Raw genomic sequence first — 288,358 nt, 5'->3', positions numbered from 1 at the left:
AGTGGGGCAGGCAAAGGTCAGCAAAATAAGATTAGCAGAAAAACCAAACAGCTTGAGCTTACAATGTCCAAGAAACAAGCCAAGATCGGATGCATAATACAAGTCACAGATAGCCGTGGGCCCAGTAGAAGCAAAGTCGATAAACTGTCTATAGATTAGCAATGGAAATCAAACGGAAAAAATCTACAACACTAAATGTCAAGTCCTCAACACTTATATTTAGGCAGTGTCTGCAGGCTTTCTACAGGTTTAAGTAGGCTGCTTGTAAAATGTGACAGCTGTTGATAGATCAGTACTGCAACCTAGATGTTCTGGACTGGAGTCTATGATGGAAAACAGGTGAAAGTATTACAGGTTACGAGAGATGAGGGGTTCATTTAATGAAACTAGGGTCAATCGACCAGATCAGTAATCTTGGGCTGCTGGACTGTAGGCTCATGAATCTCTACTCTTCCAGGATCCCAAATTTACCTTTTAATTAGATGGCTGGTTCAATGTCTTTGGTGCATCATGCTGTAATGATGATGTCACATCAGTCGGCTAATCAAAGGTCAAAGTCTGGAAATTCTGAAAGGTATGAGATGTGAGTTGCTATTATCAAGGCTCCATAGACTACTAGCCATGAATTTGTACCAGAGTTTCACAAATTTATTTGCCCATCTCTGTGGCAACCCAACTCTGATGAGAACATGTCATTGCAAGAGGTGGACATTACATAGAAGCCCGGACTGGTTACCGTCAAAGCCAAAAAACACTTACTGTAATAAATCTGCCCCATTAAGCATTGACTTTGGTTAAAATGTAAAAAAAAAATGTAATAAGATAGATATTTAAAAAAAATAAATAAAGTAGTACACATAAATCTGCAAGACCTAATCACAGTGGTGGTTGCCAAATATTGTGTGCCCTTTGGCTTTTTTTAGCTGAAATTTAACATGAATGTTTAAAAATAAAGTTACGATATATATATATTTATTTTTTTTTTTACTTTTTATTTATTAGCCTTTCTATATAATTAACCTTAAAATAAACCTAGCCAAAGTTCTTACCATGTTTCAAGTTCCAAAGTGTATATAAAAAAAATATATATTTTCCAATAGACACTTTTTAAATGTGGGACAGCTCATTTGATTGGGGTCAGTTTGTTTTCTAATATGGACTGAATCCTTCCTTGTCTACCCTATAAGTCTATGGTTTCTGTGTCGTCTTAAAGTGTGCGGCCTAAAGAAATAATGATAATAATGATAATTTTTAATTCTATAGCGCCAACATATTCTGCAGAGCTTTAGAATTCAGAGGGGACATGTACAGACAATATGAGACAATACAAAATAACAAAATTCAGATACCAAGAGGAGTGAGGGCCCTGCTCGTAAGCTACAGTCTATGAGGAAATAGGGGAGGCACAAAAGGTGAATGGGGGGGAGAAAAGCTTGTCATATATGGTCCAGCCATCGATTTAATAGGGGATTCAAAACCAGCTGCATGGACCAGTCGCCAGAAAGAATTTATACAGGTACAGAGTGTAAAAAAGTACATGGCAAGGAAGGAATCAGAAGGTACAGGGGACAAGAATTAGAAGTAAATTTTATGAAGGGCAGAAAGGGACTAGATTAGATGAGGGCAGTGAGGTGATAGGCTAGTCTAAGGAAATGCATTTTTAGGGCCTGCTTAAAGGTGTGGATGTTGGGAATTAATCAGATTGCTCTTGGTAGTGTGTTCCAGAGCAGAGGCGCAGCTCAGGGGAAATTTTGAAGACGGGAGTGGGAGGATCGAATTGTTGAGGATGTCAGTCTTAGGTCATTATAAGATGTATACAGCTACACACTAAAAAGCAAACAATGTATAAGGGAACTCTGGTACTGCATTACTGCTATGTGAAAAAATGAGATTTTTAGTTTATCTATTGGCCAATGCATGTAAGACCGGAACAAACGACAAGGTAATCTCAATAATACGGGTACCTAACTTAAATGCCACTATCTAGGTTAAAAACCTCCGTGTCTGGGCAGCTAGACTAAAAGATCTAACTTGAAATGCCACTATCTGGACTAACCTCCATGTTTGGGCAGCTAGGACTCCTGGTACAAGGATTTTGAACACAGCCTGGTTTATAGGATGGAGTACTCAGTCAGAAAGAGACGTTTTTAACCCAGATAGTGGCATGTAAATTAGGTGCCCGGATTATCGAGATTACCTTGCCGTTGGTTCCCGGGCTTACATGCATTGGCCAATACATAAACTAAAAATCTCATTTTTTCACATAGCAGTAATGCAGTACCAGAGTTCCCTTATACATTATTGGCTTTTTAGTGTGCAGCTGTATGCATCTTACAGTTACTATGTTTTTTCAGCTAGCACCTATTCACATTTGTTGGATGTGCGGGTTAGTTTTTTTTTTAAAATTGTCTTAGGTCATTAGCAGAGAATAGGTAAGAAAAATCACTTTTTTTTTTCTGATCCCAAAAAATTGATCCAATTATTCCAAACTCACTCATCACACTAATAATATTGAAATGGTTAAGACCACCACCGATCTGATAATCATGACCTAAACTCACAATAACTCATAAAAATCGTAGTTTCACCTTCGACTGCACAGCAATCCTTCAATCCTTCGACTGCGCGACACTTTGACCTTTCCATAGACAAAATGGCTTATAACTTCATGCCAACCCTGACAATTTTGCCATTTTTAAGCTAGAACTTCATTTATAGATGAAAATATATTAAGGTCTGGGGCTAATTTAGCTCATACGTTTGATAATATATAAACATAAACAATTATAATAACTTTTTTGTTGGTCACCCTTATATGAAACAAGAGTAAGAAGATGGACTTGTTTTGGTCACTACTTTCCTTGGGCAGATTGGATTCCTTTTTAGATAAAAATACGCAATATAAATATATGCTTAGAGCACAGAACATTTCCTCTACATGCTCTCTTTACTTTTAGAAACCCACATTTCCTTTTAAGATGTGCAGTGTAACTTGCAGTTGAGATTATTAGATAAGGACATCTGAGAAGTTTCTGACATTTGGAAATCATTCCCACTTACTTGTGAATTACTGTACAAAAAGTATACCCCAACCACAAACCAAATAAATCATAAAATCGTCAACTCAGGTTGTCACAAGGCAAAGAAAGATGTAGTGAATTCATTAATAAATAGAATTTAGAAAACTTGTCATTTAATAGCAATCACCCAACATATACGAATGTAGAATTAATCAAATACTAAGGATGAGGGAATTTGTCAAAATTGGAATTAGTCAATTGTGCTCTAATTAGGCTGGAAAATACAATTCAAATACAGTGGAACCTTGGTTAATGAGAACAATCCGTTCTGGGAGTGGGCTTGTTAACCAAGTTACTTGTTCAGCAAAGCAAGATTTCCCATAGGAAATCATTGCAATGCAGACAATTCATTCCACAACTTGTTAAATGCCCTATTGTGCCATTCCACACACGTACAAACACGTACAAAAACACACAAACAAGCACAAACACGCACAAACACAGACGCTCAAACAGATTTTACTCACCTTTCCTTCCGTTTCCTCGCCGGTCTCCTGGAATTTGCAGTTTGCCCGTACAAGACGTGTATCAGGTAACCAATGGCGGACCTTCCGCACTCAGCTGCCTTTGAGTAGCGCCTGACAGGGGAAGTTCCTCCCTCGTCGCGATGGTTACCGGATACACATCCTGTGGAGGGAGGATCTTCCCCTGTCAGCCGCTACTCAAAGGCAGCGCGCTGGCCAATCAGAGGCAAGCAGCTCCTGCCTTTGACGTCAGCGCACTGGGAGTGGAAGGTCCGGCATCGGTCACCTTGGTTACCCGATACATGCAAGTTCCAGGAAGTCGGCGAGGGAACGGAAGGTAAGGTGAGCATAATATGTGTGTTTGCGTGTGTGTTTGTTTGTGTGTGTTTGTGCATGCTTGTGTGTGTTTGTGTGGACTGCAAGAGTGGGTTAGAGCATGGTGAATGTACAGAACCGAAAGTGTGTGCGGTATTTTGCTCGTACAGCAAGACTTTCTCGTAAACCGAGTTACAAATTTACAGAAAGCTTTGCTCGTTAGGCGAAATACTCGCTAACTGGGTTACTCGTTAAGCAAGGTTCCACTGTATTTCATAAAAACCACAGGGTATAATAAACAGAGCAAGGTTTCCAATTGTCCAAAAATTCCTGGACAGTCCAAAAAAATTGGTCACTTTTTGCCCTTGTGACAGGGTCCTTCTCCTATATCACACAATCAACAGAGTGAGAGATGACTGAAGAATCCAAAGAACATTTATTCCAAGCAAATCAAATGGTCCATAACATAATCCACAAAACAGAGGGTAAAATTAGTCCAGTAACACAAATATAGTCCGGTAAGCGATAAATGTCCAGGTCTCTCTGAGAAGCCATTGTTTCTCCCAGAGGATCAATCCTTCTCTCTTCAAGTTCTCCAAATAGACTGCCTCATACCCCAGGTAAGCAAAGAGGTTAGGTGGACTGTAGGCCCCCTTGCCCACACTTAGGGACAGAAGTGCTTCAAGGAGTTATAACCCTGCAGACAATACAATATACACACAAGCAATACAAGTTATGGACAGTGAACCACGCCTAAACATTAACCCACACAAAATGGTACATAACCCACAATATCCCATCATCACAACCCCTCCTGCCTTCTTAATAAGTGAGTATGCCATGAGGTCTACATAGACCTCTGGCCATCTCACTTAAGTCCATGTTGCTCAACTGTGGATAGTCTATTTTTGTTCTTGCCGGGACAGTCCATCAGCATTCTGGTGTTGGCTTCCACGCTTGTATTGGATGGAGAAGCTGTAGATAGTTCCTTGTACAGCGGTAGCATTGATAGGACAAGCTTCCTTTTGTGTCTTCCTTATCTCAAACTGTGTTTCCTGCACCCACAAATCGGCATTATAAATCTCCCACATCTTTGCCTAGGAGAATATCTGCAGGCGGGTCACTCATCACTCCAACCACACATTGTTTGACCCCAAAGCCAAAGTCCATCTCTACAGTCGCCTTTGGGATATTCCTCCTTTGTCCTCCAGCCAATTCAATAACAATCCCTGGTCCATTATATATCGCCTCTGGCCGAACCACTTGGGGATCAGCTATTGTGAGAAATGCCCCGGAGTCACAAAATCCAATAACTCACAGCTCAGAGAATCAATCTTTGTCCTTCTCTCTTCTCTTGCTCAGCCAGACTGACTCATCCCCCCAGGTAAGCAAAGACGTTAGGTGGATCCCACGCCTCCTCCCCTGCCTTAGGAACAAAAGCCTGGCAGAAGAAGAATTAAGCCTGCAAACAGGACAATGTACACACAAGGAATACAGAATTGACAGTGAACCACGCCTAAACATTAATCCACACAAAATGGTCCATAATCCACAATATTCCACCAGCACAAGCTCTCCCTCCTTCTGAATAAGTGAGTATGCCATGAGGTCTACACAGACCTCTGGCCATATCACTTAGGTCCATGTTGCTCAGCTGTGGATAGTCACTTGTACAGCAGTAGGGTTGGAAAGACAAGATTCCTTTTGTGTCCTGCACTCAAACTGTGTTTTCTGCACCCACAAATCGGCATTGTAGATCTCCCACATCGTTTCCTAGGAGAATATCTGCAGGCAGGCCGCTCATCACCCCAACCACACATTGCTTGACCCCAAAGCCAAAGTCCAGATCTACAGTCGCCTTTGGGATATTTCTCCTTTGTCCTTCAGCCAATTCAATAGCAATCCCTGGTTCACGATGTATTGCTTCTGGCCAAACCACCAGGGGATCAGCTAATATGAAAAATGCCCCGAAGTCACAAAATCCAATCACTCTCTGTCCATCCAGCACGACCTCCTGTAAGTGCTTACTTTGATGGTAAGAGGAACTCGGGGCTGTGGCTCACACCCCAAAAACCCCTATTGGTCGACCACGAGTGTTTGAGTCATTGGGCAAGTCAACTTAAAGGGGTGAGACCTCTTCCCCCATTGTATTTGGCTGTAGAGAATGAAAAGGTTGATTTGGTGCAAAGTCATTTCTCAATCGACCAGCAGGGCAACTTTTTTTTGCAGATGCCAAGGCTGCCCACTTCGATAACATCTGCGCTGTGTCGTACTCCTTCCAATGTGCATTCTGGAGAAGGCAGTAGGAAAACCTGGTGACAAAGGCCGGAGGGCATACACTCCAACAGGGGCATCTATGGTGCAGGGGTCAGCGGTACACTACGGTGGAGGTGGTGGTAACGCTTTCTCAGGCTGGATGGAGTGCACAAAATGTACCGGACGAGATGTAGGTGCATGGGGGTTCCTGTGAGTCCTTGCGGGACAACTGGATTGCAGGTGCCCAGGTTGCCCATAACATCTCCTCTCTGATTCCCTCAGGGCATGGTTGGAACTGTTGGGGCCCAGGATTGTGAGCCGTGGTTGTCATCGGCCTGTGGCTGGTTGGAAGGCCAGATATAACTGGAGAGGGCCGGGGAGCAGCAGCAGGCTGTGTCTTATTGTCCAGAAGCCCTCTTCATTGCGGTTGGATAGTAAGGGCCTCATCAGCCAGGGCTGCAGCTCTATCCAAGGTGCACAGTGTACGCTCTCTGACCCACTCCCGTATTTCGGAGGGACACTTGTAAAGAAATTGTTGTATAGGAAATACCTGCATAACGTCTTCCACAGTGAAGGCATTGTCCGCTTCCAGCCATCTCCGACATGCCTGGGACATCTTATAGGCATACATCCTAAAGATCCCCCCGTGATGCATGGGAGGTCTTGGAACTGTGCCCTATGTGAGTCTGGTGTGATAGCATGATAATCCAGGATAGTCCTCTTTACAATGTTATAATCCCAGTTTTGCTGTGAGTCAATGGTGCGATAAGCCTCTGCCAGGCTTCTGTTTAGGAGTCCCACTAACAAACTCATCCAATGTGGGGAATCCATACAGGCTCCAGGATTGCTGGGTTTATACTCCAACTCACATTACTCCCTCTGTCGGACTCCATTGCTTCTTTTCTCCTCTGTGCTCGGTGAGAAGCCTCCTCCTTATACTGCTGAGATACACTGGGGCCAAGAGCTGCCATCTCTTCCTCAAACCACATCAACCACTGGCTTTTTTGGGCAGGGATCCCCGTCCCCAGTGCTTGTCCGTCAGATATCAGGGAGGAAGTGGACTGACTCGCACCCACCAGTAGATCAATTAGGGCCTCTTTACTCAGTCCATGGTGGTTCAGGCCCAGATCTCTGGCTCTCTCATGTAGACTGGATGTGGTCCAGTCTCTGTACTCACTCTGTGGGTGGATCTCCATTAGGCTGCACACTGTTGATCCCACCGCTGCCACCAGTTGCGGTGGGGTCCATCTCCCATATCACACAATCAACAGAGTGAGAGATGGCTGAAGAATCCAAAAAACATTTATTCCAAGCAAATCAAACGGTCCATAACATAATCCACAAAACAGAGGGTCAAATTAGTCCAGTAACACAAATAAAGTCCAGTAAGCGATAAATGTCCAGGTCTCTCTGAGAAGCCACAGTTACTCCCAGAGGATCAATCCTTCTCTCTTCAAGTTCTCCAATCAGACTGCCTCTTCCCCCAGGTAAGCAAAGAGGTTAGGTAGACTCTAGGCCCACACCCCTCCCCAACACTTAGGGACAGAAGTGCTTCAAGGAGTTATAACCCTGCAGACAATACAATGTACACACAAGCAATACAAATAATGAACAGTGAACAACGCCTTAACATTAACCCACACAAATGGTACATAAACCACAATATTCCACTATTACAGCCCTGTCCTTACATTTTTTAAGGCTTTTGTGAATTTTTTGTAATATTCATCATTTTGAGTTTACAATGTAGGAAAGGAAGGAAAGTAAGGAAAGTATTCAGATTCTTTGTTTCATTGCAGCCATTTCGTAAATTCAAAAAAGTTCATTTTTTTCTCATTAATGTACGCTCTGCACCCCATCTTGACAGAACACCCCCCCCCAGAAATGTAGATTTTTTTTTTAAAATGTTTTAAAGAAGAAAAACTGAAATATCCCATGGTCATATGTATTTACAACCTTTGCTCAGACACTCATATTTAAGTCACATGCTATCCATTTCCTTGTGAACCTCCTTGAGATGGTACTACTCTTTCATTGGAGTCCAGCTGTGTTTAATTAATCTGATAGGACTTGATTTGGAAAGGCACACAGCTGTCTATATAAAACCTCACAGTGCATCTCAGACCAAATGAAAATCATAAGGTCAAAGGAACTGCCCAAGGAGCTCAGAGACAGAATTGTGGCAAGGCACAGATCTGGCCAAGGTTACAAAAAAATTTCTGCAGAACTCAAGGTTCCTAAGAGCACAATGACCTCCATAATCCTTAAATGAAAGATGTTTGGGACCACCAGAACTCTTCCTAGACCTGACCATCCAGCCAAACTGAGCAATCGTGGGGGAAGAGCCTTGGGGAGAGAGGTAAATAAGAACCCCAGGATCACTGTGGCTGAGCTCCAGAGATGCAGTAGGGAGATGGGAGAAAGTTTCACAAAGTCAACTATCACTGCAGCCCTCCACCAGTTGGGCCTTTATGGCAGAGTGGCCTGATGGAAGACTCTCCTCAGTGCAAGCCATATGAAAGCCCGTATAGAGTTTGCAAAAAAACACATGAAGGACTCCCAGACTATGAAAAATAAGATTCTGTGGTCTGATGAGATGAATACAGAACTTTTTGATGATAATTCTAAGCGGTATGTGTGGAGAAAACCAGGCACTGCTCATCACCTGCCCAATACAATCCCAACAGTAAAACATGGTATGGCAGCATCATGCTATGGGGGTATTTTTCACCTGCAGGGACAGGACAACTGGTTGTAATTGAAGGAGAGATGAATACAGCAAAGTACAGAGATATTCTGGAAGAAAACCTGTTCCAGAGTGCTCTTGACCTCAGACGTGGCCAAATGTTCGCCTTCCAACAAGACAATAACCCTAAGAACACAGCTAAAATAACAAAGGAGTGGCTTCAGAATAACTCTGCGACCATTCTTGATCGGCCCAGCCAGAGCCCTGACGTTAACCCGATTGAGCATCTCTGCAGAGACCTGAAAATGGCTGTTCACCAACGTTCACCATCCATCCTTTTGCAACTGGAGAGGATCTGCAAGGAAGAATGGCAGAGAATCTTGAAATACAGGTGTGAACAAATTGTTGCATCATTCCCAGCAAGACTCATAGCTGTACTTGCTCAAAAGGGGGCTTATATCACCTACAATACACTAAACTGCACAGAGACAAGCCTCCGAACTTCTGGGACAAGGTAATTTGAAGTGATGAGACCAAAATCAAACTTTTTGGCCACAACAACGTTATATTTGGAGAGGGTTAACAAGGCCTATGATGAAAGGAGCACCATTTATACTGTAAGGCGTGAAGGTGGATTACTGATGATGTGAGCTACAAAAACACAGGAAACAGTCAAAGTTGAAAAAAAGATGAATGCAACACGTTATCAGCAAATACAGGAGGCAAATTTGCACTCATCAGCCCGGAAGCTGTGCATGGGACATTCCAACATGACAACGATTCAAAACACAAGCCCAAGTCGATCTGTCATTGGCTACACCGGAAAAAAGTGAAGGTTCTGGAGTGGCCATCTCCGTCTTTGAACCACAATACAATACAATTGAGCCATTCTGGGGAGAACTCAAGCACGCAGTTCATAGAAGAAAGCCCAGGAATTTACAGTAACTGGAGGCTTTTTTCCAAGACATATGGGCAGCTTTACAATCTGAGAAAATAAAGAGCCTCATCGATAGAGATGAACGAACCAGTCGCGGTTCGGCTCGAGCTTGGTTCGCAGAACAGAGGTCGCGTTCGAGTTCGGTTCGGCGAACCGGTTCCGCGAACCACTCGAACACCATAGGAAATAATGGGAGGCAATCACAAACACATAAAAACACCTAAAAAACACCCTCAAAGGTGTCCAAAAGGTGACAAACAATTCACAACACAACACAAACACATGGGAAAATGACAAGAACAAATTCTCATGTGAAAACAAAACAGCATTACGAGGAAAAAGAGGACGAGACACAGCTATAGGCATGGCATGCCCTTCTAAAATCATGTAAAACACCGCAAGGTGACTCCAAGCGGAGTCTCCCTTTTTTCCAAAAATTGGGCTACACAGACACCCCTTCAGTGGCAGCACTTGTGCCCCAGTTGTACACTTCACAGGTAGATTTGCATCAAAGCACATTCAAAAATACGCCATCCTTAATCGTCCCCAGGATGGCACCGGGGTAGGTAGCAAAGTCTTTGCTGATCCCCGATCTGTTCATCTTGGATCATTTTTAGAAACACTGCAAGCAGGGGTTACTCCAAGCGGAGTCTCCCTTTTTTTCCAAAAATTGGGCCACAGACACCCCTTCAGTGGCAGCACTTGTGCCCCAGTTGTACACTTCACAGGTAGATTTGCATCAAGCACATTCAAAAATACGCCATCCTTAACCGTCCCCAGGATGACACCGGGGTAGGTAGCAAAGTCTTTGCTGATCCCAGATCTGTTAATCTTGGATCATTTTTAGAAACACTGCAGGCAAGGGTTACTCCAAGCGGAGTATCCCTTTTTTCCAAAAATTGGGCCACACAGACACCCCTTCAGTGGCAGCACTTGTGCCCCAGTTGTACACTTCACAGGTAGATTTGCATCAAGCACATTCAAAATATACAAGCATTTACTCTCCCCAGGATGACACAGGGGTAGTAAAATCCTTGCGGATATATGACTTGTTCATTTTGATGAACGTTAGTCTGTTTACATTGTCACTGGACAGACGCGTGCGCTTATCTGTCAGCACACACCCAGCAGCACTGAAGACACGTTCTGAGACAACGCTGGCAGCTGGACACGACAAGATCTCCAAGGCGTAAGTGGAGAGCTCTGGACATTTTTCAAGATTTGAAGCTCAAAAAGAGCAAGGCTCCAGTTGCAAAGTCATGGCATCGATGTTTATTTGGAGATACTCCTGGGAGATTCACTCCGTGCACCTTGGTTGTTTGGTGGAAAAGCTGAGCTAAGATCGAGTAACAGCTTCTGCTGATACTCCTGCATACGTGCGTCCCTTTCTATGGCTGGAATTATGTTACAAAATTTGGACTTGTACCGGGGATCTAATAGTGTGCCAAGCCAGTAGTCATCATCACTTCTAATTTTGACAATACGAGGGTCATGTTGGAGGTAGTGCAGCAAGAAGGTGCTCATGTGTCTTGGGCAGCCATGTGGACCAAGTCCACGCTGTGTTTGTGGCATAGAGGTGCTAACCATTCTATCTTCCTCTGACATCTCCCCCCAACCTCTTTCAACTGAAATTTGACCAAGGTCTCCCTCATCCGCTAAGTCTTCCATGTCCATGGACAGTTCGTCCTCCATTTCTTCATGTTCTCCTGCACCTTCCTAAACATTTTGCCTGCTACCATGCGCCCTTGTTGATCCCTGTCCCGCATGGTCCCATGCCTGCCGCCTTGGTGATGATGAACATCTGGACCTTGGTGATGTTGTTGTCCCTTGTGCATATGAATCCTCCTGTAGTTCCTCCCCTTCCTGTTGTCCCACCCCCTGACTCCGAATAGTGTTTAGCGTGTGCTCCAGCATGTAAATGACTGGAATTGTCATGCTGATAATGGCATTGTCAGCGCTAAACATATTCGTCGCCATATCGAAACTGTGCAGAAGGGTGCATAGGTCCTTGATCTGAGACCACTCCATCAGGGTGATCTGCCCTACCTCTGCATCTCGTTGGCCCAGACTATACGTCATGAAGTATTGCACCAGTGCTCGGCGGTGCTGCCACAGTCGCTGTAACATATGGAGAGTCGAATTCCAGCGTGTCGGCACATCGCATTTCAGGCGATGAACCGGCAGGCCGAAAGACTTCTGGAGAGATGCAAGTCGCTCAGCTGCGGCGGTTGAACGGAGGAAGTGAGCAGACAGTTTTCGTGCCCTGTTCAGAAGGCCATCTAGACCGGGATAGTGTGTTAAAAATTGCTGGAAAACAAGGTTCAACATGTGAGCCATACAAGGCCTGTGTGTCACTTTGACCAGGCGAAGGGCCGCACCCAGGTTTGCAGCATTGTCGCACACGGCCTTACCAGGCTGCAGGTTGAGTGGAGACAACCAGTTACCAAACTCAGTCTCCAGAGCTGCCCACAACTCAGCCGCTATGTGACTCCTATTTCCGAGACATTTCAAGATAAAGACCGCCTGATGTCGTTGCGCTCTGCTGCCAGCATAGTAATGAGGGGTGCGTGATTCCTTCTGCGCAGTTACAACGCTGGTGGCCTGACCAGGCATGCTTGGGGCAGAGCTGGAGGACCCAGATGAGGTTGAGGAGGCAGAAGCAGTGGAGGAAGTTGGACAGACAGAGGATTGACACACAAGTCGTGGGGACGACAAGACTTGTGCAGCAGACCATTCTCCATCAATCACCATAGTTACCCAGTGCCCAGTCAGCGACATGTAACGTCCCTGTCCATGCTTACTGGTCCAAGTATCGGTGGTAAAATGCACCCATTCACACACAGAGTTTCTCAAGGAAGCAGTGATGTTGTGTGCGACATGCTGGTGTAGCGCAGGCACACCTTTCTTAGAGAAGTAGTGGCGACTGGGCATCTGGTACTGGGGCACAGCGACAGACATAAGGTCTCGAAAATCTTGTGTGTCCACCAGGCGGAAAGGCAGCATTTTGGTAGCCAAGAGCTTACAGAGGGATAAAATCAACCTCTTAGCTTTGTCATGGGTCACAGGAAGTGGCCTTTTATTTGTCCACATCTGAGGGACAGAGATGTGGCTGCTGTGTGTAGACGGTGGTGAGTAGGGTGTCCCTGGAAAAATGCAGGTTTGTGAGGAAAGTGCAGGCATAGACATTATGTTGCCTTCATCCAACGTTGGTGCTATCGATGTCTGAGAGAGCTGTACACATGCACTTGTTTCCCCTTCCAAACCAACTGAAGACCTACCAAGTAAACTGCCTGTTGCGGTTACAGTGGGGGAAGGTGTGCTTGGAAATCAGGTGTGACAGCTGTCCCCACAGTCCTAGAAGATGATGAAGAGCGCACGGATGCACTGGAAGGGGCAGGTGGTGGATGGTCCGCTCCGCTAGGCCGCATTGCAGCACGGTGAGCTTCCCACTGGGATATATGATATTTATTCATGTGAGGATTCATGGAAGAAGTTGTCAAACTGCTGAGGTTTTGCCCTCTACTAACAGATTCCCGACAAATTTTACAGATCACATGATTTGGGCGATCCTTTGCAAGGTCAAAAAAGGACCAGGCTAGGCAAGGCTTAGAGGACATGTGACCTGCTGAGCCACCCCGACTAGTGCTCAGAGGCAGAGTGGTGGCTGAGGATGCAGTTGTAGACCTGCTACCAGTACTCTTCCTCTGTCCAGGAAGGCGCAAGGTCACTTCGTCGTCAGTTGCATCCTCCTCCACCGCCTCTGTTGACCTCCTCGAGTGCCTGACTGTGGGTTGACAGTAGGTGGGATCTAGAACTTCCTCATCAATTGTTGTGTTTGCACTCCCCTCACCCTCAGACCGAGCCTCTTCCTTCCCTGACCGAATATTTAAGTTATCATCCCAATCTGGTATCTGCGTCTCATCGTCATCAGTATGTTCCTCATTGTCTTTTACAACAGGTGTTATAGTTTGTGAATAAAAGTCAACATTATGCTCAGAAACTTGGTCATCACGGCCTAAATCTGAGTCACAAAGTTTCTGGGCATCACTGCAGACCATTTCCTGGTCTGTACTCACTATAGCTTGGGAGCATACCTCTGATTCCAAGTCTATAGTGCGACTGAACACCTCTGCAGACTCAGCCATCTCTGTTCCACCATACTGTGCAGGGCGGATGGAGACTTGAGAGCTTGGAGAAAGCAAGTGTGATTTGGATGACAACTCAGAGGACTGGGTTTTTTTGGATGCGGTAGTTGAGCTGGAGGAGAGGGCACTTGTTGGAGCACTTGAGATCCATTCAAGCATGTGCTTTTTTTGTGCATCATCTACCTTTCCTACAGTTTTTCGGCCCCATAAAAAAGGGAGCACATCGGATTGTCCACGTAAAGTAGTAGACATCTTACTTTTGCTGGTAGATGGCCTATCTTCAGCAGATGTTAATGTAGCTTTGCCACCTTCCCCACTAACAAAACCTTTTTTTCCTTTTTCAACACACCTGTTCCCCTTTCCACCAGCATCTGTCATTTTGCCACTCATTTTGATAGCGACAAGATTGGCCACTTAAAATGTGGTAGTTAAAATTGAGAGGTGCTGTAGATTGCAGAGGTGGTCTAGCTTTATTGACAGCTGAAGAAACAACACTGACTATCCCTGCAACTATGGCCCTTAAACTGGCAGCACTGTTTGCTATAAAAATAGCGTAGCAAAATGTGCATGAGGGTTAAATGCAGAGGTGCTGGAAATTGCTTGGCACCAGTGGGACACTAATGGAGTCCAACAGCTACTTTTTTGGATGCCACTAAGTTTCCTCAGTGTTTGCTATTATAATAGCTTATTATAAATGAGCTTGAGGGTGCAATGCAGAGGTGCTGGAAATTGCGTGGCACCAGTGGGACACTAATGGAGTCCAACAGCCACTTTTTGGATGCCACTAAGTTTCCTCAGTGTTTGCTATTATAATAGCTTAGTATAAATGAGCTTGAGGGTGCAATGCAGAGGTGCTGGAAATTGCTTGGCACCAGTGGGACACTAATGGAGTCCAACAGCCACTTTAAGGATGCCACAAACTGGCAGCACTCTTTTAAATTAAAATGGCTTTGCAAAAATGTGCAGGAGGGGAGAATGCAGAGGTGGTGGGACTGGATTGGCACAAGTGCACAATAATGGAGTACAGCAGCAACTCTTTGGATGGCATCAACTGGCAGCACTCTTTTCATTTAAAATGGCTTTGCAAAAAAGGGCAGGAGGGTACAGTGGCCGGCTTGTGGGTCAGTGTAGAGGAAAGGAAGCCTCACTTTCTATCCCTCCTAATGGTGAAATGCTGCAAGGAATTCCCTGAGCTTAGCTACACAGACTCTGTTATCTGAAGCTGTAAAAAGTGTTTCCTTGGACCTGACTGTCACCTATGGCTCTGAGCCAGCTGTAATTAGCCCTTTAAAGGGCTGAAATAAACTTCTGTCCCTAATGAGTAGAGCGCTGTGTGTATAGCATACACAGCAGGATCGGCGACAGGAGCTGCGTGAGAGGTGACTGACACCCAGACGCAGAAGGCAGATAATGGCATGCTGGGGGAAAATGTCCATTTTTATAATGCAAGGACATGTGACATGGACAGCCTATGACACATGCCCTTGCTTCTCTGGCAAAAAGTACACTTAGCCGTGTGTGTGTCTGGGATTAGCTGACATGCTGGCCTGCCCAACTACACGCACGGCTAGGGAAGGAAGAAAAAAAATGGCGATCGCCGTTATCCCAGCAGCAGTGATCTAAACGCGCAGCCTCCGCACACTATACGCTGAAATTTGATAATGCTGTGTATCACAGAGTGACTTACACTATTACAGTGAAAAGCCAGCTATTAATTAGCTAGACTTTTTGCTGATAGAACCGTTCTTGAACGTAACTCGAGCTAACGAACTTTTAGCAAAAAGCTCGAGTTCTAGTTCTATCTAGAACACCCCCCAAAAATCACTCGAACCGCGAACTGCAGAACCACGAACCGCGCTTAACTCTACTCATCAACAACTACCACAAAAGACTTCAAGCTGTCAATGCTGTTAGAGACTGTTTAGAACTAGGGTGTGTGTACTTTTGATCAGGGTCATTTGGGTGTTTTTGGTTGTCATTATGATTCAAAAAGAAAAAACACAGTAGTTTGACAATAAATGGCTTCACCCAACCACTAACTATGAGTGGAAAAAAGATTTTGTGCTATCATTCATATTGTTTGAAAAAAGGCTGAGAAAGCAAAAAAATCTGCCGGGGTATGTACATTTTTTACCCAAACTGTACATTGGTATAGAACATAACAACAGCTGTAGATTGTTAACATAAATGGTGCAGTATAGTTCCCATCATCTCATAGTACAACTAATAGTTGTCCTGTGGACAGATTCTCCTATCTGAGGTGTAAGTCTCTGTAGCTTCTACAGAGTGACCATGGGCCTCTTGGCTGATTCTCTAATTAGTGCTCTCTTTGTTTGGGATGTAAGTTTAGATGGCCAGCCTACCTACAAGTGCATCTCAATAAATTAGAATATCCTCAAAAAGTTAATTTATTTCAGTAATTCAATCCAAAAGGGAAACACAAATATTATATAGAGTCATTCCAAACAGAGTGATCTAATTTAAATGTTTATTTCTGCTAATGTTGATGATTATGGCGCACAGCCAATGAAAACCCAAAATTCATTATTTCAGAAAATTAGAATAATTACTACAAAACACCAGCAAAGGCTTCCTAAGCATTTAAAATGGTCCCTTAGTGTGGTTCAGTAGGCTACACAATAATGGAGAAGACTGCTGACTTGACAGATGTCGAGAAGGCAATCATTGACACAATCCAAAAGGAGGGTAAATCACAAAAGGTCATTGCTAAAAAAAGCTGGCTGTTTACAGAGGGCTGTATCCAAGACTACGGGATAGATGAACATAAATGAGAGTAATAATTTCCAGATTTATATTTGTATATATGGAGAAAACCAAGTATCATTTTCTTTACACTTCACAAATAATTGACATACTTTTGGAATATCACAGAAAATCCAAATACAATACATTTTAGGTTGTGGTTGTACTGTGGAAATATGTAACTTTATGAAGTGCACTTACTGTATACAGTTGTTCTTTTGTCAAATTGAATTAAAAATGTAATAGCAATATGATAATGACAGAGGATTCCCATACTCTTAACCCATCTAAATAGATAAAAATATATCCTAAAAAATGAAAGTGTCAACTGGATGGAACCAAGTTGGCAGCCCTAGAATAATTCAGCAGACTAACTGTGACCATGTCTACTTATCGGCCTTGATGACGTCATTTAAATATTGCTGCTAGTGAATGATCTTGTCACCGGTGTGTCATGGGTGACAGACAGTCATGTAGTTTCTGACAATAGATGGTCACAGCGTTCACTCATATAGTGACAGTTTACTGCTAATGGTCATAACTATGGACACCTAAGTTACTGTAATGTTCTCCACAAAAAGTAGGCAATATAGCTAATTAGTAGAACTATACTGCTTTTATAACTGTAGGCTTTATCTAATATTATTATTGCACCTACTACATATTCTGATAGGATCTTGTAGATGGGAATGCCAATTTAAAGCTACACCTTGTCTAAAATTTCTAGAATACAGATGTCGCCTTATAATGCTAAGTATCATGAAATATAGGCAAATTGCATAAAACTCTTGAATTTGCTTTAGTATCCAGTATACATTTAAAAAAATGCTAACAGAAAAAAAATAATTTATATATTTTTTTTAAATTTGAGGAATTTCAATTCCCATGATTCAATTCGTTTTTCTCTACTTTGTCAACTCTGAATATTTTTAAGAAATTAGGTATAAAGCACCTGAGCAGATGTCACTCCGTCCTTAACTACAGAATGAAACAACCCTGGTAATTATTCAGATATTTTCAGAAGATTTATAGTGGATTTATACATCTCTTTATTGTGGAGAAGAGCGGATATTATCAGATTTCGAGGTCATATACAACCCGCTCTTCTATTTCTGATATAAAATATTTGTCAGGCCTGTTCTCGGTAAATACATCTTCCATAAATAAATACAAGCTCTGTGGTTGCTTAGAAGATGGTTGCATGTACATTTTTTTATTATTCGTGATAAGTGTAATGTGCTGCTTAGAGTCATGGCAGGTGACGGTGATGATGCTCCTATATCCGCCAATCCCACTGAGCTATGAGCTAAATGTAAGGCAGTAGCAGCAATAAAGGTTCTTCCTTTGTGTCTGGGACATCTCACTAACATCACTAAAAGAATAGACCAGTCAGAAGATTACGTGTCTCATGAAGACATGGACTTATATCGATTTCTAGTATTTTCTGGTTTAGCGCTTTTGCGCTGGAAAGCTGATTCTCAAAATCCAAAAGCAGGTAAAGGCTTTTTGTATTAAATTGATATTTTCTTTATCTTTATTCCTTGGTATTTCTACAGACACATCTTATTTTTTTTTAAGCAGGACAATAATCAAGGAGCAGCATATCCATTGATGTCCTACCAAATTCTGTTCTTTTTTCTAAAAAATAGGATATGGAGTAAATACCCTTGCAAAAATTTTGCACACAAGTAGGCTACGTAACTATTTTTTAGGTATTTTTCTGTTTTTCTTGTATAAAACAAAAGAGCATCTTTTAAAAATGATTTAACTTTAATATAATTTTCCAATCTCTTCTTTTAGTAAAGTTTTAATAATTTCTTGGTACTCCACTAAGCATATCTTAATTTTTTAGATCTATTTATCTCATAATGTTGAAGATGTAATTAAAAGTAAGTTTTGTGGAGGTTAATTTTTTTAGGGTGGTTACCTTTTTTTCTAATTGCAATAATTTCCAGATTTCATCTATCCTTAATATATGGATGGTTGACTATATTTTTTTTGAGTGGCAACACATTTCACATTTCCTCTTTCCATAAGTAATAGATGGTTGAACATATTTCTTAGACCAGTAACATATAGAGTTGAGCGCGGTTCGTGGTTCGTGGTTCTCCAGTTCTAGGCTCGAGTGATTTTGGGGCATGTTCTAGATCGAACTAGAACTCGAGCTTTTTGCAAAAGCTCGATAGTTCTAGAAACGTTCGAGAACGGTTCTAGCAGCCAAAAAACAGCTAAATCATAGCTTGGTTTCTGCTGTAATAGTGTAAGTCACTCTGTGAATCAAACTATTATCACATTTCAGTGTATAGTGTGCGGGAACAGCGCCTTCAGATCACTGCTGTTTCTATAATGGCGATCGCCATTTTTTTTTTTTTTTCTTGTCTTCCTTCCCTAAGCGCGCGCGTCTTGTGGGGCGGGCCAGCATGTCAGCCAATCACAGACACACACACAGCTAAGTGGACTTTGAGCCAGAGAAGCAACGGCATGTGTGATAGGATCTGCATGTCACATGTCCCTGCATTATAAAACCGGACATTTTCTTCACGGACGCCATTATCTGCCTTCTGCGTCTTTGGTGTCAGACATCACTGTCGCAGCTCCGTCATCCTGAGTCCTATAGCCGATACAGCTGTATGCGCTGCATACACAGCGTTAGACAGCATAGGGAGAGCACTTTATAGCAGTCCTTTTAAGGGCTCAAACCGGCAGGGTCAGAGTTAAGGTGACAGGTCCTGAAAACAGCGCCAGCGTCTGTGCAGCCAAGGTCAGGGATTTCCTCCCTGCATTTCACCATTAGGAGGGAATAGAAAGGCAGGCTTCCATTCCTCTACCCAGAGCACCACAATCCTGCCACTGTACCCTCTTGTCCTCTGCACACTCCAACTCATTATAACTAAGCCATTATACTAGCAAACACTCAGTGTACCTAGTGGCATCCTATACGTGGCTATTGGACTTTGCTATAGTCCCACTAGTGCCAAGACATTTTCAGAGCGCATCTGCCTGCATTGCACACTCCAACTAATTATAACGAAGCCATTATACTAGCAAACACTCAGTGTACCTAGTGGCATCCTATACGTGGCTATTGGACTTTGCTATAGTCCCACTAGTGCCAAGACATTTGCAGAGCGCATCTGCCTGCGTTGCACACTCCAACTAATTATAACTAAGCCATTATACTAGCAAACACTCAGTGTACCTAGTGGCATCCTATACGTGGCTATTGGACTTTGCTATAGTCCCACTAGTGCCAAGACATTTGCAGAGCGCATCTGCCTGCGTTGCACACTCCAACTAATTATAACTAAGCCATTATACTAGCAAACACTCAGTGTACCTAGTGGCATCCTATACGTGGCTATTGGACTTTGCTATAGTCCCACTAGTGCCAAGACATTTGCAGAGCGCATCTGCCTGCGTTGCACACTCCAACTAATTATAACTAAGCCATTATACTAGCAAACACTCAGTGTACCTAGTGGCATCCTATACGTGGCTATTGGACTTTGCTATAGTCCCACTAGTGCCAAGACATTTGCAGAGCGCATCTGCCTGCGTTGCACACTCCAACTAATTATAACTAAGCCATTATACTAGCAAACACTCAGTGTACCTAGTGGCATCCTATACGTGGCTATTGGACTTTGCTATAGTCCCACTAGTGCCAAGACATTTGCAGAGCGCATCTGCCTGCGTTGCACACTCCAACTAATTATAACTAAGCCATTATACTAGCAAACACTCAGTGTACCTAGTGGCATCCTATACGTGGCTATTGGACTTTGCTATAGTCCCACTAGTGCCAAGACATTTGCAGAGCGCATCTGCCTGCGTTGCACACTCCAACTAATTATAACTAAGCCATTATACTAGCAAACACTCAGTGTACCTAGTGGCATCCTATACGTGGCTATTGGACTTTGCTATAGTCCCACTAGTGCCAAGACATTTGCAGAGCGCATCTGCCTGCGTTGCACACTCCAACTAATTATAACTAAGCCATTATACTAGCAAACACTCAGTGTACCTAGTGGCATCCTATACGTGGCTATTGGACTTTGCTATAGTCCCACTAGTGCCAAGACATTTGCAGAGCGCATCTGCCTGCGTTGCACACTCCAACTAATTATAACTAAGCCATTATACTAGCAAACACTCAGTGTACCTAGTGGCATCCTATACGTGGCTATTGGACTTTGCTATAGTCCCACTAGTGCCAAGACATTTGCAGAGCGCATCTGCCTGCGTTGCACACTCCAACTAATTATAACTAAGCCATTATACTAGCAAACACTCAGTGTACCTAGTGGCATCCTATACGTGGCTATTGGACTTTGCTATAGTCCCACTAGTGCCAAGACATTTGCAGAGCGCATCTGCCTGCGTTGCACACTCCAACTAATTATAACTAAGCCATTATACTAGCAAACACTCAGTGTACCTAGTGGCATCCTATACGTGGCTATTGGACTTTGCTATAGTCCCACTAGTGCCAAGACATTTGCAGAGCGCATCTGCCTGCGTTGCACACTCCAACTAATTATAACTAAGCCATTATACTAGCAAACACTCAGTGTACCTAGTGGCATCCTATACGTGGCTATTGGACTTTGCTATAGTCCCACTAGTGCCAAGACATTTGCAGAGCGCATCTGCCTGCGTTGCACACTCCAACTAATTATAACTAAGTTGCATTGTCAGGGATATTTATTCTTTATTATTCTGCTGTTAATAAAGCTAGACCACCACTGCAATCTTCACCACCTCTCAATTTTTACTACCACATTTTCAGTCCACAATCTTGTCGCAATCAACATGAGTGGCAAAATGACAGATGCTGGTGGAAAGGGGAAGAGGCGTGGTGGAAAAGGCAAAAAAGGTTTTGTCCGTGGGGAAGGTGGCAAAGCTCCATTATCATCTGCTGAAGATAGACCATCTACCAGCAAAAGTAAGATGTCTACTACTTACCGTGGACAATCCGATGTGCTCCCTTTTTTACGGACACGAACAACAGGAAGAAAGGTAGATGATGGGCAAAAAAGGAAAATGCTTGAATGGATCTCAAGTGGTCCAACAAGTGCCCTCTCAGCCACTTCAAGTACCGCATCCAAAAAACACCAGTCCTCTGAGTTGTCATCCCAATCACACTTGATTTCTCCTAGCTCTGAAGTCTCCATCAGCCCTGCACAGTATGGTGGAACTGAGATGGCTGAGTCTGCAGAGCTGTTCAGTCACACTATAGCCTGGGAATCAGAGGTCTGCTCCCAAGCTACAGTGAGTACAGAACAGGAAATGGTCTGCAGTGATGCCCAGAACCTTTGTGACTCTGATTCAGGCCGTGAGGACCAAGTTTCTGAGCATAATGTTGACCCTTTGTCACAAACTGTAACACCTGTGGTTATAGACAATGAGGAACATACTGATGAAGATGAGACGCAGATACCCGATTGGGATGACAACTTAAATATTCGGTCAGGGCAAGAAGAGGCTCGGTCTGAGGGGGAGGGGAGTGCAAACACAACAATTGATGATGACGTTCTAGATCCCACCTACTGTCAACCCCCAGTCAGGCACTCGAGGAGGTCAACAGAGGCGGTGGAGGAGGATGCAACCGACGACGAAGTTACCTTGCGCCTTCCTGGACAGAGTCGGAGCACTGGTAGCACGTCTACAACTGCATCCTCAGCCACCACTCTGCCTATGAGCATTATTCGGGGTGGATCAACAGGTCGCATGGCCTCTAAGCCTTGCCTAGCTTGGTCCTTTTTTGACATCGAAAAAGATCGCCCAAATCATGTGATATATAACATTTGTCATGATTCTCTTAGTAGAGGTCAAAACCTCAGCAGTTTGACAACTTCTTCCATGAATCGTCACATGAATAAATATCATAAGTCCCGGTGGGAAGCTCACTGTGCTGCAATGCGGCCTAGCGGAGCGAACCATCCACCGCCCGCCCCTTCCAGTGCATCCGCGCGCTCTTCATCTTCTAGGACTGTGGGGACAGCTGTCACACCTGTTTTTCCACGCAAAACTTCCACCACTGTAACCGCAACAGGCAGTTTGCTTGTAAGGTCGTCAGTTGGTTTGGAAGGGGAAACAAGTGAGTGTGTACAGCTCTCTCAGACATCGATAGCACCAACGTTGGATCAAGGCAACATCATGTCTCCGCCTGCACTTTCCTCACAAACCTGTATTTTTCCAGGGTCACCCTACTCAACACCGTCTACACACAGCAGCCAGATCTCTGTCCCTCAGATGTGGTCAAATAAAAGGCCACTTCCTCCGACCCATGATAAAGCTAAGAGGTTGACTCTATCCCTCTGTAAGCTGTTGGCTACTGAAATGCTGCCTTTCCGCCTAGTGGACACACAGGATTTTAGAGACCTTATGTCTGTCGCTGTGCCCCAGTACCAGATGCCTAGTCGCCACTACTTCTCTAAGAAAGGTGTGCCCGCGCTACACCAGCATGTCGCACACAACATCACCGCTTCCTTGAGAAACTCTGTGTGTGAACGGGTGCATTTCACCACCGATACTTGGACCAGTAAGCATGGACAGGGACGTTACATGTCGCTGACTGGGCACTGGGTAACTATGGTGATAGATGGTGAAGGGTCTGCTGCACAAGTCTTGCCGTCCCCACGACTTGTGTGTCAATCCTATGTCTGTCCAAGTTCCGCCACAGCTTCTGCATCCTCCACCTCATCTGTGTCCTCCACCTCCGCCCCAAGCCTGCCTGGTCAGGCCACCAGCGTTGTAACTACGCAGAAGGAATCACGCACCCCTCATTACTATGCTGGCAGCAGAGCGCAACGGCATCAGGCGGTTTTTAGCTTGACATGTCTTGGGAATAAGAGTCACACAGCTGAGGAGTTGTGGTCAGCTCTGCGGTCCGAGTTTAATAAATGGTTGTCTCCACTCAACCTGCAGCCTGGTAAGGCCGTGTGCAACAATGCTGCAAACCTGGGTGCGGCACTTCGCCTGGGCAAGGTGACACACGTACGTTGTATGGCTCACGTGTTGAACCTTGTCGTCCAGCAATTTTTAACACACTATCCCGGCCTAGATGGCCTTCTGAACAGGGCACGAAAACTGTCAGCTCACTTCCGCCGTTCAAGCGCCGCAGAAGAGACTTGCATCGCTCCAGAAGTCTTTCGGCCTGCCGGTTCATCGCCTGAAATGCGATGTGGTGACACGCTGGAATTCAACTCTCCACATGTTACAGCGACTGTGGCAGCACCGCAGAGCCCTGGTGCAATACGTCATGACGTATAGCCTGGGCCAACGAGATGCAGAGGTGGGGCAGATCACCCTGATGGAGTGGTCTTAGATCAAGGACCTATGCACCCTTCTGCACAGTTTCGACATGGCGACGAATATGTTTAGCTCTGACAATGCCATTATCAGCATGACGATTCCAGTCATTTACATGCTGGAGCACACGCTAAACACTATTCGGAGTCAGGGGGTGGGACAACATGAAGGGGAGGAACTACAGGAGGATTCATATGCGCAAGGGACAACAACATCACCAAGGTCCAGACGTTCATCATCACCAACGCAGCAGGCATGGGACCATGGGGGACAGGGATCGACAAGGGCGCATAGTAGCAGGCGAAATGTTGAGCAAGGTGCAGGAGAACATGAAGAAATGGAGGACGAACTGTCCATGGACATGGAAGACTCAGCGGATGAGGGAGACCTTGGTCAAATTTCAGTTGAAAGAGGTTGGGGGGAGATGTCAGAGGAAGAAAGAACGGGTAGCACCTCTATGCCACAAACACAGCGTGGACTTGGTCCGCATGGCTGCGCAAGACACATGAGTGCCTTTTTGTTGCACTACCTCCAACATGACAGTCGTATTGTCAAAATTAGAAGTGATGATGACTACTGGATTGCCACACTATTAGATCCCCGGTACAAGTCCAAATTTTGTGACATAATTCCAGCCATAGAAAGGGACGCACGTATGCAGGAGTATCAGCAGAAGCTGTTACTCGATCTTAGCTCGGCTTTTCCACCAAACAACCATGCAGGTGCAGGGAGGGAATCTCCCAGTTGTAACTTGACAAACATGGGACGGTCTCGTCATCTTCAACAGTCTACCTGTACCAGTAGGACCGTATCTGGTGCCGGTAACAGCAATTTTATGGAATCTTTTCATAATTTTTTTAGACCCTCTTTTGCAAGGCCACCAGAGACAACAAGTCTGACACATAGTCAACGGCTGGAGAGGATGATACAGGAGTATCTCCAAATGAACATCGATGCCATGACTGTGCAACTGGAGCCTTGCTCCTTTTGGGCTTCAAACCTAGAAAAATGGCCAGAGCTCGCAACTTACGCCTTGGAGATTTTGTCGTGTCCAGCTGCCAGCGTTGTCTCTGAACGTGTATTCAGTGCTGCTGGGTGTGTGCTGACAGATAAGCGCACGCGTCTGTCCAGTGACAATGTGGACAGACTGACGTTCATCAAAATGAACAAGTCATGGATCCAGAAGGAATTTACTACCCCTGTGTCATCCTGGGGAGAGTAAATGCTTGTTGATTTGGAATGTGCTTGATGCAAATCAAAACATCCTGTTTGCAACTAGGGCACAAGTGCTGCCACTGATAAGGTGTCTGTGTGGGGCCCAATTTTTGGAAAAAAGGGAGACTCCGCTTGGAGTAACCCTTGCTTACATTGTTTTTAAAAGAAGCCAAGATGAACAGAGCTGGGATCAGGAAAGACTTTGCTACCTACCCCGGTGTCATGCTGGGGACGGTTAATTATGGCGTATTTTTGAATGTGCTTGATGCAAATGTAGCTGTGAAGTGTACAACTAGGGCACAAGTGCTGCCACTGAATGGGTGGGTGTGTGGGGCCCAATTTTTGGAAAAAAAGGGAGACTCCGCTTGGAGTAACCCTTGCTTGCTGTGTTTTTAAAAGAAGCCAAGATGAACAGAGCTGGGATCAGGAAAGACTTTGCTACCTACCCCGGTGTCATGCTGGGGACGGTTAATTATGGCGTATTTTGGAATGTGCTTGATGCAAATCTAGCTGTGAAGTGTACAACAAGGGCACAAGTGCTGCCACTGAATGGGTGGGTGTGTGTGGGGCCCAATTTTTGGAAAAAAAGGGAGACTCCGCTTGGAGTAACCCTTGCTTACATTGTTTTTAAAAGAAGCCAAGATGAACAAGTCATGGGTCAGCAAAGACTTTATCTACCTACCCCGGTGTCATCCTGGGGACGGATAAGAATGGCGTATTTTGGAATGTGCTTGATGCAAATCTAGCTGTGAAGTGTACAACTAGGGCACAAGTGCTGCCACTGAATGGGTGGGTGTGTGTGGGGCCCAATTTTTGGAAAAAAAGGGAGACTCCGCTTGGAGTAACCCTTGCTTGCTGTGTTTTTAAAAGAAGCCAAGATGAACAGAGCTGGGATCAGGAAAGACTTTGCTACCTACCCCGGTGTCATCCTGGGGACGGATAAGAATGGCGTATTTTTGAATGTGCTTGATGCAAATCAAAACATCCTGTTTGCAACTAGGGCCCAAGTGCTGCCACTGATGGGGTGGGTGTCTGTGTGGCCCAATTTTTGGAAAAAAGGGAGACTCCGCTTGGAGTAACCCTTGCTTGCTGTGTTTTTAAAAGAAGCCAAGATGAACAGAGCTGGGATCAGGAAAGACTTTGCTACCTACCCCGGTGTCATGCTGGGGACGGTTAATTATGGCGTATTTTGGAATGTGCTTGATGCAAATCTAGCTGTGAAGTGTACAACTAGGGCACAAGTGCTGCCACTGAATGGGTGGGTGTGTGGGGCCCAATTTTTGGAAAAAAAGGGAGACTCCGCTTGGAGTAACCCTTGCTTGCTGTGTTTTTAAAAGAAGCCAAGATGAACAGAGCTGGGATCAGGAAAGACTTTGCTACCTACCCCGGTGTCATGCTGGGGACGGTTAATTATGGCGTATTTTTGAATGTGCTTGATGCAAATGTAGCTGTGAAGTGTACAACTAGGGCACAAGTGCTGCCACTGAATGGGTGGGTGTGTGGGGCCCAATTTTTGGAAAAAAAGGGAGACTCCGCTTGGAGTAACCCTTGCTTGCTGTGTTTTTAAAAGAAGCCAAGATGAACAGAGCTGGGATCAGGAAAGACTTTGCTACCTACCCCGGTGTCATCCTGGGGACGGATAAGAATGGCGTATTTTTGAATGTGCTTGATGCAAATCAAAACATCCTGTTTGCAACTAGGGCCCAAGTGCTGCCACTGATGGGGTGGGTGTCTGTGTGGCCCAATTTTTGGAAAAAAGGGAGACTCCGCTTGGAGTAACCCTTGCTTGCTGTGTTTTTAAAAGAAGCCAAGATGAACAGAGCTGGGATCAGGAAAGACTTTGCTACCTACCCCGGTGTCATGCTGGGGACGGTTAATTATGGCGTATTTTGGAATGTGCTTGATGCAAATCTAGCTGTGAAGTGTACAACTGGGGCACAAGTGCTGCCACTGAATGGGTGGGTGTGTGTGGGGCCCAATTTTTTGAAAAAAAGGGAGACTCCGCTTGGAGTAACCCTTGCTTACATTGTTTTTAAAAGAAGCCAAGATGAACAAGTCATGGGTCAGCAAAGACTTTATCTACCTACCCCGGTGTCATCCTGGGGACGGATAAGAATGGCGTATTTTTGAATGTGCTTGATGCAAATCTAGCTGTGAAGTGTACAACTAGGGCACAAGTGCTGCCACTGAATGGGTGGGTGTGTGTGGGGCCCAATTTTTGGAAAAAAAGGGAGACTCCGCTTGGAGTAACCCTTGCTTACATTGTTTTTAAAAGAAGCCAAGATGAACAGAGCTGGGATCAGGAAAGACTTTGCTACCTACCCCGGTGTCATCCTGGGGACGGATAAGAATGGCGTATTTTGGAATGTGCTTGATGCAAATCTAGCTGTGAAGTGTACAACTAGGGCACAAGTGCTGCCACTGAATGGGTGGGTGTGTGTGGGGCACAATTTTTGGAAAAAAAGGGAGACTCCGCTTGGAGTAACCCTTGCTTACATTGTTTTTAAAAGAAGCCAAGATGAACAAGTCATGGGTCAGCAAAGACTTTATCTACCTACCCCGGTGTCATCCTGGGGACGGATAAGAATGGCGTATTTTGGAATGTGCTTGATGCAAATCTAGCTGTGAAGTGTACAACTAGGGCACAAGTGCTGCCACTGAATGGGTGGGTGTGTGTGGGGCACAATTTTTGGAAAAAAAGGGAGACTCCGCTTGGAGTAACCCTTGCTTGCTGTGTTTTTAAAAGAAGCCAAGATGAACAGAGCTGGGATCAGGAAAGACTTTGCTACCTACCCCGGTGTCATCCTGGGGGCGGATAAGAATGGCGTATTTTGGAATGTGCTTGATGCAAATGTAGCTGTGAAGTGTACAACTAGGGCACAAGTGCTGCCACTGAATGGGTGGGTGTGTGTGGGGCACAATTTTTGGAAAAAAAGGGAGACTCCGCTTGGAGTAACCCTTGCTTACATTGTTTTTAAAAGAAGCCAAGATGAACAAGTCATGGGTCAGCAAAGACTTTATCTACCTACCCCGGTGTCATCCTGGGGACGGATAAGAATGGCGTATTTTGGAATGTGCTTGATGCAAATCTAGCTGTGAAGTGTACAACTAGGGCACAAGTGCTGCCACTGAATGGGTGGGTGTGTGTGGGGCCCAATTTTTGGAAAAAAAGGGAGACTCCGCTTGGAGTAACCCTTGCTTGCCGTGTTTTTAAAAGAAGCCAAGATGAACAGAGCTGGGATCAGGAAAGACTTTGCTACCTACCCCGGTGTCATCCTGGGGACGGATAAGAATGGCGTATTTTGGAATGTGCTTGATGCAAATGTAGCTGTGAAGTATACAACTAGGGCACAAGTGCTGCCACTGAATGGGTGGGTGTGTGTGGGGCACAATTTTTGGAAAAAAAGGGAGACTCCGCTTGGAGTAACCCTTGCATACATTGTTTTTAAAAGAAGCCAAGATGAACAAGTCATGGGTCAGCAAAGACTTTATCTACCTACCCCGGTGTCATCCTGGGGACGGATAAGAATGGCGTATTTTTGAATGTGCTTGATGCAAATCTAGCTGTGAAGTGTACAACTAGGGCACAAGTGCTGCCACTGAATGGGTAGGTGTGTGTGGGGCACAATTTTTGGAAAAAAAGGGAGACTCCGCTTGGAGTAACCCTTGCTTGCTGTGTTTTTAAAAGAAGCCAAGATGAACAGAGCTGGGATCAGGAAAGACTTTGCTACCTACCCCGGTGTCATCCTGGGGACGGATAAGAATGGCGTATTTTTGAATGTGCTTGCTGCAAATCTAGCTGTGAATTGTACAACTTGGGCCCAACTGCTGCCACTGAATGGGTGGGTGGGTGTGGGGCCCAATTTTTGGAAAAAAAGGGAGACTATGCTTGGAGTCACCTTGCGGTGTTTTACATGATTTTAGAATGGCGTGCCATGCCTATATCTGTGTGTCCTCCTCTTTTTCCTTGTCCAGCTGTTTTATTTTCGCATGAGTATATGTCCTTGTCACTTTCCAATGTGTTTGAGTTGTTTGTCACCTTTTGGACACCTTTGAGGGTGTTTTCTAGGTGTTTTACTGTGTTTGTGATTGCCTGCCATTGTTTCCTATTGGCTCGAGTTCGGTTCGTCGAACGTTCGACGAGCCGAACTCGAACGGGAGGTCCGTTCGGCGAACCGACCTCGAGCCGAACCGGGACCGGTTCGCTCATCTCTAGTAACATATTCTAAATTTCTTTATTGCACATATATTAATGGTTGAATATATTTTTTAGACCAGTAACAAATTCCAAATTTGTTCTATTCTCTATAAATGGGTGGTTGAATATATTTTTTGGACCAGTAACATATTTCAAACTTCTATGCTTCATAAATGGATGATTGAATATATTTGTTAGACTATTAAGATTTTATAAATTTCAACTGTCCTTCATATATGGATGCATGAACATATTTCTTAGACCGGTAACAAATTCCATATTTCTTCTATCCTCCATAAATGGATGGTTGAATATATTTCTTAGACCAATAACACATTCCAAATTTCTTTTATACTTCATAAGTGGATGATTGAACATATATCTTAGACCAGTAACAAATTCTAAATTTATTCTATTCTCCATAAATGGATGGTTGAGTATAAATATACAGTAACAATTTCCATATTTCTTAGCCTAGTAACAAATTCCAAATTTCTTCTAATCTGTATAAATGAATGGTTGATTATATTTCTTAGACCAGTAACAAATTTGAAATTTCTTCTATCCTACATAAAAGGATGGTTGAATATATTTTTTAGACCAGTAATAATAAATTCCAAATTTCTTCTATCCTCCAGAAGTGGATAGTTGATCATATATCTTAGACCAGGAACAAATTCTAAATTTCTTCTATCCTCCATAAATGGATGGTTGAGTATAAATATACAGTAACAATTTCCACATTTCCTTTATTTTTTATAAATGGATGATTAACTATATTTCTTAAAACAATAATATTTTCTATTAATATTTCCAAAATGTAACAATGTTAAGCAGTGACGTGAAGACTACAGCTTTTGCACTTTTGAGCTTTTGACCTCACACTAATTTATTTACTTGCATTCTGTGCATCCATTTTATGCATTCTATGCATCCATATACTTTACAGTTTTGTGTATGATAGCACTTCAAAAAACACAGCATATTCCCTTGGTTATACCAGTAATATTACCATAAGAACAAATATTTTGAACATTTAAAAATAAAAAATCTTTTATAATCATAATGGTCAATCGTATACCTCTAGATAACCATTTTGGGCTGAAATAACACGTGACACTTAATTCTTTCCTTATTACTTTCCTTATTACTTTTACTTTTTTTTTAACTACTTTTGGTTGGATCTCAAAAAACATAAAAAAAGCTATTTTTTATTTTGGAGCTCATCACATCAGTAATTTTTCTGGTATGCAAAAAAAAGTCACCTATTTTCATCTGTGGGCTAGATCAGATTTAATCAGGGCTTCTTTAAAATATAATTTATAATTACACAACTTTTTTCGCACACAAAAAAAGCTTTTCTAAGCTTTACATATAAAAAGCAAGACTTTAGAAAAGCATTTAAATGCAAATATAATGTCATTGTCCAAGATTTTTCAAGAACCCAATGACTTGCTTTGGTTACTTTTGGACTTTTTTTGGGAGGGGACTGGACTATCCAGCCCATAAAAAACTCGGACATATGAACATGTACATAGCCTATAGTGGGTACAAGCTCTATTACTAAAAATTAATTTAAAAAAAAGGACAAATGAGCATCATGGACATCTGAATGATCACATAGATTTAAAAAGTAATTAATTATGGCTGTGGGGTTGGATACAAACCAAAGAATAGAGCAGCATGGTGCGTTATCTAAGATGTGTGCAAACAAGGGAAATTTAAACTGGATTACTGCTATATAGAGGATAATTATAAAACAAAGGTACTTAGGGTACAAATCGTACAAATATGTGCCCACCAGCCACCACAAGGTACCTTTCAGAGACCTTATAATTCTACACATTCTAAGGGCAAGTAAGATCCAACACTTTAATATTGTATACTTTCGGTCAAGGAGAAGCACGATTGATAAATATTCGTTCTAGAGTCGTACTAGAGAAAGGTCACATTGTTGTGGGTACAGGGAGCACAAAACTTGGCCAATTTGCATTCCAAGAACTCTACTATATGTCAGTAATTCAGTTTACATTTCAGAATAACTACTCTCCTGAGATATCTCATAGGATGATCTGGATGGAATGTCTCAAAGGTCAGATAAAAATGAAAAAGATATAGGCAAAATGGTTATAGAAGGTATTCAAGCAAACCTTCTTGGTCTAAATTAATATTTTGTTCTGCAAGTATCCCAAAATTTCATTAGTGTTCCTTCGTATTCTGTTTAATTCTCCTTACTGTATATATTAATTTTAGGGATTAAAAAAAATCAATAATCATTAGGAATGATCGAATACCAAAAGATCCGATCCAACGGGTATACAACGAATAGGTGGCCGCTATCAAAGGATTCTCAAATCTTCAGAGCCCAATGTAAGTCTATGGGAAACCTGGATAATTTCATGTTGGACCTGTCGGTGAGCTGTGGTGACTCGGGAAAAGGCTGAAATGGATGAGAAAAGGCTGAAACAGTATGGGCACAGCCTGTAGAAGGAGCGTGACTGCATGTCTGGTGTCTTGGAATAACATGCTCAGAGCAGCATGCGGCTTTTACATAATCGCCAGAACAGCTCTCAAACCAAAGTAAAAGAGGGGAAATTGATAAGAAACAGTTTCTAGTGCCTAATCACTTTAATAAAACGTAAAATCAAGTTCCGACCTAAAAAAAAAACACTTTAGCATATGTTCACAAATTTCATTTTTTACATTTCTCTCCCTTTTTCGATTAGAAAGGGCTGTAACTTATACATTATATTGGTGTCTGTCTCGCACCTACTTTTTTGGGACATATTTGACAGCACTTTAAAAGGCCAGCTACAGTGTGCCCGTTGGGATGTTGGCCTTGTCCTCCTCCTCCATGAACACCACCGGCTCCAGTGGCCCTCTATTCAAATGAAGAAAGGGCCACTGGCTGTCCTCAAATTTCAGACTTCTTAGGGCCCTCAGTTGGGCCCTGTAACATGCATTGGGGAGGGATGACAATCATTTATAGTTTTCTGCATTCCCTATGTCATTAGTGTGAAAGTTGCAATACGTACTCCATAACACTTTACAGTGCTATTGCCAATGTTGCCATTTGGGTGTTGGCCTTGCCCTCCTCCTTCACTAACCACCGGCTAAAGTGGCCTACTATTCAAATTCTATTCAAATTATTCAGTAATGTATGTTTTATGGACAAATGAACGCCACGCTGGGACATCGAAGCTGATGTCGTTGATGATGATTGCATCTGGCTAAAGCAGTTAGGAGCAGGAGGCATCATCACCTGCTTCCTAGATGATGGAACTCAGGCTTTATTCCACCACCTAACACCGAGGATTTAAAAAAATTCAGTTTCCCCTGGGGGGAATGGTTCAGACACCATGGAGCACAGCATCAGAAGGTACTTCCAACTACTTTATTTTAAAATTGGGAGGATTTACAACAGTGCATAACATGCCAAGGAGTTAAAAAAATTCTGATTCCGCAGGGGGCCATGTGTAACACACCGTGGAGCACAGCATCAATTAAGAACACAAATAGAGACTGCCTGACCTATTGTTATAGACAGTGTAGCCTCGACAGTGCTTGTGACAGTGCATAATGTACAAAGGTTTGAAAAATATTGCCCTGGGTTATTGGGCCGAACAATTAAACAGCAAGAGCATATAACAAGTTAGATTAGTCATGCCGTCTCATTAGGTGATAGAAGACAAAATATTCTAGAATGAGAAACAATGGAACTTATTTGAACTTAAGAAATACAAATTTTGGGGCTACACTTATAATTGGGTCTTGTTAAGTGGCGGCCTGAGATACTCTGGGGAAATCCATCTATAGTTCATTTTGATCATTGTGAAACTGTCTGCACTTTCCGTGGATAGTCAGGTGCGAGTATCTGTTATTATTGACACCGCTGAGCTAAAAACATGCTCAGACAATACACTCGCAGCAGGGCAAGCTAGCACTTCCAAAACGTATAAGGCGAGATCTGGCCAAATGTTGAGCTTGAAAACCTAATAGTTAAAGGGAAGAGTAGACTCTGAAAGCACGCAGATATGGTCACCTACATAGTCCCTCACCATCTTACTTAAGTGTTCCTTGTCATAGTTCCTCCAACCGGTATATGATTCGAAGTTGACGGTTTGTGGAAAATGGACCAGTCTTGGCACATTAGTCCCCCGCCTGTGATGCTCCTACTATGCATAGCCCTCTCTTGTAATCCTGTTGCATGAGATGACACGCTAGTTCTGACACCAGCATTATCTGAGGGTAATCATTTCATCAACTGGTCCACTACAGCCCCCTTGAATGTTTCCGCAGTATAATCCTTATTTGCCTCGACAAGTAGCGTAGCGAATTTGCCTTTGTAGCATGAGTCAAGGAAGAGACAAAACCAGTATTTGCTGTCTGCCAAAATGTGGACTAGCCGACAGTCATGAGAAAGGCAGTATGACATGAACTGTGCCAAGTGTGCCACACTCCGAACTGGAAACCTTTGTGTGTCACTGCTAAGAATACATTCTGTCTCCCTAAATCTCCTCTCCTCCTCAGTCTCTCTCTTTTCCTCAGGCCATCCATGCTTGACAGCCCAGAAGCTTGGGTTGTGGGTTATCAATCCCTTGGTTAACAACTTCAAAGCATTCCTGTTCATCATCCTCCTCATCTTCATGATGCTGACCAAAGGTGGCCTGAACCTGTTGGCCGAGGTTCTGCGGATTACTAGTAACCATTGTGTAGTGTGGATCCACAGACACCTCGGATGCATTAACACTTTGGTCAGTCAGACCATCCATAGAGCGTTTCAAGAAACAAATCCGTGTAATGGTAATGCTTATAAGAGCATTATCACTGCTCACAATGTTGGTACAGTAATCAAAATTCTCTAGGACCTGACAAATGTCTGCAATTCACACCCACTCTGCAGTACTTATGACTGGCAGGTGCGTCTGCGTCACTATTCCCTAATGAAATTCAACAATTACAGTTATCACCACTATGTAATTGTGTTGAAACTATGCACTTATCTTAAATTCAGCACTTTACTTCAATTCAGCACCTCGCTCGCTCAGTACCTCGCTCGCACTGGCTGGTTTATATAGATGTACAGAAGCTGCTAGAAGCTTCTAGAAACAGGTGTGACTAATCCTACTAATTAAATCACAAGACTACCTTTTTTTTTTTTTTTTCCCTTTTCACAGAATCACAGACACACTATTCCCTAATGAAATTCAACAATTACAGTTATCACCACTATGTAATTGTGTTGAAACTATGCACTTATCTTAAATTCAGCACTTTACTTCAATTCAGCACCTCGCTCGCTCAGTACCTCGCTCGCACTGGCTGGTTTATATAGATGTACAGAAGCTGCTAGAAGCTTCTAGAAACAGGTGTGACTAATCCTACTAATTAAATCACAAGACTACCTTTTTTTTTTTTTTTCCCTTTTCACAGAATCACAAACAGACACACTATTCCCTAATGAAATTCAACAATTACAGTTATCACCACTATGTAATTGTGTTGAAACTATGCACTTATCTTAAATTCAGCACTTTACTTCACTTCAGCACCTCGCTCGCTCAGTACCTCGCTCGCACTGGCTGGTTTATATAGATGTACAGAAGCTGCTAGAAGCTTCTAGAAACAGGTGTGACTAATCCTACTAATTAAATCACAAGACTACCTTTTTTTTTTTTTTTTTTTTTCCCCTTTTCACAGAATCACAAACAGACACACTATTCCCTAATGAAATTCAACAATTACAGTTATCACCACTATGTAATTGTGTTGAAACTATGCACTTATCTTAAATTCAGCACTTTACTTCAATTCAGCACCTCGCTCGCTCAGTACCTCGCTCGCACTGGCTGGTTTATATAGATGTACAGAAGCTGCTAGAAGCTTCTAGAAACAGGTGTGACTAATCCTACTAATTAAATCACAAGACTACCTTTTTTTTTCCCTTTTCACAAAATCACAAACAGACACACTATTTCCTAATGAAATTCAACAATTACAGTTATCACCACTATGTAATTGTGTTGAAACTATGCACTTATCTTAAATTCAGCACTTTACTTCAATTCAGCACCTCGCTCGCTCAGTACCTCGCTCGCACTGGCTGGTTTATATAGATGTACAGAAGCTGCTAGAAGCTTCTAGAAACAGGTGTGACTAATCCTACTAATTAAATCACAAGACTACCTTTTTTTTTTTTTTTTTTCCCTTTTCACAGAATCACAAACAGACACACTATTTCCTAATGAAATTCAACAATTACAGTTATCACCACTATGTAATTGTGTTGAAACTATGCACTTATCTTAAATTCAGCACTTTACTTCAATTCAGCACCTCGCTCGCTCAGTACCTCGCTCGCACTGGCTGGTTTATATAGATGTACAGAAGCTGCTAGAAGCTTCTAGAAACAGGTGTGACTAATCCTACTAATTAAATCACAAGACTACCTTTTTTTTTTTTTTCCCTTTTCACAGAATCACAAACAGACACACTATTCCCTAATGAAATTCAACAATTACAGTTATCACCACTATGTAATTGTGTTGAAACTATGCACTTATCTTAAATTCAGCACTTTACTTCAATTCAGCACCTCGCTCGCTCAGTACCTCGCTTACACTGGCTGGTTTATATAGATGTACAGAAGCTGCTAGAAGCTTCTAGAAACAGGTGTGACTAATCCTACTAATTAAATCACAAGACTACCTTTTTTTTTTTTTTTTTTTTTCCCTTTTCACAGAATCACAAACAGACACACTATTCCCTAATGAAATTCAACAATTACAGTTATCACCACTATGTAATTGTGTTGAAACTATGCACTTATCTTAAATTCAGCACTTTACTTCACTTCAGCACCTCGCTCGCTCAGTACCTCGCTCGCACTGGCTGGTTTATATAGATGTACAGAAGCTGCTAGAAGCTTCTAGAAACAGGTGTGACTAATCCTACTAATTAAATCACAAGACTACCTTTTTTTTTTTTTTTTTTTTCCCCTTTTCACAGAATCACAAACAGACACACTATTCCCTAATGAAATTCAACAATTACAGTTATCACCACTATGTAATTGTGTTGAAACTATGCACTTATCTTAAATTCAGCACTTTACTTCAATTCAGCACCTCGCTCGCTCAGTACCTCGCTCGCACTGGCTGGTTTATATAGATGTACAGAAGCTGCTAGAAGCTTCTAGAAACAGGTGTGACTAATCCTACTAATTAAATCACAAGACTACCTTTTTTTTTCCCTTTTCACAAAATCACAAACAGACACACTATTTCCTAATGAAATTCAACAATTACAGTTATCACCACTATGTAATTGTGTTGAAACTATGCACTTATCTTAAATTCAGCACTTTACTTCAATTCAGCACCTCGCTCGCTCAGTACCTCGCTCGCACTGGCTGGTTTATATAGATGTACAGAAGCTGCTAGAAGCTTCTAGAAACAGGTGTGACTAATCCTACTAATTAAATCACAAGACTACCTTTTTTTTTTTTTTTTTTTCCCTTTTCACAGAATCACAAACAGACACACTATTTCCTAATGAAATTCAACAATTACAGTTATCACCACTATGTAATTGTGTTGAAACTATGCACTTATCTTAAATTCAGCACTTTACTTCACTTCAGCACCTCGCTCGCTCAGTACCTCGCTCGCACTGGCTGGTTTATATAGATGTACAGAAGCTGCTAGAAGCTTCTAGAAACAGGTGTGACTAATCCTACTAATTAAATCACAAGACTACCTTTTTTTTTTTTTTCCCTTTTCACAGAATCACAAACAGACACACTATTCCCTAATGAAATTCAACAATTACAGTTATCACCACTATGTAATTGTGTTGAAACTATGCACTTATCTTAAATTCAGCACTTTACTTCAATTCAGCACCTCGCTCGCTCAGTACCTCGCTTACACTGGCTGGTTTATATAGATGTACAGAAGCTGCTAGAAGCTTCTAGAAACAGGCGTGACTAATCCTACTAATTAAATCACAAGACTACTTTTTTTTTTTTTTTTGTCCCTTTTCACAGAATCACAAACAGACACACTATTCCCTAATGAAATTCAACAATTACAGTTATCACCACTATGTAATTGTGTTGAAACTATGCACTTATCTTAAATTCAGCACTTTACTTCAATTCAGCACCTCGTTCGTTTTTCTCTACTTTGTCAACTCTGAATATTTTTAAGAAATTAGGTATAAAGCACCTGAGCAGATGTCACGCTGTCCTTAACTACAGAATGAAACAACCCTGGTAATTATTCAGATATTTTCAGAAGATTTATAGTGGATTTATACATCTCTTTATTGTGGAGAAGAGCGGATATTATCAGATTTCGAGGTCATATACAACCCGCTCTTCTATTTCTGATATAAAATATTTGTCAGGCCTGTTCTCGGTAAATACATCTTCCATAAATAAATACAAGCTCTGTGGTTGCTTAGAAGATGGTTGCATGTACATTTTTTTATTATTCGTGATAAGTGTAATGTGCTGCTTAGAGTCATGGCAGGTGACGGTGATGATGCTCCTATATCCGCCAATCCCACTGAGCTATAAGCTAAATGTAAGGCAGTAGCAGCAATAAAGGTTCTTCCTTTGTGTCTGGGACATCTCACTAACATAATAATAATAATAATAATAATAATAATAATAATAATAATAATCTTTATTTCACTAACATCACTAAAAGAATAGACCAGTCAGAAGATTACATGTCTCATAAAGACATGGACTTATATCGATTTCTAGTATTTTCTGGTTTAGCGCTTTTGCGCTGGAAAGCTGATTCTCAAAATCCAAAAGCAGGTAAAGGCTTTTTGTATTAAATTGATATTTTCTTTATCTTTATTCCTTGGTATTTCTACAGACACATCTTAATTTTTTTTTAAGCAGGACAATAATCAAGGAGCAGCATATCCATTGATGTCCTACCAAATTTTGTTCTTTTTTCTAAAAAATAGGATATGGAGTAAATACCCTTGCAAAAATTTTGCACACAAGTAGGCTACGTAACTATTTTTTAGGTATTTTTCTGTTTTTCTTGTATAAAACAAAAGAGCATTTTCTAAAAATAATTTAACTTTAATATAATTTTCCAATCTATTCTTTTAGTAAAGTTTTAATAATTTCTTGGTACTCCATTAAGCATATCTTAATTTTTTAGATCTATTTATCTCATAGTATTGAAGATGTAATAAAAAGTAAGTTTTATAGAGGTTAATTTTTTAGGGTGGTTACCTTTTTTCTAATTGCAATAATTTCCAGATTTCATCTATCCTTAATATATGGATGGTTGACTATATTTTTTTTGAGTGGCAACACATTTCACATTTCCTCTTTCCATAAGTAATAGATGGTTGAACATATTTCTTAGACCAGCAACATATTCTAAATTTCTTTATTGCATCATATATTAATGGTTGAATATATTTTTTAGACCAGTAACAAATTCCAAATTTGTTCTATTCTCTATAAATGGGTGGTTGAATATATTTTTTGGACCAGTAACATATTTCAAACTTCTATGCTTCATAAATGGATGATTGAATATATTTGTTAGACTATTAAGATTTTATAAATTTCAACTGTCCTTCATATATGGATGCATGAACATATTTCTTAGACCGGTAACAAATTCCATATTTCTTCTATCCTCCATAAATGGATGGTTGAATATATTTCTTAGACCAATAACACATTCCAAATTTCTTTTATCCTTCATAAGTGGATGATTGAACATATATCTTAGACCAGTAACAAATTCTAAATTTATTCTATTCTCCATAAATGGATGGTTGAAAATATTTCTTAGCCTAGTAACAAATTCCAAATTTCTTCTAATCTGTATAAATGAATGGTTGATTATATTTCTTAGACCAGTAACAAATTTGAAATTTCTTCTATCCTACATAAAAGGATGGTTGAATATATTTCTTAGACCAGTAATAATAAATTCCAAATTTCTTCTATCCTCCAGAAGTGGATAGTTGATCATATATCTTAGACCAGGAACAAATTCTAAATTTCTTCTATCCTCCATAAATGGATGGTTGAGTATAAATATACAGTAACAATTTCCACATTTCCTTTATTTTTTATAAATGGATGATTAACTATATTTCTTAAAACAATAACATTTTCTATTAATATTTCCAAAATGTAACAATGTTAAGCAGTGACGTGAAGACTACAGCTTTTGCACTTTTGAGCTTTTGACCTCACACTAATTTATTTACTTGCATTCTGTGCATCCATTTTATGCATTCTATGCATCCATATACTTTACAGTTTTGTGTATGATAGCACTTCAAAAAACACAGCATATTCCCTTGGTTATACCAGTAATATTACCTTAAGAACGAATATTTTGAACATTTAAAAATAAAAAAATCTTTTATAATCATAATGGTCAATCGTATACCTCTAGATAACCATTTTGGGCTGAAATAACACGTGACACTTAATTCTTTCCTTATTCCTTTTACTTTTTTTAACTACTTTTGGTTGGATCTCAAAAAACATAAAAAAAGCTATTTTTTATTTTGGAGCTCATCACATCAGTAATTTTTCTGGTATGCAAAAAAAAGTCACCTATTTTCATCTGTGGGCTGGATCAGATTTAATCAGGGCTTCTTTAATATATAATTTATAATTACACAACTTTTTTCGCACACAAAAAAAGCTTTTCTAAGCTTTTCATATAAAAAGCAAGACCTTAGAAAAGCATTTAAATGCAAATATAATGTGAGCTTCAAATAAGAAGGAATGGCGGCAACTCACTGGTAAACGTTAACGACAATTTTTATTGCACAATCTGCAGCATTGTTACAATGTAACCAGGGAGGGGGGAGTGCAGGGGCGCCGGACGACGGCCGTTTCGCACCGTAACAGGTGCTTCCACAGGTCCGAATTAGCAAAGTCAGATGAACCTCCCTCTTATGGAGGAGTCTGACAGGTGCAACTAAAAAGCTCAATGGCTGATACCAGATAACAACAGCGTAACAGTATAATCCATATTGCAGATAATCAATCAAAGTTGGATAGAGAAAACGAATACAGAGTGTAGAGAAAGTTATCAGCAAGGAATATGACGAACATTTATCATATACACTTGCTCCCTCTTCCAATAGAGATGCATTGCTGCTGAAAACCGAGAAGGTCTTTTTTTTATTTTATATATATATATATATAATGTGTGTAACACAATGTTATACCTTCTACTTGTTTTTTTACTTTTTTATTATTAAATCGTTTTAAAGATTATTTATTACTCTATTTTGAGAGGATAAAATCCTTATGTATGAGAAAATATGCTCTACCGTGCAAGAAAAAAGAAAAAAGAAAGAGAGTCAAAACCGCCTAACCCTTATGGGGTCTCATCCTTCCCTATTCTGTGGATATCACTTTTAAACAAAGAGTAAGACTAATAACTGATTTTTTTTTTTTTTTTTTTTTTTTTAAAAAAGGTTTCAAATAGTATTTATATCAAGACAACGTCAGAGATACTAGTCTTTTTCGGGCTGAAAGGGGGGGAGGAGAATATACGGCTCTAAAAAGCCACATGATGTCCGAAATCGTATGGGCTAGGTGCGCCTTATTCTAGATTGAGGACTGACTCGGAGAAAGGAATTGCGGGTTGGACTATAAAGTCTACGATTATGGATCTGCCAAAACAAGTACTTTTTTCAAAAGGAAAATTTATGACAGTAAATATGTGCATGGATTTGATGTAATATCTATATTTATTCTTTACTTTTTTTACTTTTTTTATGCCCTACTTTTAATTTAAAGATATCTGGCCTCTACTGGGGGGCTTTTTTTTCTATCTTTTAGCAGGAGATTTATACACGCTAAGTGTCCGTTATAGGAAAACGGACATGTCGTTACGGTCATTGAGTCCCAAAGGACCCAATGCCTTAACCTCCATAATGAGGCGCGATTCCCTCTGTAAGAGTTGTTTATGAGTATCGCCACCTCTTCCAGATGGGGTGATCTTGAATACACCCGCAAAAGATAGAACATCTGGATTACCTGCGTGATGTTCTCTAATGTGCCTAATTAACCTGGGGGACCCTTTCCCTGTTAAGATGGAATTATAGTGTTCTCGAAAACGTACGTATAGGCAGCGTATGGTTTTCCCTATATAGAAGAAGGAACAAGGGCAAAAGATTACATATACAACAAATTTGGTCTTGCATGAGATGAAATGTCTAACGGTGAAATTATGTTCACCTATATTCAGGACCTTGGCTGTCAGATGGAAGGAGCAAAAATTACAGTCCCCACACCTATAGTTCCCTAAAGGTTGGGCACGGTCTAACCATGTTTTTTTATGGCTAGTAAGCCTGTTCTGTACAAGTAGGTCTCCCAAGTTTTTGCTCCTTCTATATGTCACCAATGGTCCTTTCTTTGCCCTAGTAGATAAATCAAAATCCTCCTCTATTAAATGCCAGTGTCTTTTTTATACTGGACCGGATAATGCTGTCCATTGGGCCAAACTTGAAGCTAAAAAGGAATCTACCAGAATTTTCTTCCCCAGTTTTTCTTTGTTTTTTATTAGTAAGCTCAGGGGGTCTGGAGTTGGAGCGGAGCCGGGCTTTTTCAATAATATCGAGTGGGTAACCCCTATTCTGCAATCTGGTTGCTAAATCGACACTCTGCTCTTCATATTTTTTCTTATTGTTGTTAATCCTTTTTATACGTAGGAATTGGCTGAATGGGAGGGACTGCTTGGTATGGGATGGGTGGTAGCTTTCATAGTGCAATAGTGAATTCTTGGACGTGGGCTTCCTAAACACTTCCCGTGTTAACTCACCATTTTCTAGTGTAAGCCTCACGTCCAAGAATTCCAGCACAGTACCTCCAAACACACTGGTGAATTTCATGTTATGGGTGTTGGTTTCATTTAAAAACTGGACAAAGTCCTGAAAGTCTGATTCCGACCCATCCCAGACCAGAAAAATATCGTCCACGTATCTGAGATATTTTTTTATGTGCTTCAGAAAGGGATTAGTGGTGCTATAAATCAATGTGTCTTCCATTGAAGCCAAGAAGAGGTTTGCGAATGAACAAGCTACGGGGGTACCCATCGAGGTACCCCCGCATTGATGGAACCATTGTTCTCCGAATTTGAAAGAATTATGCTTCAAAATAAGATTTAATGCTTCCTCTATGAAGCAAGCCATATTATGCTCTACACCTAGATTGACAATTAGTTGTTTAATGATCTGGACCCCTTGATCTTGGGGTATTCTGGTGTATAGGCTTTCTATATCGATAGAAGCCATCGTAAAGCCCTCCTGCCATTCAAAGGAATCTAAGGTGGAAACAAACATGCCAGTATCCCTGATATATGATGGAATTCTAGCCAGCAATGGGTGAAGAAGCCAATCTATATACTCGGATAGGGGCTCAAAAACCGAGCCTATGCCCGAGACTATAGGGCGCCCAGGTGGTTTTTCACTATGTTTGTGGATTTTAGGTAGGCAGTACCAATGTGGCTTCTGTGGATACAAAGGTAATAGCTTTTCTGCCATTTTGCTGGATAGAAAACTATTTACAACTTTTTTGTTCAGGAAAGACCGAAGTTTTTCCTTATATCTATTTGTGGGATCAAACATAATTCTTTCATATGCGGAGGAATCCCCTAGCTGCCTGTCTGCCTCCTCCATGTACAACTTCTTGGGCCAGAGGACTGTACCCCCTCCCTTATCGGGTCTGCGGATAACGATATCGTCCCAAGATTGTATAGTTTTTAATGCCTTATCCTCTGCATAAGTCAGGTTCTTTGGAGCTTCAGGATAGTTCAGTGCCTCTATATCCTTAATAACCAAATTTTGAAACAGATCTATTACATTGCCTGGTGCAGTTGGGGGGATGAAGGTAGATTTTAAGCCTCCTCTACAGGGTGGGTTGCTACATTGAACCCCATTGTTGCTAACAGGAGCGTCGAGATTTTCCTCGCTCAGCTCAGATAGAAACAACGCATCCTCACTAATATCTCCAAACGCACTCTTAGGACCAAAAAAGCCCAAGGGGCCAATTGTTACTGGGCTCTCCCCTTGGATTATTTTTGGCTGGGGTTCACTCTTGTTGTTATAAAATTTAGCTAGGTGTATTTTGCGACAGCTTTTAAAAAGGTCAATCTGAAAATCTGAAAAGTTAAAGGTCTCTGGTATGCAATAATTCAGTCCTTTATTCAGCACAGCTATCATATGAATATCCAGATTATGAGAGGATAAATTCCAGATGGTATTTTCCTTAGAGGTATAGGTATCTAATCTCTCCATGACACCTGCTTCTTTTTGTCCGTAAAGAGATTTTTTCTTGCCCCTTCCTCTCCTTGTCCTTTTTCCAAAGGGGCCGTTGTGAAGGCACTAGTTGTGGGGACCATGCTCGCTTTTCTCTTGGGGGGTGGTAAATCCTCTACCCCGCTTGAATCTGAGTCGGTCGTCCAGGCGTTCCTTTTTTCGTTTTGGTTTTGTTTGTATAATCTTTTGTTAGATTTTTTATTGTAATTAAAAGTGGCAGAAAAGTTCCTAGGTGTCTTTTTCCATGAGAAAATTCTTTTTAACTCGTAGTCAGATTTGTCCCGCAAGAATTTCTCCCGTTTCCTTTCCTTTATTTGATTTTGTAAAGGAATTAATTTTTTATCCAGTTTTTTTAGGAATAGTGACCAGTCCTCTTTAGACAATCTGCCCTCCAATTCTCTACGGAGTCTCAGCAGTTCTTCTGTGATTAAAGCGTGTTCAGATTCATTCTTTTTTAGCACTAGGCTTAAGAATCGCAATGAGCACTCCTGTTGTACTTGTTCCCATTCAGACACAAAAGCTGCATCCTCTTGGTAGAATGAAATATTCTTTAGGACACGTAGTCCTCGAGGTACTCTTTGGCAGTCTATATAGGCTCTCAAAGATTGCACGGTCCAAAATAATCCTATCTCTTTCTCTGCCAGGTTTCCTATCTTCATTTCAAGACTTTTATTTCCTAGGATTTCTGTATCTGCGGCGCTGTTGCAACAAGTAAAAAACGCTACTGCATCCTCCCTCCCTGAAAAAATATTGGTATCTTCAGGATCTGTGATATCAACATCCACGACATCCATTGTGTAAGAGTAAATATACACCTTTTTATTCTATAATGGGTTGCGTGCTCTATAGCCAAGAAACAGTCCACACAAGCAGTAATAAAAAAGAGAAAAGGCTAGGCACTGCAAGCCCAGGTGTGTACTCACGAGGCTGTGGTTTTTCCTTGGATCACAGATCTCCAGCCGGTCCCTGTGGTGCTCAGCCAAGGTATAGAAATCCAATATGAGCTTCAAATAAGAAGGAATGGCGGCAACTCACTGGTAAACGTTAACGGCAATTTTTATTGCACAATCTGCAGCATTGTTACAATGTAACCAGGGAGGGGGGAGTGCAGGGGCGCCGGACGACGGCCGTTTCGCACCGTAACAGGTGCTTCCACAGGTCCGAATTAGCAAAGTCAGATGAACCTCCCTCTTATGGAGGAGTCTGACAGGTGCAACTAAAAAGCTCAATGGCTGATACCAGATAACAACAGCGTAACAGTATAATCCATATTGCAGATAATCAATCAAAGTTGTATTTTCTCATACATAAGGATTTTATCCTCTCAAAATAGAGTAATAAATAATCTTTAAAACGATTTAATAATAAAAAAGTAAAAAAAACAAGTAGAAGGTATAACATTGTGTTACACACATTATATATATATATATAAAAAAAAGACCTTCTCGGTTTTCAGCAGCAATGCATCTCTATTGGAAGAGGGAGCAAGTGTATATGATAAATGTTCGTCATATTCCTTGCTGATAACTTTCTCTACACTCTGTATTCGTTTTCTCTATCCAACTTTGATTGATTATCTGCAATATGGATTATACTGTTACGCTGTTGTTATCTGGTATCAGCCATTGAGCTTTTTAGTTGCACCTGTCAGACTCCTCCATAAGAGGGAGGTTCATCTGACTTTGCTAATTCGGACCTGTGGAAGCACCTGTTACGGTGCGAAACGGCCGTCGTCCGGCGCCCCCGCACTCCCCCCTCCCTGGTTACATTGTAACAATGCTGCAGATTGTGCAATAAAAATTGCCGTTAACGTTTACCAGTGAGTTGCCGCCATTCCTTCTTATTTGAAGCTCATATTGGATTTCTATACCTTGGCTGAGCACCACAGGGACCGGCTGGAGATCTGTGATCCAAGGAAAAACCACAGCCTCGTGAGTACACACCTGGGCTTGCAGTGCCTAGCCTTTTCTCTTTTTTATTACTGCTTGTGTGGACTGTTTCTTGGCTATAGAGCACGCAACCCATTATAGAATAAAAAGGTGTATATTTACTCTTACACAATGGATGTCGTGGATGTTGATATCACAGATCCTGAAGATACCAATATTTTTTCAGGGAGGGAGGATGCAGTAGCGTTTTTTACTTGTTGCAACAGCGCCGCAGATACAGAAATCCTAGGAAATAAAAGTCTTGAAATGAAGATAGGAAACCTGGCAGAGAAAGAGATAGGATTATTTTGGACCGTGCAATCTTTGAGAGCCTATATAGACTGCCAAAGAGTACCTCGAGGACAACGTGTCCTAAAGAATATTTCATTCTACCAAGAGGATGCAGCTTTTGTGTCTGAATGGGAACAAGTACAACAGGAGTGCTCATTGCGATTCTTAAGCCTAGTGCTAAAAAAGAATGAATCTGAACACGCTTTAATCACAGAAGAACTGCTGAGACTCCGTAGAGAATTGGAGGGCAGATTGTCTAAAGAGGACTGGTCACTATTCCTAAAAAAACTGGATAAAAAATTAATTCCTTTACAAAATCAAATAAAGGAAAGGAAACGGGAGAAATTCTTGCGGGACAAATCTGACTACGAGTTAAAAAGAATTTTCTCATGGAAAAAGACACCTAGGAACTTTTCTGCCACTTTTAATTACAATAAAAAATCTAAAAAAAGATTATACAAACAAAACCAAAACGAAAAAAGGAACGCCTGGACGACCGACTCAGATTCAAGCGGGGTAGAGGATTTACCACCCCCCAAGAGAAAAGCGAGCATGGTCCCCACAACTAGTGCCTTCACAACGGCCCCTTTGGAAAAAGGACAAGGAGAGGAAGGGGCAAGAAAAAATCTCTTTACGGACAAAAAGAAGCAGGTGTCATGGAGAGATTAGATACCTATACCTCTAAGGAAAATACCATCTGGAATTTATCCTCTCATAATCTGGATATTCATATGATAGCTGTGCTGAATAAAGGACTGAATTATTGCATACCAGAGACCTTTAACTTTTCAGATTTTCAGATTGACCTTTTTAAAAGCTGTCGCAAAATACACCTAGCTAAATTTTATAACAACAAGAGTGAACCCCAGCCAAAAATAATCCAAGGGGAGAGCCCAGTAACAATTGGCCCCTTGGGCTTTTTTGGTCCTAAGAGTGCGTTTGGAGATATTAGTGAGGATGCGTTGTTTCTATCTGAGCTGAGCGAGGAAAATCTCGACGCTCCTGTTAGCAACAATGGGGTTCAATGTAGCAACCCACCCTTTAGAGGAGGCTTAAAATCTACCTTCATCCCCCCAACTGCACCAGGCAATGTAATAGATCTGTTTCAAAATTTGGTTATTAAGGATATAGAGGCACTGAACTATCCTGAAGCTCCAAAGAACCTGACTTATGCAGAGGATAAGGCATTAAAAACTATACAATCTTGGGACGATATCGTTATCCGCAGACCCGATAAGGGAGGGGGTACAGTCCTCTGGCCCAAGAAGTTGTACATGGAGGAGGAAGACAGGCAGCTAGGGGATTCCTCCGCATATGAAAGAATTATGTTTGATCCCACAAATAGATATAAGGAAAAACTTCGGTCTTTCCTGAACAAAAAAGTTGTAAATGGTTTTCTATCCAGCAAAATGGCAGAAAAGCTATTACCTTTGTATCCACAGAAGCCACATTGGTACTGCCTACCTAAAATCCACAAACATAGTGAAAAACCACCTGGGCGCCCTATAGTCTCGGGCATAGGCTTGGTTTTTGAGCCCCTATCCGAGTATATAGATTGGCTTCTTCACCCATTGCTGGCTAGAATTCCATCATATATCAGGGATACTGGCATGTTTGTTTCCACCTTAGATTCCTTTGAATGGCAGGAGGGCTTTACGATGGCTTCTATCGATATAGAAAGCCTATACACCAGAATACCCCAAGATCAAGGGGTCCAGATCATTAAACAACTAATTGTCAATCTAGGTGTAGAGCATAATATGGCTTGCTTCATAGAGGAAGCATTAAATCTTATTTTGAAGCATAATTCTTTCAAATTCGGAGAACAATGGTTCCATCAATGCGGGGGTACCGCGATGGGTACCCCCGTAGCTTGTTCATTCGCAAACCTCTTCTTGGCTTCAATGGAAGACACATTGATTTATAGCACCACTAATCCCTTTCTGAAGCACATAAAAAAATATCTCAGATACGTGGACGATATTTTTCTGGTCTGGGATGGGTCGGAATCAGACTTTCAGGACTTTGTCCAGTTTTTAAATGAAACCAACACCCATAACATGAAATTCACCAGTGTGTTTGGAGGTACTGTGCTGGAATTCTTGGACGTGAGGCTTACACTAGAAAATGGTGAGTTAACACGGGAAGTGTTTAGGAAGCCCACGTCCAAGAATTCACTATTGCACTATGAAAGCTACCACCCATCCCATACCAAGCAGTCCCTCCCATTCAGCCAATTCCTACGTATAAAAAGGATTAACAACAATAAGAAAAAATATGAAGAGCAGAGTGTCGATTTAGCAACCAGATTGCAGAATAGGGGTTACCCACTCGATATTATTGAAAAAGCCCGGCTCCGCTCCAACTCCAGACCCCCTGAGCTTACTAATAAAAAACAAAGAAAAACTGGGGAAGAAAATTCTGGTAGATTCCTTTTTAGCTTCAAGTTTGGCCCAATGGACAGCATTATCCGGTCCAGTATAAAAAGACACTGGCATTTAATAGAGGAGGATTTTGATTTATCTACTAGGGCAAAGAAAGGACCATTGGTGACATATAGAAGGAGCAAAAACTTGGGAGACCTACTTGTACAGAACAGGCTTACTAGCCATAAAAAAACATGGTTAGACCGTGCCCAACCTTTAGGGAACTATAGGTGTGGGGACTGTAATTTTTGCTCCTTCCATCTGACAGCCAAGGTCCTGAATATAGGTGAACATAATTTCACCGTTAGACATTTCATCTCATGCAAGACCAAATTTGTTGTATATGTAATCTTTTGCCCTTGTTCCTTCTTCTATATAGGGAAAACCATACGCTGCCTATACGTACGTTTTCGAGAACACTATAATTCCATCTTAACAGGGAAAGGGTCCCCCAGGCTAATTAGGCACATTAGAGAACATCACGCAGGTAATCCAGATGTTCTATCTTTTGCGGGTGTATTCAAGATCACCCCATCTGGAAGAGGTGGCGATACTCATAAACAACTCTTACAGAGGGAATCACGCCTCATTATGGAGGTTAAGGCATTGGGTCCTTTGGGACTCAATGACCGTAACGACATGTCCGTTTTCCTATAACGGACACTTAGCGTGTTTAAATCTCCTGCTAAAAGATAGAAAAAAAAGCCCCCCAGTAGAGGCCAGATATCTTTAAATTAAAAGTAGGGCATAAAAAAAGTAAAAAAAGTAAAGAATAAATATAGATATTACATCAAATCCATGCACATATTTACTGTCATAAATTTTCCTTTTGAAAAAAGTACTTGTTTTGGCAGATCCATAATCGTAGACTTTATAGTCCAACCCGCAATTCCTTTCTCCGAGTCAGTCCTCAATCTAGAATAAGGCGCACCTAGCCCATACGATTTCGGACATCATGTGGCTTTTTAGAGCCGTATATTCTCCTCCCCCCCTTTCAGCCCGAAAAAGACTAGTATCTCTGACGTTGTCTTGATATAAATACTATTTGAAACCTTTTTTAAAAAAAAAAAAAAAAAAAAAAAAAATCAGTTATTAGTCTTACTCTTTGTTTAAAAGTGATATCCACAGAATAGGGAAGGATGAGACCCCATAAGGGTTAGGCGGTTTTGACTCTCTTTCTTTTTTCTTTTTTCTTGCACGGTAGAGCATATTTTCTCATACATAAGGATTTTATCCTCTCAAAATAGAGTAATAAATAATCTTTAAAACGATTTAATAATAAAAAAGTAAAAAAACAAGTAGAAGGTATAACATTGTGTTACACACATTATATATATATATATATAAAATAAAAAAAAGACCTTCTCGGTTTTCAGCAGCAATGCATCTCTATTGGAAGAGGGAGCAAGTGTATATGATAAATGTTCATCATATTCCTTGCTGATAACTTTCTCTACACTCTGTATTCGTTTTCTCTATCCAACTTTGATTGATTATCTGCAATATGGATTATACTGTTACGCTGTTGTTATCTGGTATCAGCCATTGAGCTTTTTAGTTGCACCTGTCAGACTCCTCCATAAGAGGGAGGTTCATCTGACTTTGCTAATTCGGACCTGTGGAAGCACCTGTTACGGTGCGAAACGGCCGTCGTCCGGCGCCCCCGCACTCCCCCCTCCCTGGTTACATTGTAACAATGCTGCAGATTGTGCAATAAAAATTGCCGTTAACGTTTACCAGTGAGTTGCCGCCATTCCTTCTTATTTGAAGCTCATATTGGATTTCTATACCTTGGCTGAGCACCACAGGGACCGGCTGGAGATCTGTGATCCAAGGAAAAACCACAGCCTCGTGAGTACACACCTGGGCTTGCAGTGCCTAGCCTTTTCTCTTTTTTATTACTGCTTGTGTGGACTGTTTCTTGGCTATAGAGCACGCAACCCATTATAGAATAAAAAGGTGTATATTTACTCTTACACAATGGATGTCGTGGATGTTGATATCACAGATCCTGAAGATACCAATATTTTTTCAGGGAGGGAGGATGCAGTAGCGTTTTTTACTTGTTGCAACAGCGCCGCAGATACAGAAATCCTAGGAAATAAAAGTCTTGAAATGAAGATAGGAAACCTGGCAGAGAAAGAGATAGGATTATTTTGGACCGTGCAATCTTTGAGAGCCTATATAGACTGCCAAAGAGTACCTCGAGGACAACGTGTCCTAAAGAATATTTCATTCTACCAAGAGGATGCAGCTTTTGTGTCTGAATGGGAACAAGTACAACAGGAGTGCTCATTGCGATTCTTAAGCCTAGTGCTAAAAAAGAATGAATCTGAACACGCTTTAATCACAGAAGAACTGCTGAGACTCCGTAGAGAATTGGAGGGCAGATTGTCTAAAGAGGACTGGTCACTATTCCTAAAAAAACTGGATAAAAAATTAATTCCTTTACAAAATCAAATAAAGGAAAGGAAACGGGAGAAATTCTTGCGGGACAAATCTGACTACGAGTTAAAAAGAATTTTCTCATGGAAAAAGACACCTAGGAACTTTTCTGCCACTTTTAATTACAATAAAAAATCTAAAAAAAGATTATACAAACAAAACCAAAACGAAAAAAGGAACGCCTGGACGACCGACTCAGATTCAAGCGGGGTAGAGGATTTACCACCCCCCAAGAGAAAAGCGAGCATGGTCCCCACAACTAGTGCCTTCACAACGGCCCCTTTGGAAAAAGGACAAGGAGAGGAAGGGGCAAGAAAAAATCTCTTTACGGACAAAAAGAAGCAGGTGTCATGGAGAGATTAGATACCTATACCTCTAAGGAAAATACCATCTGGAATTTATCCTCTCATAATCTGGATATTCATATGATAGCTGTGCTGAATAAAGGACTGAATTATTGCATACCAGAGACCTTTAACTTTTCAGATTTTCAGATTGACCTTTTTAAAAGCTGTCGCAAAATACACCTAGCTAAATTTTATAACAACAAGAGTGAACCCCAGCCAAAAATAATCCAAGGGGAGAGCCCAGTAACAATTGGCCCCTTGGGCTTTTTTGGTCCTAAGAGTGCGTTTGGAGATATTAGTGAGGATGCGTTGTTTCTATCTGAGCTGAGCGAGGAAAATCTCGACGCTCCTGTTAGCAACAATGGGGTTCAATGTAGCAACCCACCCTTTAGAGGAGGCTTAAAATCTACCTTCATCCCCCCAACTGCACCAGGCAATGTAATAGATCTGTTTCAAAATTTGGTTATTAAGGATATAGAGGCACTGAACTATCCTGAAGCTCCAAAGAACCTGACTTATGCAGAGGATAAGGCATTAAAAACTATACAATCTTGGGACGATATCGTTATCCGCAGACCCGATAAGGGAGGGGGTACAGTCCTCTGGCCCAAGAAGTTGTACATGGAGGAGGAAGACAGGCAGCTAGGGGATTCCTCCGCATATGAAAGAATTATGTTTGATCCCACAAATAGATATAAGGAAAAACTTCGGTCTTTCCTGAACAAAAAAGTTGTAAATGGTTTTCTATCCAGCAAAATGGCAGAAAAGCTATTACCTTTGTATCCACAGAAGCCACATTGGTACTGCCTACCTAAAATCCACAAACATAGTGAAAAACCACCTGGGCGCCCTATAGTCTCGGGCATAGGCTTGGTTTTTGAGCCCCTATCCGAGTATATAGATTGGCTTCTTCACCCATTGCTGGCTAGAATTCCATCATATATCAGGGATACTGGCATGTTTGTTTCCACCTTAGATTCCTTTGAATGGCAGGAGGGCTTTACGATGGCTTCTATCGATATAGAAAGCCTATACACCAGAATACCCCAAGATCAAGGGGTCCAGATCATTAAACAACTAATTGTCAATCTAGGTGTAGAGCATAATATGGCTTGCTTCATAGAGGAAGCATTAAATCTTATTTTGAAGCATAATTCTTTCAAATTCGGAGAACAATGGTTCCATCAATGCGGGGGTACCGCGATGGGTACCCCCGTAGCTTGTTCATTCGCAAACCTCTTCTTGGCTTCAATGGAAGACACATTGATTTATAGCACCACTAATCCCTTTCTGAAGCACATAAAAAAATATCTCAGATACGTGGACGATATTTTTCTGGTCTGGGATGGGTCGGAATCAGACTTTCAGGACTTTGTCCAGTTTTTAAATGAAACCAACACCCATAACATGAAATTCACCAGTGTGTTTGGAGGTACTGTGCTGGAATTCTTGGACGTGAGGCTTACACTAGAAAATGGTGAGTTAACACGGGAAGTGTTTAGGAAGCCCACGTCCAAGAATTCACTATTGCACTATGAAAGCTACCACCCATCCCATACCAAGCAGTCCCTCCCATTCAGCCAATTCCTACGTATAAAAAGGATTAACAACAATAAGAAAAAATATGAAGAGCAGAGTGTCGATTTAGCAACCAGATTGCAGAATAGGGGTTACCCACTCGATATTATTGAAAAAGCCCGGCTCCGCTCCAACTCCAGACCCCCTGAGCTTACTAATAAAAAACAAAGAAAAACTGGGGAAGAAAATTCTGGTAGATTCCTTTTTAGCTTCAAGTTTGGCCCAATGGACAGCATTATCCGGTCCAGTATAAAAAGACACTGGCATTTAATAGAGGAGGATTTTGATTTATCTACTAGGGCAAAGAAAGGACCATTGGTGACATATAGAAGGAGCAAAAACTTGGGAGACCTACTTGTACAGAACAGGCTTACTAGCCATAAAAAAACATGGTTAGACCGTGCCCAACCTTTAGGGAACTATAGGTGTGGGGACTGTAATTTTTGCTCCTTCCATCTGACAGCCAAGGTCCTGAATATAGGTGAACATAATTTCACCGTTAGACATTTCATCTCATGCAAGACCAAATTTGTTGTATATGTAATCTTTTGCCCTTGTTCCTTCTTCTATATAGGGAAAACCATACGCTGCCTATACGTACGTTTTCGAGAACACTATAATTCCATCTTAACAGGGAAAGGGTCCCCCAGGCTAATTAGGCACATTAGAGAACATCACGCAGGTAATCCAGATGTTCTATCTTTTGCGGGTGTATTCAAGATCACCCCATCTGGAAGAGGTGGCGATACTCATAAACAACTCTTACAGAGGGAATCACGCCTCATTATGGAGGTTAAGGCATTGGGTCCTTTGGGACTCAATGACCGTAACGACATGTCCGTTTTCCTATAACGGACACTTAGCGTGTTTAAATGTCCTGCTAAAAGATAGAAAAAAAAGCCCCCCAGTAGAGGCCAGATATCTTTAAATTAAAAGTAGGGCATAAAAAAAGTAAAAAAAGTAAAGAATAAATATAGATATTACATCAAATCCATGCACATATTTACTGTCATAAATTTTCCTTTTGAAAAAAGTACTTGTTTTGGCAGATCCATAATCGTAGACTTTATAGTCCAACCCGCAATTCCTTTCTCCGAGTCAGTCCTCAATCTAGAATAAGGCGCACCTAGCCCATACGATTTCGGACATCATGTGGCTTTTTAGAGCCGTATATTCTCCTCCCCCCCTTTCAGCCCGAAAAAGACTAGTATCTCTGACGTTGTCTTGATATAAATACTATTTGAAACCTTTTTTAAAAAAAAAAAAAAAAAAAAAAAAATCAGTTATTAGTCTTACTCTTTGTTTAAAAGTGATATCCACAGAATAGGGAAGGATGAGACCCCATAAGGGTTAGGCGGTTTTGACTCTCTTTCTTTTTTCTTTTTTCTTGCACGGTAGAGCATATTTTCTCATACATAAGGATTTTATCCTCTCAAAATAGAGTAATAAATAATCTTTAAAACGATTTAATAATAAAAAAGTAAAAAAACAAGTAGAAGGTATAACATTGTGTTACACACATTATATATATATATATATAAAATAAAAAAAAGACCTTCTCGGTTTTCAGCAGCAATGCATCTCTATTGGAAGAGGGAGCAAGTGTATATGATAAATGTTCATCATATTCCTTGCTGATAACTTTCTCTACACTCTGTATTCGTTTTCTCTATCCAACTTTGATTGATTATCTGCAATATGGATTATACTGTTACGCTGTTGTTATCTGGTATCAGCCATTGAGCTTTTTAGTTGCACCTGTCAGACTCCTCCATAAGAGGGAGGTTCATCTGACTTTGCTAATTCGGACCTGTGGAAGCACCTGTTACGGTGCGAAACGGCCGTCGTCCGGCGCCCCTGCACTCCCCCCTCCCTGGTTACATTGTAACAATGCTGCAGATTGTGCAATAAAAATTGCCGTTAACGTTTACCAGTGAGTTGCCGCCATTCCTTCTTATTTGAAGCTCATATTGGATTTCTATACCTTGGCTGAGCACCACAGGGACCGGCTGGAGATCTGTGATCCAAGGAAAAACCACAGCCTCGTGAGTACACACCTGGGCTTGCAGTGCCTAGCCTTTTCTCTTTTTTATTACTGCAAATATAATGTCATTGTCCAAGATTTTTTAAGAACCCAATGACTTGCTTTGGTGACTTTTGGACTTTTTTTGGGAGGGGACTGGACTATCCAGCCCATAAAAAACTCGGACATATGAACATGTACATAGCCTATAGTGGGTACAAGCTCTATTACTAAAAATTAATTTTAAAAAAGGACAAATGAGCATCATGGACATCTGAATGATCACATAGATTTAAAAAGTAATTAATTATGGCTGTGGGGTTGGATACAAACCAAAGAATAGAGCAGCATGGTGCGTTATCTAAGATGTGTGCAAACAAGGGAAATTTAAACTGGATTACTGCTATATAGAGGATAATTATAAAACAAAGGTACTTAGGGTACAAATCGTACAAATATGTACCCACCAGCCACCACAAGGTACCTTTCAGAGACCTTATAATTCTACACATTCTAAGGGCAAGTAAGATCCAACACTTTAATATTGTATACGTTCGGTCAAGGAGAAGCACGTTTGATAAATATTCGGTGTAGAGTCCTACTAGAGAAAGGTCCCATTGTCGTGGGTACAGGGAGCACCCAAATTGGCCAATTTGCATTCCAAGAACTCTACTTTATGGCAGTAATTCAGTTTACATTTTAGAACAACTACTCTCCTGAGACATCTCATAGGATCATCTGGATGGAATGTCTCAAAGGTCAGATAAAAATGAAAAAGATATAGGCAAAATGATTATAAAAGGTATTCAAGCAAACCTTCTTGGTCTAAATTAATATTTTGATCTGCAAGTATCCCAAGATTTCATTAGTGTTCCTTCATATTCTGTTTAATTCTCCTTACTGTATATATTAATTTTAGGGATTAAAAAAAAATCAATAATCATTAGGAATGATCGAATACCAAAAGATCCGATCCGACGGGTATACGACGAATAGGTTGCCGCTATTAAAGGATTCTCAAATCTTCGGAGCCAAATGTAAGTCTATGGGAAACCTGGATAATTTCATGTTGGACCTGTCGGTGAGCTGTAGTGACTCGGGAAAAGGCTGAAATGGATGGGAAAAGGCTGAAACAGTATGGGCACAGCCTGTAGAAGGAGCGTATTATACAAGGATAAGGCTGCACATCAAACATAGATAATGGTATAATATAAATTAGCAAGTAGCATTTTTCATTGTATATTCCAATATTTTTCCATATGCTTGAGGCATTATACCATTATCTATGTTTGATGTGCAGCCTTATCCTTGTATAGTATGTATTTTTGGCTTGCACTCATAATATATATATATATATATTAGTGCTCACTTCAGTTATCCTATTCAGTTATATGTATTTTTTTCTGAATGTGAACACAGCTCTGCCCCTTTCGGCCATGTTTTTTCCATCTCCTATATAAGAAAGTCCTTAGTTACCCCTCTCCACCCACAGCAGTTTTTAATTGCAATGAGATGACACACAGTTAGGGTCACAGGGCTAGGGACCCCAATATAGAGATATACCTTGACGAGGTCTTGGGGCTCAGTTACATTGATCAATGCGATTGCTAAATATCTCCTTTTTCCTAATATTCATGGCAGGTATGCAATTCATTATTCACATGTTCAAATTAGCAAGTAGCATTTTTCATTGTATATTCCAATATTTTTCCATATGCTTGAGGCATTATACCATTATCTATGTTTGATGTGCAGCCTTATCCTTGTATAGTATGTATTTTTTGGCTTGCACTCATAATATATATGTAGAAGGAGCGTGACTGCATGTCTGGTGTCTTGGAATAACATGCTCAGAGCAGCACGCGGCTTTTACGTAGTCGCCAGAACAGCTCTCAAACCAAAGTAAAAGAGAAGAAATTGATAAGAAACAGTTTCTAGTGCCTAATCACTTTAATAAAATGTACAATCAAATCCAGACCTAAAAAAAAACACTTTATATATATATGTTCACATATTTCGTATTTTACATTTCTCTCCCTTTTTCGATTAAAAAGGGCTGTAACATACATTATATTGGTGTCTGTCTCGCACCTACTTTTTTGGGACATATTTGACAGCACTTTTAAAGGTCAGCTACAATGTGCCCGTTGGGATGTTGGCCTTGTCCTCCTCCACCAACACCACCGGCTCCAGTGGCCCTCTATTTAAATGAAGAAAGGGCCACTGGCTGTCCTCAAATCTCAGACTTCTTAGGGCCCTCAGGTGGGCCCTGTTACATGCATTGGGGAGGGATGGCATACATTTATAGTTTTCTGCGTTCCCTATGTCATTAGTGTGAAAGTTGGAATACGTACTCCATAACACTTTACTGTGCTATTGCCAATGTGGTGATTTGGGTGTTGGCCTTGCCCTCCTCCTTCACCAACCACCGGCTAAAGTGGCCTTCTATTCAAATTCTATACAAATTATTCAGTAATGTATGTTTTATGGACAAATGAATGCCACGCTGGGACATTGAAGCTGATGTCGTTGATGATGATTGCATCTGGCCAAAGCAGGTTAGGAGCAGGAGGCATCATCACCTGCTTCCTAGACAACAGTTTGTGCAGCATGCAGCACTGTGGAAGTGGCAGTTGTTTCACTCTGGAACTCAGGCTTTATTCCACCACCTAACACTGAGGATTTAAAAAAATTCAGTTTCCCCCTGGGGGGACTGGTTCAGACACCATGGAGCACAGAATCAGAAGGTACTCCCAACTGCTTTTTTTTTAAATTGGGAGGATTTACAACATTGCATAACATGGCAAGGAGTTAAAAAAAAAATCTGATTCCGCAGGGGGCCATGTGTAACACACCGTGGAGCACAGCATCAATGAAGAACACAAATAGAGACTGCCTGACCTATTGTTATACACAGTGTAGCCTCAACAGTGGTTGTGCCAGTGCATAATGTACAAAGGCTTGACAAATATTGACCTGGGTGATTGGGCCGAACAATTAAACAGCAACAGCATAACAAGTTAGATTAGTCATGCCGTCTCATTAGATCATAGAAGCCAAAATATTCTAGAATGAGAAATAATGGAACTTATTTGAACTTAAGAAATACAAATTTTGGGGCTACACTTATTATTGGGTCTTGTTAAGAGGCGGCCTGAGTTACTCTGGGAAAATCCATCTATAGTTCATTTTGATCACTGTGAAACTGTCTGCACTTTCCGTGGATAGTCAGGTGCGAGTATCTGTTATTATTGACACCACTGAGCTGAAAACACGCTCAGACAACACACTCGCAGCAGGGCAAGCTAGCACTTCCAAAACGTATAAGGCGAGGTCTGGACAAGTGTTGAGCTTAAAAACCTAATAGTTAAAGGGAACTGTAGACTCTGAAAGCACGCTGATATGGTCACCTACATAGTCCCTCACCATCTTACTTAAGTGTTCCTTGTCATAGTTCCTCCAACCGGTATATGATTCGAAGTTGACGGTTTGTGGAAAATGGACCAGTCTTGGCACATTAGTCCCCCACCTGTGATGCTCCTACTATGCGTAGCCCTCCCTTGTAATCCTGTCACATGAGATGACACGCTAGTTCTGACGCCAGCTTTATCTGAGGGTAATAATTTCATCAACTGGTCCACTGCAGCCCCCTTGAATGTTTCCGTAGTATAAAACTTATTTGCCTCGACAAGTAGTGAAGTGAATTTGTCTTTGTAGCGTGAATCAAGGAAGGGACAAAACCAGTATTTGCTGTCTGACAAAATGTGAACTAGCTGACAGTCATGAGAAAGGCAGTATGACCTGAACTGTGCCATGTGTGCCACACTCCGAACTGGAAACCTTTGTGTGTCACTGCTAAGAATACATTCTGTCTCCCTAAATCTCCTCTCCTCCTCAGTCTCTCTCTTCTCCTCAGGCCATCCATGCTTGACAGCCCAGAAGCTTGGGTTGTGTGTTGTCAGGCACTTGGTTACCAACTTCAAAGCATTCCTGTTCTTCATCATCCTCCTCATCCTCATGATGCTGACCAAAGGTGGCCTGAGCCGGTTGGCCGAGGTTCAGCAGATTACTAGCAACCATTGTGTAGTCTGGATCCACAGACACCTCGGATCCATTAACACTTTGGTCAGTCAGACCATCCAGAGAGCGTTTCAATAAACAAATCAGTGGAATGGTAATGTTTATAGGAGCATCATCACTGCTCACAATGTTAGTACAGTAATCAAAATTCTCTAGGACCTGACAAATGTCTGCAATTCACACCCACTCTGCAGTACTTATGACTAGTGATGAGCGAGTCACTACTCGGTACTCACACGAGTATCACTGTACTCGGGCTACTCGGCGGGGACCGAGTAATTTCGCGATACTCGTGCTGTACTCGTGGTCTTCATCCCTGCATGTTGGCGCTCTTTTGAGAGCCAGCCCTCATGCAGGGATTGGCTGGGAGACCACTGCAATGCCACAGCCCTGTTAGTTGTGGAATTGCAGTGATTGGCCGGCCCGCACAGCGTGACCGAGCTTTTATACCGGCGGGCGCGCTGTGCTCTGCACACAGCCATCTCGTATTCCCTGCTTTCCCCGCCCACAGGCGCCTATGATTGGTTGCAGTGAGACACGCCCCCACGCTGAGTGACAGGTGTCTCACTGCACCCAATCACAGCAGCCGGTGGGTGTGTGTATACTGTGCAGTGACTTTTTTTGAGCAGCGGAATCCTTAGGATTTCACTGTGCATGCTCTCTCTGGCTCCCTGGACCCGTAACCAAGATAAATATTGGGTAACCAAGGAAAGTACTTTACCCGATATTTACCCTGGCCATGTGTGCAGGGAGCCCGACACTTCCCCGCTTGGCTCCGCCCCCTCCCTCACTCCACTCCGCATGTATATATATATATATATATACACACACACAAACACTCACCTGTCCTCAGCGCCATGGCCCCGCTCGGCTCCACCCACTCCGCACTCCTCCCCCCACACAGATTCTCGGCGGCCGAGCGATCAGCTGATCACCCGGCGCTGGGAGCGATCAGCTGATCACCCGGCGGCCTGCTGCAGGGAGCGATCTGCTGATCACCCGGCGGCTGGCTTCTGGGAGCGATCAGCTGATCGTTCACAATAGTCTGCCGCCGGTAAAACTGTAAAAAAAATAAATAATTAAAAAAAACGATGTGCAGTCCCCCCAATTTTAATACCAGCCAGATAAAGCCAGACGGCTGAAGGCTGGTATTCTCAGGATGGGGAGCTCCACGTTATGGGGAGCCCCCCAGCCTAACAATATCAGTCAGCAGCCGCCCAGAATTGCCGCATACATTAGATGCGACAGTTCTGGGACTGTACCCGTCTCTTCCCGATTTGCCCTGGTGCGTTGGTAAATCGGGGTAATAAGGAGTTAATGGCAGCCCATAGCTGCCAATAAGTCCTAGATTAATCATGTCAGGCGTCTCCCCGAGATACCTTCCATGATTAATCTGTAAATTACAGTAAATAAACACACACACACCTGAAAAAATCATTTATTGGAAAAAAAAAAAAAACACAAACCAATTCCCTCGTAACCAATTTAATAAGCCCCAAAAAGCCCTCCATGTCCGGCGTAATCCACGGACCTCCAGCGTCGCTTCCAGCTCTGCTGCATGGAGGTGACAGGAGATGCAGCAGACACCGCTGCATCTGTCAGCTTCACACAGCAACTGAGGTGAGTAGTGCGATCAGCTGCTGTCAGTCAGGTAACTCACGGCCACCGCTGGATCCAGTGGTGGCCGCGGATAACCTTAGTGACAGCTCAGCTGATCGCGCTACTCACCTCAGTTGCTGCGTGGAGCTGACAGGAGCGGCGGTGTCTGCTGCAGCTCCTGTCACCTGCATGCAGCAGAGCTGGAAGCGACGCTGGAGGTCCGTGGATTACGCCGGACATGGAGGGCTTTTTGGGGCTTATTAAATTGGTTACGAGGGAAATGGTTTGTGTTTTTTATTTCTAATAAAAGATTTTTTCGGGTGTGTGTGTTTATTTACTGTAATTTACAGATTAATCATGTAAGGTATCTCGGGGAGACGCCTGATATGATTAATCTAGGATTTAGTGGCAGCTATGGGCTGCCATTAACTCCTTATTACCCCGATTTGCCAACGCACCAGGGCAAATCGGGAAGAGCCGGGTACAGTCCCAGAACTGTCACATCTAATGTATGCGGCAATTCTGGGCGGCTGCTGACTGATATTGTTAGGCTGGGGGGCTCCCCATAACATGGAGCTCCCCATCCTGAGAATACCAGCCTTTAGCCGTCTGGCTTTATCTGGCTGGTATTAAAATTGGGGGGACCGCACGCCGTTTTTTTTAATTATTTAATTATTTATTTCACTGCACAGTATACACACGCCCATCGGCTGCTGTGATTGGGTGCAGTGAGACACCTGTCACTCAGCGTGGGGGCGTGTCTCACTGCAACCAATCATAGGCGCCGAAAAGCAGGAAAGCAGGGAATATGAGATTGATTAATGAGCGGCCGGCTTTTTCAAAAGAGGAAAAGCCGCCGGAGTTTAGTGAACAGCTGTGCAGCGCCGCGGCAGTGATCGGGGAACGGTAAGTATGAGAGAGGGGGGAGAATGACCGACAGACTGTGAGAGGGGGACAGACAAGACAGAGAGAGACCGACAGACAGACAGAGAGAGACAGACAGAGCGAGACCGACCGACGGACTGAGGGAGATAGAATGGAAAAAAAAAATGACCGACATCGCTAGTAAAAAGCACAAAACATGCGTTTTGGACATCAGAGTGCCACACAATGTTTTTACGTAAAATCTTTCATGTAATAATCTCAAAAAGTAACATACACCAGCTCTATCTCACTATAGGGTATGTGCCCTTAACATTTCCGCCATGAAAATTCATTTTGGTGTCATTTTGGAAGGTTTTCTGGCGAGTCCGTAAAAATGGCGTAAAACTCGGACAAAATTATTCACAGCTGTGGCTTTTGAGTGATAAATGCTTCAAGGGGTCTTCCCTATGCTGTTGCCATGTCATTTGAGCACTCTTCTGAGACTTTTGTGACATTTTTAGGGTTTCTACATGCTGCCGGGGGTCATTTCATAAAAATACTCGGGTCTCCCATAGGATAACATTGGGCTCGGTGCGCGGGCCGAGTACACGAGTATCTTGGGTTGCTCGGCCCGAGCCTTGAGCACCTGAGCTTTTTGGTACTCGCTCATCACTACTTATGACTGGCAGGTGCGTCTGACGGGCATGTTCCAGCTAGAATTGGGATACTGCCCTCTGCTGCTCATGGATCCTGGCCAACATATGATAGGTTGAATTCCATCTCGTAGGGAGGTCACATATTAGTCTTTGACGAGGCAAGTGTAAGCGCTGCTGCAGCACTGCCAGGCCAGGAAAAGAGGGAGATGACTTGCGAAAATGGGCGCTAATATGCCGTACCTTGGTAAGTAGGTCTGGTATCTCAGGGTATTTTTTGAGAAAGTGCTGAACTACTAAATTTACAACGTGGGCCATACAAGGAACATGTACAAACTTTCCAAGCTTTAAAGCCGCCATCAGATTATGACTAGAGGTGAGCCACCTCCCTAGCGTTCGAGTTCGGTTTGGTTCATCGAACAGCGGCTCAGTTCGGCGGACGTTCGACAAACCCATTCGAAACCCATTGAAAACAATGGCAGGCAAACACAAACACATACAAACACATAGAAAACACCTTCTAAGGTGTCCAAAAGGTGACAAACACCTCACAAGACACCACAAACACATTGAAAAGTGACAAGTACATATACTCATGCGAAAACAAAAGAGCTGGATGAGTAAAAAGCGGAGGAGACACAGATATAGGCATGTCATGCCCTTCTAAAATCATGTAAAACACAGCAAGTGGACTCCAAGCAGAGCCTCCCTTTTTTCCAAAAATTGGGTCACACACACCACTTCAGTGCTATCAGTTGTCCCCCAGTTGCAAACTTGACATGTTGATTTGCATCAAGTACATTGAAAAATATGCCAGCCTTTACTGTCCCCATGATGACACAGGGTAGCAAAGTCCTTGCTGAACCATGACTTGTTCATCTTGGAACATTTTAAAAAAAAAAACAGCAAGGGGACTCCAAGCAGAGTCTCCCTTTTTTCCAAAAATTGGGCCACACACACCACTTCAGTGGCATCACTTGTCCCCCAGTTGTAAACTTGACATGTTGATTTGCATCAAGCACATTCAAAAATACGCCAGCCTTTACTCTCCCCAGGATGACACAGGGTTAGAAAAGTCCTTGCGGATCCATGACTTGTGCCACATTGGCACTGGACAGACGCCTGCACTTATCTGTCAGCACACACCCAGCAGCACTGAAGACAAGTTCCGAGAGAACGCTGGCTGCGGGACACATCAAGATCTCCAAGGCGTAAGACGCAAGGTCTGGCCATTTTTCAAGATTGGAAGCCCAAAATGAGCAAGGCTCCAGTTGCACAGTCATGGCATCTATATTCACTTGGAGATACTCCTGTATAATCCACTCCAGCCGTTGACTATGTGTCAGACTTCTTGTCTCTTGTGGCCTTGCAAAGGATGGTCTAAAATAATCATGAAACAATTCCATAAAATTGCTGTTACCACTACATACGGTGTTGCTGGTACGGTTTGACTGATGATGACATGACAGTCCCATGGTTGGCAAGTTACAACTGTGAGATTCACTCTGAGCACCACTGGTGTTTAGTGGAAAGCCGAGCTAAGATTGCATAACAGCTTCTGCTGATACTCCTGCATACGTGCGTCCCTTTCTAGGGCTGGAATTATTTCGGCAAATTTTGACTTGTACCGGGGATCTAAGAGTGTGGCAACCCAGTAGTCAGCATTACTTCTAATTCGGACAATCCGAGGGTCATGATGTAGATAGTGCAGCAAGATGGCGCTCATGTGTCTTGCACATCTATGCAGACCAAGTCCTTGCTGTGTTTGTGTCGGCGAGGTGATAACCGTGCTTCCTTCCTCTGACATCTCCCCCCAACCTCGAACAACCGAAATTTCACCAAGTTCTCCCTCATCTGCTGAGTCTTCCATGCCCATCGCCAGTTCGTCCTCCATTTTTCCTGCTGGGCTCCTGCACCTTCCTCAACAGTTTGGCTGCTACCATGCGCCCTTGTTAATCCCTCTCCTCCACCGTCCCATGCCTGCCGCCTTGGTGATGCTGAACGTCTGGACCTTGTAGATCTTGTTATCCCTTCCGCATATGACTCCTCCTGTACTTCCTCCACTTCCTCTTGTCCCACCACCTGACTCCGAATAGTGTTTAGAGTGTACTCCAGCATGTAAATGACTGGAATTGTCATGCTGATAATGGCATTGTCAGCACTAAACATATTTGTCACCATGTAAAAACTGTGCGGAAGGGTGCATAGGTCTTTGATTTTAGACAAGCAAACTAGAGTATGATAATCAGCACTTCAAAGAAAGTTAAAAATATTTATTGAGGTTCTATTAAAAAAGATCCAGCAATCATGAAAACAGTGAGGGGGGACACATTAAGAGAAATCCGACATGTTTTAGCTAGGAGAGCCTTATTCAAGGATTGCAATCCTTGAATAAGGCTCTACTAGCTGAAACATGTCGGATTTCTCTTAATGTGTCCTCCCTTACTGTTTTCATGATCGCTGGATCATTTTAATAGAACCTCAATAAATATTTTTAACCTTCTTTGAAGTGCTGGAGATCATACTCTAGTTTGCTTGTCTGTGTTTTGCCTGAGACCAGAGCAGCTCTGTGCACCAACACCGATCCTGATCTGGACTTTAGGAAGGGTGAGCTGAACTACTTTTTCTATTTTCTGTACTTGATCTGAGACCACTCCATCAGCGTGACCTGCCCCACCTCTGCATCTCGTTGGCCCAGGCTATACGTCATAACGTATTGCACCAGGGCTCGACGGTGCTGCCACAGTCGCTGCAACATGTGGAGAGTCAAATTCCAGAGTGTCGACACATCGCATTTCAGGCGGTGAACCGGCAGGCCGAAAAGACTTCTGGAGCGATGCAAGTCGCTCAGCTGCGGCGTGTGAACGGCGGAAGGGAGCAGATAGTGACCATGCCCTGTGCAGAAGCCCATCTAGACTGGGATAGTGGGTTAAAAATTGCTGGACAACAAGGTTTAACACATGAATCATACAAGACACGTGTGTCACCTTGCCCCTGCGAAAGGCCGCACCAAGGTTTGCAGCATTGTCGCACACGGCCTTCCCTGGTTGCTGGGTAAGTGGAGACAACCATTGACGAAACTCAGTCTCCAGAGCTGACCACAACTCCTCGGCTGTGTGACTCTTATTTCCGAGACATTTCAACATAAAGACTGCCTGATGCCATTGAGCTCTGCTGCCAGCATAGTAAGGAGGTGTGCAGGATTCCTTGTGCGCAGTTACAATGCGGGTGGGCTGACCAGACAGGCTATGGGTGGGGGTGGAGGACCCAGATGAGGTTGAGGAGGCAGAAGCAGTGGAGGAACTTCTACATACAGAGGATTGACGCACAACTCGTGGGGACGGCAAGACTTGCACAGCAGACCCTTCTCCATCTCTCACCATAGTTACCTAGTGCCCAGTCAGCGACATGTAACGCCCCTGTCCATGCTTACTGGTCCAAGTATCAGTGGTGAAATGCACCCTGTCACAAACAGAGTTTCTCAAGGAAGTGGTGATGTTGTGTGCGACATGCTGGTGTAGCGCAGGCACACCTTTCTTGGAGAAGCAGTGGCGACTGGGCATCTGCTCTTGGGGCACTGCGACGGACATAAGGTCTCGAAAACCCTCTGTGTCCACCAGCCGGAAAGGCAGCATTTCTGTAGCCAATAGCTTGCAGAGGGTGAAAGTCAACCTCTTAGCTTTGTTATGGCTAGGAGGAAATGGCCTTTTACTTGTCCACATCTGTGGGACCGAGGGCTGGCTGCTGTGCTGAGATGGCATTGAGTAGGGTGTCCCAAGAAAACTGCTCGTCTGTGAGGAAAGTGCAGGAGGAGACATAATGTTGCCTTCATCCAAAGGCGGTGCTCTAGATGTCTGAGAGAGCTCAACACCAGCAGCTGTTTCCCCTTCCAAAACAACTGTCAACCTGCCAATCACTCTGCCTGCTGTGATTAAAGAGGTGGAAGGTCTGTGTCGCAAAGCATGTGGGAATGCTGTCCCCCCCATCACAGCGGATGAAGAGCGCGCGGAGGCACTTGAAGGGGCAGACTGTGGTTGGCCCGATTCGCTAGGCTGCACTGTAGTACAGTGAGTTTCCCACTGGGACTTATGCTTGATATTCATGTGACGGTTCATGGATGAAGTAGTCAAACTAGTGAGGTTTTGGCCTCTACTTAGAGATTGACGACAAATCTTACAGATGACATGATTTGGTAGATCCTTTGCGATGTCAAAAAAGGACCAGGCTGGGCAAGGCTTAGAGCCCATGCGACTTGCAGAGCCACCATGACTTGTGCTCAGAGGCAGAGTTGTGGCTGAGGATGCAGTTGTTGACATGCTTCCAGTACTCCGTCTGTGTCCAGGAAGGCGCAAGCTAACCTCGTCGTCAGTCGCATCCTCCTCCACCGACTCTGCTGACCTCCTCGAGTGCCTGACTGTAGGTTGACAGTAAGTGGGATCTACAACCTCATCATCAACCTGTGTGTTTGCACTCCCCTCGCCCTCAGACCTAACCTTTTCCTGCTCTGACTGAATAGTTAAGTTGTCATTCCAATCAGGTATCTGAGTCTCATCGTCATCAGTATGTTCCTCATTGCCTCCACCAAGAGTAATTAGTTACAGTTTGGGAATGAGGGTCTACATTATGCTCAAAAACTTCTTCATCAGGGCCCGAATCTGACTCATAAAGCTTCTGGGCATCACTGCAGATCATTTCCTGGTAGGAACTCACTGTAGCTTTGTAGCAGACCTCAGATTCCTAGGCTATAGTGTGACTAAACAGCTCTGCAGACTCACCCATCTCTATTACCCCATACTCTGCAGGGCGGGTGGAGACTTGAGAGCTGGTGGAAAGCAAGTGTGATTGGGGTGACAACTCAGAGGACTGGAGTTTTTTGAATGTTGAAATTGAGGTGGAGTAGAGGCCACTTGATGGAGCACTTGAGATCCATGCTTGAGATTGTGCTTTTTTTGTTCATCATCTACCTTTGGTAGAGTGGGTCAGTTCCGTAAAAAGGGATCACATCAGATTGTCTACGGAAAGTAGTAGACATCTTACTTTTGCTGGAAGATGGCCTTTCTTCAGCAGATGATACTGTAGCTTTACCACCTACCCCACGGACACAAACCTTTTTTCCCTTTCCAACACGCCTGTTCCCCTTTCCACCAGCATCTGTCCTTTTGGCATTCATTTTGTTTGTAACCAAATTGGACACTTAAAATGTCATAGCAAAAATGGAGAGGTGGTGTAGATTGCAGAGGTGGTCTAGCTTTGTTGACAGCTGAAGAACCAACAATGACTATCCCCGACAATGAAAATATGCCCCTAAAAGTGGCAGCACTTTTTGCAAATAAAATTGCAAATCAAAAATGGACATATGTGTTGAATGCACAAGTGGTGTACCTTGCTTTGCAGTAGAGAAACCCTAATTTAGTATCCCAGACAATTTTAGTATGCCCCTAAAAGTGTCAGCACTGTTTGCAATTAAAATTGCGTAGCAAAAATGGACAGGTGTGTAGAATGCACAGGTGCTGTACCTTGCTTGGCAGTAGAGAAACCCTAATTTAGTATCCCAGACAATTTTAGTATGCCCCTAAAAGTGGCAGCACTGTTTGCAATTAAAATTGCAAAGCAAAAATGGACAGGTGTGTAGAATGCACAGGTGGTATACCTTGCTTGGCAGCAGAAGAACCCTAGGTTAGTATCCTAGACAATTTTATTATACCCCTAACAGCGGCAGCACTGTTTGCAATTAAAATTGCAAAGCAAAAATGGACAGGTGTGTAGAATGCACAGGTGCTGTAGCTAGATCGCCAGCAGAGGAAGCCTCACTTTCTATCCCTGGAAATGAAACAATGCCCCAAGGAATTGTCTGAGCTGATTTAGCCAGACGCTGTTGTATAAACCCTTGCACAGTGCTGGCACACTCTTGTCTAGCAAAAATGGCTATGAACGCCTGTAATGTTGCTCTGAAAAGGGCTGAAATTACAAGTAGTCCCTAATCCCTAAAGCGATGTGTAGATTGAACTGTATGTCTATAGCACACAGCAGCAGCGGGAGCGGTGACTGTCACCCACCCGCAGCAGAGAGATAATAGCGGCAACGGGGAAAATGGCCGGGTTTTATAAGGCAAGGACATGTGACATGCACAGCCTATGACACATGCCCTTGCTTGTTTGGCAAAAATTCACTTTGCTGTGTGTGTATGTGATTGGCTGACAGCCTGGCCTGCCCCACTGTACGCGTGGTTAGGGGAAAAAAAATGGCGATCGCCATTATTTCAGCACTAAGCAGCAGCACTGATCTAAACCCCGTCCCCCCCGCACACTATACGCTGAATTTTGATGAAATCATGGTTCACAGTGACTCACAGTATTACAGTGAAAAGCCAGCTAGTAACTAGCTACGCTTTTTGGTGATCGAATCGTTATCGATCGTAACTCGAACAGCCAAACTTGAAGAAAATCGTTCGAGTTCGTCGAACGATTCGAACGTCGCCAAAAATCACTCGAATTTCAAATTAGCGAACCGTTCGACTCGAACATCGCTCAACTCTAATTACGACCGTTATCGCACACTACCATCCCTAGACAGAGGTCCAACAGCTCAAGCCACTCATCAGTCTGCTCAGTTATTGCTTTCAAAAGCCCAGGTGCTGCGAGCGATTTGTCCCCGATACAGATGAGCTTTAGTAGAGCGTGTTGCCGCTTAGCCGAGGCAGTGCTGCAGAGATCCCAGCTGGGGAATGATATCAACGGTTGGACACCGGCGGATGTTGAGGAGGATGCACAGTAGCCAGATGAGGAGTAGGAGGAGGAGGGAGTTGTTGCTGTGTAGGAGGTTCCTGAAACTGTTATTGAAGTTGTCCCCGCTATTCTGGCTGAGGGAGCTTTATGGGATGTTGCCGGCTCAGACTCTGTACCAGCCACTATCAGGTTCACCCAGTGTGCCTTCAGTGAGATGTAGCGTCCCTGTCCACTTGCGCTTGTCCACGTGTCTGTGGTTAAGTGGACCTTCCCTGTTATGGCATTGGTGAGAGCCCATTTGATTTTTACAGACATGTGATTGTGGAGCGCGGGGATGGCACAAAGAGAACAATAGTGACGGCTAGGCACAGAGTACCGATGTCCTAACACCGCCAAAAGGTCGCGGAAAGCCTCTGTTCCCACAAGCCAATATGGCAACATTTCAAAGGCTATCAATTGTGCAATGTGTGCAGTTATGGTTTCTGCCCTTGGGTGAGTAACGGGGTATTTTCGCGTCTTTTCGAAGGTTTGTGGTAAGGTCAACTGAACGGAACGCTTGGCCATCGAAGCTGATGTCAATGATGATGGAGTTTGGCCACCATCAGGTTGGGAGAAGGAGGCATCAGCGCCACCATCTTGCACACCAGTTTGGGAAGAAGGCAGCCCAGGAGAAGTTGCAGAGTTTTGAGTCTGGAAATCGTGTTTTTTACCTAGAGCTGTCAACCACCTAGTGGTATGCTTGGCTAACATATGTTTTCTAATGCTGGAGGTGCCCAAGCTGGAAATATTTCTGCCTCTGCTTAGCTTGGTCTGACAGATTTGACAAACGGCAACCATTTGGTCAGAAGGACTCTTTGAAAAAAACACCCACACAATCGTAACACGGACCCTTGGGCTCTGAGAAGGCTGAGATGTTGCACGGACTCTTGGACTCTGGGATGGCACAGGTGGTGCATGGACCCTTGGACTATGAGATGCCACAGGTGGTGGTGTTGTGGCGCCCTGGACTAGCCAGGTAGCCACAGACAAAACACACACGCACCCCCACCCTCCAGACAGTTACATTAGTCAGACAAAAACCCTTGTTGCCTGCCTCCAGGGTCTGATGTCCACACCAGGTGGGGCGGAGCCAGGCGGTTGGCCCCACCCACCGAGGAGTTCACAGGCCTGGAAGCAGGAAAAACAGTAGATCAGTTTTGGAGGTGAAAGTGAGAGGAGTAGAACGTCTGCGTGTGCCTGGGTAGGAGCCCAGGCACTGACAGCAAGGTTGGCAGTCGGTGGTGGCCGTCTGCAGGAGTTGGTGGAACTCTGCAGAGCCGTAAGGACCGGGGTTGGGCGGTGGCCCACCGGTACCGAACCGGGGAGCGGAGTGAAGCTAAGCACACAGGCAGGGCCATCGGATCCCGACCAGGCTTGGAGCCGCCGACAATAGTCAAATCCGAGTGTGACAGGAACCCCAGGGGTTTCCCAACAACCAAGTCCCGACAGAAGGCAACCGCTCACACCGTGAGGATATACAGCCACCGCCACAGGCTAGAGATCCAAAGGCCAGCGCCTGCGGGCAAAACGGGCTCCTACGGCACCTATACGCCGGGGAGTGGACTACCGGTGGGCAACCACAGGAGTCAAAACATCTCTAACAGGTGCAGGGAAAGACAGCCACCATCAGCCGTCCGGGGAGAGCACAACAACAACACTGCAGCCGGCTGTGGGACCCGTCCATCCGGCCATTTTGGTTTACCAGAGACTCTGTCAGTGATTGTCTGAGTGAGTACACCAGTGCTGTCCGGCACCGCGCCGCGCAGTCCCTGCACCCCAGCCATCCAGCCTCCCCGTTACACCACCGGGCCCCGGGATCACCAACCCACGGAGGGGACAACATCCTGGCTGCTCCCTACCATCTCTCCCGGGATCCCCGTTATCAGCAGCGGTGGTGCCATCATCACCACGTCCCATGGGTGGCGTCACGAACAATCTCACCAAACTAACCATCCCCTTTTCCCTCATGGGTGAGGAGCGCTGCTCGAGTCCCTGGGTCCGGCCCACCGCTCGAGCCACCGAGCAGCAACAGCAGAGTCCCCGGACCCGAGCGTGGCGAGTGCGTCCCCTCCACCCGCGACAGTTTCATGTGCCCAGTTGATTGACACTGAGTATTAATAAAAATTGTCTAACACTCAGACTGTGAATTGAGATGGTGGCTGACAGGCACTACAATACCCCTGAATCCCTTGTTTTTACAATTTTGGGACCTTTTTTTTGCAAGTTGTAATACCTATTGCTAGTATAACAGACACAAGCAATGTAGCAGTGCTGAGATTGTTGATTATTAGTAGCAGATGTCAGGACAGCATTAAATCTCTCCCTGCCTGTGAGTAGCTGCCCTAGCTGTCCCAATATCACACACTGCAATAACAGACCATATGCAGCACTAAGAAGAGGATTTTTTTTTTCAGGTTTAAAACAGGAACAGCTGTCACCAGACTAAGCAATGCAGTAACACTGTCCCTATACCTTGTTCTATGATTTACACAGCAGCTAGCACAGTCGACACTGTCTTCAGCCCTTATAAGGACTATTTTGGATTCTGCAGCAGGAACACTATCTCATAGAACAAACTGCACTGCCCCTATACCTGTTTCTATGATTTACATAGTTGCTAACAGCTAATGCTAAATATCTTCAGCCCTTAGAAGGACTAGTATTAGTTGGCTGGAAAAATGCTGTACCACACACATTACAGTCTCACTACAGCGGCAGCTCAGGAATGAATGCATGCACACAAAATGGCAGCAGCCTTGTATAGCCCCTATGACGCCTATGTGTTGCCACACCAATCACAGTAACACCACAACAAAGATGGCTTCAGCGTTACTGTGAGGGCAAGCAATGTCAGTTGTGTTCATTGGCTGGAAAAAGGCGCCAGGAAGTTCAGAAATGAAAATGAAAGTACCGGAGCGAATACCATATTAGCCGTCGGATACCGAATACTCCATTATCCGCTGGATACCGAATAGTGGCGAATACATTTGCTCATTTCTAGTAATAAACCAATATGCACAATAAAAAGTATTAATCATTATAAATACATTATAATTTTAATTATATATTTTAATAAATAACTGGAAATTAAAACCAATCATCAATTATATTATTATAAAAATAAAAGAGGCTGTAGAGATGAGAAAATAAATTCAAATGGAATTGCATTCTACTCAAATTGCCCAAAAAAAAATTGGTATTTACCAAAATGTTCAATATGCAGCTCATAACTTCTTGTATGGTTTTACTCACAGAAATTTTAGGGCAGTCACTCATAGCTATAAAAATAATACTTTTACATTGACAATAAACTGTAATTTAATTTTTATGTTCATTCAGAAAATTCTCTAGATTTTAAAATGAAGACGAAGGAAACTACAAATTGCCACATGTATGCATTAATGCATTAATAAGCCAGGTACTTAATGTTTTAAATACTGTCAAAAGTGTGTCACAGCTTGAATTAATCTTGAGGGATCTGGGATCAGAAGGTAGAGCATATTGTGGATTGCAGTCCACGCTCATCATTTACCTAGAGTTTGAGCATACTTAATTCTATGCAGTACTGAATGGGTTCATTTTTGTCCTGCAGCGATCTAACAAGTAGTTGTGACCTCAGCTGCAGCCACTACCTTCTGCTATAAATATCCGCTTCTCACTATGCTGGCTATAGCTCATACCTATGCTGTCCATATTGAAGAAGCTTGTCCCTGTAGCACTGTGGTGTTGATACTGCTGCAGCTGCAAAGTTCCTGCTGAGTAAACCTTGGAGTGCTCTTTGTTGTGTCTGTCATGAGTGTATCTCGCTTGAACCTAGTGTCAGAAGGTGACAGAGCCTCGCTGCTGGAAGGTCCACAGCTGTTATTTAATAACATCTTCCTTGTGGTGCTGTAAGAGTTAAGCACCCTTTCCTGCTTGGCTGCGGATTTTAGCTTTCAATCTCAGGCGTGGTTCTTTGAGATCACTCCCCTTCCCTATTTAAGTCATGTGATCTGATCACATGATGTCTGTGATAGAAAAAGAATCCTCATTTCTATGTGGTTCACTCTGGAAGGAGCGAGCTCTGGAAGAAGTCTGTCGTATTGTGTGCAGCAGTGGTGTTTGCTGCATTGGAGCTGCCTGGAGTGTCTTTTGATTTACATGTATTGTTCTCCTGTTTGTATTCCTTCCATTATGTGTCTGTATTGTAGTGGCGAGTCTAGTGAACTCGTTGGCCTACTCACTAGGCAGGGTGAGTTTAGGTCCAGCTGAGGGAATAAGGTATCCGTTTCACGACAGGTTGAAAGAACTTGTATAGGGACACTAAGGAGCTCAGGAATCAGCTTGAGGTGAGTTAAGGAATCAGGAGGGTGTCCCCTCACCCTTTTCCCTAGCAGCAGGGAATTCCGTGGTATCGTGACCCCTGTGTATTGCAACATCTTCTGGGGGTTTACCAGGTTAACCCCGCTAGTCATGTGCGTGACAGTATCTTTACTCACCTATTTGTCTTACCTACTTTGAGTTATTTTATTTGCAGGGGCGAGACTAGTACTTTGCTGGCTTTCACTAGTTAGGGTGAGTTCAGGGCCACCAAGGGTTGGACACGTGATTGGTGGTGCATGGGAAGTGAAGGAGGACTTGTCTAGGGATGTTAGGGAGTGCGAGTATCAGTATCAGGTAAGTTTTCAGAGGTGCCCCCACTCCCCTTACACTAGCGCCAAGGCCCACCATTGTATCGTTTCTCCGGTGTACTGTGTGTGCTGCTGTGCTAACTGGGAGTCTATTTACACCTGACAGGAGACCTTGGTAGTCACTGTGTGACAAATACAGTTCCCAAATGGTTATGTACCAAAAAGTCTTTAAGATTGAGCCCATGTTTTTAGATTACTTGTGGTAAAATTACTTGTAAATCTAACTCTGATAATAAGATCAGCTTTTTTAAGAATATTTTTAGCTTTTCTGCATAACTACTGTAGATGCCAATGCATTTTTAAGAATTTCCATCAGTCTGGGAAATAATCTAACTCTGGGAAATGATATTATGAAGTTTTTTCGGGGGTACCGCTTTGTTTGAAATCTATCATATGAAGAATTAAATTTCCTTTTATATCTGTATTCTTCAGAACTGTTTTAACTGGTACGTATATATTGGCCAACCGGTTTTGTATGCTCCTGTTGATCAGTTCCGGAAACCCCCAATGTCAATGTAGGAAATTATTAGCTTCAGACATTCCCAACATATTGTGGACAACAACATGTTCTATGTTACACATTTTTCGAATATTTTTCCCTTTAGTTTCTCTAGTGAGTTTTATAAAATCAGGAAAAACATGTGTAAGATGTCGCAAAGTAAGGCTAGATTCGCACGACCAGAATAGGAGAAATAGTCACCACCACAGAAATACACCCACCAGTGCCGGACAAATGCCTTAACAAAATAATTTACAGACAGTCATCTCCAGTGCATCAGTCCTGTTAGGCCATGTGCACACAATGAGTATTTGGTGAGTTTTTTACCTCAGTATTTGTAGTCAAAACCAGGAGTGGGTGATAAATACAGAAGAGGTGCCGGTTTTTCTATTGTTCCTCTTCTAGTTTTGAATAGAAATACTGGAGGTAAAAACTCCCCAATTACTCAACGTGTGCATGTGGCCTTAAGGCAAAATACTGAAACTGATCCTCGGCATTTGCACACAAGTTAATTGAGTTCATTGAATAAAAATATTATTTTTTTACATTTTATAACCACAAAGAAAACCAAAAGTAAAACTGGACATTGTATAAACAAAACTCAAATAGATGTCTGTTCTGTCACATGGTAAGGTAATAATATTGGGGAATGTTAGATACCGTCCTGATTTGGGTACACCTTGTCGCGGTGGGATGGCTTATGTCATCAAAAATAGTGATTACTATGTACTGTATATTTATGTATATGCCATGTGAGGATTGATCTGACACATGTAAGGTTTTATTATGTGTAATATGTAACAGGAACAGATATATTATCTACTGGATCAGTTCTGTTATACAAACTTCTGCAACTGATTCCATGTATTGTAAAAAGAAGTGACGGCTGTTATAAAAAAATTAAATATATTTTGTTCTATTCTGTAACCACAGGGACAGAGCAGACAGTGCGGCTGATGGATGGAAGACATCGCTGTGCGGGAAGACTGGAGATTCTCACAAATAATACATGGAGCAGAGCGTCCAGTGACCAATGGAGCATCAACGAGACGCACGTCGTGTGCAGAGAATTACATTGTGGTCATGCAGATGGTTCATATATCAGAGAACCAACAGCAATCAATAACCTTGTGTATCTCAGCGGAAAATGTCAGGGAAATGAGACCCAACTGTCAGATTGTTCTGTTACTGGATCATCTATTGGAACGTCATTAGACAATGATGTAGAAATCCTCTGCTCAGGTAGAATACTATGTACTGTATACAGTTAGGTCCAGAAATATTTGGACAGTGACACAATTTTCGCGAGTTGGGCTCTGCATGCCACCACATTGGATTTGAAATGAAATCTCTACAACAGAATTCAAGTGCAGATTGTAACGTTTAATTTGAAGGTTTAAACAAAAATATCTGATAGAAATTGTAGGAATTGTACACATTTCTTTACAAACACTCCACATTTTAGGAGGTCAAAAGTAATTGGACAAATAAACAAAACCCAAACAAAATATTTTTATTTTCAATATTTTGTTGCGAATCCTTTGGAGGCAATCACTGCCTTAAGTCTGGAACCCATGGACATCACCAAACGCTGGGTTTCCTCCTTCTTAATGCTTTGCCAGGCCTTTACAGCCGCAGCCTTCAGGTCTTGCTTGTTTGTGGGTCTTTCCGTCTTAAGTCTGGATTTGAGCAAGTGAAATGCATGCTCAATTGGGTTAATATCTGGTGATTGACTTGGACATTGCAGAATGTTCCACTTTTTTGCACTCATGAACTCCTGGGTAGCTTTGGCTGTATGCTTGGGGTCATTGTCCATCTGTACTATGAAGCGCCGTCCGATCAACTTTGCGGCATTTGGCTGAATCTGGGCTGAAAGTATATCCGGTACACTTCAGAATTCATCCGGCTACTCTTGTCTGCTGTTATGTCATCAATAAACACAAGTGACCCAGTGCCATTGAAAGCCATGCATGCCCATGCCATCACGTTGCCTCCACCATGTTTTACAGAGGTGTGCCTTGGATCTTGTGCCGTTTCCTTTCTTCTCCAAACTTTTTTCTTCCCATCATTCTGGTACAGGTTGATCTTTGTCTCATCTGTCCATAGAATACTTTTCCAGAACTGAGCTGGCTTCATGAGGTGTTTTTCAGCAAATTTAACTCTGGCCTGTCTATTTTTGGAATTGATGAATGGTTTGCATCTAGATGTGAACCCTTTGTATTTACTTTCATGGAGTCTTCTCTTTACTGTTGACTTAGAGACAGATACACCTACTTCACTGAGAGTGTTCTGGACTTCAGTTGATATTGTGAACGGGTTCTTCTTCACCAAAGAAAGTATGCGGCGATCATCCACCACTGTTGTCATCCATGGACGCCCAGGCCTTTTTGAGTTCCCAAGCTCACCAGTCAATTCCTTTTTTCTCAGAATGTACCCAACTGTTGATTTTGCTACTCCAAGCATGTCTGCTATCTCTCTGATGGATTTTTTCTTTTTTTTCAGCCTCAGGATGTTTTGCTTCACCTCAATTGAGAGTTCCTTAGACCGCATGTTGTCTGGTCACAGCAACAGCTTCCAAATGCAAAACCACACACCTGTAATCAACCCCAGACCTTTTAACTACTTCATTGATTACAGGTTAACGAGGGAGACGCCTTCAGAGTTAATTGCAGCCCTTAGAGTCCCTTGTCCAATTACTTTTGGTCCCTTGAAAAAGAGGAGGCTATGCATTACAGAGCTATGATTCCTAAACCCTTTCTCCGATTTGGATGTGAAAACTCTCATATTGCAGCTGGGAGTGTGCACTTTCAGTCCATATTATATATATAATTGTATTTCTGAACATGTTTTTGTAAACAGCTAAAATAACAAAACTTGTGTCACTGTCCAAATATTTCTGGACCTAACTGTATAGTATATATCACAGATTATTAGATATAACAATGTATATGTGGGAATTTTCTTCCAGAAAGAAAGATGTTGAGACTGATTTACTTAATTGGTAGTTGGCTCTCAAGCCTTTTCAGCTTGGAGTAGGACAACATGTATAAAAAGTATCATTTGATCAAAATATTATTTTGCCTAATAATTCTGCACACATGTATATTATATACCGTAACCACAAAGAAAACAAAAAGAATGAGCCGGTATACATGGAAATTATAAGCTCATGTTCACACTGGGCATTAAATAAACAAGTCCAAGATTGAGGTGTGTTATGTCACATGGTAAGGTTTTATTATTTGAGAATGTTAGATATCGTCCCAATTTGGGTACACTATATTGCGGTTGCAATGGCTTTACACTGTATAGATAAGAATAGTGATTACTATGAACCCCATATATTTATGTATGTGTAGTGTGAGGTCTGTACTGACACATGTAAGGTTTTATTATGTGTAATATGTAACAAGAACAGATATATTATCTACTGGATCAGTTCTGTTATACAATCTTCTGTAACTGATTCCATGCATTATAAAAAGAAGTGACTTCAGTTAAACAAAAAAAAATAATATTTTTTACATTCTGTAACCACAGGGAAAGAGCTGACAGTGCGGCTGATGGATGGAGTAGATCGCTGTGCGGGAAGACTGGAGATTCTCACAAATAGTACATGGAGCAGAGCGTCCAGTGACCAATGGGGCATCAACGAGACGCACGTCGTGTGCAGAGAATTACATTGTGGTCTTGCAGATGGTTCATATATCAGAGAATCAACAGCAATCAATGGCCATGTGTATCTCAGTGGAAAATGTCAGGGAAATGAGACCCAACTGTCAGATTGTTCTGTTACAGGTTCATCTAATGGAACGTCGTTAGAAAATGATGTAGAAATCCTCTGCTCAGGTAGAATACTGGGGCCTGTACATAGTATATATTACAAAATATTATATATAAAAATATATATGTGGGAATTTTATTACAGAAAGGAAGATGTTGAGACTGCAAAATGGCCCCAGCAGATGTGCTGGAAGAGTGGAGATGTATCACAATGGAAAATGGGGGACGATCTGTGATGACTCCTGGGATGAGACAGATGCAGATGTGGTGTGTAAGCAGCTGGGCTGTGGAGATGCTCTTGAAGTTAAACATCGAGCCTATTATGGGGAAGGAACTGGGCCCATCTGGCTGGATGACATAGAATGTGGAGGAACTGAGACACACATCTGGGACTGTCCAACAAGTCCAATTGGGAAACATGATTGTGATCATAATGAAGATGCCGGCGTATTGTGCTCAGGTAAGAGTTTCTTGTGCGCTTACATTTTGTATTTCACTTATTGTATAATATCCCTACATATCTTATTGATAATTTATTCTGAGATAATAAAAGTTATTCCTTTGTTCAGTAGCTTCATCCAGAGTAGGGAGGCATTTACTATAAAAGTATATATTATGTCACCTCATACATGAGACCTGTGATAACTAATTTGTCTCCAGCAAAGGTGGATCCTCCGAGCACTTGGTGCAGATGGGCACTACAGATGGAGTATTGGGCTGGATGTGCTGGTGTAGGGATGCAATCTACTAGGAGCAATTAGGAACCCGGTTAGCAGAGCTAGGTTTACAATTAATGTTCAATGGAGAAGAGTTGGCTCAGTTATGTTGCAAGAAAATCCAGTTAGCACGGATGAGTTTCCGATGGAGGCACATGTTATGCGACTGCAGTGCGGTGCACCCAAAGATAGACAACAGAGGAGATGGGGAAAGAATGCTCCCTCCCTCTTCTCCATTCCTGTGATGCAATCGCAAAATCGCATGACAGTCGCATGACCCTCAGCTGACACCGCAGCAGAGGCTCATTAGCATATTGCGTCCGATGTTCCAGCATTGGAAGCAGTACACAAGTGGAAAAGCGCCCTTAGAGTTAAAGTAGCACTCCAGTGTTTTGTTTGTTTGTTTTTTTATTTCAGCGCTGGAGTTGTATCAGTAATATTTGCTCCTTATCCCTAGTAAAATAATTACTAGCCGTCGTCTTTTGCTTTTTCCGTCGCTGCTCTGGATCCGCCATAATGTGATTGCAGCTTCTGTCTAAGCTTGCGAGAGCCTCCTTCTGGCTCGTAGACTAAGGGGCACTTTGCATGCTGCAACATCGGTAACAATGTGTTACCGACGCTGCAGCGATAGCCCCCGCCCCCGTTGCAGGTCCAATATCTTGTGATTGCTGGTGTAGCGAACATTATCGCTACGGCAGCTTCACATGCACTCACCTGCCCTGCGATGTCGCTCTGGCCGGCGATCCGCCTCCTTCCTAAAGGGGCGGGTCGTACGGCGTCACAGCGACGTCACACGGCAGGCGGCCAATAGCAGCGCAGGGGCGGAGATGAGCAGGATGTAAACATCCTGCCCACCTCCTTCCGCATAGTCGGCCGGGACGCAGGTAGGAGATGTTCCTCGCTCCTGCGGTTTCACACACAGCGATGTGTGCTGCCGCAGGAACAAGGAACAACATCGTAAAATCGGTCATTCCCAAATTATGGAAATGACCGACGCTACACTGATGATACGATTACGACGCTTTTGCGCCCATTAATCGTATCTAAAATGCTTTACACACTACGATATCGCCTGCAACGCCGGATGTGCGTCACTTTCGATTTGACCCCACCGACATCGCACCTGCGATGTCGTAGTGTGCAAAGCCCGCCTTACACTGAGTAGTGGCTTACAGTCCACACTGCAAACACTGGAGCGATCCAATATTTTGCAGAAGACGACTAGAGCAACACCAATAACAGCAGATAGGTCAGTGAAATACTAAGGACAGGAAACATGCATTAGTGCATTAGTGGTAGTGTAAGATGGTGGTCGAGTACCTACCCCTGAAGACGCTATATGTGTTCTGAATTATATATGTATGTGATAACATGTAAAGTGGTGTTATGTAGGAATGTATAGTGTAAGGTATTGTAGTGTATAAGATGTATAGAGATGAGCGAACCTCAGGCTCGAGGCTCGGGAAAAGATGTGAAAATCAGTAAGGTGAGTATAGCGCTGTTCTCGTGTGTGTGTGTGATTACCTGCATCCTGAGCGCTGTGGAATATGTTTCTTCGGGTCAAATTTGGCTTTTAGTCAGAGTTGGAAGATGTTTTGTTCATGGAGAATAAAAAAAAGAAATAATCACCGCCCACCTTCCTCCGGAAATATTTTGCTATGAGCCAAAAGCAATACATTTCTGGAACTGTATGGTTAGTGTTTGTTTTTTTATAAATTCCAACTCTGAATGTAAGCCAACATGCAACAGCAGATTTAGAGCAGCACTAAAGTGAATTTGTTTTTCTTTTCTTTTTAACGCTGGAGTTGTATTGTAGTGCCCCTGAACCCATCAAGGCACTACTAGGTACTGCATCCTGACAAAGATGCAGGGCCTGCCCCCAGGGACCTGAAAGACCAGTGCCGGTACCACCAAAACACATAACATCCCCAATGGATGGCTGCCCAGAGGTGGAGCCAGTCCAGTCCACGAGACAGCAACCCGGCAGGAGGGGACAGATACACACTCAGACAGTAAAGAGTCCGGTAGTGACAGTTGAAGGGGACGGATGTGTCTCTAGACGGGGTCATGTGATAGTGACCTAGGTGGCAAAGGAGAGTCGTTGCCAGGGAGCGTACAGCCAGGTACCTCTGGAGCCAGAGCACCGACGGGGCACAGGGCCGTAGGTCAGGTGACAGCTTCAGGCAACCTGATAAACACCTGCACAGTGAGGGGACCTTCATGGACCTCACTGACCCAAGAATCCGGGGGCACCAGCAGTAAAGATTGACCCAGGGACCGGAACAGAACATTGACCTTACTGGGCTTGCACTGCCCGCCGTACGGACGAGAGACTGCCAACAGACAGTAAAGGACCCACCAATGCTCCAAGCTACAGGGTCCCACCAACCAGCGAGAGGTGGCAGGGAAAAAGACTACCAGGTTACTACAGCGGCACTAGGACAAAAGTGACCAGGGGTCTGAACCAGCCATCCTTAGTGCTACAGCTCAACGCCACCATGAGTAAAACAGAAATTGTACTGCACCGCTATCGTGTGTTCTCCCTTCATTCTGCACCGGATCCCACCATTCACTCCATGGGGCCCGGCCCTATTTGCGGAGGGCCTACCATCCAGGCTGCCATCACCATCAATCCCAATGGTAACAGACTGTGCAGCGGCGGTTCCATCACCATAACCGCAACTTGCAAGTGGTGTCACGATACAAACTATTTCAATTCTCCTGTATATAATCCCATTTAGAAAGCATCACCAGGGTCATGGAACCAGGAATTGTCCGTTACCCAACCGTGACACAGCATCCCTGTACATATACGGCCCAGGTCCAAGTACCCCATAGCCCTGGGCAACACAGCTTTTTACTGGCGTCATGATCAGGGTATGGACTAGACCCATTACCACGGGTGACGTGCACCTTATAGACTGTGTTTTTGTGCAAACTACTGCCATTTTATTTCTGTGGAAAAAGTAACTACGCCATCACTGTGGTGAAAAGGGTGCACAAGGGGATCCCGCCGACAAGCCCTGTAAGTGGGGGCAGAAGAAGGCAGTGACCTGACCCGGAAGCTCCCGAAGTGCTCCAGTCCCCGTGAGAGTGGTGAGAATAACCAAGGGGATGGGAAAAATGCAAGCACAGGATGACGGGAGTGCAGCGGGGCCTCCACCAGTAGCGCCAAGCGATGGGAATTCAGTGGGACCTTCTCCGGTAGCACAAGCGGCCGCACCCGGAGTCGAAGCGATGGCACCGATCATGCCGATCACCCTGCCGTATTTCCCGGGTGCGGCGTGGCTGCCTCAGTATGATGGCAAACCATATGTCTTACTCGGATTTAAAGAGAAAATCTGTACTGTATTGGACATGTATGTGATGACTGGCAGACAAAGAGCGTCTGTGGTGCTGGGACAGTTAACGGGTGCAGCAGAGTTGGAGGTAGAGACCTGGCCAGATGGTGATCGGGGCTCAGTGAACACCATCTTTGCAAAGCTTAAAGATGCTTTTGAAACCCGTACAGAGGTGGAGCTGAGAATGGGATTTTATAACTGTAGGCAGCGGTCCCAGGAGAGTATCAGAGCCTATGCCCTAAGATTTCAAGCAGCGCTGCGGACCTTGAGGCATGTAGACCCCATCGGTGATCCGGAAGGGAACAAAATGATGGCTGAGCAGTTCCTGCAGGGGTTACAATCAGTGGAGGACCATAAGCAGCTGTACCTGTGGGCTCTGGAACACCCTGATGTGGACTTTATTGTTCTAAAGGACCGAGCCATAAAAGCCCTGCAGCCCCCTGAGATCCCTGACTCCCCTTCTCTGTCCTGGCAAGCCAGCACCTCACCTCTGCGGGTGGAGGCCCCTTTCTTAACTGTGGTAGAGACTAAAACCCAGGCAGTGCCCCCTGGTGCTCCAAATGACTTGTGTTCCCAGGTGCAGCCGTTGAGCAAGGATGTGACTATGATCTTAAAAGTGATGCAGCTCCAGCCAGAGTCCAAGCCGGTGGAGAAAATTGAGCTAGCCGACTGCCTGGGGGATGTCCCGTGGATGCGAGGAGGAAGGATCCCATCATCCAGAGGAAGGAGCAGCGATCGCTACGACTCGTACGAGCAACCCATCTGCCGCTGTTGCTACAAAGCTGGCCACTTTGCAAGAAGGTGTCCTTTAAACTGGCAACCCCTGGGGCAAAGGGCCAATCCCCAGGAATAAGACGACAAGGCCCATCTGATTGGCGTGACCGGTATGTAGGAGGACGACCTATTCTGTCCATCACCCTGGATGTAATCACTACTTCTGCATTGTTGAACATCGGCTCGCAGGTAACAACTATCCCGTATGTACTTTATAAAAGGTTCTGGTCAGATGCTGAACTCACCCGTCCGGATGCCGGCCTCTCTATTAATGCTGTCAACGGGTTACCATGACTCAGATTGGGCATAAAAGTGGGGAGGGTGAAGTTAAAGAACCAAGGACTGATTGAAGTAGAAAATGATGCTAGTGATAAGAATCCAAAGATGATTTTGGGAACAAATGTCATTGAAAATTGTTTGGGGGAAGTGTTGCTCTTACTCCAACAGATTGCTGAAGCTGACAAGGACGAAAAAAAGGAGTAGTTATGTGCAATGAAATTAGTTTTATTAAGTTTGTAAAAAATATAGTCAACAAAAAGTACCTTTTGATAATCAAATAATGGGCCATGAAATAATTAATACCAAACAACAACACAAGAACAAAGTATATGGCCAAATTGTAGACATTTTTATTAATGCATATTAAATAATTATTAAAAGATTAAAGCATAAAATTGTGGCATAACAGGTATAAGGATTGGACAGACCAAAAAAGGCTACAATAAAAATATACAATTCATAATATACCATATTTACCACCATTCAAAATGGATTGAAATGTAATATTTCAACAAAGTGTCCAGTGACAAAAAAGGAAATTATTCAATATCATCAGGATAATAAATTAGTATATTAATAAAGAAACCATGTAAAAGCAGCCAATAATTGTTGAATTAAATTATATTAAGCCAATAAATTAGGTAAAAAAGAAGGGAATTTTGTTACTTACCGTAAATTCCTTTTCTTCTAGCTCTTATTGGGAGACCCAGACGATTGGGGTATAGCTACTGCCCTCCGGAGGCCACACAAAGCACTACACTAAAAAGTGCAAGGCCCCTCCCCTTCTGGCTATACCCCCCCGTGGTATCACGGGTTCTCCAGTTTTAGTGCCAAAGCAAGAAGGAGGAAGCCAATAACTGGTTTAAACAAATTAACTCCGAATAACGTCGGAGAACTGAAAAACCGTTCAACATGAACAACATGTGTACCCGCAAACAACCAAGAAATCCCGAAGGACAACAGGGCGGGTGCTGGGTCTCCCAATAAGAGCTAGAAGAAAAGGAATTTACGGTAAGTAACAAAATTCCCTTCTTCTTCAGCGCTCTATTGGGAGACCCAGACGATTGGGACGTCCAAAAGCTGTCCCTGGGTGGGTAAAGAAATACCTCATGTTAGAGCTGCAAAACAGCCCTCCCCTACGGGGGTGTCACTGCCGCCTGCAGGACTCTTCTACCTAAGCTGGCATCCGCCGAAGCATAGGTATGCACCTGATTGAAAGTGTGCAGACTCGACCAGGTAGCTGCCTGGCACACCTGTTGAGCCGAAGCCTGGTGTCGTAGCGCCCAGGACGCACCCACGGCTCTGGTTGAATGGGCTTTCAGCCCTGAAAGAACCGGAAGCCCTGCAGAACGGTAGGCTTCCAGAATTGGTTCTTTGATCCATCGAGCCAGGGTGGCTTTAGAAGCCTGCAACCTCTTGCGCGTACCAGCGACAAGGGCATCGGAACGGCGTATGGGCGCCGTGCGGGAAATGTAGATTCTGAGTGCTCTCACCAGATCTAGCAAACGTAAACATTCTCATACCGGTGAACCGGATGAGTGCAAAAGGACGGTAAGGAGATATCCTGATTAAGATGAAACGAGGATACGACCTTAGGGAGAAACTCCGGAATGATGCGCAGCACTACCTTGTCCTGGTGAAAACACCAGGAAGGGAGCCTTGGATGACAGAGCTGCCAGCTCAGACACTCGCCGAAGCGATGTGATCGCAACGAGAAACGCCACCTTCTGTGACAGGCGAGAAAAGGAAACTTCCTTCAGAGGCTCGAAAGGCGGCTTCTGGAGAGCAACTAGAACCCTGTTCAGATCCCATGGATCTAACGGCCGCTTGTACGGGGGTACGATATGACAAACCCCCTGCGGGAACGTGCGCACCTTAGAAAGACGTGCTAGACGCTTCTGAAAAAACACGGATAGTGCTGAGACTTGCCCTTTGAGGGAGTCTAGCGACAAGCCCTTTTCTAACTCCTATTGTAGGAAGGAAAGAAAAGTAGGCAATGCAAATGGCCAGGGAGACACTCCCTGAGTAGAGCACCAGATTAAGAAAATCTTCCACGTTCTGTGGTAGATCTTAGCAGACGTGGGCTTCCTAGCCTGTCTCATGGTGGCAACGACCCCTTGGGATAATCCTGAAGACGCTAGGATCCAGGACACAAAGGCCACACAGTCAGGTTCAGGGCCGCAGAATTCCGATGGAGAAAAACGGCCCTTGAGACAGTAAGTCTGGTCGGTCTGGTAGTGACCCCGGTCGGCCGACCGTGAGATGCCACAGATCCGGGTACCACGATCTCCTCGGCCAGTCTGGTGCGACGAGTATGACGCGGCTGCAATCGGATCTGATTTTTGCGCAGTACTCTGGGCAAGAGTGCCAGAGGTGGAAACACATATGTGAGCCGGAACTGCGACCAATCTTGCACTAAGGCGTCTGCCGCCAGAGCTCTGTGATCGCGCGATCGTGCCATAAATGCCGGGACCTTGTTGGTGTGCCGAGACGCCATTAGGTCGACGTCCGGCACCCCCCAGTGGCAACAGATTTCCTGAAACACGTCCGGGTGAAGGGACCATACCCCCGCGTCCATGCCCTGGCGACTGAGGAAGTCTGCTTCCCAGTTTTCTACGCCCGGGATGTGAACTGCGGATATGGTGGATGCTGTGTCCTCCACCCACATGAGGATTCGCCGGACTTCCTGGAAGGCTGCTGACTGCGTGTCCCTCCTTGGTGGTTGATGTATGCCACCGCTGTGGAGATGTCCGACTGGATTCGGATCTGCTCTCTTTCTAGCCACTTCTGGAAAGCTAATAGGGTAAGATACCCTGCCCCGATTTCCAGAACATCGATCTGAAGGGTGGACTCCTGCTGAGTCCACGTCCCCTGAGCCATGTGGCGGAGACAAACTGCTCCCCACCCTGACAGACTCGTATCTGTCGTGACCACTGCCCAGGATGGGGGCTATGACAATGAGGTGGGAAAAAACCACTATTGCAGAGAGTCCTCGGCCGTCAGGGAAAGGGAGACTTCCCGTCCAGGGAGGTTGACTGCCCATCCCATTGGCGGAGAATGTCCCATTGCCGTTGGCGCAGATGAAACTGCGCAAAGAGAACTGCCTCGATGGCTGCCACCATCTTCCTTAGGAAGTGCATGAGGCGCCTTAAGGGGTGCGACTGGCCTTGAAGGAGAGACTGCACCTCTGTCTGCAGTGAACGCTGCTGGTTCAGCGGAAGCTTCACTATGGCTGATAGAGTATGAAACTCCACGCCGAGATACGTTAGTGATTGAGTCGGAGACAGATTTGACCTTGCCAAATTGATGATCCACCCGAAAGTCTGGAGAGTTTCCAGCGTAACATTCAGGCTGCGTTGGCATGCCTCGAGGGAGGGTGCTTTGACGAGTAGATCGTCCAAGTACGGGATCACCGGGTGTCCCTGAGAGTGCAAGACTGCTACCACTGCTGCCATGACCTTGGTGAACCCCCGTGGGGCTGTCGCCAGACTGAATGGCAGAGCTACGAACTGAAGATGTTCGTCTCCTATCACAAAACGTAGAAAACGTTGGTGCTCCGTAGCAATTGGCACGTGGAGATAGGCATCTTTGATGTCTGTTGAGGCAAGGAAGTCTCCTCGAGACATTGAGGCAATGACGGATCGGAGGGATCCCATCCGGAACCGCCTGGCGTTCGCATGCTCGTTGAGCAGTTTCAGGACCAGAACAGGACGGAAGGAACCGTCCATTTTTGGAGCCACAAAGAGATTGGAGTACAAACCCTCGCCCTCGTTCCTGAGGGGGGACAGGGATCACCACTCCTTCTGCTCTTAGAGCGTCCACCGCCTGCAGCAGGGCATCTGCTCGGTGGAGAGGTGGGGCCGTTCTGAAGAATGGAGTCGGAGGACGAGAACAGAACACTGTCCTGTGCACGTGAGCACAATGTCCGTCACCCACCGGTCTGTGACCTGTGGCAGCTAAATGTCGCCAAAGGCGGGGGAGTCTGCCATCAACCGCGGATGCGGAGAGAGAGAGAGAGAGCTGAGAGTCCTGAGGAGACCGCCTTGGTAGCGGTTCCTCCGACTGCCTTCCTTGGGCGAGATTGAGCCCGGCCGGAATCTGAGCCCGTCTGAGGTTTTGTAGCCCTTTTGCACGAGGACAATTGGGACCTGCCGGAGCTTGGGAAGGACCGAAACCTCGACTGTACTTTTAGGACAGTATTAACAGGGTAAGTCGCAGTGCAGACATTGCGGTGTTACGGACGCCTCTGCGGTACAGATGTCCCTGCTCAAGGTCAGCTGCGCAAGAACAGCTGAAAAGGTTAGGTTGCCTATGCAAGCCTGGAGATTGGAGAATCCACCTTTGGACCCTGGGTCCAGCGCTGACCACGTCAGGGGAAAAGGGATAACGTGTATCCTAAAAACGTTTGGAGAAGACGCTTATCTGGTAAGCGTGGTGTTCCTGGACTGCTTCTCTGAAGTCAGCGTGGCCAGAAAAATACTCAATATCTGCGTGAGATACTGAAAAGGAACTTCTCCTGTTTGTCTCCTATCTCCACTGGGGGAGCTGAGGGAGAAAGATCCAACCTTCCATTGATGGACGGTATAGGATCATTCCGTATGGCGTTACCACCCGGTGTATCCGGATTGAGAGCGATGTCAGTAACAAAGCCCTGAAGAGCTGCCTTTTGGTCAAGTAGATTGCCCATGGGTGCAAGTCTCTATATTATGACTACTCCGTCCCTGTCCATGGACAGGGTTGACAGGAGGTTTCTTTGGCCACAACTAGTAGAGCCCCGGCAGACGAAGTGCTAGAGACCCCGGCAGACGACGTGCTACAGGGGAGCATGCACACAATGGGACGGTGTCATGAACAGCATCCCATGTAGTAAAAACAGCACTGAAATCTGTGTTGCTTTTTTGCCGCTGCCGACTAGCTATCTAGAAGTATATAGCCAAGATTGGTGACCGTACATTGCAATGTATAGCATACAGGCATAAAGTACAAAAGACCACTGCAGCACAAGCAATACAAGCAGCATAGAAGCCTGTGCCCTGGCACCCCTGCTCTTCTGCTGCTGTATACTAGTCATCTAGGGGAATATAGCCCAGAGAGTGACCCTACAGTGCAATGTATAGCATACAAGCACAAGTACAAATGAACACTGCAGCACATGCAATACAAGCAGCATAGAAGCCTGTGCCCTGGCACCCCAGCTCTTCTGCTGCTGTAGACTAGTCATCTCGGGGAATATGGCCCAGAAGAGTGACCATACAGTGCTATGTATAGCATACAAGCACAAGTACAAATGCACACTGCAGCCCATGCAATACAAGCAGCATAGAAAAAAAAACCTGTGCCCCAGCACCCTTGTTTTTCTGCTGCTGTAGTCCAGCCATTCCAGGAGAATATAGCTAAGACTAGCGACTGTACAGTGCAGTGTATAGCATACAAGCATAAACACAAATGAACACTTCAGTACGTGCAATACAAGCAGCCTAGAAAGCCTGTGCCTTAGCACACCTGCTTTCCTGCTGCTGATGTGTCGCTCCCCAAGCGGGCATATAGCGACCTATGTAGTAAAAAACAACACATGTACACACTGCAGTTATATCGTGGTCAGCACTATGTGTGCCTCTTACCGCCCGCCTATAAGCAGGTGTATGATCGCCACCGTCCTGCCTTGGTGCCTGCAGTCCGAGCTCGGACTGCAGTAATGGCTGCCGGCTTCTTCCCCAGCTCATGTGAGGAGGGGCGGGCCGTGGGCGTGCCCCCAAGGCAGAGCGGGAATCCGGCGTCCGACAGTGTGCAGTGAGAGGGCTGGAGCATGTAAAAAGGCTCCAGCCCTCGGCGCTGCTGATTGCTCAGCGCCTGTCCCCTTCCCTGAGTGACAGGGAGGGGGCGGGAACGAAGCGGCACTAGGCCGCAGAAGCCGGGGACTGGATTTATAAGCGCCGCCGCCGTAAAAGCGCGGTCGGCGCCCAGTCCCCGGCGAACTACAAGTCCCAGCCGCGCCGCCGCTCCCGGAGCGTCCGGCGCGGTAGTTCCCAAAACACAAAGTCACTCAGCAAAGCTGCAGTGACTGTAACCCTTTACTGTCCCCGGCGCACTAGCACACCCAGCAAGTCTGGAGTGTGCTGTGCCTGTGTGTACGGGGACACAGAGTACCTGTAATGGTGCAGGGCCATGTCCCTGAACGGTACTCCAGCTCCGTATCCAGCAGGTTCAAATGGGTCTGTGGATGGAGCCCGGCGTCAGAGCTTTGAGGCCGGCAGGATCCCACTTCCTCAGAGCCCCTCAGGGGGATGTGGAAGGAAAGCAGCATGTGGGCTCCAGCCTCCGTACCAGCAATAGGTACCTCAACCTTACAACACCATCCACGGGTGAGAAGGGAGCATGCTGGGGGCCCTATATGGGCCCTCTTTTCTTCCATCCGAAATAGTCAGCAGCTACTGCTGACTAAAATCTGTGGAGCTATGCGTGGATGTCTGACCTCCTTCGCACAAAGCTTGAAAACTGGAGAACCCGTGATACCACGGGGGGGTATAGCCAGAAGGGGAGGGGCCTTGCACTTTTTAGTGTAGTGCTTTGTGTGGCCTCCGGAGGGCAGTAGCTATACCCCAATCGTCTGGGTCTCCCAATAGAGCGCTGAAGAAATTAATACTATCCCCTCTGCAATCAATTATATATGCAGAAAAAATGCTGGATATAAAAATTGCACTGACCCAAAAGAGAAAATAATAAAAAGGTGCAAAGTGCTACGATAGTAAACTGACAGGTGTAAGACAAGCCGAAGAGTATATATATAAAAATAGTGCAAAGTGCTGTTTAACTAGGTCTGGGCATGGTTATTGGGTAAATCGATTACAAAAAGAATAAAACTAATGTATTAACCTTTTGTAAGGGAAAAGTGCAAAGTGCTAAGATGATCAACTGCAAATTCTAAGATAGGCATTACTGTTGAACCACCCCCCTAGTGTTCAAGTTCGGTTCGGTTCGGTTTGTCGAATGGCGGGTGTGTTCGGCGAACGTTCGACAAACCCATTCGAACCCCATTGAAAGTATTGGCAGGCAAACACAAACACATACAAACACATAGAAAACACCTTCTAAGGTGTCCAAAAGGTGACAATCAACTCACAAGACACCACAAACACATGGAAAAGTGACAAGTACATATACTCATGCTGAAACAAAAGAGCTGGACAAGGAAAAAGAGGAAGAGACACAGATATAGGCATGTCATGCCCTTCTAAAATCATGTAAAACCCAGCAAGGGGACTCCAAGCAGAGTCTCCCTTTTTCTCCAAAAATTGGGCCACACACACCACTTAAGTGGCATCACTTGTCCCCCAGTTGCAAACTTGACATGTTGATTTGCATCAAGCACATTCAAAAATACACCAGCTTTAACTGTCCCCATGATGACACAGGGGTAGCAAAGTCCTTGCTGAACCATGACTTGTTCATCTTGATGAACGTTAGTCTGTCCACATTGTCACTGGACAGACGCGTGCGCTTATCTGTCAGCACACACCCAGCAGCACTGAAGACACGTTCCGAAAGAACGCTGGCTGCGGGACACGACAAGATCTCCAAGTGGCGAGTGGCGAGGTCAGGCCATTTCTCCAGATTGGAAGCCCAAAATGAGCAAGGCTCCAGTTGCAAAGTCATGGCATCGATGTACATTTGGAGATACTCCTGTATCATCCTCTCCAGCCGTTGACTATGTGTCATACTTCTTGTCTCTTGTGGCCTTGCAAAGGATGGTCTAAAAAATCCTGAAACGATTCCATAAAATTGCTGTTTCCACCAGATACGGTGTTGCTGGTACGGTTTGACTGATGATGACTCGACAGTCCCATGGTTGGCAAGTTACAACTGTGAAATTCACTCTGTGCACCACTGGTGTTTATTGGAAAAGCCAAGCTAAGATTGCATAAAACCTTTTGCTGATACTCCTGCATACGTGCGTGCCTTTCTATGGCTGGAATTATTATTTCGCCAAATTTTGACTTGCACCGGGGATCTAAGAGTGTGGCAACCCAGTAGTCAGCATTACTTCTAATTCGGACAATCCGAGGGTCATGTTGTAGGTGATGTAGCAAAAAGGCGCTCATGTGTCTTGCGCATCCATGCGGACCAAGTCCTTGCTGTGTTTGTGTCGGTGAGGTGATAACCGTGCTTTCTTCCTCTGACATCTCCCCCCAACCTCGAACAACCGTAATTTGATCAAGGTCTCCCTCAGCTGCTGAGTCTACCATGCCCATCGCCAGTTTGTCCTCCATTTCTTCCTGGGCTCCTGCACCTTCCTCAACTGGTGCTACCATGCGCCCTTAATAATCCCTCACCCCCACTATCCCATGCCTGCCGCCTTGGTGATGCTGAACGTCTGGACCTTGTAGATCTTGGTATCCCTTCCGCATATGAATCCTCCTGTACTTCCTCCCCTTCCTCTTGTCCCACCACCTGACTCCGAACAGTGTTTAGAGTGTGCTCCAGCATGTAAACAAAATTTGGACTTGTACCGGGGATCTAATAGTATGGCAAGCAAGTAGTCATCATCACTTCTAATTTTGAAAATACGACGGTCATGTTGGAGGTAGTGCAGCAAGAAGGCGCTCATGTGTCTTGCGCAGCCATGCGGACCAAGTCCACACTGTGTTTGTGGCATAGAGGTGCTAACCGTTCTTTCTTCCTCTGACATCTCCCCCCAACCTCTTTCAACTGATTGTTCTCCTGCACCTTCCTCAACATTTCGCCTGCTACCATGCGCCCTTATTGATCCCTGTCCCCCATGGTACAATGCCTGCCGCCTTGGTGATGATGAACATCTGGACCTTGGTGATGATGTTGTCCCTTGCGCATATGAATCCTCCTGTAGTTCCTCCCCTTCCTGTTGTCCCACCCCCTGACTCCGAATAGTGTTTAGCGTGTGCTCCAGCATGTAAATGACTGGAATTATGATGCTGATAATGGCATTGTGAGCGCTAAACATCTTCGTCGCCATGTCAAAACTGTGCAGAAGGGTGCATAGGTCCTTAATCTGAGACCACTCCATCAGCGTGATCTTCCCCACCTCTGCATCTCGTTGGCCAAGGCTATAATAATGTATTGCCCCAGGGATCTGCGGTGCTGCCACAGTCGCTGTAATATGTGGAGAGTCGAATTCCAGCGTGTCGAAACATCGCATTTTAGGCGGTGAACCGGCAAGCCGAAAGACTTCTGGAGCGATGCAAGTCGGTCAGCTGTGCCGTTTGAACGGCGGAAGTGAGCAGATAGTGACCGTGCCCTGTGCAGAAGCCTATATAGGCCAGGATAGTGGGTTAAAAATTGCTGGAAAACAAGGTTCAACACGTGAGCCATACAAGACACGTGTGTCACCTTGCCCCGGCGAAAGGCCGCACCCAGGTTTGCAGCATTGTCACACACGGCCTTCCCTGGTTGCAGGTTGAGTGGAGACAACCATTTACGAAACTCAGTCTCCAAAGCTGACCACAATTGGTCAGCGGTGTGACTCTTATTTCTCAGACATTTCAACGTAAAAACCAGCTGATGCCGTTGAGCTCTGCTGCCAGAATAGTGAGGAGGTGTGGGGGATTCCTTGTGCACAGTTAAAAATAGGGTTTGGGTGGAGGTGGAGGACCTAGACGAGGTTGAGGAGGCAGAAGCAGTGGAGGAACTTCTACATACAGAGGATTGACGCACAACTCGTGGGGACGGCAAGACTTGTGCAGCAGACCCTTCTCCAGCTTTCACCATAGTTATCCAGTGCCCAGTAAGCGACATGTAACACCCCTGTTCATGCTTACTGGTCCAAGTATCAGTGGTGAAATGCACCCTGTCACACTCAGCGTTGCTCAAGGAAGCGGTGATGTTGTGTGCGACATCTGTGCACACCTATCTTGGAGAAGTAGTGGCATCTGGGCATCTTGTACTGGGGCACTGCGATGGACATAAGGTCTCGAAAATCCTCTGTGTCCACCAGGCGGAAAGGCAGCATTTCTGCAGCCAACAGCTTGCAGATGGTGAAAGTCAACCTCTTAGCTTTGTCATGGCTAGGAGGAAATGGACTTTTACTTGTCCACATCTGAGGGACCGAGGACTGGCTGCTGTTCTGAGATGGCGTTGAGGAGGGTGTCCCATGAAATCTGGTCGTCTGTGAGGAAAGTACAGGCAGAGACATAATGTTGCCTTAATCTAAAAGTGGTGCTATCGATGTCTGATAGAGCTCTACACTAGCAGCTGTTTCCCATTCCAAAACAACTGTTGACCTGCCAATCACACTGCCTGTTGAGGTTAAAGAGGTGGAAGGTCTGCGTCGCAAAGCATGTGGGAATGCTGTCCCCACAGTCATAGAGGATGAAGAGTACGCAGAAGCACTTGAAGAGGCAGATGGTGGTTGGCCCACTCCGCTAGGCCGCATTGTAGCACAGTGAGCTTCCCACTGGGACATATGCTTTATATTCATGTGACGGTTCATGGACGAAGTAATCAAACTAGTGAGGTTTTGACCTCAACTTAGAGATTGGCGACAAATCTTACAGATGACATGATTTGGGAGATCCTTTGCAATATCAAAAAAGGACCAGGATAGGCAAGGCTTAGAGCCCATGCGACCTGCAGAGCCATCTCGACTTGTGCTCAGAGGCAGAGTGGTGGCTGATGATGCAGTTGTTGACGTGTTTCCAGTACTCCGACTCTGTCCAGGAAGGCGCAAGCTAACCTCGTCGTCAGTCGCATCCTCCTCCAATGCCTATGATGACCTCCTCGAGTGCCTGACTGTGGGTTGACAGTAAGTGGGATCTACAACCTCATCATCAACCTGTGTGTTTGCAGTCCACTCGTCCTCAGACCTAACCTCTTCCGGCCAAGACTGAATAGTTAAGTTGTCATTCCAATCAGGTATCTGAGTCTCATCATCATCAGTATGTTCCTCATTGTCTCCACCAAGAGGAGATACAGTTTGGGAATGAGGGTCTACATTATGCTCAGAAACTTCTTCATCAGGGCCTGAATCTGACTCACAAAGCTTCTGGGCATCACTGCAGATAATTTCCTGGTCTGGACTCACTGTAGCTTTGGAGCAGACCTCAGATTCTCTGGCTATAGTGTGACTGAACAGCTTTGCAGACTCACCCATCTCTCTTACCCCATACTCTGCAGGGCGGGTGGAGACTTGAGAGCTGGTGGAAAGCAAGTGCGATTGGGGTGACAACTCAGAGGACTGGAGTTTTTTGGATGTTGAAGTTGAAGTGGAGGAGAGGCCACTTGATGGAGCACTTGAGATCCATTCAAGCATGCACTCATCTACCTTTGTTATAGTTGTTCGGTTCCATAAAAATGGGATCCCATCAGATTGTCTACGGAAAGTAGTAGACATCTTACTTTTGCTGGAAGATGGCCTTTCTTCAGCAGATGTTACTGTAGCTTTACCACCTACCCCATGGACATAAACTTTTTTTCACTTTCCAACACGCCTGTTCCCCTTTCCACCAGCATCTGTCCTTTTGCCACTCATTTTGTTTGTGACCAAATTGGACACTTAAATTGTACACTTACATTTTCTTGGAATGTATATGTGATATTGATTTATGTTATCTTTACTACTATCAGATAAAAGTCCATGCTGACGAAGGCCCCTGGCCGAAACGTCAATTGTTTTTTGGACCAAGCACATGCACGTGATAAATACTGAACAAACCTGATCAATAAAAAGATATTTGCATACTAACTACTGGATTATTGCCTTTTTATGGGAGTGGTAGTGTGTAGGGGTTATCCCTCCTTTTGTATGTTTTTACCTCAGAGCACCTATCTATTCAGTGACGCAGAGCTTCTCCTTCATTGTTCCTAGCCAGAGGTGACTGGGCTCCGACCCAGACACCTGGAGTTAGACTGCGGCAGACCTGGGCACAGGTCTGCCTCTGCACTCGACCTTCACTCCTCTCCTAAATTCCTCCTAAACTCATCTACTCTCCTCCACTCCTCAGACTACTCTAACTGGATTTTCCTGTCTCAGGGCCTGTGAACTCGTCGTGGGCGTGGCCAACCGCCTGGCTCCGCCCCCTGGTGTGGACATCAAACCCTGAGGGAGGTGACTAGGGTTTTAAAGGTTGGCTGGTGACACCATCTTAGGGGACGGATGTTTGTGCAAGGGCCTACCTGTGACTACCTGGCTAGTCCAGGGCGTCACATTAGTATTCCAGACAATTTTACTATGCTACTAATAGTGGCAGCACTGTTTGCAATTCAAATTGCAAAGCAAAAATGGACAGGTGTGTAGAATGCAGAGATGGTGTACCTTGCTTGGCAGCAGAGGAACACTAATTAGTATCCCAGGCAATTTTACTATGCCATTAAAAGTGGCAGCACTGTTTGCAATTAAAATTGCAAAGCAAAAATGGACAGGTGTGTAGAATGCAAAGGTGCTGTAGCAAGCTTGTCAGCAGAGGAAGCCTCACTTTCTATCCCTGCCAATGAAACAATGTCCCAAGGAATTTCCTGAGCTGATTTAGCCAAACGCTGTGATATAAACCTTTGCACAGTGCTGGCACAGACCTTCCTAGCAACAATGGCTATGAACAGCGGTAATGTAGCCCTGAAAAGGGCTGAAATTACAAGTAGTCCCTAATTCCTAAAGCGATGTGTAGATTGAACTGTATGTCTATAGTAGAGATGAGCGAACCGGTCGCGGTTCGGTTCGTCGAACGGAGGTCCCGTTCCAGTTCGGTTCGTCGAATGTTCGACGAACCGAACTCGAACCGCATAGGAAACAATGGCAGGCAAGCACAAACACAGAAAAACACCTAGAAATCACCCTCAAAGGTGTCCAAAAGGTGACAAACAACTCACAACACAACACAAACACATGGGAAGGTGACAAGGACATATACTCATGCGAAAACAAAAGAGCTGGACAAGCAAAAAGAGGAGGAGACACAGATATAGGCATGGCACGCCCTTCTAAAATAATGTAAAACACCGCAAGGTGACTCCAAGCGGAGTTCTCCCTTTTTTCCAAAAATTGGGCCACACCCCTTCAGTGGCAGACCTTGTGCCCCAGTTGTACACTTCACAGCTAGATTTGCATCAAGCACATTCAAAAATACGCCATACTTAACCAACCCCAGGAGGACACCGGGGTAGGTAGCAAAGTCTTTGCTGAACCATGACTTGTTCATCTTGGTTCCTTTTAAAAAACACAGCAAGCAAGGGTTACTCCAAGCGGAGTCTACCTTTTTTCCAAAAATTGGGCCAAACACACACCCACCCATTCAGTGGCATCAGTTGTGCCCCAGTTGTACACTTCACAGCTAGATTTGCATCAAGCACATTCAAAAATATGCCATACTTAACCGTTCCCAGGATGACCCCGAGGTAGGTAGCAAAGTCTTTCCTGATCCCAGATCTGTTCATCTTGGATCATTTTTAAAAACAATGTAAGCAAGGGTTACTCCAAGCGGAGTCTCCCTTTTTTAAAAAAATTGGGCCACACAGACACCCCATCAGTGGCAGCACTTGTGCCCTAGTTGCAAACAGGATGTTTTGATTTGCATCAAGCACATTCCAAATCCACAAGCATTTACTCTCCCCAGGATGACACAGGGGTAGTAAATTCCTTGTGGATCCATGACTTGTTCATTTTGATGAACGTTAGTCTGTCCACATTGTCACTGGACAGACGCGTGCGCTTATCTGTCAGCACACACCCAGCAGCACTGAAGACATGTTCAGAGACAACGCTGGCAGCTGGACACGACAAAATCTCCAAGGCGTAAGTTGAGAGCTATGGCCATTTTTCAAGATTTGAAGCTCAAAATGAGCAAGGCTCCATTTGCAAAGTCATGGCATCAATGTTCATTTGGAGATACTCCTGTATCATCCTCTCCAGCCGTTGACTATGTGTCAGACTTGTTGTCTCTGGTGGCCTTGCAAAGGACGGTCTAAAAAAATTATGAAAAGATTCCATAAAATTGCTGTTACCAGCATTAGATACGGTGTTACTGGTACGGGTAGACTGTTGAAGATGACGAGACCGTCCCATGTTTGTCAAGTTACAACTGGGAGATTCACTCCCTGCACCTGCACGGTTGTTTGGTGGAAAAGCCGAGCTAAGATCGAGTAACAGCTTCTGCTGATACTCCTGCATACGTGCGTTCCTTTCTATGGCTGGAATTATGTCACAAAATTTGGACTTGTACCGGGGATCTAATAGTGTGGCAAGCCAGTACTCATCATCACTTCTAATTTTGACAATACGAGGGTCATGTTGGAGGTAGTGCAGCAAGAAGGTGCTCATGTGTCTTGCGCAGCCATGCGGACCAAGTCCACGCTGTGTTTGTGGCATAGAGGTGCTAACCGTTCTTTCTTCCTCTGACATCTCCCCCCAACCTCTTTCAACTGAAATTTGACCAAGGTCTCCCTCATCCGCTGAGTCTTCCATGTCCATGGACAGTTCGTCCTCCATTTCTTCATGTTCTCCTGCACCCTCCTCAACATTTCGCCTGCTACCATGCGCCCTTGTTGATCCCTGTCCACCATGGTCCCATGCCTGCTGCGTTGGTGATGATGAACGTCTGGACCTTGGTAATGTTGTTGTGTCTTGCGCATATGAATCCTCTTGTAGTTCCTCCCCTTCCTGTTGTCCCACCCCCTGACTCCGAATAGTGTTAAGCGTGTGCTCCAGCATGTAAATGACTGGAATTGTCATGCTGATAATGCCATTGTCAGCGCTAAACATATTCGTCGCCATGTCGAAACTGTGCAGAAGGGTGCATAGGTCCTTGATCTGAGACCACTCCATCAGGGTGATATACCCCACCTCTGCATCTCGTTGGCCCAGGCTATACATCATGACGTATTGCACCAGGGCTCGGCGGTGCTGCTACAGTCGCTGTAACATGTGGTGAGTCGAATTCCAGCGAGTCGGCACATCCCATTTCAGGCGATGAATCGGCAGGCCGAAAGACTTCTGGAGCGATGCAAGTCGCTCAGCTGCGGCGGTTGAACGGCGGAAGTGAGCAGACAGTTTTCGTGCCCTGGTCAGAAGGCCATCTAGGCCGGGATAGTGTGTTAAAATTTGCTGGACAACAAGGTTCAACACATGAGCCATACAAGGCACGTGTGTCACCTTGCCCAGGCGAAGGGCCGCACCCAGGTTTGCAGCATTGTCACACACGGCCTTACCAGGCTGCAGGTTGAGTGGAGACAACCATTTATTAAACTCAGTCTCCAGAGCTGCCCACAACTCAGCCGCTGTGTGACTCCTATTTCCAAGACATGTCAAGCTAAAGACCGCCTGATGCCGTTGCGCTCTGCTGCCAGCATAGTAATGAGGGGTGCGTGATTCCTTCTGTACAGTGCGAACGCTGGTGGCCTGACCAGGCAGGCTTGGGGCGGAGGTGGAGGACCCAGATGAGGTGGAGGAGGCAGAAGCAGTGGCGGAACTTGGACAGACAGAGGATTGACACACAAGTCGTGGGGACGGCAAGACTTGTGCAGCAGACCCTTCACCATCTATCACCATAGTTACCCAGTGCCCAGTCAGCGACATGTAACGTCCCTGTCCATGCTTACTGGTCCAAGTATCGGTGGTGAAATGCACACGTTCACACACAGAGTTTCTCAAGGAATCGGTGATGTTGTGTGCGACATGCTGGTGTAGCGCGGGCACACCTTTCTTAGAGAAGTAGTGGCGACTGGGCATCTGGTACTGGGGCACAGCGACAGACATAAGGTCTCTAAAATCCTGTGTGTCCACCAGGCGATAAGGCAACATTTCGGTAGCCAAGAGCTTACAGAGGGATAAAGTCAACCTCTTAGCTTTGTCATGGGTCACAGGAAATGGCCTTTTATTTGTCCACATCTGAGGGACAGAGATCTGGCTGCTGTGTGTAGACGGTGTTGAGTAGGGTGTCCCTGGAAAAATGCAGCTTTGTGAGGAAAGTGCAGGCGTAGACATGATGTCGCCTTCATCAAACGTTGGTGCTATCGATGTCTGAGAGAGCTGTACACACGTACTTGTTTCCCCTTCCAAACCAACTGACGACCTACCAAGCAAAGTGCCTGTTGCGGTTACAGTGGTGGAAATTGTGCGTGGAAAACCAGGTGTGACAGCTGTCCCCACAGTCCTAGAAGATGAAGAGCACGCGGATGCACTAGAAGGGGCAGGCGGTGGATGGTTCGCTCCGCTAGGCCGCATTGCAGCACGGTGTGCTTCCCACCGGGACATATGATATTTATTCATGTGACGATTCATGGAAGAAGTTGTCAAACTGCTGAGGTTTTGCCCTCTACTAACAAAATCACGACAAATTTTACAGATCACATAATTTGGGCGATCTTTTGCTATGTCAAAAAAGGACCAGGCTAGGCAAGGCTTAGAGGGCATGCGACCTGCTGATCCACTCCGATTAGTGCTCAGAGGCACAGTGGTGGCTGAGGATGCAGTTGTAGACGTGCTACCAGTACTCCTACTCTGTCCAGGAAGGCGCAAGGTAACTTCGTCGTCAGTTGCATCCTCCTCCACCGTCTCTGTTGACCTCCTCGAGGGCCTGACTGTGGGTTGACAGTAGGTGGGATCTAGAACTTCCTCATCAATTGTTGTGTTTGCACTCCCCTCACCCTCAGACCGAGCCTGTTCTTGCCCTGACCGAATATTTAAGTTGTCATCCCAATCTGGTATCTGCGTCTCATCGTCATCAGTATGTTCCTCATTGTCTATAACAACAGGTGTTACAGTTTGTGAAAAAGGGTCAACATTATGCTCAGAAACTTTTTTCCTCACGGCCTGAATCAGAGTCACAAAGGTTCTGGGCATCACTGCAGACCATTTCCTGGTCTGTACTCACTGTAGCTTGGGAGCAGACCTCTGATTCCCAGGCTATAGTGTGAATGAACAGCTCTGCAGACTCAGCCATCTCAGTTCCACCATACTGTGCAGGGCGGATGGAGACTTCAGAGCTGGGAGAAAGCAAGTTTGATTGGGATGACAACTCAGAGGACTGGTGTTTTTTGGATGCGGTAGTTGAGGTGGCGGAGAGGGCACTTGTTGGACCACTTGAGATCCATTCAAGCATTTTCCTTTTTTGGCCATCATCTACCTTTGTTCCAGTTGTTCGTGTCCGTAAAAAAGGGAGCACATCGGACGGATTGTCCACGGTAAGTAGTAGACATCTTACTTTCGCTGGAAGATGGTCTATCTTCAGCAGATGTTAATGGAGCTTTGCCACCTTCCCCACGGACAAACCCTTTTTTTCCTTTTCCAACACGCCTCTTCCCCTTTCCACCAGCATCTGTCATTTTGCCACTCATTTTGATTGCGACAAGATTGTGCACTTAAAATGTGGTAGTAAAAATTGAGAGGTGGTGTAGATTTCAGCGGTGGTCTAGCTTTATTAACAGCAGAATAAACAACAATAATTATCCCTGACAATGCAACTACGGCCCTTAAAACTGGCAGCATAGTTTGCTAGTATAATGGCTTAGTAACAATGAGTTTGAGTGTGCAATGCAGGCAGACGTGCTGCAAATATCTTTGCACTAGTGGGACAATACAGAAGTCCAACAGCCACGTTTAGGATGCCACTAAGTTTCCTCAGTGTTTGCTAGTATAATGGCTTAGTAACAATGAGTTTGAGTGTGCAATGCAGGCAGACGTGCTGCAAATATCTTTGCACTAGTGGGACAATACAGAAGTCCAACAGCCACGTTTAGGATGCCACTAAGTTTCCTCAGTGTTTGCTAGTATAATGGCTTAGTAACAATGAGTTTGAGTGTGCAATGCAGGCAGACGTGCTGCAAATATCTTTGCACTAGTGGGACAATACAGAAGTCCAACAGCCACTTTTAGGATGCCACTAAGTTCACTCAGTGTTTGCTAGTATAATGGCTTAAAAACAATGAGTTTGAGTGTGCAATGCAGGCAGACGTGCTGCAAATTTCTTTGCACTAGTGGGACAATACAGAAGTCCATCAGCCACTCTTAGGATGCCACTAAGTTCACTCCAGTGTTTGCTAGTATAATGGCTTAGTAACAATGAGTTTGAGTGTGCAATGCAGGCAAACGTGCTGCAAATATCTTTGCACTAGTGGGACAATACAGAAGTCCAACAGCCACGTTTAGGATGCCACTAAGTTCACTCAGTGTTTGCTAGTATAATGGCTTAGTAACAATGAGTTTGAGTGTGCAAAGGGCAGGAGGGTACAGTGGCAGGGTTGTGGGTCTGGGTAGAGGAAAGGAAGCCTGCCTTTCTATCCCTCCTAATGGGGAAATGCAGCGAGGAAATCCCTGACCTTAGCTACACAGACGCTGTCATCTTGTGTAGCTGTTAAACTCTGTTTTCACGGACCTGTCACCTATGGCTCTGACCCTGCTGGTATTAGCCCTTAAAAGGACTGATAGAAAGTACTATCCCTATTCTGTACAGCGCTGTGTATAGAGTGTACACAGCAGTATCGGAGATAGGCGCTGCGCCGGCGGTGACTGACACCAAGGACGCAGAAGAGATAATGGCGTCCGGACGGGCAGATACTCGTTTTTATAATGCAGGGACATGTGACATGGACATCCTATCACACATGCCGTTGCTTCTCTGGCTAAAAGTCCACTTAGCTGTGTGTGTGTCTGGGATTGGCTGACATGCTGGCCCGCCCCACTTCACGCGTGCGCTTAGGGAAGGAGGACAAAGAAAAAAAAAAAATGGTGATCGCCATTATCCATACAGCAGTGATCTGAATGCGCTGTTCACGCACACTATATGCTGAAATTTCATAATAGTGTGAGTCACAGAGTGACTTACACTATTACAGCGGAAAGCCAGCTAGTAATTAGCTGGTATTTTTGCTGCTAGAACCGTTCTCGAACGTATCTAGAACTATCGAGCTTTAGCAAAAAGCTAGAGTTCTAGTTCTATCTAGAACAGCCCCAAAATCACTCGAGCCGCAAACTGGAGAACCTCGAACCTCGAACCGCACTCAACTCTAGTCTATAGCACACAGAGCAGCAGCAGCAGTGGGAGTGGGAGCGGTGACTGTCACCTGTGACGACATGGACTCTCATGGGTTAAAGTTTCTTAACATTCAGCCAGACGTATTGTTCTTTTGTGTAGTACCTCATGTTTGCTTAGCTATTGTATCTCCAGACTCTTCCAGTAATCATTGTATTTTAGTTGTGTATTGCTAATGTGATTACCTTAGTAGCCATTGTCTAATTGTAGACTTGCAGGCTCCATATGTATACCCTCATTCTTTCTGTAGACATCATATGGATGAACATTGTCCATGCAGCTTGAGATTCATCCAATGGGAGAGGCGCTCTTGTCCAACCAATCGAGGAGAACGCAGTGTATCTAAGTGGAAGGCTGTGGCTATAAAAAGGACTTCTTTAAAGCCTCCAGGTTGATGAGGGTTGATGGATGCTGATGGATCCAGTCTAAGCTCTTTGGAGCTTACTAGAGGATCAGGATATCTTATGGCTTCAATCTAGGGACTCCGGTGCCGGTTGGAGACCATATCCATAGCCTAGGAATTTCGACTCCGGCTGCCAGGATTGTAACATCATACCAGGACTACCTAAGGAGGACACTCAGGTTGGGACAGTTCAGTCACCTGTTACAGACTTTGCAGACTTCAGACAGCTTCCTAAGTCTGGCATTATTCCTTTCTCGGTGGGTGCCCGCCAAAAGCGGGGTGCTGCTGGTTTGGAGTGAATAGCCCTGGAACCTCTGAGGCATGGATATTCTAAATCCCTGGTGAGCCAGCGGAAGGGTGAGACTCTGTTGCCTGTTACATTTTTGTTTTTTGCTGGTTATGTGTTATGTGCCGGTAATTGTTTGGGGATCCAATAAAGTCTAATTATTGTGGTTCCCTCACCCTGTGTTGTCTGAGTAGTGTAACGCCCACGGTTAAGGAGGCCGGCGTTCAGTTGGGATGAGCCCTGAGCCACACTGTCTTTCTAAAGGTGGCGGGTTTTAGTGGACGAGAGCACCCACTGAGCCCCGTGTCTCCACATCACCCACCTGCAGCCGAGAGATAATTGTGGCGATCGGAAAAATGGCCCGGTCTTATAGAGCAAAGACATGTGACATGAATAGCCAATCACACATGCCCTTGCTTGTTTGGCAAAAATCTACTCTGCTGTGTGTGTGTCTGTGATTGGCTGACAGCCTGGCCCGCCCCACTGTTCGCGCGGTTAGGGAAAAAAAAAATGGCGATCGCCATTCTTTCAGCACTCAGCAGCAGCACTGATCTAAACCCTGTCCCCCGCACATTATACGCTGAATTTTGATAATATCATGCTTCACAGTGACTGACAGTATTACAGTGAAAAGTCAGCTAGTAACTAGCTAAGCTTTTTGGTGATCAAACCATTATCGAACGTATCTTGAACAGCCGAACTTGAAGCAAATCGTTCGAGTTCGTCGAACGACTCGAACATTCCCCAAAATCACTCGAACATGAAATTAGCGAACCGTTCGACTCGAACATCGCTCAACTCTAATAGGTATATAAATACGGTTCACAGTAGTATAACCTGAAAAGGGATAAGTATAGAAATAAAGGCTGAGTGAAAATGTCACTTACAAAAAGGTCTGTACGATCCTGCTCCTTCAACATACATTTCATACAATGTCTTCTTCAGGGAGCGAATCATTTGAATAAAATTTGAATAGAGGGCCATTGTAGCTGGTAGTGTTGGTGGAGGAGGAGGAGGAGGAGGGCAAGACCAACATCCAAATGTTCACATTGGCAATAGCACTGTAAAGTGTTATGGAGTACGTATTCCAACTTTCACACTAATGATATAGGGGACGCAGAAAACTACAAATGACTGCCATCCCTCCCCAATGTATGTTACAGGGCTCACCTGAGAGCCCGAAGATTTGAGGACAGCCAGTGGCCTTTAGCGGGCCACTGGAGCCGGAGGTGCTGGTAGAGGAGGAGGAGGGCAAGGTAAACATCCCAACGGGCACATAGTAGCTGACCTTTTAAAGTGCTGTCAAATATGTCCCAAAAAAGGAGGTGTGAGACAGACACCAATATAATGTATAAATTCCAGCCCTTTCTAATCGAAAAAGAAGGAAAAATGTAAAAAACGAAACGTGTGAACATATACTAAAGAGGTTTTTTTTGGAGGTCAGGGCTTGATTTGTAGTTTTATTACAGTCATTAGGCACTACAAACTGTTTCTTAGCAATTTCCCCTCTTTTACTTTGGTTTGAGAGCTGTTCTGGCGACTGTAAACGCCACGTGCTGCTCTGACCACGTTATTAAAAGACACCAGAAATGCAGTCAGGCACCTTCTACAGGCTGTGCCCATACTGTTTCAGCCTTTTCCCATCCATTTCAGCCTCTTCCCAAGTCACCACAGGTCACCGACAGGTTCAACGTAAAATTATTCTGGTTTCCCATAGACTTACATTGAGGGGTCGAATATTCGCGAATACTCGAATAGCGGCAAGGTATTCGCCGGATAATCGGCGAAGTGAATAATTGTGGGTTTCGATCATCCCTAGTCATTAAGTATGTGAGGGGATCTTTCCATCATACACAACCTTGATGATTTAATTTTTGTCATGTTTATTAATCACTCATTCATGTTCATTCTTGCTCTGTCCAGCGTCCTCTATTCAAATTTGCACTCTGTTTATGATTTGTTTGTTCGGATGATAATTCTTCCGACGGGTTAAATTTTCCCTCGTCGGCTGTTCCTTTCAACAATAGGTCTTGGCCATAATGGCGTGTATACCTCAGTGGTAAGTGTGCAGGTGGTTACAGACAGAGAACTTTGGGTCCTGGTCCCAGTAGTGGACAGTTTACGCTTCCCTTAGCACAGTATTGTATAACATTTTGGAGTGAGATGACCTGACTGTTTGATAGCTTCTTTCATCCTATAATTGCCTTGTTCAGCTCCCGGATTCGACTACCAGAATTTATCTCTTTAAGATGATGTCGGTTTTGTCGGTTTTAAGGGGATTCCAGTGTTCTAGGGGTTTGTTAATTCACCTTACATTGCTGTGTTGTTTCCCATTGATACCACACTTGAGATTGACGTTTTTACTTTTGGGCCTCTAACATGAGTATCGCGATTCTTAAACCATTTGTCATAGCCTTCCCTCTCACCCCTCGGTAATATAGCTCATTATGTTATCGTTCTTTAGGGCTTTGCTTTCAACACTTGGTTCTGAGCCCATTTTAGTTGGTGAAATATTATTGCTGACCCTCCTTCTCGCTTTCATTATGTTCTGAGAATTTCACCCAATGCCTGAGTGGAGAGCATTCATTTCCATGCCTCATGCGGGAAGTGGCAAATTCGGTCAATGATGGTGGTGAGCCCTTTGGTGGCTCTGCAACGTGGTAAGCTTACAGTAAAACATGATGAGAGTGGTATTCGTGGGTGATCACTGTTTTGTTATGCGTTCACTATTAACCATTTGTTTCTAGAAATGGAAGACCTGATAAATATATTTATTTAAAAAAAAAAAACAACAACAACAAAGCACCCTACTTGCTGCTTATGTCAAAAGTCAAAATACAAAAGTATAGGAAATAGGAGTTAGCAATTGTTTTAGTTATTTTGCACCAGTCTAAGGCGGGCTTTGCACACTACTACATCGCAGGTGCGATGTCGGTGGGGTCAAATCGAAAGTGACGCACATCCGGCGTCACTTGCGATGTCGTAGTGTGTAAATCCTAGATGATACGATGAACGAGCGCAAAATCGTCGTCATCGTATCATCGCTGCAGCCTCCGACATTTCCATAATGCCGGGGGAGCAACAGGTACGATGTAGTTCCTCGTTCCTGCGGCCGCACACATCGCTGTGTGTGAAGCCGCAGGAGCGAGGAACTTCACCTTACCTGCCTCCCGGCTGCAATGAGAAGGACGGAGGTGGGCGGGATGTTTACATCCTGCTCATCTCCGCCCCTCCACTTCAACTGGCCGCCTGCCGTGTGACGTCACTGTGACGCCGCACGACCCGCCCCCTAAGGAAGGAGGCGGGTCGCCGGCCAGAGGGACGTCGCACGGCAGGTATGTGCGTGTAAAGCTGCCATAGCGATAATAATCGCTACGGCAGCTTTCACTAGATATCGCACGTGCGACGGGGGCGGGACTATCGCTGCAGCATCGGTAACACATTGTTACTGATGTCGCAGCGTGCAAAGCCCGCCTAAGTCCGCATCCAGCCTTTTTGCATAATATATTTAGGTAGGTGCTCACTTTTTCAAGGTGTGTTTTTGCACCATTGCGCTGGTTCCTGCATACTTGGGGACATGTGGAGTTCCAATTACAGGAAAAAAAATGGAATAATACAATTTTGTTTCCAAAACAAGTCCTGGTGGTCTTCATTGTGATAATGTCAATTTAGTGATTGGGTGCTTTGCATTCAGATTTGAAGATCAAACAACCGAGCCTTCAGGTATTGGTCCTTGGGTACCTCTTTTTTTTATCCTTTCTGAGACCAATTTTCCTTGTCCCTAGTGACAATTATCTTTCTGTCACAGTCCTGGTCCTTCTTTCTTACCTCACGACAATGATTCTCCTTTCATAAATGTTAATTTTATTGCTCCTTTGTGTTTCTCAGCCACGAGCTTAGGAGTTTGATAGTTATTCATAATTGGAGTCATTACTTGCCAATCCTGAAATTCAATGTATTTATAGTTGCCAAGCTGAGTGGGTTTTTTTCATTTTTGTTCATGCGTATTAGACCGGTTTTATTGTGTTGGTAACAATTATCTCTATTTCAGATGGCGTCAAACCTGTGATATGGTTTTTGGCCATTCATTTATCTTAGGTGGCCCGGAGAATGGAGAGCCATGCACGTGGAAGAGGACTTCGTCAATTTAACAGCGTTGACGATTTTTTTATACAAAAGCCAGTGCTTTTTTTGCGGTGGTACACGCCGGTACGGCGTACTGGAAAATCTGAAGAGTGCTGAGGGCCAGCACCTCTGGCTCTGTCCACATGGCTAATTTGTTATATCATCGGCCATTGACTGGAGCAGGGTGACCTCTGTGTCTCCCCCCCTCAGATCTGATTGGAGCTTGCGTCTATGTGACGCTATCCCTCCAATCAGATGTGGAGGGGCGGTGGGACCGGTGGGTGCCTGCCATCTCCAGGATGTTCATGGACGCTGAAGATCGCGGTACGGCCTGTCACCCTGATCTGTTGCCATCCGGTAAGGTATTTTCTCCCCTCTGCTGTCTTCCGCTCCCCCCCCGACCTCCATCGCCCCCCGTCGTCCGATTCAAACCCCCAGCTGACCTCCGCTCCCTCCCACCTGCCCTGTAATCACTGTGCTGTTCATGCCGCCGGCGATCGGGTCCCCCAGTGCTCACCCCCCTCCCTTGCTTTCACCTCCCGTCCATCGCCATGCCCGCTCCCAGCTGCTAAGTGGGAACACTAGAAAAAAAAATATCACACCGGTCTGCAGCCTCCTGGGACACGTCTGATCGGCTTCAAGACTAGAGATGAGCGAACCGGTCGCGGTTCTGCTCGAGGTCGGCTCGCATCGGAGCGAATTCGCGCGGAGCGAATCTGTCATGAAGTCTGCAGTTTTGTACATGGGGCAGATTCAGGTGACAGATCTGGTTTAAAACAGAATTTTGTGGTTTAAAATATTCTAGTTTAAATGTAACACGGCCAAGTTTGCATTTATATTTTAATTTACTACTTAGAAATAAATCTATGTTTTTTTATTTATTGTTTTTAAAACAATGATCGGCATTGCTGAATGGGTGTGGATACAGGCGTGGATATGGGCGTGGACTAACAATTTGCTGGGCCGCCGCAAAGTTGTCCCACTTCCCTTCTTTTAAAGTTGGGAAGTATGTACATACATCTGACTAGAGATGAGTGAACCGGTCGCGGTTCGGCTTGAGTTCGGTTCGCCGAACGGACATCCCGTTCGAGTTCGGCTCGTCGAACGTTCGACGAACCGAACTCGAACTGCATAGGAAACAATGGCAGGCAATCACAAACACATAAAAACACCTAGAAAACACCCTCTAAGGTGTCCAAAAGGGGACAAAAAACTCACAACACAACACAAACACATGGGAAAGTGACAAGGACATATACTCATGCGAAAACAAAAGAGCGGGACAAGGAAAAAGAGGAGAAAAAAAAATGAAAAAAATCCAGCACTCAAAGCATTCAACTGAAATTGTTTTATATTTTATTCATTGATCTGTGTAATTATTAAAGACGTTTCGGTCATCCGACCTTCATCAGTTTACACTACAATAAAAAGATACATAAAAATTTTTTAAGTATACAGAAATAATGGCATTATACAATCATGGTAACAAAAAAGGGCAGAAATATTCACCACATTATAATGCATGAACCATAAACTATGATATACAAAAAATGTCAACAAAAAGACAAAAATGAAGAATCTGTCAGTTGAGCCGCTTCACTAGCAGATATAATGTCCACCTAAAGATATAATTGAAATACAGATAAAATGTAGCATAATAGAACCATTATACAACAAAAGGGGAACCAAACAGGAAACTCAAAAATTTATCCAAAAAATGTATATCTTGCTAATACAGAAGGACAAAGAGCCTAAGCACCAGCACTGAGACACTATTCTAATCTAAAAAGGAAAAAAGGAAAAAAAGAAAAGAGAAAAATTTTTCTCTTTTCTTTTTTTCCTTTTTTCCTTTTTTTACTAGGGTTGATTATAGTTGATAAAAAATTAAAAAATTAAAAAATTATTAAATTGATTCTGAATAAATACACCATTCCCTTAGTCCTCTTATTTTATTTCTTTTATTTTTTCTTTCATTTGATCTTTTAGGTAATTTGTCTTTAAATAATGTTACCCATAGAGTCTCTTATTCATTACACTAGTTTGGGTTTAATTACCCTTATTTCATGGTTATTGCATAAGGTGATATTGCCAGTCAGCGCAATTTGAGCACTTGCCAACCATCTGGTTTACATTTTGCCAACCAGGATCGTCACTTCCGGTTTGCGGACCGGAAGTGACGTCCTGCGGTGAGGAGCGGCTGTCTGTGTATGTCTACAGTTGCCAACCATCAGGATTTACACTTTGCCAGCCGGTGACGTCACTTCCGGTTTTCGGACCGGAAGTGACGCTCCGTGACGTCACTTCCGGTCTTCGGACCGGAAGTGACGCTCTGTAACTTGTTAATGAGCTAATTGAGCGGTCTATTTAAATCTGGACATTGGACTGTCAGATTACATTGACTGCAGACCCGGACGGGCAGCTTTTTCCTCTGGTCCAGCTTTTCCATATATTTCTACAGAGCCTTTTCTGGTGAGTTCATTACATGGCATTTTTGTGTATTGTCTGTTTTATTAGATTAGAATAGTGTCTCAGTGCTGGTGCTTAGGCTCTTTGTCCTTCTGTATTAGCAAGATATACATTTTTTGGATAAATTTTTGAGTTTCCTGTTTGGTTCCCCTTTTGTTGTATAATGGTTCTATTATGCTACATTTTATCTGTATTTCAATTATATCTTTAGGTGGACATTATATCTGCTAGTGAAGCGGCTCAACTGACAGATTCTTCATTTTTGTCTTTTTGTTGACATTTTTTGTATATCATAGTTTATGGTTCATGCATTATAATGTGGTGAATATTTCTGCCCTTTTTTGTTACCATGATTGTATAATGCCATTATTTCTGTATACTTAAAAAATTTTTATGTATCTTTTTATTGTAGTGTAAACTGATGAAGGTCGGATGACCGAAACGTCTTTAATAATTACACAGATCAATGAATAAAATATAAAACAATTTCAGTTGAATGCTTTGAGTGCTGGATTTTTTTCAATTTTTTGATCTGGGGTGGGACCCTATCCAAGCACCAGCGACTATAGAAGGAGTGCCACATTTCTATATTCTAAGGAAAAAGAGGAGGACACACAGATATATGAGCATATGCAAGGAAACATCGATGCCATTACTGTGCAACTTGAGCCCTGCTCATTTTAGGCTTCCAATCTGGATAAATTGCCTGAGCTTGCCACGTACGCCTTGGGGATCTTGTCGTGTCCTGCAGCCAGCGTTCTCTCAGAACCTGTCTTCAGTTCTGCTGGGGGTCTGCTGGCAGATAAGCACACGCGTCTGTCCACTGACGACAACGTGGACATGGCTCTCAGAGGACTTTTCTTCCCCTGGGTCAACCAGGGGACGGGAAAGGCACGCGTATTTTTGAGAGTGCTTCATGCAAAGCATCTTTTTCATCTTGAAAATTGAGTCAACTGATGCCAGTCAAGTGGGGTGTGTGTGGCCCAATTAGTGGAAACGAGGGAGACTGTGGTTGGAGTCCCCTCGCTGTGTTTCTAAAAGAACCAAAATGAACAAATCATGGCTATCAGAGGACTTTTCTTCCCCTGGGTCAGCCAGGGGACGGGAAAGACACGCGTATTTTTGAGAGTGCTTCATGCAAAGCATCTTTTTCTTTTTCAAAAGGGGGGCCAACTGATGCCAGTCAAGTGGGGTGTGTGTGGCCCAATTAGTGGCAACAAGGGAGACTGTGGTTGGAGTCCCCTCGCTGTGTTTCTAAAAGAACCAAGATGAACAAGTCATGGCTCTCAGAGGACTTTTCTTCCCCTGGGTCAGCCAGGGGACGGGAATGGCACGCGTATTTTTGAGAGTGCTTCATGCAAAGCATCGTTTTCATCTTGAAAATTGGGTCAACTGATGCCAGTCAAGTGGGGTGTGTGTGGCCCAATTAGTGGCAACGAGGGAGACTGTGGTTGGAGTCCCCTCGCTGTGTTTTACATGATTTTCGAAGGGCATGACATGCCTAAGAGGTTGAGTTTCATCATCTGCAACTTGTTGGCAACAGAAAGGCTGCCTTTACACCCTTTTGAGACCGAGGATTTTTGAGACCTTATGCCCATTGCAGTGCCCCAAGAGCCGATGTCCAGTCGTCACTCCTTCTCCAAGAAAGGCGTGCCCTCGCTACCACAGTAGGTCGCACACAACCTCACCGCTTCCTTGAGAAACTCTGTGTGTGACAGGGTGCATTTCAACACAGATACTTGGACCAGTAAACATGGACAGGGGAGTTACATGTTGCTGACTGGGCACTGGGTAACTATGGTGAGAGATGGAGAAGGGTTTGCTGTACAAGTCTTGCCGTCCCCACGACTTGTGTCTCAATCCTTCCTCTGTATGTACAAGTTCCTCCACTGCTTCTGCCTCCTCAACCTCGTGTGGGTCCTTCACCTCGGCCCAAACCATGTGTGGTCAGGCCACCCTTCCTTGTAACTGCGCCCAAGGAATCCCACACACCTCCTTACTATGCTGGCAGCAGAGCTCAAGGCCATCAGGCGGTCAAATGTTTACTTTGAAATGTAGGGGAAATGTGAGACACCACTGAGGAATTGTGGACGGTTAGCTCTGGAGAGTGAGACCGAGTTTCATCAATGGTTGTCTCCACTCAACCAGCAGTCAGGGAAGGTCGGCTGCGACAATGATGCAAACCAGTCTGCGACCCTTCTTCAGGGCAATGTGACACACGTGCCTTGTATGGCTCACGTGTTGAACCTGGTTGTCCAGCAATTTTTAAAACACTATCCCGGCCTACATGGCCTTCTGACCAGGGCACGGTGTAACGCCTGCCTGGATCGACACACTCAGATGGGCTGTAAAGGATAGGCTAGAGGCAAGCCACTCACCAAGCTGGACACCCAGAACCCTGAAACCCTTTAACCCCTATACAGTGATTTGGAATTACACAGGGCCCAAGTTGATCAATACCTGTGGAAGGCTGCAGTTCCAGAGAATAGTAGTCATGCAGGGTCAAAAACATTAATTGAGGAAGAGGAACAGAATGGGATGGCCAGGACTTAATCAGAAAACAAGCAGAGGTGAAATGCGGATCGGCCAACGAGGTACATAAACAGCAAGCAGGAAACATAGTCAGGTAACAAGCACACAAACTCATAAAAGTGAACTGGGGGTAACAGTAACAAGAGGTTCATAGCTTTGTCTGGCAGTGGTCTGCAGACAGGAGGGGCCTAAAAAAGGGTGTGGTGTCTTCCCATTGGGACCAGAGTACAAACTGATTGAGTGGACTACGTTGGTGACTTAACAGCCGTGTGCGGCAATGATGCAAACCTGTCTGCGGCCCTTCGTCAGGGCAATGTGACACACGGGCCTTGTATGGCTCACGTGTTGAATCTGATTCTCCAGCAATTTTTAAAATACCATCCCGGCCTACATGGCCTTGTGCAGCGGGCACGCTGCTATGTGTTCACTTTCATCCTTCGCACCCAGCAGCTCAACAACTTTCATCGCTCCGGAAGTCTTAGGGTCTGGCAGTTAAACGCCGAAAATGCGATGTTCCGACACGCAGGAATTGGAATCTGCACATGTTGCAGCGTGTGTGGCAGCACCGCAGAGCCCTGCTGAAATACGGTATGACGTATACCCTGGGCTAACTTGATCCAGAGGTGGTGCAGATCACGCTGCTGGAGTGGTGTCAGATCAAGGACCTATGCACCCTTCTACACAGTTTACAAATGTCGACGAAGTGTTTAGCACTGGCAATGCCATTCTCAGCGTGACAATTCTGGTCATCTAGATGATGGAGCACACTGTAAGCATTATTCGGAGTCAGGTATTGGTCCAATAGGAAGGTGAGGAAGTACAGGAGGAGTCATATGCAGAAGGGATAATAAGATCCACAAGGTCCATACGGTAAGCGGCACCTAGGCAGCAGTTATGGTGGGAGATAGGGATTAACAAGGGCGCATAGTATCAGCAAAAATTGTTGAGGAAGGTGCAGGAGCCATGAAGAAATGGAGGACGAACTTGCGATGGGCATGGAAGACTCAGCAGATGAGTGAGAGCTTGCTCACATTTCGGTTGTGCGAGGTTGGGGGGAGAGGGCAGAGGAAGGAGGCACGATTCTCACCTCTCTGCCACCAACACACCAAGGACTTGGTCCTCCTGGATGCACAAGACACATGAGCGTCTTCTTGCTGCACTACCTACAACATGACCCTCGGATTGTACGAATTCCAAGTCATGCTGACTACTGGGTTGCCACACTGTTAGATCCCTGGTACAACACAAAATTTTGCGAAATAACTCCTGCCATAGAAAGGGACGCACGTATGCAGGAGTATCAGCAGAAGGTGTTACGCAATCTTACATTTGCTTTTCCACTAAACACCAGGGTGCACAGAGTGAATCTCAATGCTTTTTCATCGATAGGAGGAAATGGTCTTACTTGTCCACATCTGAGGGACCGAGGGGTGGCTGTTGTGCTGAGATGCCATTGAGTACGGTGTCTCTGCAGAGTTGCATTTTTGGTCATATACAAACTGAGTTGAAAAAGGACAGATGCTGGTGGAAAGGGGAACAGGTGTGTTGGAAAGGGTAAAAAAGTTTGTGTCCGTGGGTTTGGTGGTTAAGCAAAAGTAACATTTGCTGAAGAAACACTATCTGTTACGGTGGGACTGGCAGATTTGGATAAGGTGGTATATACTATGTTACCGCTATATAACGAAAAATAATAAGAAAAGAAAGAGAAAGGTATATATCCCCAACAGCAGTCAGTGTCCACCGTGCTCCCAGATGGAAAAGGAGAGGTTGGCAACTGGAAGGTTCGGTGGAGGATACAGAGCTGTGTGGCTATGAAACTAATAGTAGCCTGAACCAAGTTAGACGCCACTCGGATCTTGAGACTGGGAGCCCTGTTAGCGTCACAGGGTCCACACGCCCACCCAGCCCAGGAACTCCCTGTTAACATCACAGGGTCCATTCAGTACGCTGACCGTGTGCATTGGGGCCACACCTGTGGACAGCAGGTGCATCAGCAGCAGCAGGCTTGTTAATGCCACTGGGCTGCACAAGCAGGACTTGTAGGACAGGAGCTGGTCTCAACTGTGGTTGCGGCCTGCATCGACGCCCTATCCCTGCCTACCTCTGGCCTAAAGCCGCAATGGGTTCAACACATGGAGGTGTGCTCTTTCGGAGCATAATAGAAGACTGCGCACCTCCTGGTTGTCTCCAGCCCCTTTTATAACCTGGGTCCGCCCCAAACCAGGGTGGACCACAATGCACCTCCTGGAGACAAAAGCAGAGTGATACGTCATGAGTGGCATAACTAGCGTCCTATTTGGAACCGCAACTTCAATGATGACCTCATGGCTGTCATGACCAAAACACCTCACCAGTCATCGTCTGACCATCAATAATGAGGTGACAAGTCATAGGGGCAGGCCTCTGCAAGCCATTTGGGAGTGGCCTGGCCACATCGTCAGGACACCTGATGCCCTGTGGTCTATATGGGCCCCCCACATCAGGGGCAGAGCCAAAGAGTTCATTACCGGACCTAGTCTCTGATGCAGTAAGTGCCTGACCATGGTCAGTTGCATGAAATACAGTCTCTGACAAAAGACTATCAGCTTTAGCATGGTGTCTAGGCACAACACAGGACTTAGACCCGGCACGTAGTGCAAGTACCTGTGCAAAGAGGCTTTTCGCACTAAGTGTGGGAGCATGCGCTGTAGCCCGAAATGAAGACTTAGCCTCAGGAATGGCACAGTCAGGCTGAGCATACTCACTAGGCGAAACACTGGAGTTAGGCTGCGGCTGGGGTAAATCGGCACACGCATGCGCACTAGCTGCCTCTCCACACTTACACGTGGAGGAGAAAGCAGCCAGCTGGACAACCCGAGGCACAGGCCTAAATGGCAGCTGATGCCTGGGCGCAACTGAAACCGCAGCAGGCTGCTTGCGTTTAAGGCGTCACCGTTTTGTAACAACAAATACCATCCAAAAGAACAGTTGTACTTCTTCCCATGGATAATCTGATATGATCCCTTTTTTCATGGACACGACATTCGCTAACAAATGTAGATGAGGCCAAAACAGCAGCTGCTTCAATGGATCTGAAGTGCTCCATAAAGTGGCCTCTCCTCCACCCCAATTTCAAGATCCCAAATTCTCCATTCCTCTGTGGTGTCAATCCAATCGCACTTGCTTCCTAACAGCTCTCAAGTTTCCACCAGCCCTGCCAAGCATGGGGTGACAGAGATGGTTCAGTTTGCATAGCTGTTCAGTCGCACTATAGCCTGAGAATCAGAGGTCTGCTCCAAAGCTGCAATGAGTACAGACAAGGAAGTTATTATTATTTTTATTATTATTGATTTATAGAGCACCGTTGATTCCATGGTGCTGTACATGAGAAGAGGGTTACATGCAGAATACATATACAAGTAACTATAGACAGACTGGTACAGAGGGAAGAGGGCCCTGCCCTTGCGGGATTACATTCTAAAGGATTTTTGGGAGGAGACAGTAGGAGTGGTTTAGGTTGAGCGTCAAGTACGTATGGTGGTGGTGTCATTGAAGGTTATAGTCATTTCTGAACAGATGAGTTTTCAGATTCAGTTTGAAGCTTGCGGGTGTAGCAAATAATCTGACGTGTTGAGGTAGCGAGTTCCATGAGACAGGGGAAATGATCTGCGCAGATGGCCAGAAGCTTTGTGAGTGGGATCCAGGCCCCGATGAAGAAGGTGCTGAGTCTAATCTACACCCTCATTTCCAAAAAGTCAATCCTCCTGGTGGAGACAATGGGGAACATAATGAGGAGCACAGATACCTGATTGGAATGACAACTTTACTATTCGGTCAGGGCAGGAAGAGGTTGTCTCGGAGGATTCAGGACGAGGGGAATGAAAACACACAGGGTTATTGATGAGGTTGGAGACCACACTTACTGTCAAACCAAAGTCAGCCAGTCGATGAGGTCAGCAGAGGAGGTGGAGGAGGATGCTACTGACGACGAGGTTACGTTGCGTCTTCCTGGCCAGAGACAAAGTACTGAAAGTACGTCAACAACTGAATCCTGGACCACAACTTTGACTCTGAGCAGAAGTCGTGTTGGCTATGCAGGTCGCATGGGCTGTAAGCCTTGCCGAGCCTGTGAATTTTTGGACATCGCAAAGGATCACCCAAGTCATGGAATCTGTAAGATTTGTCAACATTCTGTAAGTAGAAGGCAAAAACTCACACTTTTGAGTACTTCCACCATGAATTATCACATGGATATGAATTGACAGCGTGAAGGTGTATTGCTCAGCTTTAGCAACTGTCAACGCAATATGCTTATTTGCCGTTCATTGCATGCATTGTTGCAGACTACACACAAGGGGCTGCTGTTTTTTTGGATCTGCCTTTGGTCACTATAGCAATATAAAATTGCTCTTCGGGTGTGGACTTGGAGATGCTGTCTATGAACAGAAGGAAAAGCTAAAGGTGTGTGTTACAGCAAGGAGCCACCGCGGAAACAGTTTGTTCAATTGTGAGGGGAGTTGTGTTGTACTTTGATGATGAGCACTGTAACGTCAGTGAGCAGCATCCTGTGCCACAGACCAACATTCTTACGGTGCTGTCTATACTGTTTACCGTGAGAGGAGCGTAAATCTGTATTTCTGGCCACTGGACATCACAGTACCCGGGTACGGTAGGCTGTGCCCAGACAATAATGCAGGCACGCAACACTTTGTTTTATTAGCAAAACACATATCTGTTCTGGGTAGGCCGACTATATAGACAATAAGACTTGCTGCCTCTGCACTGTCAAATTGTCACGTACAGTTTAAATCATAGAGGGACAGCGATACATGTTTGCATTGACTGTTGCTTTTCAAGATTTCCATGACTGTGTTGCAGAGCTGTGTGGTTTGCATTCACACTGCTATCATCTGCCTTATCTGTGAGGCTTCAGCTAACAAGGGTATTCAGGGGGGGTAATGTGTTTTGTCTATGTTTAGGTAGATAACTTGGAAGCTCTTGTGATGCGACACTGTAAGTCGTGTTCGCACACACACACACACACACACACGCACACATTACTGCTACGCAGAGGGATTAGCAGGTACTAGGCAACAGAATAGATTGTTCAATTATTTAAATTGTATGCATGGTTCTTATTGTTTGTTTTGGTAAAGTTAAACAATCATTTATCAACCCAACTGCCTAGAGTCCTTTTCCTGTTGCCTGGTTTTGCTGCATACTGGGGAGCCCACCCTGTACACGACTTAAAATGAAGCATAAGTCGCAATGTGAATTTCACTGTGCTACAATGCGGCCTAGCGTGCCTGTGCAACCACCGCCTGCCCCATCAAGTGCATCTGCGTGCTCTTCATCCTCTGTGACTGTGGGGACAGCAGTCACACATGGTTTTTCACACTGAACTTCCACTCCTTTACCCGCAACAGGGAGTGTGATTGGCAGGTCATCACTTGTTTTGGAAGTGGAAACAGAAGGTATTGTTGAGCTGTCAGACATCGAGAGAACCATCACTGGATGCAGGCTACATTATATCCACGCCTGCACCTTCGTCACAGATTGCCTGGACTACCTGCAGTTAATAATTACATTCCAGAAATGGAAAGGAGTGTAGAATGCACATGTGTTGTACCTTGCTTGGCAGCAAAGGAACACTAACTTAGTATTCCAGACAATTTTAGGATGGCAGAAAAAGAGTCAGCTCTTTGGGCAAATTAAATAGCGTGGCAAAAGTGGACAGATGGGTACAGTGGCCGTGTTCTGTGGGTACCAGTACAGTAAAAGAAGCCTCACTTTCTATCCCTCCTAATGATCAAATGCAGCAAGGAATTCCCTGAGTTTGCTATAAAATTAGCATAGCAAAATGTGCATGAGGGTAGAATGCAGAGGTGCTTGAGATTGCTTGGCACAAGTGGCACAATGAAGGAGTCCTACAGCCATTTTTTGTATGCCACTAAGTTGCAGTATTTTTTTCTATCATTATAGCTTATTAAAAACAGAGCAGGAGGGTGTCATGCAGAGGTGCTAGAAATAGCTTGGCGTCAGTGGGACAATAATGAAATACAACATCCAGTTCTATGATGCCACTAAATGGCAGTATTTTTTGCTATCATTATAGCTTATTAAAAACAGAGCAGGAGGGTGTCATGCAGAGGTGCTAGAAATAGCTTGGCACCAGTGGGGCACTAATGGAATACAACAGCCAGTTCTATGATGCCACTAAATGGCAGTATTTTTTGCTATCATTATAGCTTATTAAAAACAGAGCAGGAGGGTGTCATGCAGAGGTGCTGCACATAGCTTGGCACCAGTGGGGCACTAATGGAGTACAACAGCCACTTCTTGTATGCCACTAAGTTTACTCAATTTTTGGTATTATAATGTATTAGTAACAATGAGTTTGAGTGTGCAATGCAGGCAGACGTGCTGCAAATATCTTTGCACTAGTGGGACTATACAGAAGTCCAATAGCCACATTTAGGATGCCACTAGGTACACTGAGTGTTTGCTAGTATAATGGCTTAGTAACAATGAGTTTGAGTGTGCAATGCAGGCAGACGTGCTGCAAATATCTTTGCACTAGTGGGACTATACAGAAGTCCAATAGCCACGTTTAGGATGCCACTAAGTTCACTGAGTGTTTGCTAGTATAATGGCTTAGTAACTATCAGTTTGAGTGTGCAATGCAGGCAGACGTGCTGCAAATATCTGTGCACTACTGGGACTATACAGAAGTCCAACAGCCACGTTTAGGATGCCACTAGGTACACTCAGTGTTTGCTAGTATAATGGCTTAGTTATAATGAATTGGAGTGTGCAATGCAGGCAGACGTGCTGCAAATATCTGTGCACTACTGGGACTATACAGAAGTCCAATAGCCACGTTTAGGATGCCACTAGGTTTACTCAGTGTTTGCTAGTATAATGGTATAGTTATAATGAGTTGGAGTGTGCAGAGGACAGGAGGGTACAGTGCCAGGATTGTGGGGCTCTGGGTAGAGGAATGGAAGCTTGCCTTTCTATTCCCTCCTAATGGGGAAATGCAGCGACGAAATCCCTGACCTTAGCTACACAGACGCTGTCTCTGTTTTCAGGACCTGTTACCTATGGCTCTGACCCTGCCGGTACGAGCCCTTAAAAGGACTGATAGAAAGTGCTCTCCCTAAGCTGTCCAGTGCTGTGTATGAAGTGCATACAGCTGTATCGGCGATAGGACTCAGGACGAAGCTGCGCCAGTGATGTCTGACACCAAGGACGCAGAAGGCAGATAATGGAGTGCTGGAGGAAAATGTCCGTTTTTATAATGCAGGGACATGTGACATGGACATCCTATCACACATGCCGTTGCTTCTCTGGCTAAAAGTCCACTTAGCTGTGTGTGTGTCTGGGATTGGCTGACATGCTGGACCTCCCCACTACACGCGCACGCTTAGGGAAGGAAGACAAGGAAAAAAAAAAAAAAATGGCGATCACCATTATACAAACAGCAGTGATCTGAAGGCGCTGTTCCCGCACACTATACACTGAAATTTCATAATAGTGTGAGTCACAGAGTGACTTACACTATTACAGCGGAAAGCCAGCTAGGAATTAGCTGTTTTTTTGCTGCTAGAACCGTTCTCGAACATTTCTAGAACTATCTAGCTTTTGCAAAAAGCTCGAGTTCTAGTTCGATCTAGAACAGGCCCCAAAATCACTCGAGCCTAGAACTGGAGAACCTCGAACCGCGAACCGCGCTCAACTCTATTCAAGACCTGCCGGTAATCAGCTGATGCAGTCACGCTACGGCATCAGCTGACAGTCTAAGTCCAGCGGTGGGGCCGGCTTTTTACCGCTCAGCTGGTTTAAGTGATCAGGTGATGCTCTGAGGTGACTGCACCAGCTGATTACCGGCGGCTCCTGGAGCGATCACACGTGTCGGGAGTTTGCAGACAGGTGAGTATAGGGGTTTTTTTGCACTGATGCATCAGCTGACTGTATAACCGGCTTTTATACAATCAGCTGATGTGTGATGTGATTCAGGCCCTTGAACCTGATGCATCATCTGATTGCTTTGCCTTCCAGCAAACTGATCAGAGGATATTGGATTCGGATTGGACGGCGTGGGACCCTTGATCCAGGATTACTGCGGAAGGGGGTTCTTTATTTCAATAAAGATGGAGTCACTAACTGTGTTGTGTTTTATTTCTAATAAAAATATTTTTCTGTGTTTTTTTTTTTTATCTTTACAAGAAATTCATGGTGGCCATGTCTAATATTGGTGTGACACCATGAATTTCTGGCTTAGGGCCAGTTGATAATATACAGCTGGCCCTAACCCCTTATTACACAGCGATCCACCCAGCTCCATGGCGGCTGGAAGAGTTGGATACAGCGTCAGAGGATGGCGCTTCTATGAAAGCGCCATTTTCTGGGGCGGCTGCAGACTGCAATTCACAGCAGGGGTGCCCAGAAAGCTTGGGCATCCTGCGCTGAGGATTCCAATCCCCAGCTGCCTAGTTGTACCTGGCCGGACACAAAAATTGTGCGAAGCCCACGTCGGGTTTTTTTTTCTTAAATAATTTAATGAAATTCATGAAATAATTAAAAAAATGGCTTCCCTATATTTTTGGTTCCCAGCCGGGTACAAATAGGCAGCTGGGGGTTGGGGGCAGCCTGTACCTGCCTGCTGTACCTGGATATTATACAAAAATAAAACGAAGCCCACGTCAATTTTTTTTTTTTTTTTTTACATTTTACGTTTTTTGACAAAAAAAAACTCCTGCATACAGTCCTGGATGGAGGATGCTGAGCCTTGTAGTTCAGCAGCTGCTGTCTGCTCTCCTGCATACACTAGTGTATGGAGTATGCCGAGCCTTGTAGTTCTGCTCCCCCTGCCTCTCTCTCCTACATACACTAGTGGATGGAGTATGCTGAGCCTTGTAGTTATGCTCCCCCTGCCTCTCTCTCCAGCATACAGTACTGGATGTAGTATGTAGCATTAAACCATGCACAGGACCTCCTGGCCGCCCGACATCAGCCCCTCCCACTCCTAAAACCCCCCCCGCTCCTCTATCTCGCCCGCCGGTGCCTAACAGCACCCCCCCACCCGCTCCTTGTCTCAGAGATGCGTACCGGCAAATATGTTTTTACAAAAAAAGCACTGACGAAAGCTACCTGAGCTGGGAGTCCAGCGGCGCCATAAAACTTTGTACTTGTTTACTGTGGTTTATTTACATGGTTTTATCTTAATATTTTATGCTATGACAGACCACCATCAACTAAAACATGAGATTTGTTTATTAAATCTCCAAATAAAGAGAGTTGTGTTTTTTATACCTCAGTGTAGTTTTTTATTACATGGGATGATTACTTTTGGGTTTGTTGGGGTCTCAGTAGTAGAGATGAGCGATGTTCGAGGTTCGCCAATTTCATGTTCGAGTGATTTTGGGGGGTGCTCGAGATCGAACTCGAACGCAAGCTTTTTGCTAAAAGCTCGATAACTCGAGTTACGTTCGAGAATGGCTCGATCAGCAAAAAGCCTAGCTAGTTATTAGCTGGCTTTTCACTGTAATAATGGGAGTCACTGTGATTCACACTATTATCAAATTTCAGCGTATAGTGTGCGGGGGGGTTGCCGTTTAGATCTGTGGTGCAGACAGACTGCCAATCACTATTTTTTTTTTTTCTCTAAGCTCACCTGCAGTAGGGCGGGCCAGGATGTCAGCCAATCACAGACACACGCACACAGCTAAGTAGACTTTTTGCCAGACAAGCAAGGGCATGTGTCATAGGCTGTGAATGTCACATGCCCTTGCCTTATAAATACGGCCATTTTAACTTACGTCGCCATTATCTGCCTTCTGCGTGTGGGTGACAGTCACCGCTCACGCTGCTCCTGCCGCTGCTCCTGCTCTGTACGCTATACACACAGCGCTGTACAGATTAGGGACTGCAGTTTTCTTCAGCCCTTTTCAGGGCTGATTTCCAGGCGCTCTCACAGCCATAGCTGACAGGCAGGTTCGTGGAAACGCTGTATACAGCTTCAGATAACAGCGTCTGTGTACCTCACCTCAGGGAATTCCTTGCTGCATTTCATCATTAGGAGGGATAGAAAGTGAGGCTTCCTTTCCTGTCCTGGTACCCACAGAACCCGGCCACTGTGCTCACCTGCCCATTTTTGCCAAGCTATTTTTATAGCAAACAGTGCTGACACTTAGTGGTATCCAAAAAGTGTCTGCTATACTAAATTAGTGTCCCACTAGTGCCAAGCAAGGTACACCACCTCTGCTTTCTACCCTCCAGCACATTTTTGCCAAGCTATTGTTATAGCAAACAGTGCTGACACTTAAGCCTGCTTTACACGCTGCAATATATCTTACAATGTGTCGGCGGGGTCACATCGTAAGTGACGCACATCCGGCATTGTAAGTTACATTGCAGTGTGTGACAGGTACGTGCGATTGCGAATGAACGTTAAAACGTTCATCGCACGCACATCGTTCATTTCTCTAGAATTGAACGTCAGATTGTTCAACGTTCCCAGGTTTGCACACATCGCAGTGTGTGACACCCCAGGAACGATGAACAGATCTTACCTGCGTCCTGTGGCTCCCGACCCACAATGCGGAAGGAAGGAGTTGGGCGGGATGTTTACGTCCCGCTCAGCTCCGCCCCTCTGGTTCTATTGGCTGGCTGACGCGTGACGTCGCTGTGACGCCGAAACGTCCTTCCCACTCCAGGAAGTGAACGTTCGCTGCCCACAGCAGGTCGCATGGAAGGTAAATATGTGTGACAGCTTTTAATCGTTTGTGCGGCACATTCAACAAATTCAACGTGCCGCACATACGATGGGGGCATTGCAAATCGCATACATTTCGATTTGTTTCGACATGGCGACGAATATGTTTAGCACTGACAATGCCATTATCAGCATGACAATTCCAGTCATTTACATGCTGAAGCACACGCTAAACACTATTCGGAGTCAGGGGGTGGGACAACAGGAAGGGGAGGAACTACAGGAGGATTCATATGCGCAAGGGACAACAACATCACCAAGGTCCATCATCACCATCAGCAGGCATGGGACCATGGGGGACAGGGATCAACAAGGGCGCATAGTAGCAGGCAAAATGTTGAGGAAGGTGCAGGAGAACATGAAGAAATGGAGGACGAACTGTCCATGGACATGGACGACTCAGCGGATGAGGGAGACCTTGGTCAAATTTCAGTTGAAAGAGGTTGGGGGGAGATGTCAGAGGAAGAAAGAACAGTTAGCACCTCTATGCCACAAACACAGCGTGCACTTGGTCCGCATGGCTGCGCAAGACACATGTACGCCTTCTTGCTGCACTACCTCCAACATGACCCTCGTATTGTCAAAATTAGAAGTGATGATGAGTACTGGCTTGCAACACTGTTAGATCCCCGGTACAAGTCCAAATTTTGTGACATAATTCCAGCCATAGAAAGGGACGCACGTATGCAGGAGTATCAGCAAAAGCTGTTACTCGATCTTAACTCGTCTTTTCCACCAAACAACCGTGCAGGTGCAGGGAGTGAATCTCCCAGTTGTAAATTGACAAACATGGCACGGTCTCGTCATCTTCAACAGTCTACCCGTACCAGTAGGACCGTATCTGGTGCTGGTAACAGCAATTTTATTCAACTTTTTCATAATTTTTTTAGACCATCCTTTGCAAGGCCACCAGAGACAACAAGTCTGACACATAGTCAACGGCTGGAGAGGATGATACAGGAGTATCTCCAAATGAACATCGATGCCATGACTTTGCAAATGGAGCCTTGCTCATTTTGTGCTTAAAATCTTGAAAAATGGCCAGAGCTGTCCACTTACGCCTTGGAGATTTTGTCGTGTCCAGCTACCAGCATTGTCTTTGAACGTGTCTTCAGTGCTGCTGGGTGTGTGCTGACAGATAAGCGCACACGTCTGTCCAGTGACAATGTGGACAGACTAACGTTCATCAAAATGAACAAGTCATGGATCCACAAGGAATTTACTACCCCTGTGTCATCCTGGGGAGAGTAAATGCTTGTGGATTTTGAATGTGCTTGATGCAAATCTACCTGTGAAGTGTACAACTAGGGCACAAGTGCTGCCACTGATGGGGTGGGTGTGTGTGAAGCCCAATTTTTGGAAAAAAGGGAGACTCCTCTTGGAGTAACCTTGCTTACAGTGTTTTTAAAAATGATCCAAGATGAACAGAGCTGGGATCAGGAAATACTTTGCTACCTACCCCGGTGTCATCCTGGGGACGGTTAAGAATAGCGTATTTTTTAATGTGCTTGACGCAAATCTACCTGTGAAGTGTACAACTGGGGCACAAGTGCTGCCACTGAAGGGGTGGGTGTGTGTGTGGCCCAATTTTTGGAAAAAAGGGAGACTCTGCTTGGAGTAACCCTTGCTTGCTGTGTTTTTTAAAAGGAGCCAAGATGAACAAGTCATGGTTCAGCAAAAACTTTGCTACCTACCCCGGGGTCATCCTGGGGACGGTTAAGGATGGCGTATTTTTGAATGTGCTTGATGCAAATCTAGCTGTGAAGTGTACAACTGGGGCACAAGTGCTGCCACTGAAGGGGTGGGTGTGTGTGGGGCCCAATTTTTAGAAAAAAGGGAGACTCCGCTTGGAGTAACACTTGCTTAGGGCCCACTCACACTTGCGCTATTTTGACACAAACGGAATCCGTCACTAATGTAGTACAGTTCATTTTTTTACAGTGGAAGCGCGTCATCGTGTGGACACAAGCGGGTACTGCATGACACACACGCGCCATAGCAACGCGCTTCCACTTTAAATAAATGAACTGTACTACATTAGTGACAGATTCCGTTTGCGTCAAAATAGCGCAAGTGTGAAACTAGCCTTACATTGTTTTTAAAAATGATCCAAGATGCACAGAGCTGGGATCAGGAAAGACTTTGCTACCTACCCCGGGGTCATCCTGGGGATGGTTAAGTATGGCATATTTTTGAATGTGCTTGATTCAAATCTACCTATGAAGTGTACAACTGGGGCACAAGTGCTGCCACTGAAGGGGTGGGTGTGTGTGTGGCCCAATTTTTGGAAAAAAGGGAGACTCCGCTTGGAGTAACCCTTGCTTACATTGTTTTTAAAAATGATCCAAGATGAACAGAGCTGGGATCAGGAAAAACGTTGCTACCTACCCCGGTGTCATCCTGGGGACGGTTAAGTATGGCGTATTTTTGAATGTGCTTGATGCAGATCTAGCTGTGAAGTGTACAACTGGGGCACGAGTGCTGCCACTGAAGGGGTGGGTGTGTGTGGGGCCCAATTTTTGGAAAAAAGGAAGACTCTGTTTGGAGTAACCATTGCTTGCTGTGTTTTTTAAAAGGAGCCAAGATGAACAAGTCATGGTTCATCAAAGACTTTGCTACCTACCCCGGGGTCATCCTGGGGACGGTTAAGGATGGTGTATTTTTGAATGTGCTTGATGCAAATCTACCTGTGAAGTGTACAACTGGGGCACAAGTGCTGCCACTGAAGGGGTGGGTGTGTGTGGGGCCCAATTTTTGTAAAAAATGGAGACTCCGCTTGGAATAACCTTGCGGTGTTTTACATTATTTTAGAAGGGCATGCCATGCCTATATCTGTGTCTCCTCCTCTTTTTCCTTGTCCAGCTCTTTTGTTTTCACATGAGTATATGTCCTTGTCACTTTCCCATGTGTTTGTGTTGTGTTGTGAGTTGTTTGTCACCTTTTGGACACCTTTGAGAGTGTTTTCTAGGTGTTTTTATGTGTTTGTGATTGCCTCCCATTGTTTCCTATGCGGTTCGAGTGGTTCGCCGAACCGAACTCGAACGAGACCTCCGTTTGGTGAACCGAACTCGAGCCGAACCGCGACCGGTTCGCTCATCTCTACATTCTACACTCCTCTCCATTTTTGCTAAGCAATTATTAACTGCAGGTAGTCCAGCCAATCTGTGACAAAGTTGCAGGCGTGGATATAATGTTGCCTTCATCCAAAGGTGGTTCTCTCGATGTCTGAGAGAGCTCAAGACCACCAGCTGTTTCCACTTCTAAAACAACTGACGACATTACAATCCCAATCCTTGTTGCGGGTAAAGGGGTGGAAGGTCAGCGTGAAAAAGCATTTGTGATTTCTGTCCCCACAGTCACAGAGGATGATGAGCACGCAATGCACTTGATGGGGCAGGCGGTGGTTGCACAAGCCCGCAATGCTGTATTGTAGCACAGTGAAATTCCCATTGCGACTTATGCTTCATCTAAAGTTGTGTACAGGGTGGGCTCCCCAGTATGCAGCAAAATCACGCAACAGGAAAAGGACTCTAGGCAGTTGGGTTGATAAATGATAGTGTAACGTTCCCAAAAAAAACAATAAGAACCATGCATAAAACTGAAAGAATAGAACAATCTATTCAGTTGCCAACTACCTGGTAATCCCTCTGCGTGGCAGGAGTAATCGTGTGTTTGTGTGTGTGTGTATGTGTGTTTGCGAACACGACTTACCAGTGGCGCACAAGAGCTTACAACTTATGTACCTAAACATAGACAAAGCCCATTACCCACCCTGAATAACCTTGTTAGCTGAAGCCTCACAGATAATGCAGATGATAACAGTGTGAATGCAAACCACAGCTCAGCAACACAGTCATGGAAATCTTGAAAAGCAACAGTCAATGCAAACATGTGTCGCTGTCCCTCTATGATTTAAACTGTAAGTGACAATTTGACAATGCAGAGGCAGCAATTCTTATTGGCTACATAGTCGGCCTAACCAGAACAGATATGTGTTTTGCTAATAAAACAAAGTGTTGCATGCACGCATTTGTGTCTGGGCCCAGCCTACCGTACCCGGTTACTGTGGTGTCCAGCTGCCATAAATACAGACTTAACGCTCCTCTCACGGTAAACAGTATAGACAGCACTGGAACAATGTCAGTCTTTGGCACAGGATGCTGCTCCAGGCGTTACGGTCCTCCTCACCAAACTCCAACACGACTCCCCTCACAATTGACCGAAGTGTTTCCATGGTGGCTCCTTGCCGTAACACACACCTTTAGCTTTACCTTCTGTTCATAGACAGCATCTCCAAGTCCATAGCTGAAGACCGTTTTGCTATTGCTATAGTGACCAAACAGACAAAGGCAGATGCAAAAAAACAGCAGCCCCTTGTGTGTAGTCTGCAACAATGCATGAAATGAACGGCATATAAGCATGTTGCATTGACAGTGGATAAAGCTGAGAAATACATCCTCACACTATCAATCTATATCCATGTGACACTTCATGGACGAAGTACTCAAAGTTGTGAGTTTTTACCTTCTACTTAGAGATTGTTGACAAATCTTACACATTACCTTACTTGGGTGATCCTTTGCGATGTCAAAAAAGCCCCAGGCTAGGCAAGGCTTAGAACCCATGTGACCTGCAGAATCACCACGACTTCTGCTCAGAGTCAGAGTTGTGGCTGAGGATTAAGTTGTTGACGTGCTTCCAGTACTTTGTCTCTGTCCAGGAAGACACAACGTAACCTCGTCGTCAGTAGCATCCTCCTCCACCTCCTCTGCTGACCTCATTGACTGAGTGAATTTGGTTTTACAGTAAGTGGGGTCTCCAACCTCATCATCACCCTGTGTGTTTTCATTCCCCTCGTCCTGAGTCCTCAGACACAACCTCTTCCTGCCCTGACCGAATAGTAAAGTTGTCGTTCCAATCAGGTATCTGAGTCTCCTCAGCATGTTCCCCATTGTCTCCACCAGGAGGATTTACTGTTTGGGAATGAGGGTGTACATTATGCTCAGCACCTTCTTCATGGGGGCCTTGATCCAACTCACAAAGCTTCTGAGCATCTGTGCTGATCATTTCCCCTGTCGCCTGGAACTCGCCGCCTCAACACATCAGATTATCTGCTACACCCACAAGCTTCAAACGGAACCTGAAAACTCATCTGTTCAGAAATGACTATAACCTTCAATGACCCCACCAGCGTGCGGAGCTGCCGCCCAACCTACACCCCACCTACTGTCTCCTCCCCAAAATACTTTAGAAAGTAATCCCGCAAGGGCAGTGCCCTCTTCCCTCTGTACCAGTCTGTCTATTGTTACTTGTATATGTATTCTGTATGTAACCCCTTTCTCATGTACAGCACCATGGAATCAATGTTGATATATATATATATATATATATATATGTATAAATAATCATAATAATAATAACTTCCTTGTCTGTACTCACTGCAGCTTTGGAGCAGACCTCTGATTCCCAGGCTATAGTGTGACTGAACAGCTCTGCAGACTCAACCATCTCCGTTACTCCATACTCAGCAGGGCTGGTGGAAACTTGGGAGCTCTTAGGAAGCAAGTGCGATTGGTTTGACACCACAGAGGAATGGAGTATTTGGGATATTGAACTTGAGGGGGGGGAGAGGCCACTTTATAGAGCACTTGAGATCCATTGAAGCAGCTAGTGTTTTGGTGCCTCATCTACACTTGGTAGCGATGGTCATGTCCGTTAAAAAAAGGGATCATATCAGATTATCCACGGGAAGAAGTACACCTGTTATTTTGGCTAGTAGTTGGTGTTACGAATCGGTGCCGCCGTAAACGCAAGCAGCCTGCTGCGTTTCCAGTTGTGCCCAGGCGTCAGCTGCCATTTTGGGGCTGTGCCTCGGGTCGCCCAGCTGGCTGCTTTCTCCTCCACGTCTAAGTGTGGAGAGGCGGCTAATGCGCATGCGTGTGCCGATTTACCCCAGCCTAAGTCCAGTGTTTTGCCTAGTGAGTATGCTCAGCCTGACTGTGCCATTCATGAGGCTAAGTCCTGAGTTCGGGCTACAGCGCATGCTCCCACACTTAGTGCGAAACGACTCTTTGCACAAGTACATGGACTTCGGCCATGTCTAAGTCCTGTGTTGTGCCTAGACAGCATGCTGAAGCTGATAGTCTTTTTTCTAAAGGCCCAGTCACACTAAACAACTTACCAGCGATCCCAACAACGATCCAACCTGATAGGGATCGCTGGTAAGTTGCTAGGAGGTTGCTGGTGAGATGTCACATTGCGACGCTCCAGCAATCCCACCAGCAACCTGACCTGGCAAGGATCGCTGGAGCGTGGCTATACGAGTTGCTGGTGAGCTCACCAGCAACCAGTGACCAGCCCCAGCCAGCAGCGCCGCGTGGAAGCGATGCTGCGCTTGGTAACTAAGGTAAATATCGGGTAACCAACCCGATATTTACCTTGGTTACCAGCGCACACCGCTTAGCGCTGGCTCCCTGCTCTCCTAGCTACAGTACACATGGGGTTAATTACCCTATGTGTACTGCAGCTACATGTGCAGAGAGCAGGGAGCCGCGCACACTGCTTAGCGCTGGCTCCCTGCTCTCCTAGCTACAGTTCACATCGGGTTAATTACCCGATGTGTACTGCAGCTACATGTGCACAGAGCAGGAGCCTGCACTGACAGCTGAGAGCGGCGGACGCTGGTAATGAAGGTAAATATCGGGTAACCAAGGTAAGGGCTTCTTGGTTACTCGATGTTTACTGTGGTTACCAGAGTCCGCAGAAGCCGGCTCCTGCTGCCTGCACATTTAGTTGTTGCTCTGTCACTGTCACACACAGCGATCTGTGCTTCACAGCGGGAGAGCAATAACTAAATAATGGCCCAGGACATTCAGCAACAACCAACGACCTCACAGCAGGGGCCGGGTTGTTGCTGGATGTCACACACAGCAACATCACTAGCAACATCGCTGTTACGTCACTAAAGTTGTTCGTTAGCAGCGATGTTGCTAGCGATGTTGTTTAGTGTGACTGGGCCTTAAGACTGTTGTTCATGCTACTGAGTATGCTCAGGCACTTAGTGCATCAGAGCTTGGGTCCGGTAAGGAACTCACTGGCCATGTCCGTGAGGTGGTAGTCCATGATAGGCCAGAAGGCATCAAGTGTCCTGATGATGTGGCCACTCCGGACTTGCTCGCAGAGGTCCGCCCCTATGACTTGGCACATCATCATTGTTCATCAGACGATGACTGGTGAGGTGTTTGGGGCGTGACTGCCATGAGGTCATCAGTGAAGTGGCGGTTCCAGATAGGCCGCTAGTTATGTCACTGATGACGTGGCACTCTGCTATTGGCTCTTGGAGGTGCATTGTGGTCCACCCTAGTTTGGGGCAGACCCAGGGTTTAAAAGGGGCTGGAGACAATATGGAGGTGTGCAGTCTTCTATTATGCTCAGACAGAGGACACCTCCATGTGTTGAACCCATTGCGGCTTTAGGACAGAGGTAGGCAGGGATAGGGATTCGGTGCTGGACGCCACCACATTTGGTAACGCGGCACAGTTATGACCAGCTCCTATCCTACCAGTCCTGCTAGTGCATCCCCATGGCAATAACTAGGCTGCTGCTGTAGCTGCGCCTGTTGTCCACAAGTGTGCCCCCTACTAGAGATGAGCGAACCTCTAGAGGCTGAAGTTCGGGCGTGACTGCCATGAGGTCATCAGTGAAGTGGCGGTTCTGGATAGGCCGCTGGTTATGTCACTGATGACGTGACACTCTGCTATTGGCTCCTGGAGGTGCATTGTGGTCCACCCTAGGTTGGGGCGGACCCAGGTTATTAAAGGGGCTGGAGCCAACAAGGAGGTGCATAGTCTTCTTTAATGCTGAGAAAGAGCACACTTCCATGTGTTGAACCCATTTTGGCTTTAGGCCACAGGTAGGCAGTTATAGGGCGTTGGTGCAGGCCGCCACCACAGTTGGTAACGCAGAACGGTTAAGACCAGCTCCTATCCTACCAGTCCTGCGGCATTAACTGGGCTGCTGCTGCGACCAGTGTCCACAGGTGTGGCCCCTACGCACACGGACAGCGTACCCAATGGCCCCTGTGTTGTTAACAGGGAGTTCCTGGGCTGGGTGGGTGTGTGGACCCTGTGACGCTAACAGGGATCCCAGTCTATAGATCCGAGTGTTGTCTAACTCGGTTCAGGCTAATATTAGTTTCAGAGCCACCCAGCTCTGTATCCTCCACCTAACCTTCCAGTTGCCAACCTCTCCTTTCCCATCTGTGAGCACGGTGGACACCGAATGGCGATTGGGATATCTACCTCTTTCTTTTCTTCTTAATATTTTTTATATAGCGGTAACATAGTATATACCACCTTATCCAAATCTGCCAGTCCCACCATAACAGATGTTGTTTCTTCAGCAAATGTTACTGTTGCTTAACCACCAAACCATCGGACACACACTTTTTTACCCTTTCCAACACACCTGTTCCCCTTTCCACCAGCATCTGTCCTTTTTCAACTCAGTTTGTATATAACCAAAAATGCAACTCTGCAGAGACACCGTACTCAACGTCGTCTCAGCACAGCAGCCAGCCCTCGGTCCCTCAGATGTGGACAAGTAAATGACCACTATCTGTTATTATTGACCCCGCTGAGCTGAAAACACACTCAGACAACACACTCGCAGCAGGGCAAGTTAGCACTTCCAAAGCGTATAATGCGAGGTCTGGCCAAGTGTTGAGCTTGGAAACCCAATAGTTAAAGGAAACAGTACACATGGAAAGCAACACTGATATGGTCACCTTCATAGTCCCTCACAATCTTACTTAACTGTTCCTTACTTGTCATCGTTCACCCAACCATTATCTGATTCGCAGTTGATGGTTTGTGGAAAATGGACCAGTTTTAGCACATTAGTTCCCCTCCTGTGTTGCTCCTACTATGCACAGCCCTCACTTGTAATCCTGTTGCGTGAGATGACACGCTACCTATGATGCCAGCATGATCTGAGGGTAATCGTTTCATCAAGTGCTCCACTACATCCCTCTTGAATGCTTCCGTAGTACAATCCTTATTTGCCTCGACAAGTAGCAAAACGTATTTGTCTTTGTAGCGTTGGTCAAGGAAGGTACATAACCAGTATATGTTGTCTGCCAAAATGTGGAGTAGCCGACAGTCATGAGAAAAGCAGTGTGACATGAACTGTGCCATGTGTCCCAGACTCCGAACTGGAAACCTTTATGTGTCACTGCTAAGAATACATTCTGTCTCCCTAAATCTCCTCTCCTCCTCTGTCTCTCTCTCCACCTCCTACTGCTCCTCCTCAGGCCATCCATGCTGGACCGTGCTACAGCTTGGGTTGTTAATCCCTTTGTTACCAAATTCAAAGCTTTCCTGTTCTTCATCCTCCTCCTCATCCTCATGATGCTGACCAAAGGTGGCCTGAGCCTGTTGGACGAGGTTGTGCGGATTACTAGCAACCATTGTGAAGTGTAGATCCTCAGACACCTTGGGTGCATTAACACTTTGGTCAGTCAGACCATCCAGAGAGCGTTTCAATAAACAAACCATTCCTATATCAGACACTGCACAAACATACCGTATGCAGCACTAATAATAGGATTTTTTATATTTTTATTTTTTTTAAAGATGGTTCGCTCTCACCTAACAAAGCACTGCACTGAAATTGGCTCTATAGCTGGTTCTGCATCCATTGTTTTGCAGCCTGGCGATTTATGGAGCTGATAGTAGCTACTGACTACTGGCTTCAGTCCTTAGAAAGACTATTTAGGAGTTTGCAGCAGGAACACTATCAATTACAAGGCACTGCACTGTCACTGGCCCTATAGCTAGTTCTGCATTCACTGTTTTGAAGCCTGGCGATTTATGGAGCTACTAGTGTGACGCCCTGGGCAAGCCAGGGGCCACAGGTCATTACACCACCACACCCTACACCCCAGATAGGCACATCAAAGCTACCAAAATCCTTGTTGCCTTCCTCCAGGAGCTGGTGTTCACACCAGGGGGTGGGCCAGGCGGTTGGCTCCGCCCACCGAGGAGTTCACAGCTCTGGAGGCGGGAAAACCAGGCAGATTAGTTTAGGAGGTGAAAGTGAAAGGAAGTGAAGTGAAGTGGTAAAGGAGGAACGTCAGAACAGGGACAGTTTGTAAAGCCTGGAGTTGGTCCGGGTGTGTGCCCCGGGCCGAGTGACAGCAAGGTCAGCAGACGGTGGTGACTGTCCGCAGGGGTGACTGCTCGGGAGTTCCTGGAAGGACCGCGGATGGGTGGTGACCCGGCGGTCTGGAGCAGTGTACAAAGGACAGTCAGCACCAGGGCAGGGGCCTCTCGGACCCCGGCAAGGCTAGGAGTCGCCATAATTTGCCAAATTCGTCAGTGAAGGGGACGTAGATCCCCCAAAAACCAAGTCCCGATTGAAGGCAACAGCCCAACCATTACAGTAGAGACACCGCCACCGCCAGGGCACCAGTTTCTAAGGACCAGCGCCTGCGGGCAAAGAGTAGAGCTCCTCCGGTCCAGCTTGAAGCCGGGGAGCGGGTTACCGGTGGGAACCCATCGAAACCATCAACAACAAAGGTGCAGGAAAAGGGACATCACCGTCACCTTCTGGGGAAAGCAAGTGCAGCCGTCCGTGGGAACCGTCTTTCCAGCCGTGTGGTTTACCGAGAACTGTGTCACCGTCTCAGGCTGAGTGAGTACCACAGTGCCGCAAGGCACAGCGCTGCCCCCGCGTCCCTGCGCCCACCAGGCCCTGCATCTCCCACCTCATCACCGGGCCCCGGGATCACCAACCCCTACCCACGGAGGGGCAACACAACAACTCGCTGCTACACACCATCATTCCCGGGATCCCCATACAGAGCAGCGGTGGTGAAATCACCACAACCGTGGGTGGCGTCACGGACAATAGACAATATCCCAAAACCCAATGCCCTTTCACTCACGGGCGAGGAGCGCCGCTCGAGAACCCCCGGGATCCGGCCCACCGCTCGAGCCACCACTGAGCAGCAGCAGCCGGACCCGAGCAGAGGGGTGAGCGCAGTGCTGACACCCTCCTCCCCGCCCGCGACACTAGCAGCTACTGACTACTGGCTTCAGTCCTTACAAGGACTATTTAGGAGTTTGCAGCAGGAACGCTATCACCTACATGGCACTGCACTGTCACTGGCCCTATAGCTAGGTCCGCATTCACACATTTGCGGTCTGGTGATTTATGGAGCTGCTAGCAGATACTGGACACTGTGTTCAGCAGATACAAGGACTATTTATTAGTTGGATCTAAGAACTCTCTCCCGCACACAATACAGTTTATCTACACCGCCAGCTCCCTATGACTGCGTGTTCACAAAATGGCCACTTGCTTATATAGCCCCTATGATGCTGTGCGGCCAAGCCAATCACAGTAACACCACAACAAAGATGGCTGCGGCATTATTGTGAGGGCAAGCATCATGAGATGTGTTCATTGGTTGGAAAACAGGCGCAGAAAGTCAGAAATGAAAATGAAAGTATCGGAGCGGATGCTGTTTTATTCGTCGGATATCGAATGGTGCAAATAGCCTGTTATCCGCCGGATACCAAATAGTGGTAAACACTTTTGTGCCACCGCTGCTCGGATCCGGATCCGCGGTGGCTCGCGGTGTCTCCGGACCCGGGGGTCGGGATTGCGCGGCCACTCGGAATTAAAGGGGGGTTATTTACAGGGGATTGTATGGACAGTACGTGATGTCACCCGTGGTGCGTGGTAAGATGGAGTACCACCGCTGCAATGGGGAGTACCCGGTGGCGATGGTGGGGGCAGCCAGATGTTTAACCCCTCCACGGGTAGGGGGGAATGCCCCGGGACTCGGTGTTTGTGACGGAAAGGTGCAGTTTGTGTACTCACTCAGTCCAATAACACTGACACCGACAACTGTGGTAAACCAAAGTTCTGGACACTGCTGCCACTTGGAGGGAGCACACCTGGATCCCGTGCCTATTGGTGTTGCCTGTTATTCTGGGACCTTTTCCTTGGCACCTTGTCCTCTAGTTGGTCCCTATAGTATGAAACTAGTTGGGTCCCGCTCACCAGTATGGCTAACTGGGTGAGCTTGCTCTCAGTGTTCACGCTTTTGATTTTCTAGACCGTGTGAGTGGAAAGTCCTATCCCCCTCATTGCGCTAGTACCCCAATTTTGGAGCGGGTGGAGAATGGATCTTGAAGGCTCCATCCTCGTCGGGTAAAGTGTCAAGATGCCTGAAGCTTCTTCCTGACCTAGGGTCCACATACCCCGTCTTGCCCTGGCCCCTGCACGGTGATAGCACAAGGCCGCCGGCTGTCCTCCTCGACAGACCGTGCCCCTTGTCATGATCCCCTGCGACCGGGGTCCAGCTCCTACCAGGTCCAGACCAACGTCTGCCACCTAGTAGTCTCAAGGAGCCCAGCTCCTGTTCTCTCCTTCAACACTTCACCGCTCTGTGACCTCTCTTCTCGAGAGTCACTCTCCAACTCACTTTCTCCTGACACTCCTGACCCTCCCTTACCAACCCCCCAAGTGGGTGACCCTATTCCACTCAGGCCGTCCACTGGGGTGTCTTGTTGGGTGTGGTGCAGAGTGTTCCTAGGAATTTAATTAGCTGTTCTTGGCAACACCAATGGTTAGGGGTCCGTAACCAAGGAGGAGGTGGACACTGTGCAGAAGGGCAGATTGCACAATACCCTGTGATGACCTGATAGGCCAGGGCGTCACACATTCGCTCATCCCTAATAAAGATTTTGAACAACATGGGGCCCAGGACAGTGCCCTGTGGTATCCCACTTGAGACAACTGGATGTACAGCCATTTATGACCATGCTTAGACTCCGAACACTAAGCCAGTTACGAATCCATTTAACAGTTGTCTTGTCCATTCCACACTTAGTCATTTTTTCAAGAAGAATTGTATGAGATACTTTGTCAAATGCTTTAAAGAAGTCAAGATATACTACATCTACTGCCTTTCCCTGATCCACCCTGTCAGTGATTCTGTCATAGAAGGAAATTAAGTTAGTCTGATATGACTTATTATTTACAAACCCATCCTGGCTCTTTTTAATAACTTCATTCTCATCCAGGTACTTGCATAAATGTTGTTTAATAATTTGTTCAGATCTTTCCTGGTATGGAAGTCAGGCTCATAGGCCTGTAGTTCCCTGTGTCCACCTTCTTCCCTTTTTTGAAGATAGGGACAACATTTTCTCTTCTCCAGTATTCTGGAACTTCTCCTGTTCTCCAAGAATTTTCAAAAACTATGAAGAGTGGTTCTAATATTTCCTCTGCTATCTCTTTCAGTACTCTGGGGTCAAATTTTCAACGTAAAAAACTGGAGAAAACGGGTTTTTTGCCGCGCTAAGAAACCACGAGCATGTATAAAATAATTTGTTCTTTTATTTAGATCATTCCAACGCGTTTCAGAGGCTCATCTGCCTCCTTCCTCAGGGAAAAGAATCTCAGATTCTTTTCCCTGAGGAAGGAGGCAGATGAGCCTCTGAAACGCGTTGGAATGATCTAAATAAAAGAACAAATTATTTTATACATGCTCGTGGTTTCTTAGCGCGGCAAAAAACCCGTTTTCTCCAGTTTTTTACGCTGAAAATTTGCTTCGTCACGGGGCTGCTGCTGAACCACCTAGGCACTCATCCATGTCAGCAAAGGGGTTGTGACTGGCACAACCCGGCCAGGTGAGTGTATTACCTTCGTCGTTTTTCACCCTGTAAACCGGGTAAGACCCTATTGCGCCTTTTTCTCTCCCATCACAGCACCAGTACTCTGGGGTGTAATTCAACGGGACCTGGGGACTTGAATTCATTAATGTTAGCTAAGTAATCCCTCACTATCTCTTTGTTTATAGATGGCCTGGAGTCTTCTAATCCTTCAATAAAACGGTGATTCTCAGTTGATTTTGCATTTACTTTTTCGGAGAAAATAGATGCAAAATAGGAATTTCAATAATAATAATCTTTATTTCTACAGCACAAACATATTCCGCAGCGCTTTACAATTCAGAGGCTCATAAACGGGCAAGTAACAGTTATAGAAAATACAATAATTTATAGTAAAAAAGACAACCCTGCTCATGAGAGCTTACAACCTACGATGAGGTGGGGGTGGACAAGGTATAGGTCCACTGCTCATTTCCAATAACAGAATAGGATAACTGAAGTGAGCACTAATATATATATATATATATATATATATTATGAGTGGAAGCCAAAAAATACATACTATATAAGGATAAGGCTGCACATCAAACTTAGATAATGGTATAATGCCTCAAGCATATGGAAAAATATTAGAATATACAATGAAAAATGCTACTTGCTAATTTGAACATGTGAATAATGAAATGCATACCTGCCATGAATATTAGGAAATAGGAGATATTTAGCAATCGCATTGATCAATGTAACTGAGCCCCAAGACCTCGTCAAGGTATATCTCTATATTGGGGTCCCTAGCTCTGTGACCCTAACTGTGTGTCATCTCATTGCAATTAAAAACTGCTGTGGGTGGAGAGGGGTAACTAAGGACTTTCTTATATAGGAGATGGAAAAAACATGGCCGAAAGGGGCGGAGCTGTGTTCACATTCAGAAAAAAACTACATATAACTGAATAGGATAACTGAAGTGAGCACTAATATATATATATATATATATTATGAGTGCAAGCCAAAAAATACATACTATATAAGGATAAGGCTGCACATCAAACTTAGATAATGGTATAATGCCTCAAGCATATGGAAAAATATTGGAATATACAATGAAAAATGCTACTTGCTAATTTCCACCCACAGCAGTTTTTAATTGCAATGAGATGACACACAGTTAGGGTCACAGAGCTAGGGACCCCAATATAGAGATATACCTTTACGAGGTTATACCATTATCCAAGTTTGATGTGCAGCCTTATCCTTATATAGGAAAATCTCCTGGGGCAGTCCTAACACTAAAATATTTTTATTTAGAGTGTGCCATGTGGCCTCACATATGCAAAATTAGGACTGCACAGCACGTACCTTGTGCTTTTCAGTCACCGTCTCCATGACTGATTCATGGTTGTGGGCGGGACAGGCCCGAGCACATGCTGCTTAGAATAAATAGCCAGTGGACGGGGTTGGATGGCAAGTGTGAACAGCCACCAACCGCCAAAAATCAGGACAGATGGAAAAATAAACATGAGGTGCACTGCAAGATGAGAACCAACTGGGACCCTATATAACAAGAAAAAACAGCATAAAAACAACCTCCACTCAAAAATATTATGTATTGCAAAGTGTGCACAGTACCAACATTCCAAGCTGTACTATTGAAAAAATGAGATTTTTGGCAAAAAATTGCAATTTTTCGAGCCACCCCGCCAACGTCACGGCAAATCTCCTGGGGCAGTCCTAACACTAAAATATTTTTATTTAGAGTGTGCCATGTGGCCTCACATATGCAAAATTAGGACTGCACAGCACGTACCTTGTGCTTTTCAGTCACCGTCTCCATGACTGATTCATGGTTGTGGGCGGGACAGGCCCGAGCACATGCTGCTTAGAATAAATAGCCAGTGGACGGGGTTGGATGGCAAGTGTGAACAGCCACCAACCGCCAAAAATCAGGACAGATGGAAAAATAAACATGAGGTGCACTGCAAGATGAGAACCAACTGGGACCCTATATAACAAGAAAAAACAGCATAAAAACAACCTCCACTCAAAAATATTATGTATTGCAAAGTGTGCACAGTACCAACATTCCAAGCTGTACTATTGAAAAAATGAGATTTTTGGCAAAAAATTGCAATTTTTCGAGCCACCCCGCCAACGTCACGGCAAATCTCCTGGGGCAGTCCTAACACTAAAATATTTTTATTTAGAGTGTGCCATGTGGCCTCACATATGCAAAATTAGGACTGCACAGCACGTACCTTGTGCTTTTCAGTCACCGTCTCCATGACTGATTCATGGTTGTGGGCGGGACAGGCCCGAGCACATGCTGCTTAGAATAAATAGCCAGTGGACGGGGTTGGATGGCAAGTGTGAACAGCCACCAACCGCCAAAAATCAGGACAGATGGAAAAATAAACATGAGGTGCACTGCAAGATGAGAATCAACTGGGACCCTATATAACAAGAAAAAACAGCATAAAAACAACCTCCACTCAAAAATATTATGTATTGCAAAGTGTGCACAGTACCAACATTCCAAGCTGTACTATTGAAAAAATGAGATTTTTGGCAAAAAATTGCAATTTTTCGAGCCACCCCGCCAACGTCACGGCAAATCTCCTGGGGCAGTCCTAACACTAAAATATTTTTATTTAGAGTGTGCCATGTGGCCTCACATATGCAAAATTAGGACTGCACAGCACGTACCTTGTGCTTTTCAGTCACCGTCTCCATGACTGATTCATGGTTGTGGGCGGGACAGGCCCGAGCACATGCTGCTTAGAATAAATAGCCAGTGGACGGGGTTGGATGGCAAGTGTGAACAGCCACCAACCGCCAAAAATCAGGACAGATGGAAAAATAAACATGAGGTGCACTGCAAGATGAGAACCAACTGGGACCCTATATAACAAGAAAAAACAGCATAAAAACAACCTCCACTCAAAAATATTATGTATTGCAAAGTGTGCACAGTACCAACATTCCAAGCTGTACTATTGAAAAAATGAGATTTTTGGCAAAAAATTGCAATTTTTCGAGCCACCCCGCCAACGTCACGGCAAATCTCCTGGGGCAGTCCTAACACTAAAATATTTTTATTTAGAGTGTGCCATGTGGCCTCACATATGCAAAATTAGGACTGCACAGCACGTACCTTGTGCTTTTCAGTCACCGTCTCCATGACTGATTCATGGTTGTGGGCGGGACAGGCCCGAGCACATGCTGCTTAGAATAAATAGCCAGTGGACGGGGTTGGATGGCAAGTGTGAACAGCCACCAACCGCCAAAAATCAGGACAGATGGAAAAATAAACATGAGGTGCACTGCTTATTTTTGGTACTGTGCACACTTTGCAATACATAATATTTTTGAGTGGAGGTTGTTTTTATGCTGTTTTTTCTTGTTATATAGGGTCCCAGTTGGTTCTCATCTTGCAGTGCACCTCATGTTTATTTTTCCATCTGTCCTGATTTTTGGCGGTTGGTGGCTGTTCACACTTGCCATCCAACCCCGTCCACTGGCTATTTATTCTAAGCAGCATGTGCTCGGGCCTGTCCCGCCCACAACCATGAATCAGTCATGGAGACGGTGACTGAAAAGCACAAGGTACGTGCTGTGCAGTCCTAATTTTGCATATGTGAGGCCACATGGCACACTCTAAATAAAAATATTTTAGTGTTAGGACTGCCCCAGGAGATTTGCCGTGACGTTGGCGGGGTGGCTCGAAAAATTGCAATTTTTTGTCAAAAATCTCATTTTTTCAATAGTACAGCTTGGAATGTTGGTACTGTGCACACTTTGCAATACATAATATTTTTGAGTGGAGGTTGTTTTTATCCTTATATAGTATGTATTTTTTGGCTTGCACTCATAATATATATATATATATATATATATATATATATATATATATATATATATATATATATATATATATATATATATATATATATATATATATTAGTGCTCACTTCAGTTATCCTATTCAGTTATATGTAGTTTTTTTCTGAATGTGAACACAGCTCCGCCCCTTTCGGCCATGTTTTTTCCATCTCCTATATAAGAAAGTCCTTAGTTACCCCTCTCCACCCACAGCAGTTTTTAATTGCAATGAGATGACACACAGTTAGGGTCACAGAGCTAGGGACCCCAATATAGAGATATAACTTGACGAGGTCTTGTGGCTCAGTTACATTGATCAATGCGATTGCTAAATATCTCCTTTTTCCTAATATTCATGGCAGGTATGCATTTCATTATTCACATGTTCAAATTAGCAAGTAGCATTTTTCATTGTATATTCCAATATTTTTCCATATGCTTGAGGCATTATACCATTATCTAAGTTTGATGTGCAGCCTTATCCTTATATAGTATGTATTTTTTGGCTTGCACTCATAATATACAGTATATATATATATATATATATATATATATATATATATATATATATATATATATATATATATATATATATTAGTGCTCACTTCAGTTATCCTATTCAGTTATATGTAGTTTTTTTCTGAATGTGAACACAGCTCCGCCCCTTTCGGCCATGTTTTTTCCATCTCCTATATAAGAAAGTCCTTAGTTACCCCTCTCTACCCACAGCAGTTTTTAATTGCAATGAGATGACACACAGTTAGGGTCACAGAGCTAGGGACCCCAATATAGAGATATACCTTGACGAGGTCTTGGGGCTCAGTTACATTGATCAATGCGATTGCTAAATATCTCCTTTTTCCTAATATTCATGGCAGGTATGCATTTCATTATTCACATGTTCAAATTAGCAAGTAGCATTTTTCATTGTATATTCCAATATTTTTCCATATGCTTGAGGCATTATACCATTATCTAAGTTTGATGTGCAGCCTTATCCTTATATAGTATGTATTTTTTGGCTTGCACTCATAATATACAGTGCCTACAAGTAGTATTCAACCCCCTGCAGATTTAGCAGGTTTGATAAGATGCAAATAAGTTAGAGCCTGCAAACTTCAAACAAGAGCAGGATTTATTAACAGATGCATAAATCTTAAAAACCAACAAGTTATGTTGCTCAGTTAAATTTTAATAAATTTTCAACATAAAAGTGTGGGTCAATTATTATTCAACCCCTAGGTTTAATATTTTGTGGAATAACCCTTGTTTGCAATTACAGCTAATAATCGTCTTTTATAAGACCTGATCAGGCCGGCACAGGTCTCTGGAGTTATCTTGGCCCACTCCTCCATGCAGATCTTCTCTAAGTTATCTAGGTTCTTTGGGTGTCTCATGTGGACTTAAATCTTGAGCTCCTTCCAAAAGTTTTCAATTGGGTTAAGGTCAGGAGACTGACTAGGCCACTGCAACACCTTGATTTTTTCCGTCTTGAACCAGGCCTTGGTATTCTTGGCTGTGTGCTTTGGGTCGTTGTCTTGTTGGAAGATGAAATGACGACCCATCTTAAGATTCTTGATGGAGGAGTGGAGGTTCTTGGCCAAAATCTCCAGGTAGGCCGTGCTATCCATCTTCCCATGGATGCGGACCAGATGGCCAGGCCCCTTGGCTGAGAAACAGCCCCACACCATGATGCTGCCACCACCATGCTTGACTGTAGGGATGGTATTCTTGGGGTCGTAAGCAGTGGCATCCAGTCTCCAAACGTCACGTGTGTGGTTGGCACCAAGGATCTCGATCTTGGTATCATCAGACCAGAGAACCTTGAACCAGTCTGTCTCAGAGTCCTCCAAGTGATCATTAGCAAACTGTAGACGAGCCTTGACATGACGCTTTGAAAGTAAAGGTACCTTACGGGCTCGTCTGGAACGGAGACCATTGCGGTGGAGTACGTTACTTATGGTATTGACTGAAACCAATGTCCCCACTGCCATGAGATCTTCCCGAAGCTCCTTCCTTGTTGTCCTTGGGTTAGCCTTGACTTTTCGGACAAGCCTGGCCTCGGCACGGGTGGAAACTTTCAAAGGCTGTCCAGGCCGTGGAAGGCTAACAGTAGTTCCATAAGCCTTCTGTGACGGGGTGTACAGCAGAGCAAGGAGAGACAACAGGCCGAGGAACGATCCAACAGGTTTATTCACAAGAACACTGGAACAGCACACGATAAGTCCACGTAAAACAGATTCGGGGGCCCTTCCCGACAATCCTCGGACCGGATTACAAAGCAATCGTCCTTACAGTAGTCCAAAGAGTTCCACACAATCCCACGGGCCGCCACACAGGCCTAGCTCCGTCCGTGTCCACAGCCACCCAGGCTGGAGCTCCTGCTCCCTTCAAGTTTCAGCTCAGCTCTGAAGTTACAAAAAAAGGAAATGCATTGTCTGTGCTCCTTGACCAGCCCACCATGTTCAGGGGGTGGGGGTCACACATCCTATCATCAATGGTTTGGTCCATCACAGGGCTCCGATATGTCTGCCAGCCACAGTAGATGAAGGGATCCCCTGCTGTGCAGAACAATGACTATTCCTTCACTGGCCAATTCAATTACAGATTAGATACACAACTCTGGAAAGAAGAGGACAGGCTATTTACATAATCACATTAGATGCCCAGACTACAATTGTATGAGAGAGACACATTGAGATCAGTAGCTCCCCCAAGGAAATACATGAATTACAACTAATACAACCAGGGAAATATGCATATCATGACATAGTATCACAGCATATACAGTGAGAGGGTAAATTACATCTTCACAATCCCTCCCCCTCCCAACTTGTGTACGTACTAGGGACCTCTACAGGTCACTGGTTAAGTACACACAGGCAGAGCGTTACTTTACATGTGGCTTCATTCAGCCACGAATTGGCATCGTAGCTCTCCCACATCATTGCCCAGGAGAACAGCTGCAGGCAGACCACCCATCACCCCAACCACACATCGCTTGACCCCAAAACCAAAGTTCAGATCCAGAGTGGCTGTGGGAATAGTCCTCCATTGTCCACCAGCCAGTTCAATAACAATCCCAGGTCCTCTATGGATTGCCTCAGGCCGAACCACTCGGGGATCAGCCAGTGTGAGGAAAGCACCCGAGTCACAAAATCCAACAAGTCTCTGTCCATCCAGCACAACCTCCTGCAAGTGCTTACCTCGATGAGCAGAAGTCGTCATAACTGCGGGTCGCACCCCGTAAACTCCTGGTGGTGCAACATGGGGGGCTGAGTCACTAGGCCAGTCCTCACATAACGGTGCCACATCTTCCTCCATGGCACTGGGCTGTAAATAATTAACAATCCGATTGGGTGCAGGATCAGTCCTCATTTGAACAGCTGGGCAGGAGACTTGCCGATGCCCTGGCTGTCCACATTGATAGCATCTGAGCTGGGTCTCCCTCCATCCAAGGCGTCCTCTTGGGTAAGGGGTAGGGGAACTTGGAGGCCGGCTCCCACCTGAAGGTGCTGTAGGGGTTTGAGGATGATTCCTCCATGGCCTGGCTGGGCATGAGGCCTGCAAATGCCCGGGATGCCTACAAACATAACACCTGCGCTCTGTTACTTCCTCTCCCCGGCGTATTCCAGAAAGTGCAGTAGAAGCAACTGGAGGCACATTAACACGGGTATCAACATGTGGTGGCTTAGAGGAACGGGGAACAATGGGGACAGAATAACTGGGGGCATCCGGTGTTGTGGAGCTGTTAGGCGTCTCTCCATCCTCCAACAGAACCCTCCACTGAGGCTTGATGGTGAGAGCCTCATCAGCGAGAGCAGCAGCTTCCTCCACTGTCGCTGGTTTTCTCTCACGCACCCATTCCCGGATCTCAGCAGGGCACTGGGCAAAGAATTGTTCTTTTAGGATGACCTGCAGGAAGGTCTCCCAAGATAAGGCCTCCTCTGCCTCCAGCCAGCGATTACATATTTGTTTGAGTCTATGAGCATATATCTTAAAAGACACTTCCCCATCACAGGCTAAAGCACGGAACTGAGTCCTGTAAGTGTCTGGGGTCACAGCATAATGTTTTAGAATAGTCTGTTTAATCTCCGCATACTCACAGTTCCACCGAGGGTCCATAGCTCTATAGGCTTCAGCAGCTCCCCCCTCTAGGAGCCCAACCAGATGCCGGACGCGCTCCCTTTCTGGGACTTCCATTAATCGACACTGATGCTCAAAGTCCTGGAAGAAGCCCTCAATGTCACCAGCAGCCTCATTAAACTGCTTGAAGTCTTTGCGGGACACTCTGGGAAGTTCCCTCATGATGGGTGCTGGGGTTACAGTCTGTCTGGAACCTCTCGCGGCTTCCACAGCGAGCTGCTTATCCAGCAATGCCATCTCCTCCATCCTGCGCTCCTTCTCTTCAGCTCCACGCATGGCCTCCCTCTTATCTTCTATGGTGGCCTCATCTCCAAGCAGTGCCATCTTTTCCTTGTACCACACAATCCATTGACTTTTTTGGGTATTTACCTCCAGCTCCCGTCTTTCCTCCCTTTGCTGTGAGGATCCTTCCTCCACGTCATTTTGCGAGCAGACTCCTTCTAGCGCCTCAATCAGCTGCTCCTTGGAGAGTTCTTTGAAACGAACTCCTACTTCACGGGCCTTTGATTGCAGGCTCCCCAAAGTCCAGGTCTTGTACTCTGCAGTGCTGGTTCCTGATGTTGAGCCATTGTCCTCCATTCCTTCTGCTCTGATCCCAGCGCTGCCAACCAGTTTGTGACGGGGTGTACAGCAGAGCAAGGAGAGACAACAGGCCGAGGAACGATCCAACAGGTTTATTCACAAGAACACTGGAACAGCACACGATAAGTCCACGTAAAACAGATTCGGGGGCCCTTCCCGACAATCCTCGGACCGGATTACAAAGCAATCGTCCTTACAGTAGTCCAAAGAGTTCCACACAATCCCACGGGCCGCCACACAGGCCTAGCTCCGTCCGTGTCCACAGCCACCCAGGCTGGAGCTCCTGCTCCCTTCAAGTTTCAGCTCAGCTCTGAAGTTACAAAAAAAGGAAATGCATTGTCTGTGCTCCTTGACCAGCCCACCATGTTCAGGGGGTGGGGGTCACACATCCTATCATCAATGGTTTGGTCCATCACAGGGCTCTGATATGTCTGCCAGCCACAGTAGATGAAGGGATCCCCTGCTGTGCAGAACAATGACTATTCCTTCACTGGCCAATTCAATTACAGATTAGATACACAACTCTGGAAAGAAGAGGACAGGCTATTTACATAATCACATTAGATGCCCAGACTACAATTGTATGAGAGAGACACATTGAGATCAGTAGCTCCCCCAAGGAAATACATGAATTACAACTAATACAACCAGGGAAATATGCATATCATGACATAGTATCACAGCATATACAGTGAGAGGGTAAATTACATCTTCACACCTTCCACTTCCGGATGATGCTCCCAACAGTGGAGACAGGTAGGCCCAACTCCTTGGAAAGGGTTTTGTACCCCTTGCCAGCCTTGTGACCCTCCACGATCTTGTCTCTGATGGCCTTGGAATGCTCCTTTGTCTTTCCCATGTTGACCAAGTATGAGTGCTGTTCACAAGTTTGGGGAGGGTCTTAATTAGTCAGAAAAGGCTGGAAAAAGAGATAATTAATCCAAACATGTGAAGCTCATTGTTCTTTGTGCCTGAAATACTTCTTAATACTTTAGGGGAACCAAACAGAATTCTTGTGGATTGAGGGGTTGAATAATAAATGACCCTCTGAATAAACTTTTCACAATTTAAAAAAAAAATAAAAAAAGAAATAACATTCTTTTTTGCTGCAGTGCATTTCACACTTCCAGGCTGATCTACAGTCCAAATGTCACAATGCCAAGTTAATTCCGAATGTGTAAACCTGCTAAATCTGCAGGGGGTTGAATACTACTTGTAGGCACTGTATATATATATATATATATATATATATATATATATATATATATATATATATATATATTAGTGCTCACTTCAGTTATCCTATTCAGTTATATGTAGTTTTTTTCTGAATGTGAACACAGCTCCGCCCCTTTCGGCCATGTTTTTTCCATCTCCTATATAAGAAAGTCCTTAGTTACCCCTCTCTACCCACAGCAGTTTTTAATTGCAATGAGATGACACACAGTTAGGGTCACAGAGCTAGGGACCCCAATATAGAGATATACCTTGACGAGGTCTTGGGGCTCAGTTACATTGATCAATGCGATTGCTAAATATCTCCTTTTTCCTAATATTCATGGCAGGTATGCAATTCATTATTCACATGTTCAAATTAGCAAGTAGCATTTTTCATTGTATATTCCAATATTTTTCCATATGCTTGAGGCATTATACCATTATCTAAGTTTGATGTGCAGCCTTATCCTTACATTTCCAATAACAATCCAGGCAGCTAAAACAAATGGAGGATAGATAAAGGCTTCCTGAACTAGTCAGCCAATCTTTGAGATGCTTTTGGTTGTGGTGGAGTTTGTTGGAGAATTATGTTGTGAGTAGTTGTGGAGAGACTATGTGAATTTAATGAGATTAGGGAGTGTGATGGGCAACCCTAAAAAGATGTGTTTTTAGGAAGCATCTGAAGCTAAGTTGTGGTTCATCCTGGTTTCTTATGTCAGAGCATTCCAGAAAATAGGAGTGTCGCGGGCGGGGAGGGCGCGCTGCACTCGCCAACGCTCGGGTCCGGCGCTGCTGCTGCTCGGTGGCTCGAGCAGTGGGCCGGATCCGGGAACTCGAGCAGCGCTCCTCGCCCGTGAGTGAAAAGGGGATGGTTTGGGTTTGGGGATGTTGTCCATGACGCCACCCACGGTTGTGGTGAGGTTGGGACACCACCGCTGCTCTGGACGGGGATCCCGGGAGTGATGACAGGGAGCAGCCGAGATGTTTTCTCTCCCCTCCGTGGGTAGGGGAATTTGGTAGTCCAGGGGCCCGATGATGGTGACTAGAAGGTGGATAGCGGGGTTTGGCGAGGTGCAGGGTCGCGGGGGGGGCAGCGCGGTGCCATACGGCACTATGGTGCTCACTCAACCAATGAAGTAGATGGAGTCTCTGGTAAAACAAACGGCTGGATGGACGGGTCCTGCAGCCGGCTGCGATGGTCACTCCCGGTAGGTTGGCGGTGACTGTCTCCCCCTGCACCTGTGTTGTGTTGTCGGCTCCGATGGCTTCCCACCGGTAACCCGCTCCCCAGCAGTGTATTTGCCAGAGGAGCCCCTTGATGCCCGCAGGCTCTAACCCTGGGAACTCTAGCTGTGGCGGTAGCTGTATTTCCCTTCACGGTTGAGCGGTTGCCTTCAGTCGGGTCTTTGCTGCTGGGAAACCCCGGAGGTTCCCGTCGCTGACGGATTTGACCGGTTTAATTGCGACTCCAAGCCTGGTCGGGGTCCGTAGGCCCTGCCGAATGATGCTGGCTTCTCTTCGCTCCCCGGTCCGGTACCAGCGGGCCACCGCCCGTCCCCGGTCCTTACGGTTGTGCGTCAATCGGCCTCGCCTGCAGACGGTCACCACCGTCTGCCAACCTTTCTGTATGTGCCCGGGCCACGTACCCGGACACGGTCAGTCTGCTCCTCCACTACGACTTCACTCCGTCACTTTCTTCTCTCTCTGAACACTAACTGACTCCTTTTCCCGCCTCCAGGACTGTGAACTCCTTGGTGGGTGGTGCCAACCGCCTGGCTCCACCCCACCTGGTGTGGACATAAGCCCCTGGAGGGAGGCAACAAGGCTTTGTGTGTGTGACTGATGTGCCTAACCGGGGTGTGGGGTGTGTTGTTGTAGTACCTGTGATGTCCTGGCTTGTCCAGGACGCCACAGGTGCAGCTCAGAAGAAGTCTTGGATCTGGGAGTGGGAGGTTTGGAGAGCATAGAGAAGGGTAAAGTGATAGACAGACATGAAGGTGGAGATGTAGTGGGGTGCCGCAGTGTGAAGAGCTTTGTGGGTTAGAACAAGCAATTTGAATCAAGTCCTGTGATGTATGGGCAGCCAGTGCAATGACTAGCACAGAGCAGAAGCACCCGAGTAACATTTAGCCAGATAGGTGACCCTGGCTTCAGTATTAAGAATGGACTGTAGAGGAGAGAGTCTAGTTAGGGGGAGACCATTTAATGCAGAATTGCAGTAGTCAAGGTGGAAGTGGATCAGGGCCACGGTGAGGGTTTTTCTAGTTTCCATGGTAAAAAAGGGGTGGATTCTGGAGATGTTCTTGAGGGGCAAGCGACAGCAGCGGGCAAGAAATTGTATATAGGAGGTAAAGGAGAGATCAGTTTTGAGCATAACCCCCATACAAAGAGCGTGCTGCCTAGGACTTTTTATAGTGGCCCAACACGTAGAGGGGGGAGGTTAGAAGATGGAGGTAATAGAAGTAGTTCAGTTTTGGAAAGTTATGTTTCAAATGGAGATTAGACATGACATTGGAAACTGCAGACACTAAGTAGGTGGGCAGAACACCAGGGTACCAAATTTGTGTCTGAGGGTCAAACCACTGCCATGTCACCAGTGCTATGTCCTTCACAATCTGCTGTCCAGGAGGCACGTGCTCATACATCCTGTCCACAAGCTGTGATTGCACAGACACAGCAAACATCAACCACATCTAATTCCTTGTCCCAGTGACGCCTCCAGTTGTCCATGCCTGAGAGCTTGAAAAGGAAGCGTAAATACCCAGCCACACTGTTACGAATCGGCGCCGCCATAACCGCAAGCAACCTGCTGCGGTTCCTGTTGTGCCCAGGTGCCGGCTGCCGTATTTGGTTGCGCTTCGGGTCGTCCAGCTGGCTGCTTCCTCCTCCATGTCAAAGTGTGGAGAGGCAGCTAGTGCGCACGCTGATTTACCCGAGCCAAAGCCTAAGTCCAGTATTTCGCCTAGGGAGCATGCTCAGCCTGATAGCCTCAGAAATGGTACTAAGTCGTTGGTTCAGGCTACTGAGCATGCTCCTACACCAGTTCAGAGCCCTGAAATGCAAATCTGGGGACGAGTCTAACGTGTCGTACACACGTGGCTGACAGGGCGCTTTGGAAACGGTCTTCCGATCAACGCTACTCGGTCCCCACCTGGTCTGACGTGTCTCTACACACGTGACCGGTTCCCAGGTCTCCTGGGTTATCACAGAGCCATCCAGCTCTGTATTCTCTGCATAACCTTCGGGTTGCAAGTAGCTCCTTTGTCATCTGGAGCACGGTGTGCCCCAACTGGCGATTGGGATATTTACCACCTTATCCTGATCTGCCAGTCCCCCCATAACACACGCACCCACAGGCATAAAACCTAAACTCTCACATCACCAAATTGCTAGAAGTGGAGATGCTGCTGTTTAGGCTTGTGGGAACACAGTGTTTCCACAATGTCTTGGCTGTGGCTGCCCCACGATACAGTGTTCCCAGCTGCCATTATTTTGCCTGGTATGCCGTCCCCGCATTATACAAATATGTGTTAAACAATCTCAACTGTGCTCTGACCAACGCCGTAACTGGAAAGGTCCACCTAACAACAAACACGTGGACAAGGTTGTTGTAGACAGGGACGATACATATCTGTCGTGGCAAACTGAGTGAAACTGGTGGAAACTGGGACAAAGTCATAAACTGGAACATCACACATCTTACAAACGCCAAGAATAGCGGGCCCACTTCTACCAGCATTTCTGCCTCATCATATGTCACTTCCAGTCTCCCCTCCTACTTCTGCTGCTCCTCATCATCTGCTGAATTACCCTCCCCATCACTGCCAAGCCAGCAGCTGTGCAGCAGCACATCAGCAAGGCAGCAACATGCTCTGCTGAAGCTGATCTGTTTAGGTCACAAACCATACACTGCAGCAGAGCTGTGGCAAGGTATGAAAGAACAGACCGATCAGTGGTTCTCCCCACTGCACATCCAACCTGGTGTCGTTGTCTGCGATAATGGGCATAACCTGGTAGTGGCTTTAAAGGTGAGCAAGCTGATACACGTTCCATGCATGGCTCACGTGCTGAACCTAGTTGTTGAGAAATTTCTCAAAAGATACCGTGACTTGAGAAGGTAAAAAAAAACAAAAACAAAAAAGTGAGCTGGAGTATGAGTTGGTGTACATGCAGCATGTAAGCTCATGTTCACTTGAGAAGGTGTGCCGTATTAGTGCCAATTTCTGCCATTCCTCTACTGCTTTTGCTGGTTTTACAGTGCTGCAAAAGCACTTGAATTTGCAAAGTCATCGAGTCATATGCAACCTGCCCACGCGGTGAACCCTCCATGTCATATGTTGGTGAGGATTAGTGAGCAGCAAAGGGCAATAGCTTAATACCAACTTCAACAATCCCTTCATTCTGAGAGTCAGCAACCATACAAAACAACTGTCAAGTGGGTGTGGATCACTGACATTTGTGAGGTTTTTGAGAATTTTGAGTACTGCCCCAAGCTTGTGAGCGGTAATCAGGCTATTATCAGCTTAACCATCTGGCTGCAATGTCTGTTGAAACAATCACTGCATAATCTCAAAGAGTTAACTTTGAGTGGCCAGCATGTGGCTATCGAGCTAGATTTCTCAGTGGGTGATACTACCCAGCCCAGCCAATATTCTGAGGCAACATTGGGTGGTGATGATGAGGGAGAGGACTTGTTTTTCTGTGCTACTGAAGTGACTCCCAATGCTACACAGGGGAGTCTCAGCCCCAGCTTCATGTCTGCCCAGCAGGCATGAGCTGGAGAGGAGGAGGTGGAGGAAGAGGAGGTGGCGAGTCAACGTGAGGAGAGGATGGGTATTGTTCCTCCTGGTGGGGACACAGAAACTTTGCATGATTGCAGCTTGGCCCACATGGTACAGTTTATGTGTAAGTGTCAATGGATAGACACTCATGTCTTAAACATTTTATCCAACAACCTACACTGGTTGTCTACATTTCTGCACCCACGGAACAAGGAGAAATTTCCTTCTTTCCTTTTGGAGTCACCAAAGGGTTGCACAATGGAAGCCTTCAAGTGGATCATTGTAGATCAGTTGCTGCAAACATCACCCTCAGACAACACTGGCGGCAGAGTTTTTGACTCTTCTCAACACCAAGGATTAATGGGGAGAGACACGAACACCAGGTCCAACAGAGGTAGGGGGAAAATGTGCACAAACTGGGCCATTTTCAATAAACCAGCTCATCAGCAAGGGCCATCTGTGCCTGTAAAATTGTGAAGGAGGGAGACATGTCATAACATAGTCAAGGGGTACTTAAGTGACCATACCTACGTCCTTTCTGATGCTTCAGTTCCCTGTTGTGAATATCATCAAGAAGGTGTTGTTCCAAGGAGTGTTTCTAGACTTCCTCTGGTGGCTAGTGCTGGTACTGAGTCTGATTCTGCATCTGTCGTTTAGACAGGTGTTGAAAATGATTAAAGCTTCAGGAAGCCTATGGAGCCCAGCCTGGGGGTATATTGGAGGGCAGTCTCTGTCTGTCCTTTGCCGATAATAATTGTTTCTGCTTCATGTGAAGATGTCCTGAATTTCTGTCCTCCAGCCTTCTGGCACTTTCTGGATTTTCCAGGAATGATTTCTACAGCATTTTTTTCATTCCTTTGTATCGGTTTGGTTCCCAGGTCATCCTGAGTCTGCAGCTATGCCTGATAAGTATTTAGTTATCTTAGTTTGGGCTTGGTTTAAGGCTGAATTTGAACTGAAGGGTGGTTCTGCTTAATCTATGTCTTTTTCCAAATCTTGTTTTGAGAATATTCCCTTTGTTTCTTGATAGTGAATAAGTGCTCTTCCTGCACTATTTTTTAGGGCAATTTATTCCAAGCAAGAAGGGGACTTTTACTCCCCGTCTCATCAGGAATTTTTTGTATTTTTGTATCTCATGTCCTTTTGTAGTTTTTCTATTAGCATTTTCAATTTAAATGTATTTGCACAAGAGTTCCTGATATAGTGGGAGGAAGATCATGTGATCTTTAAGGGAATTTTTCATTATCAGGTGTTGGTATTTTTCAAGGTTATTACTGGCTGCAACCAGTAATTTTTACTATATTTTGCATCTAGCTAGCAGGGCCTCACTTTGCTTATTCTATATCTACCATCTGTGTGTTGTTTTTTTCGTAGATCACTGTCTTTATATGTTGGGGGCTTTTGACTTTCCATTGGGGCTGCTCTGAGGCAAGTCAAGATTCCTCTTTCCATCTTTGAGGTTAATTAGTTCTCCGGTGGTAACGAGGCGTCTCGGTTTGTTAGGAACGCTCAACCGCTACTTCTAGTTGTGATTGTGTAGACAGTGGATTGCAGCCAACTAAGTTTACAACTACTCTTTGTGTATTATCATCAACTGTTCATGGGATTTTTTCAAGATATTTTGCTGTCTCCTGACCGCAACAGTTTCCTTTAATTATAGGGTGACCAAGCTGAACACTTTGCCCTCTCCATATATGCCTTGGAGGTGCTCGCATGCCCGTCTGCTAGTGTGATGTCAGAGTGTGTTTTTAGTTCTGCTGGGGCAATCATCACTGATTGGTGCACATACCTCTCCACAGAAAATACAGACAGACTTATTTTGATTAAATTCAACAAGGATTGGATTTCTCCACTGTTTATAATCCCTCCACATGAGAGCAAGTCAAACTAAATTACACCAAAATGTAGATTTTGACTACTGCTGTTAACTTCCACCCCTTCCCATATGAAGCAGATTCCTTCCTGCGTCAACCATGACACAGCCCATAAGGCTTATTTTTGTAAACGATGCACATTGTGCACTGAACAAGCCAGAACAGTAGTCATACCAAACTAATATTTGTGATTGGAGACCCTTGTCATGGGTTGCCCCACATTGAGACAATTAAATGAAAGGGGTGCACAGCTATGTAGCAAAATAAAAATGTAAAGCCGCCTTACGCGTTTTGAACAAAGTTCTTAATCATAGGCATATGAACAATACATAAAACATCCTTATATACCTATTCCATTCATTCAATAAAACCATATACAGTACACCTGTTTCTTCACAAAGTTTATTGTGCTTCATTGTAATTTAAATGTGAGATAGCCAACATAGACTGTCGACTCTCCCTCTACTTAGACTAGCAGAAAGCATTTCTATATACCAATTTATTGAATGGAGGAACGTTCCTCCATTTTACAGTTATTTTACACAGAATAGGATAAAATAATCACCAATACAGAAAAACAGCTACCAATGCTGGAAAAAGGACCGGGCAATTTTTCGTTTTTTGCACCCCTTCTTCCGAGGGCCGTAACTTTTTCATTTTTCTGTTTTTTGCAGGACGAGTTGTACTTTTGAATTAAACATTAGTTATACCATAGAGAGAACTGGAAAATGGGAAAAAAAATTCTAAGCGCGGTGAAATTGCAAAAACAGTGCGATTGCACAATTGTTTTTGGGAAATTTTATTCACTGTGTTCACCATATGGTAAAACTGATGTGTCAGTGTAATGCTTCAGGTTGTTATGAATTTGTAGATACTAAACATAAGGGTGATTTGAGTGATTTCAGGTGTATGGGTTTCCTATGGGTTAAACTTAAATGGGGAGGCAATTTGGAAAGCATTATTAAAGGCGGAGGCTTTATGGATTCTTAATTTCAATACTAGGGTTCCTTTTTGGATTGAATTACCGCAATGATTTGATGTACATTTATTAAGATATAATTTGTTTTATAATGTATTGTTCAGGCTTTGTATATAATTAATTATGTATATATGCTAATGTTGAACTCATGAAATGGTAGGAGCTTATTGTTTTTAAACTGTTAACTCTGTGGTATAGTTATGTTACGATTAAGCGATTAAGATCATTGGATCGAAACGCGTCAACATGGACTGTTTTCCCTGTCTTATAAGGATGATTTTATGAATTTGAAATAAATTGAATTTTAAGGAATAAAGGGTTTTTTTTTCATGGATTTACATTAACTCGTAGATCAGTTCTGTTATACAAATCTCTGCAACTGATTCAATACATTATAAAAAGAAGTGACTTCAGTATAACAAAAAAATAATATATATATATTTTGTTCTATTCTGTAACCACAGGGAAAGAGCAGACAGTGCGGCTGATGGATGGAGGACAACGCTGTGCGGGAAGACTGGAGATTCTCACAAATAATACATGGAGTAGAGCGTCCAGTGACCAATGGGGCATCAACGAGACCCACATTGTGTGCCGAGAATTACATTGTGGTCATGCAGATGGTTCATATATCAGAGAATCAACAGCAATCAATGGCCAAGTGTATCTCAGAGGAGAATGTCAGGGAAATGAGACCCAACTGTCAGATTGTTCTGTTACTGGATCATCTAATGGAACGTCGTTAGAGAATGATGTAGAAATCCTCTGCTCAGGTACAATACTATGACCTGTACATGGTATATATCAGAGATTAATAAAAACATATGTGTGTGGGAATTTTATTGCAGAAAGAAAGATGTTAAGTCTTCAAAATGGCCCCAGCAGATGTGCGGGAAGAGTGGAGATTTATCAGGATGGAAGATGGGGGACGATCTGTGATGACTCCTGGGATAAGAGAGATGCAGATGTGGTGTGTAACCAGCTGGGCTGTGGAGATGCTGTTAATGCTAAATATAATGCCTATTATGGAAAAGGAACTGGGCCCATCTGGCTGGATGATGTACGATGTGGAGGACAAGAATTACACATCTGGGACTGTCCAGCAAGGCCAATTAACAGACAATGTGTTCACGAGCAAGATGCCGGCGTATTGTGCTCAGGTAAGAGTTTCTTGAGGTCTTACTTTTTTTATTTCACTTATTATATAATATCCCTACATACTTTACTGGTAATTTATTCAGTTAGTCTGAGTTAAAAAAATAAGTCCTTCAATCAGTAGCTATAGTGATTATTCAGAATAGGGAGGCATTTACTATAAAATTATATACTATCTGATGGCGGACAATAGTGACAAATGGGATAAATATGCTAGCACTTAGTTTTCTTGGACTCTTTTCCGAGAGACCTCGGGTTGTACATCTTGGCTCGGATAGGGGGTTTTGCCTGGGTCTTTCTCCCTACATGTCCTGATATGTAGCTAATGTTCGCAACATGCGATTAAGTACGTCTATCTCTGCGAGGGAGCTCTTTGGGCACCCTATCTACCCATATCTACCCCTTCCTCTTCTCATACCCCTCTCTCTTACTCTTTTCTATCTTTTCCTTACTTATTTCTTTTTTCTGATTCAAAATTAGTCTTTACATTTAATATTGATATACATAATGTTTCTATAAGATTACATTCCATAGTAAGGTTTTAGGCAAGGTCTATTTTAAGTTGGTATGTCTTATCTGCTTTATTTTCTTAACAGACTATGTCACATTCTTGTGAGAGTATTCTTTTCATATAGCATTTTCTGAATGAACAGAATATTTAGATAAGTTTCAACATCATTATTATTACTCTCATGCATGTGTTATATGCAATATCTTGCTTACTATGCCTTTAAATTCAATAAAAATTATTTACTGAAAAAAAAATTATATATTATGTCACCTCATACATGAGACCTGTGATAACTAATTTGTCTCCAGCAGAGGGGGATCCTCCAAGCACTTGGTGGGGATGGGCACTACAGATGGAGCATTGGGCTGGTTGTGCTGGTGTAGGGAGGGAATCTATAGGAGCAAAGAGGAACCCGGTTAGCAGAGCTAGGTTTACAATAAAGGTTCAATGGAGAAGAGTTGACTCAGTTATGTTGCAAGAAAATCCAGTTATTACGGCTGAGTTTCCAATGGAGGCTCATGTAGCATTGCTGGAATCATGAAATAGCAGAGTTAAAGCACCAGTATAGTGGATTTGTTTTATTTTAATGCCGGAGTTGTATCCTAATGTCTGTGTCCTGCCCCTAGTAAAATAATTACCAGTCAGTATTTTTGCTTTTCCTGATGCTGTTTTGATCTATATCTGCCATTCTGTCATTTCAGCTTCTGTTTGATTGGAAATCAGAGGTAAAGGTGGCAAGCTCTCAGTGTAAGCTTGTGAGAGTGTGACGCCCTGGACTAGCCAGGGGGTAACAGATAGGCCCCTACACAACACCCTTCCCCTAAAAAGGTTCCATCAGTCACCAAAAACCCTGAGTCACCCCCATCTGTTCCACATATCCACACCCGAGGGCAGGGTCAGGCGGTTGGCCACGCCCACCGAGGAGGATTGATGGGCGGGGAAAAACAGACAATTAGTGAGTGGAGAGTGAAGTGGAGAGTTGTGTGTCAAGCAGTCTGTCAGGGCCTAGGTTGGACCTAGGAACCCTGTGGCCAGGAGACAGACGGTGGTGGCCGTCTGCAGGAGGCCAGGAGTAGAACCGGTGGAACCGTCAAGGCACCGGGGCTGGGTCGTAGCCCGCCGGTACCGAATCGGGGAGTAAAGCCAAAACCGGAGCACCAGGAGGAGGGTACTCAGACCCTGGACAGGGCCCAGAAGCAACTGGACCCTGTCGAATTTACTGATTGCGGTCTGGATTATAGGTCCATTCCCACCCCAAGTCCCGATAGAAGGCAACAGCGCACCGAGGGGGATAGGAAACCACAGTCCAGGCACCAAAATCCCAGGGCCAGCGCCTGCGGGCAAAAGGGCTCCTCCGGCATCTGCAAGTCGAGGAGCGGACTACCGGTGTTCAGGCATAGTAGTCACACAGTTAACGGAGGTGCAGGGAAAAGACGTCACCATCAACCTGAGTAAGGGAAACCACGCAGCTGGCTGCGGGCACCGACCACCATCCCGTTTTTGGTTTACCAGTGACTCTTGTGTGATCAATAACAGTGAGTACACCAGTGCCCTCGGGCACAGCGCCGCCCTGCCCTGCACCCCTCCGGCAGCCTGATCATCATCATCATCTCCCCCAGCGGGCCCCGGGACCCACATCCCCTACCCACGGAGGGGTCAACACCTAGCTGCGCCACAACACCGCACCCGGGAGCCCCCACCATCACCAGCAGCGGTGGTGCCAACAATCACCATGACCAGTGGGTGGTGTCACGAACAATCTCCATAGCGGCCCCGGACGCGCACTCACCCGATCACCAAAACAAACCCCCTTTTCAGAGCGACGTGACCCCCGGGTCCGGGGACGCTTGAGCCATCGACACACACCCGAGCCCGGACCCGAGCGGCTCAGCGTCAGCAGCTGAGCGCGGGGCGGTACAAGAGCATCATTCTGGCTCATAGACTTAAACTGAGTAGTGACTTCCAGACAACTCAGCAAACAATAAAGTGATCTGACAAGTCATAAACTGCTGACATAAAATAAATCCTTAAAAACACAAATAAAATTTCCATAAGAGAAAATTTGGACCAGGGTGTACATAGTTGTGGCTCCAAGAAATGCTGTTGTTGCAATATAATTGACCAGGGGGCCAAAAACAACATCACATGCAACTGGGGAACTGATCAGCATAAAACAAAAATTAACATGTAGCAGCGATATTGTTATTTATGTCATCACATGTGATTGTGGACTACAGTATGTTGGCCGTACAGTATAATCAGTGTGTTCTCGAATGAATGGCCATCGTCACAATTGTAAAAATGCCTTTTTTCAGTCAGCACAGTTAATCGAGATATATTCTATTGAAACATAATCGATCCTTAAATATAACTGTCACTCCGATAGAGCAGGTACCCGAAAAGACCAAAAATCGTAGACAGGTATTAAATCAAGAAGAATCATATTGGATCTATCCAAAAGGAAGAAGGAACCACCCGGCACCATTCAGCAAGCACAACGCTCAATCCACTTGGTCCAGACTTGTCACCGCACTATATAGCAGCGGATACATAGAGCAATGAAAGCTGTTCTCTTTCCATTAGACAACAATCCATATAATTCATGAAAAAAAGTTGTTTATTCGACCATCGGGTCAGGGGGAAAGGCGTGAGAGAGGTAGGAACACACAATCCGTCGGACAACGGCCGTTTCGCGTCTTTACAACTGACGCTTCCACGAGTCCATCCATGGACTCGTGGAAGCGTCAGTTGTAAAGATGCGAAACGGCCGTCGTTCGATGGGTTGTGTGTTCCTACCTCCCTCATTCCTTTGCCCCTGACCTGATGGTCGAATAAAAAACTTTTTGGACCATACTTGGTGAGTGCCTTCCGCCTTTGTTTCATGAATCATATTGGATCTATCACTTGCAGACTCTTTATCCCAATGGTTTAAATGATGTAATAGAAAATGTGTAATAGAAAGAAAAAAAAATAATTTAAAAAGGATGTTTTTATGGAATTTTTATAGAATTTTTGAAGAATTTTGAAAGATTCTTTTAATATCCATATAACATTTATATAACATTAATAAATATAATCTTATAGTTATCTACAAAGAGAATCTAAAATCAACTTAATTTCCTTACAAACATTTTTTATCATGATCTTCTAAGTAATATATTTTTAACAAACTTTAAAAAAAAAAAATATCCATACAACTCTTTTTACATATAATACATATTTTTTTTAACAAAAATACCTATTCTACATGTAATCATTTTTTTGTCACATGGAAGACAAAAAAGGAAAAACGTTCGTAGGTTGATCTAATGTTGTTTTTCCACATTTTAGATATCTCATTGGAATAAATACTTTTCTACAATTTAATTTTAAAACTATTGCTTCCTCATTCTTTGTTGTCAGCCTAAATACAGGGTGTGTTTATCAATTATCCTAGTCTTTCACCACACCCTTCAGTTAATTTGTTCAAAAAAGAACCTTTCTATTTAAGGGGATATTATATTGCTTTTTATGTTATTGCTTATATTATCCCTGAAGAATGCTTGCCAGCCGAAACGCGTTGTATGTGGATAATGTGGACATTAATATATTTTAAAAATTACCCCGCTCTGGTCTCCTACGGAAGCGCAATCACACACAGCCTGGATTTTTTTATGGTTCTGAAGTCATAAACTGCAGCAGACGACTAAAGCGATGCCGGTAACAGCAGATTGGTAAGTAAAATACTAAGGGCAGGGAACAAGTATTAGTGGTACACTGCAGCAGTGAAATAATAAAAAAACAAATGTTTGATTGGTGCTTTAAAACATGCGGTGATTTGGACTAGCAGTAGCAATGCTGGAAAAAATATTGGAGTAAGGGCTCATGTGCACACTGCGTCCTGGCCAGTGCAGAAATAAATGCACTCTCTGGCAGACGTGACGCTGCGTGTTGACAAAAAGAATGCATCCAAAGCGCATGTATTTTGGATGAATTTTGCATGCATTTTACATGCGTTTTGCATGCACTTTTGTTAGTGAAGTCCCCCAGCAATTCAGCTCTGCTACATGCCTGCTAACAGTAGACACAGACAGAGCTAGTCAATGAGAATGAACTCTCATGAACTGCACCCGACTTCATTGTCATCCCGTGGCTCTGTCTCGGTGTGCGGTCATGAACTCAGATGAACCTCTGAGGTCAGTGCCAGGACACAGGAGTCTGCAGCAGTGACGTCAGAGCTTCACCCGATTTCACTGACATCGTGCGTCTCTCTCTCTCTGTATCACAGCCTGATTTGCGGTCACACATGAAGGACTCACCTGTGATCACAAATCCTCTGAGTGACTGCAGTGAGCCGCGCGATCACCTGTGCTTTCACTCGGGTTACTCGCGGCCACAGCTGCATTCCTCCACCTGAGAGCGGTGGCCGTGAGTAACCTCAGTGACAGCACAGCTGATCGCGCAACTCACTTCAGTTGCTGCATGGAGCTCACAGGAGTGGCGGTGTTCTGCTGCCGCTACTGTCAGCTTCCGATGTAGCAGAACTGAAAGCGTCGTGGGACCTTGCATGGATTACATCGGACCTGCAGGTGTTTATGAGGGGTTAATAACGTGGTGAAAGAAGGTTATTTTTGTCTTTCATTACAAATAAAGGATTTTTTGGGTGTGTGTTTATTTTCTTTAACTTACAGGGTAATCATGGAAGGTATCTCGGGGAGACGCCTGCCATGATTAACCTAGGACTTAATGGCAGCTATGGGCTGATGCCATTAACTCCTTATTACCCCATTTGCCACCGCACCAGGGCAATTCGGGATGAGCTGGGTAGAGTACCGGGACTATCACATCTAATGGTGCGGCAATTCCGGGTGGCTGCTGGCTGATATTGTAAGGCTGGGGGCTTCTCCATAATGTAGAGCTCCCCATCCTGAGAATACCAGCCTTCAGCCGTGTGGCTTTACCGTGGCTGGTATCCAAATGGGGGGGGACCGCACGTCGTTTGTTTTTTAATAAGTTATTATTTTTTTTTTACTCCTCGATATAGACACACTCATCGGCAGCTGTGATTGGTTTCAGTGAGAAAACAGCTGTCACTCAGCGTGGGGGTGTGTCTGACTGCAACCAATCATAGGCGCTGGTGGGCGGGGAAGCAGGGAATACGAGATGGATTAATGAGCGTCCGGCATTTTTAAAATAGGAGAAGCCACCACAGTGTGACAGCCATGCAGCACCGGGCCGGTGATCGTAGATCAGTGAGTATGAGACAGAGGGGTGGGAGGGAGAGATCGACATGGACAGAGAGAGAGACTGGAAGAACTGCGTTTGTTATGTTATAAAAACATGCGGATCGCAACAAATATGCAGTGCAAACGCACTGCTTAGCATTTTGGTAGCGTTTTTCTACAGCTCATTGATTGCAATGGGTGTAGAACGCTGTCAAAACGCACTGAAGAAGTGACATGCTGCTTTTTTAAACGCAGAGATTTTGTCAAATTTTTGACAATAAAAACGCTGAATTTAAAAAAGCATCGTACGCACGGATTTTGCATGATTCTCAAAGACTTTGCTGGGGAAGCAGAACGCATTAATTTTGACAATGTGACGCTGCAGCTTAAAACGCTGCAGAAACGCAAAAAAAAAACCGCAACGTGCGCATGAGCCCTAAGGGAGTTTTCTTTGGTGGTGTAGTAACAGCACCGTACTAACATTTTTTACAAGCTACATATGAGGAGGGCAAACAATATCCTTCTTATCTGTGCCACTAAAGAAAAGCATTGATGTTCGAGATGAGCAACCCTGCTCAATTAAGGCTCGCGAGGTTTGAGGTTCGCTAATTTCATATTCGAGTGATTTTGAGGGGTGCTCGAGATCGAACTCGAATGCGAGCCTTTTGCTAAAAGCTCGATAGCTCGAGTTACATTCGAGAACGGCTCGATCAGCAAAAAGCCAAGCTAGTTACTAGCTGGCTTTTCACTGTAATAGTGTGAGTCACTGTGATTCACGCTATTATCAAATTTCAGCGTATAGTGTGCGGGGGGACGCGGTTTAGACCTTTGCTGCTGGGAGAATGCCGATCGCCATTTTTTTTTTTTTTCCTAAGCGCGCGTGCAGTGGGGCGGGCCAGGATGTCAGCCAATCCAAGACACACACACAGCTAAGTGGACTTTTTGCCAGACAAGCAAGGGCATGTGTAATAGGCTGTGAATGTCACATGTCCTTGCATTATAAATACGGCCATTTTCCCTCACGGCGCCATGATCTGCCTTCTGCGTGTGGGTGACAGTCACCGCTCACTCAGCTCCTGTCGCCGCTCCTGCTGTGTACGCTACATACACAGCGCTGTACAGATTAGGGAAAGAAGTTTATTTCAGCTCTTTTCAGGGCTGATTTCCTGGGGCTCAGAGCTATAGCTGACAGGCAGGTCCATGGAAACGCTGTATACAGCTTTAGATAGCGTCTGTGTACCTAAGCTCAGGGAATTCCTTGCTGCATTTCATCATTAGGAGGGTTAGAAAGTGAGGCTTCCTTTCCTATCCTGGTACCCAAAGAACCCGGCCACTGTACCCTCCTGCCCACTGTTGCCAAGCTATTTTTATAGCAAACAGTGCTGACACTTAGTGGCATCCAAAAAGTGTCTGCTATACTAAATTTGTGTCCCACTGGTGCCAAGCAATTTCCAGCACCTCTGTATTCTACCCTCCTGCCCATGTTTGCTACGTTATTTTTATAGCAAACAGTGCTGAAAATTAGTGGCATCCACAAAGTGTCTCCTATACTCCAGAAGTGTCCCACTAGTGCCAAGCAATTTCCAGCACCTCTGCATTCTACCCTCCTGCACATTTTGCTACGCTATTTTTATAGCAAACAGTGCTGAAACTTATTGGCATCCACAAAGTGTCTGCTATACTAATTTAGTGTCCCACTTGTACCAAGCAAGTGCCACTACCTCTGCATTCTACCCTCATGCACATTTTGCTACGCTATTTTTAAAGCAAACTCAAAATTCCTTGCTGCATTTCATCATTAGGATTGATAGAAAGTGAGGCTTCCTTTAAGGCTACTTTACACACTGCGATATCGGTCCCGATATCGCTAGTGTTGGTACCCGCCCCCATCTGTTGCGCGACACGGGCAAATCGCTGCCCGTGTCGCACAACAGCCGTCACACATACATACCTGTCCGGCGACGTCGCTGTGACGGGCGAACCGCCTCCTTTCTAAGGGGGCGGTCCGTGCGGCGTCACAGCGACGTCACTGAACCGCCGCCCAATAGCAGCGGAGGGGCGGAGCTGAGCGGGACGTAACATCCCGCCCACCTCCTTCCTTCCTCATAGCGGCCGGGAGGCAGGTAAGGGGAGCTTCCTCGTTCCTGCGGCGTCACACGCAGCGATGTGTGCTGCCGCAGGAACGAGGAACAACCTCGTTATTGCTGCAGTAACGAGATTTGAGAATGGACCCCCGTGTCGCCGATTAGCGATTTTGCACGTTTTTGCAACGATGCAAAATCGCTTATCGGTGTCACATGCAACGGCATCGCTAATGCGGCCGGATGTGCGTCACGAATTCCGTGACCCCAACGACTCCGCATTAGCGATGTTGCAGCGTGTAAAGCCCGCTTTACTGTCCTGGTACCCACAGAACGCGGCCTCTGTACCCATCTGTCCACTTTTGCCGTGCTATTTAATTTTCCCAAAGAGCTGACACTTTTTTTGCCATCCTAAAAGTATCTGGAATACTAAGTTAGTGTTACTTTGCTGCCAAGCAAGGTACAACACATGTGCACTCTACACTCCTTTCCATTTCTGGAACGCAATTATTAACTGCAGGTAGTCCAGCCAAACTGTGACGAAAGTGCAGGCGTGTATATAATGTTGCCTTCATCCAATGTTGGTACTCTCGATGTCTGACAGCTCAACAATACCATCTGTTTCCACTTCCAAAACAAGTGACAACCTTCCAAAAGCACTCCCGCTTACGGGTAAAGGGATGGAAGTTTGGCGTGAAAAAGCAAGTGTGACTGCTGTTCCCACAGTCACAGAAGATGAAGAGCATGCAGATGCACGTGATGGGGCAGGCGGTGGTTGCACAGACTTGCTAGGCCGCATTGTAGCACAGTGAAATTCCCACTGCAACTTATGCTTCATCTAAAGTCATGTACAGGGTGGGCTCCCCAGTATGCAGCAAAACCACGCAACAGGAAAAGGACTCTAGGCAGTTGGGTTGATAACTGATTGTTTAACTTTCCCAAAACAAACAATAAAAACCATGCATAAAACTGAAAGAATAGAACAATCTATTCAGTTGCCTAGTACCTGGTAATCCCTCTGCGTAGCAGGAGTAATTGTGTGTTTGTGCGTGTGTGTGTGTTTTTGCGTGTGTGTGTGTGTGTGTGTGTGTGTGTGTGTGAGAACACGACTTACCAGTGGCGCATCACAAGAGCTTCCAAGTTATCTACCTAAACATAGACAAAACACATTACTCCCCCTGAATACCCTTGTTAGCTGAAGCCTCACAGATAAAGCAGATGATAACTGTGTGAATGCAAACCACACAGCTCTGCAACAGTCATGGAAATCTTGAAAAGCAACAGTCAATGCAAAAATGTGTCGCTGTCCCTCTATGATTTAAACGGTACTTGACAATTTGACAGTGCAGAGGCAGCAATTGTTATTGGCTATATAGTCGGCCTAACCAGAACAGATATGTGTTTTGCTAATAAAACAAAGTGTTGCGTGCACGCATTACTGTCTGGGCACAGCCTACCGTACCCGGGTACTGTGATGTCCAGTTGCCAGAAATACAGACTTTACGCTTCTCTCACGGTAAACAGTATAGACAGCACCGGAAGAATGTTGGTCTGTGGCACAGGATGCTGCTCACTGGCGTTACGGTGCTCCTCACCAAACTCCAACACGACTCCCCTCACAATTGAACGAAGTGTTTCAACGGTGGCTCCTTGCTGTAACACACACCTTTAGCTTTTCCTTCTGTTCATAGACAGCATCTCCAAGTCCACACCCGAAGACCAATTTGCTATTGCTATAGTGACCAAACAGACAAAGGTAGATCCAAAAAAACAGCAGCCCCTTGTGTGTAGTCTGCAACAATGCATGCAATTAACGGCAAATATGCATGTTGCATTGACAGTCGCTAAAGCTGAGCAATACACCTTCACGCTGTCAATTCATATCCATGTGACACTTCATGGAGGAAGTACTGAAAGAGTTTTTGCCTTCTACTTAGATTGTTGACAAATCTTACAGATTACATGACTTGGGTGATCCTTTGCGATGTCCAAAAAGTCCCAGGCTAGGCAAGGCTTACAGCCCATGCGACCTGCATAGCCAACATGACTTATGCACAGAGGCAGAGTTGTGGCCGAGGATTCAGTTGTTGACATGCTTCCAGTACTTTGTCTCTGTCCAGGAAGACACAACGTAAACTCATCGTCAGTAGCATCCTCCTCCACCTCCTCTGCTGACATCATCGACTCGCTAACTTTGGTTTGACAGAAAGTGGGGTCTCCAACCTCATCATCACCCTGTGTGTTTTCATTCCCCTCATCCTGAGTCCTCCGTGACAATCTCTTCCTGCCCTGACCGAATAGCAAAGTTGTCGTTACAATCAGGTATCCGAGTCTCCTCATCATGTTCCCCATTGTCTCCACCAGGATGATGTACGGTTTGGATATGATGGTGTACATTATGCTCAGCACCTTCTTCATCGGGGCCTGGACCTGACTCACAAAGCTTCTGGCCATCTGTGCAGATCATTTCCCCTGTCTCCTGGAACTCGCTGCCTCAACACGTCAGATTATCTGCTACACTCGCAAGCTTCAAACGAAACCTGAAAAATCATCTGTTCAGAAATGACTATAACCTTCAATGACCCCACCAGCGTACATTGCTGCCGCCCAACCTACACCACACCTACTGTCTCCTCCCCAAAATACTTTACAATGTAATCCCGCGAGGGATGGGACCTCTTCTCTCTGTCCCAGTCTGTCTATTGTTACTTGTATATGTATTCTGTATGTAACCCCGTTATCATGTACAGCACCATGGAATAAATGGTGCTCTATAAATCAATAATAATAATAATAATAACTTCCCTGACTGTACTCACTGCAGCTTTGGACCAGACCTCTGATTCCCAGGCTATAGTGTGACTGAACAGCTCTGCAGACTCAACCATCTCCGTTACTCCATACTCAGCAGGGCTGGTGGAAACTGGAGAGCTGTTAGGAAGCAAGTGCGATTGGGTTGACACCACAGAGGAATGGAGTATTTGGGATCTTGAAGTTGAGGAGGAGGAGAGGCCACTTGATGGAGCACTTGAGATCCATTGAAGCACCTGCTCTTTTGGTGCCTCATCTACATTTGGTAGCGATGGTCGTTTCCGTGAAAAAAGTGATCATATCAGATTATCCACGGGAAGAAGTACACCTGTTATTTTGGCTGGTATTTGTTGTTACGAATCGGTGACGCCGTAAATGCAAGCAGCCTGCTGCAGTTCCAGTTGCGCCGAGGCGTACGCTGCTTGGGCTGTGCCTCGCATTGTCCAGCTGGCTGGTGTATCCTCCACATCTAAGTGTGGAGAGGCAGCTAGTGCGCATGCGTGTGCCGATTCACCCCAGCCGCAGCCTAACTACAGTGTTTCGCGTACTGAGTATGCTCAGCCTGACTGTACCATTCCTGAGTCTAAGTCTTCATTTCGGGCTACAGCGCATGCTCCCACACTTTGTGAGAAAAGCCTCTTTGCACAAGTACTTGCACTCTGTGCCGGGTCTAAGTCCTGTGTTTTGCCTAGACAGCATGCTGAAGCTGATAGTCTTTTTTCGGAGACTGTATTTCATGCTACTGAGCATGCTCAGGCACTTACTGCATCTAAGGCAAGGTCCGGTAATTAACTCTTTGGCCCTGCCCCTGATGTGGGGGGCCCATATAGACCACAGGGCATAAGGTGTCCTGACGATGTGGCCAGGCCACTCCCAACTGGCTTGCAGAGGCCCGCCCCTATGACTTGTCACCTTATTATTGTTGGTCAGACGATGACTGGTGAGGTGTTTGGGTCGTGGCAGCCATGAGGTCATCATTGAAGTGGCGGTTCCGAATAGGACGCTATTTATGCCACTCATGATGTGTCACTCTGCTTTTGTCTCCAGGAGGTGCATTGTGGTCCACCCTGGTTTGGGGCAGGCCTAGGTTATAAAAGGGGCTGGAGCCAACAAGGAGGTGCATAGTCTTCTATTATGCTCAGAAAGAGCACACCTCCATGTGTTAAACCCATTGCGGCTTTAGGCCAGAGGTAGGCAGGGATAGGGCGTCGATGCAGGCCACCACCACAGTTGGTAGCCAGAACGGTTAGGACCAGCTCCTGTCCTACCAGTCCTGCTAGTGCAGCCCAGTGGCATTAACAGGCCTGCTGTTGTTGATGCGCCTGCTGTCCACAGGTGTGGCCCCTACGCAGACGGACAGCATACCCAATGGCCCCTGTGTTGTTAACAGGGAGTTCCTGGGCTGGGTGGGCGTGTGGACCCTGTGACGCTAACAGGGCTCCCAGTCTCCAGATCCGAGTGTCGTCTAACTCGGTTCAGGCTACTATTAGTTTCAGAGCCACCCAGCTCTGTGTCCTCCACCTAACCTTCTAGTTGCCAATCTCTCCTTTTCCATCTGGGAGCACGGTGGACACCGACTGGCGATGGGGATATATACCTTTCTCTTTTTTTTTCTTCTTAATGTTTCTATATAGCTGTAACATAGTGTATACCACCTTATCCAAATCTACCAGTCCCACCATAACAGATGTTGTTTCTTCAGCAAATGTTACTGTTGCTTAACCACCAAACCCACGGACACAAACTTTTTCCCCTTTCCAACACACCTGTTCTCCTTTCCACCAGCATCTGTCCTTTTCAACTAATTTTGTATATGACCAAAAGTGCAACTCTGCAGGGACACCGTACTCAACGCTGTCTCAGCACAGCAGCCAGCCCTCGGTCCCTCAGATGTGGACAAGTAAAAGACCATTTCCTTCTCTCCATGACAAAGCGTTGAGATTCACTCTGTGCAGCACAGGTGTTTAGTGGAAAAGCAGATCTAAGATTGCGTACAACCTTCTGCTGATACTCCTGCATACGTCCGTCCCTTTCTATGGCAGGAATTATTTAACAGTGTGGCAACCCAGTAGTCAGGATTACTTTGAATTCGTACAATCCGAGGGTCATGTAGGTAGTGCAGCAAGAAGGCGCTCATGTGTCTTGTACATCCAAGAGGACCAAGTCCTTGGTGTGTTGTGGCGGAGAGGTGAGAATCGTGCCTCCTTCCTCTGCCTTCTCCCCCCAACCTCGCACAACCGAAATGTGAGCAAGCTCTCACTCATCTGCTGAGTCTTCCATGCCCATCGCCAGTTCGTCCTCCATTTCTTCATGGGCTCTTGCACCTTCCTCAACAGTTTTGCTGATATTATGCTCCCTTGTTAATCCCTCTCCCCCACGGTCCCACGCCTGCCACCTTGGTGCCGCTGACCTTCTGGACCTTGTAGATCTTGCTATCCCTTCCACATATGACTCCTCCTGTACTTCCTCCTCTTCCTCTTGTCCCACCACCTGACTCAGAATAATGCTTACAGTGTGCTCCAGCATGTAGATGACCGGAATTGTCATGCTGATAATGGCATCGCCAGTGCTAAACATCTTCGTCGACATTTGTAAACTGTGAAGAAGGGTGCATAGTTCCTTGATCTGACACCACTCCAGCAGCGTGATCTGCACCACCTCTGGATCTAGTTAGCCCAGGCTTTACGTCATCACGTATTGCAGCAGGGCTTGGCGGTGCTGCCACAGACGCTGCAACATGTGCAGATTCAAATTTCTGCATGTCGGCACATCGCATTTCAGGGGGTGAAACACCAGACTGAAGGACTTCTGGAGCGATGAAAGTTGTTGAGCTGCTGGGTGCGAACGATGGAAGTGAGCACATAGCGAGCGTGCCCGCTGCACAATGTAGGCCGGGATGGTGGTTTAAAAATTGCTGGAGAATCAGATTCAACACGTGAGCCATACAAGGCACGTGTCACATTGTCCTGACGAAGGCCCGCAGCCAGGTTTGCATCATTGCCGCACATGGCAGTTAAGTCACCACCGGAGTCCGCTCCATCAATGTGTACTCCGGTCGCCAGGTGACAACGTGTTCCTTTTGTGTATAGTGCTGATGATGGGAGAGGAGTCATAGTTTTATAGTTTCATAGTTTTTAAGGTTGAAGGGAGACTCTAAGTCCATCTAGTTCAACCCGTAGCCTAACATGTTGATCCAGAGGAAGGCAAAAAAACCCCAATGTGTCAAACAAGCTCCAATGGGGAAAAAAATTCCTTCCTGACTCCACATCCGGCAATCAGTCTAGTTCCCTGGATCAACACCCTGTCATAAAATCTAATATACATAACTGGTAATATTATATTTTTCAAGAAAGGCGTCCAGGCTCTGCTTAAATGTTAGTAGTGAATCACTCATTACATCATCATGCGGCAGAGAGTTCCATAGTCTCACTGCTCGTACAGTAAAGAATCCTCGTCTGTGATTATGATTAAACCTTCTTTCCTCAAGATGTAGCGGATGCTCCCGTGTTCCAGTCGCAGGCCTAGGTGAAGAGAGATCTTTGGAAAGGTCTCTGTACTGTCCCCTCATATATTTATACATTGTGATTAGATCCCCCTAAGCCTTTGTTTTTCCAAACTAAATAACCCCAAGTTTAATAACCTGTCTTGGTGTTGCAGCCCACCTATTCCTCTAATAATCTTGGTCGCTGTTCTATCTACCTGTAAGATTATGCTATTTATAACCTTCTATACTTTTGCTATCAAGAAAAGCATCCATTCCTCTCTTAAATTCATTCAGTGAGTTGGCCATCACCACTTCCTCAGGAAGAGAGTTCCAGAGCCTCACTGCTCTTACCGTGAAGAACCTTCTTCTATGCTGATGTAGGAATTTTCTTTCCTCCAATCGAAGAGAATGCCCCCTTGTTCTTGTCATAGTCCTTGGTACAAACAGATCATGGGAGTGATCTCTATATGGCCCTCTGATATATTTGTACATGTTTATTAGGTCTCCCTTAAGTCTTCTCTTTTCTAGAGTAAATAGACCTAATTTTGATAACCTTTCCATGTATTGTAATGCACGCACTCCATTTATTATTTTAGTAGCCCGCCTCTGAACCCTTTCAAGTTCAGTAATGTCTTTCTTGAGCACCGGCACCCAAAATTGCACACAATACTCCAAGTGTGGTCTGACGAGTGATTTGTACAGAGGGAGAATGATGTTTTCATCTCGTGCCCCCAGACCTCTTCTAATGCATCCCATCACCCTATTTGCTTTGGTGGCTGCTGCCTGACACTGGGCACTCCAATTTAGCTTCTTATTGACTAAGATGCCTAAGTCTTTTTCCATGTCTGATTTCCCCAGCGGTTTCCCATTTAGTAAGTAATCGTAGCATCTGTTTCTCCTTCCCATGAGCATAACCTTAAACTTATCTGTGTTAAACCTCATTTGCCATTTTTCAGCCCAATTCTCCAATTTACTCAAATCCATCTGTAGTTGCAAGCTGTCCTCCTTTGTGTTAACTACCTTACATAGTTTTGTATCATCTGCAAATACTGATATTTTACGCTGTAAACCATCCACCAGATCATTAATAAATATATTAAATAGTAGGGTGCCCAATACAGACACCTGTGGCACCCCACTAGTAACCCTGGCCCAATCTGAGTATGCGCCAATAATAACCACTCTTTGTTTTCTACCACTAAGCCAGCTACCTACCCATCTACACACATTTTCCCCGAGCAAAGAGAAGAAAAAAACCAGCTCACCCTTTCAGGAGATTAGAGTATCAGCCAGGAACGGTGCACGGACTTTTGGTAGTTAGACCTTACTACCACGAATTGCAGGGAGGAGGAGAAAATCCAGCATCCAGTTCCAGAAATTTAAAACATCAGATTTTATTCAAAATTTCATTAAAATTCCATGTTCCATGGTTGCATTAAAAACGCATCATAGCAGGTGTAAAAAGGAGGACGCGTTTCGAACGTATATGTCCTTAGTCTAGAACACATTTTCCCCGAGTCCAAGCTTTCTCATTTTACTTATCAGTCTTTTATGTGGGACAGTGTCAAATGCTTTACCGAAGTCGAGATAAATGACATCCAATGATTCTCCTCGGTCCATGTGAGAGCTTACATCCTCATAGAAGCTGATCAGGTTAGTTTGACAGGAGCGATCCTTCATAAATCCATGTTGATATGGAGTTAAACAATTATTAACATTGAGACATTCCATAATAGTATCCCTTAAAAACCCTTCAAACATTTTACCCACAACAGATGTTAAGCTTACCGGCCTATAGTTTCCAGGTTCCCTTTTACACCCTTTTTTGAATATTGGTACCACATTTGCCGCCAATCCAGTGGAACAGACCCAGTTTCTATAGAGTCTTTAAATATAAGGAATAGAGGCCTGTCTATCACATTACTTATCAGGGCCTGGTGATTTGTCAATTTTAATGTTACTAAGTCGGTTCTGCACTTCTTCCTGGGTTAGGCAGGTCATACTTAATGAAGCGTTTACATGATCACTCTGCATTTCCCGTGGCATATGCTTTTCCTGTGTGAACACAGTTGAGAAAAAAGTATTTAAAACATTTGCTTTTCCCACATCGCTTTCTATGATTTTTAGAGATGAGCGAACCGGTCCCGATTCGGCTCGAGGTCGGCTCGCCGAACGGAGGTCCCGTTCGAGTTCGGTTCGTCGAACGTTCGACGAACCGAACTCGAACTGCATAGGAAACAATGGCAGGCAATCACAAACACATAAAAACACCTAGAAAACACCCTCAAAGGTGTCCAAAAGGTGACAAACAACTCACAACACAACACAAACACATGGGAAAGTGACAAGGACATATACTCATGCGAAAACAAAACAGCTGGACAAGGAAAAAGAGGAGGACACACAGATATAGGCATGGCACTCCCTTCTAAAATCATGTAAAACACCGCAAGGTGACTCCAAGCGTAGTCTCCCTTTTTTTCCAAAAATTAGGCCCCACACACACCCACCCATTCAGTGGCAGCACTTGTGCCCCAGTTGTACACTTCACAGCTAGATTTGCATCAAGCACATTCAAAAATACGCTATTCTTAACCGTCCCCAGGATGACACCGGGGTAGGTAGCAAAGTCTTTCCTGATCCCAGCTCTGTTCATCTTGGCTTCTTTTAAAAACACAGCAAGCAAGGGTTACTCCAAGCGGAGTCTCCCTTTTTTCCAAAAATTGGGCCCCACACACACCCACCCCTTCAGTGGCAGCAGTTGTGCCCCAGTTGTACACTTCACAGCTAGATTTGCATCAAGCACATTCAAAAATACGGCCTAATTAACCGTCCCCAGGATGACACCAGGGTAGGTAGCAAAGTCTTTCCTGATCCCAGCTCTGTTCATCTTGGCTTCTTTTAAAAACACAGCAAGCAAGGGTTACTCCAAGCGGAGTCTCCCTTTTTTCCAAAAATTGGGCCATACAGACACCCCATCAGTGGCAGCACTTGTGCCCTAGTTGCAAACAGGATGTTTTGATTTGCATCAAGCACATTCCAAATCCATAAGCATTTACTCTCCCCAGGATGACACAGGGGTAGTAAATTCCTTCTGGATCCATGACTTGTTCATTTTGATGAACGTCAGTCTGTCCACATTGTCACTGGACAGACGCGTGCGCTTATCTGTCAGCACACACCCAGCAGCACTGAAGACACGTTCAGAGACAATGCTGGCAGCTGGACACGACAAAATCTCCAAGGCGTAACTGGAGAGCTCTGGCCATTTTTCTAGATTTGAAGCCCAAAAGGAGCAAGGCTCCATTTGCAAAGTCATGGCATCGATGTTCATTTGGAGATACTCCTGTATCATCCTCTCCAGCCGTTGACTATGTGTCAGACTTGTTGTCTCTGGTGGCCTTGCAAAAGAGGGTCTAAAAAAATTATGAAAAGATTCCATAAAATTGCTGTTACCAGCACCAGAAACGGTCCTACTGGTACGGGTAGACTGTTGAAGATGACGAGACCGTCCCATGTTTGGCAAGTTACAACTGGGAGATTCACTCCCTGCACCTGCACGGTTGTTTGGTGGAAAAGCCGAGCTAAGATCGAGTAACAGCTTCTACTGATACTCCAGCATACGTGCGTCCCTTTCTATGGCTGGAATTATGTCACAAAATTTGGACTTGTACCGGGGATCTAATAGTGTGGCAATCCAGTAGTTATCATCACTTCTAATTTTGACAATACGAGTGTCATGTTGGAGGTAGTGCAACAAGAAGGCACTCATGTGTCTTGCGCAGCCATGCGGACCAAGTCCACGCTGTGTTTGTGGCATAGAGGTGCTACCCGTTCTTTCTTCCTCTGACATCTCCCCCCAACCTCTTTCAACTGAAATTTGACCAAGGTCTCCCTCATCCGCTGAGTCTTCCATGTTCATGGACAGTTCGTCCTCCATTTCTTCATGTTCTCCTGCACCTTCCTCAACATTTCGCCTGCTACTATGTGCCCTTGTTGATCCCTGTCCCCCATGGTCCCATGCCTGATGCGTTGGTAATGATGAACGTCTGGACCTTGGTGATGTTGTTGTCCCTTGCGCATATGAATCCTCCTGTAGTTCCTCCCCTTCCTGTTGTCCCACCCCCTGACTCCGAATAGTGTTTAGCGTGTGCTCCAGCATGTAAATGACTGGAATCGTCATGCTGATAATGGCATTGTCAGCGCTAAACATATTCGTCGCCATGTCGAAACTGTGCAGAAGGGTGCATAGGTCCTTGATCTGAGACCACTCCATCAGGGTGATCTGCCCCACCTCTGCATCTCGTTGGCCCAGGCTATACATCATGACGTATTGCACCAGGGCTCGGCGGTGCTGCCACAGTCGCTGTAACATGTGGAGAGTTGAATTCCAGCGTGTCGCCACATCGCATTTCAGGCGATGAACCGGCAGGCCGAAAGACTTCTGGAGGGATGCAAGTCGCTCAGCTGCGGCGCTTGAACGGCGGAAGTGAGCAGACAGTTTTCGTGCCCTGTTCAGAAGGCCATCTAGGCCGGGATAGTGTGTTAAAAATTGCTGGACGACAAGGTTCAACACGTGAGCCATACAAGGTACGTGTGTCACCTTGCCCAGGCGAAGGGCCGCACCCAGGTTTGCAGCATTGTGGCACACGACCTTACCAGGCTGCAGGTTGAGTGGAGACAACCATTTATTAAACTCGGACCGCAGAGCTGACCACAACTCCTCAGCTGTGTGACTCTTATTCCCAAGACATGTCAAGCTAAAGACCGCCTGATGCCGTTGCGCTCTGCTGCCAGCATAGTAATGAGGGGTGCGTGATTCCTTCTGCGCAGTGAGAACGCTGGTGGCCTGACCAGGCAGGCTTGGGGCGGAGGTGGAGGAGCCAGATGAGGTGGAGGATGCAGAAGCAGTGGCGGAACTTGGACAGACAGAGGATTGACACACAAGTCGTGGGGACGGCAAGACTTGTGCAGCAGACCCTTCACCATCTATCACCATAGTTACCCAGTGCCCAGTCAGCGACATGTAACGTCCCTGTCCATGCTTACTGGTCCAAGTATCGGTGGTGAAATGCACCCGTTCACACACAGAGTTTCTCAAGGAAGCGGTGATGTTGTGTGCGACATGCTGGTGTAGCGCGGGCACACCTTTCTTAGAGAAGTAGTGGCGACTAGGCATCTGGTACTGGGGCACAGCGACAGACATAAGGTCTCTAATATCCTGTGTGTCCACTAGGCGGAAAGGCAGCATTTCGGTAGCCAACAGCTTACAGAGGGATAGAGTCAACCTCTTAGCTTTGTCATGGGTCGCAGGAAGTGGCCTTTTATTTGACCACATCTGAGGGACAGAGATCTGGCTGCTGTGTGTAGACGTTGTTGAGTAGGGTGTCCCTGGAAAAATGCAGGTTTGTGAGGAAAGTGCAGGCGGAGACATGATTTTGCCTTCATCCAACGTTGGTGCTATCGATGTCTGAGAGAGCTGTACACACTCACTTGTTTCCCCTTCCAAACCAACTGACGACATACCAAGCAAACTGCCTGTTGCGGTTACAGTGGTGGAAGTTGTGCGTGGAAAAACAGGTGTGACAGCTGTCCCCACAGTCCTAGAAGATGAAGAGCGCGCGGATGCACTGGAAGGGGCAGGCCGTGGATGGTTCGCTCCGCTAGGCCGCATTGCAGCACAGTGAGCTTCCCACCGGGACCTATGATATTTATTCATGTGACGATTCATGGAAGAAGTTGTCAAACTGCTGAGGTTTTGACCTCTACTAAGAGAACCATGACAAATTTTACAGATCACATAATTTGGGCGATCTTTTTCTATGTCAAAAAAGGACCAGGCTAGGCAAGGCTTAGAGGCCATGCGACCTGTTGATCCACCCCGAATAATGCTCAGAGGCAGAGTGGTGGCTGAGGATGCAGTTGTAGACGTGCTACAAGTGCTCCGACTCTGTCCAGGAAGGCGCAAGGTAACTTCGTCGTCGGTTGCATCCTCCTCCACCGCCTCTGTTGACCTCCTCGAGTGCCTGACTGGGGGTTGACAGTAGGTGGGATCTAGAACTTCATCATCAATTGTTGTGTTTGCACTCCCCTCCCCCTCAGACCGAGCCTCTTCTTGCCCTGACCGAATATTTAAGTTGTCATCCCAATCGGGTATCTGCGTCTCATCTTCATCAGTATGTTCCTCATTGTCTATAACCACAGGTGTTACAGTTTGTGACAAAGGGTCAACATTATGCTCAGAAACTTGGTCCTCACGGCCTGAATCAGAGTCACAAAGGTTCTGGGCATCACTGCAGACCATTTCCTGTTCTGTACTCACTGTAGCTTGGGAGCAGACCTCTGATTCCCAGGCTATAGTGTGACTGAACAGCTCTGCAGACTCAGCCATCTCAGTTCCACCATACTGTGCAGGGCTGATGGAGACTTCAGAGCTGGGAGAAAGCAAGTTTGATTGGGATGACAACTCAGAGGACTGGTGTTTTTTGGATGCGGTACTTGAAGTGGCTGAGAGGGCACTTGTTGGACCACTTGAGATCCATTCAAGCATTTTCCTTTTTTGGCCATCATCTACCTTTGTTCCTGTTGTTCGTGTCCGTAAAAAAGGGAGCACATCGGATTGTCCACGGTAAGTAGTAGACATCTTACTTTTGCTGGTAGATGGTCTATCTTCAGCAGATGATAATGGAGCTTTGCCACCTTCCCCACGGACAAACCCTTTTTTTCCTTTTCCACCACGCCTCTTACCCTTTCTACCAGCATCTGTCATTTTGCCACTCATGTTGATTGCGACAAGATTGTGCACTTAAAATGTGGTAGTAAAAATTGAGAGGTGGTGTAGATTGCAGCGGTGGTCTAGCTTTATTAACAGCAGAATAATAAAGAATAAATATCCCTGACAATGCAACTACGGCCCTTAAACTGGCAGCATCAATTGCTAGTATAATGGCTTAGTTATAATGAGTTGGAGTGTGCAATGCAGGTAGAGGTGCTGCAAATGTCTTTGCACTAGTGGGACTAGACAACAGTCCAATAGCCACGTTTAGGATGCCACTAGGTACACTGAGTGTTTGCTAGTATAATGGCTTAGTTATAATGAGTTGGAGTGTGCAATGCAGGTAGAGGTGCTGCAAATGTCTTTGCACTAGTGGGACTAGACAACAGTCCAATAGCCACGTTTAGGATGCCACTAGGTACACTGAGTGTTTGCTAGTATAATGGCTTAGTTATAATGAGTTTGAGTGTGCAATGCAGGCAGAGGTGCTGTAAATGTCTTTGCACTAGTGTGACTAGACAACAGTCCAATAGCCACGTTTAGGATGCCACTAGGTACACTGAGTGTTTGCTAGTATAATGGCTTAGTTATAATGAGTTGAAGTGTGCAATGCAGGTAGAAGTGCTGCAAATGTCTTTGCACTAGTGGGACTATAGCAAAGTCCAATAGTCACGTTTAGGATGCCACTAGGTACACTGAGTGTTTGCTAGTATAATGGCTTAGTTATAATGAGTTGGAGTGTGCAATGCAGGTAGAGGTGCTGCAAATGTCTTTGCACTAGTGGGACTATAGCAAAGTCCAATAGCCACGTTTAGGATGCCACTAGGTACACTGAGTGTTTGCTAGTATAATGGCTTAGTTATAATGAGTTGGAGTGTGCAATGCAGGTAGAGGTGCTGCAAATGTCTTTGCACTAGTGGGACTATAGCAAAGTCCAATAGCCACGTTTAGGATGCCACTAGGTACACTGAGTGTTTGCTAGTATAATGGCTTAGTTATAATGAGTTGGAGTGTGCAATGCAGGCAGAGGTGCTGCAAATGTCTTTGCACTAGTGTGACTAGACAACAGTCCAATAGCCACGTTTAGGATGCCACTAGGTACACTGAGTGTTTGCTAGTATAATGGCTTAGTTATAATGAGTTGGAGTGTGCAATGCAGGTAGAGGTGCTGCAAATGTCTTTGCACTAGTGTGACTAGACAACAGTCCAATAGCCACGTTTAGGATGCCACTAGGTACACTGAGTGTTTGCTACTATAATGGCTTAGTTATAAGTGAGACTATAGCAAAGTCCAATAGCCACGTTTAGGATGCCACTAGGTACACTGAGTGTTTGCTAGTATAATGGCTTAGTTATAATGAGTTGGAGTGTGCAATGCAGGCAGAGGTGCTGCAAATGTCTTTGCACTAGTGGGACTATAGCAAAGTCCAATAGCCACGTTTAGGATGCCACTAGGTACACTGAGTGTTTGCTAGTATAATGGCTTAGTTATAATGAGTTGGAGTTTGCAGAGGGCAGGAGGGTACAGTGCCAGGATTGTGGGGCTCTGGGTAGAGGAATGGAAACCTGCCTTTCTATTCCCTCCTAATGGGGAAATGCAGCGACGAAATCCCTGACCTTTGCTACACAGACGCTGTCGCTGTTTTCAGGACCTGTCACCTATGGTTCTGACCCTGCCCGTACGAGCCCTTAAAAGGACTGATGGAAAGTGCTATCCCTATGCTGTCCAGCGCTGTGTATGGAGCGCATACAGCAGTATCGGCGATAGGACAAAGGACGGAGCTGCGCTAGTGATGTCTGACACCAAGGACGCAGAAGAGATAATGGCGTCCGGACGGCCAGATACTTGTTTTTATAATGCAGGGACATGTGACATGGACATCCTCTCACACATGCCGTTGCTTCTCTGGCTAAAAGTCCACTTAGCTGTGTGTGTGTCTGGGATTGGCTGACATGCTGGCCCGCCCCACAAGACGCGCGCGCTTAGGGAAGGAAGACAAGGAAAGAAAAAAAAAAATGGCGATCGCCATTATACAAACAGCAGTGATCTGAAGGCGCTGTTCACGCACACTATACACTGAAATGTCATAATAGTGTGAGTCACAGAGTGACTTACACTATTACAGCGGAAAGCCAGCTAGGAATTAGCTGTTTTTTTTGCTGCTAGAACCGTTCTCGAACGTTTCTAGAACTATCGAGCTTTTGCAAAAAGCTCGAGTTCTAGTTCGATCTAGAACAGGCCCCAAAATCACTCGAGCCTAGAACTGGAGAACCGCGAACCGCGCTCAACTCTAATGATTTTACCCTTATTGTTCTTTAAAGGGCCAACACCATCAATTTTAATCTTTTTTCTGTTTATATAATTAAAGAATAGTTTGGGATTTGTTTTGCTTTCCTTAGCAATGAGTCTCTGAGTTTCTACTTTTGCTAAATGTATTTGTTTTTTTACACATTTTATTTTTTTCTCTATATGTTTTTAATGCTTCCTCGCTGCCTTCTTGTTTTAGCTTTTTAAATGCCTTTTTCTTATTATTCATTGCCACTTTTACATCCTTATTTAGCCACATTGGTTTTCTCCTGTTCCTAGCCCTTTTATTTCCGTATGGTATGGCTCGCTCGCAGTGGGTGTTTAATACCGATTTAAAAATTTCCCACTTATTTTCTGTGCTCCCATTTTTGAGGACATTGTCCCAATCAATTTGGCGAAGGTCTTCTCTAAGCTGATCAAACTTTGCTTTCCTGAAATTCAGCGTTTTTGTAACCCCCCTCCAAGGCACCTTACTGAAGGACAAGTGGAATTGTATTATATTGTGGTCACTATTCCCGAGGTGCCCATCCACTCGTACGTCTGTTATTCTATCTGGCCTGTTGCTTAAAATTAAGTCGAGAAGGGCTGCCCCTCTAGTTGGGCCCGGCACAAGTTGGGACAGATAATTATCCTTGGTTACTGACAGAAGCCGGATTCCTTTTTGAGGTACGCAGGTTTCAGTTTCCCAGTCTATATCGGGGTAGTTGAAATCCCCCATAATAATCACCTCATTGTGATTTGCTGCTTTGTCTATTTGTTTCAATAATGCATTTTCAGTGGTTTCTGTTATATTTGGTGGTTTATAACAAACCCCTATGAAGATTTTATTAGTTTTCCCTCCTTGTATCTCCAACCATAGAGACTCCACCTCTTCATTTCCCTCTTGAATATCTTCTCTTAGTCTGGGCTTTAAACTGGCCTTTATATATAGACAGACTCCACCCCCTTTCCTTTTTTTACGATCCCTCCTAAACAATTCATATCCTTGCAGGTTAGCCGCCCAGTCATAACTGTCATCTAACCATGTCTCAGTTATTCCTACTATGTCGTATTTTTCCTCATACATTACCAGCTCCAGTTCCTCCATCTTATTGGTCAGGCTTCTTGCATTGGTCAGCATGCAGGAAAGAAGTTTTGCTCCCCTTTTCTTAGCTTCCTTCTTAGTACCCTGTCTTGGGTCCTCTTTCCGGCATCTAGTATCCTTGATTAGTTTGTCCTTCTGCTGCATGTTCTTGTCTGCTGTTTTTTCTCCCATCCCCTCTTCTTCTAGTTTAAAGCCCTCCTGATGAGTGTGGCAAGCCTTCTGGCGAACGCGTGTTTCCCAGGTTTTGTGAGGTGTATCCCGTCTCTTGCGAGAAGTCCATCGTAGAGGTAATTCACTCCATGGTCCAAGAATCCAAATCCTTGCTGCCTGCACCATCGTCGTAGCCAGTTGTTCACCTCTAGTATCCTATTCCATCTTCTGACACCAAGGCCATCGACTGGATTAATGAGAAAACAACCTGTACGTTCCGTTCCTTTATTTTCTTCCCCAGAATTTCAAAGTCTTCACAAATAGTTGGTAGATCATTTCTTGCCGTGCCGTTTGTTCCTACATGTATCAATAGGAATGGGTATTCGTCCTTGGATCCGAGGATAGTTGGTATCCTGTTGGCCACATCGTTGATTTTTGCTCCCGGGAGGCAGCATACTTCTCGTGCGGTTATGTCCGGCCTGCAGATAGTTGCCTCCGTGCCTCTTAGTAGTGAGTTGCCCATAACTACCACTCTTCTTTTCTTTCTGGACGCACTGCTTGTTGATCCTGAGTGTTTTTGAGTGTCTTTTGTTTCTGCTTTTGTTGACAAAGTAACTTCTTTTGATGATATTGTGTCTTCTCCTGTATATATGGTATCATCCTGAGCTGTGCCATTTTCGTTCTCCAGCATGAGGGCTTCATATTGGTTGCTAAGCTGTGTGGGTGGTGATGACCACTTGATACGCTGGCTTCTTTTGGTCACATGTGTCCACATTTCAGCCTCAGTATGTGTTCTGAAGCTTTTCTCACTTTCCATATCCTGAATGGTTGCTTCTACCTCTTCCAAGAAGTCCTCATGTTCTTTAATTAGCTTCAAAGTTGCTATTCTTTCTTCCAGTCCCTGCACCTTTTCCTCTAAGAGGGCAACAAGTTTGCACTTTTGACAGGTGAAGTTGGATTTTTTGTGCGGCAGATCCGTAAACATGTAGCATGTGTTGCAGGTGACCATGTGGATTTTCTTCTCTTCCATAATGCTGATGTAGCGTATGACAGGCGAAAGTCCTCAAACAGCGAGACCCGGCAAGTCCCAGCAATCGATCAGCTTACGGCGACTCTTCTCCTCTTCCCAGAACGCACTGGAAATATGCAAATGAGCTTCCTGCTTCACCAATCCCAGTTGATGCCAGCGGCGCAGGTGGACGCAGGTTATGCTCACCCACTGGGCTGCGTTACCTTGACAGATACAGAACCACTTGCTGAATGTAGGTGGTGGGTGTCTTACAGATGAAGTACCATCATTCAGCTACAACCAATGGGAAGACACCACACCCTTTTTTAGGCCCATCCTGTCTGCTGACCACTGCCAGACATAGCTATGAACCTCTGGTTACTGTTACCTCCAGTTCTGTTTTGTGATTTTGTGTGCTTGTTTCCTGAGTACTTTTCCTGCCTACTGTTTATGTACCTCGTTGGCCGATCCGCATTTCACCTCTGCTTGTTTTCTGATTAAGCCCTGGCCGTCCGATTCTGTTCATGTTCCTCAATTCATGGTTTGACCCTGCCTGACTACTACTCTTTCAGACTGCAGCCTTCCACAGGTATTGATCACCTTGGGCCCTGTGTAATTCCAAATCCCTGTATAGGGGTTAAAGGGTTTCAGGGTTCTGGGGGTCCAGCTTGGTGAGTCACTTCCCTCTAGCCTATCCTTTACAGCCCGTCTGAGTGTGCGGATCAAGGAAGGAGTTATACCATGCTCTCTGCAGAAGGCCATGTATTCCAGGATAGTGCTTTAAAAATTGCTGGACAACCATGTTCAACATGGGAGCCACAAAAGGCACGTGTGTCACATTGCCACGGCTAAGGGCCGCACCCAGGTTTGCATCATTGTCGCACCCGGCCTTCCCTGGCTGCTGGTTGAGTGGAGACAACCATTGATAAAACTCGGTCTCACTCTCCAGAGCTTACCGTCCACAACTCCTCATCGGTGTGACTCACAATTCACAGACATTTCAAAGAAGTTGACCACCTCATGCTGTTGAGCTCTGCTGCCAGCATAGTAAGGAGGTGTGTGGGATTCCTTTTGCACAGTTACAACGCGGTGACCTGACCACACAGGGTTTGGGCCAAGGTGGAGGACCCACACGAGGTTGAGGAGGCAGAAGCAGTGGAGGAACTTCTACATACAGAGGAAGGATTGACAGAAAACTGGTGGGGACGGCAAGACTTGTAGAGCAGACCCTTCTCCATCTCTCACCATAGTTACCCAGTGCCCAGTCAGCGACATGTAACTCCCCTGTCCATGCTTACTGGTCCAAGTATCTGTGGTGAAATGCACCCTGTCACACACAGAGTTTCTCAAGGAAGCGGTGATGTTGTGTGCGACCTGCTGTGGTAGCGCAGGCACACCTTTCTTGGAGAAGGAGTGGCGACTGGGCATTGGCTCTTGGGGCACTGCGATGGGCATAAGGACCCAGGGGAAGAAAAGATCTCTGTGAGGCATGACTTGTTAATCTTGGTTCTTTTAAACACAGCGAGGGGACTCCAACCACAGTCTCCCTCGTTTCCACTTATTGGGCCACACACACCCCACTTGACTGGCATCAATTGACCCCCATTTTCAAAATGAAAAAGATGCTTTGCATGAAGCACTCTCAAAAATACACGTGCCTTTCGCCTCCCCTGGATGACCCAGGGGAAGAAAAGTCCTCTGTGAGGCATGACTTGTTCATCTTGGTTCTTTTAAACACAGCGAGGGGACTCCAACCACAGTCTCCCTCGTTTCCACTAATTGGGCCACACACACTCCACTTGACTGGCATCAGTTGACCCCCATTTTCAAAATGAAAAAGATGGTTTGCATGATGCACTCTCAAAAATACACGTGCCTTTCGCCTCGTATGGAGGACCCAGGGGAAGAAAAGTCCTTTGTGAGGCATGACATGTTCATCATCTTGGTTCTTTTAAACATAGCGAGGGGACTCCAACCACAGTCTCCCTCGTTTCCACTAATTGGGCCACACATACCCCACTTGACTGGCATCAGTTGACCCCCATTTTCAAAATGAAAAAGATCCTTTGCATGAAGCACTCTCAATAATACACGTGCCTTTTGCCTCCCCTGGATGACCCAGGGGAAGAAAAGTCCTCTGTGAGGCATGACTTGTTCATCTTGGTTCTTTTAAACACAGCAAGGGGACTCCAACTACAGTCTCCCTCGTTTCCACTAATTGGGCCACACACACCCCACTTGACTGGCATCAGTTGACCCCCATTTTCAAAATAAAAAAGATGCTTTGCATGAAGCACTCCCAAAAATACACCAGCCTTTCACCTCCCCTGGATGACATATACCGCCCTGAGAGGGGCTCGCCGCTCCGCTGCTTGGGCCGAGCCGCTCGAGGTCTGTGCTCGGTTGGTCGGTGGCTCGAGCGCCTCCGAACCGGGGGCCACGTCGTTCTGTTACGGGAGACGGTGAGGTGATGGTGGGGTGTGACGCCACCCATGGGTCGTAGTGACGGACTGCACCACCGCTGCGGCTGTTGTGAAGGGGGCTCCCAGGAGCAGTGTTAAGGGCACAGCCTTGATGTCAGCTCCTCCGTGGGTAGGGGCGGTGGGTCCCGGGGCCCGATGGGAAAGGAGATGGTAATGCGGTGCAGGGTACTGCGCAGCAGTGCGGTGCCCGGGTGGCACTGGTGTACTCACAATTAATCACACTCAGAGTCACTGGTAAACCAAAGTTCGATGATGGTCGGTGCCCGCAGCCGGCTGCTGATGTCCCCTGTGAGGTTGGTGGTGGTCCCTCTTCCCTGCACCTCTGGTCTTGGTGTTTGGCTCCCCTGCCTGGACAGTGTTAGCCCGCTCCCCGGCGTTCAGCTGCTGGAGGAGCCCTCTGTTGCCCACAGGCACTGGCCCGTTGGGTGGTCGGCCTCTGGCGGTGGCTCTCACCCAGTATCGGTGGGCTTTTGCCTTCTTTCGGGTCTTTGGGTGAGAATGAACCCGTGAGGTCCAGACTGCAATCAGTTAATTTGCCTACACTCAATGGTTTCCAAGCTAGGATGGGGTCTGAGTACCCGGTTTCTGGTGCTCCGGTAAACGGTTGACTCCCCGGTTGAGGTCCGGCGGGCTCCAACCCTGCCCGGTCCCTACGGTTCCGCCGGTCGTATACCGGTACTCCTGCAGGCGGCCACCACCGTCTGCCTGCCTGACGTTTCAAGGGTCCCACGCTCCTATCTGGGTCCCTGACAGCTTTGCTCCTCTGCACCTTCTGTCACTGTCACTTTCCACACTCAAACTCCAACTAAAACTGTTTGAACTTCCTGCCTCAGGACAGTAGTCTCCTCAGTGGGCGTGTCTTTCCACCTGACTCCGCCCACCCGGTGTGCCCCACTCGCCCCGAGGGAGGCACCAGGTCTCCCCTTCGGGTGACTGCTGTGTCCTCACTAGGGGTGGGTGTGTGTGTGTTTTACCTGTGACCCCTGGGGTCCAGGGCGTCACATTTCCCCTTGGTTCAATGCAGACCGTCCGCGGGCTGCCCGACCAACTCCAGTTTATTTTTGCTGTTTAACTGTGGAAAACGGGAAAACAATTACAATTATACTAACATTTGTACAATATAAGATTTCTGCAGGTCTTCCCTTAACGGGAGGCATTTACTTTAAGGTTGCATAACTTTATTACGTAACGGGTTCATGTCCTTCCGCCTTTCCCACCCAAACAACCTAGCCTTGATGCTGCCCCTAAGAAACGGGCAGCACCCCTTTTCCCCAGTCCGGAAACAGGAACATGGCCAGATCACCCAGGCGGGAACGGGTACGGTGCAGCGCACCCGGTAGTTGCTCAAGGGCTCCCCGGAGGATGGTCACCGTTCTGGTGGTGACCGGACCCCAGCCTGCTCTGCTGCGGGTCCTACCTCCAATCTGCCTCTCCGGAGGCTAACGGAACGGGAAGGCATGTAAAAGGGGCAGGATGGGGCAATATTTTCAAGCCCAAATGTTTTTGGGTGGCTAGCAAGTCCATGGCCTTGTCCATGAGCAGTCACTCACGCAACAGGGCAAAACGGGAGGGGGGGTGTCAAACACGGGCACTTTCTTCAGTAGCGTAATCAGGTGAGCATCTCGTCAATTGGTTATTCATTCATTCATTCACCTTATGTACACAATCAGGTTTTGCACCCCTAAAATAGCAGTCTCCCTGTACCTAAGCGGGGGCCTACCTAGGTTAGGGCGGGTGGATCGTCTCAATACTAGGGTGTCAGTGGACGGTAATGGGGGAGAGGGGACCGCAAGTCCCTCCTCCCGGGTGTCGGGTGGAGTAGGTAGAGGCCTAGGGGGAAGGGAGGTAGGTGCATCCCTGGGCACTGGCTCTGTTGGTTCTCTGGCAGGTGTCTCCGTCTCCATTTCTTCCGCGGGTTGCGGGAACATTATTATGGGAACAATCACAGCACCATTCTGCATGGGCCAGTCTGCTGGAAAATCTCCCATGATGGTATGGATCACCTCCTTCTTTGTTGCCTCATCACGGGGCACGGGAAATGGAGCCTCTTCTACCAGCCTCAGGGGATCCGGGCATCTCTTTAGGTGGTCCCTGGAAACAGTAGCCACAGTCCTCCCCTGGTCGCGACTGATCAGGTAGATCTTCTCATTCTCCCATCCGGTGGGCTATTTAACGTACGGGGTTCTCTCCCACTGATCGTCAAGCTTATGGGTTCTGCTTTTACGCTTCAGCACCACATCTCCCGGCTTGAAGGGAGTAGCCGGAGCTCGTTGGTTAAAGCGCTGTTCCTGCTTCTCCCTGTTCTGACGCAGGTTTCGCTCCACATATTCCTGAATTCGCCGGTACTGAACTTGGTATTTGGCATCTCAGCTGGCGGTGGACAGCAGTGCTTCGGGCGCTTCCAAGCCCGTCTCTAAGTCTACCGGCAGTCGCCCAGGTCGGGCCTTCATCAGGTATGCCGAGGTGCACTTGGTGGAACTACAGGGTATGTTGTTGTACATATCTACCAAGTTGGGCAGCTTCTCCGGCCACAAGTTCCGCTCTTCCAGGGGCAGTGTTTTGAGGAGGTTCAGGACCAGATGGTTCATTTTCTCACACATCCCATTGGTCTGGGCATGGTAGGGGGTGGTCCGGATTTTCTTGCAGCCGTACAACTGGCAGAACTCCTGAAACACTTCTGCTTCAAAGGCCGGACCCTGATCCATAAGTACCTTCTTCGGGTAGCCGTGGGGCCGGCAAAAGTAGGCGTGAAAGGCCCTGGCGGCGGTGCGACCGGTCAGATCTTTTACTGGGACAACCACCATGAATCTGGAGTAGTGGTCCACGATGGTCAGGGCGTAGGTGTACCCATTTCGGCTGGGCGCAAGCTTGACATGGTCTAAGGCAACCAATTCCAGCGGCTGGTGGGTAACAATCGGCTGCAGCGGGGCCTTCTGGCTAGCTTCATCCCGTCTTCTCAGCGTACAAGGGCCGCACTCCCGGCACCACGCCTCCACGGAATCCCACATCCCACTCCGGTAGAACCGCTCTCTCAACAGCATCTCCAGCTTTTTCCAACCGAAGTGCCCAGCGCCATCATGATAAGCTTGAAGGACCTTGGGTACACAATCCTGAGGCACCACCAACTGGCGAACCTTCTCATGAGTTTTCGGTTCGATCAATTCCCGGTACAACTTCTGTTGGTACAGGCACAGGTGGTCCCTCTCTTTCCACAGTCGCTGGGCCTCATAGGGGCCGCCGGGTCCATTCGGCGCATGCCTTGGGCTAGCAGGGTCTTAACCAGTCGGACAGCAGGCGCCTGTTCTTGGGCATCTCGCCACTCCTGGCTGGGCAGTGGGTCGAGGTCCACCTGTTGTTGGGCCACACAGGGCTTCCTGCGGCCGGTGAAACACGGGCAGCTCTATCTCCTCTAGGCAGCCCTCTTCCGCCTCCTCGTCGGGTAGATGCGGCATCCTGGATAGGGCATCCGCGTTGGTATTCTTGCGCCCGGCCCGGTACTTGACGGTGAAGTCGTAGTTAGACAGCCGAGCCATCCACCTCTTCTCAAGAGCGCCCAGCTTGGCAGTGTCCAGGTAATTGTTAACGGATTGTTGTCCGTGTAGGCGGTGAACTTTGCTGCGGCCAGGTAGTAGTTGAACCTTTCGGTTATTGCCCACACAAGGGCCAGGAACTCCAGTTTGAAGGAGCTCTAGTTCTCGGGGTTCCGCTCAGTGGGTCGAAGCTTCTGGCTAGCATAGGCGATCACCCTCTCCTTTCCATCCTGGACCTGGGACAGCACCACGCCTAGGCCCTCATTGCTGGCGTCCGTGTACAACATGAAGGGGAGGCCGTAGTCAGGATAGGCTAAGATCTCTTCTCCCGTCAATGCCGATTTCAACTGCCGAAAGGACTCTTCCTGCTGCTCACTCCACACAAACGGGGCCCCAGAGGGTTTACCACTCTTGGTCTGTCCCACGAGGAGGTCTTGCATCGGGGAGGACATCTTCGTGTACCCCTTGATGAAGCTACAGTAGAAGCCCACAAGGCCTAAGAACTGTCGCACCTCTCTCACTGTGGTCGGGCGTGGCCAGTCCTGGATGGTTGTGATCTTTTCCAGGTCCGGGGCTACACTTTCACTGCTCACCACATGCCCGAGATACTGTACTTTGGGCTTCAGCAGGTGGCGTTTGGATGGCTTCAGCTTCATCCCGTATTTAGCGAGGGCCGCAAACACTTCTGCCAGATGCTCCAGATGGGCTGCATACGTCCGGGAGTACACGATCACATCATCCAGGTACAGTAAAACTGTTTCAAAATTAAGATGGCCGAGACAGCACTCCATCAACCTCTGGAAGGTCCCCAGGGCATTGCACAGCCCAAACGGCATGCTGTTGAACTCGCAGAGTCCCATCGGGGTAGTGAACGCGGTCTTCTCACGATCCTCCAGTGCAACCGCCACATGCCAGTAGCTACTGGTGAGATCAAGAGTGGAGAAATAGTTAGCGGTTTTCAGTGCGGCCAGAGACTCTTATATGCGGAGGAGCGGATAGGCGTCCTTGTGCGTAATCTGTTTGATTTTGCGGTAGTCCACGCACATCCTCATGGTACCAATGTGACACCCTGGACCCCAGGGGTCACAGGTAAAACACACCCCCCCCCACCCCTAGTGAGGACACAACAGTCACCCTAAAGGGAGACCTGATGTCTCCCTCAGGGCAAGTAGGGCACACCGGGTGGGCGAAGCCAGGCAGAAAGACACGCCCACCGAGGAGACTACTGTCCTGAGGCAGGAAGTTCAAACAGAACAGTCTAAAGAACAGTTTTGGACAGTGACAGTGAGTGGTAGGAGAGCAGCTGTCAGGGACCCGGGTAGGAGCCTGGGACCCTTGAAACATCAGGCAGGCAGACGGTGGTAACCGCTTGCAGGAGTACCGGTGTACGACCGGTGGAACCGTAGGGACCGGGCAGGGTTGGAGCCCGCCGGACCTGAACCGGGGAGTCAACCGTTACCGGAGCACCAAAACCGGTTACTCAGACCCCGTCCTAGCTTGGAAACCATTGAGTGTAGGCAAATTAACTGATTGCAGTCTGGACCTCACGGGTTCATTCTCACCCAAAGACCCAAAAGAAGGCAAAAGCCCACCGAGACCGGGTGAGCGCCACCGCCAAAGGCCACCCACCCGACGGATCAGCGCCTGCGGGCAACAGAGGGCTCCTCCAGCAGCTGAACGCCAGGGATCGGGCTACCACTGCCCAGGCAGGGGAGCCAAACACCAAGAACAGAGGTGCAGGGAAGAGGGACCACCACCAACCTCACAGGGGACATAAGCAGCCGGCTGCGGGTACCGACCTTCCTCGAACTTTGGTTTACCAGTGACTCTCAGTGTGATTAATCGTGAGTACACCAGTGCCATCCGGGCACCGCACCGCGACACCCTGCGCCTCATCACCATCTCCCTCCCCATCGGGCCACAGGACACACCGCCCCTACCCACGGAAGGGCTGACATCGAGGCTGCGCCCCCAACACCGATCCCGGGAGTCCCCTTCATGACAGCCGCAGCGGTGATGCACCCCGTCGCCACGACCCGTGGGTGGCGTCACACCCCACCATCACCTCACTGGTTTCCCATTAACGGAGTGAAGTGGCCGCCGGTTCGGAGGCGCTCGAGCCACCGACCACCCGAGCATAGACCTCGAGCGGCTCGGCCTGAGCAGCGTAGCGGCCGAGCCCCTCTCAGGGCAGTACACCATCCTTCTTCTTCACTAGCACCAGTAGGGCTGCCCATTGAATACAACTATCCCGAATGACCCCCGCCTCCTTCATGTTGTGCAACATGTCTTTAGCGCACTGATAGTGTGCTGGGGGAATTGGCCTATACCTTTCCTTGATGGGCGGGTGTGTGCCCGTGAAGATATGGTGTTGGACCCCCTTAATCCTTCCGAAGTCTAGCGCATCTTTGCTAAAAACCTGCCCATACTCCTGAACCACCCGGTATACCCCCTCTTTGTTATGTGCTGGGGTAGATTCAGTGCTGACATGTAGCTCCCGGCACCACTCCTCTGGCTGTAAGGGTGGTGTGTTGTGGCTGGTGTCGAGTGTAGGTGCAGCGGGAATGGTCTTGTGGATGGCATGGGTGTCTATGGTGAACAGCTTAGCTATCGTGGCATAGCGGGGGAGCCTAACCTCTTCCTCTCCACAGTTCAGCACCCTCACCGGCACCCTCCCCTTCTTGACGTCAATCACCCCCCTGGCCGCCATTACAGTGGCCCAGTGTTCCGAAGGCGAGGGTTCCACCATCGCTGGGTAACCACGTCCCTGGGAGCCGACTGCTGCTCTGCACCAGATCATTATTTCGCTCCTAGGCGGCACCACCAAGGGTGCTACATCCATCACCCACACACCACCAATCTCTCCACCTGTCAGGTTCACCTGCTGCCGCTGCAGGAGGGCTCGGATCTCACGCTGGAGTGCCCTCTGGCGGCCCACTCTTGCAGTGGCGGACAACTGCTGCAGCAAACTCAACACCTCGTCCATACAGTGCTCAATCACATTTGTCCCCAAAACTATCTTCGGGTTGCGGTCACTAGACTCATGCAGCACTACAATCATTCCCTGACACTTCAGCTCTGTCCTTCCCACAGTCAGGGTCACTTCCTTAAGTCCCACTTGAGTCATAGGGAGCCCATTAGCTGCAACAACAGTCATACCACTGTCGGGGGGCTAAGCTCACTGTCATCCCAATACCGCTGGTACAACGCATAGGGCATTGTCGTTACCTGCGATCCAGTATCCAGTAAGGCTGTGGTCGGGACCCCATCCACCGCCACCAAGATGATAGGGCGGCCACCAACATACCGGTCCCGCCAGTCCGCTGGGCCATAGGGGTCTACTCCTGAGGATTGACCCTTGGCCCCAGGGGTGGCTCGTTTAACGGACAGCGATGAGCATAATGGCCGGGCTGGTTACACCGGCATCACACCGGCGGTCCATACCGGGGGTCACTGGCCCTCCTCTGCTGCATCCATGGGACATCCTTGGGGCGGTCGGCGAGCTGGATGGTCTCAGGTGGCTTGACTCTCGGCGGAAGCTTGAGCGCGGCAACCACTTGGGCAAGTTCCTTGCTCACGCGTTGCACCTTGTCGGCCAGCTCGTCCCTCGCCCCGGCGGGCGCATCCGGTGCGGTAGGGCCAGCAGTGGGGGTAGTACCGAGATGGGAGCGGTGGCGACTGGAAGGGGGACCGCGGAGGAGATTGACCTCCGGAGGCTTCAGGGCCTCGATGGCCCGCTCCTTTACTAACACAAAGTCCAGGTAGGGGTGTTCAAGGGCCCAAAGTCGCAGCTGTTTGCGGTCTTCGGCAGACCCCAGGCCCCGTAGGAACTGCTCCACCAGCATCTTGTTACTATCGGCCTCGCTGATGGTATCTGCCCGCTCCAGGGTTCGAAGAGCCGTCTGCAAGCGTAAGGCGTAGTCCCTAATGCTGTCTGCTGATCGCTGCCGGCAGTGGTAAAACTGCATCCGGAGTTCGGCCGCGGAGCGAGTCTCGAAGGCGGCCTGGAGCTTTTCGAAGATGGTGGTCACAGAGGTCCAGTCCACGTCGGGCCAGGTCTCCGCCTCCTGCTCAGCCGCGCCGGTCAACTGCCTCAGGACTACCACCGCACGCTGCCAGCCAGTCATGGCATACAGGTCGAGAACCGAGCATATCTTTCTCTGGAAGGCCTGCAATGTATCAGGCTTCCCGTCGTACTGGGGTAGCCAAACTGCACCAGGCAGATAGGGCAGGGAGATTGGCATTACTTGAGCGACCGCCGGACCCGTGGCCTCTCCCGCTCGTGCGACCGGAGCAGGGACGGCCGCATCTCCACCGTCGGGCACCGCCGCTCCGGCGACTGGCGCCATCCCATCGTCTGCGCTGGGTGCCGACATGTTCTTGCCGCTTCCCCCTTGGTCTTTTCTCAGCTCTCTTCTCTTTGGGGGGGCTTCCTTTTCGCTCCTTCACTGCTCGGGGAAGACAACTGGAGCGGGAAACTTTCGCGCCTAAGATGGCGGGACTTCAACTTTTTCGGCGGGACGCCGCCAATGGACACTTCTAAGGCACACTTCCACGGGTGAGTGGACTGTCCGAATCCTGTTTGTGACGCCAAAAAGAACAGATGTGTACCGCCCTGAGAAGGGATTGGCTGCTCCGCTGCTTGGGCCGAGCCGCTCGAGGTCCGTGCTCGGGTGGTCGGTGGCTCGAGCGCCTCCGGACCAGGGGCCACGTCGTTCTGTTACGGGGAGACAGTGAGGTGATGGTGGGGTGTGACGCCATCCACGGGTCGTGGTGACGGGGTGCACCACCGCTGCGGCTGTTGTGAAGGGGGCTCCCGGGAGCAGTGTTGGGGGCGCAGCCTTGATGTCAGCCCCTCTGTGGGTAGGGGCGGTAGGTCCCGGGGCCCGATGGGGAAGGAGATGGTAATGCGGTGCAGGGTACTGCGCAGCAGTGCGGTGCCTGGGTGGCACTGGTGTACTCACAATTAATCACACTCAGAGTCACTGGTAAACCAAAGTTCGATGATGGTCGGTGGCCGCAGCCGGCTGCTGATGTCCCCTGTGAGGTTGGTGGTGATCCCTCTTCCCTGCACCTCTGGTCTTGGTGTTTGGCTCCCCTGCCTGGACAGTGTTAGCCCGCTTCCCGGCGTTCAGCTGCTGGAGGAGCCCTCTGTTGCCCACAGGCGCTGGCCCGTTGGGTGGTTGGCCTCTGGCGGTGGCGCTCACCCGCTAGTCAATGGCAGCGGTGGTGTCCACATGCACCACAACCCATGGGTGGCGTCACGAACATTTCATCCCAAACCGCCACGGCCCCGGCAGTGCGCCACCCCACCGATGCCCTTACCGGTAACGCCAAGCCCCTTGCAGAGCGACGTGACCCCCGGGTCCAGAGGCGCTCGAGCCACCTGACAGAAACAAGCCCAGATCAGAGCGGCTCGGCAGGCAGCCGAGCGCGGGGCGGTACACCCGCACTGTACGGTGTCCGCGGCTGCTGTCACTGTAGTGTCAGCATATGCCTGCACTGTACGGTGAAGGCTTTTGCCTTCTTTCGGGTCTTTGGGTGAGAATAAACCCGTGAAGTCCAGACTGCAATCAGTTCATTTGCCTACACTCAGTGATTTCCAAGCTAGGATGGGGTCTGAGTACCCGGTTTCTGGTGCTCCGGTAAACGGTTGACTCCCCGGTTCAGGTCCGGCGGGCTCTAACCCTGCCTGGTCCCTACGGTTCCGCCGGTCGTATACTGGTACTCCTGCAGGCGACCACCACCGTCTGCCTGCCTGACGTTTCAAGGGTCCCAGGCTCCTATCCGGGTCCCTGACAGCTTTGCTCCTCTACACCTCCTGTCACTGTCACTTTCTACACTCAAACTCCAAGTAAAACTGTTTGAATTTCCTGCCTCAGCGCAGTAGTTTCCTCGGTGGGCATGTCTTTCCGCCTGACTCCGCCCACCCGGTGTGCCCCACTCACCCCGAGGGAGGCACCAGGTCTCCCCTTCGGGTGACTGCTGTGTCCTCACTAGGGGTGGGAGTGTGTGCGTGTGTTTTACCTGTGACCCCTGGGGTCCAGGGCGTCACAGACACAGGGGAAGAAAAGTCCTCTGTGATCCATGATTTCCTCATCTTGGTGAACTTTAGTATGTCCACATTGTCAGTGGACAGACGCGTGTGCTTATCTGTCAGCACACCCCCAGCAGCACTGAAGACACATTCCGAGAGAACACTGGCTGTGGGACATGACAAGATCCCCAAGGCGTACATGGCGAGCTCAGGCAATTTATCCAGATTGGAAGCCTAAAATGAGCAAGGCTCAAGTTGCACAGTAATGGCATCGATGTTCCCTTGCATATACTCATATATCTGTGTCTCTTCCTCTTTTTCCTCGTCCAGCTGTTTTGTTTTCGCATGAGTATATGTCCTTGTCAAGTTCACATGTGTTTGTGTTATCTTGTCAGTTGTCACCTTTTGGACACCTTTGAGGGGTTTTTCCAGGTGTTTATAGGTGTTTGTGATTGCCTCCCATTATTTTCAATGGGGTTCAAGAGGTTCGATGAACCGAACCAAACTCGAACTCTAGGGGGGTGGCTCATCTCTACTCGCTAGTCTTAGGTTCGGTACAAGCCTGGACGTGTTTGTTTGGCCTTATCAAACACGTGTCCATCCCCCAAAACCCGGTAATATTCGTTTGTCAGCCCCGAACGCTGGCCGTGTTTCCATAAATGTTTTTTACTAGCATTTTCTGGTTTTGTTTAGGATCGCAGTGAAGTTTGATGTCGGAATGTGTAAAATCAGTGCAGGAAGCTAGGAATCTGCAGCAGGACAAGGCTTTTGGCGCGCGGCTGTGTTTGGCATAGAAAACATTATCAATTTGGAGACAGAAGGGCTTCTCTGATTGGCTTGCTAAATCACATGTCAGTGTGGATTTAAGTAGCAGTCATTTTGCCTTGGTGGCATTTCATGAATGTTGGTCAATAGGGAAGCTGATGCTGGTACTTAGTGGGATTAGGAGTTTAATTCTAGGCAGTTTAGCTAGATAGGCCGGCAATAGTTTAGAATAGGGATGTGTAGTGTATGGAGACATGTTTTTGTGCCACAAATTTTCACTTGAAATCATATAAATAGGGACTGCAGGAACTTATAATGCATTCAGAATCACTTTAGGCAAGCGATAGTTTAGAATAGGGATGTGCACTGGAGGGAGAGGTGTTGTGCCACACATAGGGACATGAAATCAGAAATAGGGATTTGCGGTTACTTGTAGTGTGTGAAAAACAGTTGCCTGGTAGTGAGGCATCCAAATAGGTCTTGGTGCCTGTTCTAAATTACACAGGCTGAGGCCAGCACATTTATAAGTATTAGTCTGTACACACTCCATGTTGGCAATTGTAATTTCCTTTAGAAAAATTTAAAAAGACCGGTCTGGTTTTAGCCACTAATTCTAATTATCTTTACAAAATGAAAACAACATTCCTCTGGGTATAACCACATATTATTGGTGGTTCTAATAAAGATTTTAGTGCAGCATTTAAAAAGTGTTTATTGCCACTTTTCTGGGTCTGCTGTAAATTAATTACTGAAATAAATTTATAGGTATTGGTAGTGGTGTCTGGTGAGAATTTGCTACTGAACAACGTAAAACTGTGTTCTTCTAACTTTTACTAACTAAATAAGTTATCTTTTGTGTCAGGTGTCTGACAGGTGTGGTCGTAGTGTTGGGAAACACCTGTTTAAAAGGGGAACGGTACATTAACTATGAGTAGTAAATGAGGACTAGATTGTCATAGAAAGAGGAACAGGCGGGTTTGTTGGAGGTCTACGTGTGGAAAGTTCTTTTAGTCAAAGGTCTCGCGAGCAAACACCGGTTCAGCCTGTCCCAAGAGAAATAAGAACAACTTACGTTGTTGGACAGCTTACTATACTAGATTTGTTTGCCAGCCATACATCGATTTAACTTGAAAATGAGGCTCATCAACATCAAGTGGAAGAGTTGGTTTCTAGCGCTGTATCAAGGAGCCTCTCCTTCCTTCACCTTCACATGACATACAGTTCATTTCTCAGAGGTGCCACCCCAATTACACTTGTTAGCATCCACGTCACAAATATCCAAGCAGCAAACCGACTGTGGGTCAGACATGGTCGAGTCTGCAGAGCTCTTCACACATTCTATCCCATAGGTATTAAAGGTCCACTACAGAGATTCCCAGACTGTTGAGGAGGAGAGCATCTGCATGAGTTGTATCCTGGCTCAGGAGATGTAGGGTCCCAGCAGGATCCCCACCCTCGTCAATTGACGTTGAGCCCCAGGGATGGAGGTAATGATTAGAGTTGAGCTATGTTCGAGGTTCGCCAATTTCATGTTCAAGTGATTTTGGGGGGTGTTCGAGATCGAACTCGAGCTTTTTGATAAAAGCTCGACAGTTCGAGTAACGTTCGAGAACGGTTCGATCACCAAAAGCGTGGCTTTTTACAACTACAGTGTGCAAGCAGCCATCGCTGGCAGCCTGCGGTAAGCTGGTAATCAAGGTAAATATCGGGTATAGAAGCAAATTGCTTTGGTTAGTAACCTGATGTTTACCCTGGCTACATGTGTAAAAATCCCCGAAAGCCACACAGAAGCACTTCCGTGTGACTTCCGTCGGATGCTGCTGCAGTCTGTGTCCCGCTCCAGCCCCAGCCCCGTGGCAGCCTGCTCAGCAGTGTCCACAGCTGCCGCACTGTACGGTGCCCACAGCTGCTGTCACTGCAGTGTCAGCATATGCCCGTGTGATGCCCTGGACTAGCCAGGTAGTCACACGTAGGCCCCCACACAACACCTGTCCCCAAAAAAGGGTAAGAGCAGCCAACCCTAAAACCCTTGTCACCTCCCTTCAGGTTTGATGTCCACACCAGGGGGGGTGGAGCCAGGCGGTTGGTTCCGCGCACCGGGGAGTTCACAGGCCTGGAGGCGGGAAAAACAGTAGTTTAATTTAGTTGAGTCTTGACAGTGGAGTGGAGTGGAATGAAGGTCAAGTGCAGACCTGTGCCCAGGTCTGCTCTAGTCTAACACCAGGTGTCTGGGTTGGAGCCCAGCCACCTCTGGCAAGGAGGCAGACGGTGGTGGCCGCCTGCAGGAGTCGGGACTACAGCCGGTGGAACCGTAAGGACCGGGGTCGGGCAGTGGCCTGCCGGTAATTAACCGGGGAACCGATTGAAAGCCGAAGCACCAGGAGGAGTATTCAGACCCTGAACGAGGTCCAGAAGCCACTGGACCCCATCAAATCAACTGATTGCGGTCTGGACCTGAGGTCTCTTCCCATCCAAGGCCTGACTAAAGACAACAGCCCCATCTTAGGGATAGAGAGCCACCGCCACAGCTAGAGATCCAAAGGGCCAGTGTTTGCAGGCAAACGGGTTCCCCAGCAAACATCCCGCTGGGGAGCGGACTACCATTGCTGAAGCGAGGGCAGTTAAAACTCTACAAAAACAGGAGAAAGGCGGAAACCACCATCCCGACGTACAGGGGAGAACACGCAGCCGGCTGCGGGCACCATCCACCATCTTGTTTGGTTTACCAGAGACTCTCGAGTATTTGTCTGAGTGAGTATACCAAGGCCCTCAAGCCGAGCACCGCACCAACACTGCACTGCGCCTGCATCCAGTCAGCAACCCCTCGGGCCCCGGGACCATCGCCCCCTACCCACGGAGGGGTTAACACCAGGCTGCGCAACACCGTCCCCAGGAGCCTAGTCAATGGCAGCGGTGGTGTCCACATGCACCACAACCCATGGGTGGCGTCACGAACATTTCATCCCAAACCGCCACGGCCCCGGCAGTGCGCCATCCCACCGATGCCCTTACCGGTAACGCCAAGCCCCTTGCAGAGCGACGTGACCCCCGGGTCCAGAGGCGCTTGAGCCACCTGACAGAAACAAGCCCAGATCAGAGCGGCTCGGCAGGCAGCCGAGCGCGGGGCGGTACACCCGCACTGTACGGTGCCCGCGGCTGCTGTCACTGTAGTGTCAGCATATGCCTGCACTGTACGGTGCCCGCGGCTGCTGTCACTGCAGTGTCAGCATATGCCCGCGGCTGCTGTCACCACAGTGTCAGCATATGCCCGCACTGTACGGTGTCCGCAGCTGCCCACACTGCAGTCACAGCAGCCAAGGGGATGACAAGCGCCGTCAGGAGGAAAGTGAAGTTCCTTACCTGCGGTGATGAAGTCCTGCCCTCCCGACGTCAGCGCAGTCACTGTCTTCCATGGCCACCGCTTGTCACATCTCCTCTCGCTGCCGACCCGAGACTGTGACTAACGGTGACGTCACAGGCTACCACGATAATTGATTGTGAAGGCGACGGTCATTGAACTCAGTGATAGCTCTCTGCTATCAGGAGTGCAGCGAACAACGCAGGTAATGTACCTCGCTAACCTCCTGACAGGAGAACTTGTCATGCCCTGCAGTGGCCTGGGCTGACCTATTGATGTTAGCTAAGGTCACTGCACTGTTCTCCCAGCCAATATGGAACATTATGATCTTCATTGACTGGGACATTGACTATGGTATTGATCGTTGTGGGACTACCTTGGATTACACCAGACCTGGATTTGTTTTTCTTTCTAATAAATTGGTGAAAGAGGGAATGTTTTGGGGAGTGTTCTTTCAAATAAAAATGTGTTTCTTGTCTATTTTTTTTCATTACTGACTGGCTTGGTGATGTCGGGTATCTGATAGACGTTTGACATCACTAACCCCAGGGCTTGATGCCAGGTGACATTACACATCTGGCATCCACCCCATATATTACCCCTTTTGCCACCGCACCAGGGCAACGGGGTGAGCTGGGGCGAAGCACCAGGATTGGCGCATCTAATGCATGCGCCACTTCTGGGGCGGCTGCGGGCTGCTATTTTTAGGCTGGTGAGAGTCCAATAAAGATGGACCTCCCTAGTCTGAGAATATCAAACCCCAGCTGTCCGCTTTACTTTGGCTGGTGATCCAATTTTGGTGGGACCCCACGTTTTTTTTTTTTAAATTATTTATTTAATTTAAAATAACAGCGTGGGGTGACCTCAGTTTTGGATTACCAGCCAAGGTGAAGCTGCCAGCTGTGGTCTGCAGGCTGCAGCCGTCTGCTTTACCCTAGCTGGCTATCAAAAATAGGGGGAACCCCACGTCATTTTTTTTTTTTTTGGCTAAATACAAGGCTAAGCACCCCTTAGTGCCACATGAAAGCCTCCAAAAGGTGCAAAATTACAAAATGCAGGAGAGTGGGACATTATGTGTCTTTCTGCCATTATAATGACACAAAAGACTGATATGAAGTGTACAAGCACAGGAAAATCACCAGAGCGCTCTACGCTGTGAAAAGCAGTAGAAAATGGCACTGGAGTGAACATGTGACCGCCTGTAGGTTGAAGCTATGGATCCTGGGTAAATTTATGAATTTTCCCTCCTTCAGTTTTTTTGCAGTATGCAAAAAATGGAAGGCACACGGGTGACAAACAGATGACATACGGACCGTATACGGAACGGAAATAAATTCCTCACAGATGCATCCGTCAAAAAAACGGACCGTTTTTTAGTGACCGCAAAAACAGATTGGTCGTGTGAATGTAGCCTTATTCTGATCTGCCGTTTATAAACAGCAGACAGAAATACGTGAATAGTGCCCCCCAGCATCAGAAAATCTCCGGGGTTTCGGGGGTAGCCGAGACCCTGGAGATCATGATTCAGGCCGGTTGTTCCGGTCCCCGCTCAAGTGATCACCGGTATACACCGTATATCAATGATCACGTTACAGTAAATGACAGCGCCGGTAAAAATGTATTTGTCTCCCATCTGGCATGAACAAACATATCAGATGGGAGATAAATCTCCTCCCCGGTCCCCCAGTGTCGCCAAAGTGCCCTCCCCCAACCCCCTCACGGAAATCCAAGATGGCTGCACGCACAGTTGCGTGCCGACCGCATTCACCCTCCTCCTCTGATTTCTGTCACATGTGCCATGACACATGCAACAGAAAGCTCCTCCCCAGGCCCTGTGTAAGGTCATGGTGGTGGAAACGCTGGGTCGTGCACCGGACTCCTCCTGTGGAGCATCAATTAGATATAGAAGTGCGGCACTCCTGCTGTGATAAGGTGCCAGAATAGGGTCCAACCCCGTATCAATAATATATTAAATTCGGCACTCAGGTTGAAAATAAATTGATTTTTTATTTTCCAAGATATTTTTCAAGCAATATTTGTGTTATCAAAAATCAACGTTTCGGTCACACGACCTTCATCAAGTATAATAACACAGAGCTTGTAAGATAGAATGAATGAATGTTTGTCAATATGAAGATAAGAAGCTGCCTCTCCGGGTCCGTAATGCTCCTGTGGAGCAACCCGGAGCTAACCCCTATACAGGGACTGTCCGGTCACCCCGCCAGAGGGCCTTGATGCACGGTAGCCGAAGCAATAGCTGTGTGGGCACAGTCTGTTCTGGGAGGAGGAAGGAAGATGCCCCTGAGGTCACAAGGGTCCAGATGGTAGTCCCAACAATAAGGTTTTGGTTCCGGTGCCGGGTGAAGATGACAGATGGAACCGGATCCAGCTGGACAAGAGGACGGAGGTCACCACGTGGCATTGGGGATCGGAGCCGGGTCCGGACTGAAGAAGATGGTGGAGTCCTCATCCGACAACCCTCCAACAGGAATTACGCAGCAGTCGTGGTTAGGACCGGATGGCGTGGCAGGACGGGCTCTGCGAGACAGACAAGGGTTAATACAGGACAAGGCAAAGGGGGACCTGAACTCCTAGCTTACTAAACACATAGAACAGGCCCCGCCCACCTGGAAGAAGAATCCTCATATACCCTGTACATGCAAGCCAATATCCTGTTTCTGGACGCTGGCCCTTTAAGAAAGGGTCAATGACCGTGCGCGCGCCCTAACGCGCATGCGCGAGGCCTGAGTGCCTGAGACCAGGGAAGGAAGCGGCGCCAAGGAAGCAGGAGTGCCGGGCAGAGTGTCCTGCGATGCAGAGGGGCGCCTGGAACGGGAATGCCTGGAGGATACCGGCGAGGGAGAAGGAGCAGGAGGACCGGGAGCGGGAGTGGTGAGCGGAGCGTGCCGTCGGGAACCGGGGAGCGTGCCACGGGAACCGGGGAGCGCAGCACAAGGACCGGGGAGCGCAGCACGAGGACCGGGGAGCGCAGCATGGGGACCGGGGAGCGTGACAGTACCCCCTCCCCCACGCCCCCTTCCCCCCAACCGGGACAAGAAGGCACGAATCAGAGGAGTGCCAACATTCTCCCGGGGTTCCCAGGACTGGTCCTCAGGGCCATAACCCGCCCAGTCCACCAGGAAGAACTGCTGACCCCGCACGGTCTTCATGGCCACGATATCCCTTACCGCATAAACGTCATCACCAGCAATAGGAGGAGGAGCCGCAGAGGCATCATCCGAGAGGGGACCAAGAAGCACCGGCTTGAGTAAGGAGACATGGAAGGAGTTGGGTATCCGCATCGTGGCCGGGAGCTGCAGTTTGTAGGAGACCTCATTGATCTTGCCGAGAATATTGAACGGCCCAATGTATCGAGGACCCAACTTGTATGAAGGCAGCTTCAATCGGATGTATTTTGAAGCCAGCCAGACCAGATCGCCTGGAGAGACGTTCAGTGGATCCAGGCGCCTCTTGTCGGCGTGTCTCTTCATCCGCAGGGAGGCGCGTTCAAGAGAGGCCTTAACAGTGTTCCATATGGCAGAGAAGTCTCGGGTCAGGGCGTCAGCAGCAGGGACATCAGAAGCCGTGGATACTGTTAAAGGAACGGAAGGCTGAAGTCCATAAACAAAATGGAAAGGAGAGCTGGAGGTAGACTCGCTGACGTGATGGTTGTAGGAGAATTGAGCCCAGGGAAGAAGCGTGGACCAATCGTCATGATGGGTGTGGACGTAGTGGCGCAGAAATGAAGTCAGGATCTGATTGACTCATTCCACTTGGCCATTTAGCTGAGGATGGTAGGCTGAAGAAAAGTCCAGAGTTACTCCCAGATGCTTGCAGAGGGCCCACCAGAAGCGTGAGGTAAACTGGGTTCCTCTGTCAGACACAATGTGTGCTGGAAAGCCATGTAACCGTAAGACGTGCTGTATGAAGGCGTCAGCGAGCTCCGGAGAGGAGGGCAATCCGACCATGGGAATGAAATGAGCCATTTTAGAGAAACGGTCCACCACGACCCATATGACCGTATGCCCGGAGGACAAGGGCAAGTCCGTTATGAAGTCCATGGCAATGTGTCACCACGGTACGGAGGGAATTGGCAAAAGGCAGAAGACAGCCATAGGGAAGGTGCTTGGGCATTTTGTTCCGGGCACAGAATGGGCAGGCTGAGACGAAGGAGACGACATCCTCACGAAGAGATGGCCACCAATAGTGACGGGCAATCGTACTCCACGTCTTCTTCTGGCCAGCATGGCCGGCTGTTTTCGAGGCATGACCCCAGTGTAAGACTCTCTGCCTGTCGGTCTCCGAGACATAGGTCTTCCCAGGAGGTATCTGAGCCTGAGTGACAGGGGCTACCGGAATGACCTTGCTGGGACAAATGATGGGCTGGAATGCCTCCTCCTCCTGCTCTACTGGCACAAAGGACCTGTACAAGGCATCTGCTCGCACGTTCTTATCCGCGGGCCGGAAATGGAGTTGGAAATCGAACCGAGCAAAGAATAAGGACCATCGGGCTTGTCGTGGGTTCAGTCTTTGAACCGATCGCAGGTATTCCAAGTTCTTGTGATCCGTGTAAATGATCTCAGGGTATACTGCACCCTCCAGGAGGTAACGCCATTCCTCCAACGCCAGTTTGACGGCCAGTAGTTCTCTATCACCGATGGTGTAGTTGCGCTCAGGTGCCGAGAAGCTCTTGGAGAAGAATCCGCAAGTGACCATTCTCCCGGTGGCGGTCTTCTGCATGAGTACTGCCCCGTCCCCTGAGGAGGGGGCATCCACCTCCAAGGTGAACTGTCGGTTCAACTCTGGACGATGGAGAACTGGAGAGGAAGCAAAGGCCTGCTTCAGGGAGCGGAATGCAGCGTCAGCCGCCGGTGACCATTCCTTCGGGTTAGCCCCCTTCTTGGTCAAGGCCGAGAGCAGCGCAGTCAGAGCAGAAAAGTGAGGAATAAACTGACGGTAGTAGTTGGCAAAACCGAGGAAGCGTTGGATAGCCTTCAGCCCGGAAGGAGGAGGCCAGTTGAGAATGGAAGAGACCTTCTCTGGGTCCATCTGCAGACCGATGTTGGAGATCACGTAACCCAGGAAGGGAAGAGATGACTGTCCGAACACGCATTTCTCGTACTTGGCGTACAGGCGGTTTTCTCTCAGTCTTTGTAGGACCAGCTGCACATTTTCTCTGTGGGTCGGTAGGTCCGGAGAGAAGACCAGGATGTCGTCCAGATACATGACCACACAGACGTAGAGGAGATCCCTGAATACGTCGTTCACTAGTTCTTGGAAAACTGCCGGGGCATTACACAGACCAAAGAGCATCACGCAATACTCGTAGTGCCCATCACGAGTATTGAACGCGGTCTTCCATTCGACCCCGGAGCGGATGCGAACCAGGTTGTAGGCACCGCGGAGATCCAACTTGGTGAACACATGGGCTCCTCTAAGCCGATCGAACAATTCGGGAATAAGCGGCAGAGGGTATTTATTTTTTACGGTGATCTGGTTAAGTCCACGGTAGTCAATACAGGGACGCAGGTCACCTTCTTTCTTCTTAACAAAGAAAAAGCCTGCGCCAGCAGGAGACGAGGATCTCCGAATGAATCCCCTAGCCAGATTCTCGGTGACGTAGGTGGACATGGCCCGTGTTTCAGCAGGGGACAAGGGATATATCCGTCCCCTAGGAGGCGTGGTCCCTGGCAGCAGGTCGATGGCACAGTCGTAGGGACGATGTGGCGGAAGCACCTCCGACTCCTTTTTATCAAACACGTCCGCGAAGGACCAATAGGCGGAAGACAGTCCAGGTAGAGACTCCGGGACCGGAGGTCGGCGGATGGGCTGTATGGACTTCAGACAATTCTCGTGACAGAACGGGCCCCATCGTGTGATTTCTCCAGTACACCAGCTGACCGAAGGTTCGTGTGTCCGTAACCAGGGAAGAGCCAGCAGGATGTGATGGGACATGCGTGGAAGAACATAGAGAGTGAGTCTCTCGGTGTTCAGGGCTCCAATGCGGAGTTCCACAGGCTTGGTGCTAAACGAGATGGTGTCCGAGAGGGGTCTTCCATCCACCGAAGCAATCACAAGGGGTCTGTCTAGTTGAGTAACAGACACTTGGTATTTGTCCACCGTAGCCTGCTGGATGAAGTTGCCTGCGGCCCCAGAGGCAAGATACGCTTCTGCCGTGAACTGGGACTCCTCCGTTGTCACCTGAACAGTCCATGTAATAGGATCTGAGAGAGTCCCAGTACCTAGGGTGGCCTCTCCTACCAACCCTAGGCTTTGGAGTTTCCCGGCCTCTCTGGACAGGACCGTAGCAGGTGTGTGCCATCTCCGCAGTAGAGGCAAAGGCCCTTGGCGAGCCGTTCTGCTCGGCGTTGCTCAGACTGCCTCAGACGGTCGATTTCATAGGCTCGTGAACGGGAAGGCCAGATGACGCCGCCTGGGGAGCGGCGGGTTTCAACGGAGGGAAGGAGTGCCGTACTGGACGTCTCTCACGGGACAGTTCTTTGAATCGTTCCTGAAAGCGGAGGTCCACTCGTGTTGCTAGAGCAATCAGGGCATACAAGGTGGAGGGCACATCGCGGCCGGCCAGCTCGTCCTTGATACGACCCGATAGTCCTTCCCAGAAAGCGGCCGTTAAAGCCTCATTATTCCATCCTAATTCTGAGGCCAAGGTGCGGAAGCGAATGGCATACTGGCTCACCGTCAAGGTTCCCTGACGTAACCTGAGGAGTGATGAGACGGATGCGGCGGTGCGTCCAGGTTCGTCAAATGTGGTAGGGAAAGCTTGCAGGAAGTCCTGGATGTTGGTGGTCACCGGGTCCTCCTTTTCCCACAAGGGATTCATCCAGGCCAGTGCTTCACCCTCTAGATGGGACATTATAAACGCAAACCTTGGCTTGGTCCGAGGCAAAAAGATGCGGAAGAAGCTTGAAATGGAGGGAGCACTGATTCACAAACCCCCTGCAAGCCTTAGGATCCCCAGCATACCAGGGCGGAAATGCCAGGCGGAGTTTAGAGGTCTCCGAGGAAGCCCCCACGGGAGCTGCGAATGTGGACTGAGAAGCCAGGGACGTGGCTGTCGCTTGTAGCGTATTCAGGCGGGTGTCCACAGACGTCATAAAAGCCAGCATGCGGGATTGGGTTTCACGTTGACGTCCCAGTTCCTGCTGTAATCCGGCCAGCTGGGACGCCAGTGCTTCGGCGGGATCCATGGCCTGTTCTAACTGTAAGGTCTTGGTGGTGGAAACGCTGGGCAGTGCACCGGACTCCTCCAGCGGAGCAACCCGGAGCTAACCCCTATACAGGGACTGTCCAGTCACCCCGCCAGAGGGCCTTGATGCACGGTAGCTGAAGCAATAGCTGTGTGGGCATAGCCCATTCCGGGAGGAGGAAGGAAGATGTCCCTGAGGTCACAAGGGTCCAGATGGTAGTCCCAACAATAAGGCTTTGGTTCCGGTGCCGGGTGGAGATGACAGGTGGAACCGGATCCAGCTGGACGAGAGGACGGAGGTCACCATGTGGCGTTGGGGATCGGAGCCGGGTCCGGACTGAAGAAGATGGTGGAGTCCTCATCAGACAACCCTCTGACAGGAATTACGCAGCAGTCGTGGTTAGGACCGGATGGCGTGGCAGGACGGGCTCTGCGAGACAGACAAGGGTTAATACAGGACAAGGCAAAGAGGGGACCTGAACTCCTAGCTTACTAAACACGTCGAACAGGCCCCGCCCACCTGGAAGAAGAATCCTCATATACCCTGTACCTGCAAGCCAATATCCTGTTTCTGGACGCTGGCCCTTAAAGAAAGAGTCAATGACCGCGCGTGCCCTAACGCGCATGCGCGAGGCCTGAGCACCTGAGACCAGGGAAAAAAGCGGCGCCGAGGAAGCAGGAGTGCCGGGCAGAGTGTCCTGCGATGCAGAGGGGCGCCTGGAATGGGAACGCCTGGAGGATACCGACGAGGGAGAGGGAGCAAGAGGACCGGGAGCAGGAGTGGTGAGCGGAGCGCGCCGTCGGGAACTGGGGAGCATGCCACGGGAACTGGGGAGCGCAGCACGTGGACCGGGGAGCGTGACACCCTGCCAGGTCACCCCCTATAACCCCACCGGTGTTCCCCGGTGTCCCACGGTACCTGTGCAGCGTTGATCCCCCGCAGCCCCCTCCTTCACAATAGACGCTGCCGCATGCACAGAGCGGCTGTCAGCTCAGCTTCCTGTGTTCCGTCACAGTGAGTGGCGGTAACCTTGCATCTGTAAGCTACTGCAATGCCCTGCTCATGAGGTAAGGAACATAGTTAATCAGGAGAGCTATACTACATTTCCAAATGGAGGTATTTGATTTTATAGTTGCCCTGCTGAACGACTATCAAACATGAGAGTCCGTTATACGTCACAAGAAAACACATCTAAATAGCGAGCTCTGTTGTTTAGTATTCATTCAGCAGGATAACTGGACTTAAAGGGGTATTCCATCTCCAAGATCCTATCCCCAATATTTAGTAGGTGGAATAGCAATAATATCAGCAAATACCAATATTTGGAAATGTAGAATAGTTCTCCTGATTAGGCATGCCCCTACCTCATGAGCTTTGGTAGCAACAGTTACGACATGGACTCTGTGGACCCGGGGAGAGTGGGTGCAGATTCATTGCACCCACACTCCTCACATGGAGGGTCTGCACTCTTAGAAAATGGGGGAACCATTCCCTAAGCGTGTCACCCCATATTCTAGACGATCCAGAGTCGTCGTGGGATCCCCTTATTTTTTTTTCCTTACAATAAATTAGTGAAAGAGGGAATGTTTTGGGGAGTGTTTTTTCAAATACAATTTTTTTTGTCTATTTTTTTTGTTAGTACTGACAGTTTGTTATGTCGGGTATGTGATAGACGCCATGACATCACAAACTGCTGGGCTTGATGTCACTTTACAGCTAGTATCAACCCCATTTATTACCCCGTTTGCCACTGCACCAGAGCACGGGATGAGCTGGGGTGAAGTGCCAGGATTGGCGCATCTAGTGGATGCGCCACTTCTGGGGCGCCTGCGACCTGTTATTTTTAGGCTGTGAAGGGCCAATAACTATGGACCTTCCCACCCTGAGAATACCAGACCAGAGCTATCCACTTTACCTTGGCTGGTGATCCAATTTGGGGGGGACCCTACTTTTATTTGTAATTATTATTATTTATAAAATAATTATAAAAAAGAGCCTGGGGTGACCTCCACATTGAATCACCAACCACGATAAAGCTGCAAGCTGTGGTTTTCAGACTACAGCCGTCTGCTTTACCCTAGCTGGCTTTCAAAAATGGGGGGACCCCACGTCATTTTTTTTAAACTATTTTTTTAAATAAAAAAAATAATGGGCTTCCCTGTATTTTGATTGCCAGCCAAGTTAATGCCAGGCAGATGGGGGTGGCAACCCGTAGCTGTCTCCTTTATCTGCGCTGAGAATCAAAAATACCGCGGGGCGCTACGTCATTTATTTTTAATGATTTATTTTTACAGCACTGTTTTGTCAGACAATCAAAATACAGGGAAGCCCATTTTTTTTTTTAGTTACTTAAATAAATAATTTAAAAAATATATATATTTGCTTCTGCTGCATTTTTTGTATTGCTAGATAAGGGTAATCCAAGCAGCTACTGGCTGCTAACCCCCACTGCTTGGTGTTTACTTCACTGGCAATGCTGGGAACTAAAAATTTAGGGAAGCCCTTTTTTTAATTTTTTCATGAATTTCCTGAAATAATTTAAAAAAAAAAAACCGACGTGGGCTTCGCCCCATTTTTGTGTCCAACCGGGTACAACTAGGCAGCTGTGGATTGGAATCCGCAGCACAGGTTAGCCCGAGACTTCTGGGCGCCTCTGCTGCAAATTGCAGTCCGCAGCCGCCCCAGAAAATGGCGCTTTCATAGAATCGCCATCATCTGGTGCTGTATCCAACTCTTCCAGCAGACCTGAAGCCGGGTGGCTTGCTGGGTAATCATGAGTTAATACTAGCCTTGTTTTACTAGCTAGTATTAAACCAGAGATTCTTCATGTCAGGTAAGTTTGACCCGGCCATTAAGAATCTCCAATAAAGGGTTAAAAAAAAGACACCACACAGAGAAAAAATACTTTAATAGAAATACACAGACACACTTAGACTCCATGTTTATTACTCCCTGTCAGCCCTCCACGATCCATGGTCTTCTATCTTCTTTCTCCTTCAACCCATGCAGCTCTGCTACATCAGCAGCACTGCATGGGAGAAAGATGCTGCTGCCCGTGCAGTCTTTTCACTCCGAGAGTGATCAGAGAGAGGCTGCTGGCTGTAAGCGGTGACGTCACCGCAGACAGTCGGGTTACCATAGCAACGGTGCTCCGATCACGTGATTCCAGGTGCCACTGCATGAGGTAAGCGGTGACGTCACCGCTGACAGACGGGTAAATAGCAACACCGTGAATCACGTGATCGGAGCACCGTTGCTATGGTAATAGCAACGGTGCTCCGATCACGTGATTACCGATGCCGCTATTTACCGGCTGTGACAGCTAGTCCCTGCATGTGGCTAACTCTGTAAAGAGCGTTCACATGCAGGAACGGGGAGTCGACCATGTACCAGAGCATTTCGCCGGTACACGGACATGCTCAAACGAGCACTGTGTACCATAGATGCACTGACAGGACCTAGCATGACGACATAGCCATGTGATTAGTCTGTAGCCAATCAGATAATAGACACGTGACTGGTCACATGCTATTTTGACGTCATGATAGGTCCTATCATCAGTGCTGGTTACCGGGAGGATGCAGTGATTATCGGAAGGAATAGTGGCAGGAGACAGAGTGCAGGACGCGTCACGGGTACAGGTAAGTGTTATGGCAATGTTTATTAACTGTATGTGTACATTTATAATGTGTTTTTATGTGTTGTGATTGCCTCCCATTGTTTTCAATGGGGTTCAAGAGGTTCGTCGAGCGGCTCGCCAAACCGAACTAGAACGCGGCCTCCGTTCGACGAACTGAACCGGACTCGAGCCTCTAGAGGCTCGCTCATCTCTAGTAATGATGATGAGACTCAGATACCTCAGTCGCACGCATACTGTGCTGTGATGTCAGGCCAAGAAGAGGAGGGGGGACAACATAGAGCATGACGATGAAATTATAGATCCCACTGGGTGTGAACTCAGAGGCATGCAGCTGAGTAGCTCAATTGATGACGAGGGAAGGAATAGGAAGCCAAGGATTTTAGAGTGTTGCAACCATGAGAAGCACTGAATCCTCAGCCACAACTCTGGCTGTGGCCAGCAGCAGTTGTGAGTCTGCAGTTTGCAGGAAAGATTGGTTAGCCTGGGCTTTTTTTGAGATTGCAAAAGATGACCCAACTTCCAATATCTGCCAGTGTTGTAAACAACGACTGAGTAGAGGCAGAAATAATAATAATTTGACTACTACAAGCATGAACAGGCACATGCTTAACCAACATGTAATACTGTGGGAATATTACTGCACTAAAATGCAAAGTAATGGGCCTACCCCACCACCAGCCATCAAATCAACATCATCTACTGCTTCTTTGTCCTCTTGCATCACTGAGGAAAAGATTGTTACACAGGTCTCTGGCTGCAGAACCTCTTCTTGAGTACCTGCTACAGTGGGGGTGAGTGAGGGACCATCAGATGGTATGGAAGTGACCATGCCTGGTGCTTTGGATCCATGTGGAACATCGACTAGTCCACATGGTTCTCAATCCAGCATTCAATCTACCCCTACACCTTCCGCCCAGTCCACCACTCAGTCGGGCACCCCTTCCTCCACCCTCTCTCAGCAAAGCAGCCAGCCCTTGGTAACGCAGGTTTGGTTAAGTAAAAGAGCATTTCCTCCCACGCATGAAAAAGCAAAGTGCTTCAACTTGACCATATCAAAATTTTTGGCCACAGAAACTCTGCTTTTCCGGCTGGTGGATATACACTTTTTCTAAAACCTTCTAGCCATTGCAATCCCCCAGTACCAGTTGCCCAGTCGCCATTACTTCTCTAATAAAGCTGTGCCAGCGCTACACCATCAAGTCACAGCCAAGATTACCTTTTCCTTGGAAAACTCTGTGTCTCCCAGGATGCATTTCACCACTGACACCTGGACTAGCAAACATGGACAGGGTCATTACATCTCGCTGACTGGGCATTGGGTTACTATGGTGGCTGTGGGAAAGAGGCTGCTTCCAAAGTGTTTAAATCCCCAAGGCTTGTGAGCCAAAAATCTGGATCTACCGCTTCCTCTTCTGCTTCCTCCACCTTCCCTAGGGCCTCCATCTGCACCCTCAACCTCTCCCTTAATTTAACACGTGTTACAAGAGTGAAGAAAGTATCCCCCCCACCTCTGTATAGCTCGGCCAGGGCTCACTGCAATAAGGCAGTGCTCAATTTAATCTGCATCAGAGAATGCAGTCACACAGCTGCAGAGTTATGGAAATCTATCCGGGCCGAGTTTGATCAATGGCTTTCTTCACTGAACCTAGAGCTAGGGAAGGCCATGTGCGACAATGGTGCAAACCTGTTAGCGGCCCTACTCCTTGGCAAGATCACACAGGTGCCTTGCATGGTTCATGTTATGAAGCTAGTTGTACAGAAATTTTTATCCCTGTATCCCGGGCTGAATGTGCTGCTGCAGAAGGTATGGTTGGTGTGTACTCACTTCCCCTATTTGCAGCCCGTGGCTAATTGAAGGGCAATGATACAAAGGAGTTTCAGCCTACCGGTTAAACATTTGATATGCAATGTGCAGACATGATGTAATGCCACTCTGCACATGTTGCAGCAACTGTGCCACCAAGGACTGTTGCAGTACACCTTGAGGTCATGTCCTTGCCCCAACCCTTTATGTACTTGTGTCGCCCAGGGATAGGGGGTACTCAGAACCGGGCCAATGGGGTCGCTTCTAGAGGTATCACGGTGGCATGACCCGGTCTGTGATCCCAGGCTCCACAACAAAAGGGGAATATGTAAAGGGAGATTGTCTGTGACGCCACCCGTGGGTTGCGGTGATGAGATGGTGGCACCGCCGCTGCCTCTGGGGACCGTGCCCGGGACTGATGGTCAGGGGCAGCAAGGTGGGATCCCCTCCACGGGCAGGGGAGTTGTAGTCCCGGGGCCCGATTGGAAGTTGTGGTGGTGACAGGGATTGCAAGGAGCAGGAAATGCACAGTTCAGTTGTCCTGGTGTTGGATGAGGCTGCTTTCATGTGTAGGGTCAGGAAACACAGAGTCCAGTACTTAACCAGAAATTGCCGGTGTCCATAGGCCTTTGGTACGGGGGTGTTCGGATCCCACACCCGGTACAAAAAGCAGGGCCCTCTCTCCACTTCCCCAGCAGCACAAAAGCTGCAGCCCTTGTCTGCTCTCCTTCCACTGACTGACTCAACTCCTCCCCTCCTGCTCTTTTTGTTACACTGGGGGGAGGGGGCAGCTGCCTCACTGTACCAGTGTGGGATCAGGTGGTACCAAGGAGGTTTAACTCTTTCTGTGACTACCTGGCTGGCCAGGGCTTCACATCCCCCCTTGGTAAAACAAAGTCCGTCCGCGGGCTGTCCGGACACCAACGGGTTTTTATTTTCCAGGAAAACTGCAAAAAGAATAAACATGTAATGCATATAAAAGATAAAACATCTCATCCCCCTAAGGGGAGGCACATCACTTTAAAGTTGCTAAACTGTCCTTCCCGCCAGTCCATAAAACATTTTTACAACTGCTGCTGCTCCCAGTACGGGGCACGGGTTCCGTGCTCTGACTCCTGCTCAGGAGCCAGGCCCACTTGGATGCCCTCGGTACCGGCTAAAACTGGCCTCGCTAACTGCCGAGAGCCCCAACGCTCAGTGGCCTGTTCCTCCTCTCGGCAGGTGCACTCCCGCTGCTCCACAGCCGTGACAGGGTATTTGGGAGCGGCTGGCGCTGCAGCTGGGGGAGATTTCAGGATGGGTGCTGCCGTCGTTGCGGCCGGGCGGACTGCTGGGGCCAACATCATCTCTGCTGTGGCCGGGCGGACTGCCGGAGCAGACGTCATCTCTGTTGCGGCCGGACGGACTGCTGGAGCCATCTCCGTAGTGGCCGGGCAGACTGCCGGAGCCGACGCCATCACCATTGCGTCCATGCTCGGGGCCGGGTGAGATGTCATCGGGGTTGCAGCCTGCCTCGGGGCCCGATGGGATGTCATCGGAGTTGCAGCCTGCTGTGACATCTTGCCGCTCTTGTGTCCAGGAACGCAATTTTGCAGAGTCCTCGCGTCCCTGCAATTTACAGCTCCGGTTACATGCCACCGCTTCTTTGCCTGCCCTCCCTTGGTCTTTTGCGAGCACTCCTTCCAGCCACGTTCCCAGGGGGCGGGGCTTCAACTTCACGCCGTTTTCAGGGAAAAAGAAGATGGTGCCGTCGTTTTGGCGCCAAAAATGGCGGGCAAGATGGTGGCAGGTCAAAATTTTTCACACAGTTCACAGATTACAAGGTGCACGTTATCCAGGTCACGGTTGGGGTAAGAATCCTGTTCGTGATGCCAAAAATGTGTCGCCCAGAGATAGGGGGTACTCAGAACTGGGCCAATGGGGTCGCTTCTAGAGGTATCATGGTGGCGTGACCCGGTCTGTGATCCCAGGTTCCACAACAAAAGGGGAATATGTAAAGGGAGATTGTTTGTGATGCCACCCGTGGGTTGCGGTGATGAGATGGTGGAACCGCCACTGCCTCTGGGGACCGTGCTCGGGACTGATGGTGCGGGGCAGCAAAGTGGGATCCCCTCCACGGGCAGGGGAGTTGTAATCCAGGGGCCCGATTGGGAGTTGTGGTGGTGTCAGGGATTGCAAGGAGCAGGAAACTCACAGTTCGGTAGTCCTGGTGTTGGATGAGGCTGCTTTCATGTGTAGGGTCAGGAAACACAGAGTCCAGTACTTAACCAGAAATTGCCGGTGTCCGTAGGCCTTTGGTACGGGGGTGTTCGGATCTCACACCCGGTACAAGAAGCAGGGCCCTCTCTTCCTCCTGTACTCCAGCTATGAGTCACCTTCTCCATTTTGGACGGGGGAAGTCCTCCATCTGCACAAGTCCGGGGTTCCTGGCACACTGCCGGTGGGCCACTACCCTGCCCCGGTCCACTACGGGTACCCATGAGCCTACTCTCCACTTCAGCTCCAAGACTCTGCCTTTTCCTTGCTCCACTTCCCCAGCAGCACAAGAGCTGCAGCCCTTGTCTGCTCTCCTTCCTCTCTCCTTCCACTGACTGACTCAACTCCTCCCCTCCTGCTCTTTTTGTTACACTGGGGGGAGGGGGCGGCTGGCTCACTGTACAGGTGTGGGATCAGGTGGTACAAAGGAGGTTTAACTCTTTCTGTGACTACCTGGCTGGCCAGGGCGTCACATACTAAACTGTTACTACATGCTTTCATCATCTCCCACCTTCACTAAGGCAAAATCCCCCTCTGTGGCCTCTCTGTTAACACTCTCTCACCTGTTTAGTTGATCTATAATTCTGCTGCCTGAATAATCCACTTTCCTCACTGCTCATTTCTACAATCTACTGGGCACAGTGATCTGGTGAAAAAGTCAAAATTTGCAGCATGTGTTTCATTACCCCTCAAAATATAGTGTTTTTCACATGAATAAATACTAAATTCATCCACAGAAAAATCATAAAAGTGCAGTTGCTTTACTCTTTTACTACTATTTGAGTCTAGCTGTTCTGTCTCCTATTCATTAAATAGGATAAGGGTAATATCGTTTGTTGCCCACAAGAGGTCACTGTTGGCTTTCTTATGTTTTCCTCATACATCTAAACAGTATTTCTGTGGGTTGGAGCCTGTTGCTTTAAGGAAAAGATACTTCCTTGGACTGCCCCTTTTCCCTTCCCTTACTGAGTTGGAAACGCAGATGTCTTGGTGCCTCCATAGGATTCAGAGGTGCTATAGCTGGCTCCAGTACCTTTTCTTCAATCGTTCCTCCTGACTAGTGGATCCCGGTAGGAATCATTGTACTAGACTACATATTTGTGTTGGAATATGTGTACAGTTGTTATGAAGGCACTGTGAAGTGGCAGTGGCTCTACTCAGATTACATAGGCCGTGATACATGCAGAGCAGGTGTAGGGCAGCTTCAGCAGTGTAAATGTTGTGTTCAGTCATATGCATTGCTCTCTATGTTATGCAGATTCTGTAAATACCAGTACTACTATGTATGTCATTCTGTTATTTGTGATATGCCTGTACTGATATGGATTTGTATCTTTTGTTATAGTTTTTAACAATCAATCATCCATTTCTTATGATCATCCACCTATCCATCATCATTTAATAAATAAAGACTTAAAGGCAACACAGTCTGTTTATTGAAACATTGGATGAAGGTTAGCTGTATGCCGGAGTCCACACAGCTCACACGTGGACGAAGGCAGAACACTAGCACTCAGTTAAACCAGCACCTTGCCATTATGCTAAGTGCACACCAATTTCTATTCAGCTCCCAGCAGTTAGGCAACAAAAAGATGCATGAGATAGGTAGAGAAACCCCATTGACAGAGCCGAGTGGAAGAGAAGAAAGTGACCTTTCGACACATCATCATCAGAAGCACAAGAATCATTTGCGGTTTTTAGCCCCTCAGAAAGAAAAGTAAAGTCACTTTATAACCCAGTTTTGAAAACATTTAGTATCTTACGCTCTTGTTTTTTATTTGCATTTAACATTGCTCATTTTCAAGAATGTCTTCTAGTCTAAAATTCTGATTTGAAATATAGAAAACAAAAACAAACAATACATGTTTAATAACAATAGATAAACACAAATTACCATCTTGGAAAAAATTATATATATCGCTTATGTAATGAATGGTTTAACCTTCTATAGGTCACAGAGAATACAGATTAGTGGATGGACCCAATAGTTGCTCGGGACATTTGGAAGCCTTGCATGGTGATGAATGGGGATCGGTCTGCGAAATTGATGCAGAATTAAAAACAGCCAATATCTTCTGCAAAGAGCATCAATGTGGAGAAGCCGTGCCATCGTTAATAAACTATCCAAGAAGAGAAGCAAGAATATGGACAGAAGAAATCCACTGTATTGGAAATGAGTCCAGGTTATTAGACTGTGCAAGAAAACCTGGAGAAAAGAGAACCTGCAGCAATCAGTATCCTCCTGCTATTCAATGTAAAGGTATGTGATAACGTTTATAATGCAATCCAATAATCAACTCATTAATGACAGAGACAGTATCAAGGTGCAGACCCAACTTATTTTAAATTATTTTAAATAAAATGTTTGCAATGTAATAATAATAAAAAAATGTGCCCATTACGTCTAACTGACATCTGCCATACATTTAAGCACAAGTCGGAAGCCAGGGATGAACCGAGCTCACAGAGTGCAATTGCCTACTACCAGTTCATAATGGCTGAGTTTTACAGCCAGGACCTACCTCTAACAATTTTGGGTGGTGCAAAGCTCCACCTAAGATGATTAACCTTTTAAATGCCGCAGTCAAACTCTGAGAATGGCATTAACAGTTCACCGGCTGCGTTGCATCATTCTCCTGTAACTCCATTGCAGATTGCTAGGACAACAGGGGATCAGTAGAAGACTCTCATGCTTGTCATTGTGGAGCTTCCTTGCATGTGGCCAGGGTTCAAAGAATTCCATGTACTTTTTTATGTCTGGTGTAAGGATTTGGGCACACCTGGCTGCTTAGCAAGGCAGACACAGGAATAATTTTCATTGAAATATTCCACTGGTTTATTTAGTCTTCATATGCCAGAACAAAAAAAAAAATAAAACCAACTAACACAGGCTTTCTGGCATAAAGAAAACAGACAGCTCTTAATTGTCCATCCAATGCTGGGCCTGCCTGCTCAGGTTAAAGGTATGAACACAGCTCTAGGAAGCCTGCCCATCTCCCTACACAGAACATTGTTACGGGGGCTGTCTAATTATAAAAACCAAAGGGATATCAGACAGTCAGGGTCCACCGTGCAAAGTCTCTGCTGCAGACTATGGCAGAGGATAAGGGGTATCTTGTACTACGGAAGCAGAACTGACACTGATACGTCTCAGTGACACTAGAGCCAATCACGTTGTGTACTGTTAAAATCACAGCGACTACCGTATTTAGCATTAACGTAAAAGGGATAGGTTAATGAGTGAGGAAGAGTATATAAGTGTGCCGCTGTAAATAGTAATAGCACAAGTGCAGAGTGCAATACCTCTGTTAAACTCACAGAGGCATATAGTTAGGAAATAAAGCAATTCCTCCCTTACTCGAAGGGTGTGTGGTATGGTCTCCGTTACTGGTCACAGACAAAAGAGGTGAGTGTGAAATGTCACCTACCTAGGTCCGTTCCTTTACTGGTGCCAGGAGACGGACAGCAGTGTAAGCCGCACAAAGCTCCTACCTGCGTTCGCTCCACTAGTGTGCGAGGACACAAACCACTAGATATGGCACCTGCCTAGGTCCGCTCCACTAGTGGTGCAAAAGAGACGGACAGCAGCACAAGCAGCACAAAGCTCCTACCTGCGTTCGCTCCACTAGTGTGCGAGGACACAAACCACTAGATATGGCACCTGCCTAGGTCCGCTCTACTAGTGGTGCAAAAGAGACGGACAGCAGCACAAGCCGCACAAAGCTCCTACCTATGTTCGCTCCCCTAGTGTTCAAGGATACGAACAACTGCCAGACGCAGTATAAGGAATGTTACCCTAGCGGCAACGTCCACCTACGAGTAGAATCACAAGGCCCAGCCGGACCATGTGCCTCAGGCACCTGCCTATGTCCGCTCCACTAAGATGTAAGGATAAGGACTGCAGCCAAAGCTGTAAGTTACAAGAACGATAGCCTGCCGGTAGCGCTCACCTAGCATAGACAGAGAGATGCCTAGAGGGACGTGCACAGAGCGTCTACTCTCATGCATGAATCAAGAGGACTGAGCGCCGGGCGGCGTGCGTCAGGGTCTTATATAGACTCTGTGCCTCATCCAAGAAGGAGGACAACAGAGCCAATCCACTGCCAAAATGACAGCAATGACGTCACGCTGGCCTATCACCGAGCAAAGCGTCACAAGCACATGACCAGCGACCAATCGGCATAGAAGATGTCAAAGACATGTGACCATGTGTCACAAGCACATGACCAGCGGCCAATAAGCTTAGAAGGTGTCAGAGACATGTGACCTCATGTCAGTGATGATGTCACCCGCACATGTGCAATGGCTCCAAGATAGGACTTAGTCTCCAGCGCTTGCACATGTGCAGTAGCAAGAAATCTGAACATAGTCTCCAGTGCCACAGCAATCGTAACAGTACCTCCCATCAAGGGCCCCCCTCCTGGCGAGGCAGGTAATCGGCAACTAAGTTGGGAGTGTTACGGGGGGACCGGCAGATTAGGACCAGGGGTATATATCCCAATCGCCAGTCGGGGCCCACCGTGCTCCAGATGGTAATGGAGCTGCTTGCACCCTGTGGGTTAGGCGGAGACTATATAGCTGGATGGCTGTGAGATAACTCAAGGAACCGGTCACGTGTGTAGGGACACGTCAGACCGGACGACAACCCAGTTAGCGTTTCGGTGGCGGAAGCTACTCCGACCACATGTGTAACAACACGTCAGGCCGGATGGTAACCAGTTAGCGTTGACCGAGAAGACCGCTGCGACAGCGCCCTGTCGGCCACGTGTGTAAGACACGTCAGGCCGAGCGGTCCTCCGATTAGCGTTTCTGGCCACCACTCGACTGGCCACGTGTGTAAAGGACACGTCAGACCAGGTTGTCACACCAGTAGCATTTGACTGGGAAGCCAAGGAGGATAATAGGGTTCACACACCCAATCCAGGAACACCCTGTTAACTTCACAGGGGTTCTGGGGTGCGCTGTCCGTGCGCGTAGAGGGCACAACCAGACAGGTGGCGCAGCAGGTACACTGTCCGTGTGCGTAGAGGGCACTCTCGGACAGGTGACGCAACAGGTATTCTGTCCGTGTGCATGGGAGGCATAACTGAACAGGTGACGCAGAAGCCGCAGCCCAGTTAACTCAACTGGACTGCTCTAGCACAACAGGAACGGTAGCAAGGAAGCACGGCGCCTGACCCTCATGTGCTCAGCCACGAATCTTGGCATGACAGGCACCGTTCGCCTAGCCCTACCTACCGCTTCCAACAAGGCTTATGCCACCAAGAACTCTAAATGAAGGCTGCGCACCTCCATGTTGTCTCCAGCCCCTTTTATAACCTGGGTCCGCCCCAAACCCAGAGTGGAACCACCAAGGTCCAATAGCAGAGTGCCATGTCATCAGTGACATCACATGCAACCTATCCAGAACCGCCATGTTATTGATGACCTCATGGCAGCCACGCCCCAAACACTTCACCAGTCATCGTCTGACGACCAATGGTGAGGTGCCAGATCATAGGGGTGGGTCTCTGCGAGCCAGTCCGGAGTTGCCACATCATCAGGACACCTGACACCCTCTGCCCTATCAGGGCCTGCCACCTCACGGACATGCTCAGTAAGGTCCTTACCGGACCTAGCCTCTGATGCACTAAGTGCCTGAGCATGCTCAGTAGCCTGAGCAACAGGCTCAGAAAGCAGACTATCAGTTTGAGCATGCTCAGTAGGCACATCCCAGAACTTAGACACAGCACGAAGTCCAAGTACCTGTGCAAAGAGGCTGTTAGGGTTAATTGTGGGAGCATGCTCAGTAGCCTGAACTGAGGACTTAGTCTCAGACATAACACAATCAGGCTGAGCATGCTCACTAGGCAAAACACCGAGCTTAGACTCTTGCTGGGGTAAATCGGCGCACGCATGCGCACTAGCCACCTCTCCACACTTAGACGTGGTGGAAGGAGCAGCCAACTGGATGACCCGAGGCATGGCCAAGAACGGCAGCCGGCACCTGGGCGCAACAGGAACCGCAGCAGGCTGTTTGCTTCTATGGCGGCGCCGGTTCGTAACAGTACCCCCCCCTTGCGGCCCTCCCACTCGAATGGTCTATAGTCGCCACAGATACCACTGAGCGATGGGCGGAAGATGGAAACATGCAGTGGGAGCTACAAGACTCGCTCCACTGCGTAATCACCCCAGACGACCAGTCGATATGTGGGGAATGCCGCTTCAACCAAGGAATATCCAGCAGAATATCATCTGCACCTTTAGGGAGAACCAGAAATGAAATGATCTCCCTATGCCCAGATGACATGGCAAGGGTAATAAGCACTGTGCGCTGGTAAATTACCTTGGGCAACAAGGACCCATCCACCACACGGACTCTCACTGGCCTTGGCATTTGCACCAGCGGGATGGCATGCCGCCGGGCAAAAGAGGAGGAGATGAAACTATCCCCAGCACCTGTGTCCAGACTTGCCCTTGTGGACCATGTTGACCCTTAAAGGAAATGGACGCGGGAAATGTCACTCTAATGGATGACGCAGAGTCCAGTCTACCTCCAGCTATGGTCACCAATCGCGGTCGCTTACCCTGACGCTTTCGGCAACGGTTGGCATAATGACCATACTGCCCACAAGCGAAACAGGAAATGGCCTTGCGACTCGAAAACCTAGCAACACCAACCCTAGCGATGTCCATAGCGACAGAGATGTCCTCTAAGGGAGGTGCAGTAGGAGAGACCACTACAGTGGCTGAACGACCCTCTGACCTGCGCTCCAGCTGACGTTCGGAGGTCCGCAGGTCAATGCGGGTAGCCAGAATCATCAAGCCCTCAAGGGTAGTTGGTACCTCACGCGACACTAATGCATCCTTCACGTGCAAGACTAATCCCCTCCAGAACAGTGGAATAAGAGTCCTCACTGACCACCCCAGTTCTGCAGCAAGTGTCCTGAAACTCACAGCATATTGACTTGAGGAAGTGCGCCCCTGCTCCAAAGTCAGTAGCTGTAGGGCCGAGTCGTGAGTGACCTAAGGCCCCAGGAACACTTGTTGCAAGGACTCCAAAAACTCCTTAGAGTCCTGTAGTACGGGGTCATTCCTCTCCCAAAATGGTGTAGCCCACTCCAGTGCTCTATCAGAGAGCAAGGAGATGATAAACCCCACCTTCGACCTCTCTGTAGCAAACCGTGCAGCCAACAGCTCTAGATGGACTGAGCACTGGTTCACGAATCCCCTACATGCCTTGCTGTTCCCCGTAAACTTGTTGGGCAGCGAGAGGTGAGGGAGGGTTGGAGTAGGCTTGGTGACGGACACCATTGCAGCCGCTTGAGCCACCACATCATCCATATCAGCAGCAAAAGCAGACTTCTCCAGAGACCTCACTCTGGCATCAAGCTGCAGTATGAACTGACGTAGCTGCTCCATCTCCGCCATGCCAGCCAGACCCTGGCGCAGTCTTACTGTTACGGGGAGACCGGCAGATTAGAACCAGGGGTATATATCCCAATCGCCAGTCGGGGCCCACCGTGCTCCAGATGGTAATGGAGCTGCTGGCACCCTGTGGGTTAGGCGGAGACTATAGAGCTGGATGGCTCTGAGATAACTCAAGGAACCGGTCACGTGTGTAGGGACACGTCAGACCAGACGACAACCCAGTTAGCGTTTCGGTGGAGCGGACGCTACTCCGACCACGTGTGTAACAACACGTCAGGCCGGATGGTAACCAGTTAGCGTTGACCGAGAAGACCGCTGCAACAGCGCCCTGTCGGCCACGTGTGTAAGACACGTCAGGCCGAGCAGTCCTGTGATTAGCGTTTCTGGCCACCACTCGACTGGCCACGTGTGTAAAGGACACGTCAGACCAGGTAGTCACACCAGTAGCATTTGACTGGGAAGCCGAGGAGGATAATAGGGTTCACACACCCAATCCAGGAACACCCTGTTAACTTCACAGGGGTTCTGGAGTGCACTGTCCGTGCGCGTAGAGGGCACAACCGGACAGGTGGCGCAGCAGGTACACTGTCTGTGTGCGTAGAGGGCACTCTCGGACAGGTGACGCAACAGGTATTCTGTCCGTGTGCGTAGGAGGCACAACTGAACAGGTGACGCAACAGCCGCAGCCCAGTTAATGCCACTGGACTGCTCTAGCACGACAGGAACGGTAGCAAGGAAGCACGGCGCCTGGCCCTCATGTGCTGAGCCACGAATCTTGGCGTGACAGGCACCGTTCGCCTAGCCCTACCTACCGCTTCCAACAAGGCTTATGCCACCATGAACTCTAAATGAAGACTGCGCACCTCTATGTTGTCTCCAGCCCCTTTTATAACCTGGGTCCACCCCAAACCCAGGGTGGAACCACCAAGGTCCAATAGCAGAGTGCCATGTCATCAGTGACGTCACATGCGACCTATCCGGAACCGCCACGTCATTGATGACCTCATGGCAGCCACGCCCCAAACACTTCACCAGTCATCGTCTGACGACCAATGGTGAGGTGCCAGATCATAGGGGCGGGCCTCTGTGAGCCAGTCCGGAGTTGCCACGTCATCAGGACACCTGACACCCTCTGCTCTATCAGGGCCTGCCACCTCACGGGCATACTCAGTGAGGTCCTTACCGGACCTAGCCTCTGATGCACTAAGTGCCTGAGCATGCTCACTAGCCTGAGCAACAGGCTCAGAAAGCAGACTATCAGTTTGAGCATGCTCAGTAGGCACATCCCAGAACTTAGACACAGCACGAAGTCCAAGTACCTGTGCAAAGAGGCTGTTAGGGTTAATTGTGGGAACATGCTCAGTAGCCTGAACTGAGGACTTAGTCTCAGATATAACACAATCAGGCTGAGCATGCTCACTAGGCAAAACACTGGGCTTAGACTCTGGCTGGGGTAAATCGGCGCACGCATGCGCACTAGCCGCTTCTCCACACTTAGATGTGGTGGAAGGAGCAGCCGACTGGATGACCCGAGGCACGGCCAAGAATGGCAGCCGGTGCCTGGGCGCAACAGGAACCGCAGCAGGCTGCTTGCGGCAATGGCGGCGCCGGTTCGTAACAGGGAGCATGGACAGCCTCCTCAGGCTCCCAAGAGCGATGTGCCGGGCCGTAGCCCTCCCAATCTATCAAGAAGCCAGAGAGCAAAAGAGAAGGGTGTTCAATACTGCGCCAAAAGATCACTGGGACAGATGTTTAGATTAATGTATCTTTATTTTCATCCAGGTCTACGCGTTTCTGGAGCCACTGCCCCCTTCCTCAGGATCGTCAGGAAAGACAAACATCAAATCTGTCCTGGTGGAAACCAGCATACAGATAAATAGACAATAATGTCTATTTATCTGTATGCTGGTTTCCACCAGGACAGATTTGATGTTTGTCTTTCCTGACGGTCCTGAGGAAGGGGGCAGTGGCTCCAGAAACGCGTAGACCTGGATGAAAATAAAGATACATTAATCTAAACATCTGTCCCAGTGATCTTTTGGCGCAGTATTGAACACCCTTCTCTTTAGCTCTCTGGTATCTGCCGTCTTGGGTGGCTGCAGCCTTTGATCATATTCTACATGCGATTACAGTGGTTGTGACTTTCACAACAACATCTGGTGAGTAGTTTCACCCTCCTCCCACCCCTCACATACTGGGGTAAGACCCTATATGCGCTTTCTTTCCACAGCTTTCTCGTCTGAATCTATCAAGAAGAACCTGCGCCCTTGAACCATCTTAGAACTAACTATGGCTCGTACCTCATAGCTAGAGCGAGAGGAATCAGAGGCAGGAGAGTGCACTTCACGAGCGTGAGGTAAAATAGCCGGCTTTAACAGTGAGACATGGAATTTCTCATGGATCCTAAGATGGACGGGTAACTTCAATTGGTAGACTACATGATTTACCTGTCGAAGAACCTCATAAGGACCCAGGAAGCGAGGAGCAAATTTGACAGAGCTCACTCAAAGTTTCACGTGTTTTGCAGAGAGCCACACAAAGTCCCCCGGAGAAAAGACAGGAGCCGGGCGACGAAACCGATCGGACACCGTCTTCATACGGTCCTTAGCTGCTTGGATCGACTCTTGAGTCCGATCCCAAACCTCTCTGGCATTAGTTGCCCAGTCGGCCACAAGAGGAGGAGGTGCAGCAGTGGAAAACGGTACCGGTACCCTATGGTGTTGCCCATTATTGAGTACGAACGGTGTCTGCCTAGTGGCCTCAGCCAGTGAATTGTTAAGGGCAAATTCTGCCCAGGGTAGGAGGGAGGACCAGTTATCGTGGTTCTCAGCAACAAAGTGTCGAAGGTATATAATCATGGATTGATTGGTACGCTCAACCAAACCATTGGTCTCCGGATGGTATGCCGAAGAGAGATTCAACTCAATTTGCAGAAGGCTACAAAGTTCTCGCCAGAAACGGGAAGCAAATTGTGGGCCTCTATCACAAATGATACGATCTGGCATCCCGTGAAGCCTAAAGACATGCTTGAGGAATAGTTTGGCTAGTACCCTGAAAGTTGGGATTCTCGATAACGGTACGAATTGAACCATCCGGGAGAAATGGTCCGTAATGACCCACACAAATCGAAGTCCCTGTGAACACGGAAGATCACCCACAAAGTCCATGCCTACCACCTCCCATGGTCTATCTGGCACTGGTAAAGATGCAAGAGCCCAGCCGGTCTCTGCCGTAACGGACGGTTGCGAGCACACGAGTAGCAGGAACCGATATATCTCTTGACGTGACTGGTTAAGTGTGGCCACCAATACCACCTCTCGAGTAACTCTCGTGTCCGTCTAATACCAAAATGCCCACGCATCTTTGAGGTGTGGGCCCACGACAGTATATCATTCTGTTGATCAGGCGGAACAAAGGTCTTGCCCGGTGGGATTTGGTCTAACGTCACAGGGGAGAGTGTATGAAAAACCCTGGAGGGAAGGATAAGACGAGTTTCGTCAATCTCTTCCTGGGTAGAAACCATAAAGCGAGACATGGCGTCTGCCTTGTTATTCTTACTTCCAGACAGATAGTTGATGGAGAAGTGAAAGCGGGAGAAAAACAAGGACCAGCGGGCTTGGCGAGGATTCAGACGCTGAGCGGTTTGAAAGTATGTCAGATTCTTATGGTCTGTCTAGACCTGGAAAGGATGTTTCGCTCCTTCTAGCAAGTGACACCACTCCTCCAAGGCTAATCTCAGGGCGAGCAGTTCCCTATCCCCAATGGTATAGTTTCTCTCTGCTGGTGAAAAGGTTTTAGCAAAGAAGAAACACGGCCTTTATCTACCTACACCGTTCTTTTGATACAAGACCACACCAGCACTCACTGAAGAGGCATCAACCTCCAAGAGGAAGGGTTTATTCTCATCGGGTCTTTGAAGAACGGGAGCAGTTGAAAAGTGTCTTTTTACTGCCTCAAAAGCCTGGGATGTCTCAGTAGACCAGACTTTTGGATTAGCACCTTTCTTAGTCAAGGCCACCAAAGGGGCCACCAAAGTGGAGAAATGGGGTATGAACTGGCGGTAATAATTTATGAATCCTAAGAAGCATTGCACCGCCTTCAAGGAATGAGGTTCGGACCATTCCAGGACAGCAGAGAGCTTCGCAGGATCCATAGCCAGCCCCTCTTGTGAGATAATGTAACCCAAAAAAGGCAAGGATCACTGCTCGAATACACACTTTTCGAGTTTAGCAAACAATGAGTGCTCCCTTAAACGGGAAAGGACATGAACGACATCCTGACGATGAGTCTCCAGATCAGGAGAAAAAATCAGGATGTCGTCCAGATACACCACGACGGAGGATAACAGTAAATCCCTGAACACATCATTTACGAAGTCCTGAAATACTGCGGGTGCATTACATAAACCAAAAGGCATGACGAGGTATTCATAGTGACCGTCTCGGGTGTTAAAAGCGGTCTTCCATTCGTCACCCTCTCGAATTCGTACCAAGTTATACGAACCCCGCAGATCCAACTTCGTAAAAACCTGAGCTCCCCTCAGTCTGTCAAAGAGCTCCAAAATTAAAGGTAACGGGTATTTGTTCTTTATTGTGATTGCGTTGAGACCTCTGTAATCTATGCAGGGACGCAAATCACCCTCTTTCTTCCGAACAAAGAAAAACCCAGCTCCCGCGGGAGAGACAGACTTACGAATGAACCCCTTCTCTAAACTCTCTCATATATAGGTCGACATGGCCTCCGACTCAGGTATTGACAGGGGGTAAACCCTGCCCTTAGGTGGAATCGAACCTGGGATAAGGTCTATGGCACAGTCATACGGCCTATGGGGTGGAAGAACCTCAGCACCCTGTTTGGAGAACACGTCAGCGAAATCCAAATAGGGTGTAGGTATGGGAGAGAGATCAGTTGATGCAACCGCAACGACCTTAGGTGGTAAGGGAAGACATCGGGACTGACATTTCAAACCGCAACTAATAATGCTGTCGGACTCCCAGTCAATTAGAGGAGCATGAGTCCGAAGCCATGGGAGACTCAGAAGAACGTCGTCTATACCCTTAGGCAAAACAAGAAAAGAAATCTCCTCTATGTGACTCTGAGACAGGGAAAGGCGCAAGGGAACTGTCCTCAATGTAATGGAGTCACACAACATAGTCCCATTAACAACACGGACAGGAATAGGCGCCTTTAACATGATAGAGGGAATATTGTGTCTCTTTACAAATCCTGAGGACACAAAAGTCCCGTCAGCTCCGGAATCCACAAAAGCCATAATAGGCCATGTATTCTCAGAGAATGAGAGCTGACCTGGGATACTACACTTAGAGGGTGCAGAAGACGTCTCTAGTAACCCCCCTCTAATGGTTACTAGGCCTGGGAGTTTCCCTGACGGCTAGGACACTTGTTGGCATAGTGCCCAGCTTGACGACATACGTAACATATAGGAGGACCAGACTTGCGTAGTCTGGAGGACGTATGACCTAACTCCATAGGAGTGGGAGATGTTTCAGATGCTGAGGAAGATGGTGGTGGACCCTCAACAACTGGAATAGCCCGATGCTTAGGGCGTGAGGAAGAGACCTCGAGTCTACGTTCCCTATGGCGTACGTCGATCCTCGTTGATACTGTGATCAAGTCCTGCAGAGAAGCAGGGACCTCACGAGTAGCAGGGGCATCCTTGACATAGCCTGCCAACCCTCTCCAGAAGATAGGAATCAACACCTTCTCTGGCCAGTCTAGTTCTGCCAGCAGAGTTCTAAAAGCAATGGCATAAGAACTAGTGGATAACGAACCCTGATATAGATCTAACAGTCTCAGGGCCGCATCATGGGTAACCTGCGGACCCATGAATACCGCTTTAAGAGCATCAAGAAAGTCTTGATGTCTCAGAGTAACCACATCAGAGCGCTCCCATAAGGGAGTCACCCATTCTAAGGCTTTGTCCTGAAGTAAGGAGATGATAAAGCCTACTCTGGACCTCTCCGTAGAGAAGCGAGAAGAGTTGACCTCTAGGTGTATCTGACACTGACTAATGAAACCACGACATGATCTGGCATCGCCAGAATATCTGTTTGGCAGAGCAAGTCGAAGATCATATGCAGATGTCACCATGGTCTGAGGTTTATCCTCTATACTCTTGAGCCGCGACTCAAGTACTTGTATGTAACGGTGTAACTGCTGATATTCTGCCATAACTGCCAGACCCTTGGCTCAGTCCTAATGTTACGGGGGCTGTCTGATTATAAAAACCAAAGGGATATCAGACAGTCAGGGTCCACCGTGCAAAGTCTCTGCTGCAGACTATGGCAGAGGATAAGGGGTATCTTGTACTACGGAAGCAGTACTGACACTGATACGTCTCAGTGACACTAGAGCCAGTCACGGCATGTAGTGTTAAAGTCACAGCGACTACCGTATTTAGCATTAACATAAAAGGGATATGTTAATGACTGAGGAAGAGTATATAAGTGTGCCGCTGTAAATAGTAGCACAAGTGCAGAGTGCAATACCTCTGTTAAACTCACAGAGGCATATAGTTAGGAAATAAAGCAATTCCTCCCTTACTCGGAGGGTGTGTGGTATGGTCTCTGTTAATGATCACAGAGACAAAAGCAGTGAATGTGAAATGGCACCTATCTAGGTCCGTTCCTCCAGTGGTGCCAGGAGACGGACAGCAGCGTAAGCCGCACAAAGCTCCTACCTGCGTTCGCTCCACTAGTGTGCGAGGACACGAACCACTAGATATGGCACCTGCCTAGGTCCACTATACTAGTGGTGCAAAAGAGATGGACATTAGCACAAGCCGCAAAAAGCTCCTACCTATTTTCGCTCCCCTAGTGTGCGAGGATACGAACAACTGCCAGACGCAGTATAAGGACCGTTACCCTAGCGGCAACGTCCACCTACGAGTAAAATTACAAGGCCCAGCCGGATCATGTGCCTCAGGCACCTGCCTATGTCCGCTCCACTAAGATGTAAGGATACGGACCGCAGCCAAAGCAGTAAGGTACAAGAACGATACCCTGCCGGTAGCGCTCACCTAGCATAGACAGAGAGATGCCTAGAGGGACGTGCACAGAGCGTCTACTCTCATACATGAACCAAGAGGACTGAGCGCCGGGCGGCGTGCGTCAGGGTCTTATGTAGATTCTGTGCCTCATCCAAGATGGAGGACACCAGAGCCAATCCGCTGCCAGAACGACAGCAATGACGTCACGCTGGCCTATCACCGAGCAAAGTGTCACAAGCACATGACCAGCGACCAATCGGCATAGAAGGTGTCAGAGACATGTGACCACGTGTCACAAGCACATGACCAGTGGCCAATCAGCTTAGAAGGTGTCAGAGACATGTGACCTCGTGTCAGCGATGATGTCACCCGCACATGTGCAATGGCTCCAAGATAGGACTTAGTCTCCAGCGCTTGCACATGTGCAGTAGCAAGAAATCCGAACATAGTCTCCAGTGTTTGCACATGTGCAGTAGCAAGAAATCCGAACATAGTCTCCAGTGCTCGCACATGTGCAGTAGCAAGAAATCCGAACATAGTCTCCAGTGCCACAGCAACCGTAACCCACTGAGTGAATCCAGAGACCTTCATTTTACTTCTTGGACCCCACTCTGGGGTGGAGATATGTGAACAGCCATCCCACCCAACTCTTCAGCCCTTATCATGCAGGAGTAACCCTATCAACATCTAACATGTTGGAGCATTTTTCTGAGTTCACATCATTGAGGGTGCAAACCTAAGTGACACATATCTCACCTCCAGGATTGTGACCATCTTACACCAGCATCATTGTGTTATTGCTGTATAGAGCACACACCAAGAGACAATGACAAGAACTACTAAGTACAGTAAAATGTAAAACAAAACTTTAAAAAATTGGTTTAAATGCCCTCCTTTCCTTCCTATTAAAAATAAAGCAGATAAAAACCTTAATAGGTTGTACTACTGTGTTCAAAAATGTGTGATTTATCCAAATATAAAACTAATGAAACCAATTGGTAAACACCATATAGGGGAAAAATACAAGTGCGCAAAATTAAGTCTATCTATCTCAAAATAGTACCAATAGCAACGTCTCACCCAACAAAAAACAAGCCATCATAAGCGCCATCAGCCGAAAAAATGAAAACATTGCCGGTCTTGTAAAGTAACAACATAATCCAAAGATTTGTTTCATCTCTAAAATAATAGAAAAACTAGACATGTTTGGTATCAAAGTAGTCACAATGATAAGGAGAATCATATTGCATGGTGCACTTTACCACAAATTGTATGCTGTAAAAATAATTCCAAAAAATAAAGTAAAAATTTAGTTTTCTTCACAATTTCACCGCACTTAGGATTTTAGTCCCATTTTCCAGTAAATTATGTGCTAAAATGAATGGTGTCATTCAAAAACATAACTTGTCCCAGAAAAGAACAATTCATCACACGTCTATGTGGACAGAAAAATAAAAAAGCTATGCCTCTGAAAAGTAAGGGAGGAAAAAATGAAAAAAACGAAATTGGAAATTGGCCATCTTGGGAGGGGGGGTTCAGGAGGACCTATTCCAAATTTTGTAGATGATAAACCGGCTATATCCTGATAAAGTGAATGACAGAAAAAAGAATCGTTTTTATATTTTGAATATCAAATTACTGTTGCTTTTTATTTTTTTTATATAACTAATTTCAAAGATAATAAGTTCTTTACATCATGTTTTAACTTATTTTGACCTTTTTAGGTTTATTTAATGACTACAGACTTGTGAACGGCAGTCAGCATTGTTCTGGTAGAGCGGAGGTTTTATATGAAGGCCGATGGATGGCGATGTGCAGTGTTTATTGGGGTCTACGAGAGGCTAATGTTCTCTGCAGGCAAATGAAATGTGGCACTGTTGTCTCCGTGGCAGGTGGAGGACATTTTGGGAATTATATTACAACTACATACAGATTCCATTGCACAGGTACAGAATACCACCTGGAGGACTGTAATAGAACTGCACTTGGAAATAAAAAATGTCAGTCCTGGGACACTGCTGGGGTAATATGCACAGGTAAGAGTCATTCTGCAAATTTAAAATTAAATTTATAAGCGGTATTATACAGTATAAATTAATCTGAAATAAAAATCATTGAGAATCAACTCACTGTACCAAGATGTATACAATCTCAGCTGGATATAAAATTCGGATAGTCTAATCTCAAATGTGGTGCACGGAATGATGGAGAACTGTATCCTCCACTATTCGATGTCCGACGGATAATGATGTATCCGAGACATCCGATAGCCGACGGCTAAATTGATATCCGCTCCGATACCTTCATTTTCATTTCTCACTTCCTGACACCTTTTTCCAGCCAATGAGCACATCTGACATTGCTTGCCCTCACAGTAACGCCGCAGCCATCTTTGTTGTGGTATTACTTTGTTTGGCTTGGCCGCACAGCGTCATAGGGGCTATATAAGGCTGACACCATTTTGTGTGCACACATTCATTCCTGAGCTGCCGGTGTAGTGAGACTGTACTGTGTGCGGGAGAGCGTTTTTCCAGCCAACTAATACTAGTCCTTCTAAGGGCTGAAGCTATTTAGCATTAGCTGCTAGCGGCTGTGTAAATCATAGAAACAGGTATAGGGACAGTGCGGTGCATTCTATGAGATTGTGTTCCTGCTGCAGAATCCAAAATAGTCCTTGTAAGGACTGAAGACAGTGTCCACTGTGTGTTAGCAGCTGTGTATATCATAGAACTGCTGCAAAAAAAAAATCCTCATATTAGTGCTGCATATGGTCTGTTCCTGCAGTGCATGATATAGGGACACCTAGGGACAGCTTACTCACAGGCAGGGAGAGATTTAAAGCTGTCCTAACATCTGCTACTAATAATCAACAATCTCAGCACTGCTACATCCCTTGTCTGTTATACTAGCAATAGGAATTACAACTTGCAAAAAAGGTCCCAAAATTGTAAAAACAATGGGTTCAGGTGTAGTGTAGTGCCTGTCAGTCACCATCTCAAATCATAGTCTCAGTGTTACCCAATTTTTGTTAATACTTGGAGTCAGGGTCACTACTTGTGCCTCAAGTCCAGTACCTTCCTAGCAACAAGCTAGCATACTTTGGGGGGCTTCATATCTTACAGAACCTACCTAGTGGCCTGCTGCAACTAACACACTGTCTCAGTGTTACCCAATTTTTATTAATACTCAGTGTCAGGGTCAGTAATTGTGCCTCAAGGCCAGTACCTTCCTATCAGCCACCTAGTGTAATTTTGTGGGCTTCATATTTTATAGAACCTACCTAGTGGCTTGCTCTTACTAAAACACAGTCTGAGTGCCAAAAACCAATACTAAAATAAAAGTGTTGTCAAACCCTGTTTTCTGTTGGGGCTGAAAGACATTCACAACATCTTTGTGGACTCCTCCAAGTGATATTATGTCCAATAAAGGTACCTTTTGGTTTTTAGACTTACAGAAACAGCTATCGTGAGAAACTATTAACGCAAGTTTAACAACCCGGCATAAGTGTTGTTCTACTGCCTGTATAAAAGGTCACGTTAAAGTATTCACATTCAATAATAAAAACAAAAAAATGGGAAAAATAGGGGGTAAGGGCCGTGGACAAGGAGGTAGTGACAGTGGTGGTCACCCAAGCAGTGTGATCGAGACAAAGAAAAAGGTTCCTGCTTTATCTACCTCTGCCTTCCTATCCGAATTTTCTTGTCCAAAGCACTCTTGCACCCTGAACAGCGTGAACAGGTAACGAGTTGGCTAGCAGAAAATGCTTCCAGTTACTTGCCGAGTAGCAAATCCCAAGGGCCCACACAGACAGACTTGAGTAGCCCAGAGGCTGGGCAGTCGGATACTCAGCCTGGTCCTCCTTCCTCTCAATATCAGTATTCTAAGGAAACATGACAACAAAGCAGGTTACTCCGAGGAACTGTTTATGGGACCCTTTGACCTTTCTTGCCTCTCACCGCGCAACACCACCAACGCAGGTGAGGCCGTGGTGTGCAGTGATGCACAGATCTTTGAGCACCCAAGGCCAGAAGAAAGCCATGTTGTTGGCTGTGACATTCTAGGCAATCAGGTGGAAGTGTTGGAGGATGATGAGACACAGTTGGCCTCAGGTTAGCCTGAAACCTCCATTCCCGAAGATGTTGACCTTCAGGAATTGGAAGACGACCAGATCGATGATGAGGTCACTGATCCAACATGGACGGTTGGCATGGATTGCGAGAGCAGCAGTGCAGAGGAGCATGTGACCATAGCCTGCAAAAAAACTGTAAGACATAGGGTTTTGACCACTGCTAGAGTTCAACCAACTGTGCACATGACACCACCACCTGTGGCATCTCAGAGTCCAAGGGTCCGTGCACCACATGGACCATCTCATAATCCAAGTGTCCATGCTGCAATTGTGTGGGAGTTTTTTTTTAAGAGTCCTTCGGACAAAACGGTTGCCATTTGTCAAATCTGTCAGACCAAGCCCAGCAGAGGCAAAAATACTTCCATCTTGGGCACCTCCAGCATGAGAAACCATATGTTAGCCAAGCACCACTACGTGGTTGACAGCTCTAAGTAAAAAACACGATTTCCTGACTCCATGCACTGCCACTTCCCCTGGGCTGCCTGCTTCCCAAACTGGTGTGCAAAAAGGTGCTGCCTCCTTCTCCCAACCTGATGTTGGCCAAACTCGATCATCAACAACATCAGCTTCGATGTCCCAGTGTTCCGTTCAGTTGTCCTTACCACAGACCTTCGAAAAGAAGTGAAAATACCCCGTTACGCACCCAAGGGCAGAAACCATAACTGCACATATTGCACGATTGATAGCCCTTGAGATGTTGCCATAATAAGCTTGTGGGAACAGAGGCTTTCTGCGACCTTATGGCGGTGTTAGAACATCGGTACTCTCTGCCTAGCTGTCACTATTTTTCTCGTTGTGCCATCCCTGCGCTCCACAATCACATGTCTATAAACATCAAACGGGCTCTCACCAACGCCATAACAGGGAAGATCCACTTAACCACAGACACGTGGACAAGCGGAAGTGGACAGGGACGCTACATCTCACTGATGATGTCGCGGGCGGAGGAGGGGACGCTGCGCTCTCCCACTGCTCGGGTCTGGCTGCCGCTGCTGCTGCGGCCTCTGCTGCTCGGTGGCTCGAGCGGTGGGCCGGATCCCGGGGACTTGAGCGGCGCTCCTCGCCCGTGAGTGAAAAGGGGATTGGTTTTGGGGATTTATTGTTGTCCGTGACGCCACCCACGGTTGTGGTGATTGTGTGGACACCACCGCTGCTCTGTATGGGGATCCCGGGAGCGGTGACAGGGAGCAGCTTTGTTTTTATTTCTCCCCTCCGTGGGTAGGGGGTTGGTTGTCCCGGGGCCCGGTGATGGGGTAGGGATGGATGGCAGGCCGGGTGCGGGGCCTGGTGAGGTGCAGGGTCGCGGGGGCAGCGCTGTGCCGCACGGCATGGTGGTACTCACTCAGCCTGAGACGTTGACACAGTTCTCGGTAAAACACACGGCTGGAAAGACGGTTCCCACGGACGGCTGCTGTTGCTTTTCCCCGGTAGTTGGCGGTGACGGTCTCTGTCCCTGCACCTAGTGTAATGTTGGTAGCGATGGGTTCCCACCGGTAACCCGCTCCCCGACTTGGATATGGGCCGGAGGAGCCCCTCTTTGCCCGCAGGCGCTGGCCCTGAGAAACTGGTGCCTTGGCGGTGGCGGTGTCTCTCTCCTACGGTTGGACTGTTGCCTTCAATTGGGACTTAGTTGTTGGGAGACCCGGAGGTCCCCTTCACTGATGGATTTGGCAAATTCACGGCGACTCCTAGCCTTGCCGGGATCCGAAAGGCCCCTGCCAATGGTGCTGGCTTTTCCTTGTATACCGGTCCGGTACCGCCGGGCCACCACCCGTCCACGGTCCTTTCAGCAACCTCCGATCAGCCTCTCCTGCAGACGGTCACCACTGTCTGCTAACCTTGCTGTCTCAGTCCGGGGCACACACCCGGACCAACTTCAGGCTTTCCAAACTGTCACTTTCTCCTTCACTTCAACTCCTTTCACTTGCTCCTCTACCACTTCACTCTCTCCCTTCAACTGCAAACCTAATCTGCCTGGTTTTCCCGCCTCCAGGACTGTGAACTCCTCGGTGGGCGGAGCCAACCGCCTGGCCCACCCCCTAGTGTGGACATCAGCCCCTGGAGGAAGGCAACAAGGATTTCTGGTGTAGCTTTGGTGTACCTATCCGGGGTGTAGAGTGTGGTGGTGTCATTACCTGTGACCCCTGGCTTGCCCAGGGCGTCACAATGATACAACTGGGAGAACCTGGTGGCAGCTGGTGCAGAGTTTTTGGCACTCAGACTGTGTGTTAGTTGCAGCAAGCCACTAGGTAGGTTCTGTAAGATATGAAGCCCCCAAAACTATCCTAGGTTGCTTGTAGGAATGTACTGGCCTTGAGGCAGAGGTTGTGTCACTGACACCTAGTATTACTATAATTTGGCTAACACTCAGACTGTGAATTGAGATGGTGGCTGACAGGCACTACACTACACCTGAACCTGTTGTTTTTACAATTTTGGGACCTTTTATTTGCAAGTTGTAATACCTATTGCTAGTATAACAGACACAAGGGATGTAGCAGTGCTGAGATTGTTGATTATTAGTAGCAGAATGTCAGGACAGCTTTAAATCTCTCTGCCTACGAGTAAGCTGTCCCTATGTCACACACTGCAGGAACAGACCGTATGCAGCACTAATAAGAGGATTTTTTTGCAGCAGCAGCAGTTCTATGATTTACACAGCAGCTAGCACAGTGGACACTGTCTTCAGTCCTTACAAGGACTATTTTGGATTCTGCAGCAGGAACACTATCTCATAGAACAAACTGCACTGCCCCTATACCTGTTTCTATGATTTACACAGTCCCTAACAGCTAATGCTAAATATCTTCAGCCCTTAGAAGGACTATTATTAGCTGGCTGGAAAAACGCTGTCCTGCACACAGCATAGTCTAGCTAAACCGGTAGCTCAGGAATTAATGCGTGCAGACAAAATGGCGGCTGCCTTATATAGCCCCTATGACGCTGTGCAGCCAAGCCAATCACAGTAACATCACAACAAAGATGGCTGCGGCGTTACTGCGAGGGCGAGCAATGTCAGATGTGTTCATTGGCTGTAAAAAGGCGCCAGGAAGTCCAGAAACGAAAATGAAAGTATCGTAGCGAATACCATATTAACCATTGGATAACGAATACCTCAAATACCCCATTATCCGTCGGATACCGAATAGTGGCGAATACATTCGCTCATCCCTAGTCGTTACATATAACTTAGATCTTTTCATTCTTTCTCAATAACCGTTTTTTGCAAACTTTTGTCACCTGCAGCACAAAAACATCTACAGAATCTCCTTCAATCTTACCAAGGGTAAATTGCAAAAAGGTTTATTGATACTGACTAATTCTCTAGTTAACTGGTATCCACTACTAGTCTTCCATTCATTCAACCACTCACTCTACAATCTCTCATGAATGCAGCAGTCAGGCTCATCTTCTGTCCAGCTGCTACACAGATGGCTCTATCCTGTGCCAGTCATTACATTGGATGTATATATACAGTACTACATAATGCAATATAAACTTATCATTCTCACCCACAAACCTCTCCACACTAGTGCATTACTGTTCATTTTCTCTGTCATCTATCACCCTATGTTCTGTATGTAATGACCTAAGAGTAAGGGGTCTTTGCACGCTGCGACATCGCTAGCCGATGATAGCAATGACAAGCGCGATAGTCCCCGCCCCCGTTGCACATGTGATATCTTGTGATAGCTGCTGTAGCGAACATTATCACTACAGCAGCTTCACACGCACTTACCTGCCATGCGACGTCACTCTGGCCGGAAACCCGCCTCCTTCCTAAGGGTGCGGGTCGGGCGGCATCACAGTGACATCACACGGCAGGCGGCCAATAGAAGCGGAGGGGCGGAGATGAGCGGGACGTAAACATCCCGCCCACCTCCTTCCTTCCGCATAGCCGGTAGAGGCAGGTAAGGAGATGTTCCTCGCTCCTGCGGCTTCACACACAGTGATGTATGCTGCCACACGAACGAGGTACAACATCGTATCTCCTATTGGTGCGACGTTATGAAAATAACCGACGCTACACAGATCACCGATTTTCGACGCGGCGCATCTAGGCTTTACACGTTGCGACGTTGTTACCGACACTGGATGTGCGTCACTTTCGATTTGACCCCGACGATATCGCAGTAGCGATGTCGCAGCGTGCAAAGTACCCCTAACAGTCTCCATAATGCGAATCTCCTATTACCACTTCCACCACTTTCCGTGTGCTGCTCCAATTCTCTGGAATGCACTATCCTGGTCAATCAAGCCAATTAATTCCTATTATCCTTAGTTTTAAGCATGTTATAAAAAGACAGGCCTATCACATATCACCTCACTTATCTAACTTCTCAGCTCTTCCTACATTTATCCTGGACTTTTCATTCTTTTGTTTCCTACCCTCAAAGTATTGTTATGCTATTATGCTATGCCTGAGGAAGAGTCCTAAAGCAGTCTCATATGCTTGCTTTTTAGCATCCCCTTTTTGTTATCCATTAGTGCTAGAGGTGGGGAGACAGAAGGCGCAAATAGGGTCTTATCCGATAAACCAGAGACGACAGAAAGTTATGGTAACACTCACCTGATCAGGTTGTGCCAGTCACAACTCCTGAAATCGCATGTGAGTGTCAGCTTGGTTAGAAAGCAGCGGCCCCGTGAAACAGCAAAAATCATATATGAATAGGAAAACGGGTTTAAGCCGCGCTGAAAAACCACTGGTGCAGGATTAATAAAGAAGTTTCTTTTTTATTTCAGCATTTCCAACGCGTTTCAGAGACTGGAACCGTCTCCTTCCTCAGGGAAAAAAATGATGATTTCTTTTTTCCCTGAGGAAGGAGACGGTTCCAGTCTCTGAAACGCGTTGGAAATGCTGAAATAAAAAAGAAACTTCTTTATTAATCCTGCACCAGTGGTTTTTCAGCGCGGCTTAAACCCGTTTTCCTATTCATATATGATTTTTGTTATCCATTAGAAAATATAATTACAACATCATTATATTCTTTCCCCTATTGAGATCAATCAATCCTGTTGTAATTATTTTTTACTAGGCAATAGCTGATATTCTTTATGCATGAACCATCTAAATTGTAAACTGATGCAGAATATGTTGGCACTACATGAGTAAAATTATTATTCAGTTCTCTGGGTTTATAGCATTCATGCATAAGTAAGTAGGATGAGTTTCAGAGGAAAGCTGTCATTTAGAGGCTAAGACGATTTTACCAGGTACAAGAAAACCCTCAGCAGTTGCCGCACTACACACTGGGTGGATAGGAGCCACAATACACTGGAGGGCCCTGGCGCTAAGCAGAGGGGAGCAGAGTGACCACCTGCACTCACCTTAAGTACTCTGAACTCCCTGATGTCCCTATATGAGTTCCTTCACCCCATCGCCCAGGCCCTTGCTTGCACTAAACTCACCATTGCTAGCGAGCAGGCTGGCAAGAACACTAGTCTCACCTCTGCAATAAAGAAACACAATGGTAGGAAAACAGACGGGGAAAATAGACAGAAAAAGTAGACACACTCCAAGCAGCTATAATGCAGCTAACACCACAGCTGCAAAATGACGCAAAACAAAAGCTTCTTCCAGAGCCTGACTCCTTCCATAGTCGACCACTTAGAAATGAGGACTCAGAGTCTATCACCACCGTCAGATGATAAGATGTGTGACTTTATATACCAAAGGGTAGTGGTAACAAAAGAGCTGCACCTCGGATTAAAGATACAAACAGCAGGCAGACAGGAAAGAGTGCTTAACCCTTACAGCACTACAAGTAAGAGGTCACTCGTTTACCAGTCGTGGATCTGCAAGCACTAAGGCGTTGTGATCTTCTGATTCCAGACTCGCCCGGGATCTTCCTTGTGTGGGACACACGCATGACAAAAGCACAGCTGCTCATACAAGGGCCGGACCAGCATCAATCCGAGACTTCAGTTCTCCAACTGATTAATTGCTAAACTATTGTAAATATTTTCAATCGAAGATATCGTTATAGAAATCTTCTTTCCTAGACTAAAATCCTTTACATTGGGAAACATTTTCCCTAACAACCATTTTTGCTCGTCTTGAGTAAAAATGATAGACTTTATCTAACTTGGATATTAAGAGTGGATAATAAAGATAATAGAAAGGATAAGGACATCCCAATGGGCTATTTACAAGTGTCAAACAAATAGATTGGATGCTTTAATATGGTATAAGCCAAAATTCTAGCATTAGTTTCTGTGTCGTCAATGCAAATTAGGACTGATAGTCAACATTCTAAAGAAGAAGAGGACAAATCTGAAAATAAAAAAGAAATAATATGGTCAAAATAGCAATGACATTTATGGTAACTGAAAAGAAAATAGAGAAAATACAATAGATTCTGTTAGTAAACATGATTCTGTAATATTTGTAACTGCTATTGATATAAACATCTTAAGAATTAGGTAAATTTTTCTGTTTGTTTTTTTCATTTTTCCTGTTGATTTAACTGTATGATGTCTACTTTATTTGCAAAACAATTTGTAGTTTAGGGTGATACTATTCACTTTAACAGATAATACCATTCTGAAAGTGCAGTTTTAGCATCTGTGCTCTTTTAGAACCTGCCTGAATCTGTTGTCCTAGCAACAATTTGTATTCCAACACTATATATGAACACTTTTGCTCTGTGCATTTATCATCTTCCCACCCTCACGCTCAAAAGAGAGTATTTGATATACAACTGCATCTAAATTCTTGCTGGAGCAGCAGTTCAAAGCAGAATCTAAAAGATCATGTAGGCAGTAAAAACAGTTCTCAGAGAATGATTGTTATGATTGATAAAAAAAGCAAGTTGGGCAACAGATTTTGACTCTTAGGGGTACTTTGCACGCTGCGACATCGCTAGCGATCTCGTTAGCGATGTGAAATTTTAGATCGCAAGTGCGATCTTTCGAGATCGCACATGCGTAAAATGACCTATGTGCGATCTCAAAGATCGCACTTGCGATCTAGAATTTCACATCGCTAGCGATGTCGCAGCATGCAAAGTACCCCTTACATATCCAATTCTACAATTTTTATATCTGAATCAGTCTCAGTAGTATAGTTACTTGTAAATTTTATGAAATTGTTTCAATAAAACATTGCAATGAGATGTAATAAAGAACAATTAATAACCATAGGGAATGAAGAGACAGTGCGGCTGATGGATGGAGGAGATCGCTGTGCGGGAAAACTGGAGATTCTCCCAAATAATACATGGAGCAGAGCATGCAGTGACCAATGGGGCATCAACGAAACCCACGTTGTGTGCAGAGAATTACATTGTGGTCATGCGGATGGTTCATATATCAGAGAATCAACAGCAATCAATGGCCAAGTGTATCTCAGAGGAAAATGTCAGGGAAATGAGACCCAACTGTCAGATTGTTCTGTTACTGGATCATCTAATGGAAATACATCAACTGATCATCAGGGAAAGGAAATAGAAGTAATCTGCTCAGGTATAGTGGCTTTTTATAAATATTTGTCAGATGTCAATATACACACTATCTAGAGAAATGGAGATAGAGAGGTACAGTCATTAATTAATATACATATATGTTACCTCTACTGTAGAAAGTAAACAGTTGAGGCTGGTGAATGGTTCTGCTCGATGTGCGGGAAGAGTGGAGATTTATCATAATGGAAGATGGGGAACGATCTGCGATGACTCCTGGGATAAAGCAGATGCAGATGTTGTTTGTAAGCAGCTGGATTGTGGAGATGCTATAAATGCTACAACTGGAGCCTATTTTGGGAGCGGAACCGGGGACATCTGGCTGGACGACGTAGAGTGTGTAGGAAATGAGACACACATATGGGACTGTCCTTCTAAGCAATTTGGAGATCATAACTGTGGCCATAAAGAAGATGCTGGTGTGATATGTTCAGGTAAGAGAGTTCCCTATATTCTATAAATGCATTGTTTTACAGTACCAGCAGAATTCCTTATGTTCCAATGGGGCATATAGACATTTATAAACCCTTTACACTCAAGGACCCTTCTATGAGCAAGAATTTGAAAAGCTTGGCTCTATATTTCTTTGGCCTGTCCCATCATATAATACACAGTCAAATTACATCCATTGGGATTAATCACCCTAACTTGGGGTTGCTATTGTCCACAGGCAGACCTACACATACTTTGCGACTACACATACTTATACGAAGCTGTCTCATATAGACCTAGAGCTAGCCTACATTTTTTACAATGACTTAAAGAGATGCTTTCCTACCGGACACATTTTCTTTCAAACTGTTTAAAATGTATAAGACAAGGGTAATCTGATTTTACCCATTGATAACTTTAAGTCCACTACTGATACAATGAACTTGCTAAAGCAAATTAGGTGAAAAATGATGTTTAATTGTCACTTGCGCTTGAGGTGTAATCACTAGTGCAGAGTGAATATATTTGGCACTATTCATTATTGACGCAAATTTTAAGGTATTCGGGATGTCCATTACTCATTAAGCATTATAATATTGGCATTGTGAGTTTCGAGTCCCCTCCCAGCATGTTTGATGCCTGATTTTATGCCACTAAATATACAAGGATTGCATGCCAATCACAGTAATTCCATAGCCATCTTTGCTACTGGCATTACTGTGATTGGCAGGCACAGTGGAAAAAAAAATTAAGGTTGGTCATTAAAACAGGAGAACTATACTTACTGATTTCCCCATGGCTATCACACTGCTTCTGGGTCCAATCATTGAGCCTTTTGAATATTCACTACTTCCCCGTCCCAATCTCTGTAATGCTGTTTGTGATTGGTTGCAGTCCTGCTTCCCTCACCCCCCTTCATGATATAATCAGACGTTAACTACTCTATAGACCATCATAGCTAATTTGCTATGTGCATACAGTCTTTTTGCTGAGTTTTTAAGGAAACTAAGCAGAATCTCAAAGTTTATGAGGATATTTTTATTTTTGATTTAAAGAGTATTTTCTCAGTTTCCTCTAAGTTTCTGCTCCAAAATTCCTACGTGCATATGGCGACACTAATGAGTAAAAGACTCGCCCTGTGCCTACCCAATTCCTTGTTCCAGTGTCTTCATAAGAACTACTACACCCTAAGAGCTACTTCACACATAAGTGATTTTTCTCAAATACAAACAGTCAGAGTTTCATCAGTGTTTTTGATCAGAGTAACATCAGAGTTTGGTCGGTGTGTCAGTTTTTACCATCAGAGTTTGGTTGTTGTGTCGGTTTTTACCATCAGAGTTTGGTCGGTGTGTTGGTTTTTACCATCAGAGTGTGGTCGGTGTGTCTGTGTTTACCATCAGAGTTTGGTCAGTGTGTCTGTTTTTACCATCAGAGTTTGGTCAGTGTGTCAGTTTTTACCATCAGAGTTTGGTCGGTGTGTCGGTTTTTACCATCAGAGTTTGGTCGGTGTGTCGGTTTTTACCATCGAAGTTTAGTCGGTGTGTCTGTTTTTACCATCAGTGTTTGGTCGGTGTGTCTGTTTTTACCATCAGAGTTTGGTCAGTGTGTCTGTTTTTACCATCAGAGTTTGGTCAGTGTGTCTGTTTTTACCATCAGAGTTTGGTCGGTGTGTCTGTGTTTACCATCAGAGTTTGGTCGGTGTGTCGGTTTTTACCATCAAAGTTTGGTCGATGTGTCGGTTTTTACCATCAGAGTTTGGTCAGTGTGTCTGTTTTTACCATCAGAGTTTGGTCAGTGTGTCTGTTTTTACCATCAGAGTTTGGTCAGTGTGTCAGTTTTTACCATCAGAGTTTGGTTGTTGTGTCGGTTTTTACCATCAGAGTTTGGTCGGTGTGTTGGTTTTTACCATCAGAGTGTGGTCGGTGTGTCTGTTTTTACCATCAGAGTTTGGTCGGTGTGTCTGTGTTTACCATCAGAGTTTGGTCAGTGTGTCTGTTTTTACCATCAGAGTTTGGTCAGTGTGTCAGTTTTTACCATCAGAGTTTGGTCGGTGTGTCAGTTTTTACCATCAGAGTGTGGTCGGTGTGTCAGTTTTTACCATCAGAGTTTGGTCAGTGTGTCTGTTTTTACCATCAGAGTTTGGTCAGTGTGTCTGTTTTTACCATCAGAGTTTTGTCAGTGTGTCAGTTTTTACCATCAGAGTGTGGTCGGTGTGTCAGTTTTTACCATCAGAGTGTGGTCAGTGTGTCTGTGTTTACCATCAGAGTTTGGTCAGTGTGTCAGTTTTTACCATCAGTGTTTGGTCGGTGTGTCTGTTTTTACCATCAGAGTTTGGTCAGTGTGTCTGTTTTTACCATCAGAGTTTGGTCAGTGTGTCTGTTTTTACCATCAGAGTGTGGTCGGTGTGTCTGTTTTTACCATCAGAGTTTGGTCGGTGTGTCTGTGTTTACCATCAGAGTTTGGTCGGTGGGTCGGTTTTTACCATCAGAGTTTGGTCGATGTGTCGGTTTTTACCATCAGAGTTTGGTCAGTGTGTCTGGTTTTACCATCAGAGTTTGGTCAGTGTGTCTGTTTTTACCATCAGAGTTTGGTCGGTGTGTCAGTTTTTACCATCAGAGTTTGGTTGTTGTGTCGGTTTTTACCATCAGAGTTTGGTCGGTGTGTTGGTTTTTACCATCAGAGTGTGGTCGGTGTGTCTGTGTTTACCATCAGAGTTTGGTCAGTGTGTCTGTTTTTACCATCAGAGTTTGGTCAATGTGTCAGTTTTTACCATCAGAGTGTGGTCGGTGTGTCAGTTTTTACCATCAGAGTGTGGTCAGTGTGTCTGTGTTTACCATCAGAGTTTGGTCAGTGTGTCTGTTTTTACCATCAGAGTTTGGTCAGTGTGTCTGTTTTTACCATCAGAGTTTGGCCAGTGTGTCAGTTTTTACCATCAGAGTGTGGTCGGTGTGTCAGTTTTTACCATCAGAGTGTGGTCAGTGTGTCTGTGTTTACCATCAGAGTTTGGTCAGTGTGTCAGTTTTTACCATCAGAGTTTGGTCAGTGTGTCTGTTTTTACCATCAGAGTGTGGTCGGTGTGTCTGTGTTTACCATCAGAGTTTGGTCAGTGTGTCTGTTTTTACCATCAGAGTTTGGTCAGTGTGTCTGTTTTTACCATCGGAGTTTGGTCAGTGTGTCGGTTTTTACCATCAGAGTGTGGTCGGTGTGTCAGTTTTTACCATCAGAGTGTGGTCAGTGTGTCTGTTTTTACCATCAGAGTTTGGTCGGTGTGTCGGGTTTTACCATCAGAGTGTGGTCGGTGTGTCTGTGTTTACCATCAGAGTTTGGTCAGTGTGTCTGTTTTTACCATCAGAGTTTGGTCGGTGTGTCTGTTTTTACCATCAGAGTTTGGTCAGTGTGTCAGTTTTTACCATCGGAGTTTGGTCGGTGTGTCGGTTTTTACCATCAGAGTTTGGTCAGTGTGTCTGTTTTTACCATCAGAGTTTGGTCAGTGTGTCAGTTTTTACCATCGGAGTTTGGTCAGTGTATCGGTTTTTACCATCAGAGTTTGGTCAGTGTGTCTGTTTTTACCATCAGAGTTTGGTCTGAGTTTCATCTGTTTTTCTCTGATGAAATAAAACAAATGAAGGGTTCCCGGCTTCTGCTATCAAAGAGTCTCATCATGGAGGATGGAAGAGGATTGCAGAAGCCCTATGAAGATCTAGAAATTTCCATGTCCAAGAGAGTTAAGGCAGTACTAGAATGTAATGGCAGGCACAGAATATATTGACACTTTTTGGCACAATTTGAACATTTTGACTTAGGGTGTACTCACTTTTGTTACCAGCAGTTTGGACATTAATGGCTGAATGTTAAGTTATTTTGAGGGCGCCAAATATACACTGTTACACAAGCTTTACACTGACTACTTTACATTGCATCTGTGTCATATATTCAATGTTGTCCAATGAGAAGATATAATTAAATATTTTAAAAAATGTGAAAGGTGTACTCACTTTTGTGATTAATATCTTCTCAAATATAATGAAATATTCTCTTGCAGAATTTTTGGATCTTCGTCTGGTTGATGGAAAACAGCCATGTGAGGGATGGCTAGAAGTTTATCATAATGGACGCTGGGGCTCTGTGTGTAATAACGTTATGCCACAGTTATCTCTCTCTGTTATCTGCAAACATCTGAACTGTGGATCAAAGGGATACCTAGACATACTATACAGAGATAGTAATGGACCCTTCTGGGTGGATCATATAAACTGCACCAAACACAGTAAACTGCTATGGGAGTGCCCATCATCTCCATGGAATATAAAATCTTGTAGTAATGGGGAACTTGCGTATGTTGTTTGTAAGTATGTGAATTATCATTTATTTATATAACAATTTGTATTCTTACTCACATTTGACTTTTAATGTAGATCCCACAGGGTGAAAAAGAAATTTTGGGGCTTATATATTTAGCTAAGTTAACCCACTTCTGCCTTTTCCTTCCTTTGACACTGTGTGTATGGTCATCCTCCCGAATCTTCACTCTGTGCCAGGACTGACAACGCCACTAAGGAATCTGATGTTACAAAGTTATGCCATGCATCCCCTGAGGACCAGTCAGCACTTCAGGTGGTGCCCATGGGCTGTGATATCAGAGACCCGTTGGGTGGTGAAAACCCCAGCATAGAGAGAAGATCCAGTAAAAAAATGTTGCATCCAATGTTGTAAGAAAGAAGAGGCCAAAGGAGGCTGCAAAGAACACCCAACAAGAGGATGTTGCAAAAGGACAAGAGAGCAATGAAGTTCTTATTTTTTACGCCCTTCCAACTCTTTTTACATGTTAAAAAATTGAAATAAATAATTCAAAATTTCAAATAAAAAAAAAAATTGTTCAAAAGAAAATCCATTTTTTTGTAAAATTTCAGATAAGATAAATTTGCTTTGAACTGACTTATCAGAATGTATTAATTTGATCAGAATGTCATAAAGCAGAAAAAAATCCACATCACTTTTTATATCATTAATTTAATTTAATTTAATTAATGTAATTAATTAAATCATTATATATTTAAATTTAATAATATCAATAAATTTTAAATTTAGATATTATTCTTGTTACACAATTATGAGCAATACTGTTAAATCTTTAACAAAATTGATAAAAAAACAAAAGAACATAAAAACAAGTTATTTTATTTAAGCATCTCAAAGACACAAAAAAGTTACGAAAATCAAGCCAAAAGTTATATGTAACACAAAATGATAACTCAAATTTTATTATTTTTTTATACTATCAGTTATACTGATCTAAAAAAAGGAAGTCACTGTTTCATTTTAACTGTTTAACAAAAACAAAAAAACAAAATGGTGTTTTTTTTTACCTTTAATTGAATCGATAAGAAATTGTTTAACTTGGATAAACCTTTCTATGTATTTCTGAGCTTAAGTTAAAAATATGAGCTCTTGTTCTTATGCAAAAGCTACATTTCTTTCTCCATTTTTATCCTTTCTAGCTTTTATTGTATCTAAAAATTAACCTTTTTCTACATTTCTCATGAAATCCGTATCTTTTGAACTTACTGTACAATCAGTATTCTTCTAATAAACATTTTTCTTGACCTTAGGTGAAGCAACCAAAACCGCAGTTCCGAGCTGCCCAACATCCCAGCATTGTACAGGTTAGAATATTTTACTGAAATTTCACCATGACATGTCATTGCGTTAAGTTGTCAAATAAGTAAAATTGCAAAGTGGTTATAAAAAACAACTTTGCAATTATCTCTAATTGTTCCCAAGAATATAGGAAATTATTTTATAGTTTATAACTTAGTGGCTAGTTTACTGGCCTCCCGATGGTCTCAGGATGGCCTACCTAAGAAACACGGTCTACTGTATGCCTTAGAGCCTGCTCGTGGTGCTCTCAAGCTGGCTGGATCCGGCTTGGTCCATTGATTCTGCGCTTTACCAGTGATGCAAAAGCAATGATGCCTTAGAAGAGTATTCAGTTCTGACCCGCTGGTCTAAATTGTAATCTTCTTGAGCAGCAAAACCTGTGGTAAATCAGGAAGGCAGATAGTAAGAACAATGCAGCTCTGATGATAGAACATCAGAACTAGACTTTAAAATTTTCTTTCTACAATTTATTTCCTTTTGGGTTTTTTTTACGTTTTTGCTTTAGCTTTCTAAAATCCATAACTTTTTTATATTTTTTCCTTAACATAGCCATTTTTTTCTCATAGGGAGTTTTAAAACTACCATTTTGTGGCAAATTAGACATTTCGATTACTTTTTCTTACACTCTTTGGGAGGCCAAATTAATAGAAAAAAAACACCAATTCCAAAATAATGGACAAGACCTTGAACAGTCGAATCACAAGAATTCAGAAAATCCAATTACTGACCCCCGAGAAAGGTCACCATAAAACAATAAATTAATGGTATAATATTTTTTTTTTATTATTTGATAAGCACTGTATAGTAAATTAAAACTGCTCCAATGAGAAAACATACAGTATATATACATATGTGTGTCATATAGTTAAAACCATATTACCTGTATGGTGATATTTTGTGTTATAGTTGAGTGTAAAAGGGGATTTACACACAGTGACATTGCTAGTGATGTCGCTTGTGAAAGCTCCCGCCCCCATCAGTTTTGCGTCACGGGAAAATCGCTGCCCGTGGCGCACAATATCACTAGTACCCATTACATGGACTTACCTGCCTAGCGACGTCGCTGGGGGCGGTTCGTGCAGCGTCACAGCGATGTCACACGGCAGCCGTCCAATAGAAGTAGAGGGGCGGAGAGCAGCCGAAAGAAAGTGACGCCCACCTCGTTGCCGGAGGACGCAGGTACGGTGTTGTTTGTCGTTCCTGGGGTGTCACACATAGTGATGTGTGCTGCCTCAGGAACGACCAACAACCTGCATCCAGCACCATCAACGATATTTGAGATTAGAACGACGTGTCAACGATCAGCGATAAGGTGAGTATTTTTGATCGCTAGCGGTCGTTCGTACATGTCACACGCAACGACACCGCTAACGAAAACGGATGTGCGTCACGAATTCCGTGACCCCAACGACATCTCGTTAGCGATGTCGTTGCGTGTAACGGGGCCTTAAGTCTTTTTATGTTCCGTTACTAACAAATTTTAGAACTTGCCGCCCCCTCACCCATTCTCATTATTTTCTCATTGTTTTCTCATTGGAGCAATTTTTCCTGTTTTAATTTACTTATGGTACAGTACGTATCAAATAAAAATGTATTATACCATTAATTTATTGTTTTATGGTGACCTTTCTCGGGGCTCCGGAATTGGACTTTCCAAATTTTTGTCATTATAAATTAATATAAAGCAGCATTTCTTGATTTTATTATTTTTTTTCTTCAACATTTTTTACCAAAAGGCACTGTTGACAAAAAATGTCATTAGTACCAAATTTATTTAGGGGTGGATTTTATATATTTTACTACTTTTGCACATAATTTTTTGGGGGAGTTGTCATGTTATGAGACAGATTTTTTTAAAATTTATTTAGTTCTTTTTTTTTAGACAAATATGATTCTTGCTTTTTTGCAGGACAAGCTTTGAGTTTCACATGGATTATAAATTGCAGATGCAACTTCTGCTGTTTTGTTGCTTTACTGTTTTACTTTTTTCATTTACAGCATTTATTAGACCCCACATATTGTCCAATGTAATTAGACGATAGCATATAGCAGACATGCAGGTAAATGGTAGGCTTTGTTTTCCATAGAAACCATCAGCAATCCTTGTTGTTATTACTGGGATACAGATGGACTGACAAATTAAATTCTCCTTCTGTAAAACTGCTTAAATGCCATGGTCGATATTTCCCAAGGCATTTGAGGATCTAAGCTGCTCAAATTTCATCTAGCTCTGCTGACAGTAGAAACAACCAGAACTTAAGGGAAATCTATCAGTATGGTTTTGGTATGTAAACTGAGCTGAAATATGTCACTTATTAAGCTATGTTGCTATTTAATTAAAATAAGTGTTTTATCAGCAAGAGATTATCAGTATAGGACAAGGTGTCTTGTGCCCCTTACTCCTGCAGCACTATGTAATCATGCCCTCACCACTGATTATCAGCTTTCTGTCAATGTAGTGTACACAAAGCTTCCAATCTCTGGTGTGGGCGGAGTTATATACAGCTCAGCATTCTGAGCACTGCTAGACCTGCAACAAAGAAAACAGATTGTATCAAAATTATAGCATGCAGACGAGAAAGTGACATCACTGGAATCAGACTCTCATCCCTTACACAATGCTGCTCTCAGATTACATAGCAAAATGCTCGTGACCGATTCCTTTAAACTACACGTGACAACTGGCTGATATTGGTGACGCAATTTTTCCCCCCACTTAATTAAGAAGTTTATTGAATACTATCATGGGGTGGACTGTTTATATATTATAAAATAACTTTTAATCTACTTTACATTCTTTTTTGTTAGATAAAGTCCAGATTCGTCTTGCTGATGGAGACAACTGTTCCGGGAGAGTGGAAGTTTTATTCCAGGGACAGTGGGGAACAGTGTGTGATGATGACTGGGATATCAAGGATGCTGACGTCATCTGTAGACAGATAGGATGTGGGTCAGCATTGGACGCTACCACAGAGGCCAGGTTTGGAAAAGGAACAGGTCCCATATGGCTGAGTGAGGTGCAATGTAAAGGATATGAGCGCGAGATACAGGATTGCTGGTCTACACGCTGGAATAAAAGTGATTGCCTCCATAAGGAAGATGCTGGAGTCATATGTGCTGGTATGAGCAATGTATAATGTGTCTTATTATACATACACTATGTAATTAAAATATGTATTTGCATTTAGTCTTCATTGTCTATCATAAACACTGTGGCAATGGGAGGGACACTATTAAGAGGCGCACACAAGCTTTCAGTCCAAACTCTGTTTGATTCACACTGGCAGCATAAAGAATAAATACATCAGAATTTAAAGCAAAAGTTCAGCTTGTTAAATAGCATAAATTAAGGCCTGTATGAGCCAGTCCATTTAGATATGATGTTCCTGCAGAATACACTTCAGCTTTTCCAGACAAAGTACCACCACCCCACTGAGGAGTTAGGGCCATCTCATTATGCTGTTGTCATGATTGACCCCTGGCTCAGCTGGAGCTGAGCCTTTTTTTTAGTTTCACTTCTGATGCAAGTCACGTTAGGGGTTAATCCTTTCTGCCTCGTTCTGGAGGTCAGGCTGCTTTATTAGGGCACTGTTTCTCTTGGACTTCGCCAGTGATATTTCTGGCTCTGCTGTGTTCTGCTCTTGAGTGACCTGTTGTCTGCCCTGCCCCCTCCTGACCTCCGTGTTCACCTAACCTGTTGTTAACCTCCTCTGTTGTCTGTTTCCATCAGTGTCTCTCCCGCTGTCTCCCTGTTCGTTCCTTATCTGTTTACCTTTATTCTGTCTTGTCCTCCCACTCCCCCTCGCTTCTAGGCTCTGATTTCCCGGCTACTGACTATTTGCTTCCCTCTAACTATGTTTAGACTTTGCCCTTGTGTACTTACAAGACCTCATGTTGTGACACGGCTTTCTGACGATTCTACTGCCATCTGGTGAGCTTGACTAGTATTACCTCTGCTAGGGAATTCCCTGCTAATACGTTTCCTCCACTTTTACGCCCCCTAGTGGTTTACCAGCTAACTACCTTCTCAGATAGTTTCAAGAATCCTCTCAATCCCACATTACTGCGCTGTACTGCTATTGTACATCTTAGAGTACAGCGTGACAGCTGTCCTAACTTCGTCAGCTATGCAATCCAGGCATTGCCCCAAAAACCCAGAATACCACCAAAGATCCATGCCAGGGCTTGACCTCCTCCCTGCTGTTCACCAGTGCGAGAGGAACTTAATGGGAGAAATATATCTCCCAAATACCGATTTGAGATACTAAGGTAGAATCTTCTAAACAAATACCAAACTTCACTTTACCTTAAAACCAATAACTTAAATAAACATATATGCCACAAACATATTACATACAATTTTTCATGTGTTGACATATGAAGAGAAGGTGGGAATTCATATATACTCTACTCTCTCCCTTCCTAAAATACGGGGTCGGCATCCTATATACTAATGAGGCCCCTGTTCCACGTCGACTAACCTATGTCCTGACCCTCCTCTGCCTCTATATACCCAGTGCTTAATAGTGGGTAAAGTGTATCACCAAGAGAGAGCCTACAAAGGATAGTATGTGCACTGTTATAGAGAATACATTCGTCAGTATCTGTCTGTCATTATCCAATGGGATGGTCCTAATTTAGTCAACTACCGGTTAGAATATAGAATAATATATCTGTATCAATAAAATTTCCAAAAAAATGTTACTGTAATTTAGTTTAAGAATCGCCCCGAGGCGATGACTAAATTAGGACCATCCCATTAGATAATGACAGATACTGACGAATGTATTCTCTATAACAGTGCACATACTATCCTTTGTAGGCTCTCTGTTGGTGATACACTTTACCCACTATTAAATAGGAGCACTGGGTATAAAGAAGCAGAGGAGGGTGAGTACAGAGGTTAGTCGACGTGGAAAAGGGGCCTCATTGGTATATAGGACAGAAAAAAGTATTTTCAGCTTCCCAGGATATATAGTCCCCGGAAAAATTTGCAGTGCACGGATCCTCCAGCATAGCCTAGTCTGGAACCAATAGTAAGTCAATGAGTGGAGGAAGGGGGCAGGGAAAAATGGAATCTAGCACCAAAAATTATTTTATATAAAAATCAAAAATTTATTGAGACATATAAGTTAAAAATATGAAAACCACAAAAGGGTGGAAAGGGGTATCATAATATCCTTACGCGTTTCGGACAGGAGGTTAAAAACATGTCCTTATTCATAGGTAAAATTCATAGGATGCCGACCCCAGTATTTTAGGAAGGGAGAGAGTAGGGTGTATATGAATTCCCACCTTCTCTTCATATAACGACACATGAAAAATTGTATGTACTCTGTTTGTGGCATATTTGTTTATTAAAGTTATTGGTTTTAAGGTAAAGTGAAATTTTGTATTTGTTGAGAAATATATCTCCCAGCTAGAACCATATCACATTCAAGATTAGCAAGGAATATAAGTTAAAAGACTGATCAACAATGTTTTAAATTTAGTTAATACCATTAATAGGTTTCTTTAGATAAATTGATGATAGATTTGATAATGTATAGCAAATTGTGTAAATAAATATTTATTCAAATATAAAAATAACCTATCATGAATGAGGTCAGTTGTTACAATAAATTGGTCCATCCTAATGCTAGAGGTATCGGTATGCATTACGATTAAGGAAATAAGTGACATGATTTACTTAAATAAATATAAAATGCATTTCTGGTCATCTTGATGTTGACTTTTGATTTTGTAATTTATAGGTGGGGAAGGCAAATTTACTATTGCTTTACAGACAACAGGTAAAATATTAGGATTAAACACAGACTAAAGGTATAAAAATGGTTTGGGAATAATGTTTTTTTTATAACACATACTGTACTTCTACACTTATAAGCTTTCTCAACAGTATATATTATGACATAAAAATGTTTGCTTGCACAATTTAATTTAATTAAAGCGGGCTTCACATGCAGCGACATCGCTAACGAGATGTCGTTGGGGTCACGGAATTCGTGACGCACATCCGGCCTCGTTAGCAACATTGTTGCATGTGAAATGCAGGAATGACCGTTAACGATCAAAATTACTCACCTAATCGTTGATCGTTGACACGTCATTCCTTTCCCGATTATCGTTGCTGCTGCAGGACGTAGGTTGTTTGTCGTTGCTGTGGCAGCACGCATCACTATGTGTGACACCGGAGGAATGAGGAACCTCACCTTACCTGCGACCGCCGGCAATGAGGAAGGAAGGAGGTGGGCGGGATGTTCGGCCCGCTAATCTCCGCCCCTCCGTTTCTATTGTGTGGCCGCTTAGTGACGCCTCTAATGACACCGAACGAACCGCCCCCTTAGAAAGGAGGTGGTTTGCCGGCCACAGCAACGTCGCTAGGCAGGTATGTGTGACGGGTGTAAGCGATATTGTGCACCATGGGCAGCGATTTGTCCGTGACGCACAACCGAGGGGGGCAGGTGCTTTGACCAGCGATGTCACTGCATGTAAAGCCCCCTTTAGTCCTTGATTGCGTCATGTCCTTAGAGCTGTGATAATAGAAGAGACTCAATTGATACATTTGCCAAATTTGACATCTAGGCGCCTATTACTTTTTATAAATTTGGCGAATTTTTGGACTGCATCAAAAAATTTTCACCAAGATGTTGCTGATTTTTTTTCATACTGGAATATTATATGGGCAGTAGAGATGAGCAAATCAGTTTGAGGCAAATTGAGTTTCCCTAAAATGTTATGAAACACCTAAGAATGAATTATTATGAATTGAATTTTTTTTTTTTTTGTGATTTGTTTAGTGTAAGTGCAGCAAAATGGCAGCTGGCCGGTCACATTTTTTGCTGATTCATTAAGACTGACAAAAGGGATGGGAAAAACAGACTTATTGGGATAGGATCTTAAGAATGAGAATACCCCTTTATTTAGTAGGTGGATTAATATAAATACTTCCAAGTAGAAATAATATTATAGTCCTCCTGATATGGCCATGTCTCTTACCTCATGTGCAGGGCACTGTAGCTTGGGTATACAGTATTTAAGGGAAAAGAATCGCACTCACCCCGTCAATATGATGGCCAACTCTAATTCAGTTGGAGGCTTCCAGCTAATCCCACCACCTCATGGGTAATTGAGGTCCATAGAAAAAAAAAAATAAACTGGATCCTCCGTTAAAATATAAGTTCTTTTATTCTTAGTTATCCATAATATCAGATGTCGCACAGAGTAACTATTGACGCGTTTCGACTCATTTCAGTCTGAATCATAACTAACATACAACATACTGAGCACCATTAAAAACATGCTAAACTCCACCTTCCTGTGGCATCATGTTACTCATTAAAATACTAACATCTATTAATGGAAATACTTATTGGGATATTAACATCATTACCAGAGACAAAGATATATACATTCAAATGACAATTCTTTAAGGCACATGTATAGTACAAAAAAATGCAAAGTTTTCTGGTAGTGCAGCCGACATATAAAGGGTTGCAATATGATATATATTAAATATGTGATATCACAATTGATGTAATGTTTTATCTGAAAAACCTGTGTTTCTTTACTTTAAAAGGTTTTTGTTTTTGTTGCATACATACAAACATTGCATTTGGATCCACCATATTTATAAAAACCTGAAAGACTCAATCTTGTGCATTTAGCTGGAGGTGCACTAGTATATAGGCTGGGAGATATGTAATTTCCTAATGTTTTGGTTCTTTTTGCCACAAATCCACAACCTTACTTTAAAATTTCCATGAGTACTTCAGCAATATTTAACACTAGAACTACTGAGGTAGTCATTTTGACTACTTTGCACTATGTATTTCTATATAGGTGTCACGAGTCCAGTAGTTCTAGTGTTAATATGGGCAGGTATTTGAAAGTGATTTTTTTTTTATTTCTCCAAACTGACTGCTATAGGCTGTTGTAATATATACAAGGTTTTTATGATGTTGATCATTATTTTTCTTCATAGCCCTGTTGTTTCCATATATCAAATAATTTCTAGATAATTACTCTTTTTTTTGCATTATTTATTAATTTGCTCTTATATCCTCTGCATTCCAATCTTTTTTTGTAAGATTTCACATTGTTCTGAGAATAATTTCGGATCAGAGCAAGTTCTTTTTGCCTGGATCATCTTTCATTACGGTATTGAAGCCAATGTGCTTCTGGGATGACAGCTGTCAAATTTAAGTATGCTATTCCCTGTACAAGGTTTTTTGTACAATGTTATATCCACTTTCCCCTACCTTAAATTAGCCTTTATCATTAAATCTAAAAAGGTTGTGGATCCTTGTGCTTCAGAACAAATGATTTCAGATTTACATTATTGTCATTCATATAATCTATGAACTCTGGAACGGTTGCTTTGTGTCCACTCCTAGACTAGTAACTAGAATATCATCTATAAAACGACCGTACCAGAGCAACAAATCTGTGAAGGGACAATTAACTGAAAAGATACACATATCCTCCACCATGCAGCATAAATTTCAGACTTAATTTAAGATTTAATATTAAGATAATAATTTAGACTCCCATCGTGGCTTGTCTTACTAGTAAGAAGAACCTACCATCAGACATAAAAAAGATTTGCTTCAAGAACTGATCCATAGCCATTACAATGTAATCTTGTAGATCAACATTCAGACTACTATGGTTTTTCAAAAACTATTGATTGCCTGTTAATGCCATATCATAAGGAATGCTTGAATAGAGATCTACCATATTGCATATTAAGAAGTTCAGTTCCAGATTCCATTGGAAAATTTGAAAAAACATTTAGCACATTGGTACTGTCTCTAAGGAAACCAGGTGTTTTTAAATATAGCTGTGATCGGGACTTCTGTCAATGAAAAATCAAATCCTTTCTTACTGATTATGTTTTTGCTTAAACCTTTTTCAAGTAATTGAGTTAATTTGTAAAGGCTGGTGTGGATTCCTCAATGTTGCCCTATCACTAAGGATTTTTAGGGCCAATATATTGTACAGTTCTTTATCTAAAATCACAACTTCATCTCCTTTGTCCGATTCACAAATTACCAATTTTTTGGAGTGTTTTTAGAGATCGGCTCTCATATGATTTTAAGGTATTCTTGTGATTTGAATGAGTGTCGGATTTTTAACTCTCTTTCCACCAAACTGAAACTGATCCCATACTGCAGATCTTTTATGTGTAGGATAATATCCTGGATTTTGTGTTCTAAATACTAATTATTTCAGAGGATTCATTTTGCAAACTGTGCAATGTAGTAAGATACACATTATTTAAAAGACATGTTAAAGTGTGTTTTATTTTTTATTCTAATGCATTGTTTGTATGCATGCAACAAAAACCTTCAAACTAAAACACATATTTTATATATAACATAATAATGCAACCCTTTATATGTAGGCTGCAAGAATCAATTCTCTGTGTCCACTGCACAGTCTGTATGTTTTTATAATCATACAAATAAATACAAGTTTTATTTTTATCCTCCTTGATGCTGGACGTTTGATTCTTGCTGCCTTCATTCCCGCCCAGGCCAGGGCGTTCCGTGCATCGGTGCAGAGTCCAGGAGTGAAGAGGGGTGAGCTGACAAATTTCTCTTTCCACTTTATATGTAGGCTGCACTACCAGAAAATGTTGCTTTTTTTTCTAATGCAATTTGCATGCATGCAACAAAAACTTTCAAAGTCAAAATAAGTAGATTTTTCATATAAAAATGTCATCAATTGTGATATCACATATTTTATATATTTCATAAATCAACCCTTTATATGTTGGCTGCACTACCAGAAAACTTTGCATTTTTGTTTTTGTACAATACATGTGCCTTAAAGAATTGACATTTGAATGTCTTTATCTTTGTCCCTGGTAATGATTTTAATATTCCAATAAGTATTTCCATTAACAGATGAAGTAATTTAATGAGTAACATGATGTCACAGTAGGGTGGAGAGTAACACGTTTTTAGATGGTGCTTAGTATGTTATATGTTAGTTACGATTAACACTTGGTTGAGTCAAAATCAGGGAAGGAGTCTTGCGAGGATAATTTGCATATTCCCAGTGCCTTCTGGGATAAGTGAAGAGTCACCGCGAGCTCAAGGAGAACTGGGTTTTGGCCGTTACAGCCGGAACGAAGACTTCTGAAAGCCAGGGAAGGAGTCTTGCGAAGATAATTTACATATTCCCAGTGCCTTCTGGGATAAGTGAAGAGTCACCGCGAGCTCAAGGAGAACCGGGTTTTGGCTGTTACAGCCGGAAGGAAGACTTCTGAAAACCGCGCGCCGCTAGGAATTTTAGCCTGTCTTCTTCATTGTGAGCGTGAGTGAGCAAAGTGTGAGCAAAAGTAAGTGTGAGTAGAATTGTTTGTATTTAGTTGTTTAATTACTTAACATTTGTTTAGTGCTATCCCCATTAGAAAATGTGCTCCACTATTGCTAATGCGATCCAGTGTACATCTTGTCTCATGTATGCAGTCCTTGAAAAGCCATTCGAGGGGGCATACTGTTGTTCAAGATGTGCGCAAGTTGCACATTTGGAAGCCCAGATACTGGATCTAAATGAGCAGCTGGCAACTCTGAGATGCATTAGCAATATGGAAAGGAGTGTGCTGCTCACTGAGCAGCAGCTTGCTGGGTCAGATGTGGGGGAGGATCGTAGTAGGGAGCGGCAGGACGGTGAGGTAGGTAGCTGGGTGACAGTTAGAAAGGGGGGTAAAGGGAAAAGTGCTAGGAAGGCTAGTCCTGAACTGACACACCCCAATAGGTTTGCAAACTTGGCAGATGAGGGGGATGTCATTACAGGGGTAGCATTGCTGCAGCAAGGCATGACCTCTGAACGCCAGAGGAGTGTCTGCTCCAGTAAGGGGGGGAATAGGAGTGCAGGGCAGGCAAGACAGGTACTGGTAGTGGGGGACTCAATTATTAGTGGGACAGATAGGGCAATCTGTCACAAAGGGATTGCCGAACAGTGTGTTGTCTTCCTGGCGCTCGAGTTCGGCACATCACTGATCGGGTTGACAGATTACTGGGAGGGGCTGGGGAGGACCCAGCGGTCATTGTACACATTGGCACAAATGACAAAGTTAGAGGTAGGTGGAAGGTCCTTAAAGATGATTTCAGGGAATTAGGTTGTAAGCTTAAAGCATGGACCTCAAAGGTGGTATTTTCGGAAATACTACCTGTGCCACGAGCCACACCAGAGAGGCAAAGAGAGATCAGGGAGGTTAACAGGTGGCTCAGGAATTGGTGTAGGAAAGAGGGTTTTGGGTTCCTGGAGAATTGGGCCGACTTTTCAGTTGGCTACAGATTCTATGCTAGGGATGGGATGCATCTTAATGGGGAAGGTGCAGCTCTGCTGGGGCAGAAAATGGCTAGAAGGTTGGAGGAGTGTTTAAACTAGGAATGGGGGGCGAGGGTATTCACTTTATAGAAGGGGAATGTAGTGCAGATAGTGACCAGGGCACAAGTAATGAAATTGGGGGTGGTACGGGGTTAGAACAGTTAATACAGTAAGCAGGAATACAGGTACAGAGTCATACGTAACGTGCATGTACACTAATGCCCGAAGCCTCACAAATAAGGTGGAGGAATTAGAATTAATATTGTTGGAAGAAAATTATGATATAGTGGGGATATCAGAGACATGGCTGGATGAGAGCTATGACTGGGCTGTTAATTTACAGGGTTATAGCCTATTCAGGAATGACCGTACAAATAAGCGAGGGGGAGGTGTGTGTCTATATGTAAAATCATCCTTAAAACCCATCCTGCGTGACAACATATGTGAGGGTACTGAGAATGTAGAGTCCCTATGGGTGGAGATAAGGGGGGGGGAATGAATAATAAAATTCTTATAGGGGTGTGTTATAAGATGCCGAATATTATGGAAGAGGTAGAGAATCTCCTCATAAAGCAAATTGATAAAGCAGCGAGTCTCGGAGAGGTAATTATTATGGGGGACTTTAACTATCCTGATATAAATTGGGGAACAGAAACTTGCAGTTCCAGCAAAGGAAATAGATTTTTGATAACAATGAAAGATAATTACCTTTCACAAATGGTACAGGACCCCACAAGAGGGGGAGCACTACTAGACCTTGTACTAACCAATAGGCCAGACCGCATATCAAATATACAAGTTGGGGGTTACTTGGGGAATAGTGATCACAAAATAATAAGTTTTCATGTATTCTTTAGTAAGATGTCTAGTAGAGGGGCTACAAGGACACTAAACTTCAGGAAAGCAAATTTTAAACTGTTGAGAGATGATCTTAGTGCAATAAACTGGGATGATGTACTAAGTAATAAAAGTACACAAAGCAAATAGGAGACTTTTATGAGCATCCTGAATAGGGATTGTGCAGAAAATATACCCTATGGGAACAAACATGCTAGAAATAGGAGAAAACCCCTATGGCTAAATAGAGCTGTAAGGGAAGCAATAAAAGAAAAACAGAAAGCCTTAAAAGAATTAAAGAGGGTAGGTAGTGATGAGGCATTATATAATTATAGAAAATTAAATAAAATATGTAAAAAGCAAATTAAGTTAGCTAAGTTTGAGACAGAGAGACTCATTGTGAGAGAAAGTAAAAATAATCCTAAAATATTCTTTAACTACATAAACAGTAAAAAACTGAAAAGCGATAGTGTTGGCCCCCTTAAAAATAGTCTTGGTGAAATGGTGGAAGGAGATGAGGGTAAAGCCAACCTGCTGAATGACTTTTTTTCTACGGTTTTTATACAAGAAAATGCCATGGCAGATGACATGACCAGTGATACCATAAATTCACCCTTGAATATTACCTGCTTAACCCAGCAGGAAGTACGCCGCCGCCTCGAAATCACTAAGGTTGACAAATCTCCGGGCCCGGATGGCATACACCCCAGATGTGACGGGGGTGTACAACAGAGCAAAGGATGGACGAGGCCGAGGGACGATCCAACAGGTTTATTAACAGGAATGCAAGAACAGCACACGATAAGTCCACGTAAAACAGATTCGGGGGCCCTTCCCGACAATCCTCGGACCGGATTACAAAGCAATTGTCCTTACAGTAGTCCAAAGAGTTCCACACAATCCCACGGGCCGCCACACAGGCCTAGCTCCGTCCGTGTCCACAGCCACACAGGCTGGAGCTCCTGCTCCCTTCAAGTTTCAGCTCACTCTGCCTGAATCTCCCAGGTAAGCAGAGTTTACACTAGTTGGACTCTAGGCCCACCTCCCCCTACTCCCAGGGATGGAAGTGCCTCAAGAGGATATAACCTTGCATTTTAGGGGGGTGATTACCTACAACAATAGAAATGTACACAGAAGTAGTTCAAATAAGACAATGAACCCAGCTTGAAATAGGAATCTGTACAGCATATACAGTGAGAGGGTAAATTACATCTTCACAATCCCTCCCCCTCCCAACTTGTGTACGTACTAGGGACCTCTACAGGTCACTGGTTAAGTACACACAGGCAGAGCGTTACTTACATGTGGCTTCATGCAGCCACGAATTGGCATCGTAGCTCTCCCACATCATTGCCCAGGAGAACAGCTGCAGGCAGACCACCCATCACCCCAACCACACATCGCCTGACCCCAAAACCAAAGCTCAGATCCACAGTGGCTGTGGGAATAGTCCTCCATTGTCCACCAGCCAGTTCAATGACAATCCCAGGTCCTCTATGGATTGCCTCAGGCCGAACCACTCGGGGATCAGCCAGTGTGAGGAAAGCACCCGAGTCACAAAATCCAACAAGTCTCTGTCCATCCAGCACAACCTCCTGCAAGTGCTTACCTCGATGAGCAGAAGTCGTCATAACTGCAGGTCGCACCCCGTAAACTCCTGGTGGTGCAACATGGGCTGAGTCACTAGGCCAGTCCTCACATAGCGGTGCCACATCTTCCTCCATGGCGCTGGGCTGTAAATAATTAACAATCCGATTGGGCGCAGGATCAGTCCTCATTTGAACAGCTGGGCAGGAGACTTGCCGATGCCCTGGCTGTCCACATTGATAGCATCTGAGCTGGGTCTCCCTCCATCCAAGGCGTCCTCTTGGGTAAGGGGTAGGGGAACTTGGAGGCCGGCTCCCACCTGAAGGTGCTGTAGGGGTTTGAGGATGATTCCTCCATGGCCTGGCTGGGCATGAGGCCTGCAAATGCCCGGGATGCCTACAAACATAACACCTGCGCTCTGTTACTTCCTCTCCCCGGCGTATTCCAGAAAGTGCAGTAGAAGCAACTGGAGGCACATTAACACGGGTATCAACATGTGGTGGCTTAGAGGAACGGGGAACAATGGGGACAGAATAACTGGGGGCATCCGGTGTTGTGGAGCTGTTAGGCGTCTCTCCATCCTCCAACAGAACCCTCCACTGAGGCTTGATGGTGAGCACCTCATCAGCTAGAGCAGCAGCTTCCTCCACTGTCGCTGGTTTTCTCTCACGCACCCATTCCCGGATCTCAGCGGGGCACTTGAAGTAAAACTGCTCTTTTAGGAGGACCTGGAGGACGGTCTCCAAGGTTAAGGCCTCCTCTGCCTCCAACCAACGATGCCACAGATGTTTGAGTTTGTGGGCATACATCTTGAAGGACACTTCCTCATCACATGCTAGAGTACGGAACTGAGTCCTGTAAGTGTCTGGCGTTACAGCATAATGTTCTAGAATAGTCTGTTTAATATCCGCATACTCACAGTTCCACCGATGGTCCATAGCTCTATAGGCTGCAGCAGCTCCACCCTCTAAGAGCCCAACCAGATGCCGGACGCGCTCCCTTTCTGGGACTTCCATTAATCGACACTGATGCTCAAAGTCCTGGAAGAAGCCCTCAATGTCACCAGCAGCCTCATTAAACTGCTTGAAGTCTTTGCGGGACACTCTGGGAAGTTCCCTCATGATGGGTGCTGGGGTTACAGTCTGTCTGGAACCTCTCGCGGCTTCCACAGCGAGCTGCTTATCCAGCAATGCCATCTCCTCCATCCTGCGCTCCTTCTCTTCAGCTCCACGCATGGCCTCCCTCTTATCTTCTATGGTGGCCTCATCTCCAAGCAGTGCCATCTTTTCCTTGTACCACACAACCCATTGACTTTTTTGGGTATTCACCTCCGGCTCCCGTCTTTGCTCCCCTTGCTGTGGAAATTGTTCCTCGGTGCCATCTTGCAGGCAAGCGTGTTCCAATGCCTCAATTAGTTGCTCCTTAGAGAGTCCTTTGTAGCCGACACCTAATTCACGGGCCTTTGTTTGTAGACTCGCCACAGTCCAGTTCCTGTATCCTGAGGTTCTGGTTTCAGACGTCGATTGGCTGTTGTCCTCCATTTCTTCTGCTCTGATCCCGCCGCTGCCAACCAGTTTGTGACGGGGGTGTACAACAGAGCAAAGGATGGACGAGGCCGAGGGACGATCCAACAGGTTTATTAACAGGAATGCAAGAACAGCACACGATAAGTCCACGTAAAACAGATTCGGGGGCCCTTCCCGACAATCCTCGGACCGGATTACAAAGCAATCGTCCTTACAGTAGTCCAAAGAGTTCCACACAATCCCACGGGCCGCCACACAGGCCTAGCTCCGTCCGTGTCCACAGCCACACAGGCTGGAGCTCCTGCTCCCTTCAAGTTTCAGCTCACTCTGCCTGAATCTCCCAGGTAAGCAGAGTTTACACTAGTTGGACTCTAGGCCCACCTCCCCCTACTCCCAGGGATGGAAGTGCCTCAAGAGGATATAACCTTGCATTTTAGGGGGGTGATTACCTACAACAATAGAAATGTACACAGAAGTAGTTCAAATAAGACAATGAACCCAGCTTGAAATAGGAATCTGTACAGCATATACAGTGAGAGGGTAAATTACATCTTCACACCAGAGTACTACAGGAATTGAGTTCTGTGATAGATAGACCATTATTTTTAATCATCTCAGATTCCTTAATAACAGGGTCGGTACCGCAGGACTGGCGCATAGCAAATGTGGTGCCAATATTCAAAAAGGGGACAAAAACTGAGCCGGGAAATTATAGGCCGGTAAGTTTAACCTCTACGGTTGGTAAAATCCTTGAGGGTTTCTTGAGAGATGCTATACTGGAGTATCTCAAGAAAAATAACCTTATGACAGAGTATCAACATGGGTTTATGAGGGATCGATCCTGTCAAACTAATTTGATCAGCTTCTATGAAGAGGTAAGTTCAAGCCTGGACCAGGGAAATGCAGTGGATATTGTATATATGGACTTTTCAAAAGCTTTTGATACGGTGCCACACAAAAGGTTGGTACATAAAATGAGAATAATGGGGATAGGGGAAAATATGTGTAACTGGGTTAAAAACTGGCTCAGTGATAGGAAACAAAGGGTGGTTATTAATGGTACATACTCGGACTGGGTCTCAGTTCATAGTGGGGTACCACAGGGGTCAGTATTGGGCCCGCTTCTTTTCAACATATTTATAAATGACCTTGTTGGGGGCATGCGGAGTAGAATTTCAATATTTGCAGATGATACTAAACTCTGCAGGGTAATCAATACAGAGGAGGATAATTTTATATTACAGGGAGATTTATGTAAATTGGAGGATTGGGCTGAGAAGTGGCAATTGAAGTTTAATGTAGATAAATGTAAGGTCATGCACTTGGGTAGAGGAAATAACATTTATGATTATGTACTTAATTGTAGAACACTGGGTAAAACAGACACAGAAAAAGACTTGGGTGTATGGGTGGATGGTAAACTTCACTTTAGTGGACAGTGTCAGGCAGCTGCTGCCAGGGCTAATAAAATAATGGGATGTATTAAAAGAGGTATAAGTGTTCATGAAAAAAATATAGTTCTACCTCTGTACAAGTCACTAGTGCGACCGCACTTATATACTGTGTACAATTCTGGTCACCGATATATAAGAAGGACATAGCTGAACTGGAGAGGGTGCAGAGAAGAGCCACCAAGATTATTAGAGGAATGGGTGGGCTGCAATACCAAGACAGGTTATTAAACTTGGGGTTATTTAGTTTGGAAAAACGAAGGCTTAGGGGGGATCTAATCACAATGTATAAATATATGAGGGGACAGTACAAAGACCTTTCCAAAGATCTTTTTACACCTAGGCCTGCGACTGGAACATGGGGGCATCCGCTACGTCTTGAGGAAAGAAGGTTTAATCATAATCACAGACGAGGATTCTTTACTGTACGAGCAGTGAGACTATGGAACTCTCTGCCGCATGATGTTGTAATGAGTGATTCACTACTAACATTTAAGCAGAGCCTGGATGCCTTTCTTGAAAAATTTAATATTACCAGTTATGTATATTAGATTTTATGACAGGGTATTGATCCAGGGAACTAGTCTGATTGCCGGATGTGGAGTCAGGAAGGACATTTTTTCCCCATTGGAACTTGTTTGCCACATTGGGGTTTTTTTTGCCTTCCTCTGGATCAACATGTTAGGCTATGGGTTGAACTAGATGGACTTAGGGCTACTTTGCACACACAGATAAATCTTTGGCAGATCTGTGGTTGCAGTGAAATTGTGGACATATTATTCCATTTGTACACAGCCACAAACCTGGCACTGATTGTCCACAATTTCACTGCAACCACAGATCTGCCGCAGATTTATCTCTGTGTGCAAAGTACCCCTTAGAGTCTCCCTTCAACCTTAAAAACTATGATACTATGATACTATGAAAATGCATCTACGGTCACTCTGTGGGACATCCGATTTTATTGATCACTAAGAATAAAAAGTTATATTTTACCTTAGGATCCAGTTTATTTTTATTTTTTCTATGGACTATCCATGGTTACGATCATGAGCAACTAACTAACTGTAGCTATATGAGTAGATGTAACTACGGATGCCTAAGCTAAAATGCTCTGCAAATGAGGTAAGAGACATGGCTATATCAGGACAACGATACTACATTTCTAATTGGAGGTACCCTAGTTCCCTGAAAATAAGATGTACCACAAAAATATGCACTAGTAAGAATTTTGGGGCTTTTTGGAGTATGCTCAAAATATAAGACCTACTCCAAAAATAAGCCCAATTTGCAGTTCCATAAGTATGAGTCCAAGCAGCTAAAAAAAGAGGGACAACAATGGACAACACTCAGATGACACATTTTTTGGACGGACCCAATTACCTAAATGGGCAAGCTTGGTCTGCATATTCAATTCAAGATGGACATGTTCTTGTTATTTTTGCAAATAAGGGATTCACAAAAAAAAATCTGAAAACATGAACATACTCAGAAACAATATCTCTAAAAAAAAAACATGGATAGCACATGTCCGTGGAAAATGAAAAAAGTCTAACCATGAACCACAATCTTCAGTACTGTGTAATACTGTGCCAGGAGAGAATTTTCTTACTGCTGCATATAACACACTATATACTTCTTACTGAAAAAGTTGGTTAAAATATAAAAGTTTAGAATTATTACAAAAGGAATGCAACTCTGGTAAAAAAAAATAATAAAAAAAAATAATTATAATAGAAAGGCAAGGTTATTAATATATTTTAATTTTTAATATTTTTTATTCTAATATACACCCAAATAAATAACACAAAATGATTGCTATAAAATTAGTCATTTGGAAAACTTTGGAAAATGAAAACTATTAAAATTAGCAAATTGAACAAGAATAAAAATTAAAATAGTTTAAAATGTATGGTCAAATTTAATTATTCATTTTGGTGTATTTCTATTTTAAAAGTGATGGAGAGTTTGTTCTAAAAAATGGGACTTAATTTAAGATTAGAATTCATTTTAAGCTAATTACATTAAATCACTATACATAATAGATATGACACTTTTCTCCATGATTTTATATTTTTTTTATAGCCCTGCATCCTTCATTGGAACCTACCGATACTTCCACTATCCCAAACGTGTTTCTCATCATCTCCATTACTTCCCTGCTCCTTCTTGGCGTTGCAATCATTATAATAATATACTTGTTTAGACAATCAAAGTGGTCTAGAAAAGGTGAGTATAAAAATAGTATTGATCATTTTAATATTCTAAAACTATATATACTATATAATTATTGTTAACTCGGCAGTCACATACAACATAATGACCTACAAATCCATCTCATATAAATACCCATGGGACATGATATCTGGTGTGTGGGTTTTGTGTGTATCTAATGTGACGTTATTGTTCCTATCTTTTGATTTAGTTTTCAGAAACTCCACTTCAGTTTCTCTCCATGACCCGGTATATGAAGAGCTTGATTTACAATTAATGGAGGCAAAATATAAGTCATCCCAAAAATCAGGTCAGTAAATTGTAATAATAATCCTGTTAATATCTTATTTAGAGTTGGTGCAAATGGATCCACAAGAGGTAGTCCGACGGTCAAGTAAGTGTAAGGTCTGTCTGAGGCAACGGGCTCAAAATGGCTACCTTGGACAGAGCTGGCACAAGGCATTGCATTGGTAGGATCCAGAGAAACCCTGATACACTTTAATCCTTATACAGGGATCTGGATTTACAACGTCGTGGTCCCATGGATTGCTACCCACATAAGGGCTATTGTCCAGAGATGAGAATTGTCACCAAGTAGGGTCTAAGCTGGGAAAAGCCCAAAAATAATTGCAATTATACATGTATGCTTGTTATACACATTTATCTCCTTTATGTGTATTTGAACATCACAAATAAAACAGAGAAAAGTGATTTGTTCCCATCCATTTCTTTGGGCTTCTTGAAGTATTTTTGGGGTCATTGTCCTGCTTGAAGACCCATGAACTAAAATGCAAATCCAGCTTTCTGACACTGGTCTACATTGTGACCCACAATCCTTTGGTAATCATCAGATTTCATGATGTTTTGCACACAGTCAAGGCCCCCAGTTCCAGAGGCAGGCAGCAAAACAAGCCCAACACATCTCTGAGCCTCCACCATGTGTGACTTTAGGTACTCTGTTCTTTTTTTTTGTAAGCTACATTCCTTTTTCGGTAAACGGTAGAATTATGTGCTTTACAAATAAGCTCTATCTTGGTCGCATCTTTCCCACAATGATTTTTGGCTTGCTCATGTATTTTGGTCAAACTGCAGTGTAACCTTTTTATGCCTTGTAACCCTGAAATTGTTATTATTCAATAATTTTGGTTCTCAACTCTCAAGTCCTCAGGCAGTTCTCTTCTCCTTTTTAGATCATCATGTTTAGTGAAGCACAGAGACACAAAAGGCAAATATTAAATCCACTTCCCCCATTTTTATCTGGTTTCAGGTGTGATTTTCATATTGCCCACATCTGTTACTTGCCAGAGGTGAGTTTGAACGAGCATCACATGCTTGAAACAAAGTTGTTTACCCACAATTTTGAAAAGGCGCCAACAGCTTTGTCTGATCGATTTTTGGAGTTTAGGGAAAATTTCTGTCCAAGTTATCTTTTTTCTGATTTTTTTGTGTTTATCGTGTATGACAAAATGTGTAATTGCAATAATTTTATAGGCAAAATACTTTACTTTCTGGAGCAATTTCAAGAGTGCAAACACTTTTATTCATGACTGTGTGAAAGAGACCTTATTCAAAATTAATGCACTTATGACACTAGGAATAAGATTTCCATTGGAACAGATATGTAATATTTTCTGGACTTTGAACTCTTTTCCATAGCTGATAACCTCAGTAACATTGAAGAAAAGTTGGAATATTATACATCCGAAAAGCAAAATGATGAGATGATTGATCAAGGTAATATTTATCACATAAAAAAGTATTACTTTCAACTGTAGATAATATTTTGTTTCACACTTTTGTTTTTTTCCATCACCTTCCAATAGTAGTAATTTTTTGTTTTTCCATTGACATGATTTAAGAACTTATTTTTTAAAGAACGCAATATAATCATAGTGCCATAAAAATTACCTGGCACAAGGATTTTCCAGGTATATGTTTTATAATATCTTAAAGGTTAAAAAAAAAATCAGAAATTAGTTAAAAAAAACAACCCTTTTTTCTCTCCATTTACAATGATTTGGAGTTTTTTTTATATTTTCCATTGGGTATAAGGTTTACCTCATTTTGACTGTATTTTATTGCATTTTTGTCAGATTTGTGGTTTCCAAACACAAGAAATGCTGACGTTTCATTTTTTTTTTCTCTGTGTGGCACTTAGCATTCACTTAGAATTCAATTGATTTGCACTTAGAATTCATTTGATTCTATCTTTTCATAGAAGAGACTTTTTAATTTTTAATTTTTTTTTTAACTAGTAAAGAAAGCAGATCCAAACTTTTATACTGTATATGTTTGTTAAAATATTCTCTGCACTTTTCATGTTTTTTATTGCCTTGGGGTCATGAATCTGTGATCATTTGATGGCTTCATTTATATACTATAATTAGGGATTATCGAATACCACAAATATCCGACTTCGCGAATATCCTATGAATATTCGATGCACAATGTAAGACTATGGGTAGCCAAATAACTGTTTCCCATAGACGTACATTGCGCATCAAATATTCGCGAATAGTCGAATAGCGGCAACCTATTCAGCGAATATTCGCCAAGTCGGATATTTATGATATTCGATCATCCCTAACTATAATGTATATGAACATGTTTGTTTTCTGTGAATAAAAAATTATGTTTTCCTCTGAAGTTTAGATTGCCGATGGCTTTTATGCAAGATCAAACTCAAATCCGTTGGTTGGCCCATGGCTGTTATGGCAGGCCAACAACACTCTACAATTCTATAACTTGGGGGGAAATGCAGACGCATTAAAGGGAATGTGTCAATAGTTTTTTGCTTTGTAATCACAGATTATCACAATGTAGGGTCTGAGACAATTATTCCAGCAACACATACTGGTCTGCTACCTGTCATTTTGATAAAATCGCTGTTTTCTCTGCTTTGGATCTAGCAGTTCTCTGAATACAGTGCTCTGTTTATCTCCGCCCACAACACTGATTGGCCCAAATCTGCTAATTAGTGATGGGGAAAAAAAAAACCAAGGAGAAAATTGTAGAAAAAATACCCTGACTATAAATAAATAAATTGCAAGTGCTTAATAAACAGGGTACTTAGTATATACATTTTTGCAAAAAGGTAAGAAGCTGTCTCACCTCGTCACGGTGTACCCATCTGAGACAGTCCCTAACCTACTAAAGTTAAAAACATATTCTGTACCTGACTAGTGTCATGTCAAAACTTCAATATGGATGGTAAAGTGGTTAGCTGGGTCCCAGATTAAATACACAGCAAAAAGTGAGAAGCAGGTAATTGTTCAGCCTCAGTATCAGGAGGGCTGCACCCCCAACTTGCATTAAAGCAAGATAACAGACAAAAAAACCAAAAAACTGAGCTGTGACAAATGTTCAAAAAACATGCAACATTACAAGCATGTGAATTGCAGCCTCAAGACTAGAAAAAAACCAAGGAGAAAATTGTAGAGAAAATACCCTGACTATAAATAAATAAATTGCAAGTGCTTAATAAACAGGGTACTTAGTATATACATTTTTGCAAAAAGGTAAGAAGCTGTCTCACCTCGTCACGGTGTACCCATCTGAGACAGTCCCTAACCTACTAAAGTTAAAAACATATTCTGTACCTGACTAGTGTCATGTCAAAACTTCAATATGGATGGTAAATAGAGTTGAGCGCGGTTCGTGGTTCGTGGTTCTCCAGTTCTAGGCTCGAGTGATTTTTGGGCTGTTCGAGATCGAACTAGAACTCGAGCTTTTTGCTAAAAGCTCGATAGTTCTAGATACGTTCGAGAACGGTTCTAGCAGCAAAAAGCAGGGCTTTTTACAGCTACAGTGAGCAGGAGCCATCGCTGGCAGCCTGCCACAAGCTGGTAACCAAGATAAACATCGGGTATCCAAGCAAAGCGCTTTGGTTAGTAACCCGATGTTTATCTTAGTTACGTGCAGGAAGCCCACACTTTCCCGCTCAGCTCGCTCCACCCCCTCCTGCCCGCGGCATGTACACATACATACACATACACAAACACACACACACACACACACACACATCCACCCCCCCCCCCCCGCCCGCCCGCCCGCTCGCTCGCTCGCTCGCTCGCTCGGCTTACCTGCGGTGATGAAGTCCCGCCATCCCGACCTCAGCGCTGTCACTGTCCTCCATGGCCGCCGCTTGTCACATCACCTATCGCTTCCGACCCGAGACTGACACTGGCGGTGACGTCACGGACCTCTCGCGATACTTGATGTGAAGGCGCCGGTCATTGACCTCAGTGACAGGGGCTGTCAGTGTGCTGGAGATCAGCGCAGGTAATGTACCTCACTGACAGCAGCACTTGTCACCCCCCTGCAGTGACCTGGGCTGACCCATTGATGTTAGCTCAGGTCACTGCACTGCTCTCCCAGCCAATGGGGAACATCCTGCTCTTCATTGACTGGGACAGTGTGCATCGTCATGGCAACCCCTTGGATTACACCAGACCTGGATTTGTTTTTCAATCTAATAAATTGGTTAAAGAGGGAATGTTTTGGGGAGTGTTTTTTCAAATAAAAATGTGTTTGTCGTCTATTTTTTTTTTTATTACTGACTGGGTTGGTGATGTCGGGTATCTGATAGACGCCTGACCTCACCAACCCCAGGGCTTGATGCCAGGTGACATTACACATCTGGTATTAACCCCAAATATTACCCCGTTTGCCACCGCACCAGGGCGCGGGATGAGCTGGGGCGAAGCACCAGGATTGGCGCATCTAATGGATGCGCCACTTCTGGGGCGGCTGCGGCCTGCTATTTTTAGGCTGGGGAGATTCCAATAACCATGGACCTCCCTAGTCTGAGAATATCAGGCCCCAGCTGTCTGCTTTACCTTGGCTGGTGATCCAATTTTGGGGGACCCCTACGTGTTTTTTTTTTTAATTATTTATTTAATTTAAAATAACAGCGTGGGGTGCCCTCAGTTTTGGATTACCAGCCAAGGTGAGGTTGCCAGCTGTGGTCTGCAGGCTGCAGCCGTCTGCTTTACCCTAGCTGGCTACAAAACTAGGGGGAACCCTATGTCATTTTTTTGGCTAAATACAAAGCTAAGCACCCCTTAGTGCCACATGAAAGGTACCAAAGGGTGTTCCACTTTTTCTCCATTTTTTTCTCCACTTTTTCTCCACTTTTTCTCCATTTTTTTCTCCACTTATTCTCCACTTTTTCTCCTCTTATTCTCCACTTTTTCTCCACTTTTTCTCCACTTTTTCTCCTCTTATTCTCCACTTTTTCTCCACTTTTTCTCCACTTTTTCTCCATTTTTTTTCTCCACTTTCTCCACTTTTTCTCCACTTTTTTCTCCACTTTTTCTCCTCTTATGCTCCACTTTTTCTCCTCTTAATCTCCACTTTTTCTCCACTTTTTCTCCACTTTTTTCTCCACTTTTTCTCCTCTTATGCTCCAATTTTTCTCCACTTTTTCTCCACTTTTCTCCTCTTAATCTCCACTTTTTCTCCTCTTATGCTCCACTTTTTCTCCACTTTTTCTCCACTTTTTCTCCACGTTTTCTCCACTTTTTTCTCCACTTTTTCTCCTCTTATGCTCCACTTTTTCTCCACTTTTTCTCCACTTTTTCTCCACTTTTTCTCCACGTTTTCTCCACGTTTTCTCCACTTTTTTCTCCACTTTTTCTCCTCTTATGCTCCACTTTTTCTCCACTTTTTCTCCACTTTTTCTCCTCTTAATCTCCACTTTTTCTCCACTTTTTCTCCACTTTTTCTCCACTTTTTCTCCACTTTTTCTCCACTTTTTCTCCACTTTTTTCTCCACTTTTTCTCCACTTTTTCTCCTCTTATGCTCCACTTTTTCTCCACTTTTTCTCCACTTTTTCTCCACTTTTTCTCCTCTTATGCTCCACTTTTTCTCCACTTTTTCTCCACTTTTTCTCCTCTTATGCTCCACTTTTTCTCCACTTTTTCTCCACTTTTTTCTCCACTTTTTCTCCTCTTATGCTCCACTTTTTCTCCACTTTTTCTCCACTTTTTCTCCACTTTTTCTCCTCTTATGCTCCACTTTTTCTCCACTTTTTCTCCACTTTTTCTCCACGTTTTCTCCACTTTTTTCTCCACTTTTTCTCCTCTTATGCTCCACTTTTTCTCCACTTTTTCTCCACTTTTTCTCCACTTTTTCTCCACGTTTTCTCCACGTTTTCTCCACTTTTTTCTCCACTTTTTCTCCTCTTATGCTCCACTTTTTCTCCACTTTTTCTCCACTTTTTCTCCTCTTAATCTCCACTTTTTCTCCACTTTTTCTCCACTTTTTCTCCACTTTTTCTCCACTTTTTCTCCACTTTTTTCTCCACTTTTTCTCCACTTTTTCTCCTCTTATGCTCCACTTTTTCTCCACTTTTTCTCCACTTTGTCTCCACTTTTTCTCCTCTTATGCTCCACTTTTTCTCCACTTTTTCTCCACTTTTTCTCCTCTTATGCTCCACTTTTTCTCCACTTTTTCTCCACTTTTTTCTCCACTTTTTCTCCTCTTATGCTCCACTTTTTCTCCACTTTTTCTCCACTTTTTCTCCACTTTTTCTCCTCTTATGCTCCACTTTTTCTCCACTTTTTCTCCACTTTTTCTCCATTTTTTTCTCCACTTATTCTCCACTTTTTCTCCTCTTATTCTCCACTTTTTCTCCACTTTTTCTCCACTTTTTCTCCTCTTATTCTCCACTTTTTCTCCACTTTTTTCTCCACTTTTTCTCCATTTTTTTCTCCACTTTCTCCACTTTTTTCTCCACTTTTTCTCCTCTTATGCTCCACTTTTTCTCCTCTTAATCTCCACTTTTTCTCCACTTTTTCTCCACTTTTTCTCCACTTTTTTCTCCACTTTTTCTCCTCTTATGCTCCACTTTTTCTCCACTTTTTCTCCACTTATGCTCCACTTTTTCTCCACTTTTTCTCCACTTTTTTCTCCACTTTTTCTCCTCTTAATCTCCACTTTATCTCCACTTTATCTCCACTTTTTCTCCACTTTTTCTCCACTTTTTCTCCACTTTTTCTCCACTTTTTTCTCCACTTTTTCTCCACTTTTTCTCCTCTTATGTTCCACTTATTCTCCACTTTTTCTCCACTTTTTCTCTACTTTTTCTATGGTCGGTCTACCCATTAGCTCTGCCATGCATAGTGTAGCTCTACACCTACTGCACATGTTACTTTATGATTGACATCTCTTTCGTACCAGAGCTGTCTAAGTCTACTCTGACCCCATATTTGTCATTACTATATTGTCCTTGTACTGTATTATTGTATCATGTGTTTCATTTCTTGCTGTGTTGCAATTTTTTTGCTGCATCCCAATTGTACCTCTACATTGTTCAAGTTTATGTTATTGTTCTCTCACTCTTATGTGATACTGATTATTGTCATTTTTCATGATTACATGCAGATAAGTCCAATCTGACGAAGGCTCAGGCCGAAACGTCATTTGTAACTTGTTTTGGACAAAAACATATATGCTTATGAAAAAAAATTTTTCTTAATACGGACCAATAAAGAGTGATTTTGCATTACTATCTGTTGTGACTTACTGACTTAGTCTGGGAGATTTAGAGTGCCGAGGTTACTCACTAATTTTATCTATTATTACCTCTGAGCACCTATATACCAGTGAGCAGAGCTTCCTCTACAGTAGTTCTCCTGATTAGGCATGCCCTTACCTCATGAGCAGGGCATTGCAGCTTTGGTAGCAACCATTACGACATGGACTCTGCTGCTGTGGACCCGGGGAGAGTGAGTGCAGATTCATTGCACCCACACTCCTCACATGAAGGGTCCGCACTCCTAGAAAATGGGGGATACGTTCCCTGAGTGTCTCCCCCCCATATTCTAGACGGTCCAGAGTCGTCGTGGGACCCCTTTATTTTTTTTCTTACAATAAATTGGTGAAAGAGGAAATGTTTTGGGGACTGTTTTTTCAAATAAATTTCTTTTGTCGATTTTTTGTTTTTGTTAGTACTGACAGTTTATGATGTTGGGTATCTAATAGACGCCATGACATCACAAACTGCTGGGCTTGATCTCAGGTGACTTTACAGCTAGTATCAACCCGATTTATTACCCCGTTTGCCACTGCACCAGGGCACGGGATGAGCTGGGGTGAAGCGCCAGGATTGGCGCATCTAGTGGATGCGCCACGTCTGGGGTGCCTGCGGCCTGCTATTTTTAGGCTGTGAAGGCCCAATAACTATGGACCTTCCCACCCTGAGAATACCAGACCACAGCTGTCCGCTTTACCTTGGCTGGTGATCCAATTTGGGGGGTCCCCTACTTTTATTGTGTAATTATTAATATTTATAAAATAATTATAAAAAAGAGCCTGAGGGGACCTCCACATTGGATCCCCAACCACGGTAAAGCTGCCAGCTGTGGTTTTCAGGCTACAGCCGTCTGCTTTACCCTAGCTGGCTATCAAAAATGGGGGGACCCAACGTAATTTTTTTTTTTTAACTATTTTTTAAATAGAAAAAATTAATGGGCTTCCCTGTATTTTGATTGCCAACCAAGGTAACGGCAGGCAGATGGGGGTGGCAACCCATAGCTGTCTGCTTTATCTGCTGAGAATCAAAAATACCGCGGAGCGCTACGTCATTTTTTTAAAGATTTATTTTTACAGCACTGTGATGTCCAGCAATCAAAATACAGGGAAGCCCATTTTATTTTTAGTTATTTAAATAAATAATTAAAAAAAATATATGTTAGCTCCCACTGCATTTTTTGTATTGCTAGCTAAGGGTAATCCAAGCAGCTACTGGCTGCTAACCCCCACTGCTTGGTGTTACCTTCACTGGCAATGGAAAATCCAGGGAAGCATTTTTATTTTTTTTTGCCAAAAAGCTACAAAAAAAGGACGTGAGCTTCGCCATATTTTTGTATGCTAGCCAGGTATAGCAGGCAGGTGCTGGAAGAGTTGGATACAGCGCCAGAAGATGGCGCTTCTATGAAAATGCCATTTTCTGAGGTGGCTGCAGACTGCAATTCGCAGCAGTGGGGCCCAGAAAGCTCAGGCCAACCGGTGGTGCGGATTCCAATCCCAGCTGCCTAGTTGTACCTGGCTGGACACAAAAATGGGGCAAAGCCTACGTCATTTGTTTTCTAATTATTTCATGAAATTCATGAAATAATAAAAAAAGGGCTTCCCTTTATTTTTGGTTCCCAGCCGGGTACAAATAGGCAACTGGGGGTTGGGGGCAGCCGTACCTGCCTGCTGTACCTGGCTAGCATACAAAAATATGGCGAAGCCACATAATTTTTTCAGGGGGCAAAAAACTTCTGCATACAGTCCTGGATGGAGTATGCTGAGCCTTGTAGTTCTGCAGTTGCTGTCTGTCTGTATGGAGAAGAGCAGACAGCAGCTGCAGAACTACAAGGCTCAGCATACTCCATCCAGGACTGTATGCAGAAGTTTTTTGCCCACCAAAAAAATGACGTGGGCTTCGCCATATTTTTGTATGCTAGCCAGGTACAGCTGGCAGCCACGGGCTGCCTCCAACCCCCAGTTGCCTATTTGTACCCGGCTGGGAACCAAAAATATAGGGAAGCCCGTTTTTTTTAATTATTTCACTTATTTCATGAAATAATTAAAAAAACAAATGACGTGGGCTTCGCCCTATTTTTGTGTCCAGCCGGGTACAACTAGGCAGCTGGGGATTGGAATCCGCAGCACAGGTTAGCCCGAGGTTTGTGGGCGCCTCTGCTGCGGATTTCAGTCCGCAGCCGTCCCAGAAAATGGCGCTCTCATAGAAGCGCCATCATCTGGCGCTGTATCCAACTCTTCCAACAGCCCTGGAGCCGGGTGGCTTGTTGGGTAATCATGAGTTAATACTGGCTTTGTTTTACCAGCCAGTATTAAGCCAGAGATTCTTAATGTCAGGCACGTTTGACCCGGCCATTAAGAATCTCCAATAAAGGGTTAAAAAAAGACACCACACAGAGAAAAAATACTTTAATAGAAATAAATACACAGACACATTAGAGACTCCATCTTTATTACCCCTGTCAGCCCTCCACGATCCTGCTCTTCTGTCTTCTTTCTTTCTAGTGTAGTAGTAGTGACGATTGTAGTGAGGGGCATCACTTGGGGCTGGGGAACCTCCATCCTAACTACAATGCTCACTACAATCGGGAAGCAGCGTGCAGCCTTCACTCCGTGAGTGATCACTGCTGGCTGCTAGCGGTAACGCTGACAGACGCGTTACCATAGCAACGGTGCTCCCGGAGCCGCGGTTAGCGGTGACGTCACCGCTAACTGCGTTGCTATGGCAACGGTGATCTCCGTTAATGACCGGCTGTGTCAGCCGGTCCCTAACGGAACGGGGAGTCGACCGTGTGCTAGAGCATGTCGCCGGTACACGGCGATACACATATGTGCACCGTGTACCGGAGAGATGCACTCGCAGGTCCTACATGACGTGTCATAGTCATGTGACCAGTCTGTAGCCAATGAGATAATAGCCATGTGACTGGTCACATGGCTATTTTGACGTCACGATAGGTCCTGCTTCTCTGCTGGCAGTGCAGGTCACCGGGAGGATTCAGCGATCATCGGATGGAATAGCGGCAGGAGACAGAGTGCAGAAGGGATCGCGAGGACCGGTAAGTGTTATGGCAATGTTTATTAACTGTTTGTGTACATTTATAATGCATTTTTATGTGTTTGTGATTGCCTCCCATTATAGCCTATACGTTCGAGTTCGGTTCGTCGAACGTTCGACGAACCGAACTCGAACGGGACCCCCGTTCGGCGAACCGGCCTCGAGCCGAACCGGGACCAGTTCGCTCATCTCTAATGGTAAAGTGGTTAGCTGGGTCCCAGATTAAATACACAGCAAAAAGTGAGACGCAGGTAATTGTTCAGCCTCAGTATCAGGAGGGCTGCACCCCCAACTTGCATTAAAGCAAGATAACAGACAAAAAAAACCAAAAAACTGAGCTGTGACAAATGTTCAAAAAACATGCAACATTACAAGCATGTCAATTGCAGCCTCAAGACTAGAAAAAAAACAAGGAGAAAATTGTAGAAAAAATACCCTGACTATAAATAAATAAATTGCAAGTGCTTAATAAACAGGGTACTTAGTACCTCGTCACGGTGTACCCATCTGAGACAGTCCCTAACCTACTAAAGTTAAAAACATATTCTGTACCTGACTAGTGTCATGTCAAAACTTCAATATGGATGGTAAAGTGGTTAGCTGGGTCCCAGATTAAATACACAGCAAAAAGTGAGAAGCAGGTAATTGTTCAGCCTCAGTATCAGGAGGGCTGCACCCCCAACTTGCATTAAAGCAAGATAACAGACAAAAAAACCAAAAAACTGAGCTGTGACAAATGTTCAAAAAACATGCAACATTACAAGCATGTGAATTGCAGCCTTAAGACTAGAAAAAAACCAAGGAGAAAATTGTAGAAAAAATACCCTGACTATAAATAAATAAATTGCAAGTGCTTAATAAACAGGGTACTTAGTATATACATTTTTGCAAAAAGGTAAGAAGCTGTCTCACCTCGTCACGGTGTACCCATCTGAGACAGTCCCTAACCTACTAAAGTTAAAAACATATTCTGTACCTGACTTGTGTCATGTCAAAACTTCAATATGAATGGTAAAGTGGTTAGCTGGGTCCCAGATTAAATACACAGCAAAAAGTGAGAAGCAGGTAATTGTTCAGCCTCAGTATCAGGAGGGCTGCACCCCCAACTTGCATTAAAGCAAGATAACAGATAAAAAACCCAAAAAACTGAGCTGTGACAAATGTTCAAAAAACATGAAGTTTTGACATGACACTAGTCAGGTACAGAATATGTTTTTAACTTTAGTAGGTTAGGGACTGTCTCAGATGGGTACACCGTGACGAGGTGAGACAGCTTCTTACCTTTTTGCAAAAATGTATATACTAAATACCCTGTTTATTAAGCACTTGCAATTTATTTATTTATAGTCAGGGTATTTTTTCTACAATTTTCTTCTTGTTTTTTTTCTAGTCTTGAGGCTGCAATTCACATGCTTGTAATGTTGCATGTTTTTTGAACATTTGTCACAGCTCAGTTTTTTGGTTTTTTTGTCTGTTATCTTGCTTTAATGCAAGTTGGGGGTGCAGCCCTCCTGATACTGAGGCTGAACAATTACCTGCTTCTCACTTTTTGCTGTGTATTTAATCTGGGACCCAGCTAACCACTTTACCATCCATATTGAAGTTTTGACATGACACTAGTCAGGTACAGAATATGTTTTTAACTTTAGTAGGTTAGGGACTGTCTCAGATGGGTACACCGTGACGAGGTGAGACAGCTTCTTACCTTTTTGCAAAAATGTATATACTAAGTACCCTGTTTATTAAGCACTTGCAATTTATTTATTTATAGTCAGGGTATTTTTTCTACAATTTTCTCCTTGTTTTTTTTCTAGTCTTGAGGCTGCAATTCACATGCTTGTAATGTTGCATGTTTTTTGAACATTTGTCACAGCTCAGTTTTTTGGGTTTTTTAATTAGTGATGGGGGCAGGATTACACAGAGTGGATATTTCTTCAGACCTCAGGGCGTAATAAACATAATATGAAAAAAAAACATTACAGTCACCGTGAAGAGGATAGTGGCCAGGTAAATGAGCGGTGATGTGAATATATGGTTTTTTAAGTTTTTTTTTTAACCTTTTCAAATGCAAAAGCGAATTGTAAATAGTTACATTTAGGCAAATACGGGTATTCATAAAATTCTAGTAGAATTCAATTTCACTGAATTCACTCACCTCTAATTAATTATCTAATTGTAATCTAACTTTTAGCTCTATTTTCATATTTTTTTCTCTTTATGGTCTAGTTAGATCATTTAAACTCATAGAATTATTGCAAAATGAAAAATCATTGCAAAAAAAAAAAATATGAAGTAACAAACATATAATGACATAAGTATCTAAGGAAGAAGAAGTCGGGTTAAATGCCGTGCTACACCACAGGATCCAATTATTGATGAAATCCCTTTATTGTTTATACAGGTCTACGCGTTTCAGAGATGTATCCATCTCCTTCATTAGCACATTTAAAAGGAATGTTCTGATGAAGGAGATGGATATATCTCTGAAACGCGTAGACCTGTATAAACAATAAAGGGATTTCATCAATAATTGGATCCTGTGGTGTAGCGCGGCATTTAACCCGACTTCTTCTTCCTTGGATACTTATGTGCACATCTCGGGGCTGCGGCTGATTACCACCATTACAAGTGCATCAAGGGGTTGTGACTTTCCCAACCCTGAAAGGTGAGTAACGCCCTTGAAAATTATCGATCTCCCTACCGGGTAAGACCCTATTTGCGCTTCTTTCTTCCACAGTTTTTGTCTAAACATAAAATGGTAGCAACTGACAAAATGTAAGGTTCTTTCTCCCAGAAGGCCACATGTTCTTCACAGAAGGAATGGAAACTGCAGAGGGACAAAACACTGGCAGCAAATTCAATTACTAACTGCAGTGTCTATGTGCTGTAGGCATAAAGAATAAATATTAATGACACTGGAGACCTGAGAATCATTACTAGTTTTATATTATTGCTATTTTTTAGGTGTGTCTTTGGAGGAGACTTCAGGATATGGCTATGATGACACTGGAGTATCTCATGAATCAGCAGCTGAGAGAAATGGTGAAAATTTACTAAAATGTATCTGTACTGTCAAATACATTATTTAGAGGAAAATTAAAAAAAATATTGTCTTTTCATATCTATAGTTTCTTTTTATCTAAATACATTGTATATCAGGAAAACAACATGCCCAACCATTTTTTTTAACCTTGATATTGGTTTGTTCTTTAGCTCACATTCAGCCATCTTTCTGGTGTGTTATTATTTACATGCTGACCTAACCCTTCTGCCTCTAAACTATATTTTCTAAAAGGTAGAGCTGTATTTGTCTCACAGCTCAGCTCACACGCTCCATCTACAAAGCACCATCTTGAGATTGCCATAGAGTCTCAAGATGGATAAATCCCTATGGATAAAAGAAATCCGGGTTTAATGCTGCGCTAGAAACCACATGAATCCAGGAGTATGTGATGAAATCCCGTTTGTTATTTTCTGCAGGTCAACGCGTTTCAAGGACATTTCCGTCTTCTTCTTCAGAACAAAATAACTGTATCAGATACTGTTCTTTTGTCCTGATGAAGAAGCTGGATATGTCTTTGAAACGCGTTGACCTGCAGAAATAAAGAAGCGGGATTTCATCACATACTCCAGCATTCATGTGGTTTCTAGAGCAGCATTAAACCCGGATTTCTTTTATCCATATTGTTTTATCTCCCGCTTCGGGGCTGCTGCTGACCACTTTTTGATATATGTGCATCAAGGAGTTGTGCCTGACACAACTTCAAGAGGTGAGTGTGCCTTTGGCACCTTATTTGCGAAATCTCATACCTGGTAAGACCCTATGTGCACTTTCTCTTCCACAGACAAATGATGGATAAATCCCAGCACACAGATTTTTCCATCCCAACATTCCTCATACATTGCATAGTATGGGTTAACCTGAGTTTCTCCGGAAGTCATTTGCTGACACTGGCATGGAAGCAATAAGTCATATAATGTCCTCATGTATTATAGTGTAATCTGGCACTCTATAATGCTTAGCACCGCCTTTTCTGACAAGTCACAAGTTGATAAGATTTTTTGGTTTTGGTGAAGCCTACAATGACGGTCCATTCCCTGATCTTTTTCCCTCCCGGTACACATCGCCAGCACCCCTAATCTTGCAGAGGATTACAGACCATGCCCCCGTGACATCACCAGAGTCCAACGCAAAGTTTCTGGCTGAGACGTAGAAATCACAAACAGGAACTTTTTAATTTCATGCTTCAAAAAGTTTGTAGCAGGAAGTAAAGACCTATTATAAATGACAGCTCGGGAACATAGTAACATTTTACAGCAAGTACATTTTAAAGTTTCTTATTTTTTTTTATAGGCTCCACAATGTTTTAATAATGCGTGTGCCAAGAAAACCCCTTGAACAACAAAAACAATGAAGTATCTATTAGGGTATAGAATGTTTTTTATATGTATAAATTGTAGCTAAGTTCACTTCAGAAATTTTTTTAGTATTGCACTTTTTTCCCCTTTCTTGAATCTCAATAGAAAAATTGATACTTTTTACATGGAAAAATGTATGAAGATTTCACAGACCACTTTTTTATTTCAAAAGTTTAAAAACATGATAGGTAAGTTAGTTCTTTAAAATTGATGTTTTTTTTGTGTTAAGTGGTCGTGAAGGTTTAATTTTGTGATATTACCCCAAAATCCAAGGCATAAAATAACTCAATGTGAACACAACCTTAAGTTAAAAAAAAAGTTTTCAAGATGCGTCTATGTCAGAAAAAAACATGTACCATATTTTTCGGACTATAAGATACACTTTTTTTCCCCCAAATTTCGGGGGAAAGTGGGAGGTGCGTCTTATAGTCTGAATGTGGCTGCGGGGAATGAGGGTGCTGCGGTGGAGCGGGTCATTGGTGGCATGAGCAGGCTGTAGCAGCCTACCATGACCACGTGGGCCCGCTCATTCATATGCACGCCCATCCTCCCACCCATCATCCCTCAGGGCTGAAGCCAGCGCTGACAGGTGGGCAGGATGATGGCTGGGGGGTGCGCGCATAACTAACAGCCAGCCGTGATCACCCCTGGCAACTACAGCCTGGAGTGATCATGTGCAGCTGTATTCACTGCCCCCCCGTGTCATCATCACTGAGGGGGGCAGTGAATCAGAACACTCATGGTTCCCCTGCAGCACCGCGATGTCCTCCTGTCTGCCGGTCAACCGATCTGTGTAGAGAACGATGAGCACAGACTAGTCTCCACACAGGTCAGCTGACAGGCAGACAGGAGGATAAGTGATGCTGCAGACAATGGTGACAGCTCCACACTCCATCGGCGCTGCTGCCGGCACTGACAAAAGGAGGAGCGATGCTGCATGGAGCGAGAAAAGGTGAGGGTTTTTTTGTGTGCCACAGGATACAGGCCATATAGCAGGATGCGGCCATATACCAGGATGGATGGTGGTATATAGCAGGATGGATTGGGCTATATAGCAGGATGGATGGGGGTATATAACAGGATGGATTGGACTATATAACAGGATGGATGGGGGTATATAGCAGGATGGATTGGGCTATATAGCAGAATGGATTGGGCTATATAGCAGGATGGGGGTATATAGAAGGATAAGAAGGGCATATACCAGGATGGCACTATGTAGCAGGATGGGGCTATACCATGATGGCGGTATATAGCAGGATAGGAATATATACCAGGATGGGAAACATATATACAAGGATGGGGATCATATACAAGGCAGGAAGATCATTACCAGGATGGGATACCTTAGTAGAGAATTTGAAGATGAAGACATTACCCCCATAACAGTGTCAGCAGCACATCCTCGCCCCATAACAGTGTGTCATGACCGCATTTTTTGCTTAAAATTTTATTTTCCTATTTTCCTCCTCTAAAACCAGGTTGCGTCTTATGGTCCCGATGCATCTTGTAGTCCGAAAAATACGGTAATTTTTTCAACATGGTTGACAGTTCAGATTAACTTTTTTTCACAAATTGTTTTGAAATCCTTAGTGTTAAAGAAATTCTTCCCATTAGAGAAATTAAATATTACTTTTTTTCTGAGAGGTATTTATTTTCAGTTTGTTGGAAAAAAATAAAGTTTTGTAAATGTCAATGTAGAATTGATTCTAAACCCTTCCCTCAGTCACCAATTATCATTTTTAGACTTTTGTATTTTTTCTTCCCTTTTGCCAACAATCTTAACTGATTTTTTTCACAAAATGAAGATATGAAGGCTAGATTTCACCAAGATGAGTTGATGTCTTAAATTATACTGTTCATCTTACCACATAATGCAGCAAAAAAATGGTAAAAACAATTCCAAGTGCAGTGAAGCTGAAAAAATATAAAAAATGCCATCATTTTCTATGGTTTTGTTTTTTTCAAACATTGATCATGCTATAAAAAATACCTAAAAATATAATTCTTAAGGAAAATGCAAATATGTCAATCTCAAACTTGATTTTTCTTTAAATATTGTAGCAGATTAAAAAATGTAATTGTTCCAAAAAGAGGTTCTATATGTGGTTAAGTAGTTTGCAAAATGAATGTTTTAGTTACTTTGTCCTATTTGTTGTTTGCTTCACAATAAAAATCTAATCAAATGTTCACAGTTGTAGGAATGGTCTTTAAATGAATTGGCACAAACCCTCAAAAAACCCCAGTAAAATTCCAGATTGTAAGATAGAGAAACACAAAAATGCCAAGGTGGTGAATACTTTTGCAAAGCACTATATATATATATATATATATATATATATATATATATATATACTAGAAGGTGGCCCGATTCTACGCATCGGGTATTCTAGAATTTACGTATTGTGTAGTTCATGTATGATTTTTGTTATATATATAGATGTTGTTGTGTGTAGTTACCAAGTGTTTGTGTAGGGCGCTGTACATGTTCTGAGTGTCGCGGGGGGTGAGAGCGGTGTTGAATGTGTGTTGCGTGTGTTGCGTTGTTTGTGGAGCGCTGTGTGTCTGTAGCGTTGTGTGTGTGTGTGTGTTGTGCGGTTTGTGTGGGTGTGGTGTGTTTTGGGGGGAGGTATGTTTTGAGCAATGTGTGTGTTGTGCAGTATGTGCGTATATTTGTGTGTGCAGCGTTGTCTGTGTGTGTGGGTGTCTGTGTAGGGCGTTGTTTGTGATTCCTAGTGTGTGTGTGTTGTGCAGTGCGCGTGTGTGTGTGTGTTGGGGGGAGGTGTGCACCTCCCATCGTGCTCCATCCCCCATGCTGCGCACCCCCCATCGTGCTGCATCCCCCATGCTGCGCACTCCCAAACGTGCTCCATCCGCCATGCTGCGCACTCCCAAACGTGGTCCATCCGCCATGCTGCGCACTCCCAAACTTGCTCCATCCGCCATACTGCGCACTCCCCATCGTGCTGCATCCCCCATGCTGCGCACTCCCAAACGTGCTCCATCCGCCATGCTGCGCACTCCCCATCGTGCTCTATCCGCCATGCTGCACACTCCCAAACGTGCTCCATCCGCCATGCAGCGCACTCCCAAACGTGCTCCATCCGCCATGCTGCGCACCCCCTATCATGCTCCATCCGCCATGCTGCGCACTCCCAAACGTGCTCCACCCGCCATGCTGCGCACTCCCAAACGTGCTCCATCCGCCATGCTGCGCACTCCCAAACGTGCTCCATCCGCCATGCTGCGCACTCCCAAACGTGGTCCATCCGCCATGCTGCGCACTCCCAAACGTGCTCCATCCGCCATGCTGCGCACTCCCAAACGTGCTCCATCCGCCATACTGCGCACTCCCCATCGTGCACCATCCGGCATGCTGCGCACTCCCAAACGTGCTCCATCCGCCATGCTGCGCACTCCGAAACGTGCTCCATCCGCCATGCTGCGCACTCCCAAACGTGCTCCATCCGCCATGCTGCGCACTCCCAAACGTGCTCCATCCGCCATGCTGCGCGCTCCCAAACGTGGTCCATCCGCCATGCTGCGCACTCCCAAACGTGCTCCATCCGCCATGCTGCGCACTCCGAAACGTGCTCCATCCGCCATACTGCGCACTCCCAAACGTGCTCCATCCGCCATACTGCGCACTCCCCATCGTGCACCATCCGGCATGCTGCGCACTCCCAAACATGCTCCATCCGTCATGCTGCGCACTCCCAAACGTGCTCCATCCGTCATGCTGCGCACTCCCAAACGTGCGCCATCCGCCATGCTGCGCACTCCCAAACGTGCTCCATCCGCCATGCTGCGCACCCCCCATCATGCTCCATCCGCTTAGGAGTGCGCAGCATGCCGGATGGTGCACGATGGGGAGTGCGCAGTATGGCGGATGGAGCACGTTTGGGAGTGCGCAGCATGGCGGATGGAGCACGTTTGGGAGTGCGCAGCATGGCGGATGGACCACGTTTGGGAGTGCGCAGCATGGCGGATGGACCACGTTTGGGAGTGCGCAGCATGGCGGATGGACCACGTTTGGGAGTGCGCAGCATGGGGGATGCAGCACGATGGGGAGTGCGCAGTATGGCGGATGGAGCACGTTTGCTCAGCCTCTCTCCTTCCAGCCTCCCTCAGCATCAGCCCCCCCCTCCCAGCCTTCCCCAAGATCAGCCTCTCTGCTCCCAGCCTCCTCCAGCACGCCGTGCTCCTCTGCCGACACTCACCCACACCCGATCGCATCCACTCACCCACACAACCGATCGCATCCACTCACCCACACAACCGATCGCATCCACTCACACACACAACCGATCGCATCCACTCACACACACAACCGATCGCATCCACTCACACACACACCCGATCGCATACACTCACACACACACCCGATCGCATACACTCACACACACCCGATCGCATACACTCACACACACAGACACTGACGATATTGCACATACGCGCTGATACTCACAACATCCGGGGATATCACATGCTTCTGGCCATGTGATCCTCCCGCAGGTCCTGGAAGCTCACAGCACAATATCGCCGCCGAGAAGCAAGCGATATCCCAGGATGTTGTGAGTATGTGGATGCGATGTGATGTGTGTATGTGAGTGAGTGTGATCTGATTTGTGTGTGTGTGTGTGTGTGTGTGTGTGCTGTTATGTTATGTATGTTCTGCAGCTGCAGGACCTTGATGTGTGGATGCGATGTGATGTGTGTGTGAGTGTGAGCCGGTGTACACTGGTAACTATGATACACATCGGGTAACTAAGGGACCTTAGTTACCCGATGTGTATAATGGTTACCAGCTTTCACGGCCTCCGTTAAGATCCCAGCATCGCAAGGTTATGTCTGGCGCTGCCGGGATCCTGACGGAGCCGGTGTAGAAGCAAGCGATATCCCAGCATGTTGTGATGTGTGAGGTGTGTGTGAGAGTGAGTGTGAGAGTGAGTGTGATCTGATGTGTGTGTGTGTGTACTCACCTGGGAATCGGAGCCCCGTGTCAGTTGGGCCAGAGCGAGCGTGCATTGCGTGAGGGGGCAGGGCCTGCAGAGAGCCGGGGCGAGAGGCCAATCCGTGTGGGGGGGCGGGGCCATGGCGAGCCCAGCGGCCAATCAGCTTTGTGTCACCGTAAGGACACAATTTCGGAGCATGACAGACAGACAGACAGACAGATAGACAGACAGATAGACAGACAGACAGACAGAATAAGGCAATTATATATATAGATATATATATAAATGAAAATGTCGGTGCTTCAAACCTTTTTGAGCTTTTTTTCATTAACATTTTATTTTGCTTTTTATAGCCACAATAGGCGAGTTGATCACGTGATTTTTTTTATCTCTTGTTCTATTGTGATATGATACCAATATTGTATATAATTTTTATTTTTAACCCTTGAAAAGCCTAATGTAACAATTAAAGACAAAACATATCTGTGATTTTGTAACCAGGAGAAGAACATGGATATGATGACGTGGACCCTGATGGTTTGCCTCCACTTCTAAACTTTGAAGAAGTCAATACTAATAATATCAAGGAACAGTGGGAACCGTCTTGGAAAGGTTTGTACTTGTTTTAAGAGACTTTTTGCAAGTAAAATGGAATTAGATTTGAATCTTACAAAAATCCGTACTTTCCAGAATGTTTTTTTTCTAATTTACTCTGCACATATTCAGCAAAATAACAACCAGCTGGCCATCCTTTCGTTGGAGCGCATAGAGCAGATAAAAGGTAACAACTGAAAAAGAAACCCTCACTTCTTCACCGTCACTTATGTAGGCCTCAACACCTATTCTTTTCCGCCACAGCATGCTGAAAACCAATTTCTGAAACCCCATATTTCTGCACATACGTGTCGTAAGCTTGCAACATCACAACATGTGCCATGGTCTTATGACACACTCAGTACCAGGACTTCCAGCTGCTTATAGGCCTTGAATATTGGAGCAAACACTTTGCAAGGCCGGTTTCACACATCCGGGTTTTCGCTGGTTTGCCGGATCCGGCGCACGCCAGTACAGTGTATACAGTACAATGGCAGCGTGACAAGCGCCAGTCACATGCTGTCATGTGACCAGAGCATGTGACCTGGAAGTTGCGACACTGCCACTGTACTGTACTGTACTGGCGTGTGCCGAATCCAGCAAACCAGCGAAAAGCTGGATGTGTGAAACTAGCCTTAGGCTGCAACTTCATGAAGTCTCAGTATAGCATGAAGCGACCTTGGGTTCAGGTGGCAAGGATCTTAAGGGGGACAGCAAACAGCAGGATGGCCGGGAGATTAACAAATACTTATTAGCTGTTTTGTTTAATTATATATCTTGCAGTCTCTCCAGACACCAGAGTTTAGTGCGGGACATTCCAAGAATAAATTTTCTGCAAATTAACTTTCCCAGTAAAAATCTACTCAATTTGGCATATACGAAGCTCATCAGATGTACTCATCACTATTTAGTACTTATATAAATATACAACTATTTTCAACTTACAGTTCAGTATCTTAAAGATTTAGCTCGGGTGCATTCACAAACATAACATTCTATCAAAATGAAGAAATGGAAAATTTGAGAATATAAAAGGGGGTTGGACCCGATGGCCCTTAAGGTCCCATCCAACTCTACCATTCTATGATTCTATGAAGGGACATATAGTATGTAACAATGTAATAACTTGATACATGCATATAAAGGGCTAGTGTTTAGTACATTCATATTTATGTTTTCTTTACTGTTTTTAGGCTTTATTGACCAGAACAATGATCACAACATTCCTATAACCAACATTCACGAAAAGGTTCTTTCTTCTGGGGACCATGATTATGATGATTCTATGTCGGCAGCAGAAAAAATAAGAACTATTGGATTTAAGGGATTTTCCAGGAATTAAAATATGAAGACAAACATCAAGAAATATTTCAAAATTACTATAATTTCCTGTATGGCACAAAACCGCTCAGAACCATTACTAGCTTATGACGTCTCATGCACGGCACGCCTCATAGCTAGTGATGAGCGAGCACTACCATGCTTGTGTGCTCAATACTCGTAACCAACAGTGAATGCTTGGAAGAGCGAGAATCAAGTATCCAAGTATAATGGAAGATAGGGGGAGAACTCTTCCAGAAAAATACTTGAATCGCCCATTGACTTCCATTATACTCAGTAACTTGCGTCGTGCCCATCCGAGGATCCAACTGTTCGTTACGAGTACCAAGCATGGTTGTGCTCGCCCATCACTACTCATAACCAAGAGTAGTAATAGCAAATAGAGCTTTTTCATGTATGTGTATTAATACAAATCTTTACTTTTAAACATTTTGTGATAGGATAGATCATTAATATCAAATCAGTTGGGGTCCAACACACAGAACCACTACTAATCAGTTTTGATCAACTCTGGTGCTGGTCCTATGTAAACAATCTGGCCAGATGTAAACTACATATTGCCCCATACAAATAGGAGAGGTGCCCACTATGATGATTTGATCAGTTTTTGAAGATTGCAGATTTTCAGCAGCATTTCTGCACCTATTGGATAAAATATGATATTTGAGTTTTTTACATTTTTAATGAATATTGTTCATAGATTGCACATTATTTACTTTGCTTCACCTGTACATCAAATCATGACATGGAACTGTTAATGCACAGCAGGTAGTAGGTATCTGAGCGCAGTTATTGTAGCTCAGCTGAATTTATTGTGGCTGAGCTACAATAACTCCACTTGGATTACCATTACATTCTCTTTGTCACCAGTTCCATGTTTATTGTATTAATTTTCAGCTTTACATGTACATTGTAGAAGTTATTGTATATTTTTTTGACATAATGAATAAATACACTTTGAAATTATTTATTTTTGTTCTTTTCTGAATCTACACACACTTAATCAGAATTTCACGCTCAAGTTTTTGATAAAGTTCAATTTACAACACACATACTGTTACGGGGGGACTGGCAGATTAGGATAAGGTAGTGTATTCCCAATCGCCAGTCCGGGTCCACCGTGCTCCCAGATGGAAAAGGAGCTGCTGGCAACCTGAATTTTAGGCATAGAATACAGAACTATGAGGTACAGGGGTGTAGGCTACACTCCTAACCAAGAAGCACCCCTGTTAACTTCACAGGAGATCTGGGAACCGGTCACGTGTGTAGGGACATGTCAGACTGAACGACAACCCAGTTTGAGTTTTGGTGTACCTGTGGTGCTACACTGACCACGTGTGCAGGGAACATATCAGGCCGGGTGGTGACCAGGTAGCGTTTACCGGACGACCGCCGCGAAGCGCCCTGTCAGCTACGTATGTAAGACACGTCAGACTGAGGGGTCCCCCCATTAGTGTTTCTGGACACCAGGGCTCTGAACTGGCCACATGTGTACAGGACACAACAGGCCAGGTGGTTACACCAGTAGCGTTGACAGGGAAGTCGATTCAAAGATGACAGGTGGCGAAGCAGCCACAGCCCAGTTAACTCCACTGGGCTGCACTAGCACGAATGGACAGTAGGAGGGAAGCGCAGCGCCTGACCCTATTGTGCCCAGCCTCGGGTATCTTGACGTGGCTGGCAGCAGATGCCTATCCCTACCTACCGCTTCCAATCCAAAGGTGTATGCCTCAACGAGGCTCTAAACATAGAGGTGTGCTCTGTCTGAGCATATGAGAAGACTGCGCACCTCATTTTGTCTTCAGCCCCTTTTATAACCTGGGTCCGCCCCAATCCCAGGGTGGAGCACAATGGCACCTACAGGAGCCAATAGCAAAGAGCCATGTCAGCAGTAACATCACCAGCAGCCTATCCAGAACTGCCAGGTCACTGATGACCTCATGGCAGCCACGCCCCAAACACCTCCCCAGTCATCGTCTGATGACCAATGATGAGGTGCCAAGTCATAGGGGCGGGCCTCTGCGAGCCAGTCTGGAGTAGACACATCATCAGGACACCTGATGCATACCGGCCTATCAACGCCTGCCACCTCACAGATATGCCTAGTGAGGTCCTTACTGGACCTAGCCTCTGATGCACTAAGTGCCTGAGCATGCTCAGTATCCTGAACAACTGTCTCAGAAATCAGATTATCAGCCTGAGCATGCTCAGTAGGCACAACACAGGACTTAGACACGGCACGAAGTCCAAGTACCTGTGAAATTAGGCTTAGGCTTTTCGCACTAAGTGTGTGAGCATGCTCAGTAGCCCGAACTGAGGACTTAGCCTCAGAAATGGCACTATCAGGCTGAGCATGCCCACTAGGTGAAACACTGGACTTAGGCTCTGGCCGGGGTAAATCGCGTGCGCATGGGCACTAGCCACCTCTCCACTCTTAGACATGGAAGAGGAAGCAGCATGCTGGATGACCCGAGGCACGGCCAACAATGGCAGCCGGCGCCTGGGCGCAACTGGAACCGCAACAGGCTGCTTGCATCTATGGCAGCGCCGATTTGTAACACATGCATATACACAAACTAAAAGAGCAGCAACATTGACTATTTGCTACAAATAGGCAAAATTATGCAAGTAGAATTGAATTTTACTCAAATTTTCCAGAAAATGGAATTTAATGTAATTCACACTCCCTAATTCATCAAAATAAAGAGCAATTGGGCACTATTTTGTGGAACCATCAAGGGCCATCTAAGGTTAAACCTCCCCCCTCAAAAAATTAAAAACAAAAAAAGCAAGATTAAAATTTGGCAATTTCTGTGGATTATACTGGGAAACATGGGGAACCTTATGTGGGGGGGCATGAGTGCTGCTAGTGTTGAGGGATGAATTCACAGATGTACTGCTCTACACTGAAAGAAAAGATTGACTTAGCTTGTTTTTTAATTGATTTACACTGACACGCAAAAGAGTAACAATGTTTTGAAGTTGTGAATTTCAGGCTCCATATCTCACCATCCACTACAGCTTTGAGCGTAGCATCCCTTCATCTTATAGACAATTATCTTGGCTAACTCATATATATATATATATATTTGACTTGCAACTATTTAGCATATGGATAGTTATGCAGATTGTTACCATGTCACTGCATTGTTACTGTTTTGGTCCTAGTGGTAGAAAAATATTTTTCTTCCTGTATAGTACAAATTATAAATCAGTATGTTACTAGGTTGATTCCCAAGTGAAAGGTTGCTGATTCAATTTGAGGATTGGTGATGAAGAATACTTCCAAGAAAAGATAACTAAAATGCCTGTTACGGTTGCTGTGGCTCTGGAGACTATGTCCGGATTTCTTGCTACTGCACATGTGCAAGCGCTGGAGACTAGGTCCTATCTTGGAGCCATTGCACATGTGCGGGTGACATCATCGCTGACACGAGGTCACATGTCTCTGACACCTTCTATGCCGATTGGTCGCTGGTCATGTGCTTGTGACGCTTTGCTCGGTGATAGGCCAGCGTGACGTCATTGCTGTTGTTCTGGCAGCGGATTGGCTCTGGTGTCCTCCATCTTGGATGAGGCACAGAGTCTATTTAAGAGCCTGACGCACGCCGCCCGGTGCTCAGTCCTCTTGGTTCATGCATGAGGGTAGACGCCCTGTGCACGTCCCTCTAGGCATCTCTCTGTCTATGTTAGGTGAGCGCTACCGGCAGGGTAGCGTTCTTATACCTTACAGCTTCGGCTGCAGTCCGTATCCTTACCTCTTAGTGGAGCGGACATAGGCAGGTGCCTGAGGCACATGGTCCGGCTGGGCCTTGTGATTCCACTCGTAGGTGGACGTTGCCGCTAGGGTAACGTTCCTTATACTGCGTCTGGCAGTTGTTCGTATCCTCGCACACTAGGGGAGCAAACAGAGGTAAGAGCTTTGTGCGGCTTATGCTGCTGTCCGTCTCTTTTGCACCACTAGAAGAGCGGACCTAAGCAGGTGCCATATCTAGTGGTTCGTGTCCTCGCACACTAGTGGAGCGAACGCAGGTAGGAGCTTTGTGCGGCTTACGCTGTTGTCCGTCTCTTTTGCACCACTAGAAGAGCGGACCTAGGCAGGTGCCATATCTAGTGGTTCGTGTCCTCGCACACTAGTGGAGCGAACGCAGGTAGGAGCTTTGTGCGGCTTACGCTGCTGTCCGTCTCCTGGCACCACTAGAGGAACGGACCTAGGTAGGTGCCATTTCACACTCACTGCTTTTGTCTCTGTGATCTTTAACAGAGACCATTCCACACACCCT

At 45.6% G+C, this 288,358-nt stretch overlaps 1 protein-coding gene across 1 annotated transcript; it reads left to right on the top strand.

The window, feature by feature from the left end:
- Nucleotides 1–77,094: 77,094 nt before the first annotated feature.
- Nucleotides 77,095–275,855, top strand: LOC142257661 (scavenger receptor cysteine-rich type 1 protein M130-like). The gene is made up of 16 exons (XM_075329798.1): nt 77,095–77,104; nt 77,418–77,726; nt 77,806–78,120; nt 153,930–154,238; nt 154,314–154,625; nt 213,070–213,378; nt 227,262–227,573; nt 236,810–237,130; nt 237,246–237,560; nt 241,601–241,903; nt 243,168–243,221; nt 246,025–246,336; nt 262,046–262,189; nt 262,386–262,484; nt 263,831–263,908; nt 275,731–275,855. Exons 1-16 carry the CDS (start codon nt 77,095–77,097, stop codon nt 275,853–275,855), a joined length of 3,627 nt encoding a protein of 1,208 aa, XP_075185913.1.
- Nucleotides 275,856–288,358: the final 12,503 nt, after the last annotated feature.

This window comes from Anomaloglossus baeobatrachus, chromosome 12, assembly GCF_048569485.1.
Source record: "Anomaloglossus baeobatrachus isolate aAnoBae1 chromosome 12, aAnoBae1.hap1, whole genome shotgun sequence".
Taxonomy (NCBI): Eukaryota; Metazoa; Chordata; class Amphibia; order Anura; family Aromobatidae; genus Anomaloglossus; species Anomaloglossus baeobatrachus.
Note: the sequence above shows the minus strand (reverse complement) of the source record. Positions and strands in the feature narration are given on the sequence as shown.

Coding starts and splice junctions, on each gene's coding strand:
- LOC142257661 (XM_075329798.1), top strand. Junction 237,131..237,245: donor AATAGAAGTAATCTGCTCAG/GTATAGTGGCTT, acceptor CCTCTACTGTAG/AAAGTAAACAGTTGAGGCTG. Junction 243,222..246,024: donor AACATCCCAGCATTGTACAG/GTTAGAATATTT, acceptor CTTTTTTGTTAG/ATAAAGTCCAGATTCGTCTT.